Here is a 257,449-nt window from a genome sequence, read left to right as displayed (position 1 = left end):
GCTGCGTAAATACTTCGCCACACATTACATCCACGTGAAAGGTTACAAACGGACTTACGGCTGCTGCGGGGCGAGGAACCGCCCTCCATTTCTACGTGGACTAGCAGAGTCTACGGAACAATGGAAGCGAGTCGGAGCGACCGACAGAACTACTGAGCTGTTTGTTAACACAGAAGGCCCGCTCTCTAATCCAGGCTTGGCATATTCGAAATTTGAGTGGGTTTTGGCTACGGGTGGCGCCAAATAGCAGACAACTTGAACAAAAATTAAAAAAGAAGAAAACTGGCGCTCATGCAGGTTTTTTAAGAGATGATAGTGTGGCGTGGTGCACGTAGTGCACGTGCCACTCGGCACTCCTCAGAGAGATTTGTGTGCGTCTGTGGCAACGCCATTTACGCGCTCTCCAGACGAATACATTCCCCCATCCTATCCGGCTCCACCTTTTTGACCGCCAGAACACCCCGCTTTACCGATTTTGCGGAGAACCCGGAACGCTATGGCATATGGTCGGCTGGTGTGACCAATCCCCACTGATTCCCCCTAACCTGCAACTTCCTACTGCCGAGCTTTGGGAGAGCGCCTTGGCGAGCAACGGCCTGGGCGACCAGCTTCGGCTGGCTCAAAGGGCTGTCGATGCTGCCCGCGCTCAATCAATCTTGGACTAAGGACGCCTCCTTCAAGCTTCAGTACAATCCCACCTGTTGATTTAAATAAACGTTTATTCTCTCTCTCTCTCTCCCTCTTGTCGTTCTTACGCAGGCACTCCGACACCCGGCATGCGGCCAATCGAGGTGCTCGCCCTCCTCCCTACCGCTCCTCGTGTGCTCTGTGGAACGCGGAATAAAGTTGCACACAGTTCTTCTCTGACCGTAGAAGTATTGAGTCATGTCTGTGGTCCTGGTCGATCTCTTTTCCCCAACGGCTGCTCAGCGTCGTCACAGATGCAGGTCTCAATTTGTGGTGATAAAAACAATACTGATAAATACTGTCACGAATGACATTTTGGTGCCTCGAAAATTTTAAGCTAAAATGGCGCTTATTAGCTGTTAACTGATAGCTGCGACCAACACGACGATGATGGTGATGCCCCGCGAGAAAAAGGGGGTTATTACAAGGGGAGGGGGGATTCCTTGAGGCATTCAAGTCTGCTTACGTGCTTTAACAGCGAAAGCCTGGCTATTCTTATCAACGACTCCTGCTACATCGTGTTTGCGTCTCCGTCGCTTTCGTTTCGTCTTTGGCGCGAATGTGTCCAGCAGGCGTCTTTGTGACTACACCGTGTTTGGGCATCTTTTAACAGCGGAGCTGTTTTACAAACCTAAAGTTCTCCTCCTCCCCCTAACGACGATACTGTGGTACGACGGCCCGGAATAAAGTGTTCTCCCTCCCTCCCTCCCTCCCTCCCTCCCTCCCTCCCTCTCTCTCTCTCTCTCTCTCTCTCTCTCTCTCTCTCTCTCTCTCTCTCTCTCTCTCTCTCTCTCTCTCTCTCTCTCTCTCTTTCACCTTTGCAGGAAAAAATACCAAGAAAAGGCCGAGCGCTCGGGAGCGCGTGCCTCGTGGAGACCGCCAAGTTCCCGGTTCGCGGAGTGGCTTTAGGGGAAAAAAACTCCAGCGCTGTCGTCAAGCGTTAACGCGCGTGTAAGAAAAAAACCCAGCGCTAATGCGTAAGCTGAAAAGACACCCTGCTTGGGAGAGGTCGCCGCGGTCACCGCATTCTATAGAAGCCATTATGCATGATTGGAGACATGGCTACGAGTGTGCCAATCCTTCCCGACACGACTTGCAGATCCCGCAACCGCTGCCTCTAGTCGATGGCAAAGAGCTGGTGGAAGTCTACAAGGCTGAGGATGACTTTGCATCCACCCACTCGCCGCAACGAAGAAGACGACCTCTTCGATGCATATGACGACGATTACTGGCACCGAAGCTATGCAAATAAATAATAGTACTGAAACTTAACTGTGTGTCCGGCAACGCTCACCTACAACAGCTTCGCCGTTGCACGCGAGTGCAAGCTTCACTGAATTTCTTTTTTCGCGCCTGTTAGGTGCGCAGTACCTTAGGACCACACGATGTCCGTCCGCGTCCGTGCGCATATCATTTACAGTCGCAAAAAATCACACAGGCACCGGCAGGATTCGAGCCTGTGTCTGGTAGACCAGACAGAGTAAGTGTCACTCGTCTTAACCATTGGACTACGACTGTAAGTTAGTACCCGAGAGTCAAACGGCTTCCTCGCCTGTAACGGTGCGGAGTACCTTAGGACCTGCCAATGTCCGTCCGCGTCCATACGGGCGCACACCACCATCAAGCGAAAATCAAGCGGAATTCGATTTGAGCCGTGAGTTGCAGTTTCATTTAGGGAGCAATCAAGGTGCAACTCAGGGCTCAAATCGAATGGCGGTCGGGGCGCGAATCGGATGTCAATCGGTGCGCAACTTAGATGTCATTTCGACTCCCGGTACTCCGCACCCTCGCCATCATCCACGGAGTGTAGATGCTGCCATTTTCTTTTTCGTTGTCTTTTGGCGCGCCGAGCGTCGGAGCATGGAGAAAAAAAACTTTCGTCCCTCCTTGCTTCGAAGCCAACGTCGCTCTGCGAGAGCGGGCGCCTTCTACAGCCTTTCCGCGCCAGATTATAAATATCATCATCATCATCATCATCATCATCATCATCATTATTATTATTATTATTATTATTATTATTATTATTATTATTATTATTATTATTATTATTATTATTATTATTATTATTTATTGGCCATGCTCTTGGCAACGGGTCGGCACTATGAGTGCTCTGGCCAAATATAAAAAACAAACAAAAAGTTAAGGAAAAATACACGCACACACCACTGTAACACAAGGGGGTACGGTTGAAGCGATGAAAGGGCGTGTGATTTCAGCACGCGAGACACCGAAAAAAGCTTAAGGAAAATAACCTAGACGAAAGTTCACAAGTCTTGCGTGGGCCCGCATGCGCTGACTCGTTGCCGGATATCCAAGATGACTTGAAAGTCTTCGTCTGGTCGTTTCAGCAGGTGTAGGTCATTGATAACGTCTGTTATGATTTTTGCGGGAAAACGTAGTTAGAGCCCGTTGGAGGCATCGGCCGAAGCAGGCGCTTTGTGCATCGTGTTTGCCTGCCATTGAAGTGTGTACTGTGCGGAGTGCTCGCTTTCTTGTGGTAAAAAGTAGCCAAGAAGTAGCAATCTGATGACGACTGGCCCGCGTGATGTGCCGCGCGGTAGGGGCGAGAACTATGAGTGTCGACTACCAGGAATTCTCGCACGGCATGACGCCGTTCACTACAACTACACTTTTCCTGCCGGATGGCGTCCTTACGGTGAGCAGTACTCTGTCATGCACGGTCTCTTGGAATATCCAGGTATCCAGGGATTGAGACGGCATCAAGCGCCACCGCCGAAATCGCGCGCGTGCGTGTGAGTGTGTGTAGGGATGAGTAAGGGGAGGGGGGCAACGAACAAAGGAAATTGGACAGCAGAGTCCATTTGTTGTTTTATTCATGTACTGGTAACATAAGTACTCTCCCGCATATACAGGGTGATCAAAGTTAAGTCGACAGGTTTTTTTAAAAATTAGGCGTTTAGATGTACGTGAAGACCTCCTCTACAGTGAAGTTATGCGCCCAGGGGGACACAGAATGAAATGGTAACTATTGATGTCGGTGGCCTAATTAACTAAAATTGGATAATTAACTTTTTGGTGGCTGCAGTAAGAAGGTATGCTTATATTCAAAAGTTAGACGCAATCGTGTTTCTACGCAGTTTCATTTGCCAGAATTCTTCTAGCTCATCCGTATTCCGAGATATCGAACTGCGAAGTTTAATTGCCGTTCGCACGTTTACTCATGCAAGACAGTAAGGACGGGTGCAAAGCTCCTCCCTCTTGTGATGTGTGTGCCGTGTATGGTGTCTAGTTTGAAAATGGGGTGGAGGCATATGCAAAAGTGATAACTGGCACCTTTTCAGTCTTGGCTGGCGTTATCGCAATCTGCAGTACTCGGAACAGCTATCGAAATCCAGAACAAAGGGGAGGAGCTTTGCGTCGGTCTTCACTATCTTGCATGCGTAATCATGCGAATGGCAATTAAACTTCGCAGTTCGTTATCTCGGAGTACAAATGCGCTAGAATTCTGTCAAATGAAACTGCGTATAAACACGATTGCGTCTAACTTCTTCCCCCTTTCTCGGAGGCCAGTCCTAATACGGTTTTGAACTCGGGTGAAGAACGTTGCTCTGCTCTTTCGAGTTGTCATTTTTTCGCACAGCCGTGTGCTGTTTTGTGGCTTTTCTGTGCTCTCCGTGGATTAAACAGTTGCTTCTCCTCTGGCTCTTGGTCTTCGTAATAGAGGCAAACCCCTGCACAGCCATTCTACCTCGACGAGACTGGCCGCATTCGTACGCCCCGGTCCAACACCAGGGATAGGCGCGGGGCGCACGCCGGCACGTCTGCTGTCCACGGCGCTTTCGGGAACTGCCCTCTTGGTTTTTACGGCAGCTGTTAAAAGTGTTGTTTATATTTGCAACCTTCCGCTGGCATCATATATAGGCAAACAAAGTATTCACAAAATTTTACCCGGTATTGAGTGAACAAGAAAGTTCTAGTTCACTGCAGCAGCAAGAGATACTGCGGCGGTTACCCGAGCAGGAAGCCCTGAAGCGCTAGTGACTGCTGACCGGTAAGTGAACCAGCGGCGGGTGCGCAAATCTCGGCGTAGCGCGTGCTCATGTCACGTGTCCATTCATCACCATCATCGTCATTTTTACATTTGCGTCTTTTCTTTCCTCTATACTTTACTACGACTAAGCACCTGTGGCCTTTGTTTAGGCTTAAAGGAGCCATGAAGAGAAAGTGCAAGTTGGTTTTATTCGAAAGATTTCGTGTTTTATAGTGCCCCCAGCGCTTGTCCGGATACAAACGATGCTTTATTCACTGAGAAATTAAACAATGTAAGTTAAAATTTTGATTTTCCCGCTAAATCGTTTGTTTTCGGGGTCTGCAATGACATCACAGGAACCGACCGCTCTGCAGCCTAGAGTACCTTCATTCACGCATCCGCCGTACAGGGTAGAGACACGTATAGGCCTCCTGCGCTGCCCAGGGGGCGCTGCGCAAGCGGCTTCCGGGCAGTACTTCCGGGTAGTACAAAGCTGCGTGGGTCCCATAGGATCCCGTGTTGACAGAAGCAAAATGAGCTCGACGCTCCCGATTATTTTGCGACGTGGTCACTAGCTCATCCCCGACGCGTCTGATCTATTTCAACGATCAACTTGGCATTAGGGGAAAAAGCTTTGCAGCGCTAAACACGTTTACAGCGCCGGCGAAAGTGCCGGGACCGCGAAGGCGTCTGCTACTAGCAGGTTCACCGATCGATGGTCGTACGAAGTGAAATTTTAAATAAAATTTCTAGTTTAAACTAATACTCTAGGCGACGAAGACTTCTCAAAAACAGCCGATCAAAAAAGAAGAGTGACGCAATCGGCGATGATCGCGCTTTAAAAAGCCAGCGAGTCCGGCGGACCGCAGGCTCGCCTGCTGCGGTGCGCCGCTCTTTTGCGTACCTGCACACTATGCGTGCACTTTCATTAAACAGTGCTCGTTTGCGTCGCCGTTACGAATACATGGTGCAGCGTTAGCTTGCCGTTTTGTTGCGTGTCTCAGTGACAAAATGCCCCGGGCGACCGTCAGAAGCGTGAAATCTGTTTTGCGATTCCGAAATTAGTGGCCGTAAAACAAAGTGGTCGGGCGAACTAAGAGGCCGCTCGCTTTCCCTGTTTACTCTCAGTTTACTTAATTATGCTCTTGCAGCATACATTCCCAGTTCGCACTTAATAGCCTAGAATGAGGTTCAGCAACGGCCGAGTTCCATGCAGCCGACACGGCGGAGGGCTGGACGGCAAATCGGGGGGGGGGGGGGGGGGGGGGGAGGAGGAGGAGGAGGAGGACGAGGAGGGGGGGGGGGGGGGCAATTCAACTGGAGGACGCCAAGTCTCTGTTCTTGTCTCGCTGTCTAACTCCATTTGAAGTCAAAACTGTCGTGTCGGCGTTCAGATTCGACGACCCCTGCACTAGAAAACCAACACAGTCAGGGATGATCGTATGTAAATATTCGGGGCCCCGCGCCGTGTATGCGGCTGCTTTATGTTATGCTGTGTTATGTGATGTTATAGAAGTACATATCTCTGCAGGCAGCGGGCGTGTGATTTGGTGCGTGTTTTGCGTTCTTTAATAGCGCTTAATTTGTTTATTTAATTGGGGCTATTGCCCCGCCTACTCGCTATAGTATACATGTACCCTGCCGTTCGTAAATCGTGCGGCGTAAAACGTTACGCAAGAATCATTTAGTTTGCGAAAATACGAAACAAAATTTTCACTAGTTTCAAAGGCGGTGCCAGGCCAGCAGTGTCAGCTGAGTCGGCTGCACAATTCTTGCGTTCGCTTGCATGCTCCCGATGAAGCAACCTTTTGCAGTTACCTCAGGATGTAAGATGAGCAGCATTCCGTGTTTATGCTACACGTGAAGTTTCCTTTGTCGACCGCACGCAAGAAGAAAAAAACTGTAACTGTCGTTAAACAACCCGACCTGGCGATACTGTCCCACGCCGCGACCACCGCGACAGCTCGCTCAAAAGAAAGCCGACAAATCGGCTTCTTTAGCGGATATTATTTTGTTTAGCCTCTGCAGCTACTTTTTTCATACAGTATGCAGTCATTTAAACACGCCACAAAGCGCCACAACCAAATTTCACTCTGGCTTGTAATTGAAAACACATGAAGGGCGGCGAGGGTCGTCTGCTTTTGTACTACCAAGAGGCGTCGGCCGCTAGGGGCGCTGCATGTCACCAAAACTCCAGCGCAGGAGGCCTATACGCTGGCGCCGCCATTTTGGGTCGCTCGCTCGCCGCCGAAGCAAGTCATTGTGTCAAAACCGCGCTAAAATTATCGCCGCAACGCGGTTTACTGAAGAAGTTTGAATCATATTGTCTGTTTCGCGTTGCTAGGTCTCGTGGGAAACGAAAAAAACAACGCGTTGAGCACGTTGGCTCAATTGCGGCGGCACGGGAAGTTGAAAGTTGAAAGTACAAGCGCAAAGTGGAGCTCATCGCGGTAAGCTCCGCAAATGGCGCGGGTAGCGCGAGTGCACTCGCGAGTGGTGAGCGGGGCTCACGACGAGTGGCACTCGCACCCGCAAGGGGTGAGCGGGGTTCCTCGCGAGCGGCTCTCGCACTCTCGAGTGGTGAGTCGGGCTCGCCGCGAGTGGCGCTCGCACTCGCGAGTAGGAAGTGAGGCTCACTGCGCGTGGGGCTCGCACTCACTCGCACTCACACTCGCCAGTCCAAAACGATGGCGAGGCTCATTCACCACTCCCTCAAGAGTGGTGAGAGGAAGGGGGGGGGGGGGGGTTGAGTGCACTCGTAAGTGAGCCTGCCGACCTATGGCGGGAACCATTCCGTCGGCTTTGTAGTCTGCTTTAGCGGCGGTTGTTTTGGGCCATTTTTGGCGCAGCTTCGCGTCCATTGCGCGCTTCCTTCGCAAGGCTTCATTAACTTGTTCCACAGCACATCCTGGGTAACCCGGAACCGACGAAATTTAGTGGTCGTACGGCAAAGATACGCTAAGGATTGGTTTGCAAAGCGGGAAAACAAGATGTATACAGACCACATACAGACATCTGGCCACTAGAGAAACGCTACCTTTTGGGCATTGCCTGCCAAGAATGGGACTCCGGTTTCTAAATTGGTGAATACCAATTCGGTTGTGTTTTAAGAGGTATTGCAAAAGGTGGAAGAAGCAACTGGCTCTGATAAATAGCGATTATAAGAGTTCCCTCAGCTTTCTCGCAATTCTCAAACTTGCTAAACTAACTAGTTTAAATCGGCATACATGGGAATCACTAAGCTCACATGCCGAATCGTTTCGGTGTCTGCGCTTGTGTTGCGCGGTGGTGTAGCCACGAGCTAGCTAGGATGGCTAGGTTCCACTGTTTTATCCTTCGAAAGACGCTCCTCTCCGTTTTCTTTCTGCTGACCCACGGCTGGGCTACAGCGACAGCATTCCGCCGCTCTAGCCTGTCTGTGGCCGACGCTGCTGCTGCGTTCGGGATGCCGCCCCTGCGAATTCCAGGTAATGGCTGGCCGAATCTCTGGTATCGCTCTTTGTAGAGCCACGTGTGTGAATTCCAGTAACGTCGCATGGGCAATTGTTGTGGGTGTTGTTTCAAGCTTTGCTTTCCAACTATATCTTCAATGTGTGGATTGGAGTCAATTTTTAGGTTTGTCGATGTCTACCACATAGTTTTCAATCATGAAGCCTTGAACTTTGACGCGTCAGTTGCCCATGTTTTGGCCATATTTAGCGACTGCCTGAAGCCTTTGGAGTTGACGCGCAAAGTTCCACTAGACAATTCGCTTAAGTTCCTTGATATTCAGCTTTATTTAACGGCGGAACATGTGTGTTGGATGTACGAGCCACGAGCGTCCAAACCGCTGCTTCCTTTTTCCTCCAACCACACCAAACTTGTAAAACGGGGCATCGTCAAGTCTTGCCTTAAAAATTCCTTTTTGAAATCCTGTGACCATTCAGCAGAAAAAAAATTTAGTGCCCATGTTACTCGCCTGGTGACAGCGGCTTCCCGCATCATTTGCTGCCGTCAGTGGCTGGTGCTTCATTTAAGGAGGTCAAACGTGGCGACCAGGAATGCCCGGCGATAATACTAAGGAAAGAAAAATTTGTGGCAGTACCATACATCAACAGAATAGCGGCTGCTTGAAGAAGCCCAGGGAGCAGTTTGTTCAGTGCAGCGAAGGCGTTGTTTACTCTCTTCCCTTGGACTGTGGCAAGACTTATCTCGGCCATACGGGTAGATGCGTCAACGACAGGCTGAGGGAACATAAGAACCTCGTGGAAAAGACTTGTTTCGGGACACTCGGCTTCACACTGTAGAAAATATGCTTGCGTTCCGTTGTTCTGAGAGTGCGAAGTCATCACCAGAGAGAATGATAAGCATTCACGCGAGGTTATCGAAGCGCTTGAAATGGAGCGGCTTAATGAAAACTGTACAAGCATACCTTCGGTTGCGTTCTAGCAAAAAGAAAGGGATTATCTGTTTTTGTAACATGCTGAGGCGAGAGGATAAGTTTTGACGTCAGGTTGTATTGGACATGCTATTGGATGTGCGGGAATTTGTCTTTCTTTTCTGAATAACAGATCAGTTGGAGTTCAGCGCCTTGTCCTCTCGTTTCCTCCATGTGTGTCCCCGCCTGCCTACGCTGGTAACCCTGTTATTGTACAAAGAAATCACTTGATTATGAATGGAAATTCGCTGTGTTAAGATTCCAACCTCAACTTTGCCGGTGTGACGCGACTGCCTACCCATTACACAGCCGCCTTCAACTTTGTTTTCTGCATGGGAGAGCACAAGCTCTTAACTCTAGGTCCCGCTCGTGCGACTAAACAGGAACATGTTGGTCGGGTCCGTGACAATCCCACCACACTAGAAGCAATCACCGAGTACGCCCTTGAAAACGGTCTCTACAAATTGATGTAACGGCCTGGTCGACTTCCCCGTTCTGTCTACAATGTGAACTGTCTGCAGCGTGCACTGTCTTCAATGTGAACCGCATTGTCTACTATGTGAACTGTACATTTATGTGTTAACTGTGCATTTTGGTGCCACTGGCTGACTTTAATGGGTTAATTTTGTGATTAGGACCCCAACACTGCAACTGTGTTCATTGTGCAAGCCGTGACCAACCCTTTTTCCCTCATCCTTGCTCCCCCCCGGCCCTATGGCCTCTCGTTTAATAAAGTGTTTCACTCACTCACTCATAAACAAAATACGGTGACTGTCATTTCTTTCATCAGCATTCTTTAGCGGGTTAGTCCGGTGGCCTTTTCGGAAGAGATGGGGAGGTTGTGAGGTCATTGCGATGTAGTTTATGAAGGTAAGAGCGGTGAACCTGGTAGACGTCTGCCAGCAACTCCGAACGCAAAAGCGAGGACCACCCGCAAAAGGCATAATCGATAATAGCTCAGGCCGTCTATGCTTTACAGAACCAGAGGGAAAAATCCCTCGGCAACCTTCATGCCGCTGAGGTGCGTTTGACCTTAAGAGTGGTGCTGGGCGCAGTCCCACAATAAGTGCCGAATGTTTCCCTTCACCGGTTCACGGTAGGTACGACACTGTGGCTTTGTCTTGTGCAAGGTCTCAGCAGCAAGAGCTCCCTGGGCGGTTTCAGTGGCTGCCGTCCCATTGGCGTCAAGGGCAATAAGACTGCTGATCAGATGGCTCGGAACACGCTGAAATTTGCACCTACTGCTAAAGTTTCTGGCGGCCGCCGGATCAATGCAGGCGGGCAGTAATCGACAACTTCAAGTGTTAGGGCGATCTGACCCCCACCATGACCCTTACGTCACAAAGGGGCTTACGACACCGCAGGCAATTTTGCTGAACCGCACCCGAACGGTCTCTCAGCGAAGTTCACAGCTTGGACTTTCAAAACAGGCCTCGTGCGATCACCTTTCTGCTCGTCATGTGCAGTGCCAGGGGATGTAATTAATGTGCTGCCCAGAGCATGCTGTCGAGCGGACGGCACTGCTCTCAGTGAAGCGCAGGGAGGTGTCGCGCCTTCTTCGTAGCTTCCTTTTGGATATGGATCTGGTGGACTCTTGGTGAAGTGACCATATTAGGTGACGCTCGGGAGGAGCAATTTACGGCACATGTTGCCAAGCTGACACCGCCTGACTTAACAAAACAACCAAAGAAACCAACAAACTTCCGATCTCCCCTTTCTCAGCAACGACGACTACGACAATGACTGACAGCTGGTGTAAAAAACAAGGATAGTTAGGATGGCTTGAATTTGTCTTTTCGGTCAGTCACAGACGTTGTTTGCAACGATAATACGTGGTACAGGATTTCTCGGTCTCGAGACGCTGTGCCTTCACCAGAAGCACCATTTCCATATGGTGCTCTATGTAAAGGTACAGCATCTGGTAAAGGCACCTATGTACGTATTTAACCATTTTAAAGCAAAGCTCCTCCCTGATTCCGTTGTACGCCAATACGCCCTAGGAAAAGCCAACTTTCACTGACAATGATGATGAATGATTGTGGGCGAAGTGAAATAATGAAAAAACCGGTCCATCTCCAATCACCTGAAACCGTAGGAGGAGAGAAGCGCGCAATGTATAAGTGTATTCTTGGCGCCCTAGCATTTTTGCCAATGGAGATGAAACCGTTAAGGGTAGAAGTATAAAGCTTTGCTATTAAAGACTCGTGTCTTTGAAGCACGAGGCGTTCTAGCTCGAGGCCATGCAGAGCGAGTGTGCCGGTGTGCTCTTTTGTAAGCCTTTTAGCGCACAGAAATGAACAGGTCTGGACTGAGGCGTTGGAAAGCGAGTGTCCCGGTGTGTTCTTTGAGTACGCGTTACGTTCTAGCTCGAGGCGCCAGGAAACGAGTATCCCAGTGATATAGCACCATACCTGCATGAAATTTAACGACGACGACGACAGGAGACGCCGACAGCCCGAGCCCCTAAGAGGCTTCGCCCCTAAAAAATAATCCCATCCAGGGAAGGGTGGTTAAGGTCCTTTGGGCCGAGCCGCACCTTTGTTGTCTGAGGTCTATACGGCGCCGAGGGTACCTTGTGACCCCGGCAGAAGGTCTCTCTAGTTGCCAGGGGTAATTACCGCATTACAACATGCAAAGAGCGGGCGCGTCCTGGTCGGTGGGGTTACCCTCAACGCGGCGTCATTCGTAAGGCGAGAGATGAATAGAGAAAAACAGCGCCATCTCTCGCCCCCGCCGCGGATCCTCCCGCGGCGAAGTGCGAGGAGGTGGCGCCGCTCGTCGGCACCCCAGCAAAGAAAGAACTGAAACTAAAGCGTGGCAAACTGTTCGCATGGCGACGCAGTGAAACATCCCCCTCGCGAGGGGCACGATCAAATGCAGAGCATTTCCGGGGGCGCACGACGTTAAGTAGTTTGCGTTACGTTAATGTTGTTGCACTTGTGGCAACTGCTGACGAGAGAGCGCTTGTCAGCAGTAATTTGAATGAGTCAACGATATAAGGCGGGTTCATAGCGTCCCATTCTGTGTCGGCTTTGTGGCGCAGTGGGTAGAGCACCATGTACATTGCGTTCTGCCCGCAGGGTCGAGGGATCGAAACCAGGCGCCGGATAGTATTTTTTTTATAGTGTAGGGGGAGGGGTGCGGACAACGACGGTGCGGACTACGACGGGACAACGCGGGTGACATCGTGAGTTACTGAAATGCTCTGCATTTAAAACGCTTCCAGTGGGCGGAATCTAACGTGGGTCCCTCGCGTTATGAAACCGGCGTCTGTCCGATTGCTCCATTTCGAATCGAACGCAAAGCACCAGGTATCGATTAGCGCCGTACAACACGAACCCAAACGTTACGCCTACGGAGCGTACACCCGAAAGGTGCTGTGGGTATTCTAGAAAAGGGGTGCGTACCTCCGGAGTACTACATTCTCGCAGTGTGGGATTGGCCAACCAAAGAAGGTATCACGAGAAAGCTTCGCGTTCAACCATCATCGTCGTTAGACGCACAGGTGCATGATTTTATTTCTAGCGTGGATATCCACGGCTAAAAATGCCGAAATGCGAACGTTGTAGTCACTCATTAAAACACTGATGCTGCTCACACGGTTTTTGTGAGAAAGAAGAAATGCGTGATGAGCTCGTGCAACCCGCGCCGGCACGCTCGTATACGAATTTCACGTCAATATATTTGGCAGAATTTTTGGGAATCGCGCTCGCTCTTCGAAAGCTCAGCGAAGAGCATTCCCAGGTGATCATTGTGACAGATTCTTTTTCGGTTTGCTCCGCTTTATCTTCCCCAACAGTTTCTCCACTTCGCCGATCGCTGTCGATGCTTATACCAGTACATGTCAGGGAAATCCGGCTGGTCTGGGTCCCAGGGCACAGAGGAGTTGAACTTAACGAAACTGCTGATTACCTGGCAGGAGTAGCACTGAATGGTCCTCTCGTTGATACTGTGCCCCCGGTAGCCTATGTTGTTGGAACTAGGTTTCGAAGGTACAGTTCACTGGACAGCTTCCCACCAGACAGCATCGCTGGCTGCCCAGACATTGAGCATCTCCGGTACTCTTGGAAGTGTGACTTTGCGCAGTCTCGGCTGTGCGAGGTCACACTGACTTGCTTGCGATGTCGAACACCTAATTTGAATTTTTACCTGCACCGTGCACGCATAGCGCCATCGGCCACCTGCAGCTTCTGTCAAGAGGAGGAAACACTTGACCACTTCCTGTTGTCTTGCCGGCGGTTCTCTTCCCTCCGAAATCGTTACCTGGAGGCTCCCCTCCGGCGCCTGGGTCTCGCCTTGTCGGTGCCTAATTTATTGTCATTTGGGGCAGTCGGGCTTGGTCGGTGCAACGGGGATGTTTTTCGCGCTCTTCACTCATTTATTGCCGAAACAGGTCGCTTGCCTTGTTAATCAATAGCTTCAACCCATTTTTAATCGTTTATTGAAATACCTGTTGGTACAGTAGTATTGAATTTGTTTTGGTTCCAAAATTGTTAGCATCACTGTACCCTATTTTCCCTTCGTTTGAAACTAATTACTAAGCTTCTTTAGCAGTGAAATCACAATAAGACTTGGCCAATCCCCCAGAGTGGGTACGCGCCATTCTCGTTCCGGATCCAACCAACCAACCATACGCCCGAATTCGATTTCCCTTAGTATGTCGTCGAAGACCTCGTCTCCCTGAATGAGAGCCCCCGCCAGCCTCTACTGACCGCCGCTACTTGATCCCTACCCTTGAGTGCACCCCCCTCCCCCGGAGCCTCCGTTAGCGAGAGAGGATGTGAGGCGAGAAGCCCACAGTGCAGCCGCCTCCATGGTCGACGAAGGTGGCACGCACAGGCATCCCGGGTGTCACGACGGCTCTACCGCTACCATGGGCGGCCACTCGGGCTACGTGGCGACCGACCCTGCAGTCCACAGTGAGACCGAAGTGAAGCACAGCGTGGGTCGGAACTCCTGGAAGAAACGTCTCCCGGCTTCCATGCGCAACACCCAGCATCTGGTGCGGGCCTTTGTAAGCCACGGAGCAGCGTGCAGCGTAGCTGCCCTGGAGCAGCGCGTAGCTGCCCTGGAATGGAGCGTACCTGCCTGGAGGGTCGCGTAGCTGCCCTGGAGCAGGGTCTAGCTGCCCTGGAGCAGCGTCTGGCTATCCTGGAGCAGCATGAAGCTGCCATGGCGTGGCACGTAGCTGCTTGGAGCGGGGCGTAGCAACGGGGAGCGACCTGTGGCTGCCCTGGAACGGCGTGTAGCTGCACGGAGCGACGCGTAGCCGCCCATGTAGCGGCGGGTAGCGGAACCTAGTGGTAAACCAGCCACTTCAACGTGGACTTTGTGTTTTTTGCCAGGCATCCTCACTTCCTTTTATTTTCTTTATTGTTCTGTGCTCTCAGATCTCTCTGTACCCCTACGGCTGGATCGAAATACACCGGCGGGAAGTTCTGTCAGCGATGTGCAATGTTGTCTTTTCTCCTTGCCTGCATAAGGCATATCTGCATCGAACTTAGCCCAGCCCCGTGAAATTGTTGCGGGACGTCTCTGTCAAGCGGGAGGGAGTCACCGCTGCGTGGGATCAGGGATAAACTAAGTGGCCAGGAAGCTGAATCAAGGCATGCATCAAGTGTGGGCAGCGAGAACAATGCATATCCGGGGCCATCCATCGAAGTGATGCTAGCCTTAACCGGGCAGCTCCTTTGCGTTCCATATCCCGTGAATACCTCTTGTGCAAGGAGCACGTTGGAACGTGCTTTTAACACTTTGTTGAGCGAACTTGGCCGGCTGGTCTCGTAATGTAGAGGTTTTGTTTCTAGATAACAAGTTCGGTGTGAAGCCAAGTTCAACTTATTTTGCACCTGTCTTTCAGTTGCTTGTTTTACTTTAAACAGGCTTCTTTTTATAACCTATTTTCCCCATCCATGACATCTTCGATCACTGTAAATGCAATTTGAAGGAGTGTATTTTCATTTTATGGCAGTGTTAGCTCTTGTTTTTAATATTCACTGGGTCGGTCCTTTTTATGTCAGTCTCGGCTACTCTTTGTTGAACATTTTGGGGAATTAGCGTTGTTTTATCTGCGTGCGGTAGGTTTTGGTGCACATTCTTTTTTAATTCGGTGGTTTTCTCTCGTTTAGGTAAGCTGACACTGAGCTATCTTAGTCAAGACTAGCTGCTGTAAGCATATATGCGTTCTGACATTTTTTCAGACGATGGTCTTAATTGGGCTATTAATACTCGAAAATTTTGGTGTGCCTCTATGTCTGTCTGCCTGCCCGTCTATGTGTATGCCCCTTGATTCAGCCGCCTAGGCAAAAGTTAAAAGCATTCTACAACGCGATCTTGATCTAGGAAAATTTTTCCAAACTATAAATCCGGTGGCAATGTCCGTATACCTTTCAACATTGTTGGGCAAAAACAAAATATTAGGGATATTTGAGGCAAGAAGTGAATGCATAAGGAATATGTGCCTAATTAAAAATACATGGCTGCTTGAGTTTTACGATAGCGAACAAAAAATGCACCTTAAAATGCTGCTTTGACATCAACTTACAAAAATGAAGGAAGCTCACACTGTAGAGTAAGACTTGAAGGTAGCGAATCTGTACGCAACCTTCACGACCATAATGTGGCCTACACGGGACATTACCTGTACAAAATCCAGCAGGCATCTTCACCTCTTTGCTCCAAATGTGACTCACGAGAAGACATCCATCATGTTATATGCGTGTGTCCAAAGTACACCGTGCACAGACAGAAACTCATATTATCTTTGTGCAGGCAGCAATTGGTGCGGGACTTGAGCTGAGGGCTGTTTTGGGTCCATGGTCGGGTCCCAGTCAGGCTGCGCGTGCAATCAAAGCTCTTTTGGAGTTTCTTCGGAGCACAGAACTGGACAGAGTTTTGTGATTGAAAATTTTCAAATGACATCATTTCGTTTTCACATTTTTTTTTCTCTCTTTTTTTTTTTTCTTTTTGTTTTTCTTCTTCACATAGGGTAGCAAGCCAGCCCGACGGCTCGGCTAACATCGCTGGTTTTCATTAAAGTTATTCTCTCTCTCTCTCATCACGACGGTTTAAGTCCACGATTGCAGCCGATTTGCTTCTTCTCCGCTGCTGCAACGACCTGGTTGCTTGCAACGATATCATGTGGCACAGGAGCTCTCGGTCTCCGGGACGCTGTGCCTTCACCTAAGAAACATTTCTATATGGTGCTCTAGGTGACGGTAAAACATCTTGTGAAGGCACCTATGTACGTATTTTAATATTTTAAAGCGAAGCTTTGGCGTTCTCACTGGTGCCGTTGTACGCCAATATGCCCTGCAGGAAAGCCAGCTTTCTCTGACGATGATAATGAATGATCGTGGGCGAAGTGAAATAAAAAATTTCCCCGCATTTCCCCGAGGGGAAGAATGTGAAAGTGCGAATGCAGGAGTTGAATTTGCGCGGTTCGGTAATGTTCGCGAAAGAGAGATCACACACGAGGGACGTACCCAGAGGGGGGGCCCTGGGGGGCCCGCCCCCCCCCCCCCCCCCCCCCCGAAATTTTTTGGGCCATACCCCATTTTCCGCGCCACCTCTCATCGTCCCTCGCACACATTCTAAACCGACGCCATACAAATCCTGGGCTTGATAGCTATTTGAGGCGTTTTTTTTTTTTTCGGAATGAGCCAAATCCACCTAAGGGGAATTTGAGGGGGAAAAAACGAAAGTTTGGAACCGGACCTAAATGCAGTGCTGTCAAAACTATTAAATGGCATGTTTCACATGTCAGCTAGGGGAAATCTATAGCGACAAGTAATTAAGAATTATGCGGAGAATTTGAGCAATATTAAGATAAGTTCAGATTTGGCTCGTACTCATTTCAAACAGACAAGTTGGTGCGGCATTCTTATGAAAACTTTATTGGAATCGACTTTCAAGAACGGTACGATACAGTTTTAACCAAAAAAGGCAATAAAATGCAACAGAGCTTAAAAAACAGCTTTTTTCGAATGGCTCCGTATGGTACTTTTTTGTACACGCCTGAAAACACTCATGAAGCTCTTCATTGCCTTGCCATAAATTTCCAAAACGCTTTACAAGAAGCCTGCTCAAATCATCTTCCATGGCTTGCCATGGCTTGTAAGAGGCAGCTAATTTGTTAAGTACGTAAATGGGAAATATGGGAGTAATAACAATAATAATAACCAGATTTACTCCGCAAGGACGAGGGAGACGAGGTAAAATGATAGTATCACACCTCCCAGTTTCATTTCGTTCACTTCCGCTCCCGTTCACGTTATCGTAGTCGTGTATCGGCAGATCATTTGCCGATCTCCTCAGTGCTGTCTGAACTCATGATAAGCCAGCTCTCAAAAGCAAAAAAAAAAAAAAAAAAATGACGCAAAAACGGATAAAACAGTCCGAAACGTCACACCAACGCGAAATCCCAATGGGCAAATGAATTTGGCTCATTTTGATCCATGCCACAGCAGGGTCTGGCTCAATTTCCACACGAAGTAAGATCTGCGTACACGTTTGCAGGGAATTGTCTCAACTATTTATTTCCACATTTTTTTTGGGGAAAGTTGCCGGGATTTTCTTGGCAGTGCAGTTTTATATGACTTAGTTTTGGTTTGTGGATTAGGTTCATTTCGAAAAAAAAAAGATGAATCTTTTGGTGGCCAACGTGGGATAAAAAAAACAAAACAGGCGAGGTATGTTTGCTCCGTTTACATGGCAGCCAGTACCGCTGTACACTGCCTTCGTGCTCTGCTGCCGGCCTGCCACTTGCCATTCGCTGCACCCCCTTTACCCTGTTCGTCTGCAATTGGTGCTTCGGTTCTCTCAAACAGCAGTAACTTATCGCTTGTTTTGCCAGGGTGGCGGTTTCAGTGGCTCAGGTCGCATATGTTTTGACGGGGAAGGAAATGTTTGTCTTTGAACATTCAACAAATCCCTCCATCTTAGCGCGCCGCGGTGTCGGCCGATATTATCGCCCATGCCTGGTGTTTGTGGCTCAACGAATTCCTTCCCTGAGCCGAACTCAAAGCGCGTTTTTCACTAGTTTTCGTGGAAATGCTGCTTTTGTGTTTGCCGGTAAGAAGGGTAAGAAGTCTTCTTGCCGCAGAGAAACCCGCTGTAGGGTTTCTCTACGCAATGCCTTCCAACGTCCGGCTCGCGCACGTGTGCAGCGTCTGCCGAACAAGCCAAGGCGACACAAGGGCTTGGAACCGGATGGCGACGAGCGGAGTGGCGCGAGGGGATGCTTGACCCCACCATCCGGCGCCTCTAACATTACGCCCGCTTAGGGAAAGCTACCGTGGGAGTACAAAAGCCTTGTTCTACAATCGGCGCGTCCGTCTGAACAAGAAGGATCGCTCAAAAAGGAAGCGCAACAACGTTACCAAGCCCGGCGACGGCAGGGTGACAAAGTGAAGGCGCGCATCGCAGTTGTACGGCGGCATTCCTTTGGACAACTAAAGGCAGTGACAGCGGCACTGTTGATTGACAGCCATTGTGGTTAATGGCTGCTATGCACAACGGCGGTGTAGTGATGCCAGCGCCGGTGGACCCCGTCGGGGCGATGACCCTCCTCCCTTCTTGCTGCTTTGCCGTGTCCCCCAAGCCGTCGGCGGAGTGGCAGCCCTTTGGGACGGCCTTACCGGCGACCTTCGACGCGGCTTTTGGGAAGACTCCTTTCCCCCCGACTTTCTGGGGCGGCGGACAGGGGGGAGCGGGGGTCAAAATCCTAATTGGTACGTGTGTTGCTGTGTGGAGGCTGCTTCGCTTGCGACTGCATGCACAATTTTGCTGAGTTTGTCCGGAGCTGCGGCCAAGAGCGGTCGCATGAAGACTTGCTCTCGTGGCAGTTTCTGGGCGCCAGAGCCCCACGAATTTCTCGCCAACCGCGCGGCGGTTCGGCACCCGCTGTGGCCCCCGGGCCCGCATCAGGGATCATGCCGCGATACCATTTTTGTGCGCTGCAGCACCGTTTAATTGTAATCCAGTTTTCATTACCATGTGTATCTTATGTTCATGCTTCGTCGTCTCCTGTAAATAAGTGTAAATAGACTTTTTCTTCATCATCTACTTGCCTCATCATCGGGTCCTTCACCATCCTCAACGACGACACCACCCTCCTCAACAACGAACCAAACCTTACTGGTGGGTTTGCAGACCTCGAGCTGCATTCCTATGAACAGACCTCGAGAACACCGGGCTTGAGCGGGGAAGGGCACGGAGTCAAGGTGGCCAATGGTCAACATGAGAGAGACGTGTGTGCAGCGGATGATCGGTGAAAATGAACCAGGGCCGGACATCTCGACGGACCCCAACCAGACTTTTGGCCGAGAGAAATTTCGGCTTGAAAATTGGACTGCGAACTGTCTTTGTATTAGAGAGGTTATGAAACCCCGGGTACATATGATAGCTTAGTCTCGCGATGTCGGAATATCGTCAAGGTGTCGGCAGAGAGCAACGAGTTTACTTCGCCAACGGGCCGAACGAGAGGACAGAGGAAAAGCTCATTCCCGCCTTGCAGGACAAGCCACGCTGCGACGTCAAGGAAGCGACAAGGAGCATCCCAGGTTCTTTACAAAACTGCCAGAGGTAAGCGCTGACGCGCTGGCGCTTGCCACCGTTTTTTTTTATCTACATTTCCTGCAGTCCAGTGCGTCCCGATACTGCAATTTCCGAGGCCCGAATCATTGGTGCTTTGAATGGCAGACCATTAAACGTCGAACTCGGAGGCTGTTTAGGGTAGTAACACACGGAATTAGGCGTATGACATCTCCGATTTACTTAGCATTTTGTTTCCTTCCTTCATAACTAGTAGCCACAGGTTTTGTTTGGAGAAAAATATGGAAGCGCAAGAGGGTTGCCACGGAGATCTGAACTCTCGGGTGCCTATGCCCTTCCGTTTCTGCCGACTTCGATTGCGTATAACGTGTGGGATGCTCCGGAAATGTATAGTTACTGTGCAGTACACGTATTTATTCCCGTAAATATTGTAATTACTGCCGTTCTTTTTTTTTAATTTTGCAAACTTCGCGTAGGGATCTTTAACGTGCGCAGAAATCTCGAACATACGACTGTTTTTGCTTTTCGCCTCCATCACAAGGGGGGATACAGTTAATTTCATTTCTCTATGCAGGTTTACACGCATTTATGGTAAACGCTGCCCGTTTATCGTGTTTGTACTAGTAACGGCAGGTACCCTCGCCCTCTCCCCTAATTTGCATAGAAAAGTTACCTTGGGTTGGGCCCCCCCCCCCCCCCCCCCGAAAAAAATCCTGGGTACGTGCCTGACACACACACACACAACTACAAAGAAAGAAAGATGCATTTATTCACAGACACCTATTTGTGTTGTCGTTGTACTTGATTGCTAGAGCGGATCTCAGCTTTGAAATTTCGTGTCAGTACTCCTTTAAGCGGGTGCATTAGCCCTTCTCACGCCCGATTCCCGGCCAATCCCCCACGTGGGTATGTGCCATGCACAGACACCTATTTGTGTTGTCGTTGTACTTGATTGCTAGAGCGGATCTCAGCTTTGAAATTTCGTGTCAGTACTCCTTTAAGCGGGTGCATTAGCCCTTCTCACGCCCGATTCTTGGCCAATCGCCCTAAGTGGGTATGTGCTAAAGAAATTAGGAACTCTTCTTGGCCAATCGCCCTAAGTGGGTATGTGGTGCGGACGGACGGACGGCGGTGGACGCGTGATTCAGATTACTTGGCCAATCGCGCTAAGTGGGTATGTGCTAAAGAAATTAGGAACTCTTCTTGGCCAATCGCCCTAAGTGGGTATGTGGTGCGGACGGACGGACGGCGGTGGACGCGTGATTCAGATTACTTGGCCAATCGCCCTAAGTGGGTATGTGCTAAAGAAATTAGGAACTCTTCTTGGCCAATCGCCCTAAGTGGGTATGTGGTGCGGACGGACGGACGGCGGTGGACGCGTGATTCAGGGTCGCTTAAGAAGTGCATTCGCACTTAAAAAACCGGGCCATCTCCACTAATCTGAAAAGGAAGACTCGGAGCTCGAGCACCTCCTGTACTCATGGAAGTGCAGCATAAGCCAGTCGCGAGCTTGCGAAGTCACCTTCACTAGCTTTCGCTGTCGCGTGCCAACTTTAAATTATTACTTTCACGGCTCTAGTCTGGCCCCGTCGCCACTATGCGCATTCTGTAGTCATCTGATTCAGCGCCCCGTTGTACGTGAGACGTTTATTGGTTTTACTGCTTGTACATAGTTCATTTGTCGCTTTCATTGTCATTTCCCATACCTTCCATATTCATTCCTTTCTCTTTCTGTCCTCAGTACCCTCCCCCCGAGGGAAGTAGCAGGCCCAAGATCAATTTCTCAGGCCGACCTCTTCTCCTTTTCAATAAACATTTACTCTCTCTGCAATGAACCAGAAGCGATCGAGCATTTCTTCTTCTCCTGCGGGCGGTTCTCCTCTATAATAGAAAGATACTTAGAAAGCACATGCAGCCGGCTAAACCTCCCGCTGTCTGCTACACTGATTTTGTCATTCGGGGCAAAAGAACTGGGATTCTGCCACGGGGACCTTTGACGTGCGTTACACTCTTTCATCCTAGAATCAGGCCGTCTGCCGTGTTAGATATCATTTGGCCCTGCTGGATGTCCCTGTCATGCCTATGCGCGCCTAGCTCACTGCTTCGTCTGTACCACATTCTCTCTTCGTGATTCTTCCAAATTTTCATTCAATGGTGTTCTTTTTTACCTCTTTTTACTTCTTTCTATAATCTTAGCACATTTATTTTTCCAGTCATCTACTGCCATATAGTCTATTCTAATATTTAAATGTTTTCTTTCCCTACAAAAACTAAACAGTTTCTTTTGGTAAGACGCCCATTTCCTGGCCGATTCCCCTGAGTGGATATGAGCCATCTCACTGGTACCACCACCAGAAGGGAGCGAAGCGTGCAGTGCATAAGTGTATTCTTGGCGCCTTGGATTTTTTGCCCGCATAGATGAAGGGCCTCGACCGCCCACTTACTGTGGGACTGTGAAGTGCGACCTAAAGAGGCGGCAACCAGGACAGACCTACCGCCGTGGATCCAAGAAGCAGTGCGCAGTTGTGACAAGGACACCCAACTATCAGCCGTCCAGCAGGTCCTGGCGGCCCTCGAAAAGCAGCACCGGAGTGAAAGCTGCGGGGCGACGCCCTCCCGAGTAGCGAAGGGGTGGTCCGAGTAGGGGTGACGTCGGGATCGACGAGTGGCTACGTCCGGGCGCAGTGTACACACTGTGTCTGTTGCAGGCATTCAACAAAGTATTTCTTCCTTCATTCCTTGGAGGGTATAGGTATACAGCTTTGCTTGAAGCACGAAACGTTCTAGCGCGAGGCGTTAGTGTTCCGGTGTGTTCTTTTTGTACGTGTTACGTTCCAGCGCGAGGCGTTGGGAAAACGAGTGTCCCGGTGTTTTAGCACCGTGACTATCAATTTGTTGCGTGCCAGGGTCGCACTGATTTAACGTGGAAAAAGCTAAACTATCTTCTAGGAAAACAAAGTTGTGAAAAAGAACTTTCCGCACTCGTACTGAACGGGGAAGCCATATCCGGCCAGGAACTTGCCAATGAGTTTGATCGCCACTTTGTAAGCGTTTTTAGTGAAGCCAAACTGTTCAATGACCTCCAAAACATTACTTCGATTGAAGATACTCTATTTCTTAGCCCTGTTGATGAAGCCGAGGTGATGGGCTCATTCAACACGCTAAAAAACACGACATCTTGTGACATTGATGGATTCCAAGTCAAACCAATTAAGTTTATTTTTGACATAATTTCGCCGTACATAACGCACATTCTCAACAAATGTATCGCTAATGCAGTGTTTCCTCGTGGTATGCAACTTGCGCGTGTATCAGTAATTTATAAAAAGGGTGACAGAAATAATTTGGGAAATTGCAGGCCAATATCTATACTACCAATATTTTCAAAGTTGTTTGAAAAAGTTATTCATAAGCGCTTCGTGAACTTTGAATCTAAGCATTCCCTAATTAGCGATTCGCAGTTTGGTTTCAGAAAACACTGTTCGACAGAGCTTGCATTACTGGAACAAAAAGAACACATTCTAAAGGAGCTTGACAAAAACAAAATTGTTATTGGCATCTATGTCGACTTTACGAAGGCTTTTGACCTCATAAACCATGAACTGTTGCTACGCAAGTTAGATCGTTGCGGATTTCGTGGACATGCATCTGCATTTGTAAAATCTTATCTTGAATTCCGTAGGCAGGCAGTTGTTGTAAACGGATTCTTATCCGATACGCGGCCGGTTCAGTGTGGCGTCCCACAAGGCAGTATTTTGGGCCCGTTTCTTTTTAACATGTTTATCAATGATATTGTGCATGCTATACCCTTCGCAAAAATTGTATGTTACGCAGACGACACGAGCATATTTCTAGCTGGAGATAATATAGGCGAATTGACAGAACAAGCAAATGACGCACTAGACAAACTTGATAACTGGACACGAAAGAACGCATTACAGATAAATAGTTCAAAAACGAAAGTCGTCATCTTTAGAGGAAAAAACAAAAAAATCACATTAACAAGAGATATATGTTTTCAGCGTACTCCCCTAGAAATAGTGCCATCGATTAAAACATTAGGCGTTATGATAAATCAAAAACTGTCCTGGGACGACCATGTAACCTATCTTGGTAGCAAACTGTCGCAGGTAATAGGCATTGTTTACAGAAACCGCGAGATGCTGCCGCCGAACGTGATGATCCTAATCTACCAGTCTTTATTTTATTCTCACCTAAACTACTGTCACTTCGTTTGGGGCACTACGACACAAGAAAACTTACACAAATTGCATGTCCTACAAAAGAGCTTCTTACGCGTAATGGAAAACCTTCCTCGGTGGCACACAACAACCGAACTTTTTGCCAAGCACAAAATTGTGCCTGCAACTAAATTATATGACTATCGTCTGTGTCATTCGTTCAAGCGTGAAATTAAACATAGTACATTTCTACTTCGTAAGATTGCTTTGCTAGAGCCGCGAAAACATATAAGCAGAACAAGAAATACAGATACATATAACGTTCAAACATACCGAACAAGTTATGGCACGCAAACCCTGGAAAACAAGCTTCCGCGACTGCTCAATAGCTTCGCAGCTAAAAACACACCCCTTGAAAGATTCACAAATAGAGAGTTATTATCATTTTTTCTTTCATAATTTATGTTATCTCTTTGTGTACTTCCTTTGTGTACTTCCTTTGAATATGTGTACTTTGAAAAAGTGTACTTCGTTTGAATGTCTTCTGTTCTTTTTTTGCAAATACAAACCATTGCAGCTTTTTATTCCTAACTTTGTGTTCCACTGTGCATCTTCTTTTTTCATGTTTTTTTTTCTTTTACTTTTCCGTAGTAGGTTGTAACAAGGCTTAGAAATGCTATCCCAGTGTTCCTGTGTATTGGTGTTATGTACATTTGGTTGTATTTTCTTTTTCTCATCTTGATCCTTGCTGTTCGCCAAGTTAGGGGTCGGCAGCTTCAGTCAAGCTGTTTTTTGGAGCGTTTACTAGAGCTTTCTTTTGAGCTTTTGCAGCTTTTACTGCGGGCCCCTGTCATCATGTAATGATGATGAAATAAACGTATTGTATTGTATACTACACGAAATGACGACGACAGGAGATGCCGACAGCCCGGGCCCCTAAGGGGCTTCGCCCCTACAAAACGTTTCCCATGCCGAAATTGAACCTGGTGCCCTCGCGTTATGAATCCTCCGTTTATCCGATTGCGCCATTTCGAATCGAACGCCAAGCAGCAGGTACCGATTAGCGCCATACAACACGAACCCAAACGTTACGCCTACGGAGCGCACACCCGAAAGTTGGTGTGGGTATTCTAAAAAAGGGGTGCGTACCTCCGGAGTACCACATTCTCGCAGTGTGGGATTGGCCAACCAAAGAAGGTATCACGAGAAAGCTTCGCGTTCAACCATCATCGTCGTTGTACGGACGGGTGCATGATTTTATTTCTAGCGTGGATATCCACGGCTAAAAATGCCGAAATGCGTACGTTGTAGTCGCTCATTAAAACACTGTGATGCTGCTCTCACCGTTTTTGTGAGAAAGAAGAAATGCGTGTGGAGCTCGTGCATCTCGCGCCGGCACGCTCGTACGCCCGAATTCGATTTCCCTTAGCATGTCGTCAAAGACCTCGTCTCCCTCTACTGACCGCCCTACTTGATTCCTACCCTTGAGTGCACCCCCCTCTCCCGGAGCTTCCGTCAGGAAGAGAGGATGTGAGGCGAGGAGCCCCACAGTGCATTCGCCTCCATGGTCGACGAAGGTGGCATGCCCAGGCAGCCCGGGAGTCACGACGGCTGTCGCGCTACCAAGGGCGGCATTTCCGGCTACGTGGTGACCGACCCTGCAGTCCACAGTGAGACCGAAGTGAAGCACAGCGTGGGTCGGAACTCCTGGAAGAAACGCCTCCCGGCTTCCATGCGCAGCACCCAGCATCAGGAGCGGGCCTTTGTAAGCCACGGAGCAGCCTGTAGCTGCTCTGGAGCAGCGCGTAGCTGCCCTGGAGCGCTGCGTAGCTGCTCTGGAACGGAGCTTACCTGCCTGGAGGGGCGCATAGCTGCCTTGGAGCAGCGTCTAGCTGCCCTGGAACAACGCCTAGCTACCGTGGAGCAGCGTGTAGCTACCCTGGAGCAGCGTGAAGCTGCCTTGGCGCGGCACGTAGCTGCCTGGAGCGGGGCGTAGCTACCTGGAACGACGTGTGGCCGCCCTGGAACAGCATGTATAGCTGCACAGAACGGCGCGTATCCGCCCGTGGAGCGGCGCGGAGCTGCGCGCAGCGTTAAACCCGCCACTTCACGCGAACTTTGTGTATTTTGCCAGACCCTGATTTTCCTTTATTTTCCTTATTGCCTATGTGTTGTCAGATCTGTCTGTACCTCAATGGCTGGATCGAAATAAATCGGCGGGAAATTCTGTCAGCGATGTGCAATGTTGTCTTTTCTCCTTGCCTGCATAAGGCCTATCTGCATCGAACTTAGCCCAGCTCCGTGAAATTGCTTGTGGGACGTCTCTGTCAAGGGGGAGGGAATGTGCATCTCACCGGTGCGTGGAATCATGGATAAACTAAATGGCCGGATGGACGGCCTAAGCGTACAGGGTGTGCTTGGCCTGAAGCTGAATCAAAGCATGCATCAGGTGTCGGCAGCGAAAACAATGCATATCCGGTGCCATTCATCGTTGTGATGTTAGCCTTGACCGGGAAGAAATCATTAGGGATATTGGAGCAATAAATCAATATATAAGTGATATTGGCATAATTAAAAATAAATGGGTGTTTGAGTTTTACGATAGCAAACAAAAAATACGCCTTAAAAACTGCTTTGACATCAAATTACGAAAATGAAGGAAACTCACGCTAACGCGTAGAACTTGCAGGTAGCGAATCTGTACGCAACCTTCGGGATCATCACGACGGTCTCTGTAAGAAGTGAAGGAGTCTGGGTAACTTTTCCAAGGAGTTGAAAGTCTCGTCCCATATCCAACTCCTTTTTCAAGCATCAGGTAACTCCTCTTATACCCCTGCCACACGTACTCGAAAAATGACAAAATGAAAGCACGTCTGCCCTGACAAAGAACATGGAGCCGAGGTGAACGTAAGCAAGAATTTCCAAGGTACTCGCACTTATGACATTGTCAAGTAAAAAGGAAACCGTGGGCATTTTTGAGGCAAAACACAAGGGCCGTCGACCGGCAATGATAAGAAAACAGCAGACAGCGAGTATTTTTCTACGATTAGAAATCCTATTCCCACTTATGTGAGTAGGAAGCGACAGGGGGAAGCGCGTGCGGTCTTGTTCGGTTTTCGAAGAACGAGATCTACTGTCGGCGCACACGCAGTCGACGACGACCACATGCAGCGGAAACCGCCCCACTGCGAAGCCATGCGAGTCGCATCAGGGTAAACGTGGCGAGGTGACAACTGACTCATCAGCCGGAGCCGGGGCTCCTACGACCTGTTTACGCCAGCTCCGGAAACATACCACCGGTGTACGAGGAGCCCACGGCACAGGCAGCGCGTCCCTTGCGCCCGAGGAGCACGGCTCGCAAGGAAAGAGCAAGGACGTTACGGACGACACGCAACTGTAGTGGATTGCCAGAGCGCCGCGGCGCCCTATGACACGTCGTGGGAATTTCTTGGAACAACCAAAAGTAGCGGCTTTTGTTTATCGGCAGGCCATTGCGTGTCACGGCTGGATCGCGGCGTAAGCAAGGACCCTGAGCTGCGTTTCCACTACACGTTGGCGCCGGAGCTTGTCAACCCTGTAACCTGAGTATGGCTTGGGCAGAACATCTTGAAGACTACCACTTTACAGGGGCGAGGCAGAGTTTGGTACTACGATTGGGAAGTCAGTGTCTCTGTTTTCGGAGACTGATCAAAACCATACGCTCATAAATGTAGGTTAAGTAAAATCCGCAAGAAACCACGTTGAATCAAACTATGTACAAGCCGTCACCTGTTTAAGGTGCCAGCAGCAGAAAGCAACGAGTTCGCCCTGGCTTAGTCTTGGCAGCGGTATTATCACTCCACCAGCAAGGCGAACAATAGATTCTTAACACTTCAGTTCATTAGAGACAACCAGTAATGAGTAGAGACGGGATTTTAGGCAAATGCCTATTTTGTTCCTTGCGCTCCTATCGCCCCCCTTTGATATATGAACATGAATTAGAGGTTAAGAAGGGCTTTTATGACGTTTTTATAGTGCATATAGATGCTGATTATGGCGTTTGTGCCTAATTCCTATACTTTCAAAATCAGCACCTATATGAACTCTATTTAGCCTCAAGTTTCGCTTTCGAGTGCAATTTGAGATCGTTATTCATGTTACCGGGCAACATTGACTGTTCTGAACTACCTGGTCCTCTGGTTAAACCAAATTCAGGAAAACAACAGCTAGCAGCAGTGAAATGGGACGCTCATAGACAAGAGGCAAAATTTTGAATCGAGAAATATGGGGATGTAGCAGTTTGCTATTATTTCCACAATTTTCTCAGTGATTCTTAGATTTTCTTCCGCCTGCTCGCCAGATTTCTTCGAACATGCGCAGTCGCACCCTCGTTTCTAGAAGCAAACTCAAATATTCCACGCAACGGTTGAGCATCGATAACGCCTTTGTCAGCAGATCCCTCCTATATTGAAAAGCCAACGGCGAAACATCCCCGCAGCTGCAAGTTCTTTACGCCTTAAAATTTACACGGCCGACATTGAAAAATCTGTTTGTCTAGTAAATACCTTTTGAAAAATTCTCTTCAAATGTGTGGAAGTGTATTTGACAGGGTTGGGACGTCTTGCCTGTACAATTCGAATATTATTGTATATGACACAATTGCCAGAGTTGTACTTAACAGTCCTCATGAAATAAATCATCGTTTCTTTTGCGTTTATTAGGCAGTTTTAGCATATCGTTACCGTGTTTGTGTTACCATTTACCGTGTTACCGGAAGCCGCTGGCGACGGTGAAGCCTGTGCCGGTAAGTTACCGTTCGCGGTAACTCTTGCACTGCGCAGTCGACTCCCGCAAACACGGTAAACGGTAACGTAAACACGGCAACGACATGCTAAAACTCTCTATTATTGCTGTCCGGTTTTGTTGCGTCATCATTTAATTGCATCAGGCAGACATAAAGTAGCGCTTTTTTTAAAGATCTTTCTCGGGCTACCTGAACGCGAAAATTTTGGTCTGTCTGTCTGTCTGTCTGCCTGTCTGTCTGTTACTCGATTCAGCCGCCCAGCCAAAGTGAAACAGTACCTGCATAATAGGTTTATATACCCACCGCGCCGCCAAATCTAAACGTTCAATTCCGGTGGCAATGTTTAGACTTGTCAACATTGTTGAACAAGAACAAAACATTACGCAAATATGAGGTAAAAAATCAATACATAAGAGTTATTTGCAGTGCTCCTTTATTTAAAAAATTATGGATGCTTGATTTTGCGATACCAAATGCACTGTAGAAAAAAATTTACTCCTTCGCCTGCTGTCGCCCGCCGTTGCCGTTTGATTTGAAAAAATCAAACGGCAACAGTAACGAAAGGTTCCACTAGATACGTTCCACGTTCCGCTTGGAAGCAGGGCAACGTGGTTCTATAAAAGTTGTAGCAGGGTGCCTCGATTCACGCGCATTTCCGCCGTACAGCAGCGCTGGAATCCAGGCACCCGTAAGGTCCCTGAAATTTTAGGCACCTTAGGCACCCGTAAGGCACCCGGCCTGGAGCAGTGGAACGCGGTAAATTTAAATTGACTTGAGCAAACCAGCGTGTTTATCTTGGGAGGAACGAGACGGGAGGGGAACAGCATAAGAGGTGAGCGCAAAACAGAAGAGAGGCATTTACTTGGCAGGAACGCCAGACGACTATCGTCTTTCGTCGATATTTGCAGGGAAAAGAGCAGAAACGCGGCCAATTTTTTTAAGTGCGAATGCACTTCTTAAGCGACCCTGAATCACGCGTCCACCGCCGTCCGTCCGTCCGCACCACATACCCACTTAGGGCGATTGGCCAAGAAGAGTTCCTAATTTCTTTAGCACATACCCACTTAGGGCGATTGGCCAAGTAATCTGAATCACGCGTCCACCGCCGTCCGTCCGTCCGCACCACATACCCACTTAGGGCGATTGGCCAAGAAGAGTTCCTAATTGCTTTAGCACATACCCACTTAGCGCGATTGGCCAAGTAATCTGAATCACGCGTCCACCGCCGTCCGTCCGTCCGCACCACATACCCACTTAGGGCGATTGGCCAAGAAGAGTTCCTAATTGCTTTAGCACATACCCACTTAGCGCGATTGGCCAAGTAATCTGAATCACGCGTCCACCGCCGTCCGTCCGTCCGCACCACATACCCACTTAGGGCGATTGGCCAAGAAGAGTTCCTAATTTCTTTAGCACATACCCACTTAGGGCGATTGGCCAAGAATCGGGCGTGAGAAGGGCTAATGCACCCGCTTAAAGGAGTACTGACACGAAATTTCAAAGCTGAGATCCGCTCTAGCAATCAAGTACAACGACAACACAAATAGGTGTCTGTGAATAAATGCATCTTTCTTTCTTTGTAGTTGTGTGTGTGTGTGTGATCTCCCTTTCGCGAACATTACCGAACCGCGCAAATTCAACTCCTGCATTCGCACTTTCACATTCTTCCCCTCGGGGAAATGCCGGGAAATTTTTTTAGATCAGCCTTCCCAGCTTTCAAGTATTCTTTTTCATGCCTGTTTCACTACATGCGGCGTTCGAGCCAGCGACAATGCATTGGACATGAATGTGAGCAGCGCGCTTGATGAATTAGGCCAGTGGGTCGTCTTCAGTCCAGCAGATAAAGGACAATTGAACAACGGTTATGTTCAACTGTTGGCGCCTTTGTGCCATAATAAACAATAACCTTTTTGGTTTTCCTGTCGTAGATACAGGCCGCGCATGTATTTTTTTTACATTCTTTGCATTTATGTAAAAACTTATGGTAACGGCGATAGCTCATGTACGCTATCACTCCGCCTAAGCGACGGACCCCGATGTCAACGGGCGCGCGCGTTTTGAAAGGAGATTGCTATGAATGCGCGATATCGCCTGCCTTTTCTCACGTAGTTTGTCGTCTCTGCAGTAGTTTATAAGCAGATAAGTCCAAAAAATCACGGAAACATCTAGTTCCATGTTCAAAATATTCCCAGTAACGCACTACTTGCACCGTGCGGAGTAACATCCGGCTGCGGTGATGAGGCACAGCGGCAACTTCCGGGGCTCCGCGCAGCTAAGGAAGGCAAACTAGGATATAAAGGGAAAACGAGGGACACACGCACACTCAACGCTGGGAGGCAGCCAGGCCTGGAGCTAACCGGAGCACCTACAGACATAGCTGAGAACGTTGACAGAAGCGATTTACGTGGAAACAATAGAGTGAACAATTTTGTAAAAGACAAAATAGACCTAGTAAGCGGAAAGGGAAAAACAAATGCAATAAATATTTAATCAGCTACATAAATATGCAGGCAGGCTGAAAGCCTGATAAGTGGGTAGAAATTCAAAACCAACTTTAACGGGAAGAAATAACGTGTACGCTTTAGCCGAGACTCACCTCCGAGACCTAGAAGCCCCACTTGTCATAGACAACTATGTCTGGGAAGGTTGCAACAGGACCAAAGAATGAAGAGAGGGGGAGGTGTTGGCATGCTCATTAAACAAGGGACCGACTTGCAGAGAGTGCATGAAAGCTGTAAGGAACACCTATGGTTTAGAGGCACCATAGCGGGGAAAATACATGGTTAGGGGTTGTGTATCTGTGGACCGGAAGTAGTGCTAGGGAGGAAAATGAGGAAATGGTAAACTGTTTGAGAAGAGATATAAACGAGTTCAAAGATTCGGCTGAAATAATCTTAGTTGGAGATATGAATGCCCACATAGAAGGTTTGGATGGATACATAGACCATAACGGTTCTCTAGTGATAGATCTATGTCAGGAAAACCGACTTGTAATAATAGACACGGAAAACAAGTGTGACGGACAAATAACGTGGGAAAGCGGTAACAGACAGTCCAGCATAGATTATAGTCTAGCCTCCGAGACAGTATACGAAAGGTTGCGGGAAATGAGAATAGATGAAAATGGAACAGACAGCTTAGGAAGCGACCACAAGCGGCTTACCTTGCACTTTGGAGGCGCAACCCAGACAAATTTAGAAATGGTACAACCGGAGGAACAAATTTGAACGATGAATAGTTAAAGATCACCGCTGATATGATGGAAGACGAAATCAATAAGTACCCAGAGGAAAATTTGGATTACGACGAAATGATCGCGGACATAAAGCGTACGATGAATGAAGCCAAGCAACGAAACCGATGGAAAGGGAAGAGAAAGCCGAGAAGCTGGTGGAATAAGGAAATAAAAGAGGCTATTGACCAGTGAAAAAAGATGTCGAGAGAACATAGAGAGGCAAAAAGAACTGGTATGGAACCGGAGGTATTGAAGGAAAAATGGGATATCTACCGGGAAAAAAACTACATCTGCAGAAGAAAATGGTGCAGGCAAAGGTCGATCAAGCAGAAAAGTGAACAATGGATGGCAGAAGTACGGAAAAAGGGCAAAAGCGCATTCAAGAAGTTTTGGAACCATGTAAAATTACTAAGCTCAAAAAACGATATCCATCAAAAATTCTTGATTGATGAGGAGGGAAAACATTTAGAAGGAGAGCAAGCGTTGGCGCATATTTATCGAGTGACTATAGTGAGAAGTTTAGGGCAATAGAGGTAGGGAAGCCTGCACCGTTAACATCAGCGCCACAGAAGACTGCGGAAAGGGAAAGAAGTTTGAGCAACCTTGATTAGAAAAAAGCAGAGCAAAAGGTTTCCCCCCAGACAGCAGTGGGTCCGGACGGAATACCCATGCAACTGGTGGAATAAGGAAATAAAAGAGGCTATAGGCCAGCGAAAAATGGCGTCGCGAGAACATAGAGAGGCAAAAAGAACTGGTATAAAACTGGAGGCATCGTTTATGTGGGCAATAGATAAGGTCATACAAACCAAGCAAACACCGGAGGACTGGCTAGAAAGTAGGATGAGTTTAATATATAAAGGCATACAGCATTGATTCATGCAGCATTGATTCATACAGCATTGGTTAATACAGACCACTTACTCAAAAACCACTCACTCAAAAAGCATTGATTCATACAGACCCCTTACAGTAACGTCAGTGGTGTATAGATTCGTAATGCAGGCGATAAAATCATAAATTCAAGCATGGATGGAAGAAAATGAAAACCTTGTTTGTTCGTGATAATGCGTTGAAATTACGAAAGCGCAGAATAGAACATTATGGATTGCGTTCTTGGACATTAAAGGGGCATATGACAACCTAAGCAGAGAACTGCTGTGGAGAATGCTGAAACTCCGGGGATTAGATGACGAGTTAATACAGTTCCTTATAGCTGCAATCTATAAAGATAATAGAGTGCACCTTACATGGAAAGGACAGAAATGCGCCCAGCAGGTCAACACCCATAGGGAACTGAAACAGGGATGCCCTTTCAGCCCAATACTGTTTATGCTTTACATGGCAGGATAGGGTTCAACCTAACGTATATGCTGCAAGGCGAAGTGGTACAACAGCGTATTCCGGAAATGTTATACGCAGACGTCATTGTTCTCTTAGCTGATAACCAGACCGATATGCAAAGGCTCTTAAATATTAGCGGCCAGGAAGCCACCGACCTCGGTTTAAATTTTAGCGCAGAAAAATCGGGAATAATGGTTTTCAATGACACTACCGCTGACGTAGTGTCTATCCAGCATGGCGAATTACCCAGAGTGAAGGAATATAAATATTTGTGAGTGTTGATAACCGAAGGGGATAACTACTTAAGAACTCACGAGGAGCAACTTAAGGGTAAGGGAAAGCGAAACGCAGTTATAATGAAGCATAAAGCTCTGTGGGGGTATAACAAATATGAAGTAGTGAGAGGAATGTGGAAAGGAGTAATGGTTCCGGGTCTCACATTTGCGAATGCTGTATGCTTAAAATCAGACGTTCTATAAGGTCTTGAAGTGAACCAGAGAACAGTAGGCCGTTTGGCCTTAGGCGCGCATGGAAAAACAACTAACGAAGCAGTGCAGGGAGATATGGGCTGGGCGTCGTTTGAAGTTCGAGAAGCGCAGAGTAAAATATGTTTTGAGGGGAGGTTGACAGCAATAGATCAACGTAGGTGGACAGCTGAAGTTTTTAGGTACCTATACATGAAAAGCGTGTACACGCAGTGGTTAAGAAGGACTAGACGGCTAACGATGAAATACGGAAAGAACAGTGGAGAATTCAAAACAGCCAAGGTAACCAAAAAGAGGCAAGGCAGATGGAAACGGATAAATGGAGAGAAATAATGGAAGCTAAAACGTCGTTAGAGATGTACAGGGCGGAGAAATTGGACATCAGAAAGGAAAATTTCTACGATAATTCCCAGGGAAGTGCTTTGCTTTTTGAGGCTAGAGCAGGTTGCTTGCGAACTAAGAGCTTTGTGGGGAAGTATTCACAAAATGATGGGGTATGCGTGGTCTGCGGAAAAGAAACAGAAACTATGCGGCACATATTGTTAGAATGGGTATCTATCCAAATCTACATGAGGGAAATATTTGGCTCCCAGAAGCCCTAGGATTAAGTTAACTTCAAGGCTGTCGATGCGACAAAAAGAAGATCAGAATGGCGGTGGACGAAAAGCAGACAGGGGAATATTGCCTAGGACAGTTACCACCTGTAACAGAAACAAAAAAAAGTATTTTGTGCCTAATAAGTGTTTTGTGCCTGCCCTAAGCAGAGCTAGTATTAAACCAAAAGTATAAAACATAGGTATATTAGTCCTGTTTGGTAAGATGAGACGTCATCACCCCGTAACAAAGGGGAAACCAATAGCAATCATCAATCATCGTTGCCGTTCTTAAGTTGTACCCGTAACGCCCGTGTGTACGAGATTTCGGAGCATGTTAAAGATCCCCAGGTGGTCAAAATTAATCCGGAGCCGTCCACTGCGGCGCGCCTCATCGCCTGCGTTGCGTCGGCGCGTTAAATCCTGCAATCAATCAATCAATCAATCAATCAATCAATCAATCAATCAATCAATCAATCAATCAATCAATCAATCAATCAATCAATCAATCAATCAATCAATCAATCAATCAATCAATCAATCAATCAATCTTCAGTTGTACCCGAGTATAATAAAAGTCCTGATGACCAGTTCTATTGTGATTCTGGGCTATATTATCGGTTCCTTTCCTGCGTGCGGAACTTTATTTTTGGCACGACTGCCCTGATCAGAACGGTTTTGAGCATTTCGGAGGCAGTTGAAAATTTCTCTCACAATAGAAATTCTGTGTGCCAAAAAATACGGAGCTGATCTGAACAGTCTGAATTGACAAAAAAAAAAAAAAAAAAAAAAAAAAAACCTGTGGTCGGTATGCTTATGCCGGTTTCGATTTCCGTACAGTGTTCTGCCGTGGTGCATGAGCGCACAAAGGAGCTTTATGCGGTGACAATCAAGTGCGCAAGCACAGAACAGCCAGCGGTGAAAGTCACCATATCATGCACGCAATCAGACATGCGTCGAAGCCGGCCGCCAGCGTTGCTCATCACCACTGCCACCAACTGCGTTTTGTATTTTCAACACTTTATCCTCGGTGGCAACAGCTCACAGAGTCGCTTGGCGCACTTGTACGGTGTTAGGTTGGGGCTGGTTGGCGCACTTCGTGACGTACGTTTCTACGTCACGAAAAAATCGGAGTGACAAGGGAGCCAAAAAAGCAAATACAAGCTGTAATTACTCAGTTATAAACGAACAAAGCATCGTCGTCCACCAAACAAATGCCGCAAGGGTTTTGAAAGTTATTTTTTCTTTAAATAAAGATTTAATGAGCCTTTAGTGTCACTTTAAGAACTAGTAAATAACACCACGATAAAGTATTTAAAGCAACTCTGAGTTGAATGCCACTTCGGTGTTTTTAAAGTTCCCGCAGCAGATCACGGCATCCAATCAAGATGCGCGTGTCACATGAACGCAGGACGTAGACACGTAGACGTGAAAACAGCGGTTCGGCTTGCGCACCGCACGTCCATGCATTCACTGCAGCACGCGTGCTGCGTTTGAAAAGTTTGTTTACAATTGTGGCTGCGTTTTCTGGCGTCGTGAAGTGTGACACACGCTGCACCAGTGCTGTTCGTCGTGATCGTAACCCTGGAAAGCATGTCCGGCGATTCAACTGTCACCGAACTGGCGAGGCGAGGTGACTGCGAACCACTAAGCTCCTAGGATGGAAGAGGAGGACCTCAAAGAGCGCCAAGAGAATGAAGTGAAAGTACTTCAGTCAATGTTTCTGGACGACGTCAGGGACCTGCGGAAGCATGACAAGTGGAAAACTTGGCGCCCACCCGAGCTTCTGCTCACTCTGAGGCCTCAGCAAAGTATGGGTCCCTTCGAAGCACACGTGCAAGTGGACCTTCACGTCAGGTGTGGTAGCCAGTATCCGAATGACGTGCCGTATGTCGACGTCTGCAATCAGAAAGGACTGTCGAACCAAGTGTTAGTCCAGCTTAGAAAAGATCTTCAGGAGTTGAAAAAGCAGCTTGTCGGAGAAGTCATGGTGCTCGAACTTGCCCAGCACGTGCAGTGGTTTCTACGACAGCACAATGCGCCCGAACGGGGCTCTTTCTACGACGAAATGCTCAAGAACAAAGAAAGGCAAGAGGCGGAGAAGGCGTGGGAACAGCAGCAGCAGATTGACCAGCAGCGGCTTGAGGATGAGAAGCAGAGGGAGGCGTTCGAGCGCGAAATACTGCGTCACCGCGAGGAGATGAAGGTAGAGGCGAGAAGGAGACGCACCATCTCCAAGGTCGTCACCGCTGCGGACTGCAAAGAACGCGGCCAGTGCTGCCCCTACAAGCCGGAAAAGCTCAGTTTTCAGTCCAAGATGACGGAGCACACGGTGCAAAAGGGCAGCTGTCTTGGTCACAGCGAACGTGGACACGTCACCTTCGGCGGCTTTGACTCGGCCACTGGAGAACTTGTGTGTGTGGTTCAGTGGACGCTGAAAACAGACTATCACGTGGCGACTATTGAGCAAGAACTGCAGACCCTCACGAGGCTAAAGCATGCTAATCTAGTCCACTACATAGGTAGCCTGTATATTCCCGAGACACACGTCTTTTACATTCTACAGGAATTTGTCAAAGGTTGCCCGCTAAGCTCCTTCATAGCACAAGGCATTCCAGTTGACTTAGCCCTCCTACGGAACTACACAGTCGGTATTCTTCAGGCTTTGCACTACCTCCACTGCAACTCTGTTGTGCACAAAGATCTCAAAGAATCTAGCATTTTTGTTGACAATTCTGGTGTCATAAAGGTTGCAGATTTCAGCATTCCAAGGAAAATTGCAGACCTGTGCTTGCCCACCTGCTACGACCTGGGGCCCATGAGCAAGTCTAAAAAGAAAAATGACATCTTGCAGCTGGGTAAAGTTCTGCTATCCCTGCTTCGCGGCGAACATGCAGCCAGCACAGATATACCCAGCAATTTGTCGCTGGACGCGAGAGATTTCCTTGAGCGTTGCTTGGCCCCACAGGAGCAAGATCGTTGGTTGTGCGAGCAACTCTTGAGCCATCCTTTTCTCTTGGGCAAGGGCCCCAGCATGGAAACTGAGCCTCTTAACGATGAGGGACCAGATGAGTCGGAAACCTGTGCACTGAGCACTGCAGGTCACTCGCGCCTTCAAGGTGAGTTCGAAGTCCTCCGCTGGTTGGGAAGAGGCGGCTTTGGAGATGTTTTTAAAGTGCGCAACAAGCTTGACCGTTGCGTCTATGCCATCAAGCGTATTCAGCTCAATCCATCCAGCAAGGTTCTCAATCGCAAGATAATGAGAGAGGTCAAATTGTTGTCTAGGCTCAACCATGAAAATGTTGTCCGATACTACAACTCTTGGATTGAGGTCACAACCCTTGAGCAAGTGCCTGAAGCCCTAGCATCCTCTGGTGTGAGTACGGAATCAGCTAAGGGTAACTCACATGACTGGAGCATGCCAGGAGATAATGCCGAGGAGGACTCGAGCTCTTCGGACAACATGTTCGGGGGTGCGTTCGGCCAGTCTTCATCAAGTGACAATGTTGTCTTTGAAGGCAGTGGAGAAGCAGAGTCTGTGATGTCCGAGGAACCAGTGACTGTGATCCAAACACGGCAGTTTATGTTCATCCAGATGGAATTTTGTGAAAAGAGCACCTTGCGCACTGCCATCGACAACGGCCTGCACAGGGAGCCAAGCCGAATGTGGCGCCTTTTCAGGGAGGTCATAGAGGGCCTAGCACACATCCACCAGCAAGGCATGATACACAGGGACCTCAAGCCAGTGAATATTTTTCTCGACTCCAGCGACCACGTCAAAATTGGCGACTTTGGGCTGGCGACCACTGCCCTGCTGTCGCGGGCCGAGACGTCCGAGGCACCCGAGCATGCCGACCAGCCCACTTCTGGCAGCCTGACGGGACGTGTGGGCACGACGCTGTACACAGCGCCGGAGCTTTTCGTGTCCACCGGTGGCCGCGTCATCTACAGCCAGAAGGTGGACATCTACAGCCTGGGCATCATCCTTTTCGAAATGTGCTGGCCAGCTCCCAGCACCGCCATGGAACGAGTGAAACTGTTGGCCAACCTGCGGCTTCCCTCCGTCAGTCTTCCGAGCGAGGCCGGTGAGCTGCTAACGAGCCAGCAGACCAGTGTGATACGGTGGCTGCTGCATCACGATCCATCGCAGCGACCCAGTGCAGCGGAACTGCTCAGCTCGCCCCAGCTTCCACCACCGCACCTGCAGGAAGCCCAGGCAACAGAGGTGCTCAACCACACCGTCTCAAACCCGCAGAGTAAAGCCTACAAGCATTTGATCAATTCGCTGTTCCAGCAAGAGGCCAGTGCTGTCCAGGACTACGCCTATGACGTGGACATGCGCAAGGGTAACCTGTCGCCTCAGGCAGCACTGCTGCTTCGTCATGTGAGGACATCTTTGGAGCGTGTCCTGCTGAAGCATGGTGCCCTGCCCTTGGTCATTCCTACACTGCTCCCAAAATGCCTGGGAAGCGAGGAAGATGACAGCAAGGTTTATTTCATGGACCATGGGGGGTTGATTGTGTCACTTCCTCACAACATGCGGGTCCCATTTGCACGCTACGTAGCTAGACGCAGTGATGCAGTGTCACTGAGGCGATACACAATTGAAAAAGTGTACCGCTCACGAAAGGTATTTGGCTGTCATCCCAGAGAACTGCACGAATGTGCGTTGGATGTTGTTGGTCCCAACCATCAGAGTGCCTTGACATACTGCGCTGAAGTTCTTTGTGTGGGAAGTGAAGTAGTGGCTGAATTTCCTCAGTTGCAGGCTCGATGCTACAGCATTCGTATGGGCCACACTGGGCTTCTGCAGTCCCTGTTTCTGCACTGTGGTGTCCCCGAGAGCAAGTGGCCACAGGTGTTTGCAGTCTTGCGCACTGTTCAAACTTCATCTAAGGTTCAGCTTCAGCAGGAGCTTGATGCATTGAATTTGGGAGACCAAGCCGTGGCCCTTATTACCCAGTTCTATGAGGTGGAAGACAATTTTTCAAAGGTCTCTTCCATGTACCGGTTTGTTGTGCGTCAAAAGGGTCCCGCAGCTGCCCTTGCCCGTCAGGCGTTGCATGATCTTGAGGCAGTTCTGCAGTTGTGTTCTGCCGTGGCCTTACAGTTGCCCGTGGTCATTGTGCCTTGCCTTGTCTGTGATGAGCGCATGTATTCGGGTATAGTTTTTGAGATCGCTTGCCAGTCTCGCAGGAAAATACGTCGCCAAGGCCGTGACTTGTTGGCCGTGGGCGGGCGTTATGACAAACTGGTGGCTTCTTTTGCTGTGGCCGGTGCGAAACGTGACTTGGCCGCTGTGGGAATCAGCTTTTCTGTTGAGAGAATTGTGCAAGCACTGGCAGAGGATGGTGAAGTGCAACCTTTGGTGCAGTGCGTTCTTGGTGTCGGCGAGATGTCCCCTTCACTACGAGACCAGGAGCTCGCACTCATGGGGCGACTGTGGAACATGGACGTCTCGGCACTCATGGCACCGCAGGATGGCGTCGATGAAGCCTACTCCTTCTGCAAAGAAAACTTTGTCCCCCATCTGGCCCTGCTGAAGGAAAGTGAACCTGGCTACCTCAGGCTGCGCAGCCTGGAAAAGGATCGTTTCACCGAAAAAAGGCTGTCTGTGTCGGAGCTGTGCGAGTTCTTTGATAAAACTGCGCCGACTGAGCAGCCGAAGCAAGAATTTAATTCCAGTTCTGCCACATTGCGGATTGTGTTCTGTGTGGCTGAAAAGGTGACCACCAGCAACAAACGAAGGTACGAATCTCAAATTGTAGCTCAACTAGCACCACTTACCCAAGGGTTTTTGGGGAAGGTTTCTCTGCTCGATGTGGTAGCAGTTGAGCTAACTGGCGATGTCTTGCGCTCGGCTGTTGCCCTGCTCGTTGTGGAAGCTGACGTGCGCAGTTACGAAAGCAGTGTCACTGCTCTGGTGGAAAAGCACCCCCGGTGTAAGAAGCAACTGCTTCTGCTAACAGAAAAAATTTACAGCCTTGTATTTGAGATTAAGAGGACGATTGTTGTGTTATATGCACTGCAAGACAATACCTACAAAGTGGTTGTGGTCCCATCCAGGGCCTAATGTGGGTGTCCACTGCAACATGGCTTGTTTATGCTGTGTTACACTTCGCCAAAGGAGTTGCTTGCCTGCAAACATTCACTTGTGTTTTGTTGTTTACTGTGTACTAGTCACCATGTTAAATGTCACTTCACTTCTAGCCATGTGTTTATTTTAGATTGCCACGAGATTCTGGGAAATAAATCATTTTTTGCATCCCTGTCCTGTAGTGTGCAATTTGAAATAATGTGGGTGTTGCATGGCAGACTGTCTCGAGTGGTACCCAGTTGTGCTGGTTACCACTGGTGGCTCCAAGCGGTAATTTGCCTCCTAAAGTACAATCTTATAAAGTCAAGGCCGCGGCCACTAGATGTGGCAGAAATGCATGTGTGAAACTTCAGTTGAATGAACAGTGAGTTCCACTGGCCAAGTGTGTACAGGTTTGCATGTCATTGGTTGTCTTGATCAAGTTTTTCAGCAGTAGAGTACGTTGTGTTGTCTTGATGATTCAAGCAGAACTGATTGTGTTTTGGTGGATGTTTAGGTTTTACTGACTCTGTTGGAATTTTTTCACCCTCGCCAGATCAACCGGCAGAATTCATACACTGGGCCATGTGCAGCCCTCTCAAAACAAAATATGAAATAAGCTCCACAGCTTATGGTCAAAGCTGTAGAGAAACTTTCCTATGGCTTGAATATGAGTGATGGTCGGGGCCATAATGGGCATGACTGCATGTAGCATTGATGTCTGGGGGCCCAGGGGCAGGAAAGTTTCTCTTAAGCTTTGATCATAAGCTGTGAAGCTTATTTCATATTTTGTTTTGGGAGGGCTGCCCATTTACACAATTATTTATAATACACTTAAGTAATGAGCACACTCGGTGAAGCCCTGTCAAAGAGCCATAATGATGTGGTTGAAACCCAGTTGTGCACATTTTTGTGCCTAATGAAGCACTTTTGATCATGTGACCGTTTGTTATTGGGCTTTGCATTTCCTGATTTTTCAAATTATTTTTTGTTTATTCCCAATAGTGTTACTCCTTGCAGGCTGTTACAGGTGTGTGTAAATAAGAATTTCCAACAAACTCGTAATGCCAGTTACACATTTAGAAAACAGTGCGTTCAGAAAACACGTAATGCCAGTTTACACCGAAATGGTTCAATTGTGTGTGTTTCAGCACATACATCTGCATCAAGGCTGTTCTGCTTGAAAGTACAATAATTTGAACCTCGCTGTTTTTCTGTACATTGCAAGTTAGGGAAAACCAGCAAAAGATACCGCAATTACCGGCTGTGTTCTTCGGCAAGTGGGAAAGATAAATCATGCGACTAGCCTTTGAATGCATTTCAATTTACTTATGAAACCCAAGTGGTGCAGGTCCGAGACCATACCCCGTGTTCCAGCATGTGCACAATTATTTTGTGCGCCTTGAGCTTTACCTCAAATGTAGCACTTTCAACTTGTTCCAATTCAAATTGTGTGTGATTGTGGCCCTTAAATACTGAAGCTTACTAGCATGTCGAAGTGGACTATTGTGTATTCTGTAGTTAAAGAGCAATGAAGTTTTTTGTTAGATGCGGTCACGTAAGCCAATTTATCAAAATTAATTTTCATGTCCCACGTAATATACGAAGCATAAATTTTTTGCAGGCATTTGTTTAGCAACACTTGATCCTGTACATTCTTAACGCGACAGTAAGGCAATCGTCCCCAAATTATCGTTACCATCCTATCACCTTCGTAAAATTTTTTCAGCGGTATTGTGCATGCTTTTTGCACACATACATGCACACACACACACACACACACACATACAGTGGAACCTCGTTAAACAAGAAGAACTTCAAGGGGCCATGAATGCAGCATACCAAGTTTGATTCATTAAAAAGGCTGCGTTGTCCCAACTGCCGCAATATCAATTTTAATGTGAACTTTGAAAAAATAATCTAGATATTAAGGAAAACAGATGAAGTAGTGGCAACGTGCTAGCCACTTTCTCACCGGGACCTTATGACGTCAGAGGGCATTGTTTGTTGGACTGGCAGCAGCTGACCAAAGCCATCACCAAGAAACATGCAATCGTAGTGGTGTAGCCCCAAGCTAGCCACTTGATTGTTCCAGTTGAATGATAAGTGCATTTAACACTCTAATAACTCCTTTTATAGTATTCCTTTTATTACGTCGATCACTGCTAATGTAGTTTTTCAATATTTAGTATAGATCTCCATTCAATTAAAAAAAAATTCCCGCGCCTTCCCGCGAGGGGAACACGAGTATTTAAAATGCAGAGCATTGGGGGTCGTTAACGCCGCGTATAGTCGCGTTAGGGTGGGTAGTTGGGTCGTAGTTACGTTGGTGTTGGTTTGGGGTAGAGAGAGAGAGAGAAACAACTTTATTGGATAGTCTCCTGCAGAGAGAGCAAGCAAGGGCTCCGCGGAGCCAGCCTACTCTCCGACGCGGCCGCTCACGTCGAGTAAAGTCGCGTTAGGGTGGAGCGAGCGTCAACCAAGAAAGGAAGGAGCAACGCAGTGACTGAAGCACGAGCGACCGCTAGCCGCTTTATATTTGCAGCGCGCGCAGTAGAGGGAGAGCAGTACGGGGGGGAGAGCGAGCGCGCATGCGCAAGCAGCGCGCGCCCTTCCACGCCCCACCGCGCTGCTATCACGCACCTGTTACGCCGAGACCGCGACGGAGCGAACGGGCTGACTACGACGCATGCGCGCGCCAGCTGCTGTTGAGAGGAGGGAAGGAGGAGAGGCGCACCTGCTGCGGACGCGGAGCTGTGGACGCCGTCCGACGCAGGAAGAGGCGAGGCTAAGAAATGCTCTGCATTTAAAAGGCCTTTGTAGCAGAGTGAGCTTTCGTTAGCCTAGAGCTCCTGTTGAATGGAACATATTTAAAACGGCACATTTTTTTAGCAACGTGAGCTTTGCTCGCTAGAGCTCTTGTTGAACGGAAAATATCTTGCTGGCCTCTTCACCTTCCGTTTAACGAGATTACACTCGTAGGTCGCAGGATTATGATCCTACTCCTAATTAAATTTCTCCCGTAGCAGGGTGATACGCCAGCCTTTTTTTTTTTTTTTTCGGACACTGCACGGTAGCTGCATTATGGCCATGTCCTGCAATCAGCGAGACGCCAGCCGTGTCGGTTCTTTAACAACCACTGCCACCGGCCGCAGCGAGAACGTGGGACCGCCTCAGATGCTGCCAAACGAAAGCGAGCGTGCGTGCGAGGCGCTGAAATGCCATGTGAGACGCGCGGCAGCACGCGGCGAGCGGACGCGGCTGGGATCGCGGGCGAAACTCGACGCCGGCGCGCACGAGGCGGAAAGCATGGGAACGCTGGGAGCCGTTCAGGTTCAGGTGCACATGGCAGTGAGCGGGCAGTGGCGGAGCGGGCCAGAAGCACGACAAAGCTCCGACGGCGAGAACGCTCTACACCGCCCGGCAGCTGCGAGCAGCGCACGCGAGGACAGCGGGCGCAGGAGCGCGCGGGCGGCGGCGACGGTGGCGACATCACGCGCCTCTGCATTCTGCTGCAATGTTGGTGGTGTAAAAGCGTAATATGGCGTCTGCTAGAAATGGGCTTCATAGATTTCTAGTTCTCTGGCTTTGTAGTCGCTGCTCCGCCCTTTATATTAGTCAGTCTCTCGCGGATCGCGAAGATTTTGCTTCCGTGGACAAGATTGAAGCAGTGTGCACCGAGTGGTCCCCTGACAGCGTGCGTGTTCCCAGAGTTTTTCCCAACTCACGGGTGGCTGTGCGCCTCCGAGGCACGGGGCTGCAGCCCAACAGGACCAGGATTGCATTTACGAGCGAGTGCTTGGAAAACGGTCAGGAGTGCCACAGCGGGCTGTTCGTGGGCCGGCAACTTCGAGTACGCGCTGACAGCAACGGAGATGCCGTCGCGCAGGGCGTCGTTCCCCCGTCTTCCTCGCAGGACCCCCTCTACCTGTGCACGCGCAACCGCGGCCGTTGGAAACACCAGGGGAAGAGCGTTCGACTCATGTACGCCAGCGCGCCGACGAGGCACGCAGGCTCGCTCAGGCTGCGTCGCAACTTGGGCCCTGGCAGGCCCAAACGCAACCTGTCCAAATCTGGGTGAGTGCACATGTTTACTTTCGCTTCTTTGCCGCCTGGCATCATGGCACATCACGCGCGCGCGCGTTTCCGAGCAGTGTTTAAGTAACACCTGGCGTGTACTGCGTTTACTGTGCACGGACCGCAGCTACGTCGCATTCGTGTGCCGCACGTAGCGACCGAAATTTATGCAGTTCGCCTTATCGCCGCCGTCGCGGCTGCTTCCGTCGCGCGCACGTGTGCGCACTGCAGCGCGCTGCAGCGCGCGCGTTTTGTGTTCCACCTCCGCTGCCTTGCAGGTTGGACGATGGCGAGACGGCGCAAGTGTTGGGCCTGCGGGCTTTCGGCGAGCGTGTGGCCACCCTGGATTCTGGGATGACGCAGGTGCCCGCGGGCACGGTGGTGGAACTGCACCTGTTCGGCACCGGCTTCACCAACCAGAGCTCGTTCGCGTTCACCCACGAGGCCGCACCGAGGGGTTCTGCCTGCGACGAGGTGCCTACAGTAGCGGTGGCGCACGCCGTCGACGTGGTCGGTGGCAAGGCGACCGTGCGGGTAAGCCTCCCGGGCGCCAGTGTGCGCTACTACGTGTGCAGCAAGGCGCCCCTCAGTGAGGACGTCAAGTGGGTGCACCAAGGCGACGAGCCCTGGCTGACGCTGCTCACCCAGGGCCGGCTGATGCCGGTCTGGGTTCAGGCCATCATTCTGGCAGGCCTGCTCGTGCTGTCGGGCCTCTTCAGCGGCCTCAACCTGGGCCTCATGGCCCTGGACAAGACGGAGCTGCGCGTCATCGAGTCGTGCGGCACCCCCAGCGAGCGCAAGTGGGCCAAGGTGATCGCGCCGCTGCGCAACCACGGCAACTACCTGCTCTGCTCGCTCCTCCTGGGCAACGTGCTCGTCAACAGCACGCTCACCATCCTGCTGGACGACCTCACCTCGGGCCTCGTGGCCGTCGTGGTCTCCACCATCAGCATCGTCATCTTTGGCGAAATCATTCCCCAGGCCATCTGCTCCCGCCACGGGCTGCAGATTGGCGCGCGCACGCTGTTCATCACCAAGGTCTTCATGGCCATCACACTTCCCCTGTCCTGGCCCATTTCCAAGATCCTCGACTGGGTGCTTGGGGAGGAGATAGGCCACGTCTACGACAGGGAGAAGCTGATACAGTACATACGTCTCACCCAGGAGTATAACAAGCTGGAGAACGAGGAAGTGGACATCATCAGCGGAGCACTGGAGCTCAAGAAGAAGACTGCCAATGAGGCAATGACCCGTATGGACGATGTGTTCATGCTGCCCGTCACGGCCGTGTTAGACTTTGAAACAGTGTCCCAGATCATAGGTCAGGGCTACACCCGCATTCCAGTATTCGATGGTGACCGCAATAACGTTGTGGGACTGTTGAACATTAAGGACCTGGCCTTTGTGGACCCCGAGGACGAGATCCCGCTGCGGACATTGTGCGAGTTCTACAATCATCCGGTCACGTTTGTCTTCGAAGACGAAACACTCGTCAACTTGCTCAACGAATTTAAGAAAGGTAGTAGATTCACGTTTGTTTTCCTCATGCATGAACGGAGGGATAAGGCAGTGGCTCTAGGTTGGACTGCCCTTCTGACAGGTCGCGATAGCTCTTGAGGAAAATCAGCCAGGGTAAACTGACAGACGTGAAGTAAATATCTGCAAAGTGAATTAAAGCTTTTCCCAAATAAAGGTGATCACTAGACTATGCTAGAATGGGCTCAACTCCTCAAAGCTACTGAGTTAAAAAAAAAAAAAAATCTGGGTTTTTATGCAGTACAGAGCATTATTCCCTCTGCCAACCACGCTAATGAGGGGGGCTGGCTAGTAGCAATGCAGGCTGAATTATCAAGTTCACTTAGCAGAAATATGTTTTAAGACAAGGCAGTTTAATACCGTTGTTGGACACAGGGCAAATTTTTGTGCGGAAGGCAGACCAAAATTTACACTAGTGTGACTTTAAGACATCAGAAATGCTTACTTGACTCCTGGAAATTCGGTAGCTGCCGAAACTCTTAACCAGGTCTACAATTCCTGAATAAACTGTGGAGTTGGTTTCAATGTAAGCTGATAAATCATACTCATGTTGGAATTTACATTTCTTTTTTGCACGACTTCATACCACGAATCAGCTCGTGTTTAAACTATGTTTCCGTTTCAATATTAAAATGCATTCACTCATACATACATTGCCATTGGCTATCTTCCTTGTCAGCTTAGTTGCTTGAGAACCTGCAGTAGACAAGCACTTGTAATGGCAGGTCTGTGTTCTTGACCATGTGGCTTACTGTTCACACTGAGATGTGCTGAGGTCTTGCAGTTGGCAGAGGTGTCAGGCAGCATTTGTCATGTAATTGGCAGACTGAAAAACAAATTAGCCTTGTACATGGTGGGAAGTACTGCTGTTCGGAGCAGTGATATTATTTCAACAAATGCAGCACCGCTCTGCATGCACTGAAATTAGAAATTGCTGCCTAATCGTGGCTTTACATTCATGGCCACCCCTCAAGAAAAATAACCTAGCTTTCTGTGGCTGTGAAATGTAATATAGAATAGAGAGTACTGTGCCCGGAAAGCGAGCACATAACTGTGTCATAGTGAACAAGTTGGGACCGAGCCAGATACTGTAGCACAAAAAATTTGCTATAATCTGAGTCACTTTTTAAATTGACTGAAACATTCAACTAATGTACAAAGCAAATGCAGTAGGCCCCACTTATCTACCTTTCCACGGAGCTTTGGGAGAGAGCCTTGGCCAGCTCCGGCCTCGAAGTTCAGCTGCGCCTGATCGAAAGGGCTGTCGACGCGACCCGAGCTCAAGGCATCCTGGAATGAGGACGCCTCTCTGAAGCATTTCCTTGATTTAATTAAAGTTTATTCTCTCTCTCTCTCTCTCTCTCTCTCCACTTATGAGGCATTGAAGAAGTAGCTGTATAACGTATTTCCTGCTAGCAATCAACAATTGCTGTTTTTTGCCACCACGATGCGCAGCACTAGCCAGAGAGATCACCTAAAGCAAACATTTGCCTCAGACGGCACATCGGTGTAATATCTGTGTCAAGGGCATCACCAAGGCTTTTCCTGTGCTACAATGTGCTTGTCTAGTCTTGCCGTGTACTGTACAGCGGCATTTTTCCTTTAAAGACATAAAAATTTTATCTGAACCAATGCAATCTCTTATTACAAGGAGGCATTTACAGGGCTTTACGATGTAAACAAAAATTCGAATTTTGGGGGTTTAACGCACAGAATTCTACGACTGGGCTATGAGGCACGCTGTGTTGGAGGGCTCTGGATTAATTTTTACCGCCTGGAGATCTTTAACGTGATCCGAAATCTCAACCCACCGGCGTTTTTGCTTTTCGCCTGCGTCTGAAAAGCATCCAGTGCGGCTGGAATTGCATACGTGCCACTGCAGCGGGTTTGTTTTTGCTGTGCATCAAAAAGTTATAGTGAAAAAGCACAGTAAAAAATGCTGCAGAAACGCATAAGGAATGCCCAGGAGTGTGTCTTATTTTACCTGACATGTTTCGCAGTCCTGCTTCATCATCGCACAAAACATATCTTGCACCGATATAGTATTCGGCCCATATGCCCGTAGCTTGCTACTAAGCCACAAGCAGCAGTATGGCCATAGAGAGGGCACTGAATTTAAAGGGGCCATGAAGATAAAAATGAAAGTTTGGTTCACTCGAAAGACTGCCTCGTGAGAATAACACTGACACTACTTTTAACGCAAACTTTACTAAAATGAGTTATATAATTAGGAAAAAAGAATGGCCATTTCCCGCACTAGAACCTATGATGTATTATGGGCAGCTGTGTGATTGGCTGAGGCTGGCAAAAGCAAACACAAGTTAGGCAGAGCTTATAGCTTCCAGAACAAACTATTTTCGTTTAAATGTGATGCATATTCTTTTTATAGCAGTAAGAATGGTGGGGTAAACAATGGAAGTTACGGACACAAACGTAAACACAGAAGCACCAGAGCATTCTGCGTGCACTATTTTTGTTATAGCTGCACCGCAGTTCGGCGCTTTGGTGTTGTCTCACACGACACTGGCCGATTGGCATAAGCGACATAGTCTTATGTGACCCTGTCTGTCGAGCATACCCAATGTTTGACAAAATGATTACTATCAACCGTAACAAAAATAAGCCATATGCAAATCTGGTCAAAAACAAAGCGAGTACAGAGAGTGGGCCTGAGCGGTATTGTGGTGCCATCTAGAGGACGGACGGTAAACGAAGCAATGAAAGACCTTTTGTCGTCTGCTGCAGCCATAGTCAACACACTTAATTAACATTCTTTGCAAGTACCTGCCCTGGCTACATCATTGCTGATGTCACGAAACACGTGAACTAGTGGGAGCATTGAAATTTCAACTTAAATGCATTAATTTCTCAGTGAATAAAGTCTCGTTTGCTGCCGTACAAGCGCTGGGGGCACTATGAAACACCAAATCTTTTAACTAAAACAAACTTTTATTTTGTCTCCATGGCCCGTTTAAAGCAAGGCACACCCAATCAAAGCCCTATGTCAAAGTATTGTAGTCATGAGGCATACATTGTACGTATTGAATAAATGACTGCATCTGGTTGTGTACCTTTGCACATTCTCCCCGCCCCACCGAGTTAGCTTCAGCTAGACTGCAGGCGAGGGAAGACCCACTTCAGTGCACGTGCTGTCTGTATTCGGCTGAAGTTGTTCCTGTGGTGCAGATGCTTTCTTCCTATTCTATTCCCCAGGGCAGTCCCACATGGCCTTTGTGCGTCGTGTGAACACAGAGGGCGACGGTGACCCATTCTACGAACTTCTGGGTTTAGTTACCCTGGAGGACGTCATTGAAGAGATCTTGCAGTCCGAGATCATTGACGAGACGGATGTTTTGAGTAAGTCTGTTTGGTTGTGCACCGTTAGCAGGCCGCTCATACCTGCTATTCCTATCGCAGTGGACAACCGAAAAAAGCTAAAGCGAAAAGAAGCCCAAGTGCGCCAGGATTTCTCAGATTTTGCCAAGCTCGGCTATGGCCGACAGGGCAAGCACATCATCTCACCGCAGTTGGCGCTGGCCACGTTTCAGTATTTGGCGACCTGTAAGTAAGCCAGCATTGCTGGCATTTCATCCTTCTTACTGGTTAAATCTGGCCACCATGCTGTCACTGCAGCGCTTGCGTCGCTGTGGAGACTGTTTATCAGAAGGTGACTTTATTGTCAGAAGGTTCCAGCTCATCCACTTAGTTGACAGCTAAAGCTTGCAGGCCTTGCATTAAGTGTTAAATGGCCCGGCACCGAAACCGTAGACAACCACAATATGACGTCTGTTCACATTTCGGTTTTCACACCACAGTATGAACGACTTGATTATTCATCTGTGGGGAGCAGTCAGATGAGGCAGTTGCTTTATTAACTGCGTTTGGCCTCGTATTCCATAGATTGTGCTGCGCTGACCGGCTTAGATATGCGCTAGAGCAGAGCTAACAATTTTGTGCTCCAGTTCGGCAAAATCGGCGACTCTGTTTCATCTTTCATTAATACATCTACTTTGTCCTGTCTGATCTGTTTCTAGTGGCTGCAGAAGAGTTTCTCACATTGGGGTACCACATGCTCTTGAGTTCATATTGTAAGCAAACCAACACATGCAACCAGTCACATGCAAGGATATAGTATCCGTCTATGGCAGTTGCAGAGGTTGTTTTTCATCGTTTTTCTTATTAGGAGCACTGTACTTGGTGCAAGTGTCTAGGAAACTAGACAGGATGATATGATTCATTGGCCTGTGACCTTCATGTTTATGCCCTCTTTATTTTTGTCAATGATGAGCTCAACTTGCAACAATTTGCCTAGCGGTATTATTTATGCCAACGTAAATCCATCAACCACAGTTCCTCGCTTGAAGCGACAATTGATGACTACTGTGCTACCCTGTATTTATGATTTCTCGAAATTTAAGTGGAAAAGTGGGGCTTTAGTCGTGCCTTGTGAAAGAGATGCTTGGCACAGTGGCAGCACAAGTCGAGTGTAAGAAGGCTAGAACCTGTATGTCTACCTTTTAAAATGCAAGTTGTGTCACAACTGAACCTGTTCTTGGTTTGGTCTGACACTTTTGGTGGCAAGTAAAATAGGCAGATAAAAATGACCTTGGTCAGTAGGCTGATAGCAACGTAAAGTTTCATGCGTGTAAGCCAAATGATAGCTGTTAGAACAAAGTAGGAGGGTCACTTTATACAATTATTAAAAGTAAAAAGATTGGGACTACTAAGCAGTGAAAAGGCTGAGAGTTCATTTTTGTGCATTTTGAACCCTGCGACACCTAGTCTTTTTTTTTTCTTCCTTTGGTGGAAAAAAAAGTTTTGGACAGCAAAACAGACAAATGACAAAAACATTATTTTTTCAATAATTAAAACTATAGTGTAGCCACTACATGTAAGCGATGTTCTGTATAGGCGGTGTTCATTATTGTTTTCACAACACATGGTAACAAATAAATTGGCAATGTAGGCAAGAGCAATAGAGCCTACAATGCCTGAAGAATTGATGTATGCCTGAAAAAACTGTATTCTGTCCAAAGGCGCAAATGATTCCAGCTGCACACGTATGAAAAAAAAATTATGAACAAGCATCAGTCTAATCTAGGCCAAATGTTGCCGGCAGGTGTTGAAAGAACAAAGTTGGGAACGTGCAAATATTCAATAACAAATTTTGCTGACTTGAAACGTGCTGGTACGGTTGCAGTCTGGTGCAAGCATGTTCCTTCCTCGTTTCCTACCGGTAATCGGCTACATGTATGTGTGCCTTTCTCCCTCGAACAGCCGTGGAGCCATTCAAGAAGAACCTCATCTCGGAGTCCGTGTTGCGGCGGCTGATGCTGCAGAACATCTTTCTGAGCATCAAGATGCACTCGCGCGACGACCCCGTGATCTATGTGGCCGGCCAACCGGCCGACTACTTTGTTCTGGTGCTCGAGGGCCGCGTCAGCGTCACAGTGGGCCGTGAGAAGCTGCTGTTCGAGACGGGCCCCTTCAGCACCTTTGGCATTCCCGCCATCTACCGCAGCCCCGGTGAGCATGTGGCGAGGGTGTCCCACTGAGGGCTGAAACTGAAGCCACTGCACGTGAAAAGGGGCAGTCAAATTCTGCTGGCTGACGAGGGTTTAGCTTTGCCTAATATTCCCGATTGACAAACACTGCAAAAACTTGACACTCTTCAGGTCTCACCATTACAGTCTTAACCTCCGGAAGAAAAACAATAATCAAAACCAGAGTGTGCTCCACTGACATGTTCAGAGCATTGAAATTCCTACACATATCCAAGTGCAACGTCACCCGCCGCGGTGGCTCAGTGGCTAAGGCGTTGCGCTGCTGAGCACGAGGTCGCGGGTTCGATTCCCGGCCGCAGCGGCCGCTTTTCTGATGGAGACGAAAAGCAAAAACGCCCGTGTCTTTGAGATTTCGGCGCACGTTAAAGATGCCCAGATGGTCAAAATTAATCCGGAGCCCTCCACTACGGCGCGCCTCATCGCCTGCGTTGCGTCGGCGTATTAAACCCTACAATCAAATCAAGTGCAACGTCATTGATTAGTGAAGCTGCAGGTGGCGTAATGAGTGAGGGGACATTACGTTATCCATTTGAAGTTTTATGGAGAGATGAATCTAGAGGTTCCTGCAAACTTTTCGTTTTCAAGCAGCACAGCTGTGACACCTCTGTCTGGCAAGGTGTAGATGTTCCACAAGGTGAAGCCATTCTTGAGACTTGCTGCTCAATGCGGGTGGAATACCTACGGCAGAGCTGCAGTAAGTAGACCAAGACTGCCGCACGAAGCTTGGTGTGTCACTCAAAGCACACGTTTCGGGTGCTTTATCCGAAAATTTTCGGATTGAAAAACATCCCATGAAATGACATGCGGTAGATCACAGTGCTAATCCGTTGTTTCACACTTGTACCAAATGAGAAGTTACCTATTTAATTTCGCCATTTATAACTACCATGTGGGGAATGCCAATGAAGGAATTTGCTCAATTGTAGATCGATTTCTTTTAATGTGTAAGAAGATACTAATATAGGTATTGTTGTGGATTCACTCAATTACGATTAAGAATCCAATTGTCATGCCAAGTCCAAGCCAGAAGCTGTGGTCTTCCCATAACCCCCCCATGATGACATGGATTCCCAGGTGCAGTTTCCTCTCTAGTAAACTTACTAAGAAACTCTGAGAAAACCCTCTGGTCTCTGTAATGATTCATAGCATAAAAGGGGAGCAAGCAGAATACTTCTGTTCAGTAGGTGTTCGAGAAGCAAACCCTGTCTTTGAGCATTCGTTCTGTTTATAATTAAACAAAATGTTGATAATTACAACCAGAAACAAAAAACTGCATTGCCCTAGCATTCTGGGTCCTCATGATAAAAAAGGACCACCTCATCACTTTTATTTTGAAAGAAAATGGCTTTTAAGGGGCATGGCTCTTATATCTTTTCTTTTAATTTTTAAGGAAACTGTGAAACTTGTCAGTCTTGTTGGTTTTTTTTTTCCACCGACTTCAAATATGCCATTTTTTAGTTCAATTAGGTCCAAAGATAATTAGAGGTAATGAGCCATTTTTGGAGGAACAGTAGGCAAGAGAGTGTTGGGCATAAAATTGTAATCTTTATATTTTCTAATATTATTAACCCTGGTGAACGCAATTAGGAAGTGGTTTTTTGATGCACCACTTGGAACTAATTTTACAGCTCATCAAATTTTGGTGTTTGAAATGGGCATTTGAAATAGTTCCTTGCCACTGGTGGCCACGAAGTTTAATGAGCTGTAAAATTAATTCCAAGCAATGCATTATGGTCTACAGGTTATTAAACCGGGGCTCTACAGTAGCTACAGTTGATTCCAGCAGTTGGTCAGCCCTTCTCTGTGCAAGAGGTTCAGTGCAACACAATGCAGGTTCAAAGGTGTAGTAGTGCACCTGTAATTTCCGATTTCAAATGCAGCAAAAAGTTGCAGAGTGCGAATTTGTCACCGATTACTTTTACGCAGCTGTCGTGCTGTTAACAGTGTTAGAAGCTCCCTCCCATTTACATTGGACCACTACGATGTGTGGTACTTACTTTATTGCTTTCAGTGCTTCCCACCCGGCTGGCACCGCCATCTGACCTTTGAATGGACATTGCAAGCTTGTCATGAAGATATATAGGTCGTGTGCGTGCGAAAACTGCACTTAAGCAAAGGTAGCTTCCACTTTTAATGGGGAGGTCCAAAGCACAGTAATTACTTGTATGGTTCTGACATCCTTACTCTAATTATTGTTTAAAATAGCGTTGTTTATATGCGGCCATATGTCACGCCATTTTCACAGCTTCATTTGGCGTGAACAGACGTTCCAGAAGCCAGCTTCCATCATCATTGATAAATTTCAAAGCACTGGCGTCACTTTTGAAGCGCTGGACACATGTACGATTGGTACACGCGATTTGCATGCGACTGATCGTTACGACTGTCGCCACGACTAGTCCAGGGTTCGTACAGGCTTCAAAAGCAAAAATTCAAGGGTTTTCAAGGGCTTTCAAGGACCAGAAAACACATTTTCAAGGTTCCCATCTAATGTTTTATCTTGGATTATTTATAACCTTTCCAACACAATGCAAAAGTTTTTTATTGCACAATACCTAAGCACATTAGTGCACATTTAGATAGGTGCTAATGGGTTCGTAAATGCTCCCCCAGCTTTATTTTTTTTTTATTTCATGGCTGGTATTTACAGGTTTTTCTTTTTTCTTTGTGTTTTTCTGAGGCTGTTTGATTTCAAAACTTAGTTCATGTTGCCTGCATCTCCTGTTTTGTCAGCAAGAGCATCAGCTGGAGCAAGTGTTGCTTCAAGGCAGGATGAACTATGTGCACGTCCACCGTTTGCACATAAAAGCAAACGTAGATGGAGCGTATGAGGCACAGACTAGATGGAAGATGCAAGATAGAGAACAGAAGCTGGCTTTCACTGGATTGTATCATGATACGGATTGGATTGACAAGTGCCTGCTCCCAATGTTGCCTTGTAATAATGAAAATCCACCAAACTTGTAATTTCATGCAATACACTGAAACTTGATTGTTACAATGTTTCTTTACATTTGTTAACACCTAAAATCCATGACAAACACTTTAAATTCTTGTGAAAAGGCAGGGCCATTGATTCTCTCCGGAAAAATCAAGGGTATTCAAGGACCATTTAAAAATTCCAGGACTTTCCAGGCCTTGAAATTGACACTTCTAAATTCAAGGGTTTTCAAGGACCTGTGCGAACCCTGTAGTCGTACGCGTGAATTTGAGACACATGACCCGATGTGCCCATGCGATGCGTCGGCGGCGTCGCTCCGCCCGCTGTTTTTGCTCCATGGTCAACTACGACGATCGCTAAGCTGAATTTGTAGATTCCGCGCGTTTTCTCAAGAAATGGATAAAGCAGGCAATCGTGAAGCGTTTTCTGCCTTCAGAAACAGTCCGCGCACACCGGCCGCGCCTGCCAGCTCGGCACACTCAGCGGCTCGAACCGGTGCAGACCACGGTAGCAACCGCTTATCGCTGCTCTTATGAATCAATCTGATCGCTAAAATGAAGTTCCACATGCGAGAAAGTAGGTGTTAGTGTGGTGAAAAATTGTGCTAGGAATTGTTGTCAGGGCTTATTTTAAAAGCGGCGATCAGATATCTGCCGCGATGCAAGCGCGCGGTGCGCCGAGCGGCCGAGAGATGGCGATACCTGCGCGACAGCATCGAAACAGGCTACGCAGATGTCTTGGTCACCGATCGCTCAAACGGCCGTTATAGCTGAAATAAAGTTTCACATGCGAGAAAGGGGATGATAGTGTGGTGAAAAGTTGTGTTACGGATTGTCATTCGCAGTTTCACAGATAGCGGCGATCAAATATCCACCAGGATGCTAAGCCTAAAGTTCCCAACACCCGAGCAACGCAAGCCGGTTGCGGGCGGTTGGGGCTCAGCGGGCTCTCATTGGCTGTGGCCTCACGACGATCGCAACGATGGCACGACTGCATCTGGCTTGCCAGTCGCACGTCGTGAGCCTCCTCCGACCAGCGAACGACGCCAAAACAGGTCCTAACGATCAATCGTAATGATCAGTCACATGCGAATCGCGTGCACAGGTCGTGCATGTGTCCAGCGCTTAACAGGGTAATACATAAGACGTTTCACCACCTATGCAGTAGCATTGACAGTAACGACTGATGGTGGCAGTTTTTGCTGAAAATGCCAACCGCATGGGTGGCCAAACATATTGTGTATTGTTTATCATGCTAAGTAAAGCCATTGTTTTGAAACTTACAAACTCAATTTAATGTGTAGCATCTGATTTGCACTGATAGCCTAGCTTTTGAAAAGCAAGGCGTAAGGCCAATATCACAGTGACAAAAAGAATGAGTATGGACTTGCTTGGGGTAATAAGGGCACCGCCGAATATGTATCAGAATTTGGGAGCAAAGCTGCATCTAATATATCAATAACTACTGTAATGTTAGCAAAGGAGGACAACAACACACAGGTCGGAGTACTTTATGCGACTGCGAGAATGAAGATGAGGGGAGATGCCGCTCATCGCAGTGTGTGAACTGCAAAACGCAGGTCAGAGCAGAGAGCTGTCTCCCCCCAGTGAACATAAGCATGCACTTTTTCCTTCCTTTAAGCATTTTGTATTTTCATTTTCCTTCACTAAGACCGCATAATGTGGAAATGAATTCTTTGATAATATCCTCAGGATTTACAGTTGGTGGACGCCCTGAAGCAGTGCCCCTTCCTTAAAGGGGCCATGAAGACAAGATACAAGTTTGTTTTATTTGGAAGGTTTGGTGTTTTATAGAGCCCTCAACATTCGTCCGGCAGCAGACGATGCTTTATTCACTAAGAAATCGAGCATTTTAAGCCAAAATTTTAATTCTCCCACTAAATCGTGTTGCATGGCATCAACAAGGCGTATTCAGGGAACGTGCGTGAAACAAACATTAGTATGTTGACTAAGGCTGCTGCGGAATGGCAGAACACCTGAATTGTTGCCTTGTTGTCTGCCTTCACAGCTGGCGGGACGATGCTGCTCAACGACCGCTGCCCGCACTTGCTCTGTTTCTGACCGATTTGTACCTGGCTTACTTTTGTTACAGCTGATAGTAATCATTCATGAAAAATTGGGTATGCTCGACCAGCAAGGTCATGTAAGTGGCAGTGTCGCTTATGCCAGTTGGCCAGTGTAAGCTCAACGCACCAAATGGCTGTGCAGCTATAACCAGCCTAGTGCGCTCAGTACACCCTGGCGCTCCTATGTTCACGTGTACGTTCGTAACTTTCATTGTTCACCCTACCATTCTTACTGGTGTGAAAAGAATGTCCACTAAATTTAAGCGCTATTAACCCATTCTGCAAGCTTATAATCCCTGTTTAATTTGCATTGTATTTTGCCAGCCTCAGCCAATCGCAACAAGCTGCCCATAATACGTCACGAGTTCAGTGTGGAAAAGTACCTAGCTAGAATGTCGCATGCCTATTCTCCATTTTCCTCATTATACTGCTTATTTGAGTGAAGTTTGCGTTAAAAGTGGTGCCAGTGCTATTCTAACGAGGCAGTCTTTTGCATGAACCAAACTTGCAATGTGTCTTCATGCCCCCTTTAAATATATGCAGTTCACTGCTCCTGCACAGAGTACACATTACGTACTGGGACATGTAGTTTGATCACCACATGCATTATGCATGATTTCGTGCATTCGACTTTTCACCGTGTGCAAAAGACAACTTAAAGGTACACTGAATAATAATAGAATCGGTAGTAGTTGTAGAAAGAAGCGATACTAGAAAAGACACTGTTAAACTATCTCAGAAGATGAAGTGCCTAATTGGGAAATGCACAAATATGTGTCAAGTTGGAGAGAACAGCAGCAGACAGTTTCAGTTGTGGTGCTTTCTCAGTTGTAAGCATGATTCTGGAAGCAAATGCCTATAGTTTGGCCATTTGTTTACAAATACTAAGTAGGTCTGTAGTCGAGCGTTTGTTAAATATAAATAGCAAGCATGGAATAAATCTCAGGCAGACTTAAGTGCACAGATATAGGTACTGCCTAGCAATGCGCTGAAGCAGTGGCACGCATTGAGCACACTACCAACGGGAATTGATTTAATGTGGCTAGTACGGGTGCGTGTGCTGAATTTGTTTGCCTATATCGATAGATTAGTGTTGTGAACACCACTTGCAGCAGCAGCAGTTGCTTATTAGCGCACAATAAAAACAAGTGTCGACACCCCATCAACTTTCCCGCACTACACTTTGTGACCTCACAAACCGAGAATGTATAGTGAAACGGGATTGGTGCAGCTTGCCTAAGCGTTTCCCTGAAACAAAAATGGAGGAAGAAGGGACGTGCAAATGTAAAATAAATGTTTGCAGGACTATTGATGGTCACGCGCTTTTGAAAAGGCACAAAGCGCAACGAGCAAACATCATAAAATATCGTGGGCTCTCTTTCAGTTTCAATTTCATAGAAATTTTTCGCTTTGCGTACAGTGCAGTCAAAAGATGAATGCATGCGGGTGAATGCTCTTGCCTAGACACACCTACTGACCACTAACGCATGTAGAGGTATACATGAAACAGCCAGCGAAGTAGATGTTATTAGCGTGATCGATGAGAAATGAGACGGCCGTGAGATTATCTGACCAACTCAACTCCGAACGCATTTTTAACACCTGCTAACACATCCTGGGCATGTTCCCAGGAAAGCTTCACCAATGTCATCCTTCCTTGCAAATAAGGGCGGGGGCTAGGTGGCTGAATTCGCTGTATGCCGCCACACCAAAATGGCATCAATTACACCCTTCCTGGTTGACTGCGATGAAATTGAAAGCCAATGAGGACAGGCTTTCAGGAAGATGGCGACGATCTAGTAATACTGGGCTCAGAGCGACGTGCACGGATACATCACGAAAAAATGAAGGGGAAGCGGCAGAGAGAAATGCCAGCTTGAATTATTTCTTTCTCAGCAAACAAGGCATCATTGGCTGTCGAATAAAAGCTGAGACGGCTACAGAGCCCACGATCTTTCAGTTGAAACAAAAAGTTACTCAGCATTTAGTGTCCCCTTAAGTCAACAACCAAGCGCACATAGGATCGAGGTGTTCATGCGCAAAGTCTTATGCTTTTACATTATCCCTAAGCGTGATTTCAGAACAGTCTGTGCCCCATTTCAGATGCACTATTGCAGTTTAACATGCAGCAGTACATAAATTTCTTGACATGGAAGCGAAACTACGGCTGAAACCAATGGGTCACAGTGCAGCGAAAGCCGCATGCCGGCACTGAAGCGAGTTGCCACACGAGAGTTTGCTGGCAACCCCGTATAGTTTTCTAACCCACAGATGGCTCTCTCGTTTAGACATGACACACGCTACCCACATTAGGAAATTGAGCAAGACAGGAAGAATTGGCCAAAGTGCTGCAACACACGTTACTCTTTAACATGGCAGCACATCAATGTAGGGTGCCTGTGAAATTGAACAAGGTGTGTGGTTATGTTGTATCCACTCCAGCATGGGAGGGCAGCATACAAAAATAAGTGCAATCCTAGATTTCCCGCCTTGTGTGTGATCCAGGCAGAAGGGAAATTTTTTTTTACGGCATGGCATTTCTTCAACTTTCTCCCCAGAAGATCTTTCTTCCCCTTCATTTGTTCGCCAATAATATGGCAGGTTTCTAGAGCCTTTCGAAATTAATGTGAAACACCTTTGCAGACCATGGTATGAGCATATTTACCTTCAGCCTCCTGTGCTGCTCTCACTAGCAGAGCTCAATTCACTGTATGGGAGAGGTTTGCACTTTACACTTTGGCTGCCAGTGGCACTGGAACATCCTAAGCTCGTGCAGTACATTCAGTGAAAGAGATTGAGCCCAAAGGGCCCACGACACCAAAGTTTCAAATTTATGCTGCCATTTGCAATGTATTCTTTTTGGTCCTCGTAACAAATGGGTGAAAGAGTGCCACGTCTCTCAATGCAAGTTTTTTTTTAATCGGATATGAAGCCTAGAATGTTCACACCTTGCCCGTGAATGCTAAGACTGTAAAAGCTATGTTTTATTTGCATGCTAACCAGACAATGTCTATTTTATTACGCAATGTTTCCAAATAGTTAATGCATCCATGCACACCACAGTAACAACTTAGTCATTCAGCTGGCCCCATGCAAATTTCATTTGGGGGCGCAGTGAGAAAAAAACAGAGCTGCCAAGACCACCCTCTTGCCAAAGAAATGGCTCCTTTTCTGTTAGTACTTTGACAATTCAAGATTTAAACCACATTCGTATCGTGCAGAAGGAATGTTCGCACCAGTTTTTAGTTCAAAGAATTTCTTGTGTAGAGTCAACGGCCAGCTCCCCTACACTAGGAGATGATTGTGCACAAGTTTAAAACTGTACTTCTTCCCATTGAAAGCACATGCAGGGTTGATCGCTGATGGCAAAGAATCCACAGATGGCTTGAGGGCTCACAAAGCTGCATTTGTCTGTCGTTCTCAGATTTATTCATGCATGGTTAAATCAACTGAAGAGCTGAGCGCAACATTGAATTGTCGGTGACTTCAACAGCACGGGCACTCTTTCCCCTCATCCTCGGTCGCAGATCCGGACAGTCCGAATGCGGCGGGGGAGCCGGCAGGCTGGCCACTGCCCGAGGAGCCCTTTGTGCCGGACTACAGTGTGCAGGCGGTGATGGACACCATGTACATGCGGGTGCACCGGTCCGTGTACCTGGCGGCCCTGAAGGCGTCGCGCCTCGACCGGCCCACCCTGCGCACCGACCTCGAGGTGGACCACATGCTGTGTGGCGGGGCGCTGCCCCCTCCCGACCGGCCCCCCGACAGCTCGCCCCTGCTGGCCGAGAACAGCTGATGGGCCTCCCCGAGCGTGCCACCCCTAGTCACGGCCCAAAGACTTCCTCCCGGGAGAGGAGGGGCACAGGCGGTGCCAGTCTTTCAGCAGCAGTCTTTCTCTCGCTCGTTGTGCCCAACTGCGGGCCCGGACCGCCGCGGGCCCACACGCATTATTGCTATTCCATGGTAGCCAACATTGTCTTCTCTCGCTTCAGAGTTACTGTTAACTGTTTTTTAGTAGTGTATACAAGAACGGTCACACAGCAGTAGTATGTTGCCAAAGCGATCAATAAAATATGTTTCAGACTTGTTTGCTCCTTGCTACAGCCGTTGCTGCTCAGGCCACCAACTGGCGCAGTTGCTTGAGCACAGTCTCTTGCAGCTTCTTCTTGTCGCGCTCCTTCTGCTTCAGGGACGAGAAGATGTTCTTCTTCTTGTCTGCCTCGCGCACCTTCTCCAGGAGCAGCAGGGCCAGGCTTGGGTTCACACGCAGGTAGCGGCTGGTCTCTTTCCCGTGGTCGTGGAAGTAGGTCGACCAATCCTCAGCCATGAACAGGTCCAAGAGCTGCAACACACCCCAAAAGCTTTACTGCAATACCTGGGCAGCAGAAATGATTGATTGATTGTGGTGTTTAACGTGCCAACGCTACACAAGCGATGAGGCGCGCTGTAGTGGAGGGCTCTGGATTTATTTTGACGACCTGGGGATCTTTAACGTGCACCGAAACCTCGAACACACGGGCGTTTTTGCATTTCGCCTCCATCACAAAAGCGGCCGCCGTGGCCGGGAGCAGCAAAAGGCTCTTGCATGTAATGACACTACTTAATAGGCTCATCATGGTGGCCACTAAATGAATTTCAAGCTCAAGGGCCAGCACCCCCTCCCTGTCCCACTAGCACATTTCCCGTAGCCCACTCAAATCTTGATTCACAAACGGTATAGCATGACTCATGGTCATAATGCCTGCTTTAAAGCAAAAGTTCATGGCACAAGCATGCGACACACACACTTAGCAACTGCACAATCTTTTAAAGGGGCCATAAAGACAAAGTACAAGTTTGTTTTATTCAAAAGATGTGGTGTTTTATAGTACCTTCAGCACCTGCCGAGCAGCAAATGATGCTTTATTCACGGAGAAATTAAGCAATTTAAGTGAAAATTTCAATTCTCCCACTGAATCGCTATGTTTTGTGACATTGGCAATGACATATTCTGGGCAGGTACCTAAAACAAAAGGCAGTATGCTGACTCGTGCTGCCACTATCCACTAGATGCTCCTTTCGCTAACTTTATTATCGTCCGCCTTCCTAGATATCGCTCAAGGACCACTGTTCGCACTTGGTTTTTTCTGACCGGACTTCACCTGGTGTATTTTTGTTACGGTTGATAGCACTCTTCTCCTGATGACTCGCAAACAGTGGTCATGCCGTTTATGCCAGTTAGTGTGATGTCAAGACAAGCCCAATGTGCTTGACGGCTGTGTTTGGCAGTGTCGGCCGGCAAAGTGCCGCACTAGCTGCTTCTATGTTTACATGCTTGTTCATAACTTGTGTTGTTTACCCCAGCATTCTTACGGCTATAAAACGAATATGCACTAAATTCAAGCGCAAATAGCTCATTCTAGTCCATGTTTAATTTGTGTTGGACTTTGTCGGCCTTAGCCAATTGCAATAAGCTGCTGATAATACGTCATAAGTTCAGTGCGGAACAGTAGCTCATGAGCTGCATGCCTGTTCTCCGTTTTCCTCGCTACATAGATCATTTGAGTAAAGGTTGGGTTAAAAGTGGCGTTATTATTGTTCTAGTGAGGAAGTCTTCGAATAAACCAAACGTATTTTGTCTTCATGGCCCCTTTAATTAAAGGGAAGCTGAAACGCTTTCCAAAAAAATTGAGTTAGAGGCACGTTTATATAGTTTCTTGCACGCTGACTCCGAATATCACATTGAATTTTATCGTAAATGAGTCCAACCAGCATTTATCTTCCAAACCCCGCCGTCCCGTTTGAAAGGCGCACGCTCTTCGTCTTTGACGCCTCTGATTGGTTGCGCCCGTTATGACGTCAAAGGAGGACACCCTTCGGTCGTGCAGGTTGTCGGAAGCATTGGAAACGGTCTCACGGCAGCGGCACTTGCCTTTTCGGCAATTTAGCTTACAGTTTAGTGTTCGCACATGACGGCAAGTTTATTTTCCAACTTCCCGTGCTACTCATTCAAGTATCTTGGATCTTGAATTTGCTTTACACGACCAAGAACCACAAAGCAGTGACTGTGGCGTCGGCTAGAGGGTTCCGTCAGAATATTTATGAACTGGGCGACCAGCATAGGGGGGTTTCTATTCCTTATGTTAATATTAGGTACTGCCTGAAGTGTTTGTTATGTTACTATATACGAAACCATTTATGCCCAAGATTAAGCGGGGTTTTATAAACAATGTACCAGCGAAAAGCACGTCGGTGCACTGCGCAAAAATATAGCGTTCATGCGCTGTAAACGCTTATGTGAGACATGTTGCCGTTACACGCATAAAACAATAAGCAGACTCGGCTTCTGAATTTCCTTTGTTCGTTGTCGTCCACCCCACACCCCTACTCATCCCCATACACACACACCCACACACACACGCGCGCGCGCGCCATTTGGGCAGCGGCGCTAAGGCGCCTCCGCGATCGCCAGCTGCACTTCAATGAGGGGCGTCTTACTGCTTGACTTGCATTTATTCTGAAAACATTGTAGCATACTGGTGCCTCCGCAGCAGTATCGGCTCTAGTAAGGCTTGATTTTCGCGTGTGCGTTGCGTATTCTGCTACAATATTACAGCCACCTCGTTATAATTAACAGACCAGTTGGAGAAGGCAGTTATGTTGTAGTAACGTTACTTTAGGTGACAATCACCAACGTTTGTGATAATATATCATTGGCCTGTTTCAGCATTTCTAGATTTAAGCATTTACCGCGCTAGTCGAATAAAGGCTGTATATTTACTCTTCGCTTCTACTTTTTTCAGTCTCATTGTTATATATATCGACTATCGCTGGAGCACACATGAGGTTCAGTGGCAACAAGTGCTTGCCAGGTTATAATATGCAGGCACACGGAATCTTGGGTGAAGAATTAGGCCCCCGCGGTCACTCACAAATTATGGTACGGTGGTGGTTCGGAGCGGTGTTTTTTCATTTCAGACAAATATTACCTTCTCGTGGCATGTATACTTGCAAAATAAGTAATGTGGTGGTCTTGGTTCTTTTACTTTGTAGGAATACTGTTTACCTATTAGCCAGGAGAGAACTTCAATCAGGATTGGCACCTTGTTTTAGTTTCGCCAAAAATTGGGTTTTTGAGCACTGTTCTAAGCCCATCAGGGAAAGACAACAGACGCGTTTAACGAAACAGGTGTTTCCTGAACAAATGTGACTTTGTTTCTGGAACTGAACGAAACATCCCGGGCCAAAGTACAGCATTATTCACCATCCTTCCCAAATCTAACAACTAATGTGAACATTCAAGTCCGTCGCATCAAAAAAGAAAAAGAAAAAAAAAATACGAAAAACGCATTGGAGTATTTTACAAAGTATCTAACGTAGTGTAGTATATTCTCTGTCATCAAGCACAGCCACCTCAGCAGTTGCTTCCGTATGTTATAAAACATCCCGGCGTGATATTATCCTGCTGAGGAATACGGCATGGTAACGCATGCCTCGTTTGGCGTTCGTGCATACTTTTTGAACACGAAAATTGTACAAATGAGTGCTATCAACAACAACAAGTATCATTCTTCCTGTGGCGAGCATCTACAGAAAACACGGCAAAAAGAGCATGGCAGTGGCGGCCGATCCGGCCGGAAGTCTAGGTACGACGTTTTTTGGCTGGTTTTCGCCTCTACTCTTCGGTCTTCCGGCATCGAGCGTCGAGATGGGGGCAGGGCATCAGGCCACTTTTGTTTGCGTATTGCGCCGCTTCTATTGCATGTATTGCGAAAATATTTCATACACGGGAACTATTCAATGTGTACTTGCTGCTAGTCAACTTTTCTTTTAATTCTAAAACCCTTCCTTTCCTTTAAAGGGACACTGAAGTGAATTTGTCATGCTGCTGTTTTTGCTTGCACTGCGTAGACTGGCTCAAATGAACACACTTTTCATCATTTATCCGGATGATAAGGCGGTATTTATTTCATAAAGCCTGAAAGAAGAAAAACTACCATGTGCGGTTTGCAGCGGCTGCACTAACTAACCGCAATGACGTCAGGTAAAGGTGCTACGTGATTGGACGATGTACAAGATTAGCATTCAATTAAGTTTCGTTTTCAGTTCTGTGAAACATGCTTGGCATCCGACGTTATCGTTGCATGGGCATTCTCGATATCTCGGTAATCGCCATACCGTGCGCCAGGGCCGTAGCCAGAATTTTCTTTCGGAGGGGGTTATGGGTTTTAGGAAGGGGGTAGGTTTGTCGAAAGTAACAGTAAGTATTGCTTATGTGCGGCCTGGAAAAGATTTCGGGAGGGGTTCGAACCCCCAAGCCCCCCCTCTGGCTACGGCCCTGCCGTGCGCTTCTGCCATGTTGTCGGCTATAAAATGTGTCAGATAAGCCTACCAGGATGGCTTGGAATCGTAGCGATCACTAGCCGAGGCCTAAGCAGTGGATGAACACCCTCCACGTCACCGCAGACGCTCAAATGCCATGCGCTTTTCCCCCATCTTTGGAGCTTGCCTCACTCTTGCCTGTATCGTAAAAAGCGTGTTCGCACCAGGCCAAGGGTTTGCTGATTCTGGCCTGTGCCCACTGCCCACAAGCAGTCAGTGCTTATGGCAACAGCACGCCAACGAGAACTCGCTCGTAGAGCAATGAACGTTACAGCGCAAAAATGGTGAATTCAGTATAGAAAACATCGGCCGAAAACGAAGAAATCAACTTACAAAAAAAAAGGTTGTACTTTGAGGGATTCAAACTTGCGACCTGCAAAATGACATGCCTAGCACTCCAGAACACTCGGCCACGAGCCAGCGCTGCCGGTGGTGGAAATATAAGGCATATAATGTACAACCAGTTTACATTTTTATTTAGTTTCAGCATTTCAAACAGCTTAGATGACTATTTGTTGTATAGCACTCGTGCAGTAAGCGTTCCCCGAATTTTCACGATATCTCATGTCTAGCAATAGCATTTCTTAGACGGCAAAGCGTTCGCAGATGTTTGGTCGTGCTGCTGACCGCTGTGCTTGTTCACCCAGTGCAAAAAAGTGCTTCCTGCACCCTAGTTTTCTGCTGTACGGTAAAAGTTTCGGTTGATTTTATTTCCTTACTACCTATATTAACTTCGCTGACTCCTGTTTTGCCTTCAATTGGCCTTAGTTTTTCCTACCAGCATACCAGCCAGCAAAGCGTCGCATGTGCGCTTGTGCAGTTGGAGTGACCTGGACTTGGAGCTTGATACAGTGTACCAACAAACTAAAAAAAGGCACATTCTTCCATTCACAAACGTATCGTGGCTTATTTCAACTGAGTGAACGAATTGTGACGATCCGTCGGCAGCCAGCGGACTAAACACTGGGCCGACTGACTGTCGGAAGGCCGGCGAGCGGTGCAGTAGCGCAGTCAAGCCAAGCCATTTTTTTCTGACGTCATACAAAATGCCACTGAAAATGGGCGAGGATGCTGAGAGGAGGACGGCATTTTCAAATTGATTTTTCTGGTGAATAAAGTCGCATAAACGCAGCGAGAGTGGTCAAAACATGGCCTACAGACTCCAGACTACAATTTGCGCTCGTAATCCCGCAATGTTTACGAATCACCTCAGTCTCCCTTTAAGGTATACAGGCTTGCCTTTTTAACAGTGAAGTGTTGCTAGTTTATTTTGTAGCATCAGCTGTCAATCCCAGGCTCTGTCTCTGCACCGAAAACTGCAGCAAGGGTGCCCCCTCCACTAGTTCTCTCATAATGTGGTAGGAGTGTAAGAGCTAGCGTAGGTGCACGCCAGCTCTTCCCTTGGCAGGTGCACTTGCCGACTTGGAGTCGCGGCATTGAGGGTGTCCTCATAGTAGCCTCCCACCTGCCCTTTTGCACGATGGAAGTGTGTTATTTACTGCATGCTGAATAATATTTACATGAATGTCACTAAATCATTTAAACGCATTTATCATTCAATGACAAAAAGTCGCCAAAGCATTTTTATTCGCAAACAACTGATGCCTGCCTGTCGTACCGTGCTGCGACATTGTGCTTGGAAGTTATGCATCATTTGAAGAATTAAATGTACAAACTCTCCCCCACACACGGCTGCGAAGGGAAATCGGATCTGACATGGTTCGATCCTAAATCTCTTTCGAAAGCATGCACAGCACCAAAAAAAAAAGCTCTAAGGCAGCATGGGTTGAGAAAAGGGTCAGGAACTTTTCTCAGCATTTTAACCAAGCCCAAATCTGGGACACTTGGGGGCGAGACGTGTAAATATTTTTACAGTGAAGCCATTTATGGCTAGGATCCAGCAGATAACCTCCGGCAGCAGACCAAGCGTAGAGCAACAATTTTCAGTGTATGAAAAAATTCATAAAAATGAAGACAGGTCCTAGGGCTTCCATATTTTGATACAAGATTGCTTAAATTGCCCCTGGAAACGCGCCTTTCCAGCAATGCACTTGCATCGAGAGGTGAGGCCCACTTTGAAGGAATCGCTGTAAGCTTTGTTTTTGTAAGCTGGCTTTTCCCACAGTGTGTCACACAGCCCAGTGAAGCATGGCCATCTAGGGAGGGAGTATGGTTACAGCCCCACTTTACACTCCTCTTCACCGCAGCCGCCTCTTTTTTCATAGTCGTGCGTGCTCCTTGCCACGCGCGACGTCTCTTTCCCCTCTGGAATCGTGCAGTGCCGCAAGGACAGCAGACGTGAAGTAGTCGGTCAAGTGCACTTTCTAGCAGTTTCAAGCTTTATTCGGCAATGCGACCATCCAGTTGTGTGACATACCTGACGAAGTTCCACAAAGAACATCTGCAGCACACCCTCTTTGAAGCCCTTGACCGGCTCTGAGCTGGCAAACTCTGGAAAAGCAGTCGGGACAACAGTCAGCCGCTTGTCCCCCCACGGGTGCCCTGCAGCTGCTACTCACGTTCGCACTGGATGACGTCCAGGTTGAACTGCTGCAACGCACCCATGGAGATGTACTTGACGTCCTCCGAGGTGAGGATGTTGAGCAGAGACGTGGCCAGGTGCTGGCAGGCAGTCATGCAGGCAGTCTGGGCCACCTTGTCCTGCACAAGAGCAAGCACGGGAGACCCGTTCTGCATGAACGAGTTTCTGCAGTGCTCTCAATTAATAAAAATTCAGTTGATGGACTATGCTTGCCCTGTTCCTGCTACATCATGAATCTTACCACTGGCTGAAAGGATTTCCATCTTTATCAAGAACCTGCTCTCAGTTAGTATTCCTATATTTGACACTTTGCGGTCCGTCCCGACAATGCAAAACGGCCGTAGCAGACAATTGTCGGGATATGCCCGACATGGGTGTTCAATGTTAAATTTTGCGGTTCTTTTCGCTGCGCCGTGCGTGCATTCTTTGTAAACATGATGCGCCATCTCTCGAGGAATAAGTGAACTCTGTGTAAGTCTTATTCATTTTGCACTAGGATGCTGCACAACGTTCGGCACGGCCTTCTGCATGGCGCAGCGTTTTTATGTGCAGGCTGTTCACCGAGAAGCATGGCCACTTTCTCATTGCGAGCGTTCTACGGTGGTGCACTTAGCGAAAGCGATGATGACTTTAGTCAGGAAGAGAATTACGTGTTTCCATCAGGTAGTGATGACAGGTATCTACATCAGGTATCTACCATCAGGTATCTACAGCGATTCGACAGAAGCGAGTGACGAAGACCACAATGGCGAAGACAGCATCGGGCGGAGCTACGCATTTTGTTGAAAGACAATGAATACCTCGCAAAAAAATTTTCCTGGAATCTACAGATTTCTACTCTAAATAGTTTTATTTGGAGGTGCACACACCTGCAGAATCATGCGGAGAAATATCAGTGAAACCTGCAGTACCGTCGCCACCCGATACGACAGCTGGTGGGCGATCTGAGGGCTCGAGCCAAAAAACGGGGCCCATCAGCATGTATGGAGTGCGAGGAAAGGCTATTTGGGACGAGCCATTTTATCTACAAGGTCCCACACTGAACCAGCAAGGACTGTGCTGTTTGTAGTGATATGAAAAGAAAAGGAGGCAGGAGGGAAACTAATTTTCTGCAAAACCTGCAGTGACAACCCTGGCCTGCACCCAAGATAATGCTTTCAGCGGTTTCACACGCTTCTCAAATATCAGTAAAGGAGTTGCAAGCAGAATGCAAGAGAAAAAATAAACATCCTGCGAGTCTTTCCTGCACAGTTTGTTTTTCTTCGCGGCGCCAGAAACTGCCAAATTGGTTGCGGACCGGAAGCGCCGACAAAGGGGTAAACCCTCTGGATTGCAAAGGGTTAAAGGTCAAATACTTACGCCACGAAGAGTTTGCTGCAACAAACACAAGTGTGACAGACGTCATTACAGAACACCCGACTACCTTGCACCTTGCCATGATCGGACACCATACCCATCTGTACTTGCCAAGGCAAGATGCAATGGAGTAAACAGGAGCACTCTTGGAAGCACGTATTTATTCGAATACAAGGCGAGGTTTTTTTCCAAAATCCGTAGTCTCAAAGTCATACCCCGCCTTATATTCGAAGCTCAGTATATATACATATGGCAATTTTTTTTTACTCTTCGGCACCCTCGCCTTATAATCATGACCGCCTTATAAATCAAATTAATACGGTAGTACAGTCGAACACGGATATATCGAACACGGGTATATCGAATTATTGTCTAGTATATCGAACTCGTAAATTATCCCCTTGAAAATTCTGTGTAAAAGTATAGGAATTCGTACGTTTATATCGAACCGTATTTTTCCCGACATCGGGTATATCGAACGCCGCGGGAGCTGGTAGGTGCTCTTCGGCGGTCGCTGCACCCCCGATTGAGGTTGAGGAGGATGTGGAGGAATGCGCTGGCATGGCGAAGGTCGGGTACAGGAGGCGACTCCTCGATAGGCTTTTGATGAATCTCCGCGTGGGCACCAAGCTTAAGGTTGACCTGCTGGGAGCCATACATATGATGACAAGCGCTTGGAACGGCGTGAAGAAGGAGACCGTGTGCCAACTGCTTCCGGAAGGCAGGCTTTGTGACGGCCGAACTTTCCGAAGCTTGCGAAGACGGCGACGACGATGACGAGTGCATGGGCGACACGTTTCGTGAGCTGTCGTCCCTTTTCCCGGCTGCTGTTCCAGCCAGAGTGTCTGCCGACGACTTCTAGAACACTGACACCAATGTTCAGGCTGTTTCGAGCCTCGGAGACGAGGATATTGTAGCTGCGGTCGCAGGAACCCAGGCCGATAGCTCGAGTGGTGAAGATCGTCCGGACGAGGAGGCGGCTACACGATCGTACTCCGCGGGTGAAGTGGCCGCTGCGTTCAGCTTGATTCGCCGTTGTTGCGGCGACATGAAAGGAACTGGGCTGTCGCACCTGGACGGCCTCGAGAAGATTGAGACCAGCGTCTGTAATTTCATTTCCAGGACGAAGAAGCAGGCTAAGATCAGCGATTTTTTTTTTCACGGAAATAAAGCGTTCTGTTGCGTCGTGAGTGCGGAATTAGTTGTCATTCTTGAATGCGCCCACCGGAAACTGATCGTTCGCCATAGGTGAGGTCTCAGAGCCCATATTTTTATATCGAATTTTTCATATATCGAACTATTTCGCGATCCCCTTGGAGTTCGATATATCCGTGTTCGACTGTACTCAATATTCCCCGTTTCCTATGAGGCCGTGTACAAGCCTGGAGACTGCAGCACACCGTCAAGCCCCACCACTGAAAAGAGTAGTTAAATCTCGTTCATGGCTGCACCTTGCCGGTGGGGCTCTGTGAAGCTCTAAGTGGCCAGAAAACTGCACCATGGTGCTCCACTTTATTTTTAGAACTGCCAAAAGTAATCAAGCCAGTAGCTCCTGTGCACGTCGTTTACAGTTCTGAATGCGAGCAGCACCACTGGTTGGAACCTTTTTAATGCTGGAAACATTGCTGGGCTACTTGTGAAAGTAAAGGAGTGTAGGATGAGCAAGGGATGCCTCTCTTTAAAGGAGCCACGAAGACAACATACAAGTTGGGTTTATTAGAAAGACTGCTTAGTCCCGATAACAATGATACCAATATCATCAGAATCTTCGAACAAATAACGGAGATATTAAAGAAAACGTGTGAAGCAGTCGTGACCCCCTAGCCAATTTCCCGCAACTTTTCTATGACGTCACGGAACCTTGTTTGTGCGATTGGAGGCCGCCTAACTGACCTGTCGCGACGACACATGACTGGACGTGGGGCCTCTAGTTCCATTTGACCGCATCACTTGAATGCTAACGTGCAGTTAAGGCACTGAAAATTATGTTTTATTGTTGGCCCGTATGACGCCATTCTTGCTAATAACACGTCACTGTGGCGCAAAATTTGAAAGTTTTAAATACTTCTTGCTTTTTTTTTGTTAAAAAAACATCTTTTGTGGCTGTAATGGAGCTGAGTGAGATACTGAATCCTAGTTCTTTCTCAAATTAAACGAAGTTGTATTTTCTCTTCATGGCTTAAGACGCTGCCCATTGGGAGTGCAATCTTGTTTTCTCACAAAGGTCCTCCTAACAATCCTTCACAATGCCCCCCCCACCACATGCATACACAAAAATGAATACATCGTACCTACCCTATGCTTTGTTACTCGGCAGTAATGCAACTATGATTGAAACTTATACTTAAGTGTACACCAGTTTTCAAGGATACACTCTCCATTACAGGGCAAGAGCAGATTAGGGTGGCATGATCACGTACCGGCAGGTTGGTGAATGCTTGAAACACGTTGTTCAGAAACGCAATAAGATCCATCATGTAGTTGCTGGCTTGGCCCTCGGGTTCTACGAGAAGCCAATCGTAGTGGGCTAAAGAAGAGAACACAATTGATGAGTTTGCAGGCACATCCTGTTTTACACTGAAGTCTCCAAAACTCACCAAGTTCTAAAAACTCCCCAATCTTGGCCTTCAGCTGCTCATAAATTTGGTCCTCCGCATCTTTTCGGGCATCCTGCATTTCGTTAAGCATGATAGCACCACAATGTTACAAGGATTTCAGTCAACGCCTATGTGAAACAAAGATAGGCACCTTAATGTGTGACACACAATGGGGGCCCTAAGGATTGCCTCGCAAATGCTGGATTGCACCACTGCTTTGCACCACTTTTGCAATGTGGCTGTAACCTGGTCTCTGCAGAGAGGGCTGGACAAGGATGCCAAGCTATTTCACGACAACAGCAGGTGTCAGTACACGAGTACAGATTCACGTATATCCAACTACCACAGCTCCGTGTTGACTGTCTGGTATCCGTAACACCACCTCCCACTTTGCTACTCATTGCACATTATGAGTTGTCTACAGCATGACGGGAATTTCTCTAACATAGCGACTACTCCCCCACAACAATCCATCACCTGATGGGAGAAGGACAGCAGAGGATGGCTCAAAGATCCACGGCTTCCTTTCCATATATGGTTGGGCACCCCACCACGCAGAACTACTTCGGGATGCAGACCACGGCCAGTTTTTTTTTTATCTATATTTATATGCTTCATAATACAACCATGCTGATACGAATGTTGGAATGTACGAATTTGAAAGTCTTTTGAAAGTGCATTGCATCTAATGGGCTAAATTTTGGCTGCTACGAACACATTCTGGAGACACAATATATTGTATATACGAATCAGCAAGTGCTTTTACACCAATAATATGGTAATGGGAAACAGTGTCTATGGTCTGTTTAGGTGGTTTTCAACCATGAGTGTGCCGGGGACCCCTTTTGGGCTTGAAAAAGTGATGGAGGAGGACCCCGCGATGGACTGTACTGATCCGTGTCATAATGTCAAACAGTTCCCACCAAACGCGGCTAAAGGCACCCGCACATATTCAATGTCTGCCTTTTGGGGCTGAATTTCATGTTTAAGCTGTCATATTGTCAAACGACTTGCGCTTGCAGCCAAAAGTCGCTCAAAAACTTATATGCTGCCTTTTGTGTGCCTGGCTTTTCTGCATAGCTGTCGTGTTGCGCAAAAAGCCAACTTTAAAATATGTGACACGCAGAGAAGAAATAAATGCATACATGCCATGCAGCGAAGCCACATTTTTGCATTGGCAGCAAGGTATGGCAAAAAGTAGAAATGAACAGGGGGGACAGAAACTTTTGGGGAAGGCTTCGTGGACCCCTGAAATGCTGCCGTGGTTCCATGGACTCTTATTTGAGAACCACTGGTCTAATTCATGTAATTAAAAACAAATCATAACCGCACCTTTCCACTACAACAACTCTTTGTTTAATTCATTACCGTACATAATTTCATGGATTTTCTGAGCCTGTCAGTGATCTCGAGGTAAGCAAAAAGACACAGGACCTGTAATGTACTTCTGGAAGTGCAAGTATAGAAAAAAATTATGCATATTTTTGCTTGTTTAGTTTGTTTGATTATATGAATTTTTCATGATACAAATAACCTTTTCTGCCCCAAGAGGTTCGTATTGTTGAGGTTTTACCACATAATTCACCACTCAGCCTGCTCTCTCAACTGCTCTCACCTTAAACATCGTCCTTCCCACTCAGCCTGTTCTCTCAACTGCTCTCACCTTAAACATTGTCCTTCCTTGAAGTTTGGCAACATGATGGCTGTCACCACACCAGCGACTGCAAGAAATAGAGACCATCATGCACTTTTTGCACACGAACTGCTGCACTACCACTAACAAACTCACTTGAATATGGAAGAGATGAACTGTTCCAAGAACACACTAGCGTCTTCAAGGTAGTTCGTGTTGATGGTGATTTGTATAAGCTGTTTGAGGAGGTACAATCGGTTACAGCCGTCACAAGACTAAAGTCTAAAGTAGGCATTTTATACACACCTGTAATAGACCAACATTTGGTTTCTTGATGAGCGAAGAGAGGCAGCCACCAAGTGTTCGAGTAAGCAGCAGGTTAGTGGCTTTGCGAACCATGTCCTCGACTTCGGTCTGGCTGCAAGTTTGTAGACATGAGAAAATGGCTACACCTGTGATGTTGACGGGGCATGTACCTGACATTGAGGTCTTCGGAAAACTTCAAGCATTCTCGAATGAACTCCTTCACTTCATCAAAGATGCCAGGAACAAAGCGAGAAAATGGAAACTTCTTTGGAAAGGGCGCCTGCAAAAGAGTTACAACAGGCACGTTGCCTTCGCGAATCATAAAAAAGCAAGCACGCTAACAGACCTTCTCCAACGCCTCGTCCCGAAATGGGAAAGTCTTGAGCACTTTCTGGTACTCCTCTTCCGTTGCAACTTCGATGGGGTGGTAAGAGTCATCGTCAAATATGCTGCGGAAGGTCTGGACACAGTGCTTCATTAGGATTTCATTGTAGTGCTCCTGAATCTCGAGCAGCAGATTGTGCACCGGGTCGACATGATATCCATAGCTCTGCAAATGCGAAAGAAGCTTGAGCTGCCTCCAGGGGATGCCGGTAGCTAATAGAGCACCTCTTACCCGCAGTGTCTCACTGAAGAGAAGAATCAGCCTCTTCACTTCAAGCATTAGGCTTGCCTCTGTGCAGTAGGCCTACAAGTAACCAACATATGTAAAGAAACCAATTAAGGTTCTGTGTTTGTTTTATTTGCATGCTACTTACAGAATGTGTCCTAAGGGATGCTGTTATCTTTGATAGGGCGTTGTCCCAAACCTGGTCAAGGTAGGTCTGATTCACAAGGCCACTTGCCGTGTTCAGGATGTGGTCCTCAACCACAAAGAACCTGAATCAAGACGGAAATGAAAAGCGAAGTTATGCAAGTTTCAAGAAAATCTACAGCTTTAAAAATGCAAACTGCTAAGCAAGCAATACTGCACTTAGGACTCACCCAACAATTTCAGCAAAATATTTGCGGTATCCACCACTTGTCTCGTGCTGGAAATTATAAATGCATCAGCACCACTGCATTTATATCACACCTAATGACAGCACCATGTTAGGAGGTTCTGGGTGTTACCTTATACCAGTCACCACTCAATATGAATAGAAGAATGGCCACTGATTAAAAATAGCAGCTAAATATGAAATGACCAATTTAAAAATGTAATGTGCCTGTACAATATGCAAGCAGCAAATTTTCAGTCAAACAAAGGTCTGTCTAACAAAGTTACCCAAACAACGCTGCCAACAAGAACTCAATGCTGCATAACACATGACCCAGTAAAGAATGAAATGCTAGTTTGAATACAACGGCAGGTCAGAAATGTTGCACCATGTTTGTCGGGGGTTGCAAGGCAAGTCGAGCTTGATGCCTGCGTTGTTGCCGGTAGTAAGCTTCAAACGTGTCCCGTGCTCCTAGTACACTGTAGATGTGATGACAGCGGTAAACTGGTGCAAAGTCCACCAGGTCTTGAGCACTCATCTCCTCGTCGTGGTCCAGTTCCTGCTTGCAGCCCTGATTCAGTGCCACCTCTCCAATGCGACCTGAATGCTTGCGTATGTTCTCTAAGAAGTCCTTGAGCTCCGACATGGAAGCGTCTTTGATACGGTCACGTAGTCGAGGTATGCACACGGCCATTGACTGGGCAAACCGATGCTTTGACACCCGCGGCAGGTATGTATGCTCCAACTGCTCGATGGTCTTGAGTGCTGGATAATAGCGACGGTCCTTCATCTGCTGCATCAGTTTGGCGTAGATGTCGAGCACAGGCAGGCACACACTCAGGCTCCCAATCGTCCAGGCAATGTTGCTTTGGATGTGACCATACTTGACTAACTCGTCAGCTCGTTGGAGAACACGCTTTGCCGTTTCTTGTAGGTCTTGGTCTGTTCGAGTTACCTCATTCTGGAAGCATAGAAAAGCAAGCACAGTTTTAGCTACTTCCCACAGTAGAGATCGAGATGGCTGTGGAATTCTATCAATTCCATGAACACAAGTTAGGCACTCTCAAGCTGCCATGCTGACATGAGGCACAATGAAAAAGGGCCGTTGTCTTGACGTAACAACACTAGTCCATATCACCTACCTAAGGCTGCCCCGCTTCTGCGTACTTCACAGACACACTATAGTCCAAATTGGGATCTAACACCCTGGTGCTATACTTCAGCACTCATTCAGCGGCTTCTTTGGAGTGCCACTGGAATGATGAAGCCTGGTGAGTAGGCATCTAACATCAGATTATGACATCTTAGGGAACCACATAGACCATCCACAACAGAGCCAGACGCCTCGCTGCAAACCAAGCGACCTGAGTCATAGCAAAAAAAGGGAAGGCGTTGACTGAACCCATCTGGATTGACTTCCTGGCATTAATAGGGGGTGGGAAAAGCTGGTAGACCTGCTGCTTCTCTCAACGGCAGACCCAGACCGGGAAAAGACAGCCGTCACAAAACGTCCTCAAGGATGGAAAAATCTGACCTGGGTGCCAGACGAGTTGTAGCATCTATGGCCAGGGAAACCTCAATTACTCGACAGGTGGGAGGGCAGGGTAGAGGCAAGTGCAGTATCGCGACGTTGGGCGGGCAAACGGGTTTAGGAAATACAACTTTGCACTGATCATATATATAAACTGTCTGGAGGGGAATGGTCACAGCCGTCTGTTGCCAGCAACCTTTAACATGGCCTGTCGAATTGTTAGTAACATTTGCAAGCTTGTAGTGAAAATAAGGGCTGAAATAAATAAATAAAAAAACTTACTTTCAGCTTTTGAGCTTTGCTCCGTACTTGTAAAAGTTCTCGGATGCAGTCAATGAAGCCCTGGTAGTGGAAGTTGCACATTTTCTCGATCTCCCGATCATGATCGCTGATACGGGAGTCCAGTTTCTGCAGAAACTTGTCATGCTCGTCTCCATCGTAAATGGCCCTGTGAAGAATTACGGTATACACCCGTTAACAGAGATCTGAATGTAAACCCCGCCCCCTTTTCTTTAACGATGCGCCAAATGCTTGAAAGCGGGCGATTGCAGTACTGAAGAACTAGCGGTACGTGATATCGGTTAGGCGAAGCGCCGGTAAACGAATCCAACAAGCTGGCTGTAAATGAAGCCTACAGTTTCGTCGCCAGTATTTCGGCATCGACAAATTAAAATCCCAAAGGACTGCATGCACCCATTTTCGCAGTTTTGGGACAGTTGACTGCGTGTTCATAGTGTCTTTCGTCAGTCACTGTAAGCCTGCTAAACAACCGTTTTGGGAGAGACACGCAGAAAATTCACTGTGCCCTGTGTGGGGAGTTGCCAAGTGCCTGGAGGTCTCGCACCTGAGAACCAGACCGACGCTGCTCGAGTCGCTCGTTTCCAGCTCAAAAAGGAGATGCTCATGTTCAAGGCGTCCTGTCGTGCACGGCTCTGCCTGGACTTTGCTTTCGATCATCTCATGGGGTCAACGAAATTTCGGCCACGCAAAGGGGCGAAAGTAGGAAGCAGACACGGGACAGTGCCACCGGCCACGAGCGCAGCGCCACGGTGGATGCCAATTAACCGTTAAGTAGCGATTTTTGGTCCGATACATGCTTTTTGGTTAATCTTAATTACAAAAAGCTGTTTATTTGAGGATAAAACAACAAGAAAGCTCGCATTATTATGTGCCTCACTCACGTGTTATGTCGCATACAAAAGCGGATAAGTCAAATCGGCAGGAATGTGAAAATCTCCGCACAAGTTCTACAAATGTGAAATCCAGGCGAAACCTTTACAAGCTAACCGTCCTGGAAAGCTAGGTATAGGTTACTTCATGTATGCAGCATCTTCGTGCCCTGTCAAATGACAGCGTTCAAGTCGGCAAGCGGTACAGGTTGCCGCACTTACCCGATACAGGGGGAAACTGCTGCGACACCTCCGCCAGATTCCACTTCGTAGATGTGGTGCTGTGACAGCTGGCTGAGCTGGTTAAGCTGACTGAGAAATGAAGAATCGCTGTCAAAGCTGAGATTGTCCGCCATTGTTGCAGTGCAGCCATGCTCGTGAGCCGAAGTGCACGAGCCACGGGCCTGAGCCGACAGCACGTGCCTCTCGGCTCCTGGGATTGACACGTGCCGTCAATAATTGCTGCTGGAACTTCGCGGTGCATGGACGTTTAAGTACTTTAAGGCTCCTGAAAGAAGCGCACGAAAATTGCTTTGTGTGTAAATTTGTGTTGTGTACGTGCAATTCAGCTCGCGAATGCGCGTGCGATCGTGATGTGTATGTTTACAACGCTGGTTTCGAGCACTTTCGGAATCAAAAGACAGCCTTTGGTCGTTTTCTTTTTTTTTTTTTTTTTTTTCGTGGCCACTTTCGCGTGTTTGCAATAGCGACATTTCATTGACGATTTCCAAACTACCAAATACTGCAAGACAACTCATTTTGAAGAGGTTTTAGGAAGACTGTGCCTTCCTAACGAGCACTTAGCCAAACTTCAAAGGTTAAGGTAATTACCGCGTTGTGCGGGTGGATGACTTTATTCGCCGCCCTCCCATCCCTCCTGCCCCACCCACTCCACAAGGGATGTTGAAGTCCTGTGTACACTGAGGTGGCCAGACGTCCAGATATAGGCTGGACATGTCCCGGTTTTGCGGCTGTGATCCCGCCATCCGTGCAGCCTGCTTGTGGGAAGGTGTTTTGTCCCGCCTTCGGCCATAAGTATGAAAGATGGGTATCAAGCCGATCACGAAGGAAAAGCTGGAGGAATGGATTAAACGCACAACACAGCGCCTGTGTTGTGTTTCTTGTTTAGTCACAACGTCTGAGCTGTTTTCTTGAAGTTGCAGTGTACATACCAACAGGCCATTCAGCACAGCATTTGAGGAATGGTGGGTGTACGTGCTTCAGCACTCCGATACAATTGACGTGCCTTGCAACAAAGACACTAGTCGGGTATGCCATGTGCTTGCCAGGCAAAAACGCACCAGTGGATAGGGTGTTTTCCTTGATGAATAAGATGTGGACTGCAGAGAAGACGCAGATTCATTTGAGCACGCTCAAATGCTGTTGCTTAGGGCGAATCTGCACATGACATGCGAGCGGAACTACAGCTAGACACATGAGCAAAAAAGAAGAATTGTTGAGGGCAATTCATTCAAACAAGAAGTATTAATTACTGGCCAGGAAAAAACCTGGAGGACCAGGAAGGCCACATGGTGCAAAGCACGTCCCCGTCCTGCTTTGGGATCCGAGGAATATGGTCACTTTAATGTACACTGCAGGGGATGCAGAACCAAGGACGAAAGAAGAAATGCACAGTACAACCTCATTTGAAGTTGTAATTTATCCTTCATCTTGTCCACTTCCCTTGTACTTTAATACTTTAAAGTGTAATCTTTGCACAGTATTCCAACATTCTTGAACGTCTTGAAGTAGTGTAACCTCGACACAGACACGAGGAAGTAGACGGCACGGCTGCACTAGTTCAGGATGTTCAAGAACCATTACCAACTCACCCAACTGTCAATTCTTGTACACCACAATTCCACTGTTATAATTTATTCATCCCTTCACGACAATCTGTGGGGATAGTGTGCTCTTGGAGCATGTGGTGGTTTAGCAATCTAAGCAACCCAGCAATGCCATGCACCGGTTGTGCGCATGTGCAGTGCATTAGCAGCAAGATTACCTCATGTCGCCCTACCACATAAGTTTTGTTATTATGCACACACCAGTACTTTTCAAGAAAATGCTGGCTGGCTGTCTGATTGTATGCTTAATGCCAAGAGCTTAGCGTCTGCTCTAAGAAGCTAGAATAGTACATGCATCTTGTACATACATTTCAACACCCCAAAACTGAGGAATACATGACACCATTTTATACACAAACATGTTTTATTGGCTCAATTTACAAGCTTGCAGTTTGTTTATTTTTATTCAGAAAATATACAGTGCATGGAGAGCAATATACAGAAAGTGGTCCCACAGTTTAACACTGTAATGCATGGGACCTGTAATGAGACATTTTGATAGGATTTTCACAGGTGAGCTAGGACAATATTAAACAGCGCTGCTGAGCACGAGGTCGCGGGTTCGATTCCCGGCCGCGGCGGCCGCTTTTCTGATGGAGGCGAAAAGCAAAAACGCCCGTGTGTACGAGATTTCGGCGCACGATAATGATCCCCAGGTGGTCAAAATTAATCCGGAGCCCTCCACTACGGCGCGCCTTATCGCCTGCGTTGCGTCGGCGCGTTAAACCCCACAATCAATCAATCATCAATATTAAACAGCAGTTAAAAATGGTGCATTCATATATTGATTTTAAATTACACAATATCTATACTAACCGATGTGCTCGTGACCTGTTTTGCTCAGCTAACTGATGCAGTGGCAGTCTGATCCACCATCATGCCCATGCAGCAACATGCCACAGGTTGTGGCTGCAGTAAATCGGTGAAGTGCAGAACAGCACAGTTATGAACACTAATACACGAGATAGATAATTTCAGTGCCTCAAGCATTGTTGCGCACTATCTAAAGAAAGCCTGCCGATAAGTTCTTTTCCTACCTTTTTTGTATGTGTACGCTCACTTTAGTATCATTTTACAGCTCAAAAGCCATTTTTAAGGAAGACTCTGATGAAAGTGTTTCCACCATGTGTAACAAGCAGTGTGAACCGGCGTGGGTGCAATGTGGTCAAGCGGCCATTTTGTTTGCATTTTCTTTGTGTGTGCACAGACAAGTGGTAACTATAGTAACACATCATTAACTCGAACTTGGTTATCTCAAGTCTATAGTAACACATCATAAACTCGAACTTGGTTACCTCTAAAAACACCAACGTGTTTTTAGATCCCTTAGTGACGGCCTAATGTGCTTCATGAACTTTTACAAGCTAATCTTGAAAGGCTTTTGGTACAGACACGATAACCCAAAATATTGCTTGCATATAAGCTCATAAAAAGACCTTACCTTGTAGACGTAGTGGAGTTTATTGAGATATAAGAATAACTTAGGAGAAAAGAAAATGACATTCCACGAGCAGGCACAAGCACATATGACAATAAGTGTCCTAGTTTCAGAGTTTTATGGAAAATAAAAGTGCAAAAGACAAGGACGAGAGAGAGAGGGATAACACCGCGGCGATGTGCGACTGTTTTCAACTTGGCAGCAGCCACAGGAATTTCACAAAGTGGCATGCAGCAGCAAAAGCCTTTGGACTGTGCCCACTACAAGCCTTACACAACGGAGTAGCAGCACAGCACATTGAAACTTCCACGAGCTGCCACTGCAGTCTAAATGCGAGACACTCAGCTGCAAAAAGGAGCCACGAGGATTCATCCCTTTTGGCCGCGTGAAAGTCCTGTGGGGAGCCCCGAGCAATCTCCTCCACCTCACACATACGGCAGCTGGCGTCACTCGGCCACTCCCTGCACACCTAGCCTAAACTTAGCCTCGCACATCTCTGGATACCCAATGCCGGCTGTACGAAAAGTCTGCCTCAACACCAGCCTTTTCCTACGCAGCAGTCTTTCCAAAAACACTGCCGCAACATGCGCTCAAGGTTGGCTTGCTGCAATTATTACATAATGCAAGACCAAAATTCGTAATGTGCCTTAAAAATCTCTTCACTGACACTTAATCCTGACGAAGTGCTGTGGTGTTATCTCCCTCTCTCTCTCACCCTTGCCTTTTGGGCTGCTGTTCAACATTCCATACCAGACAGTTTTGTTTACCGCCTTCTCACTTCCTCCTCTGCCCTTCCCTCGTGCTACTCTTCTGGTATTGCCTAATTAAGGGCAATAACAGGACAGCTTGCTTTCAGATCAATATTTTTCTTTCAGCATGGGTGGGTCTCTGGCAAAATGTTTGCGTGAGCATTTGCCATGAAAATTCATAATGTGTTATGGTGTGCTGATCATACCTACAAAATAAATTTTTGCATTGAACAAATAGCTTAGTAAATAGACAAGCTTTTCCCATAAAGGTTCTCTTGAATTGTAAGGAAGACTGCCAAAGTTCGTAGTTAAAAAAGAAAATGTAAATTTGTAAAATGTAAATGTAAAATGTATGTAAAATGTAAAATGTAATTCCTGTTTTAAAAAACGCATAAAACAACACCTTTGCACTCCCCAGTTCTTCTAGATTGTGGTTTTCAAAAAAAAAACAAAAAACCAAGCATTCATTTAGTTATTTTTCCCGAAATCTGACAAAAACTTTACAAGGAAATTAGTGTATAATTTCTAACTATTCATTCCAGGTAGAAATGTATTTTTTATTTGAGATCTGCGTGCTCCCATTGTCTGCCAGTCTTTGTGACAATAGGCCAAATATTTGCTTTCTTCTCCTTCCTTGATGCTGTCACCCTGTTCCAGCAATGTGGCTGGTTAGTTTTTTTTTACGTGTTCGGTTACGAGATGCACCAAATCGCTCTATATTCTTCTTTAAAAACGAATTAGAAAAAGGAATAGGCAACCACTGAAACATTTGTAGACTCAATTTCCATTTATGTAACAAAAATTCGCCTCTATTCCCAAAAGCACTGTTCCCCCAGATATTGGCACCGCAACAGCCTTTTCTTTTTTTTTTTTGTCGGCATGATTTTTAAAATGTGAAATGTTTTTCAGATGTGCAACCTGTTAACTCCAATTCTTAGTGCTTTGCTTATTTCGAAACTCCACTTAAGAAAATTTTTGTTTTCGAGGTTTTACGACTAGCGAGTTAGTAATGAGAGTTTAATGTATTTCCATTTTCGAACAAGGGACAAAGTACTTGTACAATGCGTGTAAACCAAGCATTAAAAACTTCTTTTTTTTTTATTTGCCAAATACTTCTGACAGCACAGGACCCTGGGCGTACAGTGCCACTCTCATGCAATGCACGGATACGGAGCTTGTAGCCGCACGTCCCTTTCGCAGTAGACCCAAGAAAACCAGGAGCCAGCTGATGTGCGTTATCGCAACGGTGGTGTGCCAGCGTGAAATGCGAGGACCAGCCTGCCTTACACCACTTGTGTTGCTTCATGTGCCAAATGCATAGTTCCACTGGTCACCAAACTTGTCGTGAAACTTCCTGCCATCAATAGCATCCATGGACTGAGCCACTCTCTTTGCTGCTCGCCTGCATGAAAAGAGATCGCAAGCATTAAAGAAAGAAAGACGCAGACAAGGTTGACACTTTGCAGGACACAGTACCCTACTAGCCAGCAACTACATTCATCGACCCATTTTTCAAATGTCCTAATGATTTGGACGTTTTTTCTGGGACTCCCTAGTAATATACAAGTGCTTTTTCAAACTCGATTTTTCGAACCTCTTGATTAATCGAACAATTTTACAGTCCCCGTAAAGTGCAAAAAATCAGTTGGCAACTGTGCCAGCGAAACGAGTTTAACTTTCACTGCAGAATTGCTATCTTTTTCGAGTAAAAAGTGTCCTGATAACTCTGCCCGTGTCCGTGCGTGCGTTGTGTGCACGCACGCACGAGAGAGTGCACATGCACACACGAAAAGAATGAAGAAAGCGTTTGAACAACTGCCAATTTTCACAACCTAGGTGTAGCTTCCACATTAAGGGCTTCAGTTCGGTCAACTTTCTCAATTATTACAAAGGTTTAAATAATTACCAAAGTGTGCAGCTGCTTTAGCCTGTTGGGGTGCTCCCACATACCATGACAACATACTCGTGCGCCACTACAATACGTTCATAAAAGAAACTGCACACAGTGACCTGGATTCTCAATGCTGCCACAAGCAACAAAATGCCATCTATTTCAAGCAGAATAAACGTATTTCCGAATGAAAATTCTCTCCCACAAACTGCACACTCGTGCTCCCAAACCAAGAAAGCTCTATCTGTGGTACTGACGCTTAGGGTGCCAATGATGCAGACGTTTCACCCTCGGAAACCGCACAATGACACTGAACTCCTCAAAAACAACGTACTTACAAAGCACATTACTAACTCACTGGCCATTACGCTGCAATGTTATCTTTATTTAAAAAAAAAAAAGAGTCACTTCTCTTATGGTAGATGTTCATCTACCTGAAGCAACAAACTTGCCCACTATAATTCAGCTCTCACCATCATGAGCACACAGCTACATTTTATTCCTAGCAAAAGGGCACATGACAATGTCTTTAAGGAGTTTCATTGCCCAGGTTACTGCTTGCACGTTTCAATTAAAACTTGTTCAAAATTACCTTCGATATTCCGAATCGTTGTTTATGAAAGTCTAAATTTTTGGCAGCTAGGTCTTTTCCACTGTGAATATTCTAGAGCAACTAATGCTCCTGAAGTACAAATGTATCCTTTCTGAAATCTTAATTGGATCAATTTTTCCCCATTGTATTCAAGAGACATGCCTACTGACGAATACTGCAGAATGACAACTTGGCTCAATTCAATTCTGGTAGTCACTGTTTGCTTAAAATAAGTTTATTGGATGCTCAATGAAAGCTGGCCGGCACTCTTACTAGAAGCACTATGCAGTAGTTCTTGCATAAGAAAGCTAGTGAGTCAGAGATAGTTGGAACTATGAGCTAATACTGATAAAATTTGCAAGCACAGGCATACAACCCAGCTTCGCTCAAAAACTCCTCCAGCTACGGCTGCTGCCTGGAGAAGTTCAAACATAGGTACTAGTCTCAGCCCAGGGCCTAGAAGTTGGCAAAAACTTTTTGTTCCTTTGCACATTCTGCTTGTCACAAATTGTTGCAGGCAGAATTATTCCACTAGTCATTATAAACTCCTCAGTTAAGTTTTAACCCACACCTAAAGACTGAGCCACCTCAAGTATCTCAAAGCTGTGGAAGACATGAGCTTTACGGCACAGAAAGAAAACTGTCTTGTTTATTTGTGTAGTGTCAAGTCGGGAAAAAAAAGTCTGAGTTGTTTGAAATCTGAGTTAATCTGTCACAACTGTGTTCACTCCAGCTCTCATTGGGTTATTTAACCCTTTCAGGGTCAGTGACATATACGTACATACCCGGCAAACACCTTCAAAATGGTCAATGACGCACGTGTACGCCATCGCTGGTATGTTTAAACAGCGCGCCTTTTGTGAATATTTTTCTCGCTTGGCATGCGCTGTCACACTGCGAAAATACGTGATTTTTTTTTTTTTTTTGCCAATGGCTCTTTTTTTCTTTTCTTACGCTTCACTACAGCGGTGCGCCGGCTATCACTTGTGCATCGGGTAATGGGCGGGCGCGCGGCGGCTGGTTTCGGTTTCGTCCTCCGGGCGCTTCCCGCGTCTTGCGCTTCTCCTGCTTCTTGCGCCCGCGAAACTTCCTTAGAATTTTTCATATGTTACTCATGAATAAACCACGCGTATGTAACAACACGAATAATTTTTTGTCACTTTATGATCATTCTAAAAAAAATTACGCCAATTTTTTCTCGAAATAGATTTGGCCAAAGAATTTATATCAGCAATAAAAAAAGTCGACCCTGAGGGGTCGCATTTGGCGAAAAAATTTGACCCTCAAAGGGTTGAAAGCTGCAGCGGTTCATAGCCCCAATTCAGTTCAAACTCGTTCGACACTACTACATGCTTGATCTAGCATTGTTCTTCAAAAAATTCTGTGGCTCATGCTGATGCTTTCTGAATTTGGAGCATACCAGAGTGAATTGTGGACCAACCACGGCCTGAATATGGTTAACAACCGTGTACCACGAATTTTAAATGAATTCGCCTCCAAAGGAATTAATTTACTTAGTATTACACCTACTCAACTGAAACTTTATTACCTTCACAATCATTTGTAAACACCGCGTTTTTTTTTCCTTCCTTTCTTTGAATTGCTATGCATTGTTTCATTTGTAATTGCCACTGTGCGTTTGTAACGTGATCCCAATGTTTTGCAGTTCTTTTTCCCTATATTCTGTGTGCTGTAGAATCCTGCACTTTTTTTCCACCGAAATCCTACAAAGTTGTAACTATGTACTAGATGAGTCTTTCTTTTTCTTTTATCCTTCTTTACATTGCACTGCAAATGTCCAGTGTCATGATTTTGTTTGTGAACGTGAAAAGCATGATAAAAAAAAAAACTTTTTTTTTTTCCAGTTTAATTTTTTTTTTTTGCCTGGTGTTGTATTTTTTACCTGCAAATAAGAAACTCCGGAATTGTTCGCTACGTGCCCCACTGCTTTGTAAAGGGAGTTGGGTCCCTGTCAAGCTGGCTGCGTCCAGCTTTTTGCCCTCCTTCCTGCATTTTCTGTTGTTGTTGTTACGAAAATGCAAAATAAACGAATGAATGAATGAATGAATGAATTTATGCAATTACATCTCTCATTTTGACCTTGTTTTGTGCATTGTTACAAAAGGACTTGACACCAAATGAGTGAAAGCTTACATTACCATTTATGTACAGCTCCATAACTGTTTGAATATTTGTAACATCAACAGTTTTTTTTTCTGAACTGCTAGATGTCAGCGCTACTTACACCAAACGCTATTTAGGACATACTTGAAGTATGCAGAAATTTTATTCTCCAAACCTCCTCAAAAGTCCTCATCTTGAATGCTGTTCAAGCTGCACACTGAGCTGTATTTCTGGCACACTCATTATGTTCGCCTAATTTAAACACATGAGACCACGGAGATATTGTACAAAGCTGAACTACTTGCAGAATGCTTAAGGACTTTAATAAAAGTGCCCACAGCCTGGAAAATGCCAACATAATTCGGATTCACAAGAAGGGAGATGCCAAAGATATTAACAACTGCAGACCTGTCAGCCCACTCTCGGTTGCGTACAAGCTGTTTACCAAGGTAACAGCTAACCACATAAGCAATAGCAGATCACATCTGTGTCATCAATTAAGTAATCAAAAAATCTGCGCAGTATAATACACCCCTTTACATGGAATTTATAGCCTATGAAAAAGTGTTTGATGCAGTAAGCACCAGAGCAGGGGTGGAAGCATTGAAAGATTGACTGATTGTGGGGTTTAACGCGCCGACGAAGCACAGGCGATGAGGCGCGCCGTAGTGGAGGGCTCCGCGTTAATTTTGACCACCTGGGGATTTTTAACGTGTGCCGAAATCTCGTATACACAGGCGTTTTTTGCTTTTCACCTCCATCAGAAACGCGGCCGCCGCGGCCGGGAATCGAACCCGCGACCTTGTGCTCAGCAGTGCAAAAGCATTGACAGACCAGGGAATAGAGAAGACCTATGTAAGACTCCTAGACCACATATACAAGGGATGTACGGGCAGGACAATCCTTCACAAGAAAAGCGAATAGTCCCAATCCGAAGGGAGTATGACAGGGAAATAACATCTCACCAAAACTGTTCACAGTGTGTCTGGACAGGGTATTCAGGAAGCTTGATTGGGAAAATGCAGGATTATGGATAAACAGGGAACTCTTAAGCCATTTGCGATTGGCAGGCGACATATATAGTTTTGCTCAGTGAATCTGCAGAACACCTGCAAGAAATGTTTGAGGAACTAGGTGCAATCGGAAAGACTGGCCGTGGGGTTAAAAATAAATATGAATAAATCTAAAGCAAGATAAATAAACATGAAAAAACCACCCCTTTCAGCATAGGTAACAAAATGCTAGGACAAGTAGAAGAATATAGCTACCTTGGGCAGGTTGTCAGTGCTGATCCCAACCACACAGAAAGAAATCTGGCACAGAATAGGAATGGGCTGGAGTTCACTTGGCAAGCACACCCAAATAATGAAAAGCAAGACACCTCTATCGCTAAAAAAAATAGCATACAGCCAATGCATTCTGCTCGTGATGACTAGAAGCTGGATATTTAGGCAATAAAATGTGCATTTTAGGCACCTAAAGTAGGCAGGCAAAACAATGTTTTAGGCCCCCAACGTCGCAAATAAAGGCACAATAAATTTTTACATGAATGCCAATAATTTCAAACGAAGATGTGCGCGGACTGTATCTACTACAGGAAAACCAAAAATGTTATTTGGGAATACTGACAAACACAAAGTGCTACTTTATGTCTACTTTATGCTCAAGAGAACTCCACATTACCACTGGAGAATGGAGTCGTGGTTGCGAAAGGAAGCGGCACAATGCACGAAATGCCTACGCTGCAGCGCAGTTGCCTGTGAACACAGACAACAACACAAATGTGTGCCCGCACCTTGCCCACGGCACAGTAAATTAGTACAAAAGATAAATAATGCTTCCAAAAAAATGTGAGCGTTCACGCGCATGGTGACCGAGACACGAAGGCAGCGTAGCAGTGCGTGCATTCTGGGAGACTAGTGACATCTATCGGCAAGCGGCCGAAAGGGAAGGCGCTCACCGACAGATGAGCAATCAGTGGCTGATAACATCAATCAAGCTGGCAATCAGCGATACCATCAAGCTGGCAATCAGCTGACCTGTGCCCACGACTTCACTCATGTCTTACGAAAAGTAGGCTGTAGGACACTGCGCGAAACAGTAGTTAACGTCGAGGTAATGCTTTTGAGCTTACTGGGACGGCCTCATGCGTGCACCGTCTTGCCGGAAATGGCGCGCCCCTGTTGCTAAGGCGACATACATGGTTGCCGGAATGCGTACCACGCCAGTGAGTACGACCTACATCAAAATGGTGCGATAGGAGCTCAAGGAACAAAATAGGCATTTGCCTAAAATCTGGCCTCTAGTGATGACATATGGAGCGGAAACTTGGCGCCTTACTAAACAACTGGAAAACAAACTTAGGTCGGCTCAACGGGCTATGGAACAAAGAATGATAGGAGAAATGCTCAGGGACAAAAAACAAGCCTTGGGGAACAGGGACCAAACATGTGCAGAAGATATCATGGTTCAAATTAAGAAAAAGAAATTAACTTGGGCTGGCCACGTAGTGAGACGAATCGACAACTGTTGGAGCATCAGGGTAACAGAACGGATACCCAGAGACAGGTCTATAAGAAGGGGAAAGCCATTAACTCAATGGAGAGACAAATGGACTCCACCATCGCAGGAGGGACAGGGGCGGGTGGAGGTCGATCGGGAAGGCCTTCGTCCTGTAGTGTGCCTCAATAGGCTGCTGATGATGATGAGTGGTACATCAGAACTGTTGAGACAGAGTGTGCATTTCAACTATACTGTGATGTTGTTGCACTACAAAGTAGAAACAAATGACGAGAATGCTGCCAGTTGTCTTCTTCCTTTTGCTATCAAGATCTCCCTGTTTTCTCCCTTTAGGAGACCTGAATACCACAGGATGATGCCCATAGGACACCATGTTCTTTCTGTCCACATGCTTAAATGTTGCCGTGGGAGAAACTGGGGAGAAAGCGTCACCTGTTGAAGATTTTCTTCTCGAGGCGGGCCCGGACTTTAGCGGCCGAGCGGCGTGCCTGCTGCCCCCGCTTCCGCGAGGTCCGTGCCCCCACACGCAGCTGCACCCCCGTGGCGGCCTCCAGGTCCCGCAGCAGCTGGGGCTCCTGCCAGTCAGGCACACGGGGCTCCACCTTCACGTTGGGGTCTCGCGGGTTGCCCATCTCGTCCCGAGCCACCACGGGGCCGTGCAGGGGACACTGCACCGCCGTCCCACCCACCACAGTCAATCCTCGCCAATCTCCCCGAGTAGCTTCACTGGTGTCATAACACGCAAAATGGGCACCCAGAGTTGCTGCAGGAGAAGAGGAGTTGCACACCCACCGTGTGTTCACTCTGAAGTGCACAACCTTAAAGTAAAAGGCAAATGACACCAAATTTTTATGTCCTCTTTTCACTGCTTTGATCAGTGCCTACTGGGCTAGCAGTCATAAGGCAGCACATTAAATACATCAGAACACTAAAACAATAGCGAGGAGAACTGCTGAACGATTTCACACTGTATGATTACACGAGGCAATAACTGCTACTCCAGAATGAGGTGCATCTTCTGATGTTAACTTCTGATGCATTTTTTGAGTAACAGCAACTGAGGAATGTGGTGTGCTCTGGACTGCAAGGTGTTCCCACATTGCAATGAGGTATAAATAATACCCTGCAATCGAATAGGCAGAAACGCTGACTAATTTGAACTGTGGTGATGCACCGCAGTAAATTCGAACAACATTCCCCAAAGACTGCCTTTCGCACCACAAGCCGGTCTGTGAGGGCTGGAAAGGAAGTCGCACAAAAAGAGATGCACTCAGACACCAATTATTTTAAAGCAAGATCCATGCATTAAGTACATTGTAAGGCATGACCCGGCCACTTGGCATTTCTTTATAAGTGCTCACTTGAAGCATTACAGGACGTACGGAATGACTGCTGCTATATGGGGTGGCTTGTGTGGATGCAACAGATTTTACCGCGTGTTAACCGAGGCGGATGCTCTATTAGCTTCTACGCAAGCTATAATGATATGGGCATTTTTTTTGCAAATGGATCATAATTCCATGACTCTGGACACCTGTCTAGCTGCTTGATCTCAAAGTGCCCAAATATTTCCTGCATATTTCTATAGTTGCTTAAACTTCCGTATCTAACAAATTTTGCATCTTCTTGAAGGTCAAATTAGTACAGTAGAATCTCAAAAAGCATGCTTCAATATCATTGCAGAAATGCGGCACCCAGGGTTGAATGCAGGCAACCTCACCTTCACTCTATCCCGCCGAGGACACAGCTTCCCGCTGGGCAGTGGTGCACGGCAGGCCCACTTTACAGGCTCGAATTCGCCGCTGAAATCGATGCGCCTCTCTCGAAATGGCAGCTCCTACACCACGAGAAAACCACGGTAGCAGTTGACCAGCTAAACAGGGCCCTAGTTTCAAAACAGTGTGTGTGCACGATGCGATGTCACACCTGAGCAGGTACGACATCGTCGTCCCTCGAGGCACCTTTCCAGACACAGTTGAGGTCACTGAAGCCACTGCCTGCAGGTGCTTCCATCTTCTCTTGTTCCCAGTAAATTAGGTCCAGGTCAATGTTCCGCATAGGAGCTGTGTGTGATGTGCTCGGGCCAGCCTCCTCGATGTCTCTAGGATGAAAGTAAAGCTGTTGCTTTGAAAGAGCAACACTGGGCACAACTGTATCTTACTTGGCGCTGGGCACTATCCGACTGCTTGACGCTGAACTGAAATAAAAAAGAGTGCCGTGAGCAGAAGGCACGGGAATTAAACAGCTTGAAAAGTTTCCCGTACCTGGCAGTAGCATTGAGGCTAGCAAGCTCTTTTCTCAGTCGAAGCAGCTGCACCTCTCTAGATGTTGGATCAGCTATCACGTCCGGTTCCTTCTGGTGACCAAGTTTCTTAGGACTGCTGCTCTTTGGCCTTTTTTCGACAGGCCCAAGTCCTGTAATTGTTTAAATAGCATTGACAGCCTTGCTAAGGAATTTGTAGCCAGGGATTATCAACTTACCGTACTCGGCCCGCCGGCCAGCAGGAATGACAGGTTCGTAGCCTTCTTTTTCTGGCACCTCTTCAAGTTCACTGTCGCAGGAGTCCTCAGACTCCACATTCAAATCTCCAAACTTTTCGTGAACTATCTCAATACGGTGCTTGAGGTCAATCGTATCCCGAAGGACATTCATCGGGTGATCAATCTTAGCCAGTCCTTTCAGCCACTTTTTCACCAAAGGAAAGAAGCCATCCATCAGTTCTTTGTCGAGTCGCCGCAAGTTGTCCAGAACATCTTCATTGTCCGCTGTCCTGCACACAGCTACTGTGCGTGGCACCTCTATTTCCAGCTTGAAGGTCACCGGCACCGCGTGGTCTCTTAAACGTTCAGCAATAGACGCTCCTGATTGGGCAACCATGGCTGGTGTGGACTCCTTGTCCAAGCCTTCCTCCCCAGTTTCGCTGGGAACTAGCAAAAGAAAACAGTTCTCCATTTGTGTGATAATCAGCTGAATTTCCGGTGTACGGTCAGTGATCTCAGAAAGAAGCCTCTGAGCCCAGGCAGGCTGCTCCTCTGTACGCTCCTTTGTCTGAAAGATACCAGGTCAGCGGAGGGACATACCAGTGAGAATTGTCAACCCACTGGTACAAGATGCACGATTCCCAATATGAGCAAAAAGAGCTCCCAAGAAAAGGCAAGCTAGGCCAACTTTCTGAAGCGCAAGTCGAGAAAACAGGAGCAGGCGTACCTGTTTCTCACATACATAAATAAGTATATGTCCTCACCTGTCTATAGTTCCTTAAAAAATTTGTTGCAAGGGCAAGGACTTTGTAGCTTGCTCCAAATTTCTCATTCCATTTTTCGATGGTCTCCCAAGACTTCTGCTTCAAGTTCTTGGACGCTGCCTGGACGAAGATGAATGGCGCACAGTTATCAAACTAACTCAACATAAGAAAGAGAGGTACAGAAGCAACGGCACACTTACCAGAGTTCCAGGGAGGGGCAGATCAGGGTTGGTATCCGCTACTAGTTCCAGAACTCTCTGAAAGTCTTTAAGAATCAGTGTCCGAAACAAGTGAGACCTTGTGAACAATTCGTTAATGACCGAAAGCGTGTCCAGGCGAACGCTAACGTCATCTTCTGCCAACCTTTCCAATAGCAATACGCATGCTTCCTTCACCATAGCGTCTGATGAACTGAAACGAAACCAGATCACTTAGTTCGCAAGTTTCACAAGGACATTTCATAACTGGCTACTAACAAAAGAGGGCCGCGAGTGCTGCATCGTTAATATTATAAAAGCGTAGGCGTTACAAGCCTTACCGACAGAGCCGCTTCACTTTCACCAAGCAGTTTCTCTTGACGTTCTCCGGCCCTTGGGATGTTAGGACCTCGATCGCCTTGAAAAGCTCAGAAGAGTTCGACTGTGCCATAGTGTCTTCCAAATGCTTCCGACGAAAGTAGGTAGCCTATTCTGACAGCCGCCAGGTCTTTCTGCGAAAAATCAACTTCATAGCGAATACAACAACCACCTCTACCCGTGTTTTCCTTCGCTTTCCTTCGCTTGCTGCGCTCACAGAGCAGGCTGCGATTGCGAAGGAAAACACAAAACACGACTTGTTCCAACAAGCCAATGCCGATGCCCATGCCAATGCCAGCCAACGAATTGCCGCCTGTATTGGTGTAATGATGATGATAATGTGATTGCAAATGCGATAGGCATGCCTTTTGCGGCCCATCATAGGGTTTGATATTTCAGTATGAAACTCTGTTATGTTAATAGAAGGAAAAACTTGTTTCCTCCTCACAGATCAAAAATGAAGTTTCTGTATCATTCTGCATTGTTCGCGAGGGCAATAGAGTGCCGTACGTACCCCCTCTGGCCTGCTCGAATAAATGTGCACACTTCGAGAGGCGGTGTACACATATTCAGAACATTAAATACCTCGCGAATACTGATTCCTATTCGATTCGATTCGCAACGTAGCTTTACCGCCCTAAGTATCGAATATTCACAATTTACAAGTTATAGAGCAAATAAAGTTGGCTTTGCCGCACGACGCGTAAGCTTTACCGCACGGCCTGCCCCTTTGGTTTGGCTTTTTTGCACGATGTAGGAGCTGTGCAAGAAAGCTGCGAGCGATCGTCGGCGCTAAATGCCCGCCGGTCTGCCGCGTGTCCGTATGCATACATTAACCACAGCGACAGTAGTTTACAAATGTTTCAATTTTCAAGATGTATAAAAATAAATATGTGAGTTGCAAGGATAGACAAGGTCGAGTGGCAGCCCACGAACACCTTAAATGCAGTGTCAGAATACTGTTTTTTTTTTTTTAACAGCGAAGCTGTTGAGCAAATAAATTGTTTGTGCATGGTGTCCGCAGTTAGAAATACCAAGAAAATGTCAAGAAAATGTCGAGCGCTCGTACACGTGTGCCTCAAGCGCACATTCATCAAGTCAAGGAGATGACACCCCCCCCCCCCCAAAAAAAAAAAAAAAAAAGAAAGAAAGAAACGACTACAGCGTTTGCAGCGTGCTCGGAACGAGAAAGACTCCTGTGTTCTCCGTAATTGTGGCAACACTTGCTCGGAACGAGAAAGACACGTCCTAGCGTACGCCCCTCCAAGGTGGGGTCCAAATGATTATCACTTCAAAAAAAAAATTAAGGAAGCTCACAGTTATAGCAACAATTATGGTAAAGGACATTGCGGCAGCGAAGAAGCAAATAGGCTGCAATCGATTCTCGTGAAGGTTGCGTACGGCTTCGCTGCCTTCAAGTCTTACGCGTTAGTGTAAGCTTCCATTTTAGATGCGACGCTGAGAGGAGCATCTCTTGCCGGCGGCCCTTTCCTGCGTGCGTCCGTCGTCCACGTCCGCACAGCTGCGTCTCTCCTCCGCTCGTCTCCTCTCCTCTCTCCGATAGCGAACACTCTCTCCCAACATCTGCGGTCGCGCTGCGCGCGGCTGCGCACTGTGCGCATGTGCAGTACTCTCTCTCCGCGGTCTCCTCTCCTTCGGGCGCGCTGCGCATAGAAGCGGAGTGCCGCGCTCCGGCCGGTCTCTCAGGCGACGGTCGTCCGCGCTTGCGCTTGCTCTCTTGCCGTACCCGACGATTGCTTGATGCGACGCCAATGGAACCCCCTTCAGCGTCGCATCACACCAGGGTTCCCGCGAGGGGAGGTGGGCGTAATTTTTTTTTCGCCTAGCGGTGTTCAAATGGCGTCGCGTCGCGTGTGGAGCGCGAAGAGTCGGAGATAGGCGTCAGCTTCTGTATTCAGCGATCTTTCGAACAAAGAGAACAGCCAGACAGCCCCTCCAAATCCCAAAACCGAGCTCATATGGAGCACATTCCGAAGTCGAGGGCTCGCGAAGCTACTCACCGGGCCGAGGAGACTGTGCAACGACCCATCACTATAACCCACCACTATAGCTAGAAACACTTAAACGCTACAGGGAGGGTAGGGCACGTTCCCCCCCCCCCCGCCCTTACCACTCCCTCACTCGGCAAGAACAAGGCATCTACCGGCAAATTCAACCCGGGTCCTTTCCCCACCCTCTCCTTCAAAACACAATCTACCCCGCGCGATACAAGGCATCGCTTTCTACAAACTCATACCGTCCCCCCTCACTCGACCAGCACCGCCTGAGCGATGGGAAACTTTGCTGCTCAGCCCCGCTGTAAGGTCCACTTATGAGTTAGCGGCCAGGTGCCCGGGCTGCGCGTGAGAACGCGCCGCTCTGTCTGGCGACGTAGCACTGCCGACACTGCGCTGCAGCCACCGCTAATTCGTCGCGGCGTGCGCGGGAGACGGATTGTCTGGCCCTTCGCATTCCTCAAGGATAATCCCCCATTGAGAGGGCAGACGGCGGCGCCGGATTCCAGGAACGCCTGCCGGACCCGCTGGGATTACCGGCGTGTCTCTATTGTTGTCGCGTCCTGGTCAGCATGACGCACTGTCGCCGTCTTTCGTTTTCGCCCCGCGGGGTCGCTCGAACTTGCTCGTCTACGAGCGTGCCGTTGACCCGAAGGTGGCGGAGCCTCAATGAATATTCCGTGGCGTGCTGAGTGACAGCTGTCTACATGTATTTGGGCACGCCCATACGCGTGCTGAGTGACAGCTGTCTACGTGTATTTGGGCACGCCCATACGCGTGTACGAACGCTACAGGGGCGTTCCCGAGAGAGTGTGATCTCGAGGTTATATAAGACCCAACTTGGCCGTTGGAAATCGTTCTTGTCTGAGCGCTGAGCTGGCAGTTCCCGGCGAGACAAGGAGTCTCGACCGTTAACGCTAGGTTGGGATTTGTGAGCCCCCTAGTCGAGGTTAAGATCGCGTCGGAGGTTAAGGGTGCAGCGCCGCACCGGGCAACTAGACGGATCTTGCGGCGAGACAGGGTCTCGGCCGTTGTTTCTCGAGCGGTTTGTGTACGCTCCGAGAGTAGGAGAGTTAGACGAAGCTGAGGAGCTCGAGTGATTTGTGCGCACTCGGAGCTAGCGTCTAGCTGAAGTTTGCAGTTTTTCTTTTTATTTCTCATGTACCCAGTTTTCATACTGTAAATAGCTGTACATAAACTTCCGTTTTACTTAATCGACTTCAACGCCTCGAGTTCGTCAATTCGACCGGAACTTCAACACCATCACCCAGCCAGCCTCCTGCCAAATCAACCGGAGCCCGGGCGATTGGGTTCCTGATCGACACCGGACTTCTGGGAAACGAATCTTCACTGGCGCAGTCGACAGGATTTGGCAGAAGAGAACACCAGGCCACAGCCAAGGGCAGCAAGCGGACGCGAGCCCGTCTTCATCGGCACCAGCCGAGCTCCGCGCGGTGTGGAGCGGCAGAGCCAAGCCAGCGCACGGGGCCAACGACGCGGCAGCCGACCACCGGAGGTGCGGGTGAGTGGGATTTCTTGCGCTTCGTTGTGGCGGTATAGGCTGAGTCTGGGGTTGCATGGTAGTCACGCGGAGCATGCAGACGAACATGGCGGAAGGAGACGGAAATGATCAGGCAGACGAAGTGCCACCTCAAGGAGGCTCGGCAGCAGGAGGATCTCTCCAAGTGGAATCCGAGGCACTAATTCTCAGACGAATGGAGTTGGAGTTTCAAGAGCGAAGGGAGGAAAGAGCGCGAGAATTTAAAGAGCGCATGCAAAAGCTGAAGCTAGAATCTGAAGAGCGGTTGCGAAGGTACGAGTTGGAGCTGGAGCGGAGAAGGCAGACGCCCTTGCGCTCAGACACCCGCGAGCAGAAACAATGGGGCACAGACCCAGCAAGTCGTATTGCGACCGCGAAGTTGAATGGTTCCGGCCAGGGTTCGGAAGTTGAACGTTGCGATGAGAAAGTAAACAGCCGTGACTCCCTACACGAAGCTAGCATTTCCGCCGGTGTCGAACGCGTGGAGACGGACATTCGGATGAGGAGCGACGAAGTAGGCGCGGCCGGTGATACCGCAGAGCGGTGTAATGAAGCGATGCTCGAACATGACGAGCAGCCTCGCAGGCAAAGTTTGGGGATGGAGCTGCAGCGCATAGGGCAGAACCCGTCGAGCGGGCCCAGTTACGCGCTGACAGCAAAGTTGAATGGGGGCAGCCCGTTTTTCAATTTGAAGCCGCTCGACGACGAGATAAGCGGCCGTGGCTGCGCACGGGAAGCGAGCGGCTTCGCCGTGAACAGCTGCATGGAAAAGGAGGCGAGCACGCGGAGTGTTCAAGCGAGCGCGTCCGGTATAGGAGAAGAGTCAAGGGGCAGTCCCGTTGTTGCGAGAGTAGAGCCGCCTGCTGCTTTTGCGCCGGACACTGCGCTAATGCATGCGGAATTTGCTGGCACGGCCAGTACCCAAACTCTAATCGGTGGACCGGAGGAGACCGGAGTCGCGCAGGAAAGTCTCGGGGCCCGCCGCGCTCTAAGTTCCGCTCGAAAGTTGCACGAGAAAGTGAACGCCGTGTCGGGCGTTCAGGCGCTCGCCCAGAGGAGAAGGGAGAGAGAAGACGAGAAAGCATGTGATGAGACGGAGCGAAAAAGAGACGGAGCTGACGATCGGGCTGAGGAAAAGCAGGAGCTACAGGCGGATAAGGGAGCTGAGAAGGTAGACTGGGTCGAACATGTAGCAAATGGAAGAGGAAGGGAGAGAGAACGCCAGAAGACGGAGGATGAGGAGCCCAGAACGTTTGAAGAGGGTAGGAACGATACGGAGATGTCGCGTGGGTTTGGTAGTCTTGATGGGGAGAGTGTAACCAAGGAGGCCGATGGAGAACACGAAAACGCAGGCGTGGAGACTGCGAAACCAAGAATGAGAGCTCCCGAGGAGGTTATGAAGGAGAGGGAAAAGCCGTGTGAGGAGACAGCTACAGTTGAAAGCGAGGAACGAGACGCAATCGGCGATCTCGCGAAACCGGTGGCTGAGATGGAGCTTCGTAGCTTTAGTGTTGGTTGCGGCCATTACCGAGATTTAGTCGGGAGCCGCGCTGGATGGGTCGACGCACTAGGTTCTGCGACCTGGCAGTGTGTCGCAGGCCCTAGTTCTGAGTTGTGCCAGGATGAGTGCGTGCTGGGACAGCCGAAAAACTGTCTTTGTCAGGCCGCTGCTCAGAATGCACCTAGCGTGCACGAGCGGTTTTTGGTAGCGACAGGTGCTGGTGAGGTGGTTGTTGTGGGGCAGTCTGTGCGTAAGGGAAAGAATGATCCCGAGAAGGTCGCCGCGTTCGCGGGCCGCCATTACGCTCCAGCATCAACCCTCCGCTCACGCGGCCAGCGCGTAGCGTTGCCTTACGTTGGGGCATTGGAGAGGCATGGCCACTTGGCCTATGGGACAGGAAGCGAAGCCGCATTTTGTGATACCACTCCGTCTTCCCCGAAGTTGTGTTCGCCTCATGGGGCTAAATTGTCGAGACTTGCGTTGACATTGCAACGCTACGCGGTCTGGATCATCTGCAGAGGGGGCGGGAAGTACGCGAATGCACTGCCCTGCTTTCAGATTGTTGCTTGGGGAGGCTAGTATTGAATTGCCTCCGAGCCTTAACACCGCCACGACGGACGTGAACGTTCCCGTTCACCCGTCCTTTTTCGTTGGTGGTGTGTGTGTGTGTGTGTGCCGCGGTTGTGCGCGACGAGATGCCTTGAGTGCTCGATCCGTGCACCGAATTGATCGATCCGCGCACCGAACTGAACTTTCTGTGCACCGCAAGTGAGCGGAAGCACAGCTGGACATGCTTGAAGGAACGTTATCATGCTACGCCGTCACGGAGAACATTTGCGCACGTGCGCATAGTGGCAATGCAAACTTTCTTAACGTTTTATTGTTGTTGACTGCAAAGTTGCCCGTGTTTTTTTACCAGTTCTGATTCCTTCTGTTCTTGTTGTCGAGTGCCGGAATGATTGTGCGTGTTTGCGGTTATAGCGCGCATCAGTGTTTTAGGTTGAGTTGTCTCGTTGTTCGGGCCGTTTACGCGCCCCGGAGACACGACCCAATTTCCGTTTACTCGCACTTAGTGTTTTTAGCTTTTTTTTTTTCGTGTGTGTTTCCGGTTTGCTAGAGTATTCCGTCCCTGTTGAACGGCTAGTGAATAGGTTGTGTCTGTAGTTTAGGCTAGAGGGAGTTGGATCAGCTGGAGAAATAGAAGGGGGCTCATTTGTGGTTATACCTAGCTCCTTCCACGTGTTTTTTGTTTGTTTGTTTGTTTGTTTGTTTATCCCGCTGTTATTGCGGAAGGAGAGTTGAAACGAGTGGCCCTTTTAAATTCTTTTCGGATTGACTGAACCAAGAGGCCCAGTAACCCTCTTAAAGGGGGGAGTTGTAAGGTCCACTTATGAGTTAGCGGCCAGGTGCCCGGGCTGCGCGTGAAAACGCGCCGCTCTGTCTGGCGACGTAGCACTGCCGACACTGCGCTGCAGCCACCGCTAATTCGTCGCGGCGTGCGCGGGAGACGGATTGTCTGGCCCTTCGCATTCCTCAAGGATAATCCCCCATTGAGAGGGCAGACGGCGGCGCCGGATTCCAGGAACGCCTGCCGGACCCGCTGGGATTACCGGCGTGTCTCTATTGTTGTCGCGTCCTGGTCAGCATGACGCACTGTCGCCGTCTTTCGTTTTCGCCCCGCGGGGTCGCTCGAACTTGCTCGTCTACGAGCGTGCCGTTGACCCGAAGGTGGCGGAGCCTCAATGAATATTCCGTGGCGTGCTGAGTGACAGCTGTCTACGTGTATTTGGGCACGCCCATACGCGTGCTGAGTGACAGCTGTCTACGTGTATTTGGGCACGCCCATACGCGTGTACGAACGCTACAGGGGCGTTCCCGAGAGAGTGTGATCTCGAGGTTATATAAGACCCAACTTGGCCGTTGGAAATCGTTCTTGTCTGAGCGCTGAGCTGGCAGTTCCCGGCGAGACAAGGAGTCTCGACCGTTAACGCTAGGTTGGGATTTGTGAGCCCCCTAGTCGAGGTTAAGATCGCGTCGGAGGTTAAGGGTGCAGCGCCGCACCGGGCAACTAGACGGATCTTGCGGCGAGACAGGGTCTCGGCCGTTGTTTCTCGAGCGGTTTGTGTACGCTCCGAGAGTAGGAGAGTTAGACGAAGCTGAGGAGCTCGAGTGATTTGTGCGCACTCGGAGCTAGCGTCTAGCTGAAGTTTGCAGTTTTTCTTTTTATTTCTCATGTACCCAGTTTTCATACTGTAAATAGCTGTACATAAACTTCCGTTTTACTTAATCGACTTCAGCGCCTCGAGTTCGTCAATTCGACCGGAACTTCAACACCATCACCCAGCCAGCCTCCTGCCAAATCAACCGGAGCCCGGGCGATTGGGTTCCTGATCGACACCGGACTTCTGGGAAACGAATCTTCACTCCCGCCATGAAGGACCAGACCCTACTGATCACCAGGGGCCTGGAGGCCCGCCCGTGAAGAGGGCCCCACCCCATCTTTGGTTCAACAAAGTCTATTCTCCCTCTGCCGACGTCCCTCTCAGTTGTTCCAGCTTATTTGAGTTACAATGCGCCGATGCGCGCAGTAGCGGACCGCCGGGTTTTTTAAGTGCAATGCGCTTCTTAAGCGACCCTGAACCTGCGTCCACCGGCGATGTCCGCATCACATACCCACGTGGGGGATTGGCCAGGAATCTCCTCGTCTTCCTTGGCAACGGGGGGAGATGGGCGCGCGCTGCCTGGCCGCTGACATGGCACATACCCACGTGGGGGATTGGCCAGGAATCGGGCGTGAGAAGGGCTAATGCACCCGCTTAAAGGAGTACTGACACGAAATTTCAAAGCTGAGATCCGCTCTAGCAATCAAGTACAACGACAACACAAATAGGTGTCTGTGAATAAATGCATCTTTCTTTCTTTGTAGTTGTGTGTGTGTGTTTGATCTCTCTTTCGCGAACATTACCGAACCGCGCAAATTCAACTCGTGCATTCGCACTTTCACATTGTTCCCCTCGGGGAAATGCGGGGAATTTTAATAACCGACAACAGCAAAAATGCAAGACTAGAACAGATTCCAGGCCTTCGGGGCTGTCGGCTTTGGCAGAAGGCATTACGATTCCCTGTAATCGTATACTGTAAAACAGTTTTTGCAACCTTGCCGAACGCTCGAAAGTACTTGCGGCGCCGCGAAACGCCCTTTCGCGCCAAGATTCCTCTGCCGCGCAAGGATAGGTCTTGTTCCCCATTTTTGCGGCAGGGCGCTTTGCGCCAAACTCAACGAGCCAATCAGCGCGCGGGTCACGTGAACTGCCGGCGAGTGCGCAGACCCGTTCTTCCCTGCTCCCCGGTCGGAGAGGGCGAGGACCGGTTTGCACCGCCGCAGCCGCTCTTGCGCGCGCGCGCTCCAACTCGCTCCCACTCACTTTCCTCCATGCTCCCACTAGTGTGGCCTTCAAAAAGCGCGCGGCGCTGCGTGAAATTACTGCCGCAAGTGAGGACGTACCTTATCACATCACGTTACGTAATTGTCGTGACATGAAAGTATGCCGACATGTACCATCGCAAAAATGTAGGTTGAGTTCCAAATATCCTACTGTGTGTAAAGGCGCGTGCTGGTTTTATACCAGACTTCTAACCAGTATGGAGGCTTACTGCGCAAAACAAGTCACGTGTACTGTAAAAACACAGGGTCTATTCGTTTCACCTGCACCGCGTGAACCAGTTCAGGCGGTGCCGCACTTCGCCGTTCGTTTCAGCGGTGCAGCTCGCGGCACCTGAACCGCGCCGTTCGATTCACCGGTGGTGCCGACGGGTGCAGGACGGGTTCATGCACTCCCGGGTTGTGCCTGCACTCCCTGCCGAGGAGGTGCAGAAGCAGACGAAAAATGTGCAGGTCTGGTTCCGCCGATGGCGGAACCCGCTTTGCACCGCTGTGAACTGGTTCAAGAGGTGCAGGCTGAATCGAACAGACCCACAGTAACACTATGTTTTTTTTCAGGCCTGGAGGGATATTTCGGCACATTTATTTCCCACAGCCATATCTTCCAAATTTCAGATATGCGTTTAGTAAAACAGCAATTAAGAGGAGGAGAAGGAGAAGGACTTTAACAGTGAACTCGAGCTGGTATAGTTAGGACAAGAGAGTACGAGTAATTTTCTTCAATTCAAAGAACGCCATCCCGAGTAGGCCAGGATTTGTTCTTTACGCCTCAAAGGGACATATACTCATCGGTTTTCTGAAACCGGCACGTATACTATTTATTGCGTTCGTTAGCGAGTATATCAAGCCTTCAACACCGTAATCATGTCATAAGTGTTCGGGTAGATAGTCAGTTTGTTAGGATAACGAAGGTTATGTTAGAAATTCTGGACACAAAGACGTTGTCTGCGTCGTTTCGCGGTGGCGTAGCGCAAACTTAATTCTCATTGCATTTGTGAACAAGGTACCCGAAGGTACCCGAAGGTACCCGGTACCCGGTGAACAAGGTACCCGAAGAAAAAATGGCTCCAATCCACGCAGTGAAGGTGGTTGAACTGCGAAGTTATAAACGACACCCACAACGATTACCCATATGCGGTCACTTTAATTCAAACACGTGGCTCTACAGAGAGTGAAACCATGACTCTACCAGCCGTTACCTGGGATTCGTGGGGGCGGCGTCCCCAACGCAGCAGCCTCGGCAGAAAGAAAACGGAGAGGAGCGTCTTTCGAAGGGTGAGGGGGAAGACGGCACGCGCAGCTATGGTGTCATCTCTCTCACTGCCTCCCCTCACTTTTGTTTCATGTGTCGCCTCCAAAAAGCGCCCTCCCCATCCCCATACGCTGAATCCAAACCACCGCCTGTCTCCCCATCTCCACGTGTGGGCGTAGCTCAGTCGGCAAGACGACAGGCTCTCGCTCGGCCCAGGTTCGATCCCTGGCGGTGCCAGTAGTTTGTTTGTGTAACCTCGTATCCGGTAGCCAGTATGGGATATTTGTTTGTGCAGAGTAGTAGCCTAGGAGTTTTCTGCTGACGCGGACACAAAAATTTCCTTGGCTGGTTAGAGGTATACAGTAAAATATCCACAAGAACTTTGTCAGCCTCCCAAACACCCCCAAACCTCCTCATAAGACGTTTGTTACGCTGCAGAAAAATTAATGCGTTGTCACAGAAAAAAAACATTCATTTGAAACAAGACAATAACAACGAAAGAAATATAGAAGACGGCCGTTTTATTTCCTGCTGTGCAATGCGCGTGTAGGGGCCAGCTGCGTGTTGCGTAGCATTAGTCTGTTGAGCCTTCGTAAGAGCACCTCAAGAATACTTTGGGGAAGCCTACGCATTTCGAATACTTACTGAGCTCTGAGCACTGAACCTCGCAAATTAGCTATACTCGGGAACAAGGTAAGAACGGCAACGAAAGTTGCCGCTGTGCCTCATCCCCGAAGCCGGATGTTAATCCACGGGGCGCAAGTTAATGCGTTACTGGGAATATTTCGAACATGGCACGAGCCGTTTCCGTGATTTTTTTAAATTTAATCTGCTTATAAAATACTGCAGCGACTACAAACAAACTACGTGAGAAAGAGCAGACGATATCAAGCATTCAAAACAATTTTCTTTCACGCACGCGCGCGTTGACATCCGGCTCCGTCGTTTCGGCAGAGTGATACCGTACACGACACGATCATCTGACCGATCGTCTGAAGAAAGCTGTCATGGAGGAAAGAATTCTTTCCTCCATGAAAGTTGTTCTTTCTCTCCTCGTGTGTTGCGAGCTTGTGCGGTATACAGGTTGAAATTATTCAGAGGTGTCAGAAGCTGGCAAAGTAACTGAATTACTGGAAATACGCTTTTTATTGCACTAAAGCACAGGCACTGCTGCCCCTCACAAGCGGAGTGTAGCAGACGACAGCGGCGTGAGTCCCTAAGCTGACGTCAGAGCCAGGGGCGCCACTCAAATCCCTCACCGCCAATAAGGTGCCTGGATGTTTGGATGTTTTTTGTCACCCCCGGGGGCGAGGAGGAACATCCAGGCACCCTAGCGTCCCGGACCGAGGGCGCATTCTCGCCGGCCGGCTGTCCTGACACCAGCACCTTGGCTCAAAACAAAGAAGTTTATTCACCATCATCAAGCGTCTTCGCCACCGCTTATGTGCATTTTGTAACGAATTAGAGACAACAGAACATTTTTGCCTTTCCTGCCGACGTTACTCCGCTATACGAAAAAGATACTTGGAAAACAGGTTTAATCAATTGGCGCACCCACTGTCCGTTCCTCTAATCTTATAATTAGGGGCGAAGGCGCTAGGTTTTAGCCGCGGAGATCTTCGCTGTGCCGTACGACTTATTCATTTCGGGATCTGGCCGTCTCCCTTGCTGCACCCAGATGGCCGTGCATGGCGCCCCGAAAAAAGAAATGCCGACGGCTATGACCACTGCCTTCCCGCTCACTTCCTCTCATTCGCCCCCTTCTCTTCTTGTTTTATTTCGTTACATACTTTCTATGGGTTTTTTTCTTCTCTTCTTTACTTTTTGTAAGTTTCGATTTTATATTTGTTTTAACACTTTCTGGTGCTATATCTCATAATCGGGCAGTTTATATTTTTTTCTGTTTATTATTCCCCCCTAACCACCTAGTATTCGTTAAACGTATTTATGTCGTTAATTCCCGAGCATATAGTTTCTCTTGTTGAGCGCCCCTTTCCTGGCCAATCCTCTTGAGTGGCTATGACCCGTATCTTCTGGCACCACCATCACCAGTGCATCATATCGGTCCAGTGTTTTGTGCGCTCGGCTCGACGTTCAGTAGCGGGTGTCATCAACGTGAAGCTCAGCGACAGCCTTCGTACGTGCGGGCAGCGACCGGTACGACGCCTTTGGCAATGTTCGGTCCAGTTTCAGACGAACTCTCTCGTGACCCTTGAACCCCGAAATAAAATCCTGCCTACGACCCTGTCGAAAAGTATTGGGTCACTGGGAAATACACGTGCAGAGTATGCGGCCAGTCAATAGTTATTACGCGGGCCCTAAAAGGCTCGGCTGAATCAAGGATGGAACTTTGGGTCTACCATGACTCGGTCAAAAACTTTGAGGCGAGAGCAGCCATCTGCGAGTTTTCTGAAAGGAGCGGGAAAAAATCTTAGTTCGCACGTGCTCACTGCGGTTCAATTTGTTGATCGGGAAGAGTTTTCGACAAATCCGCCCTGCACAAGCAGTACAAAAACGACCTACAAATCGCGTGTACGTAGACGCAGCTGAATACAGACACCATGAGGCCTTCACCACGATCGCCGTTTGCGGTGAAGGCGAACGGCGATTGCGGTGAAATGCACCCCAACACCGCCACCCTGCATTCTATCACAGTCCGGACGCCCACCCCAGAACCGGCGGAAGAGGCGGCCATAGCGCTGGCCCTTTCACTCAATCCTACCCCCCACCAATCATTACAGGTCTTTAAACTACTTTCCGAAATTTCGCCGCTGGACGCATATCCCCAACGGCGCTAGAAATTTGGCGCAGGAACCCCCCGAAATCCCTCGTACAACCGATATGGGTCCCCGCACATTCCGGGCTCGAGGGAATCGAGGCCACCAATGACGTAGCCCGAGGACTTACTACCCGAGCTAAAAAAAAAAAAAAGTCGAGGTGGTGTTGGCTGGGCCGAGCGCATACCCCTATCACGGAGCCCATTCAGCGCGGGACCGGTTACCACGACCTTCTACCCACTGCATCACTCTCAGGAAGATAAATCCCTCACATTAGAGCAAAGTCACGTCTGGTGCCAACTCCAGACGGGCCTCTTCCCCAATCCGACTTATAATGACCCACACCCAACCTCGGCATCTCCCTTATGTGGTGCCCATGCCAATCTAACCCAGATCATCCGGGCATGTCCCCGAGACATACCCTTTCCCCGATATGCCTTCTGAGGAGAGGTGCCTCGCTTCGCAGCCCCGAACTGGACCTACAGGTCCGCCTGGTCAAGAGGGCGGAAGAGGTCGCCGAAAGGCGCCGGCCTACGGCCACCACGAGATCGCCCACCTAATTCAAGAAGACGCCCTGGAGAGGCGGACCTTCAGCCCCTTGTCCTCCACCGACATCCGAATTTCGATCCTCCTTGACGCATTTCCTCAGCCAATACAGTTTTCTCTCGCTCTTGCTCTCGATCTCCCGTGCACATGCGTCATTCCGAGCCACAGCATCAAAGCCGTTTCATTGAAGCGCCAATCCAATACGCTGCTTACATATACTTCCCAAAGAGCAGCAAAAGCCTGGAAGCAACATTTGCATTAAAATCAGTGCGCGCCGCTCTCAGCATTCAGGTGTCGGCGACTGAGCAGGTCGCCCGGACACCTGAAGATCTGCACGTACCGAGCCTTCTCCAGTCCCTCGGGAGCGACGTCGGGGTTCGCGCCGGCAAGTCATAAGTTTACAACGTCGTTCACTGGTACATGTTTTAAACTGTGTTCCGTACCAGTATGATCAAGCAGTACTTGCACTTATTGTACAGAAGCGAGGTGAAAGTGTTTCATGACCTACCCTGTGAGAATTTATGCGATGCTTTTACTACTTTTTATGGTTAAGTTAAAACCAATCACATGATAACCTGTGAGCATTTATATCCGTACCTTATTTGTAAGTATTAAATTAGGCAAAGAACGGACACTTGGTGCTCAGCGCTACTCGATTGTATTTTAAAATTTACGAATGAGCCAGTTCAGCTCTCCCGGCCACGAAGTGGTTGAGCACAAGTATGCGTTCATACCACGCGGCGCGGCGATATTAGTTAGCGTGGGTATGAGATCCGCAATTCCATTCAGACTTCTGCAACGTAGAACCATCCTATATATAGGTGTTGCAAGGGAGCACGGCCGCTCCGCATCAGAAAGCTTACGCGTCTCCGGGCTCAGTTCCCCGACACTCCATTCGAGAGTGCAGGTTTCTCTCGCACCTTCTGTCTACTGCGTCCATCAAGTGAGAGGGGAGGGCTGCTATGTTCCCTATACACCGAGCACAGTTCCTGTCTACAGCCACTCCGTTCGTATTCATTCCACGGGCGCCCCGGCGCCGCGTTTCGCGTTACAGCCCCGTCTGCGCCGCAGGCACGCTCGTGTCTGCCTGCTTTACGGTCAACCTATTCTGTCTCGTCCTAAGACTCCCTATGTCACTACGCTGTATGTTTGATTAGCCACAATAAGCAGTTTTGCCTCTGAATTCGACTCGTAAACACCCCCAGTACGCTGTTGTGCTAGTATTCGCTGGCGTGGAGTCAAGAAGTGAACGAACGACGACCCCAAGGACGCTACAACTACGTCCACTTCACCTATTCATTATTTACTACGCGCACTAGATGTATAGTGAGCTTTGCCTGGCGCAATTCAAAAACAATGGACATTAGACACTTCTTCAAGCGCCAGCGGATGTACGACGAACTGTCATCAAGTTGTCCTACAGACCCTGTGGTTGCCACATCGGACCAAAGGGAACCAAGCTGTTATCAGACGGAAACTGGTATCGTCGAATCTACCAGAGCGGCTACAACAGTGTGCTCCCACGAAGTAGTAAGCCGGCTACGATGATTGCCCTTCCCCTTGTTCGGGTGCAAACCACGTACGGTGACGGTACTACTATGTTCTACACGGCACTGTGTAAACCGGCGGCCAGCAAGGCCAGCCGGGCGTACGGAAGACGTGTCTAGCCGCAGCGAAGTCAATCCGTAAAGTGAGTTTATTTATGGTTTATTTCTCAGGCACGCAGCTCGCTTCCGGGCGGCACGCCATCTCTCGGGTAGCTGTCTGCATAGTACTACACATCTCCACTCTTCGAACGAAGGTTGTAGGCGAACCTAGAAGCTGCAGACTTCACGCGGAGTCCGCGGCGCGTTTGCGCGTGGGAAGTGCCCGCGGGCATACCGACTCCTGCGCACGTGGTCGGCTGCGGTAGTCGGTTGTACGGTGGTCGGCTGCGGTGTCTTGCACGCTTGGGCCGGATGTATTCACGGGCGGCATTCGGATCAGATGCGTTGGGTTGCTCCTTAGTTCCCCTGCATCGGTAGAAACCCAATACGACAGAGGTGTTTCTGCCTCTCGATTTTTTGGGGCGTTGCATGTGTATGATCCAAACGTCTTGGTTGGTCGGAATTCGTGCAAGGAGTTGGCTAACACCGGGTTGCCAGTCGAAATGGTGTTTCTAAACCTTGTTGAGCTATCTTTTCTTGTCTGGGAGCTCGGCCTTATTTGTCTATGACTATAGGGCTTGAGTTTGCTAGCTATAGGAGCCTGACTCCGAAGGTGTCGCGCGGCCCGTGAGCAATAGGCGCTCTGGAGCGGCGTTGAGCGCATACGGCAGAAGCGTTTCGTATAGGTTCTTTGTGTTTTCATGGACGCCTTAATAATCTTCACGGCCGCTTCTGCCGGTCCATTGCTCTGCGGATACCACGGGCTTGAAGTGACGTCGCGGAAGTCGTACTAATTCCGCTGTAGCAGACGAGATCGTGCACGCGAACTGAGGCCCGTTGTCGGACATAACGGTCTCTCGAGTTCCATGCCTTGCGAACACCAATTTGCAATGCACAATGACAGCATCGGACGACAGGGGTCCGAGGCGCGCGATTTCTCAGTATTAGCCACCAGCGGTTATCGCAACAGGAAAGGTCCATTGGTGTACCTTCTATCCCAAGGTCGACCTGGAAGCTCCGTTAGCATCATGGGGAGCTTTCTGTTCTACTTGCGGCGCAATTGCAAGCCGGAACACCCAGTCCGAAAGCATTTATTTTCCCCCGCGCAGAACGCTGCTGCATGCAAATTCTATAGGCACCCTCCAACATATAATTCTGGATGCGCTCACAATCAAGCCCCACAACCCCTATCCACCCATTCCTGTTCTGAGCTATGGGAGACACATTCGACCAGTTGTCAACTGAAGGACCAGACCGTTCAGGTGACCCGGGCAAAGACTGCTAGGGCACCACACATGCTCCCGGGCTTTCCACCATCGTGCTCATTAAAATGTTCTCTCTATCGAAGTACAGCGCGCCACTGGAACCCGCTACGAATGTTCTGCGGAGTGTGTCCGTATAGGTTTTCATTCTGCTCACGACTGCATCGAGGAGCTGCAAAACATTTTCGGCGGCCACCAGACCACTGAAGAGCAGTCCTCGGGTATTGTGAAGGCAGCAAGTGACACGGCCAATTGCCGAGCCGTGTCGGTACCAGTATCCACCCAGGCAAGCCTTAGATCAGGCACGCAGAGACGACGGGATTCGGTTGCTGGAAGAATACTACCGCGTGGCAATTAATGCGCCGTACCTGGACTATCTCAATGATTTTTGGGGGTCACCGCTTTTCGTAAAACAACATGAAGAGCTAGACTTCTCCAGCTGAAGCGACTAAACTGGGGACCCGTCAGAAGTATCTTGCTGATTTTACCCCGAACTTGTGTTTCCGGCAAGGACGCTATTTATTCCTCGCTGTCGCAAAAGCCGTCGAGAGTTAGCTCTTGCCTTACCAGTTACCACCTGCACTGTGGAATGCTGGTTCAGCGCACTATGGAGTGACGCAATGCGGAACGATAGGATGGGCGGCCTTTGCATGGTGAGTGTGCACCTGGAGCTTGTAATGAAGCACAAGCACGACTTTATCACCCGTGTACTCCAGCAATTAAAAAAAAAAAAAACCAAGACGTCTGCAGCTGCTATTCAAGGAAGCTTAGGCTGACGGCAGTTGCATGTTGGTGAACATTTTGTGTTTTATGGTGGTGACCAGTTCGCGTGAGAAGAACTCACTTTCACCGACACTTGACACTCTAATTCGCAACATATTCTAAAGTTTTTTTTTATATATTTTTGTATTTTTAATACACACTTAATGTTTTGTTCAATAACAAAATGGAGTGTCCCCTTTTTAACCTGGCAGTAACTTGCCGTTTGTAATTTTTTCCCTGAATTTTTAGACCGCAAGTCGTTTATTTTCGGTGACTGCTTTCCCCCTTACACAGGACGCATTGTATGGACATGCCCCGGGCCCTCCCCCTTCCCCGCCACTATTAGTAAAACTTGCACGGGCGCCCTTGGCCACATTGCCATCAACGACTCCAAAATGCATCAAATAGCGATGTTCTTCTTGATTTCCGTATAAGCAAACAAACCAACGGGCATGTGTGGACGAAAAATCATAACTTGGGACTGCAGGCCCCACACATTCCGGAAGTCTTAGAACTAACATAAAAATATTCCCGCCAATACTATTACGGGGCGGCAGGACAGAAGTGATTGATTATAGGGTTTAACGCGCCGACGCAACGCAGGCGATGAGGCGCGCCGTAGTGGAGGGCTCCGGATTAATTTTGACCACCTGGGGATCTTTTACGTGCGCCGAAATATCGTAAACACGGGCGTTTTTGCTTTTCGCCTCCATCAGAGAAGCGGCCGCCGCGGCCGGGAGTCGAACCCGCGACCTTGTGCTCAGCAACGCAAGGGACAGAAGTGACAGGAACCATGGTTAAGAATGATGAGCGACCTATTTGCATTATTTACCAGGCGGCTACCACAGAGACCGCGCAAGTACAACCCAGCCACTTCGTCACCGATGTGTCCTGTGTCATGGCGCTGTGGGGCATTAACGTACGAGGTCCGTGACAATATGAAGTAACGCGTAAATAAAACTAGCGTTTAATTATTATATGAAGGAATTCACTGCATAAAAAGAACCCAAAAACATTTTTCAATCCACGGCCCAGGGACGTGAACTCTTTTTACCCCGCTGCACGCTGCAGTTGGTACCAAAATCGCAATCACCAAAAGCCAGCAAAAAAAAAAAAAAAGGGGGGGGGGGATGGGGGCGGCGGGGAGGGAGGATGTATTGCCACGCCATGGTCTACTGCCCACGCCCGGCCACGAATAAAAAAACAAAAGGGTGCCTCGCGGAGAACAGCGCACAACCAGCCACGGCACGTGCAGAGTAAGAACACGCGCCGGCAGCGGCGCTATGGCGCTCATTTTTTTTTTTTTTTTGAGGCACAAGTTCGCCGGCTAATAAATCTCGTTCGCATCAAAGTTGCACGTTGGGCCATATATGTCCTTGCAATACTCCCGCCAGTGCATTGTTGCATGCCGACTTCCTTTGTTGTCATCATCTTTAGACCTATCATTATCACCATTTCGTGCCACGTTCGAGAGTGCAGTAACAAACGTAGAGAGATGCTCCGATTCTGTACCCAATCTTTTCGTCGCGCAAGTGTGTGTACCGGAGGTGAAAAGATAAGTTGGGTTCACCTTCTCGACTGAGTGAACTGTCGTTTCGGACCCCGCTAAACCAAATTGGAAGACTTCGGCACCGGAACTCCACGGACCCTGCTAAACCAAATTAGAAGACATCGGTACCGGAACTCTATATTTCCGTCTGATGGACCTGCTAACCCCAAGAAGCCCTCCCGTCACGAAGGAGGTACTTGACGCGAAGATTCAGCGTTGGCGGCTAAATAACTTCACGCTGCTACAGGATGGTCTAATGAAGCCCGGCCTGCAACATCATCTGGTCGAACCTGTGGTCACTTGGTGCTCTGAAGCCCACTTTGAACTGATCGTGCCTTAAGAAACTCTTCGACGAAAGGCAGCCCACGCCTCCCGGGCCGACAGCATCTCGGAGCCGGCTCCCAGACATGGATCGACGCGCGAGTTCCGAACCCATGAAATGAACAGCGTGTAAGAGCTCGGGAAGGACGTGATTCAGGAGCGCGGCTGTACTGCCCAGCTGTGATTTCCTCTGAAAATCTGGGCCACCGGCGGAAGAGGAAAGACGCTGACGAGGTGAGCATGACGAATGAGATTCTCCTTCCTCTACCCTGGCGATTTAGAGGGCCCAGAAACCAGAAAAGACACCGAAGACGTGTCCCAGCAAAAAAATTCATGACTGACGCTTTTTTTTTAATGAAAAGAAAGTGGCACTCTTAGTAGGAATTACCAGTTCACTGTACATAACCTGCATGGCTATGTACAGTGTGCTAGGAGGAAGATTACCGAAATTGGGCAATTTCTTTGCGGATGTCATGTTAACGGCAGCCAAAGCTGCAACGCTTTTGAATCCAGTGCCTGCGTACCACGAACAAGGAAGACAGTGGATTAGGGCTTTGTGCCAACATGCAGTCCATGCCTTTATTTAGATCTACCAACCAGCGATAAGTGAGCACAAGTAATTGCAGGATTTCGTGTGCTCACATATAACAAAATTCCACTCGAGCAAACGTCAATTACAGCGAACTATTAAATGAAACGCCGCGATGACTCAGCGGCTAAGGCACTGCACTTCCAAAAAAGTGGTCCCGAGTTCGATACTCTGCCGTAGCAGCCGATCTCGTGAAGGCGTAATTGACCTTTCGCCAGTACAGGCCCTCCTAAAGTCCCAGCTGATGAAGGGACTTTAGGCCCTCCTAGCAGTCACCAGAACGGCACCACCTCATGTAGTGTATCACTCCGCCAAAGCGCCGGACCCGTGACGTCAGTGCGCGCGCGTTTTGAAAGGGGTTTGCTATGAATGCGTGATATCGTCTGCCTTGTCTCACGCAGTTTGTTTGTCGTCACTAGAATCGTTTAAGTCCAAGTTTAAGCCCAAAAAATCACGGGAACGGCTCACGCCATGTTCAAAATATTCCCAGTAACGCCCTACTTGCGCCGCGCGGAGAAACATCCGGCTACGGTGATAAGGCACAGCGGCAACTTCCGGTGCCGTTCTTAAGTTGTCACCGAGTATAACTAAAAACTCCGGCCAGGACGAATCCCCCCCCTCCCCACCCCACACACATACACAGAAAGATCTCGCTATCAAAGGAATAACACGTGCGTGAATCATCTTCCGCGCTCAATCTGTCTCTCCCCAACCCACTCGTTCCTTTCACACATGAAGGTCACTGAAGTAGGTGCACATTCCCGATCTTTAGTGGACAGAAAGCGTTCCTCTTTATTCGTCTTTGTGACTGCCCCAGTAGTAACCGCTCTCCAAGCAGCAAGCTGAGAATGCGGCCATTCGTTTCCATTGCCTGGGGCACGGAGGAGCCCGTGGCACTTACTAAGAATGGCGGACCAGCAGCACGCTACTGGAAAAAGTTCCATTGTAGCACCTTGATTGAAGGAGGGCCATAGGCAGATTAGGAAAAGGTGGGAGGAGGGTGTACGGGTCATTAATGTTTGACTGTTCGGTGTTCATAGGAGATGCACAGATTTCGATTACACTGGTTGTGCAGTCCACTTTAATGGAAAAAAAAACCATACATATTAAGGCCATTCCATTCTGCAAATGTGGATGACGAGCGGAGCTGTGGTCCAGATCAGTGTGGCATTGCAAGCCAGATGTCTCACGCAAAATATGTCAACCACTCCCTTTTTGGTCGCGACAATCCACATTGAAATCGCTGACTACGACCACAAGAAAAATGTCATTGCGACTAATGTTCGGTCCAAGGACACCCAAGTGCTTTTTAAAAGATTTAAACGTGAAAGCGTGAAATGTCTAATAGAACACCTCAGACGCACTGCTTCCACCTCACGCTCTCGAAGGGCTTCGTCCCCTCGCCACTTGGCACAATTAGCTTCGCAATCCACTACGGCCTTACACTTTCGAATAGCTTCTATCCGTCTCCTATGCATTACGCCACTGCTCGTTTTCTTTCGCTACTGCCGAGTGAAAGCACATGCTATGACACATCGTGCTTCAAAGGCAAGTGAAGCCTTGGAAGTGTTCATGTGAGGACAATGACATGTATGAAAACCTAGCCTAACACAGCTCTGCTTCTGTGGAAACTAGTCGTGGGGCAGGGTTTGAACTCCCCTGGGCAGCGTGTACAGCCAGATTCCCAGTGCAGGCATCCACATGCCCCCATGTCTAGGCCCCCATGTCTAGTCAATGCGAACAGTTGTACCATTAATTGCAAGAGGTGTGTACAGGGACCGGGCGGCCGTTGTATGGCACCACCGTCGCTTCAGCGAACAGCGCCACCCGTGGCAAACCGCTCGTCAGTAGAATGCCGGTGCCATTATTGTGCATGGCTTTCTTTCGTTCTGCTGCGGTGCGGCTTGCAAAGCGTACATAACCACAAGGACTTTTTCAGATCGGTAAATCTTGAGCGTGGATGTGACCTTTACGAGGCATGCCATGTGTGTGATTTACGCCCAAACTTAGTATTTACAAATAGCAGACGACGCTCAATGCGCCTAGCTGGAAGTTAAGCTGAAAGTGAAAGTCCATTCCTTCATGTAGGGTTTTCATGCCTGCATACAGTGTCGTGTATCGAGGAGTATATTGCAGTTAAATGCTCCCACAAAGCCGGTGTGTGCAACCGCTCCAGGAATGCTGCGGCGCTGGCCTTTGGCAGTTAATGATAAAACGGCGTTGACATCGTGCACAAGCGAAAGACAAAGTTGAGGGTGCCTTCTAAGATTTACCTAAAAACAGAAACAGACGACGCTTCCATAACTTCATTGCCTACGGCTGAAACGTGTTTAATTTCACAGAAATGCTCTTACTAGTCATCGGGAATCGCTGATAGAATAAATACCGCATCATAGTAGAACGTTATTGCTTGTCGTGGAGAAGCATTGATTTATAAGAATTGCAATGGTTGCTGGCTAGCTGGTAAATGGTTTTTCAATAACCAATTCCTGCGTGGCTGAAGGACGCAAGACAGGAGAGTGCCCAAAGCCTGTACTCAGCTTCACAACTGAATGCTGCAGTTACAAGCTGCCACCTATGCTTGAAAAATCATGCACTCCTCCATCTAACGACGATGATGGTTTATCGCAAAGCTTTCTCGTATGGGTTTCCTTGGTTGCCTTCTGGAGTTAAACTTTTGACTAGTTGAGCTTTGAATTTGACCAGCACGCAGTTTGGTCTTTTGATCGCAGCGTCTTTGTTTGACCATTTCCCATTCATTTCGCACGAAGAAAGCTTTGCGTTCAACCATCGTAATCATCAGACAAGGGGTTAGGTGATTTTGCTGTTTAATTCTGAACTTCCATGCACCCCTCTCCAAATCTAAACTTTTCCCAGCGTGTCGAAAATGTGTCTGTGCTGGAGGACTCTGATTGATGCACCCATATTCGAGACAACTAATCGCGCGTTTTTGGTGTCTTCACAAGGCATTACACGATTTTTTTAAGGTACTATGTAAAGAATGCTTAAGCATTAAAAAACACCGGCTGACGTTAACATTGCCACATTTTTTAACTATCGGTGCCAGCCTTTATTCCACGCAGGTGGTAAAACGGGAAGGGGAAGAGGAATGGTTTGCGGCTTGGGCCGTTGGGTGGTTGAATAAGCTTGGCTCTTGAAAAAATGACCACCACAAACGTGGGAGTTCCACTTCGGCTTTCAGGCTCCCATGCTGTCAGTGTCGCTCACCAAAACCGAAGGCACAAAGCTCACGGTTTCAGAACGTGTAAACTACCGCAACGTTTCTACGGCTACACGGTAATCCATATCGTACGCAAGTGCCTTTCTCTTCAAAGCACACGTATCGAGGTATCCTAGCGCTAAGGCTGGCGCGGAAACCGTAGTCATTGAAACCAGTGAAGATAATTTACAGTGGTAGAAATGAATACTAATATTCCTAATAGTTTTATTCCTACTCAGATCGCGTGGAGCCATGGGCGCAGAGCGTTGCAAAAAGTGCTCATGTCAATGTAGCCCATTCCCAACCTTAGAAGCATCCAATAAGTTTGCGTAGCCGTTACTGCATTTAAGAAGAAATGAATACTAATAATAGTAGTTTTATTCGTACTCAGAACAGGTGGAGCCAAGCGCAAATCGCTGCAAAAAGTGCTCATGCCATTGCAGCCGATACCCACTTTAGAAGCGTCCGACAAGTTTACGTAATCGTTACTGCATCTAGAACCCAACACATCTGTCTAGACTTCATTTCATCTCACATGTCCGCTCACAACACCACCAAAACATTCAAAGCACCGAAGCAAACACGACAAAAACAACGGAAGGCTGTGTAGTCCAATGCACCGGCTCATTCCACTGACGAGGGGAAAGACGAGTGGTGGCGCCACCCGTCCAGCTGCCCGGTCCCTATGGGTAATCTGGTGGATGAGAGGATATTGGTAGAGAAAGCTTTTTTTGGTTCTTGAATCGTTTCGCAGGAATCTTGAGGACACGAACGCTTGATGGAATAGGTTGAGACGCAGCTAAAGAAGCAGAGGATGAATAGATGGCATATAATGCAGCTTCCAAAGAGGTGCGTGCATTGGCCCAAAACCAGACATTCCAGGTAGGTATGGCAGGTGATGGCAGTGCCAGGCTAGTCAAATGTTACTGACAGACTAGTGATGAGACTAATGGAGCTTTTGTAGGCATCGAGTATGGGGTAACAAATTATGTTTTGGTGCCGGTTTCAAGGAAGAATTGGATTTCACCTTTAGTCGGTCCCATGGTGCTGTGGGTAGGCCTCTCGCCACCCCACTCCTTTCTACTGCCACCACTACTACATAACAAAGTCGGGAGATTGGGTTGGATGCTGCGCATCCGAGTCAGAGTGGGAGTCCTTTTAAAGACAGCTTGCTCCTTGGTATTGGTTAGGATGGTTTGGCCAGGTGGGAGAGGAACACAGTGGTGGAACAGATGATTGGCTACTTGGAGCACTTTCCAGCTTTTGGAGCAGGTTGTTTTGGACCACTTTGTCTTGTAGGGACTACTCAGATTCCTCAACACGCAATAAGACTGCAGAAAAAAAAAAAAAAAATCAGACCATAAAGCACCAGAAGAAGCTTTTAGCTGGTGTTTCCTTAAAATTATTTCAAGCACGAAAACACCTGTTCAAGGCAACACTGTACAAGAAAAACATAGGCCTAATTATCTGCATTATATGTTTAGGACATCTTTTTCTGCAAAGAGTGCAAGTTTGACAAAGGTTCCAAGGGCTTCATTCACAGTAGCTTCGTCCGCTTCAAAAGCATTCATTTATACAATTCTGGCCCCTGCCACTTTGCATCCGTTATGTTCCTGCCATGCCTTATCTTCCGGAGCTCGAAATAGACAAAACTCGCAATTTTGTTTCAAGTCAGTGTGCTGTTGGAAGGACAACCAACAAGCAGGCTCACCATTGGGATTGCTCGTTGACCCTGTGCGGTGGTAGTGAAAGGATTAATTTCAACCACCTGGGGATTTTTAACGTGCGCCGAAATCTCAGCCCACAGGCATTTTCGCTTTCCACCTCCATTAGAAAAGCAGCCACCATGGCCAGAAATCGAACCTGCGTATTTGGGCTTAGCAGCACGACGCCTTAGCCACCGCGGCGAGGCTTACTCGGGCACTTTAGTGGATGCAATTGCCAGCATTGATCAGCACTTCATCAGGGCATGTAACCCCTTTTGGGATTGTCACTGATGGTGATTATACTTAATGGGAACCTGCATCCACATTAAAAATAAAATCACTTTCTTTAAGGTTTGGGAGACGCCAGCCAAAGTTTACTAGCAGTGGTTGTTGGTCTTGACTAGTGTAGCAACCGCATAACGTGACTGTAGACGAGCACACTCTATGAAGTGCATGATTGAGATCACAAGACATCTTACACTGAGTGTATACACCCACAGGTCTGCCTTGCACGCCCGCCTACCAGCAGAAGGTAGGCGATGGGCAACCCATCATTGCCACAACTAGAATGCAGCTAGACTGCTCTGGAGTGACTAAATTTCAAACGAAAGGTACGAAAGTGATAGATAATAAACTGTGCAGATTAGTACTATGAAAGTTAGCATAGCACCCCAAGACTACCTCCATGCCACTGTTTTGCATCTCAAGCATACTTCTGCTACAGACATCAGTTCATGTTGAAAGTAAGCTACCAGATGGCACTGTGCGTGCATAGGAAGTTGGCCTGTGCTATCACCCCAAAACAAACACAAAAAATTGCAATTTTGGATGTTTTACGTGCCGAAGCCATGCCCGGGATAGGTGCGCCATAGCGCAATTTAAACCACGTGCAGATCTTTAACATGCACCAAAATCCCGACACAGGCTTTTTATTTTTGGCGCCACACCAACATGGAGGGGGCAGGGGAGGCTTAACTGTGAAGTTACTGCCACTTGGACTAACAAACAGCAGCAGTTGCACCCACAGCTAAGGATAGCTAGTGTCACCATTAATAGTCCATTTGCTAAAACGAGTGTTACTTATCAAAGTTTTCTATTATCTTGAGTTCGCGTTGAGAGTATAAGCAAGGGGAGAAAAACACGGCAGAGAACACATGCTTTCTTCACCAGTGCAGGCACATTAGGCTACCACCTTTGTTCCTAAAGCAACAAACAGAAAGCTGGGGACATCACCTTGAGGCTGGAATTTTGAGAGGCTTTTATTAGTCACGGGACTGAGCATTTGAAAATTTAATTTGATGCAAGTGCTTTACACAGGTTTTGGTATTTTTTAAAGGATCACCAAGTACACAGGTATGCAATATGGCTTCGATGACTGGCATTTAACAGACGGAAGGTGCTTAGAGATGCACACCATGTGTTCGGGTGCAAGACCGAGCAATACCAGAGGTAGAAAAAACACTGCTGTTATTTCCAGAGCCCCCACCCCCAAGCAAGCAGTTACCCACCCCTTGCAGGCACTTAATCATATCATTCTCAGCAAACAAGATGCCAACAGCTCTGGGTGGGTTTTGGGTTCCCACGAGTAGTGGCCAGGTCCAATCCCTTGACTTCCAAAGTACAGACCATAACAGGTACCTGCACCTGAAAGCTCTACATGCACCAAAACCACACAAACAGCAGGAAGGCACTTTCTTAAGACGTTATTTATTTTTGTCCACTGGCAACGTACGAGAATTCGGAACTGACGTTCTTGCAAACTTTTTTGAGTGCCATTGAGGAGCAGCACACAGCATCAATTTGAGCAAGTGCCCCCGCCCCCCCCGTTGTCCACAACAACATGCAATGGCATAAACTAAAACAAAATAAGAGAACCAAGGGGGACCTACGTAAAAAACCATCATGATCTACAAAAACCGCAATACTCGACCACCCGTATGGTACACCCACGGGAATGCGGGGGGAAACTAAAAAAGTTCGCCGTCCTAAAAGAGTTTGGGGGTGGTGGGATGACACTATGTACATTTTTACATGGCGCTGCAGCGTAGCCCAAGCCTCAACTAAAACTTTTCCTGAAATATGTACAGGTTATTTGTTGCAGCCACTGCCACCACATTCTCCTGGGGATGCCACGCCGTGTGCAGGATCTTGCGGTTGAAGTCCAGGCAGTCAACACTGATCTCCTCTTTCTTCCTCTTGCCGCCCGTACACACCTGCATGGGGCCCAGCAGGGGGCGATCACCACACCGTCCCCACCGCGGGCCGAGTGCGACTCACCTTTCGGGCTTTTAGCACCGTCCGGGGCTTGGCAATCTCCCGGGATGCCTCCAACGTCACGTCGCGCTTCCCCGTCCGATCGAACACCCGGAAGAAGTTATTGTAGGAGCCGGTCATGATGGAGCTGCAGAAGAACGAGACACATGGCAGCTGTGTCGCCACGGGCACACTCGAGGCGACTAACCTGTCGGTGCCGTTCCAGCAGCACTCGAACTTGTCGAAAATGCAGTCGTTCTCGTACAGGCTGCACAGCTTGGTGCGTAGGTACTCGTGCACATTGTAGCACTCCACCGGCTTATTGTCCATGTTCAAGTCCCACACTTTAACAGTTAAATAGTCCCTGGAGATCATGTAGCGGCCGTTGTTGCTAAACTTCACATCCGAGATGCTGGAGATGATCTCCGAAAAGAAGCTGCGGTTGGTCGGGTCCTCGGGTTCCTCGAAAACTGTGGGGGCAGAGGAGGAAAAGGTTGAGCCTCCCCCCCAGCCAGCTGGGCCACCCAGCACACCCCACGGGGCCACTCACGTTTGGCATGCTGGTCGCACAGGGCTGCCGCCCTCATGTCGCACAGCCGGATCGTGCCTTTGCTGCTACTATAGACAAACATGTGACACTGGGAGGGATGGAATTCCGCTGCAGTTATTACTTCCGTCAGCTCTTCCATGTTGGTCGGCTTAATGTCCACAATGTCTGGTAGAAGGCAATTAAGGAAAGCCACGGGCAATGCAAAAGGCTACAATTTATCACACAAGGTGGTCCCAAGACACAAACCGCTCATCACGCTTCGAGTGTAGTGGGCACACCAAAACGTGGCGCTCGCACGCCAGCCACGTAAGGCATGTCACAGCAGTAAAACGCCGCACCATGCGGCCATGAGGTGTCACAGGTTTAGCAGCACCTAGCCACCACTCCCAACACGAAATATGCCCAGATTGGCACTGCACTGCACACAGCCTGAATCTCACACTAAATTTCTCGTACAGCTCCTTCAGCTTTGTCTTTCCCCCGGCAGAGCTGCCGCCTTAGGCTTGAAAGCAAGCCTTCTATTCTGGTGACAAGGCATGATTACACTGTTGGTATAACAATTTCCGTGTGTTCCAACTTGGGACTGAAGTGATTTGTAAACATCGTGGGGATTACAGGTGCAGATTGAAAGCCTCGACTCTTTCCCTAGGCCATGTTTCATCCAATGGTGGATGCACTTCCACAAATTTATTGTACAAAAATCAATCTGAAAGAACTGTTTCCATTTCTGCAGCCTCTTTGCCAATTTCGTATGAGGTTTCCTATTATGTGCAAGATTTTTCTGAATTCACTTGACTGCAATGACTTCACAGCCTGCTGAACTTTCTTCAAAATCAGTCTGCTAGCGGGTCGACCATCGATCATGAACTGAAAACTGATCCCCGACAAGGTGTGGGCCCTGAAGAATGTGGCTCCAATTTGATTGTAGAGCTAATTGATTAAGCTCAGTAAAGTCCACAAAGACAAAATAATTCCATACTAGCAATATGCAATGCTTCACTGATTGCGCTTCGCTGTAGTTGTAAGCTGCACATGCATGGGCAGCTTGTACACTAACAGAAAATCTAACTAAAGCAAATTAATGCACGGTAAAAGTTTTTATTGTAAATCATGAAACCACGGTACGAGAAGCACTTTTCTGTGTTGGGTGGACAAACTAATGGTCTGCAGGACGACCACACAACGCAACCTCTTTTTCTTCCCTCGATGCAGTTGCTGGTGATAATCTAATTCTGGGGTCTAGGGGGAAGCTTTTTACGCAAGCACTAACCAAGAAAGGCTCATCTAAGCAGTTAGGAATCCTGAAATCCAATAAGTAAACAGTGACGTGGAGTAGTTCTCAGCTAAATATGCCGGATATTTATTTCCAAAGCAGCCAGCCCTTTTATGTGGCTTTATGAAAAGAGCTATGCAAAGACCGGATCTCACCATGCAGGTTTAAAATCCTGCACGGGCTACTTTTTTGTAGTTGATTTTTCTTATTTCGGTGATGTTCTCCATTCGCATTTATGATTTCGTGCCGCAACCTTCATTGCTCTACGGGCGATTCGGCAGACTGTGTCAGGGTTCGTACAGGCTTCAAAAGCAAAAATTCAAGGGTTTTCAAGGACTTTCAAGGACCAGAAAACACATTTTCAAGGTCCCCATCTATGTTTTATCTGGAATTATTTATAACTTTTCCAACACAATGCAAAAGCTTTTTATTGCACAATACCTAAGCACATTAGTGCACATCTAGATAGGTGCTAACTGGTTCGTAAATGCTCCCCCAGCTTTATTTTTTTTATTTCATGGGTGGTATTTACAGGTTTTTCTTTTTTCTTTGTGTTTTTCTGAGGCTGTTTGATTTCAAAGCTTAGTTAATGTTGCCTGCATCTCCTGCTTTGTCAGCAAGAGTATCAGCTAAAATTAAATCGAGCAAGTGTTGCTTGAAGGCAGGATGAACTATTTACACGTCCACCATTTGCACGTAAAAGCAAACGTAGATGGAGCGTATGAGGCACAGTGAACATGCAATGAGCAAGCGTCCACAGACTAGATGCAAGATAGAGAACAGAAGCTGGCTTTTACTGGATTGTATCGTGATATGGATTGGATCGACAAGTGCCTGCTCCCAATGTTGCCTTGTAATAATGAAAATCCACCAAACTTGTAATTTCACGCAATAGACTGAAACTTGATTGTTACAATGTTTCTTTACATTTGTTAACACCTAAAATCCATGACAAACACTTTAAATTCTTTTGAAAAGACAGGGCCATTGATTCTCTCCGGAAAAATCAAGGGTTTTCAAGGACCATGTAAAAATTCCAGGACTTTCCAGGCCTTGAAATTGACACTTCTAAATTCAAGGGTTTTCAAGGTTTTCAAGGACCTGTGCGAACCCTGTGTGTGCAGACACTGACACGATGGCGCGTTATTACCACCACTGACATCTGCCAGACTGTCCACACTGGCAGTGTGGACGAACAGCTTGCAAACAATGCCTAGCTGGCCAACTGTTGGCCTGGTGCGAACATGACTCTTCCAACAGGCTAGCCAAGCGAGCTCCAAAGGTATGGGCAAAATGCCTTGAAGTTGAGTGTTGCCGATGACATGGAGGGTGCGCCCTGCCTTGTCATTTACTACTGAATGGCAGGATACTTGTTCACTCTAGCACAGCAGGCTTACCCAGCCCATTTTGCAGCCAACAACATGGCAGACACGTGGCATTCAGATTCAAGCACGCCGTTACAGGAAACTGAAACAAATGTAAACTTAAAAAAAAAAAAAAAAAAAAAGAGAGCCATTCAGGGCCTTTCATCGTGCTATAGTGCCAGTTGTCGTTTAAAGGGGCCATGCACACAAAATAAAGTTCGTTTTATTCGAAAGATTTGAATTTTTATAGTGCCCCCAGCGCTTGTCCAGCAGCAAGTGACGAGTTATTAACTGAGAAATTGAGCAATATAGTTAAAATTTTGATTACCCCATTAAATCGTGTTTCGTCACATCTTCCATGATGTCACAAGTAAGGGTAGGGTCTTCAAGCGAAATTCAAGTGTGTCGTTTGGTCTGCAGCAGACTGCAGAGCCTTGTTTACCTTCATTCCTCCCAGATGGTGCCACCATACTGCTCCGTGCCGCTTTCCGCCTTTGCTTTGTTTTTGACCGTATTTGCATCTGGCTTGTTTTTGTTACGGTAGGTAGTAATCATTTCGTGAAACATGGGGTATGTTCAACAAACAGGGTCACATAAGACAATGTCGCTTACGCCAATTGGCCAGTGTCATGTGAGAAAACACCAAAGCGCTGCACCGCTGTGTGGCTATCAACAGCATAGTGCCGGCAGTACCAACAGCAGTACGCACTGGTACTTCTATGTTTACATGCACTTTCGTAGCTTCCATTGTTTAACCCACCATTATTACCACTATAAAATGAATATGCATTACACTTAAGCGAAAATGGCGCATTCTGCAAGCTTATAAGCCCTACCTAACCACTAGCATTTGCCGGCCTCAGCCAATCGTACGGCCGTGCATATGACGTATGTTATAGTGCAGGAAATGAGATAGTGAGTCAAATGGCCTAATTATGCACCTTATTCGAGCGACGTTTACGTTAGAAGTGGTGGCAGTATGATTCTAACGAAACACTTTCGATTGAACCAAATTTGTGTGTTTTGTCTGCATGGCCCTTTAAAGGCCATCTGCACTCCACATTCTGACCTCATGAAAGCCTCTCATTTTAGTCTGCCTAAAAAGACGGCAAGATACAAAATATGGCAGCTGAAATGCGCATATGCACAGTAAATGACCGTCCACAATTGGCGATTTTGAAACCCTAATTGAGAAGAGTGCAGCCCACAACTGCTGCACGCTCGCAGCAGCTTTAGGGCAAACATGCCCAGCGGAACTTGACCGGTTTCCCTGGTTGGCCGAAGGACCAAGCACCCGGCCGAATACATTGTGAATTCTGCTTCATGGCTGTTTGCGCGATCCACCGGCAGGTGCAGCATCGTCTGTGACGGGGCTTTTTTAAACCTTTCCAACTGATAACGCAGCATTTCATGGGGCTGTCATGTCCCAGTTGATTTGGTGGTATGTATTTACTGCAAGTTCAAAAAAGAATTGAGCCAAGGTGAAATTTGAGTGCAGTGGGCTTTAACTCTTTCGTTACTGCAGGAAACTGACCAATATTTAGGGGTCTAAGAAAACATTTTTTTCTGTGCTAAACATATTGGTTGGGCCATATTGCAGTGACATAAAATGCGATGATTCAACGCACTTTCCAACAACACCAGCTTTAATAATTTTTCCATAAATGATGATAGCAAAAAAAAAAAAGATCAAATTGAAAATTTTTGTCTAGGCATCGAAGAAATTAAAAACCCTTTCGCTATCACAAACCACTACTAGTAGAAAAAATTTAGAACAAACATTTTGTAGGTAAACATTTCAAAACCCGTCCTGGAAAAAAAAATTGATTTGCTAGGAACAATTTGTAAGATCTAGATCCAAGTAGTCCCCACGTGATCTAGAAACCCCTTGTCAATGATTATGGCCAGCACAAGATTCAAGACAAGCAAGTGATGCGAAGCAATACAGTTGAAGTTGAAGACCGAACTCGGTGGTGGATGCTTGATGACGTTTTGATCGTCACTTATCTGTCACAATATTCATTTACAGGTTATCGTAAGCCCTGCTTGCAGGAATAAGGTGCGCTGCGCTAGAATCATGGCCAGCAAGCTTTCACCAAGCAGCTGTCAATCCACTGATAGAGTTCAGCATTGTGAACCTCCTACATTAAAGCGCCACCTAACAATTTCAAGAAGACACAATATCAAGCCTGTTGGAGGCTTTGTCAGAATAGACAGTTCTACTAAGAAGTGACACTAGACCTCCGGAAAAAACCCTCGTACAGAAACGAAACTGACCGGTGAATGTTTTGTTGATTAGTCTTTTTTTTCCATTGCCCTCAAAAAGAATCAAGGAATTTTTTACATTATCTTGGAAACTAAATGCCTTACATTAAGACTAACTGGAGATTTGAAATCAGCTGAAAAAACTGCACAAGCCCATATTTTTATCAAAATTGGCTGTAAAGCAAAAAAAAAAAAAAAAAAAAAGTCCACAAGACAAGTGTGCCCCCTTAACCCTTTCGCTATCACTGAAGTACCGGTACATTTTCGCATTTCCCCTCCGCAGTGTCACTGACGTACCGGTACATTCTCCATTGTGCGTTCAAAATTTCGTGCCCATAGCGCAACGTTGGCAAGCCTGGACTGTTCTCGCCACCTGCTAAATCTATCTACATCTCATATTTTCACTCGCAATCTCTACACAACGGTATATTGAAGAGTAGGGAAGCGATTGCGGTCACTTTTCGTTGTTACAGGGGGAGGGGGCATGGTCGCTCGACGCACTGTACTCTGTCGGGATGATTGACTGTACGAGTGCAAGGGTTGCTGTGCCATCCGCAACAAGTTTCCAGGTTTTTACAGCTAAGCTTTTAGCCTCTCGTTGGTCGGAAAATTTTGTGCCGTTAACAAAAAACCCAGGCAGGACCCAGCAGTTCTCGCCCAAGACGCCGAGCGCATGAGTCAGGATAATCAGGCGTGCAGCATAGAAATCAGTATTCGTGTAAAGAAAAAACCATAACAAGCACAGAAACCGCATGATGGATGATAAGGCGGCGGTAAACAATGGACCCCCCCCCCCCCCTTATGTGTTCTGGTAAAGATTAGGTTTGCAGCTGCTCTCGAAAGGGGAGGGGGGTTCATGTCATTCGAGAGCTAATGCATGCGCGAGGCTAGAGTGGACCCAGCAGTTCTCTCCTAAGGTGCCGAGCGCATGCGTCAGGACCCACGTTCCAGCTGGCTGGAACGTCACTTCAGCTTGGCCATAATGGCTGTGCTCTTCTCAATTTTCTGATTTTTTATGATCACTTGTGCCATGGATACGCGTATTTCAGCTGTCATATTATGTATCTTGCAGTCTTTTTAGACAGACTACAGAAATAATGTTTTCAAGAGGTTGAAATTTTGAGCGCAGTTGGCGTTTAATGGCCTGGCGAACCAGAAACAGCACTTCAAATACTTGAGTGCGCGATAACTAACACTGAATGGCCTGGAAATCATCAGTTTTGGTTTCCCATGCTTCTAGCCCAGGAGGCACGCATGACCTCACCGTTTCATGTGGGCATCAAAACACCTCTGAGAACGGTCGGTAGAGGCGTAGCTGCGACCACCCCACCATCAGAGATGAGCGGCTGAGCTACCTGGCGTTTAGGCCTACCAGTGCGCGGGAATTTGAAGACCGCTTTGAATAGGCCTCTCTTATTTGCTTGCTTAAAGCAGCTCTGAGCAGCCACAAGCTCTTGGACAGGAAGTTACGCAATGGGTCAGGTGAAGGAGCAGCTCTAAGCTGCTCTGAGCTGCCCGCGATCCGGCGCGGCAGACGAACTGCGGAGGAGCAGACTATTTGTAGTCTGCTTCTGTCGGCACTGCGCGTAGGCGCTCGGAAATGCAAAGTTAGAACTCTGATAACTGTTATTTGGTTACAAATTATTACAACCGTCTTTTAAAGTGTCTGTCGAAGTAACTACAAAATTTCTTGGTTGTAACCTGTCCCTATACAAAATTTCTTGGTTGTAACCTGTCCCTAACTATCGTTACCGCACCTATTCAATATCGTTCAAATTGAACAATACCTTAAGAGCCCTTTTTCATAGTGTTCCAGGCATTTCTGGAACAAGTAAAGCTATTTGGAGTTAGCTCAGAAAATGCTCTATCAAAATCAGTTTTTTCATTTTTGCAACAAAAACGTAATTTTTTACACGCGTCTGCATCACCTGGGTGTGGAAAAGGGGCGCAGTCACTGCTAGTAAAGAACTCGTAATTACTCTGCATCAGCATTCGGTTTTTGTATTTTAATAGGGCACAAATGGTGATTCGGATGATGATTTTCAATCATGAGGTTTGCACTCTGCAAGTAGTAATCCCTGAAATTGCTGAAAATGTCAAGCAGTGCCTGTTTGCAAAGTTACTTTATGATTTTAGTTAGCTTTATTGCCTTTGCGCATGTTGTTGTAATGTACTTCTACTTACCACACACAGGACCATTCGCAAATTCGCAAACAGTTTACAACAGTTTGGTTTCGTTTCTGCTTCAAGCCTACTTGCGCCTTAAGCGTCCACTACTGATCTCCGAAAAAAGCATGCCGCTCATGATTTCACCCCACCCTAACCAGATTTCTGTGATAAGAACTTCCGATGCAAGTCAAAAGATAACACCCAGTTATCTTTTCCGACGAAGAGAGTGCTTCAAACCGGCCTTACACACCGCCAGCTGTTCGCCTGCTAGTTTTGTTTCCATACGAGGGTATCTCCGGAGGTCTAGCGTTGCTCCTTAGTTAAACTGTCTATTTGAACAAATTCTTAATAAATTTTGTACTGTTTCAAAAATGTTAAGTGGCGCTGCAATGCAGGAGGCTCGTAGTGCTGAGCAGTGCTGATCTTGTTTATCGCGCCACAGGTACTTGGGCAAAGTTTGCAGGGCACGATTCTAGCGCATCGCACCTCATTCCTGCCAGCAAGGCAGGCCAGCGTCTTCTCGACGCTGGCCAAGGCGGGGGTGTCGTGGACCCTCGAGATGACGGCTGACCAGCGGGTGCTTGGCCAAACTGACCAACAGCGGGGCGCTGAGGGGGGCGGCCCACTGCTGCAGCGACTGAGGGGCCACCACCGCTCGTGCTCTACGAAGAAGTGGTGGCCCCCGTGGATGCGGGACCTGGTGGCCTGGCTCCTGCTCTGGCAGCTGACGTGAGGCTGGACATCCCAGGTCTGCGCAGCAAATGGCGGACGCCCCACTGCGGACAACTGCAGCTGGCACGGGGCGTGGTCTGGGGCAACCTAGACAGCCACACCCTTGTTTACACGGACAGCTCGGTGCAGCAGCTGCGGCCGCCGTGCTGGGAGAGGCCACCCGGCAGGCGCGGCTGCCCTCTTCGGCCACAGCTGAGCTGGTGGGTGTCGGACTGGGCCTGGACCTGCTGCTGGAGCTTGCCCGAGCGCTGTGCCCTGCTGTGCGACTCCTGGGTGACCCTGGCGCGCCTCCGGGACGGTGACTCGCACTCCCTGCTGGACCGGGGCACTCGGCTGTGCCTGCAGTGGGTCCCTGCCCACATCGGGCTGGATGGCAACGAGCGGGCGAACGAGCTCGCTGCAGGGGCACACGCGCTGCCTCCCTCGGACATTACGGCCCAGGCGGCAGCGGCAGCGGACGACGCCCGCCTGCTCATCCAGCGACACATCCGGACCCGCGGCTGCGTGTCTGAGGGGGCCTGCTGCATGTGCGGGCATCACGCCTGCCTCGTCGACTGCGCTCGGCCGTCCTGCGCCTCCGCGTGGGGGACGCGTGGACGGCAGAGCGGAAACACCGACTGGGGCGGGTGGCCAGCCCCGCCTGCACTCACTGCCGAGCGCCCGTGCAGTCCCTGCAGCATGTACTGTACGAGTGCCCCAAGTTTGCAGCAGGGTGGGTGGAGCTGGCCGTGCTACGAGGAGTGCGGTCACTCGAGGAACTGCTTTGGCCCCCAGGCAGTGCCAAGGAGCGGGACAAAGTGCTCGAGGCCCTGGGTGCACAACTGGGTGCCTCGGGGCTCCACAGCGCACTCCGCTACAACATCATGCAACAGCCCAGGTTGCAGTGGAGTGCTGCTGCTGGGGTAGCTTTCGTGTGTGTGTGTGTGTGTGTGTGCAGGTGTCTTTTCTGGTACACCATTGTGTCCTGTACCTTGATATTTATTTATATGTCTAGTGTTTAGAAGCATTTGTCCTTTGCTCTGTTGTTTAACTCAGTTTTATTTTTTGTTTTTTTTTTCCACCTATACATTGTATATGTTCCTTCTTGATCTTGCCTATATGTTATATATAGGCAAGCCCTCTACCCTATTCCCCTATTCCTACGTACTCTTTCCTCCCTATCCCACGTCTCCTACACCAGGAGGTGTTCCGGTGTCCGCCCCTAGGCGAGAGAACACCTGCTGGTGGACTTTCCTTCCTTTCTATAGTACAATAAATACAGTCATACATACACACAATAGCAAGTCAGAAGATGATAACAAACCTCGTTTATGTTTTGAGAGATAACTGACAGTGAACGTCAACAAGCATCAACCACGGAGTTTCGTTTTCAACTCCATGCATGTTTTTCCGCATCGTGTGCTTGTCCCGAATACTGTGCTGGACGTAAATGTGAAGTCCATCATTGACAAGATGTTTTTACTTCACGTGAGGACAAATTAATAAGGGTAGTGTCCTGGGCACGTTGGTACTCAATTGTGAAATAAAATGATTGCGCTAAAAAGGGGACACGGACGGAGTGAGGACAGACACACACTGCGCCGTGTGTGTGTCTGCCCTCACTCCGTCCGTGTCCCCTTTTTAGCGCAATCATTTTATTTAACAGAGGAAATTGTTGCCTCTGATAATGTCAAACCACCAGATTTCTTCCAGGGAACCACCCGAAATTGCACATTTTGAAATGAAGGTCGGGCTTCACCGCATAGTATGGGCACCACGCGTGCCAACATTTTTTTTTTGTCTGACAAACTGTTCCCTGCAATTCAACATGTTTTCTAAGACGTGTTTTTGAAATGTTTCCCTACAAAATGTATATTCCAAATTTTTTTTCTATCAGTGGTTTGTTATACACTCCTTTTTTTATCATTTTCTTCGGCAACTTGACAAAAATTTTGATTGATATTTTTTTAGCAACTATGATGTATGAAAGCATTTTAAAAACCGGTGCTATTGGAAAGGGCATCAAATCTGCATTTTGTGTTCCTGTAATTAGTGCCAAACCAATTTTTCTAGCAGAAAAAAAACGGTTTCTTGGACCCCTAAAAATCGGTTAATTTTCCAGCGATAACGAAGGAGTTAAAGAGGCAGACGGGACGCTGTTTTCATGCACACTCTGGCTGCGGCTGAACAAGTTCTAGGAGAAGTGCACTAGCCGGTCTAAATGACCTGTTTACCTCACATAGCCAGTGCCACACCTGCGATTTTGGTGATACTCTACTTTCACAATAACTACTAGGACACGGTGTGTTCTTTAGAAGTATGTTCCACGCGTCATAGCTCATATTTCTGCCAGGGTATTCCGATAAGCAAAGGAAGTGAACTGTGTAATATTAACACCGAAAATTGGTGCCAGTACCTTTTTAAATGAAGTGATTATGACATCCCAGTAGTACACTGCCATTAAGCCAAAAAAAAAGCAAGGGATTCCACGAACTGGCCCCCACACGAGCCCCCACAAAAAGCAGAGAGATCAAAGCCGGCGAGAAGGATACTGAAACTTTGGTCTGTTATCTCCAGGTGCCACAAGTTGATGCGAAGGTCGTCCGCCGAGAGGTACGTTTCCTGGTCACTATTGACGGATATGGAGTTTATGTGGTACGTATGCGCGTTGGCGAAGATTCGTCGCGGTGTCGCCTCCACCAGCAGCTCCATGGGCTGCAGTGTGGGGACCCGCAACGCTGTCATGCCACCAATCTCCGCTCGCGAACTATAGCCATCAATGCGCTTGTCCCGCTCCGACACTTTCCACAGCTTGATCGTCTTATCATTGGTGGAGAGGAGGAAATGGGCTTGGTTCTTGCGCCTCAGCCACCGGATCTTGTTGATCTTCTCCTCGATTTCAAGACTCTTGAGGTAGTCAAACTCCGGTTCGTGGCTTTGAAATGTACTATACACATTGTACTCTCCTCTCCTAGGTTGGCTCTGGCGGGACTGAAAAGGACCAAGGGGGAGAGAGAGAAAAACGAGATGACCTCAGTGCTTGCACACTGCTTGGCTTGCCTGAACAAGAAAAACGCACCGCACTGTTCACGCAAAAGGCAGACCATGGCATAAGAATGCGCTCTTTCCCTTTCTCTGTACAGCCATGGACAAATCAACGCCAACACGAAAATATGAACCGAACACACAAACAGCGCAATTTCCTTCCATGCAAGTCAAAATGACGCATGGCTTAGCTACAAAAACAAAGTTGGCAAATGTGGCTTTCCAAATATACCAATAGCATGCCATTATTGGACTTCGACGAACAGTATTGTTCAATTTTGCGTATTACAATATTTTCATGTTCACAGGGGTGAGACATCTGAATCAGGCGTGGGAGCAGTTTTTGGAGCAGCGAAATCTTGATTTTGGAGCAGAAGAACGACATTTATTGTCACCTTAGGAGCCTAAAAAATACACTGAACACTACACTGAAACAGCCCTTTAATAAAGTTTTTTTCAACCAGAAACTGCACTACCTTTTTATCAACCATTTCAAAATTCTTAGGCCCTATGCACAGATAGCATGGAGCGCCGTTGAAAATATTGAATTGAAAAACTAAGCAATCGTAAGGCATTTTTGTTATGTGAATGCTGAAATTATTATTTTTGTAATTCCAGACTCTGCTTTATGCACTACTGTAGAGTCGCGGCAAAAGTTGCGCAAAGCGAGGTGACAGTCATCGCACCCCACCAGCCCTCCCACTTCAATCACGAAGGTGCAAGTTCACTACGTTCATAATTTGGATAACGTTGATGTGTTTAGCCACCTCTGTTTTGGCATTAAATTTCACTTCAGATAGATGAACCATTATTACTAGTGTGCAATACTAGCCCGTCCCGCTAATACACTGCTTAAACTTTTGCGGCGATGTAGCCTGCGCCGCCACTTATGCAGTGTCGATCGTTCCATTCCCGCCGCTCGCAAGCTCGTTGTCAAAGGCGACAATAACTTGGCGTTTTAAAACCCCGCTGAGTCCGAAATTTCACTTCAAGCATGCACCGCGCCTCACACGCAAGGCCGAAGCACGCCGAATTCGCGGGCACCACGTTGTTATTGATGAACTCCCCGTTTTTCGAGTCGCGCAACTTACCGCAACAGATCAAATGACTAAATGTAAACCCAGCCACCCCCATAACCAAAACCACAGTAGAAATCAGCGAAGGGCACTCTGCCTGAGCCACGAGCAACTGCTTCGCCCGGCGGCCATATTTTTCAATTTTCACCACACCAAGATGGCAGCACCTGGTATTGTCGTTCCGGAGCTCTGGCGCTACGAAAATTGCTGTTTTTTTATCAACTTGCACAAGTAGTTTGCTGCTTCAGCACAGGTATTTTTTCTACGGGAGTTTGCAATGGTTTTCAATGGGAAAACTTTAAAAACCCACAGAATATAACAAGCGCAACCCGACATATGTGACTTTCGAAAAAACTACCTCTCGGACAATTTTATGCGGGTTTTTTAATGATTGATCAATCAATTAATCTTGAAACAAACAGCATCGCCTTGGAGATGCTGGAAAAGTATGCCGTGAGTAAGCATTTTTCCACACTGAAACTAACCTGAGAATTAAAATCCTTGGCTCTCAGACTATTTTGGAGCAGTTTGGTGCAATTTTTGCAATTTTCAAGCTTTGAGAGCAGCTTGGCACAGTAAAACAAATTTGTATCAAAACTGTGCAATCTGAGCAGTTGTCTCACCCCTGTGTTCACATTTCATTTGTTCATGACTGTACTATATATTATAACAAAGGTTATTCGTTTTTGGGTAAAACCAGATTTTTACAGTTTTTACACACCGAACATATATCAGGAGAACCGGGTTACTCGATTTCTCCCCGAATGGACCTTTTCAAAGCAGCAGTCTACACAATCGTGGACTGACGACCCGCACTTCTCAACCAAAACTTGCTGGAAGCAAGACCCATAAACGCAGCTTTTGAACTCGTTGCGTATTGGCATGACTCTACTGCTCGCTACCCCAGGCTGGCGAATGCTACACTGACATTTTTGTGCCTAGCCACTGGAAGCTGTGATATGGCGAGAACTTTCTCCCTCCCAACTGAGACACGTTCAACGATCGGTCAGGCCTTGAAGGGAGACCGACATGTTTCGCATGAACATAATAAAATGTTTCATAATAAAATGTTTCAGCTGACACATGGAACATACTACTGGAAGGCTTGCTGTACATAGTGTGCACCTTTATCGAAACGTGTTGATTTTTAGGTACACTGATATGTGGTTATAACATGGGCAGAGATGTGCCACAGAACAACCAAAAATTAAATGAAGACGCTAGAAAATTGACCTACATACATGCTGCCAAGATTAAAAAGCAACTGCATCACTGGCGCATCCCTCCCTCCTTTCCTTCCTTGGCTTCTCACTATCTATATATCAACGAACACATCTGCACCCCATGGCCAAGCTAGCAGCGCAGTCAGCTGCAATGCACGACGAGGCGGTCTAAAGAGAGAGAGAGAGAAAGGAGCCACACTTGCTCTCACTTTTGGACGTAGTTGGCAGTGAAGCAAGCAAAAATGCAACATTTTGTTTTCACGATATCTTTTCATGTCCTTCAGCAGTGAAATGTTCATCACAATTTATTCTTTGCAAGTTTCGATTTGACATAACTTGACGCAACCTGTGAAAAAAATGCCACGTAAGAAACATGCACCTCCCGAATTGCAACAGCCCCGACTCTTACACGGCACCTGACTGAGCTTGCGCGCGTATCAGCTGTGCACAAACTCGGGCTAAAGTTACTGTATCCGCTGATGCATAAACCCTGTTTAGGACCCTAACTACAACTGAGACACACAATCTAGAGAGATGCGCATAGGACAGCAACCAGTTTCACTACCACCACACCTGGAGTGCTGCTGTGCAACTGCGATGCTACCCTATGCTATATTGCCGCCCAGGCATGCAGTTAACCACCACAAGGAAAAGGTAAGATGGTGCTTGACCAGCTCAGCAGCTCACAGTTTTTAATGTTCGATGCGAATTAGTCATCATATATTCTGAGTAGGGTTAATTTTAAGGCGCAGTTGGCGTGGGGCAATACGGAATGTGCAAGTTCGATACCCGCAGCTGAATTGCTTTGCCAGTTAAAAAAGAAAAAAAAAAGAGAGAAGCCTTTCAGTGAGGTTTTGTTGTTCGCCCCTTTGTAACTCTTATTCATAGCCCCTACATTTTTCCTAAATTTAACACATGGTCCTTGAGGTTTGTTGGGCTGCACCACTGGCATTGTACAACGGAGTGGCCAGTGAGTTCGAGTACTCAATCCAATGCAGCCAGGGTGGAATTCCAGCACTTAAACCCCATGAACCCACAGCGCAACATCCCAGCCTAGAGACAATAGTTTAGTGAAGGCAAAGTAATCAACGGTGAAAAAAATATGTAACTGGACAGCTACAGTGCCTACAGCAAACTACAGGATATTCACGCCTGAATTGTCATCAGAGAATGCAGTACACATGGCATTTCGTACTGCATTCTCTGCAGTACACATGGCATTTCATTTTCAGCAACTACAAAGAAAAAATATTCACAATGGTCTTTGAAGGGCACTTAAGACAAAAATTCAAAACTCGGGGTTTAACGAGTCGTAGTTACGTGTAGGCTATGAGGTGTGCCGTAGCAAAGGACACCTGGAGGGGAAGGCCCAAGCTCCATTGTGGGAATCATGGGAAACCGCCACAGTAGCAAGCACGCTCCAACGGTGAGACACTGCGAGGATTTGCCTGGCCCTTCTAATACCCCTGTCACATGGGCACTTTCAATCGCATTTGAGTCGATCCGGATCGGGCCTTTGCTACACGACAGTTTCAATCGCGATCGAGCTCGATCCTGCTCGAACTCAATCCTGGTTTTTCAAGCGCGATCGAACGAAAGCGGCGATACTCTCATCCCCGCTCAGTAATGGCACAGAATGTGACAACTTCAACTAACGCCACAAATTGTGTCAAATAACTTGACCCACATAAGCGCGAGGTAATGTTACCAGACGCCGGCCGTAAGTACATTGTTAGCGCCATCTGGCGTACACGAATGCAACCCGTGCAACTTCTCGATCGCGATTGAAATGTGCTGTGTAGCAGCGGCAGTGCGTCGAGTGCGCTTAAAAACTCGATCGCGATTCACTTCAATCGCAAATGAAAGTGCCCGTGTGACAGGGGTATAAGATGGCACCGCCAGCTTCAGCTGGCGCGCATACGTAGGCCAGGGAGAAGGGAGGGACTGGGCCCAGATGTTACCAGGTGCGGCAGTGGAGCGACCTGGCTTTTTTCCTTCCAGCCTAGGACTAACCATCGTCCACCAGTAGCACTGGGAGCCAAACGACTGCGGCCGGTCAAGCATTGCGGGCCTGCCGAAGACATAGGGAGCACTTGGGTGGTTTTTAGAGAAACTCCCTCGGAGGTTTGCATTGGTTGTCTTTGTGTCATGCCTGCTTCCCACGTCACCATCATAAACACGGCAACCACATCTGCAGGATTCTCAGAGCGTCACTCATGCCCCATCTTGGCGCCACTAACACAGGGCCTCGCCAGCAAATGCTGCTGAGGCAAAAATCAGGCAAGATGACAAGCAACACCAGTGATTGGAGCGACCGAATGAGGCTTGCCGACTGCAATGCTTCAGACGCTGGAGACACGCACGCCTCCGTTTCAACATGTTGCCGGGCCATCTCCTTTGTTGTAGTGGCCTTGGTGAAATGTCATGCAGGTACCATAAGGCGCGGCGGACTCTGCCTCCGAGACTTCAGCGGTTGCGAGTACGCAAACATGTATGATGCATCCACCACTACAGTGCTCAGAGTTTGAGGTGCAACAGTGGCCGATGCAATGTGTGACAAACAGCGAGGACGACGCTGAAAGTCAGTTTCTCTTTCGCTGCAGGTGGTGCGAGGGTGCTACAAATAGTGTCCGCACTACTGGGTGTGTGCATGTCGATGCCAAGGTTGCATTTGGAAGCAAGAGCTTCACGTAACTCAGAAGGTTGCTTGTTCTGTCGCAGGTGATCGCCAGCCTCAGGCAACTTTTACCGGTGAGGAGTGCCTGTAAGCCACAGTTGGAGCTATGCAGGTGCCGTGGCACTGTACTGTGCACAGAATGTTTGGTGCTTTTTCTGCACTCCAAGCTAGGGTGGCCAAAGGTCTAGGCGTGTTGACCGGTACAGTGCAAGATGTAGTTCAACGCTTCTCCATATGATGGCAAAGTTAGGCTGAGTGCCTTCCCTGCCACAGAGTGTTGCACGCAGGACACGGTAGAGGTACTTCAAAAAGTATTGCTATACATATACTGCTATACATATGTTGGCTGCCTAAAATACAGATAAGGCGATACACGTAATTTTGGCGGAACAGTATACTTAAGAGATACTAGTGCAGATGCAAAAAAGTATTGTAGAACACAGAATAGATACAAATACTGCAACCCTCTTTATTTCAACGACCTAAAGTTCTGAAAATATTTTTATGCAGCATTACCCACTTCGAACCAAAATCATGGCACTTAACAGAATAACTGGTACAAGTAAAACTTTATAGGGACCCTGCAGCACTTACCATCAACTACTCGGAATGTCTTTTGGGGTAAAAATTATTGTCTCAGCAATCGCCTCCCGCAAGAATTATGAAAATCTGTTCACTACCACCGAAAATACGCGTGATGAGAAATCGCAACGAAAGCCAACACCCTCTGCGCGCTCTCTCCCAGAGAAAGGGGCGGCTCGCGGCATTCTCTTTGGCAGCCTTCGATATATCAAAGGCCGGGGAGTTTTCTCCTTTTCTCTGCAACGTGAAGGGCTCTTTTTCCAGTCTGGTGCCACAAAAAAGCAGGCAGTGCTGCCTGCTCGCAAGCGCGCTCAAGCTGGTAGGGCGTTTTTGAAGCAATAAACGTTTGTTGTCGAGTGGTCTCGTTGAAAGGGGAGTATTGTGTTCGTCACTTGAACTCGCGTGCACTCATACAGGTTCAGGCGTAGACGAGGTTGGTACACAGTGCCAACGACAGTGGATCGTCACAGGAAAATAATCTGCAAAGTTGACCAGTGACAGCCAATAGGAAAGCTATGGCCGTATAACGTCGCTTAGGCCATGCCAGGGGTGCATAATGAGGAAAATGGAAGAGAGAGCGGCTGGTTTTTCCGCGTCTTTCACAGCGATTTGCGCGCTCACCGCTTCCCGTGCACGTGTAATATTTGGCTCAGGTATTTCTGGCAGTGTAATCTAAACATCACGCAGATTTACTTGCACTGCTCAAAGAGTGTTGCAGGGTCCCTTTAGGACAAAAACAGTTTCCTTTGGCACACAAAGAACTGACATTATTCCAGTTGAAGTAAGCAACTTCTGCAATTTTGCACGTCATTCTCTGACTGCTTTCTCGGCATTCACTTTTCAGACAGTTTATTCCAGAGCAAAATTTCGTCCCAGGAAACTTTTTGAAAAACGAGAACCTTGCATCTTTCTTGATTTCAGGACAATGCTGATGAAGTCCATCAGATATGCTTTGGGATGCTTGACAGCTCCCCTTGAGCTGGACACTTACTCTTCATTCCGCCAATGTAACAATGATCAACTCCAACAGCTGGTGGGGGGGCACTTTGGCAAACTAAATTCCCACGATCAGGAGCTCCCATAAAATGTCTCTAAGGTGACGAGGTCAAACAGAACGGGTTTCGGACACAAAGCCGCCAGATTGCAGTGCGCTGCGTTCCTTATCAGAGTTTAACACTGAGTAAGGGAAGAGCAGGGAGGGGCAATAGCCTGTAACGATGCTGCTCACGCGTTGCTGTCCACTCTTAGGATTGCCAAATACAACGGGCTACATTAGTTGTCCTCATCTCACTCGCCAAGACTTAAAAGTGCTGGTTTCCCAAGTTGCTGGGCATAGTACATAACACTCAGATAAGCGACGATGAAACACTTCGTGCGTCTAACTTACCATCATCCTTCTGGACAATTCAAATGCCACCACAGGACATGCATAAAGGCATGCGTGTAAGACCCCTGATCTCCACTATGCTTTGTCTGACTTTATGGCCTGTGGAGACATGCACGCAACCTGCACATCAGTGGGCCGATTCCCTTGCTTCCCTTCATGTGAATGGACGAACCCAGCATGCAGCTTGATAGAGAAACTGCCACACCAGTGCCTGCTTATCCTAGCACTGCCGCCTACAGCAAGGTAGCCAGGTGCTGTAAAACGAGTACAGCAAAGCAGATGGAATGGCTCTTGCATAAAAGAAAAGAAAAAAGGGGTGCCTTTTGTTTCACAATCATAGCTACACATTGCCTACGAGACACACTGTAGTAGAGGGCCCTGGAATAATTTCGACCCTACGAGGACCTTTAACGCGCTCCGAAATCGCAACACGGGCATTTTCGCTTTTTGCCTCCCACTGCAAAGCAGCCACCGTGGCCGGGATCGTACCTGCGTCTCTGGGTTCAGCAGCACAACCCCATAGCCACTGAGCCATCACGGCGAGTACACTTTAAAAATTGTTCTCAATATTGGAAATACAGATACTCAAAAGCATGTCTAAAATACTATCCCAATATTCTAGTATCACATTACAGTTAAACCTAGATATGACGAAGTTGACAAAAATTCGCAATTTTCAGTTACATGCAGGTTTAGAGTTAAGGCTCGCCTGAATAAAGCGAAAACCAAAATGCCGGTATTTAACAGTGAAAAACTGCGTTACTTGCGCCTCCTGCTTCCCCACAAACTCAGTCACTACACGGCACTCCACAAAAGCAAGGTCCCTTACCCCGTATTCGCAACGTAATTACCACTTTTGCTGTTTGACACTTTTCGGTGCCTTAACTCATTTCAAGGACCAGACTTGTGCAGACAAGGGCGCCTTTTCACGAGCGTGATGCTCTTTGCCGCACTCAAAATTGCTGAGAGGGTGGGTAGCAGCTGGGAAACTACCGGGCGGCGACATTCTTTCTTGCCGCGGAGACAGCATTTAAAATAGCGAGCTTGTGTTGAAATGACAAAATTTCTGGCAGCAGAACTCATCACCGACGAACCGACACCGCAGACAGGTGTGTAGACTCGCGACTACGCGCCGACAGGAAAGGCTAGTACCTAACCAACACCGCACTCGCTGGAAACGCACGTTAGTTTGCGGCGCGGGCGAAGTTCACTAAATTAGTGCGTTCCGCTAGCCGATTTTTCAGTGGGGCAAATTCGTTACATTAGGTTAGCCGTCGCAATGCCTTCGTTACATAGAGGTTGCATACACACGGGTGTCAATCGGGCTGGCAATGGGGAATTGAAAAACTTCGTTAAATCCAGGAATTCCTTACATAGAGGTTTGTTGCATCCAGGTTTAACGGTACTGACCAGCCCCGAGTCGCTAACGTAATCTGTTACTAAAGCCACATGATTCTGTTTTAACTTGTCTATATAAAACTTGAGCTAAAATTTGCCTATGAGCATAAACGTAATAAATCAAAGTGAAGCTTATTATTTTGTTCACAATTTCAACCAGAGAAAACTGCAGAGCACATAACTGTTTTTGCCAACAATAGGGATGCAAAAATATGCGTGGTCAAACAACTTTGGACATAAAAACTTATTAAAATCACTAATGGGAAGCCATCATAACCATGCACCTAATATTCTGGACATATTTTTCTGCGATAATAAGCAAGGAGAAACTGTTTTTGAAGCCAACGCACATATTGCTGACGTGGCTGATGCACGTAGCATGCTTGCATAGAAGGCGAACGAAATATTTGATGCACAGAGACATTTCAAGAGATATTCTAGAGGCTGCCATCAAATACTTGCCCATGCACCATTTGTGCATTTGTTTTCATTTCTTGGTACAGTTGGATGGAATCAACGACTGCCTGATGAAAAAAAAAGATATTCATTGGTGTTAATTAACACAATAATTGCTACTTGCATAATCAGAAAGAAAGAATATGGGACTATGAACAATAATGAGCCACATGTATTTGACCTGTTATACACATTATTTCAAAGGAAACACAAGGTAAAAAAAAAATCAGCACTACATCAGTCACAGTGCCAGTCGTAGCTCAAGGTGCCTCTGTTCTTCCATCTGCTGTGCACACTCTTGATGCCTTGTTCTTCCCTTCCCCTAAAAGTGCATTCTAGTAATGGGCGAAGTTTTTCACCGCTGTTTGTAAGTTGTTGCATCTTGCGCTGTTTGCAGCCCACCAGAGGCAGAGGCTTCAGCTGCACAAAAAGGGAGGCTCTCTCGCTTCCCGACATCTCCATGCTACATATCCGGCTGTGCAGAAACTTAGCCTTGAGTCACTTGTCGCTCCTGATGTGCAGCCATGGTCAAAATCGCAGGCACTCAGCACCTCTGCGCAGTAAAATTTGACATCTGCCCAAAGTGCACCTCGTGCATCGCTAGCAAGTTTCCAAACACCAAGCAGGTCATTAGCTTCTGTCTGTCCGATGGCTGCTCGCTCTTCAATGTCCCAAAGACACTCAGTTGTGCTTGCAGATAGGAAGCCACTGACCCGTGCTGTACGTACCACCACTTCTTTTCAAACTGACACACAGCGCGGCTGCAGGCATTATGACGCTGATCAAATTTTGCATCAGCATCACAAAAGCCCGAGCAGTCAGTTGAACGCTTGGTTTTCTCCTTGCACATGAAATGGTCTTGCCGGACAGCACTGCAAAAAAGGTGCAGAGGATCACTAAGCACACCCATTAGTTTGGCTGGAGCCTCTTGTCCATGGAATTCAGTGAGAGTTCCCACATTTCTAAAATTTTCATGTCTTGCTGCACCGAATACCGCGAAATCTTCGGTCCCTGGCCAGCATTTTGTATGCCAAAGTGCAATGCAATGCAGGCAGTGCTTTTTGCTTCAGTACAGACAACTCTGTGGTCCGGAATCTTGTCAAGGTGAGGTTCGGTAATAGCTAACCAGAGCACTAACCTAGATTGCCTGAAATGCATTGGGCACATTTTTCAGTGCTCAGTTAGAGCAGCAATTGTAAGTTTCATAGCTTCAAATGTTTTGGCAATAAGTTCATTTACTGCTTCATTTTGCGAGTCAGTCTTGCAAACACGCAGCACAGTTGATTTGTGGTGATTATAACCGTAACAACGCAGGCAGCAAATTTCAAACCTCCCACAGTATTTCACGCACACAGTGGTATCCCGTGTAGTCTTTCTGCCGCAAGGCGTCAACCTCTACACCCTCCATCCATCCGCAGTTGGCTTCTGTACTGACATTATCAGCGATTCCAGTGGTGACGCCAGATCGTTAACTTCAATTCCAAGAGTGATGATGACAGGAACCAGCCGGGAACGTCGGTGGCAGCTAATTGGTCAGTTTAGCATTTGTTGCGGAGCTTCAGTACTATCGTGATACATTGAAATACGAACAACGGAGCAAGTGGCTTTCTCTACATCCCACACATCCTGGCAGTACGAACAAGTTACGAGAGTTCGTGTCCAACCTTTGCATGGAAATGCCATCATTCAGCGTGTGAGCCTTTCGGTTCGTCTTTCCGCCGTGTTCGGCATCTGCTTACGCGAGCATTATCTAACTTCATCCCTGCCCCGAGTGAAAACGGTGCAAGCAGCTGCCTTCCTTTGCCTTTTTATTTCTAGACCCAACACTCGATGGAATGACGATGGTCTTACCTTATCAAGGTTGGCCGTGAACTCGCGCAACTTGTTCCAACTGCGCATACGCGGCCCGTCGCAAGGATGCGTGGCATGTACTAAAAGCTATGCGCTCCATTGTTCGTATTTCAATGTATCACGACAGTACCTGCTTTCGGTTGCCTTAATTGCCAGGTCAGATGCTTTGTTGATGAAAGTATATATGTATTCAGCACGATTTGATGCTGTCTGGGCAGTGAAGATTAAAATTTCACCGAGAAGGGATTCTGTGACCTCTGCTGCTTGGCAGTGTTTCAAGAAATTTTTGCAGCTACAAAATCGTTGACACTAGTGCATACTGTGTTTTGCAGAAGCTTTGCGTATTTTAAGTGCAATGCACTTTATAAGCGACCCCAAACCTTCCACCGCCGGCGGCGCCGTCCGTCCACAGTCCTCCTATCCCCTAGCAACGGCGTGGAGCGGAGAGGAGCGTCGGTAGCAACGGTGCAGTGACGTCACTCCCCACGTGACGACACGCCCCTCACCGCTCCTCGCGGCGCGACAGCGTGGGCCGCGCGCGTCCCTCTCCCTTCCCCGCGCCGTGACGTCACATACTCCACCTCCTCTCCCCGGCAGCTGCCGTGCGCCGCTGTGTGTCACTCTCCCTCCCCGCGCCGTGACGTCACGCACCCGCACCTCCTCTCCCCTCGCTCGGCTGCAGCTGCCGTGCGCCGCTGTCCCTCTCCCCTTGCGCTCGCCTCCTCTCTCAGCCACCTGGCTCGGCGCGGCGTACCCCCCTATATATGCAGCGATAAACCGCCAGACCTCCGTGGGTCGGCTCGCGCGCGCTCTCTCGCTACAGTCTTCTGCTCGCTCTGCTCCAGTTTAGACCACTCGCTGGCTGGGCGCCTCTCAAGGCGATGTCAGAATTACTACGCCGTGTACTCTCTGCGCAAGAAATGCATTCGCACTTCCTCACGATTCCCTTCGGGGAGGTGGGGGCAATTTTTTTTTCTTGGCCCTTTATATTTAATTTTATATTTAAATTTATACAATACCCTGTTTGTGTCTTCCTGCCCAGTGTGAAGCAGTTCAAATACTGAACAGCTAGTGTAACTTACGATACCGTAATGAAGCATAGCTTAAGATGCGGTACACGGCATCGAGGCAGTGATTAGATACACGGGTGTAGCCTGCAACAACCCATTCCAGTTTGAACCCGTTCCCAAAACGCCCTTCAGAAATCTGTGCACCACTGCCTTCTTGTGCCATGACAGAAGCCTATTTTGTACGAGCATCGAAAGGTACGCTGGACCCTCCCGATGGTGTACTCCAGCAATCCAGAGGCGCTCCACAGTTGCAGTCTGCTTCACAATTTATGGGACTTGATTTTTACCTACCGGCCAAAGCGCTTCTGCACACTGATTAGCCAGAGTCAAAGCAAGAATAAAGTAAAGTAAAAGCAAAGCAAGTAAATAATTCACAGTGACTCTTCACTGCGAGTTGTGAAACAGGCACGACAGTCACTCTGGCTAGACTAAGCGCTCTAGCCAATTGGGTAAAAATCAAGACAGACTGCTTGATCGCAAGTTGTGAAGTGGACAGCAAGCGTGGAGCGCCTCTGGACTGCTAGGAAACCAACGGGAGCACCAGGCACATCGGTACTGGCATTCCCCAACTATGCGAGACACGCCTCTAGACTCTCTGACCCGAGTACATTCGATATCATCTGTGACCCACGTACGACCAACGCATCTTTAGACACAGCATATTTTGTATAATATTTACAGACTACTCCAGACAAGTTCCCAGCTTCAACAAACTGTTTTGACCTGCTTATACGACTACAATGGCGTCAGGGGCCGACCAGACATCTGTTGCCTCTTCCACCACGTTCACCACTTCTCTGCAGTGTGGCATCCTCTCTCATTCGGAATTGTATTAGCTTGCTCTTCTTTGCCATGCGGGGTGCAGTTGGCTGTATGCAAAAAGCACTGCCACCTTTGAACACAAAGGCATGCCCCTCATTTACTGTTGGCCCGAATGCATTTTCCTGGCTGGGGCCACTGGCGAGATTAGGCTGGTCGTCCTGGCCATTTTCACCTCCGCAGACGTGCACATCTACGAACGTTGCACGGGTTTGCCTACCAGTGTCGTTGAAAGACCATAGCTTGCCCCTGGCGGGCTTATCCCTGCACCCCATGGCCACAGTAGCACACTCCGAAGTTTTGCCTCTGCGTTTTCCTTGCCTTTCCCTCTCTGCACAGCTTTTCTTCCGGCATCTTCCATGCTTTCCTATCCGCAACAAGCTTAGTATCAACATTCCTGTATCCTTGCAACCTCCGGTGAACCCTTCCTCCAAGTGCACTACCACAGCCACAATTGCCAGCTTTCGTTCTGTCTCGCTGAGCTGCATCGCACTTTGTGTGAGCAGTGACCCGTAACGATGCTTCCTTCTCCCCACGTCTTGCCACTCGATACTCAAATGTGCCAAACAAAAATGAACTAGCCACACACGTGTGATTGCTGATACATGCATGCCCAAAACGGCCATAGCGGTCCATCGTTGGGATATGCCCGACTGGGTGTTCAAGGTTAAATTTCGCGTTTCTGTTCACTGCACCGCACGCACATTCTTTGATGCCATCTCTAGAGGGATAAGTGAATTTCGTTTGTTGAAGATTTCTTCATTTTGCACTAGGGGGCAGCGCAATGTCCACCACGGGCTGTTCGCTGACAAGCGTGGCTCGTTTCTCATCGTGAGCATTCTATGGTGGCACACATAGCAAAAGCGATGATGACTTAAGTGAGGAAGAGAATTCAGTGCCTCCACCAAGCAGTGATGACAGTTATTCGACAGAAGCGAGTGACGAATACCACGACTGTGGTTGAGACAGTACCGGGCGGACCATTACTCTGAGCTATGCATTTTGTCTAAAGAAAGTGGCAAAAAACTTCTTCCTGACATCTAGAGGTTTCATTGTCAATAGTTTTATTTGGAGGTGCACACAGCTGCAGACAGTACTGCCGCAACCTCATTCAACAGCTGGTGGGTGATCTGAGGGCTCGAGCCAAAAAGCAGGGTCTGCACTCATGGAGTGCGAGAAAAGGCTATTTGGGACGAGCAATTTTATATATAAGGTCCGTCTACAAGGTCCCACGCCAAAGCAGCAAAGACTGTGCTGTTTGTAGCGATAGAAAAAAAAAAAAAAGAGTCGGGAGGGAAACTAATTTTTTGCAAAACCACCAGTAATAACCCTGGCCTGTACCCAGGAGAACGAGCGGTTTCGCACGCTGCTCAAATATTGGTAAAGAAATTGCAAGCAGAATGCAATAAAAAAATATCCTGTGAGTTTTTCTTGCACACTGCGTTTTTTCTTTGCAGTGCCAGAAACAGCCAAAATGGTTGCGGACCGGAACGGCCGGAAAGTGGGTAGAAGTTCCGGATTGCAAAGGGATAACCACCAACACCACTGGCCAGTATTGCGTTCACATTAACTTTTGAAACGACTACCACAGACATGCAAGCGCTCCGCCGAGCCACTTCGCACCTGTCGGCAGACAGCCCGATTGCACCACGTTTCGATGATGATAGCAACGCTGGCCCGGAAGCCTTCTATCACCTTAACCCTTTAACTGCCACTATCGAGATAACTTGGGAAACCACCCACGCGCACCCCATGCTACTCCCGAGTACACTCGTGTTGCTTTTTAAACTAACTCCCTGCCATTCCCAAGACAAAAAAAAAAAAAAAAAAAAAAAAAAAAAGGTGTTCAAGTCTCGCCATTTATGGAGAGGTCACCTAAATACATAGAACTTGTAAATTAAATTTTAGACAACAGACGGCGCGCATGATTTTACACCCGCGTCGCTTCGAATCGGCAGAGCGCAGCAGCCATGGGGAGTCAGCACGCCACGTGCGTCCGTGCTTTGACGGACGAAGAAATTCAAGAACTGCTGCTGAATTCTGACTCAGATGAAAGTGATAACAATGAAGGAGCTCAGCTAAGTGACTCATCGAGCGCAGACAGCAAAGAATGCCATCGAAGAGTTCCACACCAAGAAGGTTTTCTAAACGGCTGGACGATCTACTTAGCAGATCATTTTGTTAATTATTGTGGTAATTATATGTAATTGTAACCCTTTCTTATTTGAATAGGATAATCCTGAATAAATATCTTTACATGTCCTGCGGACTATCATGGTGCATTAGTACTAGCATAAAATTTCCACTGCACCAACATGAAAAAAAAATACCCGGCAGGGGGTGAGGAGCAGTCAGAAAAATTACGCCCATCTTCCCGCGAGGGAACCCTGGTGTGATGCGACGCATTGGGGGGTTCAATTGGTATTTCCATTGGGTTGATTCTCTAAATCGGGTGAAACGTGTTGTGAACGCGTATGATGCATTCTATCACATGCGGGTGTTCTCATACGTGGGAAGATGGGCGTAATTTTACTTTTCATGAAGGGACTGTTGCTTCCATCACGTCTTCATCGGAAGAATCAAGTCAAGCACGCAGTCGTCAAGCACAGTGACGCGGAGTCGAACGAGAGCGAGCGCTGACTGAACCGCCGCAGCACGATACCCGCTTTATATTCACAGCGCCTCAAGGAGAGGAGACAACGGAGGAGAGTTGCGCATGCGCACACTTGCGCGACGAGAGCGGAGCGAAGCGAGCGCACATAGCTGTTGTTTATGATAATGAGGCGGAATGAGAGCGTTGTGCGCACAGCTGTCGGAGAGAAGACGGGAGGAGAGTTGCGCATGCGCAGCTGGCGTGCGGACGCCGGACTACGCCGATGCAGGAGGGACATGCCTCAGAGCAAGAGATGCGTCGCATCTAAAAAACCCGGCAGTGAAAGGGTTAAAGGAGCCATGAAGAGCGAACACAAGTTTGTTTCATTCAAAAGATTGCCTCGTTAGAATCATACTGACACCACTTTTAACGTAGACTTCGCTCAAATAAGCTACATAATTAGGGAAAAAGGAAATGGCCATGCGACCCACCAGCTCATTTCCCTCAACAGAACCTATGATGTCATACGAGCCAGCTCTGCAATTGGCGGAGGGCGGCGCAAGCAGACGCAAATTAGGTAGAGCTTATAAGCTAGCCGAACGAGCGATTTGCACTTAAATTTAGGGCATATTCTTTACAAAGTAACAAGAATGGTGGGACAATCAGTGGAAGTTACGAAAGCACTTGTAAACATAGAAGTACTGATGCGTACTGCTGTTGGTACTGCACAGCACTGCGGGGCTTTGAGGTTGTCTCAGACGACACTGGCCGATTGACGCAAGCAACGGTGTCTTACGTGACCATATTTGTCAAGCGAGCACTGTTTTAGGAAACGATTATTTTCTCCCAGAACAAAAACAAGCCAGGTCTAATTACGTTCAAAAACAAACCAAAGGTAGAAAACAGCTTGCCACGGTATGGTGGCGCCATCTAGGTTCAGAACAGGGTTCCTCAGGGGCAGCACCACCCTGCAGGGTGGAGACACCCTTTGAACGGTCGTGCCGCTGCAATTGGGTCAACGTGCACAACGCATTGTTCTTTTCGTTTCCCACGATACCTAGCAACGCGAAACAGATAAGATGATTCAAACTTCGCCAGTAAATTGCGAATTGTGTTGCGGCAATAATTTTGATGCGGTTTTGAAGCGATGACTTGCTTCGGCGGCGAGCGAGCGACCCAAAATGGCGGCGCCAGCGTATACGCATCTCTACCCTGTACGGCGGCCGCGTGAATCAAGGTACTCTAGGCTGCAGAGCGGTCGGTTCCTGTGATGTCATTGCAGACCACGAAAACAAACGATTTAGCGGGAAAATCAAAATTTGAACTTAAATTGATTAATTTCTTAGTGAATAAAGCATCGTTTGTATCGGGGCCACTATAAAACACGAAATGTTTTGAATAAAACAAACTTGCATTTTCTCTTCATGGCTCCTTTAAAGGAGGGTTGCAAGCTGGGCTAATTGGAAAGACATTCTTGGATAAAACCAGCGCGAACTTGTGTTGCACTTCCTTTGTCTTTGAGTTCGCGTTGGTCTTATCCTAGCACCTTAAAATTTGTGTCACTTGCTTTATTTTTGTATTGACTGCAGCATTTATAAAGCACACAATTTTGCATGCCAGTCGGTTGTTCACACGGCCAAGCTTATTCAACTGCACATCATGCCTGGTCCAGACACTATTTTTTGGGAAACAGGTAATATTCAACATGTACATGCATGCTAGGCAGCCATGGACATGCACAAAAGACTGGGATAACATTGATCGAGTTCTTGCAGAAAATGCACAAACCGTGTAATCTGCTAAGCTCTACTACCAAGAGCAAAATGGCTGCGACAGCTCACTGGTCCTTCTACGTGGTGAAGTGTAGTGCATACACTCTAAACAACAAAGCACAGCAGTTTCAGTGACTGGCAACTTTTTTCTCGCGCAATGTGTGTCAAAATATGCTTTTGCAGGATATAAGAGCATGAGCGGGAATTACGAGTGCCCTAACTCATTATATTTTTTCTTTATTTTAGGCAGCACACTTTTAGGCACTAGCCAACACACATTTCCAGCTGTGGCGCAGTTGAGATACGTAGATCATTCAGGTAGTCCCACATTTGTCGTGCGGCTCACCACTCGATATGAGAATTCTGCCTGCACTCACGCTCCAACCACAGTGACAGGATCCCGCGGCACACGTTATGCGCATGATGCATCCGACCCTGTTTCACTAGGTCCAAACAGCGGCGGCTTATACCGCCCTGCTACACTGGCATCTTGAATGCCTTCGAACCGGATATCATTCAACTCACACGAGGGGTTCGAGTGCCATTCAGAATCCGCTGTGCTCCACTACTACTCGCTGTGCTGCGTGGCGCTGCCGCCGCCGAGTTGTTTTCATCTAATAATGCAACAATCAAATTTAAAAGCAGCCTTTGGCAGTAAAATGACATCAAATTATAAACAATTCCGGCTTTGACACACGTTTCGCTTAATTCTGAATTGCGATCAAGATATTTTTTATACTTTTGGGTGCATGTTTTGTGCTGTCTGGCCACACTGGTTTGTCGCTTGCTCGCACTGGTCTTGAGAATATAGATTACATCTTATCATGATTTAAAGGGGTCCTGAAATGCCTTCCGCCGATGTATGGATGTACATGTAACCAAATAAAGCAATGTATTAGCAATCTCCTCCTGCAAGAATTTTGTTAAAGCGATGAGTATTAGCTGAGAAATCGTAAATCAAAAACCGCGAATTATCGTCGCGCCGTATTTCCTCCTCCTTTCAACTGTTTCTTCGCTGTTGGCCTCCCCTCCCATGATGCTCCGCTCCTCAGCGGTGACGTACTTCCGCTATTGCGCTCCCACAGACTGCCGTCTGCTACGGGCCAGCTCTTTCGGCTTTTTCATCTCTGTAGACACCATGGACACAGGCTGGAAAAGCGAACGAATGACCTGGCCGCATGTGTGCGGCCTGGCCTTGCCCTTTAGCGGTGTACGTAGGTGCAGTTGGTATCGGCGGCGAACTCGCTGCCGCGTGGGGAGAATCGTGCGCTCGTTCCCTTTGGTGCACCGCGCACTGTTTATCCAAAAAGCGCGGTCTCAGATGTGGCCCCGCTGGTGCCGGGTGGTATTTTGCGGTGGTTGTAATTCCTACTACCGACGGCATGTGAAAAAAGACATTTTCAACCGACACAGAACCCGTGCACAAAACGCGCCGGATCGGATCGCTTTATCAGCGGCGATGAACGTGAAGGCGAAGAGCAAACCAACGCTGCACTCGATCAGCGAGAACCCGTGTTCTGACAAGCTGCACCCATGTGTTGCATTCAACACTGACGGGAAAGCGTTTGTTTGCACTTGTTTGGATAGTCGTAAAATGTCCAAACACTCCGGCACTCCGCTAGCAGATCAGCCGGCGAGACATTTCGGAAAACATTTGACAGATGGCGCCGTATGCATTAGTGTGTCGCTACGCAAAACTGATGAGACGCTCTACTAACTCCCAGCGCGGTGTCACGTAGCGGGACGCAAAAATTTAGCGTTTAGCGTATGCAAAGGCCACAAACGCTGTACTAAAACTCTATTAGCAGCAAAATAGCGTGCGTATGTGAAACCGCTTGCGTTTACAAAGCTGCACGCCGAGCGCGTCCGTTTCAAACCTAGTGACAACGTTTAAATACACTGGCAAGCACAGTGTAACGTAGTCAGATATCAACCGTATGCTCGGGCGACAAGCAAGAGCTTGTTTTATGTGGGACGGAGATCGCGCATAAAGGCCCGTTCGCACTTGCGACGAAAGCGAGTGAGAGCGGCAAGAATTCCGTCGCTTTGTCGCGCGACGATCGTTTTTGTCGAATGGTCGGGACAAATTTTGGTTGCGCGACAGAATTCCCGTCGCTTTCGCTCGCTTTCGTCGCAAGCGGGAATGGAAAGTTCTGCCGCTGCCGTCTGCTACGCAGCTCGGAGGTAACCGCGCGATCTGCTCGGGCCGGATGAACGCGCACACTCCCGCACGGCAGCGCCCCAAGCGGCAGACGGCCGCGTACATCGCTCCCGGCGCCCGCCTGGAGCCCGGCCTCGGCACACTAGCCAGTATATTTAAGGCACTGTAATGGAGGAAAGATTTTTTGCTTCCGATGAACCTAGTTCTTTGCCCCTGTGTTTTTAAATACGTGAAGTGGTTAGCACGTCGTCCTCACGCAGCTCTGTATCGTCGTAGCATCGCTGATTGTCCGAACGAAGCTTGCAGCTAAGCCAATGCAGCGACCGAAGCTGTGTGTGTGTGTGTGCATCGCCTCCTGTGTGTTGTGGACGCGTTCGTTTCGCGATGAAATGCGACATTGTACTTCTGCGGGTGGATAGTGCTTCCCATGGTCTGGATTATCTTTCTCGAACGACGTACCACTCAACCTCGCATGGGGTATGTGCAGTGTGCCTGGCTAAAAGCCGTCTCGCTTGCGCGCCAGAGTTGTGACTTGCTGCTCGTCCCCGCAAACCGGGTGTTAGGTGAGTGCCGAATTTACGACGGGCAGGAGGAGGCAACAGATCGTCTGTCAATCGCGGTTCAGACTTGCAACGCATGCTGTGACGTTGCGTTCGTTCGAAACGCATCTCTGGATTGTTTTGAAGTTGAATAAAATGTACGCGTCAAACCCGGGCATTCGGCTCAGGGCGTTCTCTGCGATTGCACCAAAGAAGTGCCACGGGACTTTCTTTATGGTACGTACTCACGTAAGATAAAATCCACGTCGTGTTATGGCCGTGTTGCATTCAATACAAACGGTTAAGCGTTTGTTTACACTTGTTTCGTTTGTCGTAAAATGTCAAAGCACTCCGGCACTCCGCTGGCAGATCAGCCGGCGAGCCGACGCTGAGCAGACGACTCATCTCTTTGCCGGAAGTGCGTGAAAAAGCCGCCCAATAGCAGGATGTCTAGCTCATGACGAACATCTGGGAATCGATGATGTAGACATGTGAAGATGGCGGCGTCCAAAAACACGAAGGAAAGGGTGAGAAAAAAGCGACAAACTTTGCAACAAAAGTGTGAGCTTTCCGCTGCGCGTAAAAGAGTAATACTTGGCACAGGTGATGTTGGCGACCCAATCTAGCGATTGCGCTAGTTCATTTAGTGTGCTCAAAATGCCTTTCAGGGCCCCTTTAAGTAAATGAAAAGTAACGAAGTCCCACAATTAAAAATATTTTGTTTTAAGCATGCCAATAACATTTAATGCTGACTTAAAGGAGCCATGAAGACAAAATACAAGTTGGGTTTATTAGAAAGACTGCTTAGTCCCGATAACAATGATACCAATATCATCGCAATCTTCGAACAAATAACGAAGATATTAAAGAAAACGTGTGAAGCAGTCGCGACCCCCTCGCCAATTTCCCGCAACTTTTCTATGACGTCACGGAACCTTGTTTGTGCGATTGGCGGCCGCCTAACTCACCTGTCGCGACGACACATGACTGGACGTCTGTAACGGGGCCTCTAGTTCCATTTGACCGCATCACTTGAATGCTAACGTGCAGTTAACGCACTGAAAATTATGTTTTATTGTTGGCCCGTATGACGTCATTCTTGCTCATAACACGTCACTGTGGTGCAAAATTTGAAAGTTTTAAAATACTTCTTGCTCTTTTTTTTCATTCAAAAAACATCTTTTGTGGCTGTAATGGAGCTGAGTGAGATACTGAATCCTAGTTCTTTAAAATTATACGAAGTTGTATTTTCTCTTCATGGCTCCTTTAAGACGCTGCACAAGTGCAAAAAATGGCATTCTAGAGCACCAAATGTCTCTTTGGATGCTCATTGGGCTCGACCCAGAAAAAAATGTAGTGGAGAAACATAATATTGACATCCGAGTTGAATGACATTAGGTTTGGTTTCAAGGCATTCAAGACGACAGTGTAGCAGGGGTGTAAACGCAGTACCTGTGGCACTGTACTATATGATGTATGCACAGCACAAGACACTACAGATCGGGAAAAAAAAATGCTAGCAAGCCACTATCGTTTTGAGCGACCATTTACCCTCTGACCCAAAATTGGGTAAGGTAAATCGCCCTGCCTCACCAGTGGCGGCTCATGCTGTAAGATGCAGGCAGCAGTGCTCTAGTATATTGAACTTCACACTTCAAGGGAAAGCAGCTACGAAGACATGCGTGTTTCTTCATTTCGAAATATTAACACACCTCCCATCTACATGTAGCTTGCACCATCGCCTCCTCTAAAAAGATGCCTGGCAGCTTGCCCAGCCACCCATCAGAGGGAAACGGCCGTCATGGTGCTCTCTTCTGCCACGCGGCGGCGCTGGCGTCTGACACTACCTTCGGCTGCTCTCCCATGCGCATGGCATGAATAGGCGCAGTACAGCCGGCACAAGAGCGCATTTTCAATAGTTTTTCTTGGGCTAGGTGAACACAAAAATTTTTATCTGTCTATCAACCACTCGAACAGCCAGTAACGTAAATGCTGCGTCTATAGGTTAGTGCGCACTGAGTCTCCCATTTACAGCGTGAGCGCATGCCACGTGGCGACCGCCTGATGTGCCGTCCAAGACGGCTTGCACTGCTAAGGTCAGCTGCTCCCTTTTTCACGGTCGTAGCAGTCGCTACAGCCACAAACTCAACACAAAGCAAGTAAAATGAACTAGAACAAGGCAAAAGTGTCAGACACCAGAGCCTCCGGCAGCAGTTGCCGCTAAAAAGAGAAACGGGAGGGAGTGGCAAAACGGCAGCCGCCGTTGTGACAGGCATCTTTTTAGAGGAGGCGATGCTTGCACAGTGCTTGACAGCTGCGAACTTATCTGCCACTGTCACCTCCAGCAGCGCTGAAAAGGCTGGAGCAGCACTCCAGAAAGGGCTGCGGTGATGTCACATGCAAGTATGTATACAAACTAGAAACATGGAGCTACGTCCAAGTGATGCTCCCTCAATGCGCAGCTTCACGAGTGGCAAAGAACCAAGAACTTGGCACAACACGGATACAATGATAATACACCCCGTCCAACCTCGAGCGTCTCGGATAACAACACACCCGGGCGTGGAGTGTGGCAATGGGTTCCCCCCGCCACACACACACCGCTTGGACTACATCTGTAGCGGTGCGCTGGAGAGCCGAAAGGCGGTGGCCGCACCATGGAACGGGGCTCGCGAGGCCGAGCGAACCCTGCTCCACGGAGCGCGGCCAACCAGCGTGCGCCCGGAAGGTGTGCCCGTCCGTACTCACCGCGGGGTCTCTCTGGAAGATGACAACCCGGCCACCCTTGTCGCCTGTCGCAAGAAGGTCGCCGTCATGGTTGAACTCCACGCACGAAATTATGTCCGCTGCAAGGAAAGGCGACGCAACCGGTCATTTGCGCGCCGCATAATCCGGATCGCGCAGACTCAACGGGCACGGGACAGGTACGCACGGAGCACGCAAAGAGCGCAACATGAAGCGACGCTGCCCGAGCTGCTAAAGGATGTCTCCGCAGCCCACGGACGACCGAACAGCGGCAGCCTCTCATTCCGCGCCATGCTCAAAACAACAGTAACACATAACGCGACTGCGACCGCGCAGCCAAGGTCACTTTTCGCGATCGCACACATTGTACCATGTCTGTCACCCGGCACGGAGTACTGATGCTTGTACACTGATACCGTCAGCCACTGCCTCTCACTGCTATCGGAGCAGCCGAACTATCGACGCATTCCGGATCAAAATGCTTTCCGGACACGCAGAGTGTGCGCAGCACAAGGCAAACAGAGCTATGCAGCCGCTAGACAGCGGCAAAAACTCGTCACAAGAACGCACCACACGATTAGCACCAAAAAAGAAGTGGTATAAGGCACATCGGTCAGTTTTTCACCAACTTTTCCTAAATTTGACCGCTGCTTAGGCCTTGCATACCGGTCACAATTGCACTCACCTTCCGTTACATCGTCATCTAAGGTCCCCTTCACTTGAGAGAAACACCACTGGATCTCTCCATTACCTGAAATCACGCCAGAAATATCCACAATGAGACGCTTGATGGGTTTTGTCACTGGCCGGCGTCGGAGAGACTGCCATTATCGCAGAGCACAGCAGAGCGGACTTTTCTCAAGAGGGAAGCTCGCATTTACCTGCCATTACAGCCGTAATAAATAATGCAAAAAGTTCTTCGTTCTCCTTGAAAAATTAACTACGACTGCCTGACGCTTCAAGACATGTAAATTTCATTCGATGGCGTTAGATTTACAAATCAATAGTAGAAACCGATTTCAAGATGGCGCACCCTCCGACAGAAGCGCCAAAATGACGTCAACGCAAAGCATGAAGGGAAGGGTACACTTTTTTTTTAAGGCCCCTTCGAAAAACAGCCTGGGACTCACCGTAGAGTGCCCCGCCGTCGTTTATCAGCTGCATCGCTACGCGCCTCCTGTCCGAGGGGAGTTCTCGAATTACCCGCGGGCAGTCCCGGACGGGCGGAAAGCAGCACTCTTTTTGCGTATTGTGAGATATTCGGCGCGCGAAGTTCCGATGGGACAGCCCGATGCCAGCGACGTACTGCAGCCTTTCAAAACAACAGTGACCTCAGACCAACGTTTAAAAAAATTAAAACAAAGAATGATGTCTCCTCAAATTGGAATCCGGCGTGAATATTTACATAAATAAAAAAAATTCCCAACTTGTTTACGCACTGTACGGCCTACAGCGGCTCTTGTGGGAACGAAGTCCCACCTGAAGAAAACGCTTTCACCGCTAGTATTTCGGGCCGGTCAACAAGCCGCGTGAGAACCGCTTCGAGATGTGCATCGCATTGGTATTTCTACAACAGCGCCGAATGCGTTTTGTCAAGTCCGCGCAAACTTGACGCCCGGGACAATAATAAACGTATTCGCTTATTCTACTTTTTTTAGCCACGTCCGCTAGGATTCGCTCACAGCTTGCGTTCGTGTGGGCTCGGTGGAGCGATAAAGGCGACGTATTTCGCCTGCTTATCACGGCTTACTACAATTCTATCATGTGCGGGCGGATAAGCAAGGTATTTACGCAGTCAACGTGCCCAAGCGAGGCGATAAGATTCGCTGCACGCGAGCACACCTCTCGGTCAGCTGAGAACGCGGCAGGTGTGCCGAACAGCTGATGGGGTAGCAGACGACGCTGCGGGTTAGCGCGGTAGCCAGGCTTCTGTCGCCAGCCAGACGGGCAGCGAAACCGAGACGGGGGGGGGAGGGGCCGCGCGTTGTGCCGGCGCAAGGGGTGTCGTCGTCGCCGGCGTCAAGGCCGCCGCCACCTAGCGCCGTGCAGCGCGCAAAAAAATGCACTTGTTAGATCACGTGACCGGGCCGCCATCGCTCATGTAACTGCTAGGAGCCGTGCGCTACTTATTTCGTGCGGCCCTCAGAGAGTGCACCAGCGAAGCAGCCAGCTGCTGGCCCGATCCGTCCGAGCACCATGAATATGCCATGGAAGATCAAGGAGCTCGTGGATAAAGCGTAAGTAGGTCGTCAGCCGGCTGCCTATTCCAGCTGGCGGGTAGGCCTAGGCTAGCCGGATACTTTTCCCCGTCGGGTGATGATGACGGGCCTTCTCTACGCAGCACCAACATGGTGATGAACTACACCGAGATGGAGGCGAAGGTGCGCGAGGCGACCAACGACGTGGCCTGGGGCCCGCCCGGCCAGCTGATGCAGGAGATCGCGCAGGCCACCTTTTCGTACGACCACTTCCCCGAGGTGATGGGCATGCTGTGGAAGCGCATACTGCAGGACAACAAGCGCTGCTACCGGCGGCCCTACAAGGGCCTGCTCCTGCTCGACTACCTCGTCCGAAACGGCTCCGAGAGGGTGGTGACCTCGGCGCGGGAGCATATCTACGACCTGCGCAGCCTCGAGAACTACTCCTTCATCGACGAGATCGGAAAGGACCAGGGCGTCAACGTGCGTCAGAAAGTCAAGGACCTCATCGACTTCATCCAGGACGACGAGCGGCTACGCGAGGAGCGAAAGAAGGCCAAGAAGGCCAAGGACAAGTACATCGGCCTGTCGGGCGAGTCGCTCGGCTTTCGGTACAACGACCGCAACAAATTCGACGACATGGACCACGGGCCGCGCCTGGGCCGCCGGCACAGCTTCGAGGACTCGCCCGACAACAGCAACGACGAGGAACGCGACGAGCGACCCAGCGGCAGTGTCGCGTACCGTGACGAGCCGCGGCCGCCCAGTTGGAAGCCGCAGGCCAAGAAGCTCGACATGGGTGCCGCCGCGAACTATGGCCGGGAGGCGTCACCGCCCGCCAGCCCGGCCAGCGCGCCGCCGCCGCCCGTGCCGGCGGCCGACCTGCTCGGAGACATCGTCAGTACTCCGCCGCCGCCGCAGACAACGGCGCCGACGGCGAATGGCGACTTCGCCGACTTCAGTCAATTCCAGAGTGCTACGGCCACACCGCCCAGGTAAGTTGCTCGCACCGAGTGCGGCGTCTGCCGGTGTCACAGCACAGTCCGATCTTTTACAGTGCGCAGGACGAGTTCTCAGATTTCGCATCATTCACCTCTTCGAGCAGCATTCCTGCTGGCCTTATCGACCTGCCCGTGCAGGCAACCAGTGTCCAGCCAAGCTTGCATACAAGCCCCGTCGCAGCCCCCATCATGCCAGCGGCTGGCCTCCAACCGAGTCTCCACACAAGTCCAATCTCCCAGCCTGTGCTGCAGGCTAGCCCACTGGCGGGGCTGCAGCCCGCAATGCCAACCAGCCCGTTGGCTGGTCTGCAGCCGACCAGCCCCCTGACGCCGCTGCAGACGAGTCCCCTCGTAAGCAGCATGCAGTCCCCCACCGGCAGCATCCTTGGCCTGCAGACACCGGTGGGCTTCCCCCCCACCATGACAGCGGCAGCGCAGCCCGCCGGTTTCCAGTTGGCGTACCAACTGCCCGTGGGCTTCCAGGGACTACCGGGACTTGTACGGCAGCCCAGCCCAGGCTGTGCACCACTGACGCCCAGCCCCGCCGGAGCGGCACCCCTGGTCCTAGGGGGCCAGGCAACACCGGGCAAGTGTGGGAAAACGTGGGTGGACTCTGGTAGCATTAACATCAGTGTGGACAACCTGAGCCTGAGCAGCAAGTACGCAAAACCGGCAGCACCTTCCATGAACCAGCTGGCGGCAGGCAGCGGCTCCCTGGGGCGACTGCAGTGAGGCCTCGGTGGCCACCGGAGAGTCGTGAGCAGGGTGGGGCCCTGGCCCCCAGGGGAGCTCGTGCTGGTCACATATCATGCGCGGGGGGCCTCTGCCCCGGGACCGGTGCTTCCATTGTTTTCCCCCTCCCGTAACCCAGGACAGGCGGAGAAAATTGCGCTCAACCACCCCCGGGCTGAATAAAGCAATAGAACAAAAGCAGCTCCAGGGCCAGCCTGCCTCCCCATTGACGGCCGTCTATTTTTAATAAAAGCCTGGCCACTTGTTGACTGTGTGTGCCCCTAGCAGTTCTTCGGAGGCGGCTTCTGCTGGGCCTGCAGGCGCTCCAGCTTCTCCAGGCTTATGCTTTGCAGGGGCAGCAGCTTGGGCTTGCACAGCACGGGCCGCGCGCTGCTCTCGCGGAACAGCAGGCCGCGGCTGGGTGGCACCTCGCGCACCGCTCCTCCGCCACCTCCTCCTGCAGAGTTCTCCTCTCACATGCTGTGCTCGCATCTGAGAAGTCACTTGATACTTGCGTATCGAGTTGCTTCACAGACTTTACCTCGTGCAAAGAATGTGTGCTTTAGCGATGCCATGTTGCTCGAACCCCCACGATTGCCAAGCAGATTGCATACACTGCCAGTGCGCTCTCCACAGCTTAGATGAACAATCCCACGCACCACTGCTACGTCCAAGACCGAAATGCACTCCGCATAGGCAGACATAAGCATCGCTCACGACTTGGGTGAACGCTTTTTGTCGAATCGCTTCTTTATGGTTTAATACCCCTGCTACACTAACACCCGAATGTCATTTGACTCAAATGCCAAGTTGTGCTGCTACACTAGGTTTTGAAATGCCATTCGGCTTAAATGACATGCGAGCCAAATGAGCACCGAGGGAGACATTTGGGATTTCAAATGCCATTTCTAGCACTCTCGCGCACAGCATTCCAAGTCAACATAAACAAATACATTGCTAGCGTACTTAAAACGAGCAAAATATTCTTAATTGTGGGACTTTTTTTTGTTTACTTCTCGTTCACTTAAATCGTGATATCAAGATGTATTAGTTCTAGAAGTACTCTCAGCACCAGTGCGAGCAAGCAACGAACCAGTGTGTCCAGACAGCACAAAAAACCTCGATTGGGATTCAGAATTAAGCAAAAACCGTGTCAAAGTTTACATTATTCGTAATTTCATATCATTTCAATACGAAAGACTGCAGCAGCGCCATGCAGCACGGCGAGCGAATGCTAAAGCTTTCAAATGCCATTGAAATTGTAGTGTAGCAGGGCGGATTCTGAATGGCATTCGAAGCACCCCATTTGAGTCAAATGACATTTGGTTCAAATGACATTCGGACCCTAGTGCAGCTGGGGTATTAAACGGCAGTGCAGATGAAAGATCAACAAACCCATAAGAGGGGGCACAAGTAGGAACCAGTTCAGCACATTGAACCAGAAACAGTACAGCAATTTGCCTCATCAGATTTGGCAAGATGTAGGATCAGCTTGGCGCGCCACTTTCTTGGAATGAACTAATGCTCACTCCCCAAAACTTATTGTGCACAACCAGACATGGGCAGGGGTGTGCAAACGGGGCACTTGCCCCCAGCAGAACTGCCCCTCTCCCTCTTGCCCCTCAATACAATGGGTTACCCCCTCAAAGCAGAATCCTGCCGACGCCCATGCAACCAGACGTACCGCAAAGCAAACGGAGACCGGTCGCACTATAAAAGCGTGATCGTAAAGCCTCCCGCTCGCGACGTAGAAAAAGTGAAATTGCTCCACGGCACGCAGCGGCGTGCTACATAGCGGAGCTTGCGCAAGCAGCGCGCTAACGCGTTACAGCTGCATTGACCGAGATCTGAATGGCGTCACAAAAAGTAAACATCAGCGCGCAGACATCCGGAAGATCGAGTTCGCACAATGCGGAATGACTACACCAGGAATGGTCTCGCCTTACCGATGCTGCACATGCATTAGAGCTTTTCACTGCTTGGGACAAGATTTTCGTGCAGGGAAAGAAATCGGTCACCGGACGGGCGACCCGTATAGTCACCCAGGCATGATTACGCCCGACAAGTCGCGCCGGTTAATAGTTCAACGAGCATACACCGGCACTAGGAGCGATAAACTTCGTACCGAACATTGTTACGAAGCCAACAGAACTTGTTCTCCGACAGAAGACGTACGGAGCACCACAGTACAAACAAGCGGATCACCGGGCAACGCTTCCTAGCAACGCAGGTAAATATAAACATAAGCGAAATCTTCAGACCCATCAGGTTAGTGGACCAGCATTCATAACTGCATTAATTTTTGCGCTCGCGTAAATAGTGTGTAAAAAAATAACCCCTGATCAGATTATCGGTGCGTGCGCGAAACTACGAAAAAAAAAAAAAAAAAAAGACACCAGAGGACTGAGGAGGAGGGGAGGGCGACGGCGAATATAATGCATCGTACGGGGGGAAAGAAAAGTCGGTATTTCTCCCTCTATTATGCATGGTATGACCTCGAAACCACTACAATAGGCGCCGAGTACAGGTGCCGTGGTACAGGTATCGCAGAGAAAAACACCGACCAAAAACGGTACCGATCATCATCAGTAGACCGACTGCAGCGCCACTGGCGGAAGCTCTCGCCTGCTAGTCCGAGTGGCCAGTTTCCTATCGAACACCCGAACTTCCGTCGACTGAAGTTTAAATGTGCCCCCGTCGGTAATGAGCCGGATAACACAATTTAAATTGCGCCGTCGGGAGGGCCATGAGTTGGTAAGTACAGCACGCCTTCCTCCAGCGCCGGGTCCTTGGCGCAGCGGTGTGACGGTGCGCAAAAGCGAAAGCGCTGTGCTAACCTTCGGTGGGCGCTTTTTGCGCGTACGAAGTCCTGTCGCAATATGCCATAATTATTGCCACTTTCATCGCCCCGAAGGAATCCACTGAAGCGGTTGTCGAAGCCACCACCGAAGAGTTCCCCAGGAAGCGAGCTCGTGAGTGTGGTCGCTTTGCTGTCGACGTTCTTCCAGCTTCGCGTTCTTAATGGCTCTTATCTTCCCTTGACAGGCCGAAAAAACGATTGACGAGTACGCGTCCAAGTTTGCCCGGTAAGGCTGTCTACTTTTTTCCATATTGAACTGGGCTGGGTATACTTATACAAATGGGACGACGAGGGGACTGGGACGAAGCGCAATTCAATATGAAGCAGTACCGACTAGTTCTGCGCCCTTCGGTACTTTTGCGCGCATCGGGGCCGTCTCATTTTTCGACGACGTGTGCAGGCTGGAGGGGGATACCAAGAAGCTGTACAGCGACGCCAAGAAGTACGAGGACACCATGCTGGGTAAGACGCGCCCCATTTCCGCGTCCCGAGAGTGCTTGTCCGACTGGACGCCTTCGCAGCATTGTACCAGTGCGAGAAAAAGATGAGCAGCGACCTGGCGAGCGGAGAGCTGTGCAACGAGAGCCCCGAGCTGCGCAGGCTGGTTGAGGACTGGTTAGGTTTTGCATCGTCCATGGACACGGCCGTCGACGACCACGTGAGTACCAAGGCAAACCGCAGGGGTCGTTTTCTGTGCTTGCTTTCATTCTTTAATGCCGCCAGAGTAGGCGCGCACGATGAGGGCGACACTGCTTGCACTCGCAATGCTTGGATAGATGAAGTGAAGTGCTGCACCTGCCTGGTCAACTTTGCCACGAAAAATGAAAAAAAAAAAAAAAAAAAAAAAAAGGTAATGCTCGACACCATGCCGGACTGACAAAATGCCCAACTGTTCCCTTCGCAGCTTGTGGCTGTCCGGCGCTGCTTCGTCGAGCCTCTCAAACGGTGAGTGCATGCCCATACTTGTAGAGGCTGCTGCACCTCTGCAGATGCCTTGGATGGGTTTTTCCATGATATCGCAACTAGCCAAGTTATGCAGCAGCTGCATGCCCAAAAGAGCCGACAACGTGTGTGCTGTGCCAGACTGATGAACCAAATTTTCTACACAAATCAAAGAGAGAAATGCGGGAATTGAAATAACATGCATCCTGCATCGCACCTCCTCAATTGCATGCAGAGCACATTCAGCCCACTGGGTCCCGATTGCTCGGCTACCTAATTGGGCGACGTCTGGGCTAATCCAGGTTTCTCGAAAATGCCCAGGGAGGCATCAAGAAAACAAGATCTGAAACGCAGTCAGGGCAAGGAAAGTAAGCTGCTCCCACTAGGTTTGCTATGGTGGTGAATACTCGCAGCCCCCTGAAAGCGCGAGGTGGTAGGTGCAGCTCTTCCTTCTTGAGTGACGGAACTCCTCCCGGTGCACACAGGTTCCAGAGCGTGTTTGGCGAGGTGCACGCGGCACTCAAGCGGCGCGACCAGGCGCGGCAGGAAGTGCAGCGGCTGGAGCAGCGTGCCGAGCGGCTGGCCAGCCGCGAGTCGACGGGCACCAACCTGGCCCGGCTGAGCGAGTGCCGGCAGGCGGTGGAGGCCAGCCGGGCTGAGCTGGGCGTCCAGGAGGCCCTGCTGGCGCAGGACCTGCCCCGGGGCTACGAGGCCGGCGGCCTTTACCTGCAGCCCTGCTTCGACGCCCTGGTCCACAGCCAGACCCTGCACTGGGGCCAGGCAGCCACCCGCGCTCACGACCTCATGGCCCCGCCCGGCGAGCGCACGCCCGTCGAGCAGCTCCTGGCCGCCGCCAGGGCGCTCTCCATCGTTAGCCTGCCGGGCTAGGCAACCCCAATTATGCAGAAGTCAAGAACACTGCTCGTTTCTCAAGGCAGCAAAGGGACATATTTGTGCAGGTGACACGTCTGTTGTAATGCAAGCACACACACTTGTGCAAATAAACTGCTCTATACTTTGTAATGCTGTAATGGACTATTCTAAGTATAAACCTGCACTTCACTCAGTACACTACACTTCTTGCCGATTCGGAATAAATTCAGTGCAGTGAATGTAACCATAAATAGCAGGCTGCGCTACCGCTTTTAAAGGCGACTGCAGCAGTCATAGTTGACTCCTTCCTCATGAAATTGCTGTCAAAATAAGCAACCACCAAACAAACTCGCGCGCGCAGCATGCAACTCCTTTACATCATGATCCACTGAAGTCCCCATTGAGTTAGTCCACTTTTAAGAAAAGCCCAACCACTGCAAGCGGTGTCAGGGACAAACTGTCAAGACAGCCGTATGTCACCTGCTTTACACCTGCACAGCAACTGGCAGCTGTGGTTACTTGTGCTGCAATGAGATTAAGTGCTTCTGACACGGTTGTGTGACAAGTGCTTCAGACTCAGTTGTAGTAATCAGGTGTTAGCATTGTAGTGGCTAAAGGATGCAAAAAAAAAAAAAATCTACGCTAGCGTCAAATTCATGCAGTATAAGGACATTTATTGGCATTTAGTTTGGGCATTGTTCCCAAACCACTTATCTCAGAAGGCTAATGTACACCTGTGTCATATCAGCAGGCACGTCATTTGGCAAGATGTAGTAGTTGCTTGCAACGCGGTGTGCTCCTTGATCACAGACTGCTTATTCACACCCCCAAACTTTTTTAGATGCATTTTTTCAGCACCAGTGGCACGCTTTTGATTTTGCCCATGCAAGTTGTGGTGGTCAGTCACACCCTTCTCGGAACTTTTTTCGTACATCGTGAAACACAGAAGTAACTGGGAAATAAAAATAAAACTGCAACCGAAGTATAACAAACGAAGAAGCCTACATTTCAGAACCAGCTCGGTTCCGACCTTCTTTGTTAGTGGCCACTTTGTTTACACTTTTATTTTTTTCATCATTCGCACCTTCCCAACCAGACGCATCTCTGTTAGATGTTAACGTTCAGGCGAAAAGTAACTGAAACAACAGATTGATTGTTTTACGCCTGCTTTTGGGAAGTTTCCTTGGTGCCACATTTACACTCGCCCAATCTTTTAAACTACAGCTTTCCACCAATAGATTATCCTATTGACAGGCCCACATAGCAATGTCGCCGACTTCCCCACTAACTACGCGAGTACACTTTGCGTTTCGAGGCAAAAGCTGTGAAGCTGCGCAAGGCAACTTCACAGCTTCATATGCTTCCTCGATGACCGGACTCATTTTTCACACGTATGCCTATGGCGCTACTGGGACTGCCCGCAGGCTATCAGGGGCCGCTGAATTGGGGGCGCACAACAGAGACGCTTGGACGGTAAATAACAAGCATGACGCTAAACGACGCCACATGCGTTCTAAACTAGTGTGCGACCGCTGCTGATAATGTGCCTTAGTTAGCTAGTGTCCTTCTCGATGCCAGGGACAGGAATTAATGCGCCAGTTTTATACGCGTAACGTCAACAAAAAGACGCGCTTCTACGAACGCAGTGTTACGCAAATGACAAGACGCGCATTTCCGAGCGCGTCTGTCTTCAGCTAGTTAACGCGTCCACATCTTGGTGCAGAGCAAAAATTAATGCGCTATTTTTAAACACTTTACGTCAATAAGAAGATGCGCTTTCAGGAATGCGCGTAACGTCAGTAAAAAGACGCGCTTCTACGAACGCAGTGTTACGCAAATGACAAGACGCGCGTTTCCTAGCGCGTCGGCCTTCAGCTGGTTAACGCGTCCACATCTTGGTGCAGAGCAAAAATTAATGCGCTAGTTTTATACACTTTATGTCAATAAGACGGTGCGCTTTTAGGAATTCACTTTTATGCATGTAACAAATGACAAGACGCGCGTTTACGAGCGCGTCTGTCGCGAATTAGGAACGCTACTCACGTTTTATTTTCTTCCTCTTTTTTTGCAAAATAACGCAACAGGCGACTTACCTTCTTCGTCGGAGTCATAATTGTCACGTCCAGAATGGAGTCGCTTCCTTGGCCTCTGTGAAGATGATCCCTTTGAAACCATGTTCGAAGTGTTCGACAAATGGACGCAGTTGAAAAACACGAGGAACTCAAATCTGGCGCCGCTTCTACATACGCCCTGCCCGCTTTTGCACACACGCTAAGGTGAAAACGACAGCACTGCACACTGCACCAACGCGACTAATATTACACGACAAGCACGTTTTTTTTGCCAGGTATCCGAAGCAATGAAGTCGTAGTCTTCGCTGCAAAAACTGCGACCGATCTAGGCACACGCGATTCGGGCTTCCCTACGCGCCAGTGCTGTCACTGCATCATGAACTCATCACAACAGATAGTAACGTCAGTTACGTACTGCGTGCGTAACGCTGTCTGTCGACGCCGTCTCTTACCTTATTCAATACAATAACGTACTCAATCACCTGAATCATTTCAAAGCTTTAAGATAAAATTCTAAGCTTATTTATTGATGTTTATAGTGATTTTTTGAAAAAATATTGTGCGCATCATTTTCATCATCATCAAATAAAACTTTGCATGCCGCTTGTTATTTGCATGTGCCTGCCCGCGTCTGTAATGCTAAACTGGCTAAACCAGAAGAAACCAGGACAGTACCGCGGGATAAGTGTTATGTGACGGCGCCGTAAAAGAAATCAGCGATTCTTTCTATAGTGCATTGTGCGGAAACCACATCGTGCTGGTGACAGGAACAGTAACGTACTCGTTGCACCTCGATTGTTTCGTTGCGAGCGAAGTGCTGCGCCGCTAGTCAGTAGTTCGAACGGGTTCAACACGGTTTCTTACGCCGCCTCCCATACAACAAGGTATACAAAATGAATGTTCCCCTACGCTGGGGCATTTCGTGCTCTTCGAAGGCGTACGTCGGGGTAAGTTCAGCTCGTTTGCAGGGGAGGTTGCTGTGTTAATGCTCAACGTTGTCGCGTTGTCTTTTGTGCAGACGGTTCTTTTTCGCCAAGACGCAGGGCGCCGTTTGCTGGTGCAAAATAAGTGCGGCCCCGCGCTTCAGGTGAATTAAAGGGCAACAGCATGGACTCGCCACACACTCAGCTCCCTTTCCTTTCAGACCATTGCCCGTCGAGTTCAGGTGACTGTGACGCCGCCGGCTGCGAAGCACGTGGTAGAAAAATCGCAGAGAGCTGTGGGCGGATGGCTGCTAACGTGCAGTGGCATGGCCTTTGGCTCCATCGTGCTCGGAGGGGTGACCAGGTGACTTGCAGCCGCGTGCTGCTCAGCGCTGGAGTCTGGACACGCCTCGCTGTTTCAGACTGACCAAGTCCGGCCTGTCCATGGTGCACTGGAATCCATTCGCCGAGTTTCCGCCCTCGGGGCAGCACCAGTGGGAGCAAGAGTTCCTCAAGTACCAACAGTATCCGGAATACAAAGCGTGAGTACCGCGCACCAAGTGTGCAGAGTGCGGCATCGTGGTAAGTTCCCTTCACGTGCTTGCTACGGTATACCGTGAGATGGCTGCTAGGCAGCGGTGTTTTAATGTGTTTGTAGGGGCCCTGAAACAGTTCAGCGTACTGTAGCACTCGAGCACCCCAAGAAAGCACGTTATTGCAACTAAGCCACCATGTCAGCTACAGCAAATGCAGACTTTTTTTTTTTTCATCTACCCATTTCTTTTTCTTCTGCAAAGCAATGACAGTTCAAACTAAACACCTCCATGGCGTAGTGCACATATTATCATAACTAAATAATACCCTGTCACACGGGCACTTCCAATCGTGATTAAGTCGATCCGGATCAAGCTCAATCCAGATCAGGCGATGCTACCCGGCAGTTTCAATCGCAATGTAGCCCAATCCCACTCGAACTCAATCCTGGTTTCCCAAGCGCGATTGAGGTTTCCAAGTGCGATCAGACAAAAGCGGTGATACTCTCGTCTCCGCTGACTAATGGCACAGAAGTTGACAACTTCAGCTAACGCCAGAAATTGTATCAAATAACTTGACCCAAATAAGTGTGCAGTAACATTTGTATAGTTACGTGTACCTACGACCACGCAAAGTTACCAGACGCCAGTTGCGAAGTGCATTTTTGGCGCCATCTGGCGTACGTGAGTGCAACTTGTGCAACTTCTTCTCAGTCGGGATTGAAACGTGCCGTGCAGCAGCGCTGGTGTGTCTAGCGCGCTCGAAAAGTCGGTCGCGCTTCGCTTCAATCTGGATTGAAAGTGCCCTTGTGACAGGGGTATTAAAGTACTATTGCACACCACACTGAACACCCTTGGCAATTTCAGGGGCGCCAGACCACAAGCCCTTGTAGAAAAGTCGTAAACTGTGACAACAACGGCCACGAATGGTGGAGCCTTGATCAAGCTCTGGCCAGAAACTGCAGGACCCTGCAGATGTTACATAAACCTACCCTGCTTTAAACTACACCGTGTGGTATACGCCTCGAGCTTCGCAATCGCTGCGCCGCCTGCCGCTGCTTCTCCGCGGCGTGTACGAGATGAAAGCCGCGTGACTGATAGAGGCTCATGCAGTGTTTTGCTTCTCTTATGCTTCTTTTTGCCTTTCCGGACCCTCGACAACTCGTTATGGTGACGTCTGTAAGCAAATTAGTACACTTAGGGAACTTCAAAAAACAGCTGCGTCTTGGTAGAGTACTGGAACGCCATTAAAAGCTGTACGGGGACGTGGTTCTGCGCGCTTCTTGGCCGCTCTTACTGGCGTCGGCGACGGCAGCAGCAAATCACCACTATCACCTCCGAATATGCCAGCACAAAGGAATTCTATTGTCGCTCCATTTAGACCTGATATTTGGTATAGTGACAAGTTGGTTTCATTTTGCAGCACGGAGAACGAATGCGGCTTTGTTTCGAACATATACTTCGTAAAAAAATGTTGTTCAGGAATGTGATTACCCAGTACCTGACAATAATGTGTGCCTTTTATGGGAATATAAGCCACGCGAAACTGTTGAGTGTATTCCAAGGCTGCACATCGTTAACGGTGTGCCCACTCCTGCCTTATAGCCATAGCCAAGGTGGGTTAATTGAACCATGTTAAAATAAATGGTCGGCAAGTCCAGAAGAAACAGAATAGCTCGTACGGTAATGAAGAAACCCAGTGCAGCCTCAGAAATGTTAAGACGTTCGTCTGGTAGGGCTCACCGTGCAGACCAGCTAGATGCGAAATGCACTGCTGTTTCGCAAGACATAGGGTGGGGGTGGGGAGGGGGATGCTTAACTATCGTTGTTTACAAATGAGGAGCGAAATAAAGGAATGGACATTTTAGTAATCACACACTGCGTTCACTTTCCTTTTGTTTTTCTACTTCAATGAACTGCTGATCACTGGGCGGACGCATTTTTGGAAGTATACAGGGTAGGCAGTTCGATAAAAGGTGTCATTGAAAGAGTGTGGTATCTGATAAGGCCCTCTGATTTCAGTTTGTGCTAGATTCTGCAGGCTCCCTGTGTCATATGATAATGCTTTGAAGAACCGTTTAGTCTCAATTACTCTATAAGCCAGTCTCTCCGCTGCTCGCCGAGGTTTGCCTGTGCTCACCTCGCGACAAGACCCAGCACTACATTTTTTTGTCGTGTGCTGATTGCCGAGTATAATTTTGCATTATCCATCGTACTTCTTTCGTAGAATGTCCGTGAAATTTATGCCACATTGGCTTGTACAGGGTAGTGATTAATATCTGAGATATGACATTGGCTTATGGCGTGCTGTCAGGTATGAGTACTCGGCTAGATTATGTAAGCACACAAAACCGATTTACATTGTAGTGTATAGCCGCAACATGACCGTATGAGGAAACGAAATTTCAGCACAGTGGAATGACATCAGCTTCATGCATATGTCGATTTCGTGACTCCGGTCTGTGACACGCACCTGGCCACTGGCCACACTAAGATCGCGTCAGACACATTTACACCCTCATAAATACACCACATTTACGGACAGAGTGACTGCTCCACATAAATATGTATTTTGAACGCATACAAACCTTAAATCTCAGTCGTGAACGTGCAGCAAAAGCAGCGGCGACAGTGGGAAGCGGGCCGGAGACTCCCGTGGCTGTTTTCGAAACGGGTCACTAGGGGGATTTCAGTGGCACCCCTACAGGCAGCAGCGCTCGAGGCGTATAGTACCTACCCCCCCCCCTTGGAAAAGAGGGAAATCAAATCTGTTGACTGACAAAGCCAGTCTGTTGCTTCACAGTCCGTGTTTCTGATTCCTAGTTTGGTGAAATCTTCATCAGTCACTCCTGAAAGTGGAAAGCCAAGAACTGGGGAAGTACTAGTTGAAGTTATTAACCAGCAGCTAGCCATGAATCTCCTCAGCCAAAACTCAGCGTGGACAGCTCACAGCATGGGATCATTGAGCCATTGAACGGATGTTTCGGAAGGCCTGCGGGATAAGAGCGTAGCAGTGCAGTGAACCGCACTACACGTGATGTGCGCTCAGCAGTGCGCCTCAGGCCCTTCAGCAGCTGCAGGCTTTCTGCCATGCTAGCAGACTGGAAAAAAAAAAAAAAAAAAAAAAAAAGAGGAGTGTGATTGTCTTTTCCTTTTCCTCATGTGCAGGTTCAATCAGGAAATGACGCTGTCCGAGTTCAAGCGCATCTGGTACATCGAGTACGTGCACCGGACGTGGGGTCGTGCCATTGGGGCCGTCTTCTACGCGGGGGCCGGCTGGTTCTGGTGGCGGGGCTGCCTGAGCCGGCGGGCCAAGGTGCACGTGGGCCTGCTGGCCGTGGGGCTGGCCTTCCAGGGCTTCCTGGGTTGGTTCATGGTGCGCAGCGGCCTGCGCGACCAGCCCCACGTGAGCCAGTACCGGCTGGCCGCCCACCTCGGCACCGCCCTGGCTTGGTACAGCCTGGCCTTCTGGTCGGGCCTCTCGCACCTGTCGTATGCCACGCCTGCCTCCACCCCACTGCTGCTGCGACCAGCGACCATGCGCCGGGGAATCCATGGCGTCCTCGGTCTGGTCTTTGTGACGGCCATGTCGGGCGCCATCGTGGCAGGGCTGCGCGCGGGCCTCGTCTACAACTCCTTCCCCAAGATGGCCGACCGTTGGGTGCCCTCTGACATCATGGCGCTCGAGCCCAAGGTGCGAAATTTCACCGAGAACCCAACAACGGCCCAGTTTGACCACCGTATCCTGGTGAGACAGCTTTGCTCTGCTATATTTGTGTGTCTGAGTGTGTACCACATCCAGCGACTGCGGTCAGAGAGACACACACAAATGATACATACTGTAGGATATGACTACTAGTACTTCCAAAGGCAAATTCAGGATTTATTGGAGGTGACAACATTGTTTTTTCAAATTTCACCAAATACTACCGCTTTGGTCCTGGTAAAACACACAGTACTATACGCCTCGAGTGCTGCCTGTAGGGGCTAAGGTCCCTGAAAGAACTAAGGTAGCGCCAACTGCTCCCTCCTTCTCCGCTGCCCTCCTCTTTTTTCTCTCCCCTCACCCGCGGCGCCGCCGTCCCTTTAACTCCGCGGCGGGGCCGCCATATTTGTTGGCCACTTGAGAGCAGACGCCCTCGCTACGCTTCAGGGCGCTCGCTGCAGTTTGCTCTTGTTTTCGCGCCGAAATCGCTCTTTGGTAGCATTTATAGGATTTCTAGAGCCCCGTTTTACCAACAGGCACTGAGTGATAGTGTTTTGTTTTATATTTTTGTCTACAAGGGGATATTTGCGGGGCGGATGCCGCTGGCGCATACGCACAGCGGGGTTTTTGTTTACGTGTGCGGCATTCTGTAACACCTCAGGATAGCTCGTGAATGCGAAAGGATCGAGCGTGGACATTTCAAACTGCTCTGTTACGGTAGTTCCGTTCTTGCATTCGCGTGACTGTGGTCGTGCAATCACTGCACAGAGGTCTTGCGCACGGTTCGCGGCAGTATACAGTGCGCTTCATTCGCAAATGCCGTAGTTCGAGCGCTGCGCTGGCGTCCTTGCACTCGCCTTTCTTGCGATAATTGTGTATCCTCAGCGGCGTTCACTCTGCGCCCGCTTTTACTAACGACCTACAGCCTACCTTAATTACGCGCAGTTTAGAGTGCTTTGCCGTTTTTGTAGAAATGTTTCCTTCACCTTCATGTCGTTATAGGCTGCTGTGAGTAGACTAAAAACATACACATGCTGTTGTGCGTGTGTGCACGTACAGCGACGTGAAAAGCCCCTGCTTCCCCGACTTCGCAGCCGGATACACTAAACTACACTCGCGGCCGTACGTTCATGTGCGAACCTAGTGAAAAACGCAGACTTGTAATTCTGGGAATACGCGCCAGAGAAGACTGCGATCAATCGATCGGGTAAACTGAAATTACAGTCCCTCTAGGTACAAATTATGTAACTAGTTACTGCAGTAACTAGTTACTGCAATCATGCAATACGTTTTTTCACCGGGCGCGGTCGTTTACAGCCGTTATTAATGAAGGCGCCTGGACAGAATTGTTTTGTGCTGGGATATATTCTGGCAGATTTGTACATTGCACTAACACAGGGATACACCCGAAAGAAATTCGAAAGAGGACCAATGTCACGATGATTATCAAGAGAAAACAAATCACAAAAATGAATTGGTGCCAGCAAATAGATATTTTATTGGAACAAACGTCCGTAATGACGTCGTGCAGGTGGCTTGTGCTGCTGACGTGGCTTCCCGTGAGAAAAAATGTTGGGAGTGGCATTTGGGTTTAGTTTTTTTAACGCCAAGCTTCTCCAATATCCGTTGCTCAAATTGATCCGTGAAATAATCCTATTGAGAAGGGAAAAGAAATGTCGCCACCGAGTTTGAGATGCGCCACAAACACTCCGCAAATATAGGCAATAATGCATTGCAGAAGGGAGTTAGTGACTGTTCTACCGTAGCATGGTCAAATTCGTGTTCGCGCATCTGCTCAGTGCCGCGTCCGCTCAACTCGCTACACTAAACCCGTTTAGCAAGCGCTTTGCTGGACAAAAATACGTCTGCTGAAAATAATATAGTCGCCCAGTGTGTTTTGGTTCAAATCGCAATGACTGGATACGCTGCGCCATTGACTACTAAGATGAAGTAAGCGTGCACACTGCAAATGTACAGCCGGTAAAAGGCTTGTCTATAACACAGCTTTCGTACTCTCAGCCCTAACCTGCCCCGCCGGAGCGGGATTTGAATTAAACTACTGAGGAATTCTGAAGTATTAGCCCTTCGCTTTTGCCTCCGACATGTTTGGAACGAGTATGTTTCGGCAGTTTTCGGATGTAGCTGGTTGAAGTTGAAATCGCTGTTATACACAAGCGTTTTACCGACTGTACGGCATCACGTGTAATGCAAACGTAAGTCGTAATTAACGTTCCTCTGTGCATACACGGAAGAAAGGGCGTACAGCCGTTACGGTGCGAATATGCATTTGAAGTGCTCATTCAAACGTGCGCGAATTTAATAAAGCGATAACAGAAATTGCGCATCAAACGTACGTCAACGGCGCGGTCACTATATTAGCTGACCTTAAATTGTTTTACCTAGCCGCAATTTTTTTTTTCTCGCAACAGCCTCAATTTGCGCCGCACCGACCAAGCCCATATTACGCAGCAAATCACTCCGATGTCATAACAACGGGATTATAATACCACCCGGGTAGCTAACACACAAAACATGACTTCACGCCAAAAAGAGCGTACACGCACTCGGAACGCACACGATACATGGTCAGACGCAAGCTGCCGTCGGCCAAAACAAGCATGAATTCAGGTGAACAATTCTCGCGTCACGAAACCCTTACGACAGCTGACTGAACATGCTACGCCGCTGATATTGATGCTGGAAGTTAAGCGCGCACATGACAAATATACGGCCTCTTATCCAAACCAAAGCTTACGACGGGACGAACTCGGCGCTGCGCGCAATGCCTACTCAGAACAAAGCGTGGACGACGGTCGCGAAGGGAATACGCATTTCTTCGTAAGTGACCGCTCAAGCTCGCGCAGAATTTAACAGAGCAAGAACAAGCATTCAGAAACTTACCTCGCAAAAGAGTGATGGTAGCGTCGGCCTGAAGTATGCCCGTTCAAATCTATGCAACCAAACTTTTCTCCTTTCTGCGTCGCGTTTCCCGGACGGAATAACGAAGTCTTGTGCCCTGCCTGACGATATTCGCGCTGCCTAAGGCACAACACATCGACACCGAGAAGCAACCTAAAACGACACCGGTGCGACATTTTTTCGAAGCGTGCAGCTAATTCCGGTACTGAAGCACGGTGGCGACGGTGGCTCGGAAGCCAGCAATGGCGTCGCAGCGGCGGCGTTGCGCAATGTCCCAGCCGGCGAGGCATCGGCGAGGCGACCCGGCGGCGGAGCAAAAAAAAAACAAAACCACGTGACTTTTCCCTTGGCCAATGGCGCGCGGCGTTCGCCGGCGAAAAAGAAAATGGCAAAAAACGAAGTAAGAGAGGAGCGCGGGCGAGGGCGAAAGGCGGCGAGATCTAAAGATGGCGCTACCTTAGTAATTTTAGGGACCTTAGTAGGGGCGCCACTGAAATCCCCCTAGCGGCCCGTTTCGAAAGCAGGCGCGGGAGTCTCCGTCCTGCACCCCACGGTCGCCGCTGCTTTTGCGGCATGTTCACGACTGAGATTTAGCGTTCGCGGGCGTGGAAATCCATGTTTATGTGGAGCAGTCACTCTGTTCGCAAATGGGGTGTGTTTACGAGAGTGTAAATGTTTCTGACGCGATCCTAATGTGGTCTGTATAAGCGCCAGGTGTGTGTCGCAGACCAGCGTCGCGAAACCGGCGTATACATAGACGTGATTGTAGTTACATTGCCCTGAATTTACTAGCAGTGTCTCCGTAATCACCGGTTCCTGAGATGTTCATGCTACGGGTATACACTACGATGTAAATCAGTTTTGTGCGCTTATATATTCAGCGGAACACTCATATATTGATCACCACCATTTACAAGCCAGTGTGTGTTATTTTCGGGAATATTCAACGTAAGTACGACGGATAATGCAGAATTATACTTGGGGATCAGCACACGACAAAGAGTCGCCTTGTCGTAAGGTGAGCGCCCGCAAGCATTCATCTGCTACATATATCCTCTGCGAGCAGCACGCTGACAGGCTTAGAATATAATCGGCGTCCGCGACTAAACGCTTCTTCGAAATACCGTCACATGGCACAGGGAGCCTGCAATAAAAGAGAAACTCAAATTAGAGGGCCTTATCACATACCACACCTTTTCAACGACACCTTTCATCGCTTGTGAACTGCTTACCGTGTATACTTCCAAAAATGCGTCTGCCGAACGATCAGCTGTTCGTTGAAGTCGAAAGACAAACCGGCAGTGGACGCGAGATTTGTGTGTGATTACTAAAACGTTCATTGCTTGATTCCGCTATGCATTTGTACACAGCGTCCCCCTCCCCTACCCCCGACCCATGTCTCGCGAAATAGCAGTGCATTTCGCGTATGGTTGGTCTGGTGAGCCCTACCTGCCTTAAGTTTCGTCGAATGTCTTTAACATGTCATAAGCTGCACTGTATTTTTTATCTGCGTTAGAGTTATTATGTTTCTTGCGCACTTGAACAGAATGTATTTTTCCGGGGTTTCATATTAGATTGCCTTGGTTATTGCTATAAGGCGTGTGTGGGCACATATTTAACGACGTACAGGCTTGGACTATACTTAACATATATTCTTTATATTCTTATAAAATGCATAAGTTATTGTGCGTAATTGGCTAATCACATCCCCGAAACATATTTTTCTGCGACGTATATATTGAAACGAAGCCTTATTCGTTGTTCACGCGGCAAAACGAAGCCAACCCCTCACTGTGCCATTATCAGGTCTAAACGAGAGGGCAGTAGAATTCATTTGTGCCTGACGTATTTGGAGGTGACAGGGGTGATATGCTGCTACCGTCGCAGACGCCCGGAAGAGCGGCGACGATGCGCGCCGAACCGCGTACCCGGGTAGCTCTTGCATGTGATCGCGTGCTCTACGGAGACGCAGCTGCTTTTTAAATTACCTAAACATACTCTTTGCTTATAGATGTCACCATAACAAGTTTTTTTAGGGCGCGGAAAAGCGAAAAGAAGCGAAACACAACCAAAACACTGCACGAGCCCCTATCAGCCACGCAGCGCACATCCTGTCAACGCCGCGGAGAAGCGTCGGCAGGCGGCGCAGCGATCGTGAAGCTCGAGGCGTATAAAGCTGATCAATTCTCCTGGAACATGATCTTTGCTTAGATGTCACCATAACAAGTTTTTTTTAGGGTGCGGAAAAGCGAAAAGAAGCGAAACACAACCAAAACACTGCACGAGCCCCTATCAGCCACGCAGCGCACATCCCGTCAACGCCGCGGAGAAGCGGCGGCAGGCGGCGCAGCGATCGCGAAGCTCGAGGCGTATAAAGCTGATCAATTCTCCTGGAACATGATCTTTGCTTAGATGTCACCATAACAAGTTTTTTTTAGGGTGCGGAAAAGCGAAAAGAAGCGAAACACAACCAAAACACTGCACGAGCCCCTATCAGCCACGCAGCGCACATCCCGTCAACGCCGCGGAGAAGCGGCGGCAGGCGGCGCAGCGATCGCGAAGCTCGAGGCGTATATGTGACACATAGGCTTCCCCGAGGTTACCGTATTTATTCGACTATAAAGCGCATTCTTTTTTTTTCCCAAAATCTATAGTACCAAAGTCATACCCCGCCTTATATTCGAATCTCTCTCTCTCTCTCTCTCTCTCTCTCTCTCTCTCTCTCTCTCTCTCTCTCTCTCTCTCTCTCTCTCTCTCTCTCTCTCTCTCTCTCTCTCTCTCTCTCTCTCTCTCTCTCTCTCGGGGGGGGGGGGGGGGGGGGTTACTCTCCTCCTCACCTTATAATCGTGACCGCCTTATAATCGAATAAATACGGCCTGATTACAGTCGATGTTCTGTCTGAATTAAGCAATTTTCCTATACTATGAAAAGTAGTTCCGATGAGGAATATTGTATGACCATCGAACGGTAGGAGGAATATTGTATGACCATAGGAAGGTAGGAAGTTAAAAAACAAAAATATGCTGCGTACGAAACATGATTTAATAGATACTGTGCAGTCGGTGTTTACAGGAACTGGCAGGCTGGAAAATTGGTGGAGGCGGTGTGTGCTGTCAGGTACCGCTCAACTGAATCCTCAACTTTGCTGGCTTTGCTTCACTTGCAGCACAACCTGTGACTGCTGGAATAAAATGTAACTGTCATACCAATCAGTACTGACCATTACCCATCCGTACCTATGGTAGTGATCAGTATGTAGAATGCACTGAGTCTGTACCTGGCTGTTAGCTGTACAAACACGACCATACACGAATGAACTATACCAGTATCATATTCGTCTGTTTGGCCATCATATTTTATTTTGAGCATTTCCATTCATTCAAACTTTCAGAACTGTCATTGTCTTTGGCCTTAGGTTGAGGAGTTTTCTTTTTGCCTGAACTCACTGCAGTGGCTCAGTAGCTAAGGCATTGTGCTGCTGAGCCCAAGGACGCAAGTTCGATTCCCAGCCACTTTTTTGATGGAGGCAAAAAGCGAAAACATCCGTGTCTTTGAGATTTCGGCGCACATTGAGATCCCCAGGTGGTCAAAATTAATCCACAGACTTCCACTATGGCACGCCTCATTGACCGTGTACCGTCAGTGCGTTAAACCTCAATCAGTCTTTTTGCCTGAGGCTTTATCTGTCCATGTGTGAAATTTGACAGCAAGGGCTTCGTGAATTTGGTTACAACCAGCTCCAAAAGTACCATTTTGTGCGTGGCAGCACCACCATTTTTTGCACGGAAAAAAAAAAAAGGTTTTTATTGCCACCGAAGGGAGCAGATGAGACGCAAACTTCTTTAACGGTTGCGGCTCCTTCACTAGAATGGGAGCCATCTTTGTAGAACTTCTTTCAAGGTGGCTTACAAGCCCAACAAGTGCAAATGTTGGGTATGACAGCCGACCCCTGGCACTCCCTGTGATGAAAACCATCTTCTTCAGCCACTGCTCACGTACGGTATTGTCAGGGAACTCATTAAGACATTTTCCTTGTGGCTGTTGGTCTTGTACAGTGGTACACAACAATAAACCTTTGGTTACTGTGATGTGCTCAGAAAAAAAAAAAAAAAAAAAAAACCCCAAGTGTGTCACTCAATACAAAGAATGAAACAGCTGTGGCAGACTGAGGAAGTGCGCATAGCTGAAGAATAGTAGACGAAAAGAGCTGCTCAGCTCATTTGGCTTTTTTAGTTCTCTCCAACACCTTTGCACTGACTGGCGCTGCATTTGAATCTCACTTTTCTGGCACATGGGGATCACCGAGCATGGGCGGATGGTTATGTATAAATCCAGTCTTGGTACAAACGGCACAGTGCAAGTAATGATTATTGCAAAAAATAATATGATTTCAAGAATACTAGGTGTCACCCAGATGCATAGGTCCTGTTACACATATTTAATGGGTGGATGTATACGGTACTGCCGAATCACTACTAGATTTATAATTGGATGGAAATAATTGTCCACCCCTAGAAAATCTCAGGCTTGTTGACTTCTAAGAAATTTTTCACTCTGCCATACTTCTGGTGAGATTCCCTCATCATCCGGCATTAAAAAAAAAACCTATAGAATCTGCACATCGCGAGATATATATTTAACGGCTCGTCGGAACCAGTTATCAGGCAATTCTCCAACTCCTTACTGGTGGGACCAGGGAGGAGTGAATTTCTTTTCCGTCAACATTGATCATGTTACCAAGGGCCAAGATGACTCTCACTGCCTCGTACAATTTGCCCACTTGTGTACCCACGGCTGCTACCAGCGGTCACAGAAAAAGGTAGTAGCTCAGCTCATTGATGATCATCATGAAAAATTTTGGCTTCAAGAAGGGCAGTGATGATTCACCCTCGGTAATGCGAGGTGCATATGAATTGCCGGTACGGGCCAGTCATTTTCAAGTCAACCCACACACACCAACTCAGGGCGATTGGCCAACAGCCATGAAATGGTGGCCATCATCATTGGGTCAGCACTCAGTGTCAGTCAGCTTTTTTGTGTGCGTAGTTTTCATCTTTATAGGAATTATGTATTCAGAACTCAAAAGTGCAACACATATTAATCTTCCCACAGCAAATCTAAGGACACAATTTTGCTGAAAAATCAGACTTGCTGCCAAAGTGCCGAAAGTGAGCTATGGCTTAGGCTTCCACATCGTTAGAATTCCGGGAGCTTGTTTGTTTTTCAGCCGTTAGTTGGCCTAGGCTAAACTGATAGTGTGGAGGTGCCTGGGGGCTACAGGACGAAGTGCACTGCAAAAACTCGTGGCCATATTTTATACCATTCTTGTCCCTCTTGTTCTTAAACCGGAGTGTATACAAGGTTCTGGGGAGCACTTTTCACTCACATGGGGGATGATTCACAACCTTGAGCACAGCCTGCACTCAAACACACCCTGCACTCAAACACACCCTGCAGAAGGTCACTTCAGCATTGACAGAATCCGGGCTTGGGATAGCTCATTAAGGTCATGCAGGGAAAAAGAAAAAAAACTTGGAGCAAAAAAAAAATAGTAATAATGCCTAACACAAAAAACATGTCCTATCCAAGCACCTCCTGCTCTTGTGTACCTTCATCCTGTGGTGGTATGTATGACCCTTCAACCTCCACCAGCCTTTTAAGTGCTCCAGAAAGTAGCACTACCAATCCTACAGTGCATGCCGTCCCCCTTACCCCTTTGAGGTATCCGCTCCGTCGTACCCTCCCACTCCGGGGGCTGCCTCTAATTCTAGTCCACATGGCCTGAAGCTTCCGTCTTGTACTTGCACAGTGAATAAGTGATAGCCAGCAGAAACATGTGGCTGGTGCCCCCGTAATGGTGCAAAAAATTGGCTGTGGCCTAACTCAGTTATGCCTGGATGTGTGTAGCGAGAGGTACAGTTAATGTTATTGTTTAGCTTGGTTCTCTCTACGGTTACAACGCTTCTCGAGGCATGCGGCGCGTTCTTCCTTTGTCTCCACAGCTCGTTGCCTCCTCTTGGTTTCGACGAAGAAGCCTGGCTTCTTTCAGTATCTCCGACTCACTTTCCATATCTTACGACGGATCCCACCGAGCCGCCTCTTCAAAAAAAGGGGGGGGGGGAGTAGTGGCGCTGCCAGCTGCGGCACCTAGGGAATTGCTAGGTTCCCTTGCCGCCGCAGGTTCCCTGGGAACCGCTGCCAGCTAGGAACCGCTCAGCTCGCGGGGCGGCCACCAGCCACAGCGAAACAGCAAGAATGCGGCCATTGTAGCTCTTGCTCCAAAAAGGGAGCTGAGTGGACAGGCAGATAAACGTACAAGGCTTGTCGTCAGGCTTACTACTGTAATAGTGCTGTAACACTCGTCACGGGGCAGGCGTGATGCGCGTGTATGTACTATGCAGGGGTTGGAGAAAGAAAAGGAGGTAGGGTCAATAACTAAAAAAAGAAAGTGAGAAGGGTGTTGTGTGGGCAGGTGCTTTTGATTGCAAAAGAAATGAAGTTTCTCATACTGCCCGTTTCCCAAAAAGTATGTCGTGCCCTCCTATATGTCATTTCACAGTATAGTCTGAAGATGTAACGAATAAATTAATTTTAAATGTCGAAAAACAGACTCAAACTCTACTTAACATACAGACCTGATGCCGTGGCCTAGTGAATTAGGTGTCGGGTTGCCGATCTCCACAGGGACAGCTGTTTTTCATATAGAGGCGGAAAATAGAAATACCCCGGTGTACAAGATTTTCACTCGCATTGAAGATTCCCAGGTGGCCCAGGCTTTCCTCATAGCTCAAGTGTAGGTGTGACGCGTAACACCTGAATTTGAGCATGAATCCTTTGGAAGAAAAGGCAGTTCATAAATTTTCTTTGGGTGCAGGTGTCTGTCATAAATTAGTTTGAGTTGCTCACTTTATAGTATTTTAATTATGTGTACTAGCATTGTGCTTAGTCAGGCAAGGAAAAGCACAGATGCAATGTTCTTGAGTTTCTTCCAATGTGGAAGTGCTGAGCAATGGGTGGAGAAACGTCACTCTGTGACCGTACATCCACAAGCTGTATATGTTGGCCCGAGGACACAAACGTGTGATGCCATTCACACCCGAGAAACAATTCTAGCCAAGTTGAGAGTGTATAGGCAGGGAATTGCTTTGTGTGAGCAAGAGGAGCCATTTTTGAACATCGAGTCATTGTTCATCATGAATCAAGCAACATTGTAGCATTGCCTACAGTGCATAGAGGATGGGTGCATTCATGGGTAGCAACAATGAACAGCCACGTGATATCTTGATGGGCCAGCAAAATAACCGGGTGCATAGTGGCAATGGAGGGTGGCTGCTGAAAGCGTGCACTGACACGGAGGAACCCGTCGCCGTCAAAAAATGTACACAAAAGTCTGGTCACGATATGCTAACCACAAGAGAGATCGTATCGCACATCATATGGGAAGGTTTCATGCGGTACGCAGAACAAAGCCATTAGCTTTCGGCTTGAAGAGTACCGTCGCTCACCAGTGACTTTCTTGTGGAGTCTCCTGAGGACATTGTCGAAAGAGCTACTCGGAGTGGTCTTGAGTGTAGGCTGCGTTTGCCAAAGTGAAACAAAGGCTCCACTGGCATGGGCGAAGTTGCCTGGTGGAATTGCGGTTTAGTGACACCAGTGCTGCTTCCTGACAGCCACTTGGCCAGTCCTGCCATTGCCGCCGACTTGCTATCTACTGGCAAGGCCGGTTTTTTTTGCACGTTGCCGGTTCAACGTCAAAACTGACACTTTTTTTTTTTCTGTCTCCACTTTAGCTGAGCTGCAATATCCTAATTTTGTGTAGCACTATTCTCGAAGTAGTCCATGTTTTGAATATTTTCACACCTATCATAGGGGCCATGAAGACAAAATACAGCTTGAGCTTGTTAGAAAGACCGCTTTGTCCCGATAACAGTGATACCAATTTTATCGCAAACTGAATAAATAATGGGGATATTAAAAAAAACATGTTAACCAGTGGCGACTCCCTAGCCACTTTCCAGCAACTTTTCTATGGCATCACAGAGCCATGTTTGTGCGATTGGCAACCGCCAAACTAACCCTCATAACACAAATGACTGGGTGATTGTAGTGGGGCCTCTATTTCCGTTTGATCTCATCAGCTGAACGCTAACGTGCCGTTAAGACTGAAAATTATGTTTTCAGTGCTGGCCCATATGACATCAGTTCTGCCCATAACATGTCACTGTAGCACAAAATGTGAAAGTTTTTCAATACTTCTCACATTTTTTTCAGTTAAAGAATGTCTTTCGTGGCTGTAATGAAGCTGAGTGAGGTACTGAAGTCTAGTTATTTCAAACTTTGTCTTCATGGCCCCTATACTTATGTTTAATGTGTTTTCCATCGTGCCCAAATTTTCGTCATTGTGCATTGCTTGGGTAGTGATTTGCTGCTGCGAGGCACTTTTATATTTGCGTGTTTCGTATTCCTTAATTCCTGTAAAATAATCATCGTGACAGGAGGGTCGTCACCTTCAAAGACAAACAAAAAAGTGCACAAGTCAAGTTCGGTTTTGTACAAGGGTTGAAAAGTGAGCATGTTTTTGGTAAGCTGGTCTCACAGGCACAATAACTTGGAAACCCACCAAATCAGCTCCGTGCAGGTGTTGAAATTTCAAGAAAGGTCTGTGTCTCTGTAAACGCATGCTTGGAATACCAGCATTCACCTTGAGAAGAAAAAACAGATCAGTACCAACGAACACCCCCTTTCTCTTTTTGTTCCCAGGGTGAAAGTGTAGTGCTTGTTGTGACCGGTCTCTGGCTCTGGGGTCGGAAGCAACCACTGCCTCCCCGAGCAAGAAAGGCCCTCCACTGTCTTCTGGCAGCTGCCTGGCTCCAGGTAACACCAATGTATAAGGAGGCCGGAAGTGGCCACTGTTTAGGCTGGAGTGCCTAACACAATTTACACCGATGTTTACCATATTGACTCGCGTAACGAGCCCACTTTTTTCCCAGAAAATTCGGCATGACTTTGGGGGGAGGGTTCATTATGCAGGAAAAAATTGCAGCAGATTTTTAAAAGTTGAAATTTCATACAATCAAGTTGCCAAGAGAAGAACTGTCGGAGCCTTACCATTTTCATAAAAACACGTAGGTAATTATGTAATCAAATTTATTTTTTATTCCCAACATGATAGTGGCCCCCTACTCATTATGGAGCGGTCCTCTTCACTGAAGTCACTTGTGGCTTCACATTTGTTGTTGGCCCACAGCATACCGTCAAGGCATTTCAAAATTTCTTTTCCAACACCGGGAAACTTCTCTTCGTTGGATCCATGAAACACACAGCAATCCCTGTTCAGTGCCAAAAATCCTCTTGCTTTCGCTCATAGCGTACGCGAACTGGGTCAACACTGAAGTGCCACCTAGCCATGTGGTTTTCATGTGCATCAATGCATGCTCCACCACCTTCAGCTTGAAACCGGCTGTGTAGCTCATGTACTGGCCCATCGTACGGCATGCACCAGGAGCACAAAAAAAGGTTGGAACACAGCTGAACAACAGAACCACGGAGTGCAGTGGTGAAATCGTGGAACAGCAAGATCACAGGAGCGCAAAGTACGTTTAGTGCTTTGTTCGCACGCCGCCGGAACCAGCCGGAACAGCAAAAACATAGCAAAGAGCAGGGAAGGAGGGCGGAGTACATTTTGTGCTTTGTTCGCACGTTGCAACTTTTGTATGGCACAAGGTTTGTTTTGCATTCAGCAGGTGGCACTCCACAAGTGTGCAGTTTTTAAATTGTAAGCCACGGCATTCGCGCTCACGTCTCCGCTACTTTTGAGATTTGTTTTTGTTGGAATGCATATTTGGTATTTCTGTGCATACTGTACTGTGATATCAAGTTAATGCGATTGTCAACGGCATCAGCAACCATCCCGAGATAAAAACATATTCCCGCTGCATTTTGTATTCAAAGTAACAAGAAAGTAAATTCTGAAGAAGAAAAGTGGGGGGAGGGTTCATTACCAAGTAAATGCGGTATCCTGTGGTCTCGGTACTCGGGAAGTCCTGGTGGCAGCAATGTAGTCCCCTTTTCTCACATTTGTAGATGGGCTTGGCAAGTTGTAATTGGCAACTAGCAGATTAATACATACCGTATTTACTCGCATAATGAACCCACTCGCACAATGAACCCTCCCTCGCTTTTCTTCTTGAGAATTTACTTTTTTGTCACTTTGAATAGAAAATGCAGTGGGAATATGTTTTCATCTCAGCATGGTTGCTGATGCCGTAGACGATCATTGTGACGACATCACGCTACAGTACGCGCACAAACACTAAAAACGCGTTCTAACAGAAAGAATCAACTGTAGCCGGAGGCGTGAGCCTGAATGCCGTGACTCACAATTTAAAGAGTGCGCGCTTGCGGAGTGCCACCTGCTGAACACAAAACAAACCTTCTGGCGTCATGAAAACGTTGCAGCGTGCGAACAAAGCACAAAACGTACTCTGCACTCCTTCCCTGCTATTTGCTGTTGCAGCTGGTTCCGGCGGCATGCGAACAAAGCGCTAAACGTACGCCACACTCCTCTGCTCTTGCTCTTCCACGAATTCGCCGTTATGCTCCGTGGTTTTGTTGTTCAGCTGTGTTCCGACCTTTTTTTGTGCTCCTAGTGTGCGCCATACGATGGGCTAGTACGTGAGTTACACAGCGGGTTTTAAACTGAACGTGGTGGAGAATGCGTTGATGCACATGGAAACCGCGCGGCTGGGTGGCACTTTACTGTGGGCCCAGTGCGTGTGCGCTACGGGCGAAAACGAGAGGTTTTTGGGCTGTGAACAGGGATCACCGTGTGTTTTGTGGACCCAAAGGAGGAAAGTTTCGTGGTGTGGGAAAACAAGTTTTGGAGTGCCTTGACGGCAGAGAAGACGGTGCGGTGCGCTGTGGGCCGACAATGAATGTCAAGCTATGGGGCCACTAGCATGTTGTGAATAAAAAAAAAGTTTGATTACATAATTACCTACGCGTTTTTACGAAAATAATAAGGCTTTGACCGCTTCTCTTAGCAACTTTACGGTATAAAATTTCAACTTTTAAAAATATCTTGCAATTTTTTCCACATAACGAACCGTACCCCCAAACTCATGCCGAATTTTCTGGGAAAAAAGTGGGTTCATTACGTGAGTAAATACGGCATTGCATGTACGAGGAGTGTGGATTCGGGTGCATTGCAGTCACAGAGTAGTACATGCCTACATCGTTGCTAGGCCCTGTCTCTCTGGGTGCTTAATTGAAATTACAAGAATTGAGAATGCCTGGACACAATATAAGAACTGAGTGGAGTACCGAAACACTAAACTTTGAAGTGAGTAGAGCTCTAAGTATTCATAGAAGTAGCCCGTTGTCTTCAATGATGCTTTCATATCGCAGTTCTCTCCAAAATTCATTGGCAATCAGATCACTCAAAATTAAAACGGACAATAAACGGCGTCATGAAGGTGTTTTAGTTGTTTGCAGGAACAACTGTTATTTATGTTCATGTCCCATATCTTGAATATATTTTATTAAAGCAAAGCTTTTCTGTTGTCACTGCCGTTGTATGCCAATTCACCCTGCAGGAAAGCCAACTTTCTCTGACGATGATTTATTTATTTTTTATTTATTTATTTATTTATTTAGATAAGTGCCCACAAACAGCATGATGCCTTCAGCGTGGTGCACAGAAGAAACAAAGGAAAGGATAGGAAAGGGAGATGTGTACAATGGGGAAAAAAGAGTATAATAAAAATAACATCAATGGAACAAACATTATATGGCTGACTCACACGATTCTACAACGCAAAAGAACACTCTCAAAAGATGTGTACCATAGCCAAAAAAGAGCATGAGAAATGAAAAAAAAAAAAACCACATTACATGGCTGACTCACATGATTTCACAACACAAAAGTACACACTCAGGCTTTAGATGTATTTTTAACAGCTTGCACAAAAGTGCTGTACCGATCAAAGATACTCAGATCAGGCGCTTCAAGTGAGTTGTAAAGGAGTTGCATTCTCTGGACAAGACTTTTATGATTGACAGCAGGATAAAATAGTGGCGAGGAACGGCATCGTGTGGGGACATGAAAATTGATGGAAGTTAGCAAATCAGCAGAGTCCACAGCTCCATGAATGAGCTTGTGAAGAAAGCACATATCGAGGAGTGTTCTTCTGTCACTCAGTCTGCTTAGGTGTGGTCGAGTATTCTGTCATACGTGTAATATATTTTCCTGAAAAGGTAACGATCATAATAGAGTCGAACAAATCTCATCTGGACTCGTTCCAGAGACAGTGACAAGTATTGAGGAACAGAGTTCCATACAACCGAGCAGTACTCTAGCCGGGAACGTACAATAGCCCGAAACAGGGACAAATAGCAGGTAGGATCAGTGAACTGTTTCGTGACACGCGTTATGAGTCCAAGGGATTTCATTGCATTGCTGGCTGTTTTTTCAATGTGGTGTTTAAAACTTAGTGATGAGTCAATTGAATCGGCACCTGTCGACGATGCTATGATATCACATTGGTCTTTGATGGGTTAATGCGAAGCATGTTTGCTGAACACCATGCTGACACGGTGTTAATGTCATCTTGTAGAAGAGAGCACTCGCCAGCCCTGTCTATAGGCCGAAAGATCTTAATGTCATCAGCAAAGAGGAGCATTTCAGAGTGTTGCATGTGCTCAGCCAAGTCATTGATAAAAACCAAGAACAACAAGGGGCCCAGGTTGCTTCCCTGAGGCACTCCAGAAGTTGAGCGAAATTCACCAGAAAAACAGCCCGCAACTCGTACAACGTTTGTACGGTTAGACAAGTAGCTTTCAAAAAGCATCAAGTACATCTTACATATTCCATAGTTATCCAGTTTCTGTAACAGCAAGGAGTGTGACACAGTGTCGAATGCCTTTGACAAATCAAAGTAGATTACATCAATTTGGTGTCTTGAATGTACTGCAGGGACCACTTTGCTAAGAAAAGCACACAGATTTGTCACAGGTGAACGATGAGGAATAAAGCCATGTCGTTGTGTACACAGCTTCTGGGAGAAGTAAGAGTAAAGGCGGCTGTACAAAATAAGCTCCAGAACTTTGGACAGAGAGCAAATCAGTGACACAGGTCGATAATTGACCACAAGGGAAGGGTCGCCAGACTTAAATATGGGTGCAACAATTGAGTGTTTCCAAGTGGTTGGAAAGACTCCAGATTGTATACAGAGGTTGAAGATGTGTCTCAGTATGGGTGTAAGTATCGGTCCACAGCCCTTAACAATGAAGCTGGGGATGCCGTCGTGGCCACATGATTTTTTGGCCTTCATTTTTCTAAGGGCTTCACAGATTTCCGTCTCTGTCACTGGCGTTGCCAGTGACAGTGATGATGAATAATCGTGGGTGAAGTAAAATAAAAAAAACACTTCCCATGGCTGGAATTAAAACTGGGTACCTTGCGTTATGAAGCCGGCTTCTATCTGATTGCTCCATTTCGACATGGTCGAAGTGAACGCCAAGCAGCAGGTACCGATTTGCGCCGTACACCCCAAACCCAAACGTTAGGCCTACAGAGTGCACACCCGAGAGTTGCTGTGGATATTCTGGAAAAGCTGTGCATACCTCAAGAGTAGGAAATACTCCCAGTGTGGGATTAGCCAACCAAAGAATCCATCACGAGAAAACTTCGTGTTCAACCATCGTCGTCATTAGATGGAGGGGTGCATAATTTTTTTTCCTTTTCCTTTTTGTTCTATCTGTTTATACTGATGATAACTGCTCTCATGTAGATGCTTGAAGGCGCAGAAAAACATTCCCCAGAGAAAACGCTTGTAAGGGCACATTGAGCGTACCTCTCAGCAAATACATACCGTAATAACTGGAATATAGGCCAAGTTTTTCTCCCCCCATAAAATGCGTATGGAAGTTGCCCCTTGTCTCGTACTGCGGTCATTGACAGGGTGTAAATATTAGTCCTGCAACCATAAGAGCGCAAACATCCAACTACAGTCGACTCCCAGTAATTCGAAGCTGCCTAATTAGAATTTTCATTGAAAGAAGTGCAGTGCTGGTCCCAGCAACTTTACATGCAATCCAATGGAAGAAATGGCTCAATGATTCAGAGCTAAAACTTATTACATGCATTAATTGGGAGTTATTGCGAATAAAACCCATCAAGGCAACCGCCGTTTCTCGATAAAATTCAAGAATTTCAAGCGCAAAAACACTGCTGTGTTTTGTACTGATGTTGGCACCGTCACAAGTGCGGCCTCGCACAGTTGATAAAGCGGCAGGCCAGTTGAGGCTCGCACCAGCGTTCTTTGTTTCGTGCAGCGCCATGTGAGCAGTTTGTGTGGTGTACGCTTCAGGCTTCCATTTTAGAAATAAGTCTCAACCATCATGGCAACCTGTGTCGTACGCTCAACTTGGCAATGGAAGTCGAGATTCTGAACGTAATCAAGAAGGGAGACATGTTGCAGACTAACAACACTGCTGGTCTTGTGCTTTTTGTATTATTTTGGAAGTTTGGTTAATTCAAAGTTTTTTTACGGTGCCCGTGGACTTCGTATTCATGGGCCCAGCATTATGAATAGAATAACGCACCGTTGTTATTCTCACTTACTCTCGCACAGCACCGAACTGCGGAGAAAGACTGCCCACCATGTTTTCAAGCGAGCTCAGCCGAAAACGGCAAGGATGGCTCTCGCCGCGCGTACGTCAGTCACTCCAAAGGGAAGCGATAACTTTAATAGTACGGGGGTTTACTACACGGACAACCATGATACAAAACACTACACTGCACTACGCACCTAGCCCCTGGGGCATATGCCCATCAGCGTGTGCCTAGCCTGGCATCAGGCGGCAGTTAATGTCCGCCTGCGTATACGCCGCTGCGACGCTCGCTGAGGTAACAGAAAGGGTGCTCACGGTGGCCGCTTTACATTTCAAGCCTCTGGGCTCAACCGGGCGGCATCGGCGCTCGTCCGCTGACCTTAGACGGCGCGAGTTGTCACAGTGCGGACACAGGCAACCCACCAGAGGGGTGGAGAATGCGCAGAGACTCACTGGAGATCCTAGATGGTGAACTGATGCAATCAAGGCATGTGCAAATGAACACAATGGGTGCCGTGACCTACGCATGTAGGGACCAACGGCCAGTGCAAGAGAGGCCAAGAGTAGCCAAATGCATTTATGTACCGTGTGCTGCGCATCCAAAGGCGGTCCTCCCTGATCTCTCGTGTGCTGATCTCTCGTGTGCATCCAGAGTTGCCCCCTAGGGAGAGGAGGGAGGTGTGTGTGAGGATCACCCTCTCCCCACTAAGGAGGAGAGCGTCGCTAGCGCCTCCTCGCCCCGAGTGGAAGTGTTTGCGTCCCCACAACAGGAGTCGACTGTAGTGTCACTGACAGTACCTGTGCGGCAAAGTTATTCTCTGCATTGCGATTTCTCTTTTTCCATTTCATCATTGTGTTGTAATTCTTGTTTGTGTGTTTTGTACTGTGTCAAGATTTCACGAGGAGTGCTGAGACTTGACAGCACTGCGCTACTGTGTTCAGAATATATAAGTAATAAAAGTTCACCAAAGTAAAGGTGATGTAGTCGCCCAGCACCAGTTTGGCATGTCCAAGGAAGTGTTCCACACTGGCGAAACTAGATGTCAAAATCGTTGCGAGGTGCAACCAAAATGAGAGAATAAGGGAATGGTCTTCATTCTTGTGGTTTGCAAGTGATTGCCACAGGTCACATGGCAGTCAAGTTCGCGTGCCAAGGACTGTGGAGAGAATTTAAAGGTTCTAGGCTTCAGGTATGCCTTTGAATGAATTGCAACAGTTTTATTTCAACAGCTCTGATGAGTGACTTGAGCAGACGGAGTGCCGAAGATGGATGAGGACGGGAAATAAACCGTATGTACTCATGTAAGGGCTGCACTTTTTATTCCTAGCATCTTGGCTGGATGTACTTAAACCAGGCCAATGATGGCCCACTAAAGCTTCATACTGTGGCTAGCTGTGAGCATAAGAGAGGCCCAAATGATGTCAGAAATGTTTTTATCACTCCATTTCACTTCCGGGAGCTTGCTCCCGGGAGAGCTCACCTTGTCGGCGATACCGCCATGCAGTTCGAAATTTGTCACCTTAAAATTCACAATAGTGTCCAGTGATATAACAGTGTAAGCCACGCACTCATAATCCACACGCACACAGTTGCAGTGATGCCCACTTTAGTTCCCCTGAAGGGGTCCTCTTATCATGGCCTGCAGCCATCCATTCTGAAACAGCAGTGAAATTCTGCTTTAGACATCCCGTTGACACAGACGTCGAGCGTCTGCAGTACACTTGTGATTTCACTAGGGATTACGGCTAAATCCATTTGAGTTGCGGTGAGCTGGTCCTTGATGCACCTAAGTCTGCCAAGTGGCCTGTGAATCTGTTGAGCACTAGGACTGGGGGGCTTCCTGTTATAGCAGAGTGTTGGTCTGTTTGCCCTGACAGTCTTTATCCAGTCAACACCAAGATCGTTGGTCAGACATCTAGCCCTTCTCTTGAACACTTACAATAATTCCCTGAATTTCTCCCTCGGGAGTGTCCTTTTCCTGACAACAGCGCATGGCAGAAGCTTGCTACCATTCGTTGGAATGCACATCACCCCAGTGGGTCTTTGTCCTGCACCGGTTGTGTACACACAGACACCTCCCAGGCCTTTCAAATCAACAATGGTGTTCTAGTGCTTCAAACCAAATCGTGGTTTTGTCCACGTTCCAGTTAATTCATGCTCCCTCCTGAGAGCATTCACAAGGGGGTGAAATTTCAGCAGCCGGCCTTCGTACTCGCTCGTAAACTTTCAGCATATGGCACTTTGGCAGTGGATGCAGAGCCTATTGCAGTTCAGGAACCATGTAACCCACCCTTAACTCGCCTAGAATTCTGCCAGCAGAATTCCGATGCGGTGAGCAGTGCCAAGTGCTTTCACACCTATCATCTGAGACAATAAGTGTAGCCATCTCTTCATGCGCTGATACCATTCGCCACAAATTCTTTTGCAAGTGTTGAAAACTTGCACTTTTTTCCACCAAACATCTTTCGGCTTCTGTTGGTCGCTGTGAGGCCTTTTTCTTGTTGTATTTAGTACCGCACAAACTTTTCATCCATGTCGAACTTGCGTCTGGCCGCCGGCTTAGCATGCACCTCAGTGTATTAGATTACTTGCAGTGTAGACGCTACCATGCACCTCAGTGTATTAGATTACTTGCAGTTTAGATGCTGTAGTAAACAACCTCGGATGTCGGCATTTTTTTTTTCTCTCAAAATTAGTGCGGTGTGGCTTTTGCTCAAGTATGTACGGTAAGATGCAGTTGAAGTGTGAGCTTTTCTGCAGATTGTTTTTTCTCAGCTTTTTTTGCCTTTTAAGTTAGGAGGTCATCTTATATAGAGGGCTGACCTATGGAAGTGAAGCCACTCATCAGAGCTGTCTAAATTTTCCCTGACAGTTGCCGAGAGCCTTTGAAGTCTCTTTACAGCCCTTGGCATGTGACCTCGATTGCAATGTGGCCCATAGCGACATCATGCAGAATAAAGTCTGCCACTATTAAAATCTCTAACTTTGAGTGCACCTAGCAACAACCGCAACATGGTCTCTTCCGAGGCACGACAACAACTTTTACATATAGTTCCGCAAGTATGGAATGCTTCCTTGGATGTGCCAAACTGATGCTGGGCCGCTATATCACTTATCACTTACATTCTGAAGGGAGCAATGTACCGCTGTCGAGCTTCAGAACTCATCCTGGAGTGTTGACACAGTACAAAACACACAAACAAGAATTACAACACAATAATGAAATGGAATAAGAGGAATCGCCATGCAGAAGATATCTCTGTCACGCAGATGTGGTCAGTAACAATAGTAAGATGTTTGCACTCTTATGGTTCTGCCAATGATCACTGTATAGGACAAGGGGCAACTTTCACACGCGTTTTATGGGGGGGGGGGGGCGGTATTTCGGTTTGTATGGTACTTCATGTTCATCTCTTCAGACAAATGCTTTTTGCGATGGTACATGATCGCTCGGGAGCTGAAAAAAACACAATGCCAGAAAAAAAAGGCAAAAAGCATCCCTGCATTCACCAAGGTATGCTTCACATCGGTGTATTATGGTGCCCATAAGGACTCTTTGTAGGCAAGTCTAAAGCAGTAACCACATGGAGCAATTTTTGCGAGCGACGCGACAGGCTATGCGACAGGGATCCGCAATCGCTCTTCACTATCGCTCGCTGAGGCAGCCACATGAAAGCGATCGCGCAAGTGATCCCAATATTGATGCACAGCACCCAATACGATTATCGAAGTACACACGGCCACAAGGTTTTTTAATGTGTGCATTTGTCACAAAAACTGGAAATAAATGTATTCCAGTGAGCAGAGGGTCGTACTTTTCTAGGATGCACTGTGCCGCCGCTCGCCCCTTCCCCTCGTTCTCTCCCTAAGCCATAAGTTGCACCCCTTACCGTTCTCCTATTGGCTAGTCGCTGAGGCCACTTCTGGGAGGCGAGTGACTTTTTCTTGCGACCCAGAACCAAGCGATTCGATGAGCAATTTGGTCCGCGGCGAAAAGTAGTTCGTCGCTAGTCGCGTCGCTCCCCAAATCGCATGCAAAATCACTCCATGTGGTTAGCGCTTTAGAGTTGCAAAGTATAGACACAGGTGACTGTGTGTTTGGAAATGAACCTTCGGTGTGCAACGACTTCTTCCGCAAAGGCAAAGATGTCACCAACATGCACTATTTGCAAGGATTCTGCACTCACCACCATAATTTTCTTCCCTGCTGGGAAACTGATAGGGGTCAGTGCAGTCTACTCTTCGAGGAATAGAAATCAACCATACCATGACACGTGGTGCACAAAAGCAAAGAACTTTGCTTGCCCCAAGCAAGCGTTGCACAGGTGACACCCAGGTACACCTCAGGCTCCCTTTGCATGTGTGCACTTTTGCTTCGATGTATGGATGTGCTGGCTGCATTGGTGGTGCACTGCAGAGCGCTGGCTGCACGGTATTGAGTTTGTGGTCCACTGTATGCAGTATTCCATGCACTTGAGCCGGTGGACGATATGGTGTGCCCCCTAGTTCACTATTCATCAGACAACTAGTACTAAGTTTAGTCAGTATGCTGCAATCCTATGTTTGTCCATAAACTATGTAGTCTCTAAAAAAGAAAAAACTGTGTGAACTCTCAGAAGCTTTGTTGCTCTGGCATGCTGTCCTGGAGGTGCCACAGGCATTTCACTCAGTGGATTCAGAGTGTTGTTGCAGGTGCACCTTTAATCATGTCTACATGCTTTTGCCTCTTCAGAGTAGTTTCATAAATGAGTAAAGGTTACAGCCACTAGATCAGGTTTCAGGGTATCAGCACTCTTTTCTGTCATTGTTGTATGCCACCGACAGCGGCCATTGGTTGGACCTCGTCACGTGACATTTGTTTACCCCGGAAGACCCATGGGCGCTGTCATTTTGGTGCCTCTGTGTTGCCGCGCATGCTCTCTTCGATAAGCCGTGATTTTCGGAGGGCAGTGCGGCTGTATGACATGTTGAGAGTGAGTTTGTAAGCCCTAGACAAAGTAGCAATGCCGTGCTGCTCTGTACTGGGCTGTTTCAGCTGGCTGGAAGCTGGAAAACGCCTGCATCGCTTCCCGCTGTGAAAGAACGACAGTGGTCTAGCGTAACCCATAGCCACTTAAAAAGCGTAGCTTAATTAGTGTCTCTAGCATAACCTAGAGCCACTAAATAAACTACGCTAGTGTAACCAAGCCTGACCCTATCTATCGCACCGGTGTGCTGTCTCTAAATCTTAGAAAAGTAGACATAGCTGTCATGGTTGCCAAGCGGCGCCCGGACCAATTCCGCCCGTCAATGTCAGCCGCAATACGGCACATAAAGCTGGCCACCCTGGCGTGAGGCACCAAAATGGCTGCTGCCAAGCGTCAGTGTCGTTACTGTCAAGCGTAACATTACTAGAATAAACTCGGTTTTGAAGCTCCGCCGGAAGGCAGTCCGCGTGGCGGTCGCGAGAACTAGCGGCGCTGCTGTCAAGTGTTGCACTACTCCGGCACGTCGTCTGCTTCGGAAGCGGGCCGCCGCTGCAGCCGACCGCGGCAAACCGCCGCGCAGACGTACCACGGCAGCTTTCTAGTAGTGCTATTGCTAAACTTAAAACATCGATCATCTTTCCAGTCGACTAGCGCCTTCGTCCTTCTAGTCGACGTTACCGCATCAGATTTGTGCACTGTTTAAGTGGAAATGCGTTGGGTCGCCTTTCCTTTTTACGCAACCAAAAAATGTTTCGATGTGGTACTGAGACATTTTGAGCGTGAGCGAATTCGCCAGCTCCCCGTCGCCACAAACACATCAAAAGGTGCTGACACCGTGCATACATATGAGGAGTCCTGCAAATACAGTGTTCTTGAAGCCCTCAAACACTGGTTTTTCTAGTGCATCCTTGCGTCATGTTATGTACAATTCATCCTTTTCAAAAAAAGTCCTCATTGAAGCCTGATTCGCTTTCGTAGAGCTGTCTTGTATGACCAGCTGAGCGGATTTCTTGAGTTCAAGACATCAAAATGTCGGTCAAAGATCGTTATGAATTCAGGCGTACCATGAGCACCTTTAAACTGCGGATTCAAGCTTTAATGCGAACTCAAAAAAGTCGAGTGGGTTTGTCACGGATGAACTGAGCATCAGAACTGTAAAGCGACCTTTCATCTTTGGTGATCTAATATTCGTATGCACCACAGAGTGCACAATGGCGAGATGAGGTGAGACCAGCCCGGCACATATAAAGGTTGAGCATAGGAACTCTATCTACATCGTAAGCCGGTTAACGGGACCTCGCACCGACGAGATTTAGAAAAACTGTCGTACAGTCTAATCCCGCTACAATGAAGTCTGCTTCAACGAAATTTCCGCTTCAACGAAATATTTCCAAGTCCCTGTCAGCTAGCCATAGAAGTCAATGCAACATAGTCCTCGCCACAACGAACCATTTGTCTGGCTTGTTTTCGCTTCAACGAAATTTTTCGTGATTTGTGCTGGGTTTGAATAATTATTTTACAATAAAATAAGCATAGTGCCAGCTATCTGTAACTTTTTTTACTTTCAGGACGCTTAGTTTCACCGAAAACATGCACGGTGTGCCCACACTGCCACCCAAAACAAAACAAAAAAAAACTCATTGGTGGACGCCATTGTGTGATGGTGATAACGATGCGGCAGGCCGTCTATACACTAGGCGCAAGCAAGGTTCGCCAAGCCGGAGCTATAGCCAATCCGTATCCAGTCGAAATTGCGCGAATGTGCTCTGCTGCTGGCATGGCTGCTGGCGCAGCGCCGTCATGTATGTGTTGTAAGCAGCTGCCCTTGCAGTTTTCTACAATTCTTCAAAGTCAAGAGCAAAAATAATGTTTTCGGGTTTAGTCTTGAACCCGCGTCACCCTATCTTAGTCACGAGCGGGCGGTCGCGATAAATGCAAGCGCGCGCGGCTTGCCTGCCAAGGTCAGTTGCTGCCGTGCCTAGTCAGAGGATAATTAAGATAGCGGCGCCGTTCCTGTCGCAAACGAGAGGGGGGGCTTCCAACCGCGTAGCAGCTATCTGCAAGTAATCAGCCCGGTGGAAACGCCTTGTTGTACAGCAATACGCTTTGCGCCTGCATTTCTTCATTTCTTCACCTCTCCCCTTCTCCTCAGTATCGCGCTCTTTGCGTGCTGGTAAAAAAACAGATAACCATTGGTATGTTTGTTATCTGACTAAACACGACGTTACTGCGCGTCACTCTTTTTTCTAAACATTGTATTATGCTGCCAATGATGCGAAAATATACCGTGCTATTTTTCTTGCCTTTCCGTGCTGTGTTGGGGCAGATTTCGCCTCAACAAATTTTCGCTTCAACAAAATTTTTCGCCCGTCCCGTCAGTTTGTTGTAGCGGGATCCGACTGTATTGCCGCATGGACATGAAAGCACTTATAAAGGCACTGCTTTCACAAACTCGTTGGGTCGTTTTTGGTCGAGGCAAGACGGCGCAGTAGTTATAAAAACTACGCTGACAAGGGTAATTGGCTTGGAAACTACCGTACATGAAGTTAAACGCAATGTAGACAGTTAAAATATAGGCCGACCGTCAATTCTTAGCTAGCAAATGAGCTGCGCGTGCAGGTCAGTGCAAACAGGCGACCCAACACATTTCCACTGAAACGGTGCACAAATGTGATGGGGTAACGTCGACTAGAAGGACGAAGGCGTTTAAGCTAGTCAACTGGAAAGGTGATTGATGTTTAAGTTTAGCAATAGCACTACTAGAAAGCTGCCGCGGTACGTCTGCGCGGCGACCCGCCGCGGTCGGCTGCAGTGGCGGCCCGCCGCCGAAGCAGATGACGCGCCGAGAGTAGCGCAAGACTTGACTGCAGCGCCGCTAGTTCTCGTGACCGCCGTTCGGACCACCCTCCTCCGCTGGCGGGGATGCGGAGCTCTGAAACTGAGCTTATTCTAGTAGTGTTGGTCAAGCGTAGCTTATTTAGTGGTTCTAAGTAAAGGGTATTACCAAAGAGTACTAGAATCAAGAATTGAATATCAGGTTATCTGGCAAATATAATCTCTGAAAAGTATTTGCGAGAAATCACAATATACGTGCAAGTATATTTGAAGTGAAGATATGTCTTATAGAAGACTGAAGATATAAGCTATTATGTTCTGTTCACATCATGATTGTAGCACCTCCTGCACATTACCACCATTAACTGTTGTCTCTCATGCTTACCAAGCAAAAGTCTATCATACTTCTTAGCTTCCTTGGGGGCTAGATTGCACAGACAGCTGTGATAGCAAGCTGATATTTAACATCTCGGATGTTTGAAATTTTCCAAGAAGTCTGCGCTGCTGCTGAGCTGATGTCGCAGCTGGCCTGCTGTCATTGGCCAACAGTGATGCAACTCCAAGCGTGACTGTATCCTACTGCAGCTGCGTAGTACCTGTTGCTTCCCCAATGCAAATCAAATTGTTATTTTCATTGAGAATTCGGCTGTGGACGTGTCAGAATCTGTCAGTGCTTTGTGTGCTTCACACTAGCTGCTACAGTTGGGTTTTTTTTTTTCAGCACCGTCGAGCAGGTTCTCAGATCCCCCTTGCATTTTCACTTGCAGGCGACCCTTGGCGTATCGACCCTGCTGACCTATGTGCCTGTGTCGCTTGCGTCATCACACCAGGCAGGTGCAGTCACCTTGCTCTCAGTTGCGCTCTGGCTCAGCCATGAGCTTAGGCTGCTAAGGAGGATACCAAAGTAGAGGACACACACAGACCTTGTGAATTCGCTAGAGTATGTATTTATAGTTTTGCAGGTGACAAGAATAAAACATTTTCTGACTTGGTCCATGACTGGCTTGGTGACTAGTTTTGGGCACCGTGTTTCAAGTGGGCCACGTGCTATTCCAGGAACGCTTGCATAGCCGCCATCACAGCAATCCCAGAGCACACGCACCCGAGTTGCTTGCTCGATTCCCTGCAAAGAGGTAACACCGTTCCTGGGTTCCGGGAGGCACGACTGCGAACGGTTCTAGCTACACACCCGAGTATGTGCCTCTGCCCCAGCTGTGTTGCTTTCAAAACAACAAACGTGCAAAGCTAGTTATCTGCAGGCTTCCACACACACTTATCGTCCATGCCTACGGACGATCGATGCCCAGTCCAGCAAAGGCCTGAATTGGTGCAAAAGGGGGCCACACTCTTTCGCAACGACCAAGTAGTCCCGAATACAATGGTGTGTGGGCATGGCAGAAAACCGGCGATTGATGAGGCCTACAACGAGGTGAATGACAAGCACTGCTAAGTCCCTTCTGCAGCCTTGAAAACTCCTACTCCTGATTAACTGTAGTAGATGAGGAGAGCTGGCACGTCGCTTACAAACATGCCAACACAGACCTAGATAAATTCGTGGTCAGAATTCTGGCCTTCCTGACACGAGCACTCATCTCAACTAGATGGGCTTTTAGTACACTCTAGTTCTGTCGGTTTTAAAAACTGGTGAGGTCTCTTCAGCACTAAAAAAGAATGACAGCCTTTGCCCATGGAAATTAAGTGAAACACAGGTGGAGCTGGTGTGTCATGTCAGGAGCGATGTTAAAGCACTTGTCGAAAAATTATCTTAGGATGACGTACCCCAACTCTCAGCTCGGTCGGCACGCTAGCTCCGCTAGCCTGTACCATGTGGCAACTGACTATTGGTGTGGTAGAGACAGGCAGGAACACACAAAACAAAAAATTTGCCTACACCAACGTTTATTAGACTCCCAGTGAAGCTTGCTGGATGCATCAAGAGTGCACCAAGCAAGCGAATGGGAAGTATCACATGCTTCCATGATTCTCACAATGTTTGTAAGTAAAGGCCAGAATACATGGAGCGAACTTTCACGGCGAAGTTCGCGCGGTGGAAAATCTTCTGCGGCAGGACGCCGTATGTTCATTGGGCTGAACTACATGGAGCGAAGACACGGCATCCACCGCTGCACCGCCGCTGGGTTGCTCTCTGTGACTAACTGAACCTCCATGCCCAGAATCAACGACGGCATTCAGTAAACAGACCTAGTAAAGGTGCTTCCCGCTTGGGTTGTACGTCGTTTGACGATCACGCAAGTCGGAGGCGTTTCTTCTACTGAAATATTAATTTTCACTTCTCAAAAGCGTTAAAGGGACAGACAACCGATTTTTGTCGATTATATGTTCTCTATCCCAAATGAAAGGGCATCCCTTAAAGCACCTTAACGAGAAGCAGTTTTGCTGATAACGCCCTAGAACTGTTTAAATCAATTTTTTGATCTACGAGCCGTATGCGTCCTCCCAAAAATCATGCTGGTAACCATGACATACAGTAGCGTGGCAACATACTTTTGAATGTATGCGAGATGATAAGCGATGTGTAAAACTTGTCCCCAGCTACAAAAAGTGTGAATTGCAGGCTTTCTTACTCCCTTAGGTGTTTTTTTTTTTTTTTTTTTTAATTCACTAGTCTATTGCTCGAAGGCGATAGGTAGCTGGCTTCACGGCGGGGAGGTTGGCAGTTCGATTCTCCCCGGGTGCATTTTTTTCTTTTTTAAGCTGCCATTGTCGCAGTTGGAACTGAAATCGAATATTTCAGCAGAAGAAACGCCCCTGACTCACGCAGAATGTTTACTGAACGCTGCCATTGATTCCGGGCATGGAGGCTCAGGTAGCCACACTGAGAGCAACCCAGCGGTGGCGGGCGGCGTGTCTTAAAAATTTTCAAAATAATGTTAAAAAATACATATACAATTTAAACTTATACAAATACTTTTGTAAAGGTTTTCAATAAGTGAATAAATGTTTCAGCAGTCGCAGTAGCTGCTAGGTTTGCAGGTCACGTGACTGGGACACATATTGTAGTGTCAAGTTTCTACACTACGAACCGCCACCCTTCCAATTTCAGAAAGTTTGGTGCCAAATTAAAATAATTTCGCCAATTTGTTGGTAAATTGCTTGTGGTTACCGGGCCATATAAAATGCTGGCTTTCATTTGGGATAGAGAACATATGCTCGACAAAAATCGGTTGTCTGTCCCTTTAAAAGCAGTAGGGAGGGGGGAAAAAAAAAAAAACGAACGACCTCCAGGGAGATTCGAACTAGTGACTCCCAGAACATCGAGCCGGCATTTTACCTCTACTCCACCTCAACTGATGGCGCCTTTGCTCTCAATACATACACAGCCGGCTGCTTCTAGTTTGATGCATTTGAGAGGCCCTCGCAGTGATACTGCCTTTTCCTCACTCGCCGATCTTGCAGACGGGCCCCATGTTGCTGTTAATGCAAGTTATGTAGCCGGATCGCCTTTATTTAACCTACTAAAAGCTATCGTACACACCCACCTTGGTGACACAAACCACAGCAGTTGGATCGGGACCATGTTTCGCTTGTGGCTTGAGCTATCAGAATCGCGTGGACTTCACTTGTTGCAACCTCATTTTCCTCAAGCAATCTCAGATTTACAGTGCGTTTATTTCAGCTCAAGTAGGTGCGAGCCAAGCGTACATCAAAATCTTCCAAAGCAGCAGTCCACCAGTGGTCTGTACACACCATGGAGGGGAAATTGGAAGGCCTGATTGGTTCTTTCAGTTTGCCACTTCGCTGCCGCTCCGCCGACAACGAACTTTTCTGACCCAGCTAGATTGGCGGCAGACGACTTTTTTTCCGCTGCTGGGCTCTGTTCGTCATCTTTTCGCCACATATTCGCTCCATGTAATCTGGCCTTAAGACTGTCTCGTAGAGCAGACTGCCATCCCACTCGTCATTGGCCCACCACTGTATCTCGTGAGTTGTCCGTCTCCCGCGACAATTACTTGATGGCCAACAGTCTCCCACGACAGCACCCCAAGGCCTCTGTTGTGCCACGACCACTGCTGGAAAAGCTTCTAAATCCAACCTTGAACAGGGTACTGTGGTGAGACACAGCAATCCAGAAGGTTTTTTTCTGCGACAGCTAAGAGCCACTGCAAAATTATGTGTCATAAGGATAATGGAGGTGTGCTGCATATGCTTTTGATTGTGGAAAGCAATATACAGCAGCACTGACCCGGCTGATAAGAGCATACCACTAGTGCCTTGTTATCTCTCAGTTTCACCGTTCATTTCACAGGTTACGATGCTGCGATTTCTCGACGATTGACAGCTCACATGTGCAACTAAGGTGTACCTGCAGACGGGGCATTTGCTGCTGCCTTTGTGCTGTAGTGCTGTCTATCACCTGTTACAGATAACACCAGAACGATTCACACGAGTTGTTTGCATGGGCCACTGAGACTTTCACTTTTTTATATTTATTGCTGGGGATTATTATATTTGTCGCTGAGGCTTATTTGGCTTGTTAACCAAAACACCAAAAAACACCCGTCACCCGCAGTGGCATAGCATGAGTGGCATGAGTGTGTGCATGGTTGTGTGTGTGTGTGTTGAAAAAAAAAACATTTGCTCCGGCATCACCCACCCTGGGTGGCAGGCTAGCAGGCGCACAGTGCAAGGGCCACAGCCTTTCTGCCTAGCCGTGCGTGCCATCCAGGGCAACTTTTCCGCAAATAAAGATTACTGTTACATGTAATATTATTATTATTATTCATTTATTGGCAATGCTAACCTGCTATGGTTTCTTCCTTTCAAACAGTTGCACATCACCTGTAGCACGCACGATCTACATACGTGCATTTAGCAGAATGTAGGGGAAGGCTAGTTGTATTTCTTGAAAGCCATCACAAATTGTTTTGTAGAAGTTTAACTATCTTGCTTACTTGCGTTTCATTAACTGTAAAGAAAAACAAATGGAAGTTGTGTCCTCACACGAAGCATTAATTCTACAACTGCACTTATTTTAAGCTGCCAAAAGTGCAACCTCTTGAGTACCCAGACACACAACACCTCGTGGGTATTACCCCATGAAACAAGGGCAAAACTTCCAATCAGTAGTGTGCTGTGATAGCACGACATGGCCCTTTTGAACTAGTAAAGGGTGCAATAGCCAGGACATAGCCGCTTGAGACAAGGCATGCATGAAAGCTAGCGTGCCAACAGGAATGCAGCGGAATTTTCATTTTGGATACCTGCCACGTGACACCTAGGATACAAAAGCGATAGTTCAGCCTACATCATTTTAGTTCATTAGTTCAGCCTACAGCATAAAAACATTTAAGATTTTTGTGCGGGTATTGTAGCAGCGAAGGTAAAATGTGCACTGATTGTCACATTAGCAGATGACACGAGCGCACAATTGAAAGCACTCTCATCTCATGCGCTCACTCTCCGATCTTGTTTTGGTTTTCTGTTTTTAATTCAATTTGCCTGATGGTGCGTGGCAGAGCCTCTGGCGGCCCAGAGTAGCAGGAAATAACGAGCACACAAGCACGGGCATATGGTAGAGAGAGAAAGTAATGGAGGCAGAGAGTGCAGCTGGACGGTGAACACACAATAAGTGCTTGCTTTGTGTGCTTTGTGATTTGGATGATAGTTCAGTTTGAGAGCAAGTCGGCAAAATAACATCCCTGCAAACATCCCTTTAGAGCAAATGCATGCGTCTGCAGGCTGACCACAAGCACTTGCCAGCTGAATTATTTCAGGACCTTGCTGTCAGAACGTCAGTCATTTAAAATGTGCTTTGCCTATCCTCGATAGAATGTGCTCTATGAGAAGGAAGAGTAATGCAAGGCGCTGCACCTCAGCTGAGCTACCATTCCTCAAATAATGTAAGCCTTCCTACTCACCAGGGATCCTCTTCCTTGAGAAGGTCTGGCAGGACACTAACCAACGCTATGTTTAGGAACCCTCCTGAAGTGAAAGGAAGTATCCACGAAGTAGACATGTCTGCAAAAACCAACAAACACCATGCCCCTGTTGAGTACCCACAAAGCATCTTCATCTTTCAAGTTAACATTACATGCTTGTTGCAAACTTCACCTGCTCTGTTCAGTCCCTCGGGCTAAGCCGGCATGAAGTTTGTTGCAGTACAACAGGATGAAGGAGAAGGGTAGTGCAGAGGAAGCAAGACAAATGACCCTGCCCACTATCTAGATGGTTGAGAACTCTCAATACTGTGCAGTACCATGCCGTACTGCTGTCTAGCTGTATCTAGCAACGCCAACTCTTTATTTTCCTCTTCAAAGGTCCCACACTTTGAATGAGGGCACTAGAACGCTTTTACGAAGTGGGCACTACAAACTAAAGCATTCATTATTTTACTTCAATGGAAAACAGCATGAAGGCAGGATATAAGAAACGATTCACACTACACAAGTGCTGGTAAACAACTCAACGCGGTTTACCGTGGCAGGAAAATGTATGCAAGAAAGCTGTTATCCGCCATGTGTCGAAACAGCATCAACTAGCACAACAAGTACACAATCTCCTTCTCAAGGAGTGATATTGATGGTTCACTAACAAAAGTTTTTCCTTGCTTGTTTATTTCGACAGCTCCATAAATTTCATGCTCACTCCAGCCAGGATGCCATACATGACACTTCCTTCAAAGTGTCATGTACCAACTGGCTCATCAGCAAAGCCTTCTGCGGTTCATTAGCCTACATGCACTGAATCCAATATCACCTGAAATAAAACTTGAGCTGCTGCAATAGACTTCTGGTAAGCCAAACTCACTTGAATTGAGTTCTCGCAGACAATTACAAACAAACCTGGCAATAACCTTGGCTTCCCACAAATACACTGCAGAAAAAAACTTGTTGGACAAACACCTGATTAACTAAAAAGATTTTAGAGGCCTCCTCAAACTTACTTTAACCAATCTTCACTCACAATGTCCAAGCGAAAGGAAAAACAAAATGCGAGCACCCACCCATGTCCTCCAGTGAGTCTGCCGACAGGGCTGTCACCGCGCCAGCCACTCCAACAGCTGCCGTGAAAACTTGGGCCTTGGCAGCATCCCAGCGGTTGAAACCGGACTTCAAGAGTATTGCAAAGTCACCCACTTCGTGGGGGATCTCGTGTATAAGGATGGCCAGCGTAGTCACCACCCCCATCTGCAACAGTCCACAAATGGCTGTGTGAATTGGGCACATCTCTGCCCTTTTCAAGTTCAAGTTCAAGTTCAAAAAGTCCACTGCCACACTTAAGAAAGTCCACTTCAGAAAGTTCACTGCCACACTTAAGCTTGACACTAAGGTGGCTGGAATGTAGAGGTGTGAAATGCAATGAGTATTGAAAAAAATTGCTCTTTGTATCCGCTTGCGACGTCGGTACCAAGGAATGTCAGGAAAAGGTACCCATTTTTGGTTCTTAGCTTGACTGGAAACATTTTGCGAAGAGCTTACGCCATTCCAAAGGCTGGAAGATTCTGTAGCCTGTGAAAGACACTTTGACATAAAGTACATTAAATGCTGCTCATATGCACCTGCATTGGGTTCTGCCGTCTGAATTACTGAAGCATGATATACAGCTTTCACAAATATGCATTGCATCTAAATCGGTTTATTTTACCCCTGTGTATTCATCCTCCAGGAATTCAATGACACCCTGTGGATGGTAGGGAATTTTCGATACTACACAGCATTTCTCAATATAATAATTGAAAGATGATCTAGCAGTGACAATATTTCCCACAATTCCCAATTACATACCCAAGAATCTGCTTACAGTAAGCAAAAGACTGTCAGACCCATGTGCATGCACACACAGCAGTCAACTGACATCGGCAAGCGCGATGACACATAGAAGGGAAGCTCATCAAAAATGTGAACGGTTGTTAGGGAAGTGGACAGAAAAACTGGTGCCTGCTCTGAACGTTTGAAAGCTCTCTGCGATGTGTACCACGTTGGCCATGTACCACAAGTAAGTGGAGCACGAGTCCCACAACAAACTCGTGTTGCATTGATATTAGTGCTTATGGAGTACTGCCAGTGGAAATGGGTGCATGTGCAACATTGTTGCCGTTGAAGCCAGGTGTTGCACTCAATACACTTGCACAGGCTGCTGCTTGCCTCTATCTGATAGCATTTTTACTCCACTTATGCTTACAAAGAAAGTCAAATTCAGCGATTCCTCCGGAAAGAATGCAAACATGGACAAAATAACTGCCGGTCATGATTGCTATGTTACATATAAATAAGCAGCTGAGGCACAGAAGATGCCGCTCGCCTCCTAATGCGCCTTCCCCAACAGCGCAGCTGCATGCAGGCTCGGGGCGGTCAGACTGACCAGCTTGGGAAAACCGCTCTTCGCTAGAGGTGCTAGAAACATTCTAATGCGTTTAGACGAGTACTGACACAAAATTTCACAGCCGAGATAACTATGTAATAGGCTTCCTTTGTATATGGAGATATATCCCAGAAAGTTTCTACAGTAGCCATTCGGTATGTCATATTTCAAATCTATTTAAATCTCCGCATGTACGAGAAAGCTCACAATGGATGCCCTTTCAAAACTGGCATCAAGATGATGCCATCTGCTCCTGACCCCAAACTGCCGACATCACGGCACCCGTTGCGGTTGGAGCGTGCTGCTGTGCCTTGTGTATCAGGTCACAGTTTTGGGACTGATGTCATGCTGCCTGGGGGCGTGGAGATGGTGGAAACCATGGCCGGTCTGGGCGACATGAGCATCCGGACCAGCAGTGGTGCGACAAGAACGGTGACGTCACGAGTGCCATCCTGTCGTGGCAGCCACCTCTGTATTTGTTTTGTCGGAACCGAAACTGACACGAATAAACGAGACTGTAAATAATTACTATTTATGCTGCGATCAACGGGCTAATGAGCCAGTCCATGATTAGTGGGCTGGTAGGCACCCATAGCAGTGAAAAAAATGTAACACAAAAATTTCATGTCAGTACTCCTTCAAGCTTTCATGCTCAGACTACCCTACCAACCTAAAATCATTATTGCAACTAAAACAACTTTTTTAACAATTATTTATATATACAAAAAAAACTCGCACTAAAATAAATGCTGTCTCCGTGTACCTAGAGCCACTAGATCAGGTTTTTTTAGTGGCTCTCCGTGTACCAAACAAAAGTTTTGTTTATTTCTTCACTGAGACCAAAAGCAAGCTGGCTGGAAGCGTTTGCCTGCTCACACACTGAAAAGCACTGCGACTGAGCCTGATTAAGAGCCCTAGAGCCAAGACCAGATGTTATACAACACTGAATGCAAATAGTAGTATTTCAAGAAGGCAATAAAAGACTACATCAAAAAATGCTCGCAATAGCGGTGCTGCCTAAGCCTCCTGGATATGCCTTGTTGATTTGTAGTAGCAGTATTCTAGGAGAAAATTATTCGGGCACCAAGTACAGATCAGCTAGTCCAAGGGGATGTTGTTTTGTCCACGTATGACTGCGTTGCCATCCAGGATTTTCTTGTAAACCCGTGGCACAAATAGACGAATATTCCACACCTACAAGAGCACTGAGCTAACATGATGGCATGTTTATACTAAGTTTCTCTATTATTGCACTGGGCGGGTGTGGGGGGCACTACATTTGCAAATGCTTTCCCCTCTTGTGAGGCCATATGGAAACCGCTACTACCAGATTGAATGGTGCATGGTGCATAGGTTCGGAAACATTATGGGCGCCACCACTACCCTAGTGAAAATGTTCAACTGGGAATCCAACTGGTCCCAACTGGTCCCAGTTAAACTGGGTTATGGAACAATTCCCAGTTGGACCAGTTGCAACTGGTCCCAACTGGGACCAGCGGGGAATCCCAGTTGGGACCAGTTGCAGCTGGTCCCAGTTGCAATAAATCCAAGTTGGGACCAGTTGAAACTGGTCCCGGTTGGGACCAGCTGCAAGTGGAATAGCTGGGAATGGCCGCAACTGGTCCCAACTGGGACCTGTTGCGGCCATTCTCACCTACTCCACTTGCAGCTGATCTCCGGCACTCCCCGTTCCACAATCATCTGCAGCGGGACGTTTCTCCCAACTGCACTTGACTGCGCAACCAGGTAGCACCAACAAATGGCACAAGGCAGCAGAGCTTCTTTGGTGTCATTTATTAAAACTGCATCAATATAGTTCCTCCTCATTGCTTCCTTGGCTCACAACGTTTTTTTCACTCTGCTTCGATGGTGTCCCCGTATCAGCAGGCGAGGGTGAGGTGGAAGAATGGCTTGCACTTGTTCTCAGCATCCGCCCCCTAGGCTCCGGTCTCTGAAAATGTGTAATTTGGCAATTTAGATATGCAGCACGACAACCAGATTTTGAGTCAGCGTACGTCCGACGTATCGTTAGATTCTGGGATCGGCGTACGTCCGACGTACCTTTAGACACAGCGTCAAAAAAACATACCTAGGAAATGTGGTTTGTGAAAATAAAATCAAAATAAAGTAAAATTTAAGTCAACTTCCTTCATGAGCGGTCGCCGGTGCAATTAAGAACGAAAGCGCGTAGAAAACACGTTTGTTGAGCACAGTATATTTGTAGAACTAAAGTTCAAGCAGCAAGTACCACTTAAATGGCCAGTTCATGATAGTCACGCACACAATAAAAAGAAAAAACAGAGACACGTACCTGCACTGTCAAGAGTCCAGCCGAGGCAAAATCCTTTGTCCCTCAGTCTTATTCAACTTGCGATAGCTGCACCTTGCTGGGGAAAAATCCTTGAGACCTCAAGAACAACTTGCTTGTTATAGAGCTTATGCATATAATCTATAGTGCTCCCACGAAATATTTAAACGTAGGCTATCAGAGAACAGTAGCGTTACCACGATTACTGCGATCACGTTTTACCTGTACGGCGCCATTTGCCTTTGTACGAAACTACAGAAACCGCACGACTAAATTTTTGAATAAATATGTCATTTAACATTTAATTAGCCCAACAAAATGTCAAAAATTACAGAATGCAATATTTTTTAGGTTTGTTTAAAATGTAAATTGTACACCAGTTTGTTACTTGGATACACGATGATGAACGCCTCTAAAACGGCTACTTGACATCGTAGTGGCGTATCAAAATGGACGCTACTGTGGCTCATAAACATGACGGAAAGAAAAGCTTTTCCTCCATGCTCATAAACGTAGTTCATAAAAATCACACGTTGAAGGCAGTCTTAATGACGGGGTTTTTCTGCCACGGCAATTGTGGCCACGACATCTGCACTTTTGTCTGCTACCTGTCTCCAGCTGGCGTTCCTCGCGATTATGCTTGTATGCCCGGTAAAAGCGCTCTTGCCTAATTTGTTTTCCCGCACATCAAGAAAAAAAAAATTTTTCTGGCGCGTCGCAGGCGTCGTGAAATCACCCCCCTATCCGAAACTCTAATTCCCTGCAGCGCGCCTCTCAGCTACCGTGCTCGCGAGACCGTGACCGTCCTTCGCCGTCGCGACCGTCCCTCTCGCGGCCCTAGGACGGCCGTCTCGATCGCCAGCGCGCCCCTACATCATACGCGTCGACTGGGTGTTGCGGAGTTGTGCTGGAAGAAAAGTATAAATGGATGAGGACACAGGAGGAGAAGTTAAGAGGGATGATAATTTACAAAGCCGAGGGAGGAGAAAATAATATGCAACGGCAGGAAACGGTGAGAGAGTTCGGGCCAACGTTGGTTCGGGCCACCCGCCGGTGCGCGAGAACGGCAGTTTTACGACGTCTGATTTTGTTAATTAAGGGTACCTCGGGTTAAAAGCTGCTTTGTAAAAGAAGCTTGCGAAAATTCAGAGGAAACAATGATCTGTAACATTATACATTGATTCTACATTCGATAAGCATGCCTACCACATGAGACCAGCTTAAGCCCAACTGGGACAAGTTGGCCCCTTTCAGATTCCCAGTTGGGACCATGCCTCCCAACTGGGGCCAGTTGTCCCATTTCAACTTCCCAACTAGGACCAGTCGCCTCCCAACTGGGACCAGTTGCCCCCTTTCAGCTTCCCAACTGGGACCAGTCGGCTACCAACTGGGACCAATTGCATCCCAACTGGGACCAGTTAATTCCCCACTGGGACCAGTTGATCCCAGTTAAGACCAGCTGAAAGATTTTCACTAGGGTAACGTCACTGGGGAGAGAGAATAGACATCGTACATTGTCGGTTTCACTACCCAAAAATGAGGTTCATTTCTGAATGGTTTGCCTGCCGGCCTGGCATGAATATTGGCTGCCTTGAATTGAAACAACAAAGTCAAACAGCACAGCTTATTTTTCCACTGAATGGAGGGAATGTCCTCTCGTCACCTTGCTGCGGGTGCAAGGAACTCTGTTGCTGACCCACCTTAATGCCAACAAGGAAGCTTGCTGCCACAGCCAGGCCATGGGTGAAGTTATCGATGCCATTGGCCATAAGATTTAGGTAGCCGGTAACCTGTGTGTGCAAGAAGCAGAAGAGGACGAAAGACAGCAATGTACTTCAACATTCGCTTTTTCTTATTCCCGCTCTGTCGATACATACACAACAACAAGAAAACAATACACAAGTCTTAACTTGGGATTTTTCATAATATTGATGAGGCTTGGCCGCACGATGACATAAAAGTTGAGTTAACGCTGTGGTAGCCAACTCGTAGCCAACTTATATTAATATCACACTACGTGGTGAGCTTTATAGCCATAAAGGTCCAAACAAGTCTCAGCAAGTTCCATAAAGTTGTGACTGATTTATTACGCTAATTGTGGAATCACGGAAAGCTCAGCAGCTGAAAAATGAAGCCAGGAGTTGCACCATTCACTGTCTTTCAAACTTGATGCATGTCAACACCAAACTGAAGGGTCAATGATGGCCATTGGCTGGCCATTACACTCACTGTACATAGGGACCCTGCCCTCATCATATGTGCGGTGTTTTTGCACTTTTCAGAGTACTAGTACTTTTAAGTGCAGCTTTGCCCTTGCCACAGCAATTGTGAACAAGGCTTTGTAAGAGTCAGAACATCTACTACAAGGGTTGCCACTGAACCCTCAATTTCAGAACCAGAAATGGTGAACATGTCAACATTGCACCTGAGCTATTAGCTTCATTACAGCGTAGGGCTACAGGACAGCTTTCACCAGTTGGGCACCCATTGAAATGGCATGGTCGTGGGCACTAAATTTCCATTTAGCCTATGTCAGCATCTTCTACATAATGAAACTTTTCTGAATTGCTAAGTGAACAATTACCTATGCATGAACCATTTATGCTACATTTTGCTAGCAATGAGTCTCTCCAGTGCACGTATAGAGCATGAATCTGACCAAAGATATCCACGCTCTGGGCTCCAACAGAAACGATCCAATCAAAGAGGTCGAATGCGTGTCATTGAAGTGCCACATGACCAGTATTGAGGGCAATGCATGTCTGCTGCCATCCGAAGACATGGCGCAATAAATGTGTGGCAGAGGAAGATCCAGATCCTGTGGAATGTGGGTAGGAGCAAGATGGTTTGCACGATAGTGCCATGTTTTGGGGTATGCGGGGAAAAGTGGGAGGGGTTGACTGATGCCCCCCACCTGCAAACTGCAGTTCTCTCTCTACTTTTTTCGCCTCCAATTGAATTTTTGGCCACTTCATACTTGGCATTTTAGTAGCTTATAATTACAGTCCAGTTCTTCAAACCAAATGTCCAAACTTCAGGTTGTCAAGTAAAAAAAACACCTAGATTATTGGCACACCACATGAAACTGATTTAGAACAGCTGTTGTTTATTGCTGCGCATCAAACCTAACCACTAGAGTGCATGCAGCATTACCCATGTGGCCGGCTATGGTAACATATGCAGGGGCTCAGCCTTGCACCCGAAAGATGTACGAGAGGCATCAAGTATGCCTCTAAATAACTCAATCATTGCTTCTCATAATATTGGGGCTCACGTGAATGGTCTTTAGGCCATCCAGCGCAGAAGCCGGCTTGGTGACGCCATTTTGATTGACGTCGGAGTGGGGCAGCGACTGGTCCGGCCGTGGCCCCGTTGAGGAGAAGACCAGCTCGAGCACGATGAAGGTGAACACACCCAGCAGCACCCACAGGCCCAGGGTCAGGTGCGCTTGCACTGGGCTCTCGTTGCCTGTCGCAGCCATGCATGGTGGTATGTCAGACACACACCTCGCCCAACAGCAGGCTCTTTCCAGGGAGCAGCAGCAACAAACAAGGCTTATGCACATGGGCTGCAGCTGTATGCCCAGTGCTGCCATTAAAGGACCAGGGATTACCCAATTAATCCACCACACCCACAAAAAATATTGCCCTTTCCCATCAGCACACGCCGAGAGCTAGGCACTGCTTCCTGCCTTTTAAGCACGTCTCAGAGACTGCATCTTTCCTGCTGCCAGGGGAGGAGACACTCTTTTCAGTCACTGTGATGAAAGATACTGCGTCCCTCTATGAAAGGTCTGCAGAGTGCTATGGTATGTTTATGACTGGTTTGCAGAGATGCAACGGAGATACAAAGACGCAAAATCCAGGTGTCTCATGAGAGATCTGCTTTGTAGGGCACGAGTTGTAATATATGGCAGTAACATCACTTTATTTTTGCCTAATGTGAAATGCAACTGCAAGACACCAAAAATCAAACAGATGTTTTCAAATACCAAGCACACAGAAACGTAGCTTACAAAAATTTCTGCATTTGTAAAAAAAAAGGAAAAAATAAGGATTTCGAGGACCTACTAGCTGCGGGGATTTGCGAGCACAAATAAAACATAAACCGGGCCATACAAGTCTACTGTTAATGGGTACAAGCGAGTGTGACACCGATGCTGACAGCCGGCACATGCGCGCACGAGGCGGAAGCAGCCGCGTGTCGTCTGCTACTGAGAAAGCGGAACTAAAAGAGAAAGAAATGCAATTTCTGTTCACGCGCATGAAATAAGCGCGCTTGCTTGCAGCCTCTTTTATTTCTTTACGTAGAATTAGTTAGCCTTTTTTTTTCTTTTGTCCACAACCGGGCCAGCATCACTGGGCTCAGAGGCCCGTCTTTGATTGATTGATTGCTTGATTGATTGATTGATTGATGATTGATTGATTGATTGATTGATTGATTGATTGAACGCTTATTACAGTTTCTCACATGAAGTTTACAAACACTGATTGGACCCATAGCCAGAGGCTAGTGCAGGGTCCAATAAGAAAAGTAAAGGACAGAAGCGGGAAATATCAATGACAGATATATGAAGTTGAGAATATATGTACAAAACAAATGAAGTAAAAAAATTCTCTTCTTGTCCTTTTGACGTAAATATCGCTTGCCCTACTGAAAGTATACGAGCAACAACATTCATACAATTGATGTTGCAGTTTCAGAGTACATGGCAGGTATGAGCGCGATGTTTGGTCGTGTGAAGCCTGCTACAACACGCCGCATCCGCCGAAAACGCTTTCACTTTTAATTTTCACAGTATATAAAGAATACGCGGCCAATTAGTTGTACCGCTATGCCCAACGGTGATTTCAAACGTCGTGGCTGAGACCAGGCTGGTGTGACCAAAGGGGCAAAGCATAAAAGACTATGCTCGCCCGGTTGTGGACAAAATAGAAAGGCCAAATTTTTTTAGAATAACGTATAGAGAAATAAAGAATGCTGCAACGCAGTGTGTTTATCTTCATGCCAGAACAGAAACAGTATTATTTTTTTCTTCTTTTAATCCCGCCTTCGAGAGCGAGACTGCGGCGCACCGTAGCAGACGACACGCGCCGTAGCAGACGACATTGTATTTCGTACCCTGGTGTGACCATGCAAATGGCCATAAAAGCGGCAGCGCCCTCCCTACAAATGAACAAACAAGCCAAGTCCGTGTCTGACCAGGCGAAAAGGTGGACGAGCAAAACGCGCGTCGTCGTTCCTCACCCGGCCGACGCGTGAAATAAGGCATCCGCACCGAAGCAGCAGACGGTCGCCGAGAATACGGTCAAGGAAACGCGCGCCAGCGTGGGTCAAAAGCACGGCGAGGCCGGAGACGGGTCCTGTGTTCAATCAGTGCGCGCACACTGTTGCAGACAAAAAACAAAGCTGCCCGGCAGCTCGGCGGCCCACATATCGCAACGACGCATCCCGGCACCATTCGCCGGCCGGTCGACAGACCCGACCCGTTGACCCGACTGACTGCCCGAAACACGGCGGGTCAAGCTGCAGCCAGCAAGTGCGCGACTGCGCGAGTAGCCCGGCAAAAATGATGAACGAATAAACATGAATGTGAGGGATGAAGAAACAAGGACTCCACCGAAAAACTCAAGAACGAGCGAGCGGGGCACGCAACCAGTTATTCGAAACGTTCAAGGCCCTCCGCGTAGTCGGAATATTCGGGAAAATTATTCGAAGCGCATGAACATAGCTGGGCTGTGCGGGTAATTTCAGAGAACATAAAAGTGCACTCGCGAGCTTTTACGCGTGGTTCGCTTATGCGAGAAAGTACCGGGTCGGAGCAAAATTATGCTTTCACGTGCCCTATCTGACCCAAGGGCTGTTTTGATTTTGTTTCCTCGTGTTTTTTTTTTTATGAAAGACATGAGTTGCGAATACACCTCCAAACGAAAAAGAAAAATTCCATTGTGCTTGGCAGAAAAGAAAAAAAATACATAAGTAGTGTGTAGTATGATTAGGGGGTATATTCCCTTTGAGAAGGAACTGCTAAAAAAATGTACAAGGGGAAGAACGGCCATCCTGCAGCATACTGCCGTTTTCAGCGCACTGCCGGCAACCGGTGCCGCGGAACTTCCATGTCAGGGTTTTTTCTTTTTCTTTTCTTTTCTTTTTTTTACAGTGGCGCACGGAGTGGTGCACGGTGTAAGAATATTTTTCCTACACCGTGCGCAGATGGGTTGAGTGGGGAGGGCGCAGTATTTTGGTAACCCGCATGGGTATGTCGAAATTGGAACCCGCTAAACAAGGAACGGGATCTGGCAGCCCTTGTGTAGTGTTCTGTTCTAAATAACGCTGATCGCTTGTCTTCGAGATTTGCTTCAGAGGCTTTGCGAAAACGCACCCTCACCAAAACATGATGTGGCCACCCCGGTGTTGTTATGTTCGGCTGAGGTTTCGTGCTGCAGTGAATATAAATGGAATGCAAAAAATTCCGAGGGCACCTAAACACTTTTTTGGGGGGTGTGAACGCGCTGAGCCCCTTCGTGTTTGCTCTGTGTTACGCATCGGCCCGCGCCGCCGTACTTTCCCGCATCACTCCTCGGCTGTGCGGCGAAGCCACTACGTGCGCCTTTCAGCAGTCAGGCGCCACCATTGGCGGATCCAGAGGGGGGGTCCGGATGTTCTGACCCCTCCCTTAATTTTTTAATTTAAACCTCCAAGAAGACGTACACTCAGGTTGCAGAAAAAGCTGAATTGATGACTTGTATTCCTTGTGTTTTTGCTTTCCCGAAATTTCAGTGAATAAATAAGGATCCTCCTCCTCCTCCTGCTCATCATCATCATCATCATCATTATCACTGATAGGAGCTGACCCCCCTCTCAGAAAAAGCCTGGATCCGCCCCTGGGCGCCACCATGTCGGTGACTCATGATTCACGCCGGGACAAGCTTGGGTCAGACGCTTCGCTTTCGACGCATTTCAAACTCCGGCGGTTGCCAGCGGCACGTCGAGAACCGTCCCAAGGACACAGAGGCCCCGCGATCGCACCGGAGTCCTCCTCTATCCCCTCTCTCGGACTCAACGTGCGCCGAGGCTACCGACTGCTTACAAACTCTGGAAAGAGCGTTGTGTGTGTCTGTGATTCTCGAGGCGTGCGCAAAATGTAGAGGGAAGGCTGTTTTGACCGTTACGGCTTTTGGGTATAAATAGAAGCCGCCCAAGCGCTGTAACCCATTCCTGTTAGAGCAGCGAATCCATGCTGTCACTCTGCTCGAGTCCTCGCCCGTCGGGGCATTGTTCTTTGGCTTCGGCTCACCTCTCACTATGAAGTAAACAGTTACGTTACCCTACGGCTTCTGGACTTCTTCACGGCTGCAACAGCGGCTGGCCGCTCGCATCATACACGCTACCACTCGTATGTCGGAGGCCACGGAGCTCGGATCGGGTGCCCCCACTCGGTCGCAACATCTGCCAGTAACGTTTTCGAATTTAGCCGCAGGCGCTGTTATCTAGTTTTCCGATTAACTTGGTACGGGTTATTTTGGGGAGTTCCTCCGTTAGCATGTTGGCTGTAAAGCGGAATCATTTGGACAAAGCATTCTACTGCCGCGCAAAGCGGCCTGGCTCGCTAGCGACTGCTGCGCCGCAGGTTGAGGCCAGCGCAGGACGTGCTTGATGACCTGAAGGCTGGAGCAAAAGGTTCGACTTCGGTGTGAGAAATTTCGAAATTTCTAAAAGCTGTTCAAACGAATTTGAAAGCAATGCCGCAGCTATGCACTAAGCTGCCTTTCGCCAAGGCAGGGGAACACGTAAGTGCGTAAGGGAGGTTTCCGTTTGAACCCATTCCCATTTCAACCTTCCAGCTTTTTCCCCCCGTTTCAACCCGGCGCAAAACGACCCTATAGGTCCTGTTTCGCCCTTTTCCATTTCGCCTGTTCCCGTTTGAACCAATTCCCATTTCAACAGCCTCGTTTTTGTTCCCTCCCGTTTCAACCGGCATAAATGACCGTCCCGTTTCGTATTTTCCCATTTATCCCCCACCCGGAATAACGTACCCAGTTCGACTCAGGTGACTCGATCGTACCGAGGCGTGCGATTTTTCTCACTAAAGTTACGTCCTACTGTACTTTAATCCAATATTTTGAGTTCGTCTGATGTAATCCAAAGCCAAAAATTGCACTTACGGCCGACGTAGTTTGAAAATTAAACGTATTCCACAGTAAAAAAAAAAACGACTGGCGGAACCAAAGTACAGACAAGCCCTATTAATGTACACAACCTTACTGCAATGGTCCGTTTTGCGATACGCAGCATCAATTAAAAAAAATAGACGTTACGTACGACCCAGTACAGCGTTGGTGAATTACAGCTGGGTCATTCCATGCCAAACGCCCCAGCCGTAAAGTCGACCATCGCGGATTTCTTCAGTAAAAATTTCGCTCATCCTTGCATGGCCCACGATCCTCCCTCAAAGTATTTTGTCCAATTTTTTTTTATTTTTGTACCCACCCTTTTATCTCCAGGGTTTAAATCAAACTGGTCTGTCGAAAAATTTAAGAAAAATCCCTTCTTTCTCAATCGACACCATTTTTTCGTGGACATCATGTTGAGGTCCTGTACTGCCCTATGCTGAATTTTTCAAAGATTTTAAGTGCGAATGCACTTTATAAGCGACCCCAAACCATCCACCGCCGCCGGCGGCGGCGGCGGCGTCCGCAGTGCTCCTCTATATTTAAAAAAGAAACAGCATCCGGCGCCAGGTTTCGATCCGAGGACTTTGCGGCCGCAGCGCGACGCTCTACCGACCAAGCCACGGACGCGACGGTGATATCAGTTGTTAGTGACGCGCCTTATATCTTTAACGCATTCAAACTACGTCGTCAGCGGCGTGCGTTGGCGACTCAGCGGCGTTATAGCGTCTTGATAACTGCGTGGTGTACACGTGATACTACAAACCCGATGGAAGAGATGGAAGAGAAGGCGGCGAGGCGGTGGGCTGCGGGGGCCGAGCGCAAGCGCCGCAAGCGGGCCGACAACCGTGCATTCGCACTTTCACATTCTCCCCCTCGGGGAAATGCGGGGGAATTTTTTGCTTTTTGTTTGCTCTTGTTACGCCATTAAGAAAATACACGATGTTGCGCATTTTCAAACTATTTCAGCAAATACAAGCACACTCTCTGAGCCAATAAAGCGTCTTTTTTTTCTGAATTTCACCATTGTGGAAAATTTGTAACAAATATATTGGCACTGAAAAAAGGAGAAATGTGTGAGAAAACAATCGTCAAATTTGAAAAAAAAAATTTCCGGCCCATATTCACCTCTACATAGCGCATTGTTGTGCTCGTAGTAAAAATATCAAATACAAGGCATTCACTAGTACAAACCATTGCAGTTTATTCCAGAGAGATTAATCGAACCAGTTTATGTTTCAGCAGAGAAAAAAAGTTTTGAATTTGTGCACCGACACTTCACCACGCTGTTCCACAGAGCGTCTTCTCTGCACGGCATGGCCTGCCTTCATGAAAGACGCGCGAGCCAGCCGCTTCGCGCAGCAAGAAAACCTTTCCCTTCAATTTTATTTCGTAGCATCAATACGGAAAAAAGGGATAGTTCGCGTGTTGGTTCGGAAAGTACATGGAGCTAGCGGTGCTGCGCCCATTCTACGAGTCCGTATACTCAACATACGAGTCCGTATACTCAACAGCTGGCTAAACATCAGACGTGCATTTAAAGCATCAGTGTTTGTTACGCGTGGTATCCCTTATGTATGCCGAACATTAGGAAGCAAACAGCGGCCGAGTCATCGAGTTGAACGGATTTATTCGCATGCGTCAGCGAGAATCATACGCACTTTATGAATTTTTCGACATATCCAACTAACTTTGCGTCAAACCCTCGAGATAAAATGGCGGCTACAAAAAAACTTTCAGACAAAAATACTTTGAGGGTGAGCCACAATTTTTACTGAAGAAATCCGTAATGGTCGACATTACGGCTGGTACGATTGGAATGGAATAATCCAGCTGAAACCGCACCTTTTCGTCTGCTTCCGCGTTGGTCGAGCGGTCCGGAGCGCTCGCATGTGCACTCCGGCAGCGGTGTGGGTTCGAGTCCCGACGGTTGCGCAGGAGTTTCGAAGAATTGACTCGTTTTATATACGAATGCGCATGCACTTCTTTCCATGTGCAACACCCAAAGAAGAGGAAGAGACGGTAATTAACAAAATAGAACCTCAGTCCGCGGGCGCAGTGCCAGTTTGTAGAGTTGGTATCGTGCCGAGATCGAAGTTGGGTCTTTTACAACTATAATTAATAATTTATTAGCGGTAGTGAACGGCTACTGTTTTATTTCTACGCAGGATAAAAATCTCGCGAAATTTAATTACCAAGTGTAACTGACTAATTAAAAACTTAATTTATGAAAGTGGCTATTATGGGCCAAGCCGGCGGTTCTTACAATCCATTTTAATGTGGGGATAACGGTCACTTTCAATGCAAATGTCGGTAAAACGATGGCCATTGAAGTCTAAAGCTGAAATTTTCTCTCGGAGGAAATGGTTCGCAAACATTTTTCATCTAGGCGTTAGGAACACCAAGAGCTTTATCTTTTGCGTGTACTTTTTACGGATAGTGCATAGGTGGGCCCGCAGTATACGTGGAAAGGCAAATGCAGTGAATAAAATTTAGGTAATCATCCATCTAATGCTTCAAACATTTTTTGCAGAACCAGCAGCCGGCTTGAGAACTTTTCTGTGAAATGTCAGCACAGACATGCGTCACATGCGATGCACGCAGTTTCGTTGAATAGGTCCTTGCATTTAGTTACATTTCAACTTGGGTGCACGCTTCCTGATTATAAAAAAAATCGCGCAACTGGTGGGATTTGAACCCACATCGATGCAGGATGTTCCGTTCACAAGTTTTTTGACAGCTAAATTTTTCCGGCCCTGACTGATTAGCTCGCCGTGGTGACCGCTAGGAGCACTGGTACTGGAACAAGGTCTTTCGTCAGCATAATTTTGTTTCAGCGGGATTGTTTCTTTTCTGAAGCGAGCCACGAATGAACGAACAAACTTTTTTGATTCCGTACAAGCCAGAAGAACGATAAAAAAGCGGAAGCATTTCCTTCTTCAAAAAGCTTCAAGAGTACATGTCAGGCATTCGCAAAGTTTTACCGGCCGTATGCTCAATTCCAGATAACTTTTTGCATAGAAGTTTCTACAGTAATGCATGGCCCGTTCCAATTGGATGCAGATTTTAGGGAAAACTTTCAAAAACAGTGACGCATATTTTCAGGAGATCGAATGGGTTGAAACGGTACGGGTTCAAATGGGAGGGGCGTTTTGGGAATGGGTTGAAACAGGAAGCGCCCAAACGGGAAGACCGTTTCGGGAACGGGCGCACACGGGACAGGTAAACGGGAAGGGCGTTTCGGGAATGAGTTTAAACGGGACGGGTTCAAACAGGAATGGGTTGTTTCGGGCTACAACCGTGCGTAAAGCGTTCCTCCGGCTAATACGGTGGAGGACTGAAATCGAGGGTTGGACGGAAACCCGTCTGGCCAGGAAAACACATGACAATAAAAACTGGCACCGACCAAGAATGTTTAAAATCCAAAAAAGACGTTTCGGCTCCCGTACGGGTGCCTTGTTGTCACGGTGGAGGACTGTGCGTACGGGCAAAGTTTGGTTTTGGGCACCCAGCATATTCTGCAAACGCATGCTTGCATTCTTGCCGCGCCGGTAAATACTGCACGTGTGTGAGTCTGAGGCGGATCCAGGTAAAGTAGTCCCTCCCCAACCCCTTCCTGGTCATGCCGCAAAAGGTCAGTCTGGATCTGCCCCCAAGTGCACTGCTACTACTTGGAGAAAACTCGTGAAATGTTCCAATTTTCGTATCACCTCACGCCCTGCACCCCATTTTCGTCTCGCCAAACAGCATGGAGGAAGAAAAAGTTAGGAGACGGCGCCACCGGAGAAACGTGAAGCCTAAGCATAAAAAGTAAAATCGAAGTCGGCCCAGGGCGTCACTACACCACGTGACCGCTGTGTGAGAGCGCGCGGTGGGGTTTGTGGGCCGCTGCGCGCTCTTCAATTTCGTCTGCTCGAAACTACTCTGCGGCCCGTTTGGTCTTGGTAGGCTTTGGTCTTTCGGCTTTGGTCTTTCGCACGTACAAGGCACTCCCGCCCGCACGCACGCGGGCATGAGATCGCCGAGTAGACGAATACAGGAAGAACGGGGAAAGCTACCGCCAACCAAACACGAGAGATGCGGTGGAGTCGGAGACCGCCGCCGCCGCCGGCCCAGCCGACCATGGAGGTCACGTGCTGGGCCGACTCCGGCGGAGGGAGCGGCTTCAACGGCGGTGGGCTTGCGAAGGCTAGCTGCGTGACGTCATGCCGTCTCCTAACTTTTACTTCCTCCATGCCAAACAGCCGCTTTCACGGGAAACACATATGGCCTCGAGGACATACCGTGGCGCCACCTACGACTGACGTCACTTGTAGGACGCCGGGTTATGTTGTCTGCTAGAACACATTTCCTGTGCTTAATGCGACCGCGTGTGTGTGCGTGTGTGCGCGTGCGTGCGTGCGTGCGTGCGTGCGTCCGGGCAATCCATCAGCGACTCGCTTTTTCCCGGCGACACGGCTATCGTTGCTATCGTAGCGACCCACAGCTCGTACGCAGACAGCTAAGGCCACGGACGATGTAACTGATGCCGAGAAAAGTAGGTTGTTAATTCATTATGAAATACTTGCGACGTGACATGTACGAGACTCTTGTGTGCAACGAAAATAGACCTTGCAACAGCGACGGAAGCGTGCCGCTCAGTTGTGATCTCACCGCGCGTACTACGCGCATTGCCTGGTAAATGAATGTTTACGTGGGAATTGTGATTGCTCCACCACACATGCTTAAAGTGCTGGTATGATCTGCAGTTTGGCTTAAGCAGTGCCTATTTTGCCTCCAATGTTTTTTATAGTTATGCCCTGATTTGATTAACGATCACGGCCGTACTCTGTACGGCTGATATATTATACTTTTCGCGACTTGTGCGCAATGTATGAACGGTATGAACAAGAGTTTTCAACGCCTTCGAGTGGGTTACTTTTCATTAGGACCTCGCTGTGGGAATTTATAATTGCAACGTGGGCGTTTGTCTGCTTACAGGGAGATTTCTCTAGCATCAAGTTCGAGAACTTTTACGAGGTGAAACACGTCGTGGGGTAATGATGGAATAGGGGAACCAAGCGTTAGGTCCCCGAACAAGTTAGGGGAACCCAAACGCAACACGTTCGCGCGGGACACGTTTTAGAAGGTCGTCTCCAACATCTCGCAGCCGGCTTCGGACGCTGGGAGTCGGATGTTGGGAACTTTAGGCTCAGGGCCGCGGTAGATATTTTATCGCCGCGATCGTTACAGCAGCGAATGACAGTCCCTAACACAACTTTTAACCACACTGTCACTCCCTTTCTCGTATGTGTAACTTCGCATCCGCAGTGATTGCCACTTAAGCGATCGATGATCGAGATACCTATTAGAGCACTGCACGGGCCCGGCCCGGCCCGAAAGCCCGGGCCCGACCCGGCCCGCGGGCCGCCCGAAGTCGATTATCGGCGGGCCCGGGCCGGGCTCGGGCTCGACGCCGTGGGCCCGGGCCGGGCTCGGGCACGGCCATTCATAGGTCCGACGTGAGGTGTAGAAAAGAGCATCAAAATGAATATTCTTGGTTTATTTTTGCGCGCTTCTTGCTGTTAGTTGTACGCACTGTTTTAAAAACGTGTTTTGCTTGGTCTGATGGTCACTATACTGCAATTTTAATGACATTTCATGTACTGCATCAAGATTTTATATTTTGGTGTATAACATACCAAAGATACGATTACAAGGAATGCCCAAGAGGGGAAGAAATTAATTCAGACATCCTGGCGCTGTGCACCTATGTCTATGTAGGTACACGTGTGTTTTAGATGTCGCACCAATCAAAATGCGGCTGCCGCAATCGGGAATCAAACTCGCGTGCCAGAGAACAACCACTGCAGGTGAAGTATTTCAACGCGCGTACATACTCGTTGATTCAAATGCGGATCAAAAATTTCAGCAATACCAACTTGTGGCCGAGACAAACACGTGAAGTTGCCAAGAGTCTCGTCATAAAAGGTGACGAGCTATTATTACGCCGATGTGGCGTGAACTGCAGGCGGTGAAAGCTAAACTACGTTCATTTTTAAATCCTTATTTTTTGCGTTTCAGTTCATGACGTGCTTCTACAGACTAGATGCTCCGTGTAATCTCCCGGAATATAATAAACAAACTTTCTTCAGCGTCAAATACCGGGCCTGGTCACACACGCGCGGGCCCTCCCTAGACCAAAAAATAAATTACCGGGCCGGGCGGGCTGGGCCTGGGCGAGATGGCGGGGCCGGGCTCGGGCCAGGCTCACTTATGAATGCCCGGGCCCGGACCGGGCTCGGGCTAGGTGTTACGGGCCCGGGTCGGGCTCGGGCTTCGCGAAGCGGGTCGGGCCGGGCTCGGGCCTTAAAATCAGGCCCGTACAGTGCTCTAATACCTTTCACGCCTCGCCCGATTCTTGCACGCAGGTATCGCCATCCTTCGCCGCTCACTGCACCGCGCGTGAACGGCCGGGCCGGTGGTGCCGGGACCGACCTTCGCCACCGGTCGGCGTACATGGCGGCAGATATTTGAGCATAGCTTTAAAATCGCAGCTGATGATACTACCTACCACAATTTTTCACCACACTAACATCCACTTTCACGAAGGTGGATCTTCTTTTCCGCGATCAGTGCGATTTTAAAAAAACGGTGTTGCTACATGTCTCGACCTGCGTCGGTTTGAGCCGCTTCGTGAGCCGTGCGGACCGGCACGGCGGGCATGTGTTCGAAGCGTTTCTGCGAGCAGTAAACGTTTCATGATTTTCTGCTTCGTCCATTTCTTGCGAACGACAAGCGAAATCTAGAAATTTAGCTCGGCGACCGTCGTAGCCTGCAATGTTTATCGGGAAAACGAGCCGCGGCTTACGCTTACACCAGGTTCGGTTGCATATACACCACCATGCTTAAGTTGTCTGCGGGCAGCCTACCTCGGTTAATACGGGTATAAAGATCCCATGAGGTCCAACAACGCTTCACGCACTAGGAATTAACTTCAAACGCAAAAAAGTAACACGAAAATACACCTAGGAAGCGGGTCCTAAACGAAGTATCACGCGTTGCAAGCCAACTACGCAGCAAGATAGGAACGGGGATTGCGGGGATCCTACAAGTGACGTCAAAACGATCGCAGCGCCGGCCTCTCCAGTGGTGGCCCTCATGCGTTTCCTCGAAGCTCCTGCTCTTCTGGCATCCCATAACAGCCACGCTGACTGTGCCTTCACCGCAGCTTAAGTGGGGTTACAATAGAGCCGCCTTTAAAGGAGGAAAGCGTCGTGACCGTTTCCTGTATAGCAGCCAGCGCTGTCGAGTGCACACGGTGTCCTATGCACGCAGCCCAGCAGTGCGAACACGCCGATAACGACTGCGCGTGCTTCACGTGCGACGGCGAAGTTCAGAGGCTGATTGACAGGTGCGGTGTTTGAATAAAACGATTACCTGCTACCATTGGCCGGAAGATCCCTTTGAGGGCAACCGCCAAGCACTCAAGCCTCGTGAGAGACGTTATCGGGCCGCCCTCTTGAATCCTCGGCGTGCCTATCGGATGAAGGCCCCGTCCTGGCTTCTCACATCACTGAGCCCAACAACTTGCCGTTTTGAGCTCCTCGCAACAAAATCACCCCGTGCAATGCCCAGTACTTGTGTTGTGTGTCGGGTTACTTGTTCATTCATTTTCTACTCACGCCGCGCTGTTGTGGTTTCTTTTCGCTCACATACATTTATTACAGCACTTCCACTGAGACTTATCCTTTGTTAGTGGTGCTATAATTTAGAATGCAAGGTCGTTTTTCCGGAATACTGACACGAAAGTTGGCTATTTTTTAACGAAGAAATGAAGCCGAAAGTACACACCGGGGAAGGGGGGGGGGGGGGGGGGTTCTTCGGCATAAAGGCTATTCGTTTTTGTTTTTCTTCGAATAGAAGCGGACCGTGGGGAGGGGCCAGTTGAGGCTCCCCCTACCCAAGCTTCCTAGGATCGCTTACTCGTCCAACCAGGTTTGGCACTCCACCGCCCCGAGCCCGTTTGTCCGTTTGGGAAACACAGCGACTAATCGTAGGCTGCGGCAAGACCGCAGCCAGCGTGCAACGATCCTCTATCCCTCCTCTCTATCTATGCTGTTTATCCGTGGGCGTCGGCACAGGGGTACAGAAAGGGCACTTGCTTCTCCTCCAAGCCAGGCAGATCGTAGACCTCCCCTCTCCTCCAACGCCCAACCCTTCCTGTTTCTTTTGTTGTTGTGTTGACATTGAAGGCACGCAATGTGACATAACATTTCATTTCCACCCCCAGGTAGAATATCTTCAGGGAAGTCCTATTAGAAATTATCCCATAGTGTGCGAGCATTCTAGCTGCATCTCTTGCACTTAGCAGAGTCCTCCAACAGGTTTTTCTACCCGGCTCATTTACTGGCGTGAGACGCTACGCGAGACTTTTATTGTGTGAGTGATGGATAGGGCACGTCGGGAAAATTTTCGCGTCGCTCCGCAGAGCCGCTTCGATCCGTCAACAGAGCGACCGACAGAAAGCACAAAACAACACAGAGGAGATGATGATGATGATGTTAGAATATTTATGAACAGAGCGGAGAGAGCGCGCGGACAGATCTGCCTTCGAGAAAGGAGAGCTTGCAGCTTGCTTCCGCCACGGTGGCTTTCTAGCCGCCATAACGGTGCCGACGTTGCCAGAGCGGTAAAATCGAAGCGCGGCGCGCCTCACGCCATCTCGACAGCTCCCGTGACTCCCGCCAACGCTTGCACGCGTTGTGGAATGGAGTGGGCAGCCAGTGCAAGGTAGCAAGACAGAAGACAGGGCAATGTGTGCGCATCGGGCCGAACCTTAAGATCCACCAATCAACTAACCTCCACTTTACCTTTCGTTTTGTTCCGTTTTTACCTCACCTCTCTTCGGCGACGTTTTAAACCAGCGTCCTTCCTTATAAGTGAGCTTCGCTGCAATACAAGGTAGCAATGTGGCACAGCCAACTTGACAAAGACGAAGTACGTTTCTTTAGGGGCGCTATAACCAGACACATCAGCATATGCAGGCCCTATAGCCTTTTCAAGCATTTTTGGACTGACGCAGGATTTTCTGGGGAAGTAGTCCTAGAATACTTACGCATTAAAAAGCGTTCGTGTCTGCTTTCTCTGTCACTATGATTGCTACCGGCGTGTATACAGGGGAACAAAGCCTGACTGGTGCTAAGGCGAAACCAGTCGTTTGGTGTCTTTTGCCATGCATCCCGCCCTAGGTATAGTTACGGATATACCGACACAGTGGCGCACCCACGGGGGGTGTTTTGGGGGTTGTAACCCCCCCCCCCCCCCCCCCAGATGTCCGTCAACCCAACCCCCTCCGCACGCCTCTCCCACCAAACCGAAACCGAAGTTCACCGAGCGCAGTGTGTAGTAGCGAAGCTTTTATTGTTGAACATTCGCAGTTAAATCTCGAAAAAGAATATTGTATGACCGGAATTAAAAAATAAAACTAGAGCACGAGCTTTTAGGATTCTGCTTTTAAGACAGTGCGGACCAACTTGCGCATAACTTGAAGTAGTTTAAGAAAAAGAATGAGAAAAAATTTTAGTGACACAAAAAGTGTCCCTGGACAGGAAATTTCTGAATGCTGAAGAATCCCTGGGGGTTTTAAATGATTCCGTAGCCCCCCTCCCCCCTACGGCACGCCTCATAGCCCACGCTAAACCGCATATAGTCGCACAATTTTTGTAGGGCCAGATTATACCACTTTCTGAACTTCTCTGCGGAATTTCCATCACGAGACTTGAATCATTCGTCGCCTTCTAGAAAAAAAAAAAAGGACGCTGAAATTTCCCATAGGTTGGGACTCAGTATTGTCGAGCTTGCCTTCTGGCCTCAAATCAAATCTAACAAGTTCAGATCGAAGTTTTTTTTATTTCATTTGAAAGCTTAAACAACTGTTTTTCCTTCGATACTAAGCACTGTACGAGCCCTCCCTCTCCAGTTGAATAAAAAAGGTTCGGTTTTCCTTTATATATATATCGCCTGAGTTTGTAACATTATAGTGAGGAAGACATCAACGCTTCATGCGCAGTTACGAAAACCTGTGAACCTGTGATCACGGATAACAATGATGTTTTGTTGAATAGGCTTTCAGAAATATGTGTTAATTTGACTGTTCAATGCAAATTGTGCCAGCCTATACGAACAGATTTCGTGCTTTACTCTTAACTTGACTTCACCAGTGATGAAGGCATTAATTGTATTTCCTCCCCAACCTCATCTCCCGTCATCCCTTCCTTCAAATTGTACTTTTAAACTTGGGTCCGGGGCTTCGGGCAATGGCAAAAGGCTTCGCGTATCTTCTATTTTTATGTGAAGGGGCATCCATTATTATATTCCTTCTGCAGGCGAATTGTATAGGTTATGGCGGCTGATTTATCGCGTAATTTTTTCGCGTAAGAAATAATAAAAACTCTGCTGCTCTTTATAGTTTTATATATTTTATTCTTTGTGGTTATTTATTGTTATTTTTTTTATTACTTACATTTGTGTTTGTATTTGTTCTTTTACATTTATATATTATTATATTTTATATTGTGAAAATTTCAAACCCCCCCTAGACAAAAATCCTGGGTGCGCTAATGTACCGACATGCTCACTCTTGACAGATTCACTGTTGGTGGATACAGCAGATGTCAGCGGAAGGGGTGTGCGTGGCTTCTGCGTCATAGGGGCATGTGGTCTGGTCTGACGGCCTGTCAGTCAATCAACAAAAGCCAGTATAGATGTGAATACGATCGAAAGGTTCGGACTAGTGTTCCTAAAATTAAACGATGCAGCTGCTGTTTTTTAGCTTTTGAGGAAATCACGGCGCAATGAACGTTTCCACACGGTGCTGCCAGGGTGCAGAGCTCGTCACGTACGTCTGTTATCGGTGAGTGTATGCGGATGCTGCGAACAATACTGCGATAAATCACCATTGGCTCGGCGGGGGTAAAAATAAACAAAAACAAAATTCGCACGCATGTCGATAGCTGGAAGGACGATGTAGTCGAGCCTTTTTTAACGCGCACCACGCGCACTTCCTTGGGAGGGAGGCCTGACAGGCGATTGAGTGGAGCCGTCACAAATATCGCTGCTCGTGGGATGCCTTTCAAAAACGAGAAGCTCAGCCCGCTCAGCGTTCCCGTGTAATAAATGCACTTCGTTGCACCGCAAAATTGTTCTTTGAAGCTTGTATTCAAGGGTTGTGTGTTCAAGGAAGGTGCACAAAATTAAAAGGGGGGAGTCTACCGATTGTGAACGGCCACAGTATTTTTTTTGTTCTCTCTCTCTCTCTCTCTCTCTCTCTCTCTCTCTCTCTCTCTCTCTCTCTCTCTCTCTCTCTCTCTCTCTCTCTCTCTCTCTCTCTCTTTTGCTTCATTAGTCAGCCTTAGCCGCCGCCTATCACAGACCTGTTCTATCCTTCAGTTAATTTACAAATTCAACCTACCTAGAATCTGTCGGTCGCCAGCACGGCAAGTGAGCGACAGAGAGAGAGAGAAAGAGAATAAACCTTATTTCGATATATTCGAGGAATATCAGGGATGATGCATCTTGAAAGTGATGCTGGTGGTTAGATCGCGTTGATGGCTGTCAGCGTGAACTAATCAGGGACCTCGGCAGCCCTGGCGACCAAGCTGGCCTGCAGGTGCGGGTCCGAACATCTGCTCGCATTCGGCTGTTTCCCGTCGTCCGCTAACCGAGTCTCGCTTCACGCTCGCAGTGCGTGGCTCCCTTCGGGTGCTGAATTTATTGGCGATAAGCGTTGTCCCCTCTGTTTCCGCGGCGATTACGGAGACAATTTCACACGGTGTAACATCTGGGCGTCTCACACACGGGCCCACTGCGGTTGCAGGTGCTTGCACGTTCACCGACACGTGACTGGTTCCAAGGCTGCTATGCTTCGGAAGTACGGTCGAGCTGTCTTGGTACAGAATGCAGACTGAAGCGGATCGTTATTGCAATTAAGATCAGTCGAAGGAACAACGGCGCGATATTGTTCGTTTGGAGCACAGCGGGTATTCGCCGGGTATTTAGTAGGCAGGGAACGGCGCATTGGCTGCACGCGCAGCAAATCACGTGAGACCCCCGTGAGAAATCAACCCCGCCGGAAATGTTTCGGCACCATCAATTATCCCAATTTACAAAACAGTGGCCTTGAAAAAAAAACAGTACTTTGTGCGGATAAAAAAAAAGGATTGCTTTGGTTCGCTTGCAAAATAAGAACAGCCATGGATCTTGGTTAACCTGCGTGACGATGCACGACGGTTCAGCCTATTTTTGTACATGCCAACGCTCAAAATTTCGCTTGCAAACTCGAGATTCCTCCAATTCTAGACAAATTAGGGCACGGACCAAATACCAACCACATCCAGGAGAACGCGCACAAGAAAGAGAACTGATAGATTAAAGAAAACAGCACAAGCGTCGCGTACTATAAACGTAACGATGGAAAGAAGAAAAAGAAAACTATGAGATTAAACGGAAACGTCTAATAACCCACCTCTCTGTTTTGCCCCCTGGCAAACTGTAAGTGTTTAAACAAAAGTGGATTGAACTGTAATTTTTCGCGTGTGCTTTTCGATGAATGATTCAAGAGCTACTCGTTTGTACCTTTTCGCTGAACATATACCAAATGAACGCGCGCGAATCTGTACACCGGCTTTCAATAAAACCGTGTTCGATGAACTGGGCATCTCTTCGGTGAAACGGCGTTCCATAAAACGGTGACCGCTGCTGCCCGGGGAACCGCCATAATGCGAATTTTCTAAAACAAAGGTACATCATGTTTTCCGCGAAAATGAAACAATGCCGAATTTCATTGCGCGCTAATGAACTCCACACAATTCTGAATCGCTATTTGAAGAGAGTAGAGCCATTGCACTTGTTCCGTCATAAATTTCACCCGCATAGGGTGAATGTGAGAATTCTCGCTGTGACGTGACTCCTTCGAAAATTGTGGGCGAAAAGCTCAAAACATTTATTCCCCTCGCCCCCCACCCCTCCCCCATGACAAACTCCCACCGACGTTCTTAACACTACAGCACAGCAAAAAAACAATCAAGGACTAAAGATGAGGCACACAGGCCGAGCGCTGACTTCCAACTGAACTTTTATTGCAGAAACAAGTCATATTTATAAACGCACCTACCCACACTTAACAGTCAACCCGATAAGTAGTGATACGAATTGCACCACAACCAGAAGTACAAAAACACAAAATTGCCACCCCCCCCCCCTCCTCGCGCGTTTATAAATATGACACGTTGCTGCAATAAATGTTCGGTTGGAAGTCATGCGCTCGTCCTGTGTGCCTCACCTTTAGCCCTTTTTTTCTTGTTGCGTTTTATAGTGTTATGATGGATTACCGACTCGCCCAATCCTGCACTGTATACCCACCGACGCCCACGTCTCCATCATCTCTCGTGTCATTCCCCCCCCCCCCCCCCCCCACCTTCTAGTTCTGACACGAAATTTTAAAGCTTCGACAACTATGTAAAAAGCTCCCTTTGTATATGGACTTGAAGGTGTGTTGCGCGTGTTATGATAACAGAGACGGACACAGGAAAAAAAAGTACTTTCACAAGAAGGCGGCGCTTTCTTGTGAAAGTGCACTTTTTTTTTCCTGTGTCCGTCTCTGTTATCATAACACGCGCAACTTACCTTCAAGAGCCAACTAGCCCGACATCAAGCTTTACTGAACTTGTATGTGGAGATACTCCCTCGGAAGTTTAAACCGTAACTGTTCAGTAAAACATATTTGAAATCAATGTTAATCCTTGCACGCACGAGAAAGCGCATCCGCGCCACCAAACAAGTTCATGACGTCATCTGCGCTTCGACCCAAACGGCCGACGTCAGGGCTCCCGTTACGTAACGAGGCGGCCGCGGTGTGGTTGCCGCGCGCTCTTCCGCCTTGTGCACACGTCACAGCTTTTGGAACTGACGTCACGTGCGACTACAGCCGGTCGAGCCGGTTTGGCGAGCGCGCGCGCCCAGACCAGCATCGGCTGTGGTGCGACGAGAACAGTGACGTCAAATGCGCCTTCATTTCATGGCGGCTGCCTCGGTGTTCGCTTCACCGAAACAAAGACTGAATAAACGGAGCTGTAAGTAAGTATTTAGTATGCTGCGTTGGACAACCTAATGGGCCATTCCATGATTAGTGGGAAGAAAAAAAAACGTAATACAAAAATTTCGTGTCAGTACTCCTTAAAACATCGGGACTCCTCAATTACCACATCCGGGACCCCCTTGGAGCGGAGAGGAAAGGGGCGATCCGATCTACCAAATTCCAGTCTTGGGCAAACTCCACGGGAAGGAACTTAAAATTCGTTGTTCACGTGCATTCGTATGTATTTTATGTGATTCTAGTACGTTCAAGTGGCATTTTAAGCGTCGCTACTACACATGGGCTACGAGGCGCGCCGAAGTGGAGGGCTCCGGATTGATTTAGAACACATGGGGATCGTTAATGTGCACCAAATCTCGACACACGGGGGTTTTAGTTTTTCGCCTCCGTCAGGAAAGCGGCCGCCACGGCCGGGACCGAACCCGCGTCCTTAGGCTCAGCAGCGCGCCTTAGCTTCTGCGCCACCGCGGCGGATAGTTCACAATTCTTAAAGCACATTGTGCCAGGTTTTGTGCTACTTTAACTATAACCGAACCAAGTTTCATTTTCTCTGATTACTAACTTATTTCGGCGGAAAAGTTTTTCCGCGCTTTCCATTCCAAATGTGTGGTCTTATAGAAGAGAAGTATATAGCCCTAGGGGAACGTGCGTCTGCGTATATGTAGAATAAGAGAGAAAGCAAATTGCCAATTTTTGCCGCTAGACGACTTCTATAGCCGTGCCGAGCTTCAAGCAATTCTTAATAAGCGTTAGTTCCCGGCGAACTGCAGAAAATGTGCACAAAACTGGTGCCGCTCCGCACTTTCAAATATGCATACATGGTCTTCAATGGGAAGGGGTACGGTTTCGTAAAATAACTCACCTTCTAATACAGGCAATTAAAAACTAATCACACCAAATTTGTTTCCCAAGAGGCCTCTGTAACAGTGACCCGTTTTCTCTCATTTAGGGCCATAAATAGCAGTTTTAAAACGAACCACATCCACCGCAGCTGACCAGGGGTTAATTCGATGCAAATTTTCCGAAACAACTTCAACCAAGTTTGTACGCTAGGACAAACGCGCAGCCATACGAAGTTTAGGTACGCTAATAAACTCAGCAGAATAGTAAAGTTAAAAACCATCGCTACTGCGCGCCTCCCGGCAATATATAATCACCAATTCACCCAGTCGTCGTGGCGGCAGTCTGCAAAAGCTCACCGCGGTCGAAGTTCCTTCCACAAACTGGGTGCAGCCCCCAGTGGAGGGAGGCTACACAGATCCCATGGCTAATCCGCGTCGCCGTGACGTCCTACAAAGGCTGACAATAGGTAAAGACGTCCCCCGCTGTGCAGGTGGAAGGTTTCTTCGCTACGCCGGCCTCACTATAATGTCACGGAGGCGCGGATTAGCTGGGAGCTCAAGGGCTGGTTCATGAAGCAGCAGCGAAAAGGACGCAGGACAAGAAGGGAAGACGCACAAACAACACCGTTATGTGTGCTCTAATTCTGGGAGCTTAGCAATGCCGCAAGCAGCTTGTGAAATGAACTACAGACTTTTTCGCCTCTGGTAGCTTGAGTCGTCGTCGCTTTAATCTCTCCGTTAGGCATTAGGACACGCTCTACGCAGCGTACCTGAGCCAGTCGGTGTGAAAAAAAAAAAAAAAAACCAGAAGCCCACGTGGCATTGTTCATCCGAGCCCATCTCTATTTGGGATACGTGCTCCTCGTCCCGAACCAGCTGTTTGCTCTTCCAGAGAATTCCGTCTTAGACGCTAGTACGCGGATATAGCCGAGCCGAGGATCGAATGCGGTAACTCAACGCAGAAAAGTGCGCCTCCGCGGATTTACTCCGGATCGCACGTTCGTAAGCCTTGATTGAAGGCAAAGAACACTGACAGTCGGTTGCTTTCAGCGGTTTTTTTTTTTTTTTTTTTTGCTGGCTTTGTTATATGTAGTCCGCTTATCAGGAACAAGTGGAATACAGCGAAGCGATCTTTTTTTATTCCCTCAAACTTCATCTTAGCTCGCCATATATTTCTTTCTTTCTTCTAAGTTCTGCTCTTTTTTTCTCCGTGTATTTTACGTGCGTTGTGCGTCTCCAGCAGGACTTTACATACCGTTAGTTTATTCCTGCATTACGTTTTTCATTGACCATTTAGATATGCATTCATTTCTCACAACCTTAATAGCCTAACAGCTGCACCTATCGGACTTGTTTCTACGACACTGGCCCCCACTACATCTTCTGCGCAAATAAAAGTGGTACTGCTATGATTATTAGAGTTGCTGCTGCTGCTGTCTGGTTTGTACAGGATTTCATTATTGCATGACCGGGATAAGTTGCACGTATTACAAGCATTATCAAAGGCAGACCATATGCAAACACGTTTGTCTCTGTCAAAAGTCTAGCAAGGATCGTTTTAGGGATCTTTAGGTGAGTAAACGATTGCGAGGATCGCTCACCGCCATCTGACATCATTCGGCGCGAAATTCAAATAAACACCTCCGCCTCTGCGTAGTGATATAGTACCTAGTTATGTATCCACATCGCTTGCGCGCTTAGTGCGAGCGAGAGGTAGTGTGAAGGCAACAGCTGCGGGGTGTTAGGAGGAGCTTGGGGCAAAGGGAACTCCAGGTGTGCGCGGAAAGAGAGTATTGTGGACCCGGAGTTTTTTTAGCGAGAGGAGGGCAAGGTTGCGACCGGAAGTGACGTCGACGCAGACTATGGTCATTAGCGACATCACTTCCGTTCACATCGTTATCTGTGGCGATAACGTTGCTTCAGTTGCTCCTTCAGTTGCGTATTTGCTACCTTCGTTGAACAATCGCAGTACAACACAAGCATGATACAACTTTAGCACGTTCATGGATCGCTAGCTAACATACACTCACCAAAGCAATTTTTAACCAACGTTCGTCTCTAGTGTTGGCATTTCCACCCCGAAACTGCATAAAAGCACCGATTTCAGTGCCCGAAAATGGCGCGATTTACCGCATCTTTTGTACGCACCCTGTCCGAAAGGGTGCGTAAACTCCGGGCTGCCCGCCATGGTAAAAAGAACGCAGTGTCTAGAGTTACGTCCGACTTAACCCAAAATCGAAAACTAAAGTTAAGTCCGACGTAACCCAAAGTGGAAAACTAAGGTTACGTCCGACAGAACTTTAAACCAGCCTCCAGAGTTATACGTCTGACAGAACCCATAATTTGAAGCTAAAGCTACGTCAGGCGGAACTTTAAGCCAGTGTCTTGAGTTACGCTCGGCTTGACTTACGTCGGACGTAACTTCGGAAGTTACGTCCGACGTAAGTGAAAATTAAAGAAAGGTACGTCGGACGTTCGCCGACCTCGAAAATCTTACGGTACGTCGGAATAAAGCCCCTTCTCCAATGATAGGACTTTACGTCGGACGTACCCGATGGCCAGAGGCTAAAGAAAGGCACGGCGGACCTAGCCGGTGGATGACTGTACAGGCCCGTCGGATGTGCCCGCAGGTGTTTCCTGAGGTTGTGCTATCTGGTTCCCTCTGGAAATGCAAATCCGGTGCCACGGAGGAAGAGCCTCCCTTGTGATCCCATGCTATTTACATCTGACGAGATTACCGCTGGTATATAGTTCTCTCGAGTGTTTGTCTTGTTAAGCCTCTGTTCAAGATGCGACCCAGTCTGGCTTTGTGGCGACAAGGTACCGCCTCGCGTTCGTGAACAGAAGTCCTAGGTTCGAATTCCCCAGCCCCAGAACTTTTTTTTTTTTTTTTGAGACAATGACAATTGCTATGCATTACTGCATCATGTTTAAAAGATGGACAGCATTGGTACGTATTGCGCTGCTTTCATTACACGAAGCGCTGCAACGATCACTGATTTTTGGAAGCTGATGTGGAGCGGTACCATTTAGCTTACGGTCCGCACATCGTGAAAAAACACGGTTTAAATTTCGGGAACTTAGGACAGGCTCACTATAAACTCGTTACGAAAGAGGAACTAAAGTTAAATTTGTTGCAGTGCACACAGAGTGAATGTTTCACATGTTGTGGGTTGTCGATGAAACACTGTTTCGGCTGGTCAAGGAAGGACAGACTCGATTAAAGCAACACAGACATAGATTACAAGCTACAGATGGGTCCTCTTTTTTTCGCGCCGCGTGCGGGGGAAAACTTACGAGTGGCGGCTGGCACCTAGGAAGGTTCATCTTATGAAAATGATAGAAAAAGGCATCGCAATGGTCATTGTCTCAAAAAAAAAAAAAAAGGAAAGGAAACCAGGGGGATTCGACCCTAGGACTTGTGTTCACGACCGCGAGGCGGTTCCTCACCGCCACGAAGCCAGGCGGGATCGCACCAACAGACGCCCAACAAGACGAACAATCGAGCGACCAAGGCAACCACATAGCACAACCTCAGAATACACCTGCGGGTGTGTCGGACGGGCCTGCACTGTCAGTCCGCCGAACCTTTCTTCAGCCTCTGGGCATCGAGTATGTCCGACGTAAAGTCCCTTCAACGGAGGAGGGACTTCATATTGACGTACCGTAAGATTTTCGGGGTCGATACGTCCGACGTGTCTTTAACCGCCGGGATTCGAGATACGTCCGGCGTACCTTTAATTTTCATTTCCGTCGGACGTAAGGTTAAGCCAGACGTAACTCTAGACACTGGCTTAAGTTCCGTCGGACATAACTTTAGTTTTCAATTCTGGGTTCCGTCGGACGTAACTCTAGACACTGGCTTAAAGTTCCGCCGGACGTAACTTTAGTTTTTGATTTTGGGTTGCACCTAACGTAACGTTGCGCCGGACGTTTCGTTTTACGTCGGACGACACTGCGTAAAACGAAACGGCAACGCTATAAACCCTCCTTTTGCGGACATCGCATGCGCACTAGTGCGCGCGCAAGGAATAGCGCGCGTTAAACGCTAGCTCCCGCTATACTAAAACTCTCTAATGACACATGGACTGGGTGTGAACTAAGGTATAGAATTCAATCAGAAAAAAAACGTCACATGTACAAAAGGCAGACCTCTCTGTAGACGTCCCCACGCCTCGGGTAAAAGGTGCAGGAAGACGTCGCCCAGCAGACCACCAACAGCAAAGCTGAGGAGAAGCTTTAACGTCCGACACCCGCCTGCAACCGAAACACAAAATGCTGGCAGTCACCCGCATTGACAAACTACAGGTGTGGTCACAAACTATAGATGAAACAGCATATAAATTGATTTGGCGGAGGATCTGCAAAGGAATTTACCATATAACAAATGCACCCCCCCCATTCCCCGCGGGTCGACTGCACGACCGGCGATATACGACCGACTGCTGCACTTGCTATTGCACGTAAAGAAGGTACTTCACAGCAGCTACAATCCGCACAGCACACTCCAGAGCGGCGATAGGGGCATCCTTCGAGGAGAAGTACGGCAACATGCATGCATGCGCACTCATCCGGAAAATTTCGCGCCGCACGCAGACGTCGTGCAGCATGCGTGTGTCGTGCTGCGCGACGCCTGATCTTAGGCAATTTGACTAATTGGGCAGCGCAGCTGAGAGCTGTCATCGCCTGCACGATGGGAATTCCCCTGGGTGAAGAGAAGAGGAGGAGACGTACTTTGGCTCTGCTTGGAGCCGATCCCCGTGTCGACAGGCACCAGCAAGAGCGGGACTACACCGCTGAGTCCTACGACGCACGCTGCCGCGATTGAGAGGAACCAGGTCTGGTAGGTGCGGTCGGCCCCCGAAGAAGCTTCGGCCACCGCTTCAGGCGCGGCGGCCCATAGCTGCCAGCCCCGAAGCAGAGGCGACTGGTCTCCGAAGGACACGTTGGCAGGGGATCGCTGGTGCTCGCACAGGACTTCGTCGAGGCCCACGGCGGCCACGACGCCGAGTCGTAGCAGTCGAGCGGCCGACGACGGCATGCCGTTCGGATGGTTAGCGCCGGGTCTTCTTCAAGAGACACTCAGTTTCGCCGAAACCATCGCGCCCTGTGTTCGACCACGCAGGGGAGATACACACACGTTATCTCCATCTGTGGAGGAGGCAGGCACCGTAATCTCGCACGGGTGAAGTACACGGCAGGAAGTGCTCACCGAAGGCGCTTGAGGCCGCAACACGATAGCGCGGATTCTCGAGTGGGACGGACGCTCCTTGGGCTGCCGCCGCGCATGGGCGACGTCAGGAGGTGGAGAGAAGAAGATGGAGAGTGCGGAGGCAGCAGCAGGCGCTGTTCTCACGCAACGCGAGGAGCTGGCTCCTCTTCACGTCGCTGACGCGAGCTGCCGAATTAGCTACCTGCTTACTGCACGGACTGTCTGCGCACCTGTGACCTGCTGATGTTGCTTCGCTGAGCATCCATCCAGGGTTTGGCGTGATAGCCCGCACACAACGCGCGAAAGGCACAGAAACGAGATTTTCCAGCGTGCGGGCGCTTTTCAACGACTCACAAAGGAAAACAAATGAGTTTCGGTTTTGATGTCTATTTTGTCACCCCACGCGCAAACACACACAAAAAGGATTCATTAGCAAAATAAATAACCGAGCGTTTCTTAAGAATGTAATGCTGCGGTGAACTTACTTTATTACAGTTACAATAACTGCATTTTGGCAATTTTGACAGAGAATTGTTGCCAAAGTGCTCACAGGTGGCGTGGCGGACTTCGTTCTGAAAGGCGCCTAATTCAAACAAACTGAGAGGGTGCCGTTGCGCGCACTCTTATAACGCTTTAAAACGACACAAATATCGCCACGCCAGTGAATAAAAAAAAAGGTATCAATTGAAAACTAAGACATAAACTGCTGTGAACGTTCTCGCATGTCACATACAAAGATAACAATAGCCCACTTCACGTCTGATGCTGAACAGCATCCCGTAACGCGGGGAGAAAACCCATTTTGAATACCTGCCCAAAGCAAGGCGAGTGGTGCAGGGAAGGGAGACAGAGGGAATGAGACGCATACAACGGCACCGTGTGGAAGCTAGCAATGCGCCGGGAGAGGAGGCGGAGCGGCAATAAATACGCCGCCTAAATTTAGCGACCGGGCTGCGGCCGCACCCGAGCGCAAACCGGGGGATACCCGCAGCGGAAGAGCAGCGCTATGTGGGCTGTCACGCAGGACGTCTCCTCGGCCGCGATCGCCAACCTCAAGGAGTCCAGCCACGGGGGCTCCTTCCACGGCAGGCACACCGTGGTGCGTTCCTTTGCACGTTGTTGCTGCTGTAGCGTAATTAACCGCTTAACGCCGGCCGCATCACCCCTCTCCCGCGCAGACGATCGACAAGCTTCCCGACAAGGTGTTGCTGCTGATCTTCTCGTACCTGCCCCAGCGCGAGGTGGGCCGGCTGGCACGCGTGTGCCGCAAGTGGCGCACCGTGTCCGCGGACTCGCGCCTCTGGACGCACGTCTCCCTACGGCCCGAGGTGTCCGGCCTGCACGTGTCCAGCATCGAGAAGCTGCTGGCGCTCATCTCGGTGCGCTTCGGCCTGTCGCTGCGCTACATCGAGCTGCCCATCGAGCTCATCACGCACACCGTGCTGCACGAGCTGGGCAACAAGTGCCCCAACCTGACGCACATGCTGCTCGACTTCTCCACTGCCATGCAGCTGCACGACTTCAACGACCTACACACCTTCCCCACCAAGCTGCGCGTCATGTGCATCTGCCTGTCCGAGGTCATCTTCATGGAGGGCTTCATGCGCAAGATCTACAACTTCATCAACGGCCTGGAGGTGCTCCACCTTATAGGTGAGTGCGCGCGTGCACGCCGGCGGCCGACTGCAGTCCCGACTGCCCCCCCCCCCCCTCCCCCCCTTTGGTTCCAGGCACGTACGAAAAGGTTGAGGAGGAAGAGGAGGAAATCTACGAGGTCATCAACATTCACAAGCTCAAAAGTGCCGTGCCGAATCTGCGCTGCGTCAACATGTACGGCATAGCATTTGTGGACGACAGCCACGTTGAAGCTTTCAGCAGCAACTGCATTCAACTGGAGTGCTTGTCACTGAACTTCTGCGCTAAGGTAACGGGCTCCACCATGAAGCTGCTCTTCCAGAGATGCAAGAAGCTCAAGACACTGCTCATGCAACAGACAGGCAAGTGAATATTCTTGTGGCATTTCAAAGAAAAAATTAAAAGCACTAACGGGCATAATTTCCCATAGGGCTCAAAGCCGAGCATGTCATGGCTGTTGACTGGGAAAATACCAGCATACAGGAGCTGGACATCACAGCCACAGAGCTCCCCACAGAGTGCCTCAGTGACCTGCTTTGTCGACTGCCAAATCTGCGCTACCTCTGCGCTGGTCAGCAGGACGGCTTCACCGATCAGGTGTGGCTTTACTAGCAGCACGCAAGCGAGTATTCATGCCACAAAAATGTCTCGCAGGTTTTGAAGGACTGGATGGAGAAGGGAAACATCAAGAGCCTTATTGCCTTGGACCTAGACAGGAATGAAAACCTGTCGGAGGAAATGCTCTTGAAATTAATCAGAGTCCAAGGCCCCATGCTGCAGGGCCTCGTCCTGTCAGGGATACCACACCTGTGCGAGCAGTTCTGGCAAAGCACGCTTCAAATCATTAAAAAAATACGGTGGGTGAAGCACTCTTGCAGTTGCTCACGCATCGAGCTAAATCTCGGCCTTTTTTATTTTCAGGATTCTAGTTGCTGGGATGGCTACCGGCTGCTGCAAGAAAATTCATCAAAAAATTCACATTGACTCCATGCTGGATGCGATTGCCAACAACTGCCCCGAGATTGAGAGGCTTGAAATAGGCTGGGACAGTGAAACACTGCGCTTTAGTGACCGCAGCAGCAAGGCCATTGACACAGTGCGAGTTAAGTGCCTTCGCCTGAGGTGTCTGGTTCTCTGCGATGGGAAATATTTTGAGCTTGTCAAATCAAACTTTGATCGCGCTGACCGACACACACTGGTTCGCTCAACAACAAATTGCAGAGTTTCACTTGTCTACCTCTTGTCTTGTTATAAGGATCTCATCTTTAATTAGACTCTTACAAAAGCATGATTTGATCATTGTTAGAAACGACCCGCCAAGTGATGTTTTAAAACAAAACACTTTATTTCAAAAACAGTCTAACACAGGGCCCAGCTTACAATGTCAAGCATGAGTCAGCACTGCTATATGTCAAAACTTTTCAACAGCCCTCAAATGTCGCGATACAGTGTGTAGAAAAGTTGCTCTCCAGGTTCCCAATTCCAAATAAATGCATCCGTATCAATGCAAAAGAGGTTCATCCCAACGCCTCTCTCACATGCTACTACTACTACACTTACACATAAATGCAATGATGATTGACACGGTGGCATGGATGGTTGCCAGAGGCCACATTTTGGCGAACGAAAAAATTCGAATAAAACCTAGTTTGAGTTTCAAGGAATTGCTGTGCATGGCTTACAGAACCCTAGCAACACTTCAAAGTAATCATTTCGATTTAAGGAAGTCTCAATTACTGACATGAAATGATGCACAGAGCTTCAAAGCCACATCAAACATTTCACTCCTACTTCATAATGCAATACACAAACATTTCCAATCAAGTCAATAACTGTTGAATTTCAATGCAAGCAGAGGTCTATCGACGACAAAACAGCTCTTGTTGTTGTGTGCAGCATTCAACCCTTCCCCCCATCCCTTTGATTGATCTAAAAATGTCAATAGACACCAACAAAAATAACTTCGTTTTAAGAGCATTGCAGCTAAACACCAGTCATAGTAGGTCTTTCTGTGTACACATCTTCAGACGGTATTTGGCCACCGTACAAAACGTACGTTCTGTGTGCATGATATGTTGTCTAAATGGAATTGCTTTCGTTTCCCTCTTCAGTATTCACTAGTGCTGGGCCAAAGGAAGTTCAAGCCAACGTTACTAGAACAAAACCAAGTCTGTTAGTTTTCGCAATGTTGGATCGAACCCCTGTAGTGAATTTCGCATGCGTAAGAAGTAGAGCCTTGAGCAGTCACGAGTTAAAAATACAAAAAGTTAAACCTGGCAATGCCAAGACCAGCATTAGTTTTGCCCTCTTTTACAAAGGCATCGGTGTTCTGTGCCTAAACACCTGTTTACTTCTTTTTTTTTCTTTGGTGAAAAACAAAAACTGAGGTAGAAAAATTTTGTAGCCAAAGAGCATTGCTTGACTGCGCTAGTTTCATACATGCCTTCAACGTACTTAGAATTCCAAAACACTTTAACAACAACCTCACATCTTGTGAATGTTTACTTCCAAAGCCAAATAAGGTTTGAAATTAAGAGTACACAGATGCGCAAACTTTGTGGCGCCTACCTCAAAAAAGCAGGCATCAAGTTTTTGTTCAATGATCCATTTGCTCTTTTAGACATGTTTGCATGAAGAGAATCGCAATCATAGCTCTATGCTACAAGCAAAAACAGCTACACTCCGACTCGTATAATAAAAATAAACAACAATCTCTGTCAAAAATTTCTAGACCACAGAAATTCTCCCAAACTTCGAATCATTCAACACAGAATTCGAACTGCCCAATGGAAACCAAGAATTTAATACAATATTGCTTACAGACCTGGTTTCTTCTTTAGAACAAAAGGGTGCTGCAGGATAACAGCTCTGTATCCCAGGTGGGGTCTCCATGAGCCCAAAAACCTTATACAAAGACAGTGCAGATAAAAAAGGGGCCAACAGAGACAAAAGAAGTTGTTATGCGCATATGCAAGGGGCACCTATCGCACTCTTTCATGGTTTGGGAAATACTGCATTCATATACAACAGATGACAAAATGAAACATTACCTCCAGCTATGCAAGATACCCGATGCAAACCAGTGGCGTATATTGCACTTTTATTTACCATTAAAAAGACAACCATTTATACAATCAAAAGGATGTTCATTCTCCTATTTCTTTTTATTTACTATTGCTATCATTGTTTTCAACAACACCACCAATAAAGGCCAAAACTATGCACTCAGAATATATGCTTGACAACTGAAAAATGCTCGAGGCAAATAAAAAATCTAAAATAAACTAAAATGGGAATCACATTGTGAATGCACTCAAAAGGGGAAACATAACATACGAGTTTCGCAATTGGTAATTGCCTCCAGGTAGAACAGGAAGTGGTGGAGGGGACTCTACCCAAGTTAGTCAACTAATAAAGTATTTAAAGGCACCATAGCAACCACATTCAGTAGAAACTACGGCCTAATTCTGGCAGTGAAGGAATAAAAATTTCCATAGACAGCTCAGGCAAACCAACCTTGGTTGCTATGGGAAAGCATTGCCCACACTTCTATTCTCTTTTTATGCACCTTTATGAAATTGCATCTCTACAAAATAAAGGGCAGTGATTTTTGAAGTGAAATATACATAATTTGCTCCTAAATATCTTAGACAAAGCACCTGCCGTCCAGAAAGCAGACCAATTTCACGCATGAACATATACGCCCTAACCTTGAAGATTTCTTGTCGTGGATATATAAAGCTTGGCAATAAAAAGCAAAAAAAAAAAAAGCAACATTGTTCTGTCAAGCTGTGAAGCTTCTCAATCAAGGTCATAGAGGGAAAGAGTAATGCATGAGCAAGAAATGTTCAAAGCCAATTGTTTCCCCTGGGTGACACGACTTTCAATTTTATGTGCGAGCTTATATGCCCTAACCTTGAAGAATCATGTTTCATCTGTATGAAAAATTACATAAACAATAAGAGAGGACAATTAAAAACATGATACTGGCTGAAATCACAGAAAGTATGCCCATGCGACATATGGGTTCATTTTGTGGGGGCAACCACCTCATTTTTTTTCATAGTTCTTCAAACAAAAAAATGCTCCTTTACCTTCATAAAGCACACACGAGCAGTGGCTTGCACCTCAAGTGTCGCTGACTGGGTCTTTTTCACGACAGCCACCAGTAAACAGCCTCTCCTCCATTCAGTTCCGCATGCAAGCGCCCTGGCACTTGGACAAACTAAATCTGTGCTGTACTGCAGGAAGCGCTTGCTGGCCGCAACCTGCTGGGTGGGGGAGGGGGAGCCTCTCTTTATGCTTCACCAGGTGAGCATACGCAGTGATTTTGCATAAAACATACAAAAAATTTGTTAAAGCATAATTTGTGGTTGTACTGCGCAGTTCAACTCACAGGAGACTAACAACAGTTTATTTCTAATAAAAAAAAAGCACCGATTTTTGTGGTCTCTTCCAAACAAGCACAATGATGCCATACAGGTCTGCAATGTGGTTTTATGCCACCTCAGTATCCTCAGTGGTATAGTTAACCCATTTCGTGAGTATTATCAGCTTTGTTTTAGTTCAGACACCACTTATACACGATATCCTACGAAACTGCAAGGGTGTTATTGCGGCAATGTCATTGCGTCAGGCAAGGCAGACAACAATGAAAGAGAACCAGGGAACAGGTCTCAGCATTAATCACCATCATCAGCCCGTCTACGCCCACTGCAGGGCGAAGGCCTCTCCCATAGATCTCCAATTATCCCGGTCCTGTGCTATCTGCCACCAATTTATCCCCACAAACTTCTTGATCTCACCTGCCCACCTAACTTTCTGCCGCCCCCTGCAACGCTTGCCTTCTCTAGGAACTATTTCGGGTCTGAGCCTTATTTCGGGTTAACAAGTAATTACCTCAAGCCCCTAAATTAGCATTCCCAAACTCGCTGTGATTGGTTCAGCTAAGCTATTTTGTACATCACATTTTTGCATCCCAACTAGATACATCTTGAAGGGGCACTGGAGTGAACTACCTAAGTCTTATTTGTGGCTGCATCAAGCAGTTTAACCCATGTAATTCATTATTTAACTGCTTGACAAATGTTCAGAGTCTTAGCTTATCTGTAAAAAGTGGTAAATAAGAAAACATCATGCACCATGTGCAACAGCCACATTAAATACAGTAATGACGCCACAACGGCTTGCAGTGTGTTTTGACAAGCTATGTCAGGATTCACAATTTTGACTTTTCTCCGTTTGTTCGTTAATATTGACCCTTTGTTTGTCCACAAACAGGTAGTGCACGTAAAAGATGCTATCAGTCTGCTAAGTTTATCCCTGAAGACTTGCCAACGTGTTATCATTTCCAACATTAGCATTTCGGCGAACAGGGTGATGCAAGAGAATTGTCACTTTCAAACGCACTTTTCTCGTTAAAAAGGCGCATAAATCAACCGAAAATCTTAGAAGATGGCCTATGCATTCAAGACCTTTAAATGTTCACAACTCACTTCAGTGTCCCTTTAAATGAAGTTCTACTGTAGCAATTACACGAAAGCTTAGTGCTGCCAACTGGCTATCTCCTGGCAGCATTGAGATCTGATTCATGAAAGTACTGTGCTCTAGTTGAGGTCTATGCTATATACAGGCCTGTTCTGCCTCATCACAAATGATTTAATTTTCCCAAATTTAGCTAATCACCTCCTATTCAATAAAAAAAAATGGCCTCGAAAATTGAGGTACTGTATCAACACCTCACAAAGAATTGTATAACGGTGCTTTTTTTCTCTTCAATGTCAGTAAAACAACTGAGAATGTGTTTTTAAACATCCTCATCATTATGATTATTTTAACTGGATGTCAGTAATGATGGAATACCACAGGAGCATACAATTATAGAGAAAAATGAAGCAAATTTATGAATATGGCACCATATCCAACATTTAGCCACTTCAACAGGCATTTTGAGTTTTTGAGCAAGCGTCACATTTATCTGAAACTTGCAATTCTACTCTCAAGTTTTTTATCACTACTTTTTTTGCACCCACTCAGTTATACTAACAGGCTAAACTCTCCATCATAGCACACTTCAGCTATAGAGAAAAACAGAGGTGTATGGCAAACAAGGATGCTATAGAAGGCGGACGAGAACAAGTGTTTTTGGGCCCTCATCACTTCTCATCTTCATCTTGCAGAATTTAGTATTTATAAAACATTACAGAAGTCGGGGTTTCAGATTAAGCATTGAGCTCAGAAATAAAAAGCCATACAGTACTCCATGAAATTAGGCAGAATGACAAAAGTTTTTGCACGTCAAGGTGAAAAGCTTTCTTTCTGGCCTGAAATAGTCAACTTCCCCCAATTAAAAATTATGAAGCCCGACTACTAAAAGGAAGTATAATACAAAGCAGAATATTCAAGGTGGGATCGCTGCGGCACATAGCCCTGTGAGCCCTTCTGATGTGCCTCCTATCTACATTTCAATGAGGAGAAACGGGGAATTAAAAGATTAAAAAATAAAAAAACACCCGCATATCAGCACCTCTTGTACCATTCTGCCTATTTGCCCTGACAATAACACTTATAATAATAGAGCATTCGCACTTTTATACATCTACTGAGTCATCCTACCTATGTGTGATGACAATAACACTTACAACAAGCACTTGCACTATTATAGCATACTTATTTTCAGGAAGGCACTTTAGGAAACAGTAATACTTTTGCACATTGGCACCCAGATGTACAAGAAAAGCTGTGTGGCTAGAGTTATTGCCATACAGATTTCCCTCAAGCAAAGTTCTAAAATGAAACTGCTCAGGAAAGCTGAGAATTGTTCTGTCACCGGTAAAACTATACTATAAAAAAAACATTACTCATGAGAATTGAAACAGTTGTAAAAATTCAGGTTTAAAGAGGATAATGCAGTCAAACTTCGACATCAGTTCCTAGCAGCTATGTATTCGTGGTTACTGGGATCATCATAGTGGCCCAGATATAGTCTAAGTAGTCTAAGTGGCTTCTGCTAATTGCAAACTTATTGTGTAGCACTTAAATTTACACTGTCCAACCTTCACATATACCATAGCTCGTTCTAGAAGAATTCAACAGCTGAGCTTGTGTGCTGAGCATGTGCCTAGGGCTTAGTTTTCTTGTTTGATTTAATGTGCAGCTTCTGCTTTTGAGCTAGCGGTGGTGTCTCTTTGCTCCGTTGTAGCACCCAGCTGGCATGGCTCAAACTGCAGCTGAAAACCTCCATTTTGATGGATAGCCCAAGTTGCTCCCACAGTGCTGAGATGCTCCTTTTTCACAGCAACCTGTTGATGGATAGCTGAACCATCCTCTAATACTTGATATCTATACACATGCGTGTACGCTTTCTACCCATGACATCTGGCTTCAGAAAGCCCACCAACACACATTCATAAAAACATTATAAACGTTGAGGTAGCTGAGAGGTGCACAGAAGCCAAGTGTGCCAGATTAATTTTTACCCCTTCAAGTGCTCCAACATAGTGTGCGCAACTGTTTTTAATGCAGAAGTCTCATTAATTTAAACGTAATGGGGGTCCTATGCACTAGTCCACCCAAGTTAAGAGGATGCTACATTTTTTCACGTGGGCAAGCAGCAGATGTGACGGTGTAGGTATAAAAGATGTGCAAGCTGACAGGCTTAAAAAAATACGCAGGCTTTAATGCTCTCACTGCTTGGGTTTAGCGCTCCTTTTAAGTGCTCCAGCTACCCTTCAGCACGGTTCGTTAAGCAAGCAAAAGCAACTGTAAGCAGTTCAGTCATTTTTTTTCCACAGGAATGCCCAACCAAAGTGACGTAAAGAGAGGCAAAAAATTCAGAGATTATTCGCTGGGTTTCCTGTGGTTTTAATACGGTGCATTTTTTTGTGTGACACGGCCCAGTTACTCCTCTCACCCCAATAGCCTGACTCCCCCTGTGCCACACCTTCCATTCAACAGCGAACCAGTCTGGTGGCGGGAGTCAGGTTGAAATGTGCGACACGTAAATACGCAGGTAGTACTGCCATAGTGGTTTCTCTCGTGAACCTGCACATGCTGACTGCGAGATTGTGGCTCACCTCAACTGTTGACATGTGTGCTCATAAAACGTGCACACTCACGCTTTGCTTTTTTTTTTTTTAAGTTGCTTTAAGTACAATACTTCCCAAGTTCATGGTCTTCAAGCAGTGCTCTGGAGAACATAGGAATCAGCTTTTACTGAACACACTGCCTCAGCTAGGGAGCATCCAAGACAAGTAGAAATACCGTGTGTAGTCATGGGCATCGACACAAATCTCTCACTGGGAAGGAAGGACCAGAACTACAGCATTTGAAAAACAAAACAAAACAAAAAACTATTCTTGAATAAAATCTGCATAATTTTAATTAGGCTATGCAAACCATCAGTTAGCACCTGTATCTCATTAAACTGAAAAAAACAATCTCTACAGCCTGGGCCTTGATGTGAAGGTGGGGGTGCAAGGCCAGGGTGACAACTGCGCCCCTTTCCCCCCATCCCTTCTATGGTGATGCCCATATGTGCAGCCACAAAAAAAAACAACTGGGACGGCCAACCTGCCTGGCCAACTTGCTCGCCATAGCCCATCACCTTGACAGGGACTTAATCCCCCAACAAGTTCTTCTCGCAAAAAAGCACCATAACTTCTATACGAACTAATACAAGTACTGGTGAAAACCATCAACCTAAAGGCATTAAGTGGCGAATGGCTAAGAAACCGTGCTTGCAAAACGCAAGGACGAAAAAAAAAAAGCCACCACAGCATCAACCAGTGGACAAAAAGAAGAGGAAGCACCTAGCATCTGTACACAAGCGGAAACTTCAACTCGGGTTTCAAAAAGAAAACTCAGCTTCAACCTTCCTTTCTTCAGCCACTGCTGCACTGACAGAGATGAATTGTAACATTGAAAAGACGTATATTTACTTTTACCTATAATATCAAGCTCAACCAAAAAATAAAAAATTCTGAACTTGTAATGTCACAAAGGAGACATTAAATGAGATTCTGTGAACAATAGCATATGTAAGCCTGTAGTTATAGCAGAAGTGGTAATAGCAGATCTATTTACTTTGTACATGAGGCTGTTATGGCATTTTTACATTTCATTACAATCAGTATAAAGAGCTTAATTTCAGCAGGCAGGGAAGAAACATGTGCTACAGTACAGCAGTTAAAACGACAGTCTTTCGAGCTTGCACATGTTCGGACAGTCAAATTAATGACCCCCTGTACAATGCAACAGTGCTACAGGAGACCCTCTCTATAACAAAGTCACCGATATTTATTGCTTTGGTACTTTGATATAAGTGTTTGCCCTATAACAGCGTAAAGTATCCTAAAATATCCTTTGAAGTACACCAAAGCCCTTCTAGCATCATTAAAGCATGCCCTGCACAAGCAGGCATTCTTTACCATGGCAATGACTTTATTTGTGTGCGAAAAAGGACAGCGTCAACACCACCTGGAAAGAGCAAATAAGCAGTTGCCCCCCCCTGTTTTATCATCCCTCTTATTTTATTTCTCTTACTGTGCTTCCCATTTCACTGATCACAAGGAACACCATAAAAACCCTCGTCATTTTCAGGCTCTAGCTACACGAGACACACTGGACTTACTGCATAGCGGACACTGCAAGCCTACTGAATAGCGGAGATTTCCACGAGTCATATGGAGACGGGACACTGCAGAGGTTCTCGTCAAGGCCAAGCTCTACAGAAGGTACTCTTTGCGGCACCTAAATAATCCTGACCAAACTCACCGAGGCGCACCTCATAGCTCCTCCCGCAAGCAACAAGTTATCACACAGTATGCCCAGGCAGGTGTACAAGGAACTCTGCCCCTACACCAAAAATTACACCATAATGATCCCAAACAAGAAAACTGCCCCAAATGCAGTACATCGATGACAGCTCAACACATCACCTGGACATGCCCCATTTATCAGAACCTTCCGAGACCAAATCGCAATTTCTCTGGAGCCGCTCAGGTCTCAATGGTGCCACGAATTGTTTGACTCCATTGATCGCACTCGACGCGAGGTGGGGGAGACACAGCGCGCGTTCATCACCTTCATCCTCCATCCATTCAGACCGAACATCATCCCTGGACCACACCTTTCCCCAACCCTGTCCTCTAATCGTCCTCACTCCCCAAACCCTTTCCACCGCACAGCGCAAGCCGTGAAACAAGTGGAAGTAAATGTTTCAAACAAGTAAATGCAAAAAAGGCCTCTCCCCTACCTTTCCCTTCGCGACTCAGACGGACAGCGATGTGGTGCCTGCTAACTATGCCCTTGCACACTGTGTTGTTCATCGTCACTAAACCAAGTGCTATTGGCTTTCGGCCAAAAAATAGTGGAGAACACGGCAGTAAAAATAAGCAGTACAAAGCCATGTTGCCTTCGTCAGGAGTGATTTATTCCTTATCTGCTTCCATGCTAGCCCGGGAGCTTTTGTCAAGCTCCCCATCATGTCATTGCAAAAACGCCTGTGCAAAACACATGCACTTTGGTTGGGGTTGTGGACAACTTTACATAATGTGTTATTTACAATAAGGTAACTTTGTTAGTAAGGAGGGTCTCCTGTAACAATTATGCACAGTATAAGACCGTTACAGAGTTCAATTTAAAAGATTGCATCATGGCCAGAATTCGCTTTTTGAAGCAGTTGAATGACATTTTTACACCCTAAAAGAATGCAGGAGCTAGAGCTTTACCTTGAGCCTGCAGGCAAACAAGTCAGAAATCAGGTACCTGCACCTACGGCAACATCCCCAAAGATGACCCTCCACAAAGAAACCACACCACCTCTTCAAAAACCCATCCAAAGTCAACCCTGACTACAGATCGACAGCCATTCTTTGTTATGTAGCCCTCCACCACCGTACTAGACGGTCTGACCGCCTAAAAAAGGTGCACATCCCTCATACCTGGGTGACCCATGCCAACATAAGTGGTGCACCTTTTTTATTCAGTTAATGAGTAAACAAATATTCTTCGATAAAACTGCACCCCTGACCTGAATGGGGCAACTTCCGTTGCCCCTAATTTCAATATTTTCCCACTAAAATATGACTCACCACCTTTCCGCTGCCCAACTTGCTCTTGATTCTAGGCAGGCTATTTACCGGGACAACACAGCCCAACTTTTCAGGCTCTGCTGTCCTCGGAACGGGTGACAAGGAAGGCCGCACCACTTTGTGATGCACTGGCCTGCACGCAAAGGCTTAGCACGCGAGCTCCAGGTGCCTGATGGTCTGCTTAGGCTGCGTCTAACAGCGGCCTCCTTGGCCAGTTGCTGTAGTTAAGCAGTCGCTGTACCTGCTGCTCAAGAAGAGTCAGCTCCGCTTGCACCGGATCGAGAAAGGTGCCCATCCACTCGACCATTGTGTGGACGTCGTACACCTCGGACAATGCGTCGCCCAGGTACTTGTGCAGGTGACTCGACGTGCTCAGGAGCTCAGTGAGGTTCCTAGTGGCCTCCACAATGTGATCGGGGCTGACAAAGGACAGGCGGATATTGTAGCCATTGAGCCAGCCTACGTAGTGGCTGTTCCTCTCCATCACGGCCTTCTGGTTACGCAGCGTTACCAGCTGCTGGACCCCCGTGAACACCTTTGCACCGGGGAACTGGCAGAAAAGCAGGTGCGCGTCCGTGTCGTCAAACAGCGGGAAGCGCCTGTTGCACTGCAGCAGCTCCTTGATCTGCACCAGCTGCGGCTCGTCCAGGCAGCCGTGCTGCAGGTAGAGCAGGTTGGCTGCCAGAGACGGCACGCTCGCCGGCAGCAGCTCGCAGAGGGTGGCGAAGTGGTCGTAGCGCTGCCACCCCGTCAGCGCGATGCCCCGAATGTTGAGCAGCTCCCGGTGGTGGCCAAGCGTCTCCAGCCACGAGTGGTGGTTCCGCACGTGGTACTGGACGTTGGGGAGCAGCTGCTTGGGCCCCGTGGCCCCCTTGAAGGCACTCGCCATCCACAGCCCCTGGAAGCGGGCGTACTTGAGCCAGTGCTGCTCCTCCAGCCGGCTGCTGATGTTGGGCGTGTATTGCCAGACCATGAGGTCGACGGGGTGGGCCATGCCCCAGCGCTGCACCTCGTCGGCGTCCATGCCGCGCAGCATGTCGTCCCACATGATGGGCCGCACACCCAACCTGGCCACCAGAGCCACCAGCTTCTCGACGTGCTCGAGGAAGAGCCGGTCCTTGGTCAGGTTGCGGGCGGCCATGTGCCGCTCGCAGCGGGCGCACTGCCCCAGTGAGTAGACCTCGTCGCAGCCAATGTGCAGGTACTGGGCGCTGGGGTGCAGCCGCAGCACCTGCTCCACCATGGCCGCCACCAGGACCACCGAGTCGTTCAGCGATGGGCACAGCGCCTGCGGGCTGTGCGCCAGCTCCCGGAGGTCCGTGAATTCGGGCAGCTTCAGTGCAAACTCCAGGTGCCCAAACGTCTGCACCAGCGGAATCACCTGCAGCTGGTTGGCGCGGGCAGTGGCTAGAATGTGCGCTATGTCGGCTTCGGTGTAGGCATTGTTGGCTGCCAGGGGGCGAAGCACGCCCGAGTACGGAAACATGTCCTCGTACTCCATGAGCAGCCCCGTGGCTCCCAACTTGCGCAGCAGAGGGAACACCGCATCGTAGTACTCGACCTTTGGAGGCGCACCTTTCAGGTCAAAGTGCACTATGCGTTCCTCAAACTGAACGGGGGACAGCCGGATGCTGTCCTGGAAAGTGGTACGCGGGGCAAGCACAGTGGTCGGCCGCTCGGTCACTACAGCCACCCACTGCACCTCCTCAACAGTTGCCCTGTTAGTTGTCCTGTTGCTTTGCCAGTAAAGTATAATAAACGCTATCACAAGCACCCCAGCGAGCAGCTTCAAAAGACGCATCTTCATTGGCGCCATGGCACGGGAAGACACTCCAGCTCGTGGTGGAGCCTTCAAGTGGTAGCCTGCAAAAAACAGCAACATTAAAAGGAAACATTGTTGATCGAGTAACCGGAGCTGTTTGGAGTGGTGCACCTCACGTGCAGTTTTTTTTGCAGTTTAAGTAAATCTTTTTTTTTTGTCAGAAAAGCCCATTTCCCTTCCACTATGTTCCTCACACAACTTCGTAATGCCAGCTGTGAAGACTCACAAGTTCAGAGCTAGGGCAGCACCTCACAGAACGCATGTGCACACATTCTACACACAAATGTATAAAAAATCGATAATAAAAATGAAATAGCTTGCCAACATTAAAATTGCGAAGAATGAAACTGAACCAAATCACACTGAAAACCTGCATCACAACACTACAGCAGCGTGTAAGGCACAAGGCAATTGCTGCAGAGGTTGCCTGGTGTTTATTTCTTAGCCCTTGAAAATAAACCAGGGCTCTAGATTTCCACAACTTTATTCAACATATTAAACAATTTAAATTACACGATATAGCTGTGAATGTAACAATTGGAGGAATTCACTGCCACGTCTCTTTATTTCAGAGCAAGAATTCTGCTATGAGAAAGACCAGGCTTATCTTTAAAATTAGCATGCGAGGCCAGGCACAAGTTACACTTTACAGTAGTTAAGAAAAGATACCCTACACATTGGCCATGATACCATGCCTTGGCATGGGAAACGCACACTTTTCTTTATTCTATCTACCTGTATTTCATCCCTTGGTGCGATCTATGCCAGGCTTGCAAGCGAGAATTGTTCTGTACACAGGCAAGTCCCATTGTGATAATCATCATTACCCACGCACTAATGACTGGGGAATGACCTTGCTAACGTGAGAAGCGATGTGGCAACCAAGATCCCACTCACTATGATGAGGGACTCTGGAGAACTACCCTGCTCCCTATGAACTGAACAACCGGAATGGAAAGCACACTCATGGATGACAGCAAAGGGGGATGGTCAGACTGCCTCTCTGGAGCACTGGGATCTCTCCCCATAAGGAACAGCAATGTGTCATCACCTATCGCCCTCCTCCTCCACGACATCATTCACACTAGCATGGTGACCAAATTATGAAGCAGTGTGCATGTGTTTGCCGGTGTATGTTCGTATCAACTTCTACAAAATAAAACTTTCCCCACCAAAAAATTTGTCTGAAAGTAGTTTTCGTTTCTTTTCTTTACAGATAACTAAGGGCCAGGTACAGAGGGTACATACCAATACCTGGCCGCATTTTATACTGTTATTGTACTGATATTAACATCACACTTGGGCACCTTTACCTGTTCAAAGATCAGGTTCTATCATATTGTACCACGCACACTTTCATAGCAGAATGCTAAGACAATTTGGCGGAAGTTAGAGCTAGGGACGTTATGTACAGTTCGTTTGTGTGTAAACAAGGTCACTGAGAGGTTACAAAAACAGTAGTGGTAGGCTAACGCCTCCCTGATCTAAAGACATAATGGGCAATATTTCGGCATGAAATTTTTTTAAACAATCTGCTTCCACACAGTAGCGTCTGGGAACCAGATTTAATTTCTTATTTCATAATCTTGAACACAACAGTTCTACTTTAGCATCTGAGAACATTGATTGATTGATTGATTGTAGGGTTTAACACTAGATGCAACGCAGGCAATGAGGCGCGCCATAGTGGAGGGCTCCAGATTAATTTTGACCACCTGGGGATCTTTAATATATGCCGAAATCTCGAACACACGGGCGTTTTAAATGCGAATGCATTTCTTAGTCGAGCCATGTCAGGCGCCGTGCGGCGTCCACGCGCCCGCAGGTGTTATCTCTCCGCTCTCACCCCCTCTCCCATAGCAACAGCTGCGAGCGCGTGCGCTCCTCCTCTCCCCTAGCAACCGGAGCAGGTGGTGCGGGCGGATCAGCGGCGAGTGAGTGGAGAGGAGGAGCGCGCTCGGGCGTGTGAGGGCGCTCGCATCGCGGGAGCTCGCCGGAGCTCCCGCGTGTGTGGGAGAGTGTAGGCACGGTGCTTCGGTGCTTCTCCTCTCGACGCTCGCCCCACTCTCCCACGCCCGCATGCTTCTCAAAGACCCTTTGACTGTGCACTTTACCGACCACAAGGCAGTGATGGTGGCCGTCAAGTACAACGACAACACAAACAGGTGTTAAATAAATGGTTACGCTACAAATCACCGTCTCCTCATTAATTATAAATTCCGCGCACTCTCGCGCAAAAGAAATGCATTCGCATTTCCTCACGATTCCCTTCGGGGAGGTGGGGTGAATTTTTTTGCTTTTCCCCTCCATTAGAAAAGCAGCCGCTGCGGCCGGGAATCGAACCCGCATCCTCGTGCTCAGCAGCAGAACGCCTTAGCCACTGAGCCACTGCGGCGGGTGCATCTGACAACAAAATATCAGCTCAGCTACATGATTGTCACAGCGCCAGTGAAGCAGACAATGAAGACAACATGAAAGTTAGCTTTGTTCAAAAGATACGGCCATTCTCACCCTACTACGATTCCATCCAGTGGGAAACGGTGCTTGTTACAGAAGAATTTGCCTTTAAAAGGACTGATTTCAAATTACCCACCCAGTCCCAAACCGTGTTACGCCATAAAATTCCCCTTTGACATACTTGAGGGAGCAGAAGAAAATGGTAGTCAGTATGCTGACCACATGCTAGGGGATGCAACTTGGTATGAACTGCAAATAATGGGCAGTTAACCCAGGGGAACCCAGGGGAACCTTTCACCTCTGTAATGGTACGATACCTTGCTTGCTTCAGGCGAAGAACCTCAAGCTTAGGGTTGGATTTCATTAGAATTGGACAATTAAAGCCCTACTGAATTCTTCACCTTCCAATAAGAAAATGAGTGATTGGAGCTTTCCACGTTGTCACGTATTATACACTAAACGTTTGTTAATTTGAACTGCAAGGTGACACCATCTCATTTCGATTTACTGAAAGTTTGAACTGATGAAAGTGAACAATAACAGTACACTGCAGTTGGGAAGCCGTAGGCCATGTCAACACTTTGATGCTGGAAAATCCCGTGACTGCGGCCTGCCTTCTGTCCCTAAAGGCGACAGTCGGCACTTCCTGTCCTAAGAAACGAATGTAGCCGAAAGCCTCATCTTTGCCTTCTTGAAAACTGAAGAAGAGACAGATGGCATTTCATCCGGTGATTACTTCTAAGTGGACGCTGCACTGTGCTTCATCCTTGCCCTTCTTGTCGTTATTTACAGCGACAAGTTCGGCGCACCCCACACATCACTGTACTCGTGTCCCCATCGGCAGAGTTCACAAAGAATTTGTCTTCCGAAATTCCCGCCATGCGAGATTCAGATTGGTTTTACACTATTTGGCCTTCTCCGTACTATGCAGCCTCGTGTGTAGGCACCCCGTGCGTTTCTCTGGCCGTGTGCCAGGTGCCAAGGCGCCGGTGGTGCGGTGATGCATAGTTCGAATTATCCGTGGCGCAACCTACTCGGGTTCGAATTACGTGCTTCTTTACACACAGACTTGTATGGAGACTTGGCGGGATCAAATCGTACAGTTCGAATTATCCATAAATTTGAATGATTTAAGTTCCAATTAATGAGCTTTTACTGAATTTAAGTATCTCAGCAAGGAGTAGGGGGACTCGCTGTGTAGTTAGAAAACCCACACAGAGATGGTACAACATCACTGCAGAGATCCTTCCAAATTTACCACCATCCACCAACAATCCATACAGGTCGGTGGGTGATGTCGCCTAGCAACATCACTTGGCAAGCGCGAGAAATTGGTGCAGACAGGGAATACTTATCTATGTGCTTCGTAATCAGCTAGCCTAATTATGTGCAGTTTGCATTAAACTTGGTGTACTTGTTGTTTTGCCATGGACACCTTTGGAGTGCAGTAAGGTTACGTTGCATGGTCCCTTTGAAAGAGACAGTGAAGGAAGCTGTAAGCACTATCTAATCACTTGATCAGGCTAAGAGTTCCAGTGCGCAGGCCATGTGCTCGGTTTCCTTGGCCAAGACATGTCAATTTTTCACAACAAAAGTATGCTCAAAAGAGCTGCCTCTCTGAATCACCAATCCTGCAGAGTGCCAATTAATGAAGTGCAATTAAGCACATCTCTAGGGCATAAACAGCACCTCAACGTACACAAAGACAACAATAACGAAATGGGAGGCAGTCCAGGAAGACACACACGGCAGCCATATACGAAGCACACAGCCCATGCACGATAGATGGATCCTCTCCTTTTTTTTTTATATTTCCCCAAACAGGTCATAACCCAACAGACGGCTTGTGCATAGTGCTTAAAGCGGCCGTGAAGACAAAAAACGAGCTTGGTTCATTAAAAAGACTGCTTTGTCCTAATAGTGCTTCAATACTAACGTGCAGATAAAACACTGATGACTACTTTTTCAGTGCCAGCCCATATTACATCACGCCTGCCCATTTATGTCACTGTAGTGCGAAATTCAGATTTTTCCCAGTATTTTTTGTTTTTCCAACTAAAAAGAACATCTCCCGTGGCTGGAATGGAGCTGCATGAGTTACCAATGGCTAGCCCTTTAAAACTGAACAAATTTTAATTTTGCCTTCATGGCCTCTTCAAAGGAGTACTGACACGAAATTTCAAAGCTTAGATAACTGCGTAAAAAGCTTCCTTTGTATATGGAGATACCCCCTCGGAAGTTTAAACGGTAACCGTTCAGTAGAACATATTTTAAATCAATTTTAATCCTTGGGCGCACGAGAAAGCTCATCTGCGCCATCGAGCAAGCTCATGACGTCATTTGCGTTTCGACCCAAATGGCCCACGCCAGGGCTCCCGTGATGTATCAAGGCGACCGCGGTGTTGTTGGCGCGCGCTTTTCCACCTTGTGCATCACGTCACAGCATTTGGGACTGACGTCACGAGCGACTACGGCCAGTCGGGGCGTTCTGGCATGCGCATGCACGCCCAGACCGGCATTGGCCGTGGTGAGACGAGAACAGTGACGTCAAATGCGCCTTCCCACAATGGCGGCTGCCTCAGTGTTCGCTTCACGGAAACCGAAACTGACACAGATATACGGAGCTGTAAGTAATTGTTTATGCTGCGTTCGACCGTCTAATGTGCCATTCCATGATCAGTCTCTGACGTAGGCACCTATAACCGCGAAAAAACATAACACAAAAATTCTGTGTCAGCCTGTTCACAAAGGGCTTAGTCAATTAGACAGTGTTGGGTATGATTCAATGGCATTTCATAAATCAAAACTAGCCTGACCTTCAAATTATCTTTTAACTTATACCAGCCAACGGCCCTGAGAAGCTTTTTACCTTTTCCCGAATTAGTTTTGCTTGGGTGCACAAGTTCTTCGCTCAATGTTTTATAGGGTTTTATAAGCTAGGCCCAGTGAAATTCAGATGCAGCTCTAAGAAGCAATATTTCAGGACTGGGCAGTTTTCAAAAGCAAATAGAAGGTTTCAAGTTTTTGCACAAAGAGGTGTGTTACCAATTGCCATGGTGTGTACATTCAATCAGCATTTTTGCATACCCCTTAATTTTTGTCTCAAATATTGTGCTTCAAGTTACCTTACAACCTGTTAGTTTCCACCTGAGCTCAGGCATTGTTAATATATGCCTCTGCCGTAGCCAATTTAGCATCTTTTAGGCCCTCAGCATTGGGGAAAGTTTTAGGACAGGTTACACTTTTGGAAAATATTTCTCACTACACTGAACAATGCGTATCAATAAAAAGCACCTTCAGAACAATTTCTCAACTTTGTCAAAATTTATGACGAAAAAAAAAAAGAAAATAAGCATTACAGCCCTACAGAGAGTACCCTTCGATTCGGCCTGTGCTACCTTCACGAGTTGATAGTTGGGTGCCAGTACCACCATGGTGCAAGTTATTTTTTTCTGCAAGTACAGGAAGAGCTGGCACTACTGTATTAGTAGCAAGTAGACGACAAATGCGCTGTGCACTGCACTGGCCACTTAAAGAGGGAAGAGCTGCACTGCCTGGGCCAGTTCAGCAAGTGCAGCACTGGTCTCATTAATCTGCCACTGCAGCTTGCAACACTGGGACTCGGTTGTCCATTTTGCCAGCCTTCCTTACACTGCACGGGGATAAGCAGAAAGGTTTTACATTACAGTGACATTGGCACCTAACTGGATCAGGAAGGCCAAATAAAAGAATCCTGTTATGTCATAACGGAAACCTGACACACCTGTAGAGGCAATGGCAGCCTGAAAATAATGCGTAGGTGACAGCCTTTCACGGGTGATTCTTAGGAGCGGCATGGGGAGCTTGAGAAAAATGCAGAAACGGGCACAGCTCATTTTCAACGGCACAATTTGTTACTTGGACCAGACTCCGGCTCGCTCTACTGTCGCGTGCAGTCACACTAGACAAACCGGAATAACATGACCAAAGCAACTAAAGACACATACCGCGTCAATTCACGTTTGCGAGACAGCCTGATCTCGCCAACCCGGACACTGAATCATGTTCCTCGCAGCGCACAGCTAGCCAAACTAAAGACCCAGGCGAGCGACAAACGAACGTACTTCACGGAGGTGGGACGGGAAAGAAGCGGCGCACATTGCAGGGGCAATCGCAGGCAGCGTGAAGGTGGCCATCTACAACCATCGCTGCGGAGCCGACCTAACAGCCAGCCTTTGGAACTTCGCCACACGGTTCCCCGACGAGCTCCACAGCGGAAACGTGTCCACCTCACCGGGAGTGAAGCGCCTTTTGGCCGCGTTTTCGCCCGCGACGACCGGTCCGGATGGTCCGACGCATTCGCAACGACTTCGGCGCCTCGGATTACGATTACGGACGGAGTTGTTTTGCCCCTGATGATGATAATGATGATAACTCGGAGCGCATCCGTTATACGCACAAACATTTCCCTATGCACAAACGTCCGCTAAAACCGGCAGAACGACTGCCGCCGCCCCTGGCCGCCCCAACATCGCCAAGGAGCGTGGCGACAGTGGCGACAATGTACTATCATAGAGAAAGAAATACCAAAAATACTGTATATATTTCTTTTCCTCTATGGTACTATCGAGTCGTCTGTCGCCCAACCCACCAGTTACTGCGCCCAGAGTTACGCACCGTTTAGAGGACTGCACGGGCCCAGGCTGACCGGCCGAAAGCCCGGGCCCGCCCCGAGGGCCGGGCCACCCGAAGCGTATTTTCGGCGGGCCCGAGCCTTGCCCGGGCACAATTCCGCGGGCCCGGGCCCTGGGCCGGGCCGGGCTCGGGGTTGTATTCATGGGCCTGGCCTTAATTATTTCCGACGTGAAGTGTAGGAAAGAGTATTAAAAATATAGTTTTGTGCATATTTCCACTCGCTGCTTAATTTTTGGGGGGCTTTTCCGATTTATTCTGCATACAATAAAATTGTTGCAAAGAAATCAAGGGAGAAGACTAGCTCTGAAACACTTGAATTGATGGGAACCCTTTATTTCCAGGTGTTCCGTTATTGAATGTTTCTGCATAGTTTAATCGAACATCACGCTAGTTTGCGAAATGTTGTATTTTCCACCAATGTTGATGAAAAATCCCTTAGTGCTTTCTCATATTGCCTCGTATTGCCATGACACCTTTTAGGGGCGAAGCTCCTTAAAGGCCAACTGCACTTAAAATTTCGACCTCTTGAAAACCCCATTTTTGTATAGTCTTCTTTAAAAAGAAAGCAACATGCAAAATACAAGAGCTGAAATACGCGCGTGGACGCCGCAAGCGGCCAGCAAAAATCGGCGATTTTGAAACCGAAACCGAGGCGAGCGCGACCATTGCAGCGACGTAGCAGCTTTCCAGCGAGCGGCCGGACGGTCACCAGCTCGTTTGCTCGGGAGAAAGTCTGCGCGCAAGGTCTACGCGCGCACGGGGCAGCAGATGGATGAAGCGTGCGCAGCAGAGCTGGACTGGTTCTCCAGCTGCGTGGCTGATCAGAGGAAGAAGCTTCCGTCGGCTGGAACGTCACAGGCGCGTCATGGCTGTTTACGCGATCCGCCGGCAGGTGCAGCGTGGTCTGCGGCGGAGCTTTTTTAAGCGCTTCTTACTGATTGACGAGGCGCTTCATGGGGCTACCACTTGTTTCCCAGCTGATTTGGGGGTACTTACTACGCATTAAAAATAAATTTGGTCGAGGTGAAATTTGAGTGCAGTTGGCCTTTAAGTCATGGGTCTGTCCATCCATTGTGTCTCGTGGTACGTGACCGCCGCATGCTTTCGGAGATGTCGCAAAGTGGGCCGCGTTGCACGCGCAAGAACCGGCTGCAACCGGCAGCGCAAACTCGGCACCGGGAGCGCGAGCTTGTCTGTGTTCGCCAACGGAGGCGCGAGCGCACGTGCACTGCGAGGGGGAGATCACGCAAGAGATCACGCCACGAACGCAGGCAGTCGTTCTCGGAGATCGAACGAGACGCAAGGACCTTTGCTCGTTTCCTCTCGTCTTGTTCGGGCACAAGTTCGCCCTAAATAAAAGTTCTTTCTTTACCGCTGTGTCCCATCCTACGTGACAAATTGTGGTGGAGGTGCGGGGTAGTCCTCGATGGCGCGGGGTCTTTCACCAGGTCTGGGCCTGGGAGCATTGACTCCGAAAATAAAAGTTGATTTGTACAATGTACGCACACATGTTCTTACGTCTTTCTTAATGATGTAATGGGCGAACTTTCACGGGAGAGTTACGGTTACCGATGATCTCCCCCTCTCGAGCTTCGCCCCACTTATCATCATTCATTCCGTGGATATGGCGTGATTTTTTTTCTTTCACATCGCTGATCATATTCTGTAACAAGTCTATTACATCCAGCAGCTGTGTTTGGGATATTTACGAGGTGTGCACCTAATACAAATATAGTAACAACTGACTGCGAATCACGCCAAATATTTTTGATAACGAATATTACGCAGAGGGGCGAGCCTTTGGTTAGATAAACCGGATGACTACAACCGCTGGGTGCAGAAAGAGATATTGCATATTGTAATGGACTTTCTGAACAAAACTGGACTGCCCGCCTACCTATATATAGACTCTTCCACTCTCATCGCAATTTCCTCACTACGTGTGATTTTTGTATCCCCTCTTTCTCTTATTTCCCTACTTTCTTCTCTCTCCCCATCTTTAAACCTCCTTTCATTTGCTGCGAGGCAATAACAGAGCAAAAAAAAAAAAAGTGCGAGTGCCCCAACATGTGTGAATACAGGAAATCAGTTTTCCCTCAAGTCACTGAAATGAGGCATGCTAGTGGCTGGTATGACCTTGCTTCTGTTCAGCAGATGCACTGTTGTGCAAAAGAGCCAACCTAAGAGGGGCATAATGAGCAGCAGAGCCTTTCTTCTTTTCGAGAGAGACATGTCAAGCAACAGAAACAACTTTTATTGCTCCGGCTTGATAGCGACCTGCTCATGCTCGGAAATTCCACAAGCGAAATTTGTTATTGCTTGTTCGGCTTTTTTGGTTCTTTTGAGACCTGTGCACTGGCCTGCACTGCGTTTGATCCTCACTTATCACGTTGGTCATCCTGTGTAGGCACTTGCTTGGCCTACTGCCATTTTTGTCCTTTATTTTCGGTCAATTGCACTTAGACTTAGCTGATTCACCCAGGAGGGAGTGGACCATTGCAGTGTGCTCGACAGTGTGCTTATAATGAAAATCAAAAACGCTATTTGGGTAGGCCGGCAAAAGGATGCCCTTGGCTGGCATCCATAGAATGCGCACCCGGAAAGCGCAAGCAAAAAGCGTCCACAACAGCTAACCTTCAGCACGAGTTCAATTCTACTGGCTACATGTGTTCCACAGCGTTGTTCACATCACGGTGTGGACCAGAAAAAATGAACACAAAGTTCTATATACTAACACCCAGCACACCGTCAATTCCCTTTGGCTTGCGACACGTTCCATAGTGCAAGCATCACACACACAAAAAAAGAAACCACAGAGAAACGAGTGTGTAACAGGAATCTTGTCCGTGGAGCTTCTGTGGAGGCAGCGTTGGCAGCGTCACAGCAATACGGATAGTGAGCCTGCAACAAGTAGCTGCAGCGAGTCCGATGGTGAGATTGTAGGCTAGTCGACATGGGCACGAGACTTGGCGATGAACATAGCCAAAAGGAACGATTTTGCGAATAACTTCAATATGCTTGGCTCTCTTTATTGGATCGTACTTTCAGTGAACACATTATCAGGTGCAATGGTAGTATATTAAATCGCACGCCTTTGGGCAAGACCAGCACAGCAAAGGCAATTTTTTTTCTCCAGAATCTCATTGTTTCGATGTGTGGGCAGTGGCTCAGAAAGGTATCTTGAAGATGACTGTGGCTCTTTTTGCAAGCATTGACCATACCCGACTTGACCATTTGTTGAGCTTATAAGCCACTTCGAGGGAGCTGCTACAGAGGGGGCACAAGTCATTGGTAAAAAACCACAGATATTGAAAAAGGTTGTATGGACTATGCAGTACTCTCTTCTCCAGAAAAACATTTTCTTTAGGTGCAAGAATGATGGTGCAACAAATGGCGATGTAGGAGCTCCTTTACACAAAATAAAGCCCTTCCTGTCCAATTTTGCATGTGCGCCAATAAGCTTCATGCAAAAAGCAAGCTCTTCAACATAAAGC

At 48.0% G+C, this 257,449-nt stretch overlaps 11 protein-coding genes, 1 long non-coding RNA gene and 1 pseudogene across 20 annotated transcripts; 6 read left to right on the top strand and 7 right to left on the bottom strand.

Annotated features, from left to right (window-relative positions):
* Positions 1–35,634: 35,634 nt before the first annotated feature.
* Gcn2 (eukaryotic translation initiation factor 2 alpha kinase Gcn2) lies at positions 35,635–40,538 on the top strand. The gene has a single exon (XM_077687674.1). The coding sequence runs from the start codon at positions 35,928–35,930 to the stop codon at positions 40,338–40,340; it is 4,413 nt and encodes a 1,470-aa protein (XP_077543800.1). The 5' UTR covers positions 35,635–35,927; the 3' UTR covers positions 40,341–40,538.
* A 3,226-nt stretch (positions 40,539–43,764) lies between these two features.
* On the top strand, positions 43,765–60,630 carry LOC144155952 (unextended protein-like). The gene is made up of 6 exons (XM_077687675.1): positions 43,765–44,420; positions 44,699–45,939; positions 49,170–49,313; positions 49,374–49,517; positions 51,234–51,482; positions 60,075–60,630. The coding sequence occupies exons 1-6, from the start codon at positions 43,885–43,887 to the stop codon at positions 60,341–60,343; spliced, it is 2,583 nt and encodes an 860-aa protein (XP_077543801.1). The 5' UTR covers positions 43,765–43,884; the 3' UTR covers positions 60,344–60,630.
* On the bottom strand, positions 60,620–77,395 carry Sec15 (exocyst complex component Sec15). 2 transcript variants are annotated; one of them, XM_077687676.1, is made up of 16 exons: positions 77,245–77,395; positions 76,136–76,301; positions 74,711–75,283; positions 74,327–74,373; positions 74,101–74,221; positions 73,959–74,030; positions 73,689–73,892; positions 73,513–73,622; positions 73,343–73,454; positions 73,193–73,272; positions 73,067–73,124; positions 71,404–71,476; positions 71,227–71,333; positions 67,428–67,569; positions 67,286–67,359; positions 60,620–60,889 (listed from the first exon to the last, which is right to left on the bottom strand). In XM_077687676.1, the coding sequence occupies exons 1-16, from the start codon at positions 77,376–77,378 to the stop codon at positions 60,662–60,664; spliced, it is 2,301 nt and encodes a 766-aa protein (XP_077543802.1). In that variant the 5' UTR covers positions 77,379–77,395; the 3' UTR covers positions 60,620–60,661. The 2 variants fall into 2 exon arrangements, with proteins under 2 accessions (XP_077543802.1, XP_077543803.1); XM_077687677.1 differs by lacking the exon at positions 77,245–77,395 and adding an exon at positions 76,698–76,902.
* Positions 77,396–82,124: 4,729 nt separating this feature from the next.
* LOC144155950 (UV-stimulated scaffold protein A-like) lies at positions 82,125–92,281 on the bottom strand. Its single transcript, XM_077687673.1, has 10 exons — positions 91,967–92,281; positions 91,629–91,839; positions 91,429–91,548; positions 90,665–91,232; positions 90,448–90,598; positions 90,345–90,380; positions 90,110–90,284; positions 89,904–90,020; positions 88,616–88,851; positions 82,125–82,458 (listed from the first exon to the last, which is right to left on the bottom strand). Exons 1-10 carry the CDS (start codon positions 92,074–92,076, stop codon positions 82,359–82,361), a joined length of 1,824 nt encoding a protein of 607 aa, XP_077543799.1. The 5' UTR covers positions 92,077–92,281; the 3' UTR covers positions 82,125–82,358.
* A 25,537-nt stretch (positions 92,282–117,818) lies between these two features.
* Positions 117,819–163,169, bottom strand: Tws (protein phosphatase 2 regulatory subunit tws). Of its 4 annotated transcripts, XM_077687666.1 has the most exons (9): positions 153,953–154,086; positions 153,241–153,422; positions 152,796–152,861; positions 152,114–152,211; positions 129,269–129,707; positions 118,935–119,099; positions 118,593–118,854; positions 118,409–118,532; positions 117,819–118,344 (listed from the first exon to the last, which is right to left on the bottom strand). In XM_077687666.1, the coding sequence occupies exons 2-9, from the start codon at positions 153,272–153,274 to the stop codon at positions 118,192–118,194; spliced, it is 1,341 nt and encodes a 446-aa protein (XP_077543792.1). In that variant the 5' UTR covers positions 153,275–153,422; positions 153,953–154,086; the 3' UTR covers positions 117,819–118,191. The 4 variants fall into 4 exon arrangements, with proteins under 4 accessions (XP_077543792.1, XP_077543790.1, XP_077543791.1 ...); XM_077687664.1 differs by lacking the exons at positions 153,241–153,422; positions 153,953–154,086 and adding an exon at positions 162,810–163,169; XM_077687665.1 differs by lacking the exon at positions 153,953–154,086 and having other exon boundaries at positions 153,241–153,880.
* On the top strand, positions 154,186–156,310 carry Lqfr (clathrin interactor lqfR). Its single transcript, XM_077687662.1, has 3 exons — positions 154,186–154,347; positions 154,452–155,303; positions 155,366–156,310. Exons 1-3 carry the CDS (start codon positions 154,307–154,309, stop codon positions 156,039–156,041), a joined length of 1,569 nt encoding a protein of 522 aa, XP_077543788.1. The 5' UTR covers positions 154,186–154,306; the 3' UTR covers positions 156,042–156,310.
* Positions 156,245–158,311, bottom strand: Bbip1 (BBSome interacting protein 1). Of its 2 annotated transcripts, none has more exons than XM_077687672.1 (2): positions 158,167–158,311; positions 156,245–156,498 (listed from the first exon to the last, which is right to left on the bottom strand). In XM_077687672.1, the coding sequence occupies exons 1-2, from the start codon at positions 158,171–158,173 to the stop codon at positions 156,323–156,325; spliced, it is 183 nt and encodes a 60-aa protein (XP_077543798.1). In that variant the 5' UTR covers positions 158,174–158,311; the 3' UTR covers positions 156,245–156,322. The 2 variants fall into 2 exon arrangements, with proteins under 2 accessions (XP_077543798.1, XP_077543797.1); XM_077687671.1 differs by lacking the exon at positions 158,167–158,311 and adding an exon at positions 157,988–158,015.
* Positions 158,646–160,866, top strand: LOC144155947 (bridging integrator 3-like). Its single transcript, XM_077687670.1, has 7 exons — positions 158,646–158,795; positions 158,956–159,013; positions 159,087–159,127; positions 159,302–159,363; positions 159,423–159,559; positions 159,806–159,846; positions 160,329–160,866. Exons 1-7 carry the CDS (start codon positions 158,788–158,790, stop codon positions 160,729–160,731), a joined length of 750 nt encoding a protein of 249 aa, XP_077543796.1. The 5' UTR covers positions 158,646–158,787; the 3' UTR covers positions 160,732–160,866.
* A 194-nt stretch (positions 163,170–163,363) lies between the features above and the next one.
* LOC144155945 (heme A synthase COX15) lies at positions 163,364–194,279 on the top strand. Its single transcript, XM_077687668.1, has 7 exons — positions 163,364–163,735; positions 163,807–163,875; positions 163,933–164,075; positions 164,134–164,253; positions 167,413–167,992; positions 179,630–179,743; positions 194,053–194,279. Exons 1-7 carry the CDS (start codon positions 163,682–163,684, stop codon positions 194,191–194,193), a joined length of 1,221 nt encoding a protein of 406 aa, XP_077543794.1. The 5' UTR covers positions 163,364–163,681; the 3' UTR covers positions 194,194–194,279.
* Zip99c (Zinc transporter Zip99C) lies at positions 194,210–232,510 on the bottom strand. The gene is made up of 8 exons (XM_077687669.1): positions 232,275–232,510; positions 231,797–232,169; positions 231,215–231,319; positions 207,190–207,383; positions 205,616–205,705; positions 200,250–200,433; positions 199,165–199,264; positions 194,210–194,408 (listed from the first exon to the last, which is right to left on the bottom strand). The coding sequence occupies exons 2-8, from the start codon at positions 232,101–232,103 to the stop codon at positions 194,333–194,335; spliced, it is 1,056 nt and encodes a 351-aa protein (XP_077543795.1). The 5' UTR covers positions 232,104–232,169; positions 232,275–232,510; the 3' UTR covers positions 194,210–194,332.
* LOC144155949 (uncharacterized) lies at positions 203,387–205,609 on the bottom strand. Its single transcript, XR_013319676.1, has 2 exons — positions 203,919–205,609; positions 203,387–203,558 (listed from the first exon to the last, which is right to left on the bottom strand). It is a non-coding gene; the product is annotated as an uncharacterized LOC144155949 (long non-coding RNA).
* Positions 232,511–232,754: 244 nt separating the features above from the next.
* Fipoq (F-box/LRR-repeat protein FipoQ) lies at positions 232,755–235,424 on the top strand. The gene is made up of 6 exons (XM_077687663.1): positions 232,755–233,373; positions 233,453–233,927; positions 234,005–234,271; positions 234,340–234,506; positions 234,564–234,766; positions 234,831–235,424. The coding sequence occupies exons 1-6, from the start codon at positions 233,281–233,283 to the stop codon at positions 235,180–235,182; spliced, it is 1,557 nt and encodes a 518-aa protein (XP_077543789.1). The 5' UTR covers positions 232,755–233,280; the 3' UTR covers positions 235,183–235,424.
* Positions 235,231–253,695, bottom strand: LOC144155940 (hexosaminidase D pseudogene; annotated as a pseudogene). Of its 3 annotated transcripts, none has more exons than XR_013319674.1 (2): positions 253,268–253,695; positions 235,231–246,865 (listed from the first exon to the last, which is right to left on the bottom strand). The product of XR_013319674.1 is annotated as a hexosaminidase D pseudogene, transcript variant X2 (transcript). The 3 variants fall into 3 exon arrangements; XR_013319673.1 differs by having other exon boundaries at positions 253,385–253,694; XR_013319675.1 differs by having other exon boundaries at positions 253,555–253,664.
* Between the last annotated feature and the right edge of the window lie 3,754 nt (positions 253,696–257,449).

Source organism: Haemaphysalis longicornis, unplaced genomic scaffold, assembly GCF_048455015.1.
Source record: "Haemaphysalis longicornis isolate Haplotype H1 unplaced genomic scaffold, Haemaphysalis longicornis Haplotype H1 scaffold_1, whole genome shotgun sequence".
Taxonomy (NCBI): Eukaryota; Metazoa; Arthropoda; class Arachnida; order Ixodida; family Ixodidae; genus Haemaphysalis; species Haemaphysalis longicornis.
The sequence above is the reverse complement of the archived record's forward strand: the minus strand, read 5'-3'. Positions and strand labels throughout refer to the sequence as shown.

Coding starts and splice junctions, on each gene's coding strand:
- Gcn2 (XM_077687674.1), top strand. CDS start 35,928: ATGGAAGAGGAGGACCTCAAAGAGCGCCAAGAGAATGAAGTGAAAGTA.
- LOC144155952 (XM_077687675.1), top strand. CDS start 43,885: ATGGCGTCTGCTAGAAATGGGCTTCATAGATTTCTAGTTCTCTGGCTT. Junction 45,940..49,169: donor GCTCAACGAATTTAAGAAAG/GTAGTAGATTCA, acceptor TCTATTCCCCAG/GGCAGTCCCACATGGCCTTT. Junction 49,314..49,373: donor TGACGAGACGGATGTTTTGA/GTAAGTCTGTTT, acceptor TTCCTATCGCAG/TGGACAACCGAAAAAAGCTA.
- Sec15 (XM_077687676.1), bottom strand. CDS start 77,378: ATGGCGGACAATCTCAGCTTTGACAGCGATTCTTCATTTCTCAGTCAG. Junction 73,623..73,688: donor GGGACGAGGCGTTGGAGAAG/GTCTGTTAGCGT, acceptor ACTCTTTTGCAG/GCGCCCTTTCCAAAGAAGTT. Junction 60,890..67,285: donor TCTTTGTGGAACTTCGTCAG/GTATGTCACACA, acceptor GGTGTGTTGCAG/CTCTTGGACCTGTTCATGGC.
- LOC144155950 (XM_077687673.1), bottom strand. CDS start 92,076: ATGGCACAGTCGAACTCTTCTGAGCTTTTCAAGGCGATCGAGGTCCTA. Junction 91,549..91,628: donor TGCCCCTCCCTGGAACTCTG/GTAAGTGTGCCG, acceptor ATCTTCGTCCAG/GCAGCGTCCAAGAACTTGAA. Junction 90,285..90,344: donor CGGATAGTGCCCAGCGCCAA/GTAAGATACAGT, acceptor CTTTCATCCTAG/AGACATCGAGGAGGCTGGCC.
- Lqfr (XM_077687662.1), top strand. CDS start 154,307: ATGAATATGCCATGGAAGATCAAGGAGCTCGTGGATAAAGC. Junction 154,348..154,451: donor AAGGAGCTCGTGGATAAAGC/GTAAGTAGGTCG, acceptor TTCTCTACGCAG/CACCAACATGGTGATGAACT. Junction 155,304..155,365: donor GCTACGGCCACACCGCCCAG/GTAAGTTGCTCG, acceptor GATCTTTTACAG/TGCGCAGGACGAGTTCTCAG.
- LOC144155947 (XM_077687670.1), top strand. Junction 159,364..159,422: donor GTACGAGGACACCATGCTGG/GTAAGACGCGCC, acceptor ACGCCTTCGCAG/CATTGTACCAGTGCGAGAAA. Junction 159,847..160,328: donor TTCGTCGAGCCTCTCAAACG/GTGAGTGCATGC, acceptor CGGTGCACACAG/GTTCCAGAGCGTGTTTGGCG.
- Tws (XM_077687664.1), bottom strand. CDS start 162,891: ATGGTTTCAAAGGGATCATCTTCACAGAGGCCAAGGAAGCGACTCCAT. Junction 152,862..162,809: donor TTATGACTCCGACGAAGAAG/GTAAGTCGCCTG, acceptor GCGTGATTTCAG/GTAATGGAGAGATCCAGTGG. Junction 152,212..152,795: donor AGATGACGATGTAACGGAAG/GTGAGTGCAATT, acceptor CTTTCCTTGCAG/CGGACATAATTTCGTGCGTG.
- LOC144155945 (XM_077687668.1), top strand. CDS start 163,682: ATGAATGTTCCCCTACGCTGGGGCATTTCGTGCTCTTCGAAGGCGTAC. Junction 164,254..167,412: donor CAGTATCCGGAATACAAAGC/GTGAGTACCGCG, acceptor CCTCATGTGCAG/GTTCAATCAGGAAATGACGC. Junction 179,744..194,052: donor TGGCAGCTGCCTGGCTCCAG/GTAACACCAATG, acceptor TTTCACTTGCAG/GCGACCCTTGGCGTATCGAC.
- Zip99c (XM_077687669.1), bottom strand. CDS start 232,103: ATGCCGTCGTCGGCCGCTCGACTGCTACGACTCGGCGTCGTGGCCGCC. Junction 205,706..207,189: donor ATGGCCTAAAGACCATTCAC/GTGAGCCCCAAT, acceptor TTGCACACACAG/GTTACCGGCTACCTAAATCT. Junction 200,434..205,615: donor GCTTCCTTGTTGGCATTAAG/GTGGGTCAGCAA, acceptor GGACTGTTGCAG/ATGGGGGTGGTGACTACGCT.
- Fipoq (XM_077687663.1), top strand. CDS start 233,281: ATGTGGGCTGTCACGCAGGACGTCTCCTCGGCCGCGATCGCCAACCTC. Junction 234,272..234,339: donor ACTGCTCATGCAACAGACAG/GCAAGTGAATAT, acceptor AATTTCCCATAG/GGCTCAAAGCCGAGCATGTC. Junction 234,767..234,830: donor CAAATCATTAAAAAAATACG/GTGGGTGAAGCA, acceptor TTTTATTTTCAG/GATTCTAGTTGCTGGGATGG.